This window comes from Ursus americanus, chromosome 10 (assembly GCF_024610735.1).
Source record: "Ursus americanus isolate L20-20 chromosome 10, mUrsAme1.1.p, whole genome shotgun sequence".
Classification (NCBI taxonomy): domain Eukaryota; kingdom Metazoa; phylum Chordata; class Mammalia; order Carnivora; family Ursidae; genus Ursus; species Ursus americanus.
The window spans coordinates 53,457,560-53,722,045 of NC_142136.1; the positions used below are offsets into that span (position 1 = coordinate 53,457,560).

General features: G+C 41.0%; 3 protein-coding genes and 3 non-coding genes across 10 annotated transcripts; 2 read left to right on the plus strand and 4 right to left on the minus strand.

The window, feature by feature from the left end:
* Positions 1 to 40,212: 40,212 nt before the first annotated feature.
* On the plus strand, positions 40,213 to 173,995 carry GTF2F2 (general transcription factor IIF subunit 2). Of its 2 annotated transcripts, XM_087865131.1 has the most exons (9): positions 40,213 to 40,447; positions 52,257 to 52,330; positions 62,071 to 62,089; positions 63,461 to 63,605; positions 86,010 to 86,105; positions 113,137 to 113,218; positions 146,528 to 146,627; positions 158,142 to 158,285; positions 173,430 to 173,995. In XM_087865131.1, the coding sequence occupies exons 1-9, from the start codon at positions 40,382 to 40,384 to the stop codon at positions 173,547 to 173,549; spliced, it is 846 nt and encodes a 281-aa protein (XP_087721257.1). In that variant the 5' UTR covers positions 40,213 to 40,381; the 3' UTR covers positions 173,550 to 173,995. The 2 variants fall into 2 exon arrangements, with proteins under 2 accessions (XP_087721257.1, XP_045652734.1); XM_045796778.2 differs by lacking the exon at positions 86,010 to 86,105 and having other exon boundaries at positions 40,214 to 40,447.
* On the minus strand, positions 99,067 to 99,917 carry KCTD4 (potassium channel tetramerization domain containing 4). The gene has a single exon (XM_045796777.2). It carries the CDS (start codon positions 99,844 to 99,846, stop codon positions 99,067 to 99,069), a length of 780 nt encoding a protein of 259 aa, XP_045652733.1. The 5' UTR covers positions 99,847 to 99,917.
* A 4,750-nt stretch (positions 173,996 to 178,745) lies between the features above and the next one.
* Positions 178,746 to 178,876, plus strand: LOC148109366 (small nucleolar RNA SNORA46). The gene has a single exon (XR_015725998.1). It is a non-coding gene; the product is annotated as a small nucleolar RNA SNORA46 (small nucleolar RNA).
* Positions 178,877 to 211,534: 32,658 nt separating this feature from the next.
* On the minus strand, positions 211,535 to 211,668 carry LOC123792028 (small nucleolar RNA SNORA31). The gene has a single exon (XR_006779614.1). It is a non-coding gene; the product is annotated as a small nucleolar RNA SNORA31 (small nucleolar RNA).
* An 806-nt stretch (positions 211,669 to 212,474) lies between these two features.
* TPT1 (tumor protein, translationally-controlled 1) lies at positions 212,475 to 216,312 on the minus strand. 4 transcript variants are annotated; one of them, XR_015725947.1, is made up of 7 exons: positions 216,153 to 216,312; positions 215,807 to 215,880; positions 215,068 to 215,258; positions 214,555 to 214,660; positions 213,646 to 213,762; positions 213,346 to 213,436; positions 212,475 to 212,687 (listed from the first exon to the last, which is right to left on the minus strand). XR_015725947.1 is itself a non-coding variant. In XM_045796780.2 (6 exons), the coding sequence occupies exons 1-6, from the start codon at positions 216,178 to 216,180 to the stop codon at positions 212,685 to 212,687; spliced, it is 519 nt and encodes a 172-aa protein (XP_045652736.1). In that variant the 5' UTR covers positions 216,181 to 216,312; the 3' UTR covers positions 212,475 to 212,684. The 4 variants fall into 4 exon arrangements, 3 of the variants coding, with proteins under 3 accessions (XP_045652736.1, XP_087721258.1, XP_045652737.1); XM_045796780.2 differs by lacking the exon at positions 213,346 to 213,436; XM_087865132.1 differs by lacking the exons at positions 213,346 to 213,436; positions 213,646 to 213,762.
* Positions 212,757 to 212,887, minus strand: LOC123792027 (small nucleolar RNA SNORA31). The gene has a single exon (XR_006779613.1). It is a non-coding gene; the product is annotated as a small nucleolar RNA SNORA31 (small nucleolar RNA).
* Positions 216,313 to 264,486: the final 48,174 nt, after the last annotated feature.

Below are 264,486 nucleotides of genomic sequence, written 5' to 3' on the forward strand. Positions count from 1 at the left end.
TCATGATCCTGGGGTCCTGGGATCCAGCAGCATCAGGGTCCCTGCTCAGTGGGGAGTCTGCTTCTCCTCCTCCCCTCCCCCAGCTCTATGCTCACATGGTTTGTCTCTTTCTCTCAAATAAATAAATAAAATCTTTTTTAAAAATTAGGCATTCTAAAACTCAGAAGATAAAAACTAACCCAAATGTTTTTCAAGTTCATGTGATCTAGGATAATCTTGGGTAAATTAAAATAGACATGCCTTTTGGAATTAATATCAAAAATAATTGATAACCAACTTTTGATCTACCTGAATTTATTAGTTGAATTCATACGGTATCTGTTGCAATTTGTCAGCAAAAATGACTTAAAAAGGATGGTTGATTTTTGTCTGTCTCATGATGTTTTCATGGGTAATTGTTAAGAACAAGTAGGTTGGGGGCGCCTGGCTGGATCAGTCGGTAAAGCATGTTGACTCCTGATCTTGGGGTTTTGAGTTCAAGCACCACCTTGGGTGTAGAAATTAATCTCAAAAAAGAAAAAAAAAAAAAAAAAAAGAACAAGTAGGTTGGATAGATAAAAAGGTTTGTAGGTAAAACTTTTAAGTAGCTTTCAAAATCTTTGGTAACCTGAAACTTTGAAGTTTTGCCCAGTTAAATGATACATTGGGTTGAATTCACCAGATATCTAAGGTTTTTTTTTTGTTTGTTTTTTCAATTAGGATAAAATACTACAGCATTGGTTACTGAATGTAGGTTACTTTTTGGCTTCTTATTGCAGACAAATGGAGGATACTTGGGTCTTTTAGTAAATATGACTTATGTTTTATTGAAAGTTGTACTATTTTTTAAAACCATGTTTCTGGAAATTGCAAGATATATTCATAAATTTGCCAATCTAAAGAATTCTGGTGTTCACAATTTGTTACTACTTATAGTTTTCACTAGAAAACTTAGTTTCACTAGAAAAAGTGAAAATTTTTACTTTTCTAAAAGTAAAAACTCTAGTAAATGTAACTGAGACTGCTAGAAATGGTAAGGAAAGCAACTCTGCAAGAAAAGATGTGTTTTTGATAAGAAAGATATGAGGAAGGGGAATACGTTTTGTTGAGGGAAAAAGAAAGTACTTTTGTCCTGAAATGAGACTGCCTATTTAGAGAGAAAACGCTTAGGACAAATTCTGAATGAAAAAGAAACTTGTAGAACGTTTGTAAGAGAAAACCTGGGAAAAGAATTTTATGTGTGATCAGGACTAAGACTGAAATAAATGAATTTTAAAAGTATGCTGGTATAAGATTGAAAATCTTTTTCTCTCTGTTAAAAAGCCAAAAGTTTTCTTGGATTGTTGGTCAGCTCTTGATAAGAAATTGTAAACAAAGTCTTTAAATTTTTCTTTATCTGCCCAGGGGTGCCTCAGTGGCTCAGTCAGTTAAGCATCAAACTCTTGGTTTCAGTTTGGTTGTCATCTCTGGGTCATGGGATCAAGCCTGTTCTCTCTCTCCCTCTCTCTCTCTACCCACCCCCACCCCACCAGGAGGCATGCGTGTGCATTCTCTCTCTTGCTGAAATAAATAAATAAAATCTTTAAAAATAAAGAAAAATAAATTTTCTTTACCTGACCAAAAAAAAAAAAAAAAACAATCAATTTTTACTTTGTCTTTATCAGGTCTTTGATTACTTAAAAAGCTAAAATTTCTTAGTATTAAGGGAGCTAAGTTTTGCTAACAACTGTTTAACCTGTAGACCCTCTTTTGCCAACCTAGGTAAATAGATAATTGAATATTAAGTTTTATAATGATCTGTAATCCAATTTAGGCATGTGCTTTAAAACCTCCTGAGATTGGGGTGCATGGGTGGCTCAGTTGATTAAGCATTTGCCTTCGGGTCAGGTCATGATCCCAGGAGTCCTGGGATGGAGTCCCCCATCTGGCTCCCTGCTGCGGGAGGGGGGGTTCTCCCTCTCCCTCTGCTGCTCTCTGTCAAATAAATACGTAAAATCTTTAAAAATAAATAAAGAAATAAATAAAACCTTCTGAAGTTTATAACAAAATTCCTAAGATACAAATTCTAGATTAAGTCTTTTTGACTAATTAGGCTTGTTTATCTGGTATGTTAAATGGGAAGCATTGTCAAACAAAATGGTAACCCTTCTTAGGTTATGTTGTTTGGGTAAATGCTACAACTGTTCTGGAAATTATATGAAATCCCCAGAGTTTAAATACGTCAAGTTGTCACTTGACATTGTAATTATTGAAATGTTCTGTGTTACAGAAATAACTGGATCTGTCAACTACATTATAATGAACTCTCATCCATCTTTAACTATGTCCATTTTTGAGGGGTTTTTCGGTCATTTATAGTTATTGTTCTGATCTCTTACAAAATGTGTTTCATCTTCAAGGATATTCATAAAAAGTACTTTTTGATAAACATGTTTTTGATAACTTTAAGATCATAAAACTAAGCCGAGTAAGAATTTCTGGAACTAATGGAAAAGCTGCATTCAAACAGAACAAGAATTGATAACATGGGACTGAATGAACTGAGAAAGGTGATTATAGTTTTTGTGACTCTTGTTTGAAACATTGCTGGTTCTCTCATGTGTGCTTTTCCAGATTTAGGGAAACTTTCTCTTAAGAAATCCATGATAGGGGCACCCGGCTGGCTCCATCGGTGGAGCAGGTAACTCTTGATCTTGGGGTTGTGAGTTTGAGCCCTATGTTAGATGTAGAGATTACTTAAAAATAAAATCTTAAAAAAAAAATAAAGGTATTCCATGGTATACAAAAATATGATAAACTATTCCTTTGTGAATGAATTGAAGCATTTAACTTTTCTCCCTACCTGAGCCCTCCAGAATTCAGAAACTCTCAGTGAGTATTCTTTCTTTCAATAAGAATCTGTTCTGTTTGTAACAGGACACCATTGGAAACGTTGGTTATTTTACCAGGGCTTTGACTTGAATATCATATTTGAGAAAGACATGCATAGATTCAGATATGTCCAAACAGCTTTAAAGAATTAAGATTGACTTTATGGACACAATTGGAGCCCTTTGGAAATGTTGGCCTGGTACTTTGCTTACAGAGTTCCCAGCAGCCTTTTTTTTTTTTTTTTAAATAATTTTTTATTATGTTATGTTAGTCACCATACAGTATATCCTTAGTTTTTGATGTAGTGTTCCATGATTCATTATTTGCATATAACACCCAGTGCTCCATGCAATACGTGCCCTCCTTAATACCCATCACCGGCCTATCCTGATCCCCCACACCCCTCCCCTCTGAAGCCCTCAGTTTGTTTCCCAGAGTCCATAGTCTCTTGTGGTTCATTCCCCCTTCTGTTTACCCTCCCCCCTTCATTCTTCCCTTCCTTCTCCTACCGATCTCCCTGCTATTTCTTATGTTCCATAAATGAGTGAAACCATATGATTATTGTCTTTCTCTGCTTGACTTATTTCACTTAGCATAATCTCCTCCAGTCCCATCCATGTTGCTGCAAATGTTGGATAATCGTTCTTTCTGATGGCTGAGTAATATTCCATTTTATATATGGACCACATCATCTTTATCCAGTCATCTGTTGAAGGGCATCTCGGCTCCTTTCACAATTTTGCTATTGTGGACAATGCTGCTATGAACATTGGGGTGCATATGGCCCTTCTCTTCACTACGTCTGTATCTTTGGGGTAAATACCCAGTAGTGCAATTGCTGGATCATAGGGTAGCTCTATTTTTAACTTTTTAAGGGACCTCCACACTGTTTTCCAAAGTGGCTGTACCAACTTGCATTCCCACCAACAGTGTAAGAGGGATCCCCTTTCTCCACATCCTCTCCAACATTTGCTGTTTCTTGTCAATTTTTGCTATTCTAATTGGCATAAGGTGGTATCTCAATGTGGTTTTGATTTGAATTTTCCTGATGGCTAATGATTTTGAACATTTTTTTCATGTGTCTGTTAGCCATTTGTATGTCTTCATTGGAAAAGTGTCTGTTCATATCTTCTGCCCATTTTTTTATTTGTTTGTTTCTCGTGTATTGAGTTTGAGAAGTTCTTCGTATATCTTGGATACTAGTCTTTTATCTGTAGTGTCATTTGCAAATATCTTCTCCCATTCCGGGGGCTGCCTCTTAGTCTTTTTGACTGTTTCCTTGGCTATGCAGAAGCTTTTTACCTTGATGAAATCCCACAAGTTCATTTTTCCCAGCAGCCTTACCAGGTGAGTAAAGAATGTCACTTCCTGGCAGGTGTAGGAAACTCAGTATATTTTGGGGACCTGGAGAAGAGGAATTCGTCCAAATCTACAGGTAGTGTGGGCAAGTCTGATGGCAAGTATTTGGCTTAGCTTCTGGCCTCGAGAGGCTAATGAAAGTCAATCTAGAAATTCCTTTGAAAAGTTCTAGTAAAGCAAGTTTGAAAAATCTATACAGTCAATCATTATTCTTGCTGAGCTTATGTAAATAATCAGGCCAAGGCTGCTAAAACTGGACTTGTTTTACGAACAAATTAGTATTGATTTGGCCATCCTTGGTGGAAATGAGGGTGATTTTAGGGGAAAAATTACGTTGCAATAATATGTCTTTGTAGATGTTTGATTCTAGGTCTGAATGTCTTAGTATTTGTTGTTTGCCTGTAAAACTGGGCTAGATCCTGCATTCTATTTTCCTTGAATTTCTGACTATGACTCACCAAACGAAGGTTTCCCATTTTCTTTCATTCTCTTGACTTGGAATCAGTGAGAACCAACACTGCCCCCGCTTTCTTCCTGAAACCCTGCAAACTAACGCTAGGCAACGTAAAGCCCTACTTAGGAAGTCTCCACCCTTAGCATTACCTGATTTTGACAAGCTGTTTTATTTGTGAGTACACGAAAGGCAAGGAATAGCCGTAGCAGTGTTAACCCAAATGCTGCGGCCCTTAAAGAGAACGAGACCTTATTTCTCTAAACGATGGGACACGGTGGCCAAGGGGAGCTGTAGCAGCCACATGCCTCTTGATAAAAGAAGCAAAAAAAGCCCAAACAAAAAAACGATGAGCCAACCTATGCCTATTTGGACCCCACACCAGGCTTCGAGGGTTTTTTTGGAAACCTGGGGACAGCTGTGGCTATCCCAAAACAAAATGTTACAACATCGGGCCGTGCTGATAGATACTCCCAGATACAGCTGCCACTCTACTCCCCCCATCATGAAGCACTTGACCAAATTTACTCTGGCAGCAAAGCTCTCCAGAGAGAACCTCTGTGCAATGCGGAGGAAATCTGGTTGATACATGGCAGCAGTTTTATGGGAAATGGGCTAAGAAGGGCAGGAGATACAGTAGTATTCCTAAATGCTCTCACAGAGGCTGAAAGACTGGCCTTAGGCACCTCAGCCCAAAAGGCAGGAACAATTGCACTAACCAGGGTATTACAGCCAAGCGAGTCAAGGTGTGAACTATTTACACCGATTCTAAAAATGCCTCCTCTGTAATTCACGCCCATGGAGCAATATGGAGAGGAAAAGCCTGCTAAAGAGTGAGAACAGAGAAATTAAACACGGCAAGGACATCCCCAGGCTGCTAGAAGCCATACCTAAGCCTAAACATGTGGCAGTGGTCTGGTTACAAAACCAGGAGGGGGTTTGCACCATCGAATGAACCTCGGCGGGCTGTGATCTGCAGCTGAGTAGAACATAAGGTGAGAGGCAAGGATTTATTAAGAGGATATAGTATCATTTCATCAACTGCAAGAACAGGAATGTGGTTGTGCCGGGCTTTAGAAAGGAACGGAAATGAAGGCCAGCGAAGCTTCCAGGTGTCTTTCTCCGGGTGTCTTTCTCCATCTGTCATCTCTGCTTCTTCATGCGAATTTGTTATCCTCTTCCCTCTCCACGGGCTTGTCTCCTCCGCAAGGTTCACAGGGAAGATGGCTGCCTCACCGTTGTCACATTTGTACGTTGCAGTTCCAGACACATCATGAGGATGACCTAATTCTTTCTGAATCCCAATGAAAAGCTTCCAGAAAAGAGAATGTTACGGGGTGGCTCTGAAATCTGTGGATCCTCTGATACTGGTACAGCCGCCAGAGGTCCGCTCCTTATCGACCAAGAAAGAAGTCACTGAAAATTTCATCAAACAGGCCTTTACTGGGGCGGTTAGAACTGCAGTTCTGGAGACAAAGAGTCAGTCTGAGGAAGACAAAGAGGGGCAGGGTTATAAAGGCTGGAGTTCAGGAGTGCAGCTCTGATCCAAATCCTCTATGCAAAATACAGATTGAAACTAGGGGAACTGGGATTGATTGAGTTAACATGCAAACGAGGGATTGGAACTTGTCAAATCCGGTTGGCTCCTATGTTAAGGATTCAGGAGTCCCGGTAAGCAGGGAGTTAAATCCCCGCTGATGGCTTGCAGCTGGCACAAAATTTATGGTTCCTCCAGTGAGGAAGGGCATAAATTCCTCCTGGCTTATGGCTTCCTACCCCTATTTTATTATTTTTTTTGAGTTTGAGTGAGGGTGGGGGAGGGACAAAGGGAGAGGGAGAAGCAGGCTCCCCACTGAGCAGGGAGCTCAAAGTAAAGTGTGAAGTGCCTGCAGCTCAAACCCATAACCTGAGCAGAAAGGCAGACGCTTAACTGACTGAGCCACCCAGGTGCCTCTCCTAATCGTACTCTAAAAGAAACTTCTTAGCAAGCTTGCTTGCTCCTGTTACACCTGAGACCTATGGATCAGGGTGGCAGTTCCCAAAAGAGGGGAATCCTTGTGAGCTAGGCAGGTATCTAATCACAAATGACCGATGACATTCATGTACAGGTCAAAGGGCAGGGAGGTTGACTCTGACTCCCCAAATCGGGGTTTCCAAGCAGAGTCATTTTGTCCACAGCCCCAACGAATTCATTATTTGAACTGATCCAAACAATTTTTCCAGGCAGAGTAATAGGGCTGTCGACAGAGGAAACAATATCATTAGAAACAAGGAGGCACTGAAATGGGCATCCTAAATGAGGACTGGCGGGGTCCCTGTTGTGGCTTTGCACAGATTCTGTGTCAAGATCCCAAATGGGGGAAGAAAAACAGGCAGAGCAGGTGGTGTTAGATTGTGAAAAGCTTTGTATGCCACACCCTTGCATTTTATCTTGAAAACAGAGGGAGCCACCAAAGGTTCTAGAGCGCAGGAGTGCCATGTGTCATTTACAGCTTAGAAAAATAAATGCGGAGGGCAAAGCATTAGTATTGCCACCAATGCTAAACTACTAAAAACAATCATGGTTGCTGATGGAAATTATTTCTTGAATTGATTCTATTTTTCAATTTCATGTATATGTATTGGCAAATATCTCCAAGATAAATCAGAGAAGTTAAGTAATCATTGACCTATGCCAGTAAATATGCAGTCTATTCACAGAGTCCTCCTCCTCACCACCTGCAGAACAGAAGGCGAAACACTGCACCTTCACCCTCAGCGTGGCTGGAGGACATCATAAATAAAGATGCCATGGAGAGGTTCACTGTGTCCCCCGGGAAGCCAGCGTATTGTGAATTCCAGGTGGCCGGTCGATGGACCGCGAGTAGGAGATGCTCTGAAAATAAGCGATATGAAGGAGCCGTGCTTTACGTGCGATGTTCTGACTATGCCGGACTTCTCTCTGAATGCCAGCGTTTCATCTAATGCACTTAGGAAGGCAGCCTGGCCTCTCTATGCAGCTCCTCTTCCCACACTTCTGTATCTAACCGACATCTGGTTTCAGTCAGGTTTCACAGCCCGTTGACTTTCGACTGGCTGATCACGCTCCCAGAGGGTTAATACTACCTACATAGGTAGGAACTCTCCTTCTAGTCCATTTTTATTTCAACTAATATCACAACAATTCGTATGCAGAGAGTTGCTGAAGCAGAACTTGATTTAATTGTGTGATTCTAAGCAGCTGATGCGTAGTCGAGGTTCATCAAAGGGAAAATAACCAGAGCGACGCGAACACACTGCTGCTTGGTGGACGAAGACGGCAGTTAAGACCCCTTTATGCAGTTTTGCCCCTTCTGCCTGCCAAGGCAGGAATGCATCTCTTATTTCTCTTGCCCGGCTCCCTTATCTCCTCCTGTCATCGGCAGCAGGGCAGCTTATGGCCCCTTATGGAGTGAAGAGAGTCAAGACATACAGATGTATTTTAAAAATAGAAATAATAACAGCCTCCCTTCCCTCCTTACTGAGTTGTTGCGAAGATCCAATGAGAAGTAGTTGAAATTCCTTTGTAAGCTGGAAAGGGCAAAACGGCTGCTGTCACAGCCTTGCCTGAAACCCTCCAATCTCTCCCTTGGGACCTCGGACTGAGGTCCAGACCATGTCTGGCTTAAAGATCCTTCCTGAGCCGGCTCACCTCTGCAGCCGACTCCTGGCTCTGAGCCACCTCCTGCTCTAGGCTTCACCCCGCTCACATCCCTCACTGGCTGTTCCCCACTGGTCTTCGGGCAGGCCAGCCCCCCCCCCTTTCCCCTTCACGTGGGCTGCTGCTCCTCGCTTTAGTGATTTGGGCATCTCCCAAGGAAGCATTTCTCAACGGCAGCGCCATTGATGTATGGGGCTGAATAGTTTTATTGTGGGGGGCTGTCTTTTTTTTTTTTTAAGATTTATTTATTTTAGAGATTATTTTCTTAAAGATTTTGAGATTATTTTAGAGAGAGTGAGCACAACTGGGAGGGGCAGAGAGAGAGGGAAAGAGAATCTCAAGCAGACTGCATGCTGAGCACGGAACCAGAAGCGGGGCTCGATCTCATGACCCTGAGATCACCACCTGAGCCGAAACCAAGGTCGCTCACTTAACGGACTGTGCCACCCAGGCGCCCCTTTGTTGGGGGCTGTCTTTAAGATTGTAGGGTTAAGATTGTAAAGTTTTCTTTATTTGCTAATGGTGGTCTGATCTTGCATTCAAGCCACTACCACACTCACGAGCGAGAACTCTTGATCTTGCTAACTAAAACCCATTCTCCTCTGCTCTAAAACCATCTTTTCGTTATCCTTCCATTGCGTGAAATGTGAAACATTCTCTGAAGTTTAATTTCATGTTTACTCATGAATAGCAGCTGCTCACAAGTTGTTCACTTTTGAGTAAATTATAAGTTTGCCTCTTAACACATAAACATCCTAAAGGTTTATTTTGTTTTGTGCCTCAGGAGAAGTAAGTGGGACCGAATGAGCTGGCTGTTGATAAGACCGCAGACAGGAGGGCTGGGCGGGAGTGGGGAGAAGAGGGATGGGTACTGTCGGGGGTCCTCCCTCAGTCTAGAACCACTCAGCTTTCTGCCTCAGCTGGGTCGGTGTTGGATTCAGCCTTCTTTTAAGGACACTTGAAAACTTCCCAGGATTTGCCCAAAGAAGAGAGGAACAATGTCCCCTTACTCTAAAATCTCCCTAAAACTTTCCTGGCTATTTAAAACCTCCCTCCTGGGGCGCCTGGGTGGCTCTGTTGATTAAGTGTCTGACTCTTGCCACAATACACAACTTCATCACAGGAGTAACGCTCATCATATTCACAGATCTTGCCCACCTTCGAAGGGAGAAATTAATACAAGGTCATGGATCAATGGAGGTTATCTTAGAATTTTGCTTAATACAGCACCCAAAAATATTGGTTGAGTGAATGCATGAAAGAAGGAATGAAGGCAGGCCTCCCATTTGTCCTCACAATAACTGTGGGTGTAGTATCACCATTAATTTATGGAGAAAGACACTCAAGTCAGAGACAGCAAATGATTTGCCTTTGTTCAAAGACGTAGAAATTACAAGGTGAGGCTCCAGACTGAAGCTTGATCCTTACCCTTTACGCAGTAAAACACTCCCTTACACCTCAGTCCTGCCACCCCGTCTCTGGTCAGAGCCCCGGCATGAGCAGGTTCGACCTCTCTGCTACTTACCTGGTGAGAGCAGACCGTGAAGGGGAGACAGAGGCCCATGGGGCCAGGACACTTCCCACCCTTGCCAGAGATCATTCCCCAGCCACTGGGCAGCCCAACAGCCTCCAGAGGCCAGTGAGGGCTACATCTCTGGGCCCTGAGAAAGAGCAAAGATCTGTTTGCTCCTGCCCTGAGGTTTTGCCTCCAGTCCAGGCCCAGAACGTGGCACCTGTAGGTTCTTTTTGTTCCAACACTTTCCAAGGATGGAGAGGGGAAGCTGGTGAGGGATGTTTTCTTCACGGCCTCCTCCCTCTCAGAGGCTTAGTAAGCTCTTCCCCTTGCTCTAGTGGGCTTGAACTCAAGCCCCATTGTGGATATAGAGATTACTTAAATACGTAAACTTTAAAAAAATAAAAGAGGGGCATCTGGGTGGCTCAGTCAGTTGAGCATCTACCTTCGGCTTGGGTCATGATCCCGGGGTCCTGGAATTGACCTCCACGTCTGGCTCCCTGCTCAGCGGGGAGTTTGCTCCTCCCTCTGCCCCTCCCCCTGCTAGTGCCCTCTCTCGTCTCTCTCTTTCTCAGGTAAATAAATAAAATCTTTAAAAAAAAAAAAGAATTTGTGGGAAAACAGCAACAGATTAGGCTTCTCTTTTCTTTTTTACAAGATTTTATTCATTCATTTGACACAGAGAGAGGGAGAGCACAAGTAGGCAGAGTGCCAGGCAGAGGGAGAGGGAGAAGCAGACTCCCCGCTGAGCAGGGAGCCCCATGTGGGGCTCGATCCCAGGACCCTGAGATCATGACCTGAGCCGAAGGCAGACTTAACGACTGCGCCAGCCAGGCGCCCCTTGGCTCCCCTCTTCATCTGCTTCCCATTCAGGCCCTCACTATGTACCTTTGTGCACCAAATACTCTGCACCTACATTGTGTCTGGCCCACAATGGCTTATTTTCTTCCCCGCCTCTCAATTTTTTCTAGTCTATTTGTGATCTTTAATAAGCAATACCCTCTCATCTGCCTTTGTGTTGGCAGACTTCCATTTTTGCCTCATGGAAACTCCGTATTATAAAATCCCTCCACTATAGCAAAATATGCGTAATGCCTAGGCAATCACATCCCACCGCACAGAACCTCACAGCATGCCAGGCATAAATCCAAGGTGGAAGATGTTTGTTTGTATGTTTTCATAATCCACTTTAGGCTTTAATTACAATGAGACAATAAAAGAGAGATATGAATACATTGATCTTGTGGCTGGCATCTTTGTTATTCGCTTCATGTTGACAACTCCCATTGAAATTCAAGCATTTCTCCTCCTTAGCCCTGTTCCTCAGTCTACAGAGAGCATTCAAAACAAATTATCTGCAGCCTTATGAATATCCAGCTCATTCAGTCCTGCTTCCTTCTCCCGAGACACACAATAAAATAAAACTTCAGGATATTTATGTGCTCAGAGGCAAATTTATAAATTACTCAAAGGTGAACAACTTTTTGCAAGCAGCTGCTACTCATGAGTAAACATGAAATCAAATCTCAGGACATTTTTACATTTCACACAAATAAACCTTCTAACTGTTACTTACATAAAGCCAGACAAAATGGTTAAGGGGCTTCCAGAACAGAGCTGAATTGTCCAAAAGAAGCTTTTACTGATGAAATACACACATTTGGAACCAGAGAGACTGTTTGTCTGATCTCTTCAACCTGTTTCCAACGACCACTCCAGCATCCGACTTGATTAAAACTGAAAAGGGGAGCAGCATATACAAAAGCATGGTGGCCTAGCAAACCTTCCATCCGTGGAAACGAAGGTAATTCATCCCCCCTTGAGGGCAGAGGAATAATGTGTCAAAGATGGTGGAGCCACCATCAGAGGCCTTCGGTGAAGAAGTTTGTTCTCTCCCAGAGACCGTCTCAATGGGCTGAATAGTGGCCCCCCAAAAAGATATGCTCACATCCTAACCCCAGGAATCAGGTGAATGCTATCTGATTTAAAGAGAGAGTCTTTGCTAATATAATTGATTTAAATACCTTGAGATGAGAACATGTTGTGCTATCCAGGTGGGGCCTACGTCCAATGACTAGTGTCATTAAGAGCAACCAAAGAGGACAAGGCCATGGAAAATGGAAGCAGAGATTGGAACGATGGGACAAAGCCAAGGAAGCCAGCAATCATCTGAAGGTGGAAGAAGCAAGGAAGGGCGTCTCCCCCAGAACCCCCAGAGGGGGTGTGGCCCTGCCCACACCTTGATTTCAGTGTCCTGGCCTCCAGCAGGGTGAGAGAATAAATTTCTGTTGTTGTAAGCCACCCAGTTGGTGGTCCTTTGTGACCTCTGCCTAGGAAACAGACACACCTGTCCACGCTCTGGGCTCTGCGGAGCTCTGCCCTTCAGACTTAGCTCAGGGGTTGTGTTTTCTGTGACAGCCCCCCCCCCCCAGTCCAGGCCAGGTTCTCCGTTTGCCCACAGGGGCTGTCACCCTCCCCCTGTCATTTCTCCTGCTCTTGTTTCACTGTCTGGTGACACCCAGCCATCCCTGGACTCCTCCTCAGTGCAACACCTAGACTCCTCAGGGCCTGTCTGCAAGGATTCCCAGACCGCTTTCCAGAAGTGTGAGTAAACTCTTGGGATGCAGCTTCACATGGATTTTGAAGTGAGGGCAAAAACAGACTTAGCTTTGTTACCTGAAACAGTCCCTAGAGCAAGTCTGGGCTGTACTTTCTTCTCCGTCAGTGGCATGTCCCCTCACCTTCCATTTTTGCCGTCAGAAACGGGCTTCCTGGCTTCTCTTCACTGTGTTGAAACAACTCATGACAGCCGCACAGCTGCCTTCCTGGGAGAAAGGCCAGAACTAATTGACTCACAACATCTCTAATAAGAGGTTAAATACATATTCTGAGGCACAATTAACACAAAGAGAATGGAATTTTATGAACTCTAGGAAATGGTACATTCGCTTCCAAAACCCCTTTCTACTTGCAGTGCGTCTGGAGTTTGCCTCCCTGTCCTTCCCCATCCCCAGGCTTATTGTCCCTGAGTTCTAGGGTCTTCCTCTCAGAGTCCCCATCCCACCTGCCAACTTCAAATTCTCTCCCTCTGTAGTGCAGAAGTTTTGGTTCCGAGTTGGAGCTTATTCTAAAGTGCAAGTTCAGCAAAACCAGAAACCCATCCTCTCTGGGGAGTCACTCACCTGAACATCCCGGACGATAACTGCCTCTCATCCGAAGGAGCCATCCACATATGGGATTCAAACATCCACAGCGCCTTCCTTGGTGAGTCAGGAGAAAGACATTTTCTCCATCTCCTGAAGCATGTGTAACTTTTATAATCAGAAAAAAAAAAACCCATGGGGCGCCTGGGTGGCTCAGCCGTGAAGCGTCTGCCTTCAGCTCCGGTCATGATCCCGGGGTCCTGGGATCGAGCCCCGCATCAGGCTTCCTGCTTGGCGGGAAGCCCGCTTCTCCCTCTCACACTCCCCTTGCTTGTGTTCCCTCTCTTGCCATCTCTCTTTGTCAATTAAATAAATAAAATCTTAAAAAAAAAAAAGAAAAAAACCCAAAAAACAAAAAAGAAAAAAATTAGATAACGTGTGTGAAAGTATGAATATTTTACCCAGACATAAATGAGTGTGATTAAGACGTGACCTCCTGTTGATAGAGTTAAGGCATCAGAACAATCTTTTAGGGAGTTTGTCAGAATCTATCAGTGTTTGAATATGCTTTCTCTTAGACCTGGAAATCCTCCTCCTAAGACTCAACGCCACAGAAAAATCTCTGAGAAGTGGACTTGGGTAAATGTCCAAGATGCTGGTGTAATAGCAAAACACCACAGCAAGATTCCTTACCAAATAAATCAGAAAATAGTTAAATACACGGCACGGGGAGTACAGTGCATGGTGTTGTCATGGCGCTGTACCGTGGCCGACGGGAGCCTCACGGGGTGAGCACAGCGTAATATGGACACTCGTCCGATCGCTGCGCTGTACCCCGAGACTAGTGTAATGTTGTGTGTCAACTGTACTTCCATTAAAAAAAGAAAATAGATAAATGACGGTGTGACAAAGAATACCTTTGATGTATATGGTCTGACCTGAAAGGATGGTGTAAGGTACACCGTTGGGCGTTTGTTTTTTCTTCACTTGACAGGCTTGAGAATTCACTCACACTACATTCAGGTGTATAAATAGAGTGTTATACCGTTATATCCCATGATGGATCTCTTCTTATGAACTCTCAGCATTTGGCGTAGCAAGGGTAAATCATAGTCCCGAAGTACAATTTTAACCCAATCCCATGATCTCCATAACCATTTTAGTTCCTCTTTCTCTGCTCGGATAACTCAGGCAAATGCTTAGGCCTACTTCTCTCCAAGGGGAGGTCTGGGTCTCTGAGGAGAGGTATGTTTTGGGAGGCCTCCTGGCACAGGGAGGGGGAACAGGGGCCTGGCTTCCTGCTGGCTCTTATGGGTTCTCATAGAGTGTCTCCTGAGGTGTGGTGTGTTCATTCTTCATCCCTGGACCCTTTGCTAGCATTAAAGCCCTTCCCTCCAATCTATACTTTCACTGCAGCCAGAGTGATCTTTTTCAAAAATGTCAATATAACGATGCCGTCCTTTGTATAGGAAAACTTAACCCTCTTCCCCTACTGCCTTAGGAGAAGGACACAAAGCTGAACACCACCCAGAAGCCCTAACACGGGTCACACCTAACTTTCTCTCCTGCCTCAGCCTGAACAACCCACCCCCACCCCAATGCACATGATCCTTCTTTCAGTTCCTTGAATACATAAGGCTTTTGTACCTGCCATCTTCCCATGTCCCTTTCGCTTTGTTAATTCCTATCATTCCTCCAGATCCTTTCCCCAGATTCATCTTCCTTGAGCAACTTGATGTCCTCAATTCTCCGGCTCCCACACCACAGTACACCTCTCTGCAATGCCCTGATCACAGTTGTAATTTTATCTTTGTGACACGCATAGTACCTGAAACATATCAGATGCTTGATAAATGTTAGTTTCTCCGTCTCCTTCCTGGTTTACCATTCAGGCCTGGACACCAGGTTGGTGATCCCTGACGGAATGCCTCTTGTTCTGCCAGCTGTTTCACACTGCAGGTTAGTACACTGAAATTTGAGTTTATAAAACAGCCAGTGAATTTTGGTTAGAATGAGTCAGCTTCCCAAAGCTCAGTTGCATGTGATACTGCAATGTTGCATTAGTATCCTGGGGCCATCTAACAAATTACCACAAACTTGGATGCTTACAACAACAGAAATTTATTCTCTCACAGTTCTGGAGGCCGGAAGACCAAAATCAACGTGCCTGCAGGCCATGCTCTCTCTGCAGGCTAGACGGGAGGATCCTTCCTTTCCCCCTCCCAGCTTCTGGTAGTTCCTTGGCTTGAAGAGAATACACATCAGTCTCTGCCTCCATCATCACATGGTGCTCTCCCGATGGGTCTGTGTCCAAATTTCCCTTTTCTTATAAGGACGCCAGTCAATAGATTACCACATTCCATGATCACCATAATTCAGATGACCTCACTTTAATATGACTTATTACGTCTGCAAAGACCTTATTTCCGAATAAGGTCACATTCCGAGGTTCTGTGTTAATATGATTTAAGGGACACTATTCAACCCAGTATGAATGTCCGTAAGTCATCGTTAAATATGTCTCATGTTTAGGCTTTTAAACATGCTTACAACCAAAGGAATGATAACAATTCCTTCCCCCAGGGGCCCAACGCATGTGAGATAACAGGAAATATAATAAAGCCATGGTATAAACCCCCAAACAAACTGAGCTCTATTTTGGAAGTAACAGCCAGAGCATTTTGTTGACAGGAAAGAATGTTTATGAAACATTGCTCGGTGTTTGTTCCCCTGTGTCAACGCTGTAATTCATTCCCCATACACTCAGACCTATAAATGTAATGCTATTTCGTTATGTCCCATTAGTATATCTGGTCTAATGAACTCTCACCTGCTGCCACTGTGATAAAAAAAAAGAAAACACTGAAAGAAAAAAACAGAAAAATCAAAAGAAAAAATATCTTCAAACTGCAGACTGTTCTTCCTTTGTATGAGCTGAATATTCATTATCCAATTCCTATGACTTGAATTTTCCTGTTAATTTTTTAAAAGATTTTATTAATTAATTAATTTATTTATTTGAAAGAAAGAGAGAGAGAGAACAAAAGCAGGGGGAGCAGCAGAGGGAGAGGGAGAAGCAGACTCCCCACTGAGCAGGGAGCCCCATGTGGGGCTGGATCCCAGGACCCTGGGATCATGACCTGAGCTGAAGGCAGATGCTTAACCAAGTGAGCCACCCAGGCGTCCCTCCTGTTTGCTTTAGATGTAATTTTTTATGACAAGCATATTTGTATTTAATACTTTCTATTTGATTGATAAAGAACTTTTTCTTACAAATCCCTGGGACTAGAGTTTTCTTATTTACATTGCAAAAGAGAAAATCAAAGCCTAGAGAGGTGGTGTGCCTTGGCTAGAGCCTGGCTAGAGTGATCCACCGGAACAGCCAGGTTCTGAGTCATCTGTCCTGGTCTACAGAGGGGAGGGCTCTTACTGCTGACAGAAGAATGACCTCAAGGCCTTTGAAACTTGAGCCAATGACTTCTTGACAGACTCCCAAGGACAATATTAAAGACTGGTATTTTCTTACCACAAGGTTTCTTATCATTCAACATTATGGATTGCTCAGGATAAAAAAAGAGTTGTGGGACATAACAACCAGTAACGAATGTCTGATTCTAGATTGAATCTTGGTATGGACAAATGAACTGTAAAGGGCATATCTGGAACAATTAGGGAAAACTGAATGCAGACTAGCTGTTAGATAATGTTAAGAAATTATTTTGGGGGGCACATGGGTGGTTCAGTCGGTTAAGCTTGGGTCATGATCCCAGGGTCCTGGAATCCAGCCCCACATTGCACTCCCTGCTCAGCGGGGAAGCCTGCTTCTCCCTCCCTATGCTGCTCGCCTGGTTGTGCACTCTCGCTCTCTCTGTCAAATGAATAAAGAAATTATTTTTAATTTTAAGGTGCTGATGTTATTTCAGTCACACAGGAAAATGTTCTTAAACTTTTAGCAATGCATACTGAAATGAAGAAAGAAATTATTTTTTTCCCTTCTTTTTTTTTCTTTGAATGAGCTCTGGGCCCAACATGGGGCTTGAATTCACAACCCCAAGATCAAGAGTCATATACTGTACTTACTGAGCCAGCCAGGCACCCCACAAAGAAATTATTTTTAGGCAACATTTTGAAGTTCTAAAACTTAAATGCTAACAATTGTTATTTATGATGAAGGGACTGGAGAAGAGGCAAATTTTATCTTTTACTTTATATACTTCTCAGTTTGAAATCTTTGCAACATCCATGTAAAAAAAAAATATATATATATATATACACATACATATATTTATATATATATATAAAGCTATTCCCTCAAGAAACATCCAAATAAATCCAGACTGAGGGGCACCTGGGTGGTACAGTTAGTTAAGCCTCTGACTCTTGGTTTCAGCTCAGGTCATGATCTCATGGTCGTGGGATCGAGTCCCACATTGGGCTACGTGGTCAGTGTGGAGTCTGCTTGAGATTCTCTCTCTCCCTCTCCCTCTGCCTCTCCCACTCATGCTCTCTCTCAAATAAAAAATAAAATCTTAAAAAAAAAAATTAACCCAGATTGACATTTTAAAAATAACTGGCTTGTATACTTCAAAAATGTTAAGGTTATGGAAGACAAAGACAGACTTAGGAACTATTCCAGTTAAGGGAGACTAAATTGGTTTGACAACTAGATACAACTTGTGAGTCTGAATTGTATCTGGACCAAAAAAAAATTTTTTTTTTAGTTTTGCTATTAAAAAAACCATTATTGGAACAATAGGCAAAATATAAAGTCTGTAGATTAGAGGATAGTATGGTATCAATGTTAAATTTCCAACTTTGATCATTGTACTGTAGTTGTCTAAGTAAATGTTCTTAGAAAATATATATCGAAGGGCATCAAAGGGGCGTCATGTCTGCAGCTTACTCTTAAGTGGATCAGAAGAAAAAAAATTACCATTTGTGTGTGGAGAGACAGGGAAGGGAGAGAGAAAGAAAGACAGGGAGGGATAAAAGATAAAGCGAATGTGGTAAAATGGGTGAAGGGTACATAAGAGTTCTTTGTACCATTCCTGCAACTTCCTGTGATAAAACATTACCCCCAATTTTCCTTCTCTGCCTTCAGAAAAGATCAGAAAAGTTGCTTTCTCATCTGGTAATAGATATAAATAGTTAGTACTTAGCTCTTGGTCACGTGGTGATTAAATTAGATCATGTAGGTAAAGGGACTACCCTGTTACAAGACAAAAACTGAACTGTCACCTTCTGAAATAGTTGAGAATAGAATCGTCTCTAGCTAGTTTAAGTACAAACAGATTTATTGAGGAGTAGAGAGAGCTCACAGAACTGTTGAGAGAGGGGAAAAAACAAAACCAAACCCAAAAAACTCAAAAACCTAGACTCACAAACCAAAACCACACTAACCAAAGAACTGGTCTGCCAAGATGGCTGCTCCTCCTGCGGCGACGGAAGCTGCGGACCCAGGATGCCACAAGCACAGCTACTGTCTGACTATACTGCCTGGGCCATCGTTCGAACAGCCAAGAGATGACTCCTAGACTGCCTCTCTCTCTACCGTCTTCATTCCAAGTCAACATTTCGTTTGTGTTCATCTAATTCAGGAAGTGCAAAATATATCTAGATTCCACCTGCAAAGCACTCTGGGAATGTGGTTTCTGGTTTCCAGGCTTGTGGTATAGACAACCATAGCACCAGGTGGTTGGAATGGGTGTGGAAAGTACAACGATAGCTACTTAACCTCTGAAACTTCTCATACTTCAATTTCCAAACGACAAAATACCCACATAACCTAAATCTCTCTCCTCCCCAAAGTGGGAAGCCCAAAGCTACATGAGTCCCTGCCTCTATCTCTAGGGGATTTGTATTCCTCTTCTAGTTTAATCACATCCAGTCATGATATCCTGGAACCTGGGGACTAAATTAAAACTTAACCCAAACCAATGCATTGATAAAGCAATAAGGAAAACTGGTGGCAGGAGAGGAAATAGGGCAGGACAGGGGAGGGAAAACCATATTAATACATATGAAAATATATGCCTAACAGAGTGAACAGATACACAAATTGGCTGAATGCTTAGTTGCCCAATGTTAAAATAAATACTTTGAGAAAGGCAAGACCAAAGCTAAATATTTCCAGCATAGGATGGACCTCTTAGATATAAGAGTCAATCTGTAATAGTCTCAAAATGTTTAAATTATTGTTATAAATTTTAATGGCCTGTTTGAAAGTTATCATAGCTCAGAACAACATTCTCAGGCCCCGGGTTACTCTCATGGTGACCATACTGCACGTAAGAAATACTAAATCATCACTTGCGTTTGAATGTAGATGGAAAAGCAGCAAGATTGCTTTTTTCTAGCTCTGCCAAAAGTTTTTGATTGATGGGATGTTACCACTGTAGTATAAAGCTTTCCTTCTTCTCTAATCACAATTGACTTTTTTGCAACTCCTGGTCTGGAAGAACAGTGGATCGTGATAATGCACTTTCCCTGGAGCAGTGTCACAAACTGAAGCTCTCTGCACTGTTTGCATAAGCTTGCTGCATATTTTTAGAACTAGAATTATGATTGTAGTAGTGATTCGTGCTCTTCTGTTCCTAATATTTTAGGATGCACTTTCAGCTTCAAACAATCACTTGAGAAAATTTCGCCCTTAAATATTGGAAGTAGAAATTTTTTAGTGGAAAGTACAATTCATTTGACTAGTGAGAACAAAATGTGTTTTCTCCACCCACTTTCTTCTCTTGTTCATACTTTTTCTATTCTTTATTATTCATGGATCACAAATGACTGTCATGCTCCATGTGATTTTGGAGGGTTTTTTGCTTATGAAATTTTGAGGTGGCAAAGTTGATATTCTACTTTAAAATTAAAATGCAGGGCGCCTGGGTAGTGCAGTCGTTAAAGCGTCTGCCTTCGGCTCAGGGCGTGATCCCGGCGTGCCGGGATTGAGTCCCACATCGGGCTCCTCCGCTGGGAGCCTGCTTCTTCCTCTCCCACTCCCCGTGCTGTGTTCCCTCTCTCGCTGGCTGTCTCTGTCAAATAAATAAATAAAATCTTTAACAAAAAAAATAAATAAATAAAATAAAATTAAAATGCAGCCTCACAGTGAAAAAATCTCTAATAGAACTTCAAACAAACAAACAAAAACCACAGCCTAAACTTAACTAAATACAAAAAATTACATAAATTCTTAAAGGAAACACGTTTGCCTGACGTTATGCATCAGCCCATTATAGAAGGGTAACACGAGAAAGAGAGAGTAAAGACAGAAGACAGTGAGACAGATGTGGGAGTGGTAGACAGACATCTATCCATGGGGATCTAAAGTTAGGAAGCAATGGGGTGCTGAGCTTGTACTTGAGACGAAGTGCTTCCTTAAATTTCGAGCCCTGAGCACCTTGCTTGCCTCACCCTATGTCAGCACTTCTGAATTTCTATTGGTATACATGTAGCAAGGACATAAGTTGTGAGATGGTAGTCCCCTGTGGGGTTTAGTGTGGTGGGTCAAGGTGACCCTACAGCAGAGTCTAGGGATGTACTACTGGGAAAGTATGTAGAACAAAGGACTTGGCAGAAATTCAGAGAATGAGAAGGGAGAGTGAGCCAGTGCTCCCCAAGAGTACTTCTTTCTCTTAAATTATTCCCTCTAGCAGCCTTCCATCCTCCTGCTCCAAAATGGACTAGTTTCAAGCCATATGTAGAGTTGTCATTGTGTGACTTTCAACACCTTCTCTCCGGCTTTGGGTCCCTTCTCACCTGATTTCATGCGTTTCTTCTTTCTGGTGTACTACTAAACAATTTTGGAGAATATTTTCCAATAGCTTTCTGAGAAAATGTGCATGGCAGGTTCCTTTTTTTTTTCCCCAAGTTTTGATTGATTGATTGATTGATTGAGTGTGTGCAAGGCAGGAGAGGCAGAAGGAGAGGAAAGAGAATCCCAAGCAGACTCTGTACTGAACACAGAGCCCCACATGGGCCTCGATCTCACTACCCTGAGATCATGACCTGAGCCAAAATCAAGAGTCAGATGCTCAACTGACTGAGCCACTGAGGCACCTGGCAGGTTCCTTTTTGAGACTTTATATGGCTGGAATGTTTTGTATTTCATCATCAAATCTTATTGATAATTTGGCTAGGAATAGAACTCTGCATTGAAAATTATGTCCGTACAGAATGTTGAAAGCATGCTCTTCTGTTTCCAGTATGTACTATTTCATATTTATTTTGCTGGGTAATCTGAGAATATTAATTAAAATATTTAAAGTTTTCTCTGAAATTCCTCTTCAAAAAAGTTATTTGTTTAGGTCTCTGTTTTTTATGTTGGAGACAAATCAAATACTTGGTGATCCCAAGCTATCCATTTACGATAAAGAGTGAGGCACTAAAAATCGGACTGACTTCTTCTGTTCTGGCTACAGTGCAGTAACAGTGATCAGGTTTACTCTTTTACTTAAAACAAAGACTTATATACAAATGTTCATAGCACATAATTTTTAATATCCCGAATGACCATCAATCAGTCAACGGATAAACAAAATGAGGTATATCCGTATAATGTAATAGAACCCTACTCTGAGATATAATAAAGCAAATTATTAATATATGCAACAACTTTGATGAATCCCAAAATAATTATGGTGGATGAAAGAAGTGAGACTGAAAAAAGTACATACTGTGTGATTCCATGTATATATAATTCTAGAAAGTACAAATTAATTTGGTGGGAATTTGGGGGAAGAAATAGGAAACAAATCTGTAGTTGGATTCGTGTTTGACTAGCCCTTCCATAACCTCCCTGCTCCTGGTCTTCCCCACCTGGTCCACATTATAGTTTTGGAAATCTTTCTTTCTTTCCTTTCTTTCTCTCTTTCTCTCTTTCTTTCTTTCTTTCTTTCTTTCTTACTTTTTTTTTTTTAGATTTTATTTATTCATTTGACAGAGAGAGAACATAAGCAGGGGGAGCTGAAGGCAAAGGGAGAAGCAGGATCCCTGCTGAACAGGGAGCCCAATGCAGGGCTCGATCCCAGGACCATGGGATTATGACGGGAGCTGAAGGCAGATGCTTAACCAACTGAGCCACCCAGGCACCCCTAGAAATCTTTCTAAATTGATGAAGGGTTGCTTAGCCTGGACCATTATAACAAATGCCATAGACAGAGAGGTTTACACAACAGACGTTGATTTTCTCACACTTCTGGAAGTTGGAAGTTCAAGATCAGTGTGCCACCATGGTCAGATTCTTGGTGAGAGCTCTCATCCTGACTTGTACATGACTGCCTTCTCGTTGTACCCTTACATGGGTGGGAAAGAGAGAGGGTCTTTTCTTCTTATTACAAGGACACACTAATCCCATCATGGGGCCCCACCCTCATGACCACATCTAAACCTAGTTACCCGCCAAAGGCCTCAACTCCAAATCCCATACACTGGTGGTTTGACTTCAACATACAAATTGGGAGGATACAAATATTCAGTCCATAACAGAGGAGAAAAAAGGACTGGCCATACTAGCCTTATTTGGGACAATCGTGAAGGGCCGTTCTAGCCTCAGAGTTCACCGTAGGACCGCTGCGGTTGTTGCCCTACTCAGCCTTCTTCCTTCTGCAGATGCTGAGACTCAAGGCTCCGTAATAGACAAGATGGCAGGAAACTCCTCAAGTTGGCCAGGGGGAACCTCCTGCAACTTACAAGTAGCTTTTGACCACACGTTCCCCTTATCTCCTCTAGTCCTCATGAACAACATTGGGAGGTATCAGTATTTTTCTGCTTTCGGGATAAGGAAACTGAGGGTCAGAGAGAGTACTTGCCTGGGGCCATATGTTAGAAACAGGGCTGGAATATAAGCATGGTTTCCTGACTCTGACCTTACCGGGGTGAGTAGCTCTGGAAAAAAAAGAAAGAAAAAAAAGGAAAGAAACTACAAAATAGGCCTTTGTCACAGGCCAGGTCAGAAAATGTGGTACCCACAGTCTGACCACTCATGCTATTTTTTTTTTAACATTTTATTTATTTATTTGAGAGAAAGGGGGGGAAGGGCAGCAGGGGAGGGAGAGGGACAAACAGACTCAATGCTGAGCATGGAGCCCTATGCAGCTGGGTCTCATGACCCTGAGATCACGACCTGAGCCGAAATCAAGAGTGGGACGCTGAATCGATTGAGCCACCCAGGTGCCCCACTCATGCTATTTTCTGTAACAAAGCTGCACTGTCATTTCTGAGAAGCTGACTCATTTAGATGCCAACACGTTCACAAGTTACACTCCAAGGCCAAAGGCATTCAAAATATTAAAGAGACCAGCAGAATCTTAAAATGTTGGCCCCCCTAATGAGTTTTCAGGTTTTTTTCTCTGGGAAAGTAACAGGCAAAACTGCTGTAATTCTTTCCAAGCAATATGGCACCTAGGACATAGAGATGCCAATAGTCTCCTTAGCAACCATGAGTTGCTAGAAGATGAAATCCTGATCTCAATTCATGCAGCAGATCACATGGGGTCAGGTACTGTTTATCTCTCTAGCAGAAACCACAAGTCACTGGGATTTTAATTGCATCCTTAAGATCAGCAAGAAAAGAAGTAAACGGGAGAAATGAGAGCAGTTACTAATGAGCATGTAGTGAACATAAAACACTCAGCGTCTTTGAAGCATGTGCTTTTGTAAAGTATGCTTCAGAAGCCATTGCTTACACACACACACACACACACACACACACACACACACACACAGTCTTTGGGGCTTCAAACACTGCCTTCTCTTCATTAAAATTCTAAACTCACAAACCAAGCTCATTATGTGTTTGGTTTGGGAGGATTTTCCAGTTACATAGCATAGCCACTTGCCCGTTATATGTTTGCCTCACCCAGCACTGCTTTGAGCAATCTTGCCTCCCCAAAGCCCATAATATCGAGCAATCCTAGAGTCGAACTGAAGCTAAAGGATATAAATCAATGTTATCCCTTTTCATTAAAATAGCCTTGCTGAGGTAGCAGGTGGTGACTGGTCATATAACCACCTGCTGAGTCCTTGACAATGGGGTCTAAATTACATTTTCTGTTGTCTTTCTGAACTCAATATTTTTTTTAAAGATTTTATTTATTTATTTGACAGAGGGAGACAGCCAGTGAGAGAGGGAACACAAGCAGGGGGAGTGGGAGAGGGAGAAGCAGGCTCCCAGCGGAGGAGCCCGACGTGGGGCTCGATCCCAGAACGCCGGGATCACGCCCCGAGCCAAAGGCAGACGCCCAACGACTGCGCCACCCAGGTGCCCCTCAATTTCACTTAATATTCATCTATGTGTTCTTGATATTTATATGTATCAGGCCCTCATTAAGACGTAAAAGTACTACACACAGTGGCATAATTCGTTTAACACAATTTCTCCAACAAATCATGTGAGCCGTATTGTTTAATCACATTTGTGTGAATTTGCAGGACTAGAGATGGTACAGCAGAGTAGCACTCTGTTGCTCATATGCATAAAAGGAGTAATACCATTTGCAAGAGTCCAAAAAAGAGCAATTTAATAAAGTTGATGAAGTATCTTGTCTTACAAATCAATTTTTTCCTTCAACCTTTAGAAAGAGTTGCTTTGGAAATCTGACCTCTGAGGGAAAGGAAATGACATTTAAAAATAATAGCTGTAGCTTTTGCTTTCCTGGCTGCTAGATGAAGGAGCTTAGCCCAAAGGCAGGCAGCCTGTGGCACCTGGGACCACTAAAAGGAACAGGTTAGTCCCGATGGTATTGTGCTTCTCTCTTTCGTCTTCCTTTTCCTTTTCTACGTTCTTTTATTTTCTTTTTTTCTGCCTAAGTTCCTATTAATGGAATTTTTTAAAAAGATTTATTTATTTATTTGAGAGAGAGAGTGAGCAAGAGACAGAGCATGGGGGGGAGGGACAGAGGGACAGGGAGAAACAGGATCCCCACTGAGCAGGAAGGGGGGAGCCCCGTGCGAGGTGTGGCTTGGTCCCAGGACCCTGAGATCATGGTCTGAGCCAAAGGCAGACACTTTGCCAACTGAGCCACCCAGACACCCCCTTATCAATAGAATTTAAAAGATAAAAAGCTTTCTAGCTCCAGGGCTGGTGGCATATCACTTTAGATGAAGCTCTGCCACTTTTTCTAGCATGCCCCGTGGGTTATTGTTAGAGATGCAACATTGAAAGACACAATAGTGGGTGCTTGACATGCTGTCAGAATCTTACTGTTTCCAAAATACTGTGAAATTTCCCAGGGATTTGTGGAGCAATTTTGAAAGTCAAGTCAGAGAACCTTGGAATCTTTATGCAGGCAATTTGTATCGAGTTGTCAGGGTGAGCAGTGGATGTTTTAACGTATGTGCACATACTTCTCCCATTTTAGGTAAATGAAGTTCTGATCTTAAGGGAATTCCCCCCACCTTCCTCTGGCACCTGCCTTCCTATGAAAAGTTGAATGATTCTGTAACTACTATCGAATAATGGTAGCAAAAAGCCAGAGAACAATAATTCTGTCAAGGAATTAGATTTAAAAAATATAAAACTTGAGAGCTGGAAGGGAATTGAAAGTGTCTGATTTGCCTTGTTCAGTGCTCTATTCCCAGTGCGATGAATATTCAAGGACTGTTTATTGAATAACTGGAGGTATGAATTAACCACCGCCATTCTCCAAGTTTCATGTGCATCACCTGGAGATGTTGTTCAAGGGCAGACTCTGATTCAGTAGGTCTAGGGTAGGGCTCTGAATTCTGCATTTCTTTTTTCTTTAAGATTTTATTTCTAAGTGATTTCACAACATGGGGCTTGAACTTGCTCTACCAACTGAGCCAGCCAGGGGCCCCTAAATTCCGCATTTCTAACAAAACTCTGAATTGATGTGCTATTGTTCTTTGGAGGACCACTTTGAATAACAAGATTCTAACCCTGAATTTCAAACTTCCCATCAGTATGTCCATCTTAAAACACACGCCACTGAATTTTCCTGCGGTGCCAGCTATTTTGTTTCACTCATTAGACTGGCAATGTAAAAATTGGATTGTGTTATAACTGGCCTGGTTGCGTTACAAATGAGTATTTGGGGGACTGTATACTAAATAAAAGGACTTATCTAGTTGGTAAGGGCATGGTTAAAAGAAGAGTTTTTCATCTGCTTCCGTTCATGAAGTCGTCCTGTCTTTTGTCTATGACAACACTATGACCTATCTAGTTTCTCAAGGTGCATACTACTAGAGGAAGCACGGTTATCTTCTCGGATACTATCCCACTCGCCTTTTGAGTGTTAAGAAGAGATTTTGAAGCAGTGTGGGGCTGGGGGCTGTTTTTACCCACACCAATAGGCCTGCAAGTTGAGAGGAGGAGCCTGGATTAGTTACCTATTGCAGCCTGCCTCCTCTTTATGATGTCTGGGGCCTCAGATGGAGAAGGCTGAAACCATCTCTGTGCTTGACCAAGGCAGGAGGCGCTGCTTCCAAGGGGGCTGCTCACCTGCGCCTCTTTATACATGAATATCTCCACCCGAGGACATCAGCACCGGGCTGCGCGGTGTCAGTATGGTGCTGAGCTTTGCCCAGAGTGAGTGAGTCGACAAAGACATACGCAGACCTTTCCCCTGTTTCCTGAGCTTGCTGACAAGGCAGACCCTCCAACACCACCTTTCAACTTCCCATTCTCTGTCTCATGTTTGATTCGCTAAAATTAGACCGGCTTTGTCCCCCTGTTACCAGCTCACCATAGAAAAACTTTTCCTCTTCGGATAACTGACTGAGACTTCTGCTGGCAAAAAACCCAAAACTATAAATCTGTAACTCGTTACCCCTCCCTATAAAAGTGTAAGATAAAGCCATCCTGCTGAGGCACTCTGACCTCAGATTTAGGGTGCTTCCCCTATTGAATAGCCTGAACAAAATAATTTCTCTGTGTATGTGTGTGTGTGAGAGAGAGAGAGAGAGAGAGTGTGTGTGTGTGTGTGTGTGTGTGTGTGAGTGAGAGGGAGAGGGAAGGAGGGGGAGGAAGAGGGAGGGAGGGAGAGAGAAACAGGTGGAAAGCTATTCTCGTTATGAACTAACCATGGTAATCATATAACCCCATCCTATTTGTTTGAAGTGAGTTAATAGGTGTAGCCTATATTCTATGTGGAGGAGGAGGGGTACTAGGCTTTGCATTTTGAAGGAAAGAGTACGAAAGAATTGGAATATAAGAAAGAAAAAGAGGAAGGAAGGAAGGAAGGAAGGAAGGAAGGAAGGAAGGAAGGAAGGAAGGAAGGAAGGATTTTAAAACCACCCCAGAGTTATAGCCAATGGCATCAGTGAGAGATGTCCAAGAAGATAGGAAGCAACTCACACCCAATAGTAGCTTGTTCAAGTATTCTCCCAATGTAAGTATTATAGTTTTAATTTTTAGTGCCTAGTGGAATTTAAATATCACATAGAAAGTTCATCTAGATTCAAATAGTACCGTAGCAGGTGCAGCATATTTGCTCTAGTCTGCCTCTTCACACAAGAGGATACTGGTTACATCTGTCTGGATATGGAGAGGAATTTTTATCCTAGCGTTTCTCTTCCCACCACCTGCCAACCCCACCACCACAACCAATACAGAAAGTCAGGACTGTTAAGTGCACTTTGTAAATCATCAGTGACCCACACTTTATGTTGAAAAGAGAGAGGGGGGTTTTAGTCATTGAGGGAAGAGATTCTTGGAATAAAGCCTCATATAGTTAACCAACATAATGGATAAGCTGAGTCAAAAGATTTGCAGTAATAACTTCATTTAGAAGACGTCAGAAGAGGAAAAAAATCTATCGAAAACAAATTTGCATTAGAGTTAAATAAAAAATGCCCAATTATAACTCTTGTAATACTAATGGTCAATTCTCCCTCTGGGTTCTTAACAGCTATTGGATTCATGATTTACAAAGAGGATGCTTGACCCCAGGGAAAGCAATTAACATCCCTTTCACCACAAAGCATTCTTTGCTCAAGGTTTCTGAGAGCTGGAAGGAATTGTAAAAGAATCAATACAATAAAATCAATGTTAAAGTGTGATTTACATAATACTCTCTAGATTCAGGAGATACGAAAAATTCTGATTATCTTATTAATGAGGGAGTGCATAGAAACAAAAGAATATAAGGTGATAAGTAACTGCTAAGGGTTTTCTCCCCAGCCACAGTTAAATCTGAGCCTTAAAGTCAGAAAAACAGACAGCAATGGAGCAGAAATATCGTGAACCACCGTCTCCTCTCACAAGTCATTCCATCTTGATCAGTTCTGTCTTCCCAAGTCTAGCTTGTTTACTAGTCCCGAGGAATTACAGAGATGTGTCTACATGGGCCAGCTAGTTACAGAGCAAAGACTCATGACCCAGTCTCATTTATCCCCACACAGAGCTGAAACTGTGTGCACACCGGACAGGTTTACTTGGCACTTCATTCTCTTTAACAATCGCAGAAGAAAGACGGGGACTTTCTCTCTGGATGCTTGACAGGCAAATGCTGTAGAAATCCATTATACCTAGGAGTAAAAACAATTAGGCAATCAGCCAGTTGCAAATTTGGGGGCTCCAGTTTTAATGGGCCATGCAGGCTTTTCTTGATGGGTGATCAAAGGATATCGTGTGATGAGGAAACGAAAGGCAAACTGAGGCCAAAGCAGAAGCCGACACCCTGTAATCCCCTCCCCCCCATGTATGCAGCATTCCTCAGACACTCCTGGCTGCCCTAAAGGACAAAGAAACAGTTTTGGTTTTTTTTTTTAAGATTTTATTTTTAAGTAATCTCTACACCCAACACGGGGCTCAAACTTACAACCCCGGGATCAAGAGTCACATGCTCTATTGACTGATCCAGCCAGGCACCCCTACAACTTGATGTGTTTTTTTGTTTGTTTTGTTTTTTAATGTTTTTTAAATTATATTATGTTAGTCACCATACAGTACATCCCCGGTTTCTGATGTAAAGTTCGATGTTTCATTAGTTGCGTATAACACCCAGTGCACCATGCAATACGTGCCCTCCTTACTACCCATCACCAGTCTATCCCATTCCCCCACCCTCCTCCCCTCTGAGGCCCTCAGTTAAAGAAACAGTTAACCTATAGATACTACAATCTTGCAAGACTTGAGTCTCCTTCAGTTTACAAATGTCTTAGCAGTTTACAAGAACAAAGCTATCGGTAACCTACCTTCCAGAAGGAAATGTATGTAGACACAATGAAATTTCCTTACGACCTACAGCCCATTGACAAGTCCTTGAAACAGGCACGGTGACATTCCTCTAGGAATTCAGCTGCTAAGGGCAAAGGGCAGTCCTAGCCTGACCCCCTCCCCTCCACCAAGATCCCATAATCTACTTTAACGTATAAAAATTCCTTTGGAAACAATTACTTTATCTCTAACCCCCCCCCCCAAGATACGAATCGGCAATCATCCCCCAAGCATATGGCCCACCGATATACGTCTGAAGGGTCTCGTGATTAAGGTTTTATTAGACGGTAATAATTCCTTAGAGACTCATGCTATCCTTAACCCCCTTCCCACTTGAAGGTATATAATAGGCCATTCCTCACCACCCCGGGGCAGCAGCTCTTTCTGCCCACGGGTCCTGTCCCCGTGCTTTAATAAACCACCAATTTTGCACCAAAGACGCCTCAAGAATTCTATCTTGGTTGTCGGCTCCGGACTCCACCCCACTGGACTTCACCTGTACCTCATCATTGTGGGGGAAATAAAAAAGACTATGGCTTTGGGCTTGAGGGACAAAGAGGATATGAGCCTGGAAACCAGAGTATTGCAGGTGGATTGCAAGCTGCTCTCCCTGAGGTACTCTTCCACTGTTCAGGGTATACTTTTTTTATTATTGTATTTATTTATTTGACACAGAGAGAGAGAGAGAGATCGAGCACAAGCAGGGGGAGAGGCAGGCAGAGGGAGAGGCAGAAGCAGACTCCCCACTGAGCAGGGAGCCAGCTGTGGGGCTCAATTCCAGGACCCTGGGATTCCAGGACCCTGGGATCCATGACCTGAGCTGAAGGCAGACACTTAACCGACTGAGCCACCCAGGTGCCCCTGGATATACTTTTTAATCCAAGTAGTCATTGGCCTATGACCCAGCCTTCACATGATGAAAACCTCACTCACTGGCCTTCACTCGGGTCTGTGCCAGAATCAAGTTTTTATCTTTCATCTCATGGGAATGATGCTGGGAAATTTTTTCCAAAGAATAAATGATAGACTTTGAATATAACAGCTTTGTGATCCCTAATGAAATGCTGCGTCTATGAATAATCATTAATGGCTGCCGACATCACAAAAAGAAAGAAAACTGGGCATGATACATCTCATGCTGAAAGTGCACAAGAGCCCATATGAAGGAAATAGTCTTCACCTTCACCAAAATAGAACCAGGGTCTGATTATGCTTCAAGATCTAACTACCGATTTGTAGGAAATCAAAGGGAAGGAGAAATATCATAAATGACACCCTGAGGATACAATCAACAAAATACAGAATGGAGAAACGTGTACAGGAAATCTAATCTAGTTTTTAGAAGATTTTCTTTTAAAGTTCATTTTCTTAGTAATCTCTACACCAACATGGGGCTTGAACTCATGACCCTGAGATCAAGAGTGCTCTTCAGCCAGGCACACCTAGTGTTTTGTTTTTTAAATAACAATGAGAGAGAAAATGCAAGCTAAAAGACATCTCAACCAATCACAATGCATGATCCTTGGATCCCAATCTAGACTATAAAAATTTTTTATTTTTTAAGATTTTTTTAAAAAATGTGTTTTCTAAGTGTTTTTCAGAATTGCAGTAAAGGGACACCTGGGTGGCTCAGTCAGTTAAGCATCTGCTTTCAGCTCAGGTCATGATCCCAGGGTCCAGGGAGGGAGTCCTGCGTGTGCTCCCTGCTTGGTGGGGAGCTTGCTTCTCTCTCTGCCTGCTTCTCCCTCTGCCTGTCTGTCGCTCCCCCTGCTTGAGCTCACTCTCTCTCTCTGGCAAATAAATAAATAAATAAAATCTTTTTAAAAATTTGTTGTAAAGTGATGCCTGGGTGGCTCAGTTGGTTAAGTGTCTGCCTTTAGCTCAGGTCATGACCCCAGCCAGGGTCCTGGGATCCAGTTCCTCATCAGGCTCCTTGCTCAGCAGGGAGCCTGCTTCTCCCTTTGCCTGCGGCTCCTCCGGCTTGTGCGCGTGCCCGCTCTCTCTCTGACAAATAAATAAATAAAATCGTTTTTAAAAATTGCAGTAAAATACATATAACACAAAATTTACCATTTTTAACCATTTTCAGGTGTACAATTCAGTGACCTTAAATTCATTCACATTATTGTTGAACTGTCATCATCCATCTCCTGGATCCTTTCACCTTGCAAAATAGATACTCTGTATCATTAAATACTAACTCCTCATTCCTTCCTCCTTTTACTCCCGGCAACCGCCATTTTACCTTTTTTCCTACCATGTTTTATGAAGTTGACTACTCTAAGTACCTCATATAAGTGGAATTGTACATATTTGTCCTTTTGTGACTGGCTTATCTTGCTTAGCATAATGTCCTTAAGGCTCATCCATGTTATAGCATGTGACAGAATTTCCTTCCTTTTTTTAAGGCTGAATAATATTCCAGTGTGTGTGTGTGTGTATTTGCATGTGTTTGTTTATCCTTTCTTCCTCCCATGGACACTTGTGTTGCTTCCACCTTTTGGCTATTGTGAATAATGTTGCTATGAGAAAAAGCATTTTTAAGCTCTGGCCAAAATGATGTATAATCTTTTTCCCCTTTCCCTTTTCCTGTTGGTTGGAACATGTAGACATTGTGGTCCACCATGTAGAGAAGGGCAACACCCCAGAGATGGTGAAATAGTAAGATGGAAGAACCATTGGCCCCCAGCTACTTCATGGAACAGAGTCAACTCAGCTGTTTACATGGGAGAGAAGTAAAAGTTACATTGGAAAACAAGAGCTCTCCTTACAGAAAGGAGCCGTAAACTGAACTTGTCTCCACTCTACCCATTGATGGGGGAGGCATGGGCTTGCTTTAGCTAAAACTGTCACCTAACCCGACCTATGAAAACTACCCTGCCCATAATGATAAGTGTATTGGGGTAGGAAGTCTGATGCATCAATATGGAAATCCCTAGATTTTGCTCTTAGCAGGAATGTGGACATAATTCCTCATTGATATTCAGTACATGTGGCTTCTCTGGCTTTGAAATCTGAACACTAGTGAGGGTCCATCTGTTTAATATGGTATTTTAGGACTTACTGTTATTTGTGGTTTTTATCTGGGTACTTTGACCAACTATTTCAATGCTATTTCTTAACCATAACTTTATTGAATATATAAAGTGTGATCCAAAAGTTTTGGTAAACCTATCTGAAAACAAATTGGATTTCATTAGAGCAATGACAAGTTAAATTTTCTCATGCTTTATTTAATACTTTATTCCCAGAGTAATCCCTAATGGACAATTAAATTGACTTACTGAGAATGAGGGCTTCTCGGAGGCCATGGCAGCCATACGTTACCTCATACACAAGGCACTTAACACAAGCAATTCAACTGAATTATGTCATCTGCCAGGCAAAATACATCCAGAGTCTTGTCTGAACTCCCAGAGGGAACAATACTCTGTGGGCGCTTGCATGTGTTTTGTTTCCTGTTACTGAGTTATCACTTGTCCAATGGTCCCATTCTGCTACACAGCAAGGAATCCCAAAACCCGGTCGGTTCTACCTCTTGAATCTATCAGTATGTGTCCTTATTCATCTGCTTCTCTTCATCTCCGCCGCCACCTTCCTAATCCAAACCACTGTCCTCTTCTGCTTGGATTAGTGCAATAATGTCTGAGCTAGTCTCCTGGTTTCCATTCTCGTCCCTTCCTATCCATTTTTTTCCCATAGCAGTTAGAGGAATGTTTTTAAACATGTAAATCTGAGGGGTGCCTGGTTGGCTCAGTCGGAAGAGCATGTGACTCTTGATCTCGAGGTCGTGAGTTTGAGCCCCATGATGGGGAAAGAGATTATTTTTAAAAAATAATACACCTTAGAAAATGTAAATCTGATTATTTTGTATTCAAGCTTCCAATTTTTCTGCAAGTTTGGGGTGTCTGGGTGGCTCAGTTGGTTAAGCTTCCGAATCTTGGTTTCGGCTCAGGACATGATCTCAGGGTCATGAGATCAATCCCCTTGTTGGGCTCCATGCTCACCATGGAATCTGCTCAAGATTCTCTCTCCCTCCCTTTCTACCCCTCCCCTGCTCTCTCTCTCTTTTTCTCAAATAAATAAATAAAATCTTTAACAATAAACAAACTTTTCTGCAAGTTTATATTCGATCTGAACAAGACTTCCAGGGTCTTGCATTGCCTGCTCCCCTCATTCCCTCTCCAACTGCCTCCCCGCTCAGCTACTGAGCCCTGCTCATGGGCATCCTCTCTGTTCCACAGACACAAACATACAGGTCCTTCTCCTTTTAGGGTTTGCAGAGGCCACTACCTTTTTCCAGAGCACTAAACGATTGAATACATTAAACACTAAGCTAATAAAACCCCCAAACGCATCACTTCCCAACGATTTTACTGTCGTCTGTGCTCTTGCTCGTGTTTACATCTCCTGGATCCGTATGGTGAATACCGTAGAGGGGCATGCTGCTATGCATTTCATCCACCTCTACGCTGCAAATCAGGCAAACACAACAAACCAGGGCTTTTCCCGGGGGTTAGCAGAAGCCAGTTGTGAAACATTACTAGCACACCGCGGGTATGCTAAATCCTTTTTGTGCTTCCTTTCAATTATTTGACGATATAATTAATGAAGTTACCAACTAATTTTCACGTTATAGTGTTAACTCCTTTTGGTTTGTTTTCTCATTTAGTCGTATAAGAACTGCATGAGGTAGGTATAATTACCCCATTTTATAAGCCAGGAAATCGGTGTAGAGATGATAAAGTAGGTAGGTGAGTAGGCAGCAGAGCTATGACTTGAAAATATGTTTGACTCCAAAGCTCACGTTCAACAATATGGAAACTGTTTCAGGGGGTATTTCTTTTTGATTGTGCATAACTGGGGAAACAAGGAATCTCCCAGGGAAGATGGGTATTCTGTGGAAGAGAGAACTGACGAGGTAAAGGGAAGCGCAGGGAGGATTTAGAGATGGGGTGTTAGGGGCACCTGGCTGGCTCAGTCAGTAGAGCATACAACTCTTGATCTCAGTGAGTTTGAGCTTCATGTTGGGTATAGAGATTACTTAAAGAAAATAAAATCTTAAAAAAAAATAACCAATACATAGTAAGTCTAGTGTACGAAGAAGAGTTCTATGGTGGTGTTCTTTGCCTTGCTAGAATGTTTTTGAGTATGAACAAATAGAACCTCTGGCCTGGAAAAACACTGGGCCCATGCGGTATGGCCAGGGACAATATCTGCAATACAAGCAGGAAGAGGTAGGGTCCCCAGAAAAAGAGACTTGAGACGTAGCTTTCGTGACACAAGAGAAGTCATTTCGGGTCCCCAGCTAGTTTCTGTGGTCTATGCCCTAAGGCTCTACTTGTCTTAGCACCCTTCTTGCAGAACTTCCCAGGACGTGTCAGATTACAAAGAAATGCAAAACTTCGGTAGTTAAGGATTTTTAAGGGAACGAAAGAAATGAAAAGATGAGCAGTCTCTACCGAACCAGGAAATAGGCTAACCGTATCAGAGACAATCAATGGTAAAACTCCCAGTGTTGTTTCAAAAGTAAGCAAGACCCTGCATTCCTTACCTGAGAAAATCAGCCAAGACCCCACCCAGTATACCGCTCTCAGAGCATGTTCAAAGCCCCACAGTTACCTCTGCCTCATTATGATGTTCAACAAGTCTCCACCCAAGGAGGAGCACAAACCTCGCTGACGTAACACAGGATGCCTGCAGCAGAGGCATGTTTTCCAAGTACGCCTGCGCAAACTTATTCCCGCCTTTACATGCAATGACAAAGCTCCCCTTTCTGAATATTCATCCCAAACCCTAAATAAATAGAACCTGTTCACCCCTGCTCAGGGAGTCACAGGTTTGGAAATTATTCCCCGTGATCTCAGTATTTGCTGCAAGTAAAGATTACTTTGTGTGACAATTCTACCTGGTGTGGTCTCTACCTGTAACTCACCAAGGAACTCAGGTTAGTTTGGTTACAAGACTCAGCTACTGATAATATTCGAATTCTCTCAACTCACTTGCAGCATCTCTTCGAATGACAGTATGGTTATACTATAGTGGCTACATGATAGAATTGTGGTGTTCTGAATTTACAAGGCCCGGCGGAATTCCCTACTGACTTCTTGGGAAAAATTTCAGCCAGCAGTGAGTTCTTGAGCCCTCCCTCCTTGCCTTGCATTTGTGCCTTAAAAGATTTAATAAGAATTTGACTAGTCAATCATCTGGGAGAGCAAAGAACTTTGAAGTAATCTTTTTGGGCACTGAACCCTGTATCTCTGATGATCAGTTTTATCTGTCAACTTGATTGAGCCTCTGGTTGCCTAGATATTTGGTCAAACATTATTCTGGGTGTGTGTCAGGGTGTTAATGAATGGATTAACATTTGATAAAATAGATTGTCCTCTCGTGTGGCTGGGCCTAATCCAATCCATTGAAGGCCTAAATTAAAAAAAAAAAATGTTCAGTAGGGGAGAATTCCCTTTCTCTGTCAGTCTTCAAGCTGGGACATTAGACTCAGACTGGAACTTACACCATTAGTTCTGCCTCTCAGGCCTTGGGCCTCAGAGTGGAAGTGTACCATCGGCTCTCCTGGTCTCCAGCCTGCCAATATAAATATAATATATATGTTCTCCTAATGTTGCTGGACAAAGTGGTGAAAGAAAAGGACAAGCTCAGGGATTTGAACTCCCAGTTCAAGCCTGCCTACAGGACCAGAAAGCTAAAAAGATAAAAGATAAAGAAGATGAAGATAAAGACCTTTATCTCCTGTAGCTGCAGGGCTGAGGGGGCTAAAAATCAAACACAGTTGCTCCTTTGGGGATTCCCTGAATTACCACACAGGTTGAACTCCCAGCCTCAAAGGTTGTATTTAAGTGAGGGCATTGATTGAGAAAGAATGGGATCCTGTGTCTTTGGAATGGGGATGTGTGAAAAGACCCAGATGAAGATGAAGCTGCGAACATTGAAGCCCTAAATTCTTTCTATTTTATTTATTTGAGATAGAGAGAGCGCGTGCATGCACACGAGTCGGGGGGAGGGGCAAAGGGAGAGGGAGAAGCAGGCTCACTGCTAAGCAAGGAGCCCGACTTGGGGCTTGATCCTAGGACTCTGGGATCATGACCCAAGCCAAAGACGGATGCTTAACCATCTGGGACACCCAGGTGCCCCTGAAGCCCTAAATTCTGATGAATCTTCTTTGCCAGTGGAAGTGGCCTTCCCACCCCCACGTAGAAGCAGCTTCCTCACCTCCAGTGGCAGTGTCCTCTACATCCCCTAATCTCCCCTGAGAAGATTAAGAAAGACATTGTAGGGGAGAGGGGTGGGGGAATGGGATAGACTGGTGATGGGTAGTAAGGAGGGCACATATTGCATGGTGCACTGGGTGTTATACGCAACTAATGAATCATTGAACTTTACATCAGAAACCAGGGATGTACTGTATGGTGACTAACATAATATAATAAAAAAAATTAAAAAAAAAAAAGAAAGACATTGTAATAGCTTCCCATAAGGCAGTTGTCTTGCCTGAAAATGCTAATTCTCCTCAGGACTCACCATTCACCATCTCTTTGCTCCTAGACCTATAACTAGACTCAAGTTCCATCAGGCCCCAAGGATGAGGTACAAAGTATGACCCAGAAGTGCACTATACTTCAAAGAATTACTTAAGTTTTATATTTTTTTTTAAAAAGATTTTATTTATTTGAGAGAGAGAGCATAAGTGGGGGGGAGGGGCAGAGGCAGAGGGAGAGGGAGAAGCCGACTCCCCACTGAGCAGGGAGCCTGATGCGGGACTCAATCCCAGGACCCTGGGATCATGACCTGAGCTGAAGGCAGACACTTAACTGACTGAGCCGCCTAGGTGCCCCAGTTTTATAATTTACACAAGTGGAAATCCAGGGAACATGTGTGTTTGAGGATGGATATTAAGGGTGTGGGATCAAGGGGCGCCTGGGTGGCACAGCGGTTAAGCGTCTGCCTTCGGCTCAGGGCGTGATCCTGGCGTTCTGGGATCGAGTCCCACATCAGGCTCCTCCGTTATGAGCCTGCTTCTTCCTCTCCCACTCCCCCTGCTTGTGTTCCCTCTCTCGCTGGCTGTCTCTATCTCTGTCAAATAAATAAATAAAATCTTTAAAAAAAAAAAAAGGGTGTGGGATCATGGTGGAAGGAACACAAAGTTGGATCAGGCCAAAATTATTGCTGTCTGGCACATAATGGGCCCTCAGGAAGGTGAAAATCTGTCTGTGATACCCAATACTTTGTTGGTCTCCAGAGTAAATCTGTGACTCTGGTTCACAGTGTTAGTTTGGCAGTCAGTTAGGTTCTAACAGGATGGCTGTGTTTCAGGATTTCTTTTCCTTTAGTGCCCACGGTTTTTGGTCATGCCACTTCAGAGGATGAAGAGATAGACCAGAGGAAGTGTGGCGGGCAGTGAAGCAGAGTTTATTGGGCGATAGCACAAAGCTCCCAAAGAGGAAGGGGACCAGAGAGGTTTGCCGTCTTGGTGTTTAAATCTAGGGGATTTTAATGAGACTGTTGGTGGGCTGTTTTATCTGATGAACCCTCCACACACCTGTCACCCAATCAGGTTTTTGTCCATGCCCTCATTTACCTATCAGATAGTTGTTTGTGTGGGAGAGGGTGGAGGGCTCCTTTCAGGGTGGTGTAGAATAACAGGATGGGGTCTTTTTCCTTGTAAGGGTAGTTTTCTCTTAGGACAGGAGCCCCTTGCTCCTGCCTGCCGTTCTGCTGACTATCCTCCATTAGCTGGGGGCCAGCAAAGGGAGAGTCAGGGTCAGCTAACAGGAAAATCAGATATCTGTCCTGACAGCACTCTAAAATAAAGCAACAAGAAGCTGGATCAAAGCAGACAGGCCCAAGATAAAGGCCAGAGACCCTGGCCAAGTAAGGGAGAAAGGTGAAACCTTGCTCCCAAAGAAATCCAGTCCCCAGATAATAAATTATCCATCCCCTTGTTAGCAACCGTCAATAAATGATAGAGACCCAAACCCCAGGGCACACAACTCTCCCTTGAGCTTGACCACTCTCACATCTCGAGAATGTTCTCTCACTTTCATAAACTCTTCACCTGCACCTCTCAACTACTGTGTCTGGTCTGTCCTTGATTTCTTTTTTGTGGGGAGACTAAGAACCTCCCGCAACATCCCGGAGACAGGTTGGGCGAAGGCCTCAGGGCCTGGTGGTCTCCCCACTCCACCTAGCAACAGCAGAGCCCTCCCTCGTCCTTTTCTCTCACAGCTCATAAGCATTCCTCCTCAAGCTGGGAATTTGGAAAGGACAGATGAAAATTTGTTCTTTGTTCAACACTACGTGAGGATGGGGTGCTAAATAGTTTTTTCTTCTTCCCTATGTATGTACGTACATGTGTATGTATGCATGTATTTAGTAAGCGTTATGCCCAAAATGGGGCTTGATCTCAGGACTTCAAGATTCAGGTGATCAAGAGTCACATACTCTTCTGATTGAGCCAGCCAGGCACCCCACCCTATGTAATCACTTTAAAATCTTGCACTTTTCTCTTTCTTCTCTAGCCATTTCTTCTTTACCCATTTGTTCTCCCTTATTCCCTACACACACACACACACACACACACACACTCATTTTAGGTCTTCCCATGACCCATAGATCAAAGGTCTTAATCCTTTAAAGTCCATTACTAGGGTGCTCCAGGCTACATTAATTCCCTTTTCTCATGGTCTCATATTTCAATGTATTCCTTCTGTTGGATCAAAGCTCAAAGCAGCTCTTTTCACCCTTTATTTGTTTTAAGGCCTTTTTGTAAGCTTTGACGCAAGAATGTAACCTTCCTTTTCAACCCATGCCTGGTCTCCCATCTTTCCTATTAGTGTTCTCAGCTGACCATGGAAACCTGACAACTTTTCCTGGCTCTATGCTGCACAGACATGGAATTTCCTCAATTATGTGCATGGCTCTGATGTTTGATTCAATACAGCACTTGCCATTCTTACATAGTTTACTATTTGTTTCTCTTTCAGCAAATGTTCATTCAGCTAAAGCCTGTTGAAATCTGACAATGTGTCAAGTACTGTGCTAGCTGTTGTGGATACAAAATGAATAAAACACTCTTTCCACCTAGGAGGAGCTCATAGTCTAGAAAGCAAAGGCAGCATGTAAACATGTATATAGTAGTGCAGGGTGATAAGTATCACACTGTGATGTGAAGAAAAACCAGCTTCCTCTGGGGAATTTAATAAAAGGTTTCCTAGGAAGTGACATTTCTGAAAGTCTTGAAACCCACGTAGGAGTTTGCCAATCAGAGGACAGGGGTGAGAAGGAGGGGTAAGGGGGGAATAGGGCATCTGTCTATGAGTAGAGGGCATCCATTGTGCAGAGGGTGCGAAATAATTGAGGAAGATCCTGATGTGTTCGGGGAGGTCCGACGGTTGGGTGTTGTTCGATGTGTGATTGAGTGGCAGGGATCAAATTGAGGGCCTTCGAAGAGAAGATTGAATTTTATGCTAGGTGCAAGAAGACAGAGAGGAAACTGTTTAAAGCCAGGGAGTTGGAATCAGGTTTGTCTTACAGGTCTAAAGTTTGTCGTTGATCTAATTATATGGACTGCGTTTTGGAGTCTGAAAGGCGTGTGAGGATAGACTTTCACCTGAGACACTCCCCGCCTTTTTTTTTTCGGGTCTACAAACAGCATGTTTTCAGCATTCTCAGGGCTACACTGTCCGATTCTAGCGCCCACGTGCGCTAATTCACTTACTCTTTTTATTATTCCCACACTGTCCTCAAAAATTGTTTCTCTCCTTGGCCAGGGTTGGACACATACTGACAGCTTTTGTCTCTTTGAACCCCATTTTTCTGTCTTGACGCTGTCTTTCTTCACTTATGCTGACCTGGTCTTTAAATGTGTTGTGGACATTTTGTTTCATCCTACCCTGTGTGTTAATCACTCAGATGCAACCAGACTCAATAGCCACGCCCACTCAAGAAAGTGCCTAACTAGGAGGTTTGTCCGCACCGGCGCGCCGTACTGACGGTCGCACCGCGCAGGCGCAATTCCCGCCTCCCGGCGGCGTGTTTCTCTTTCCGGGGATTCCCTGTATCTTGGCGGGTGGACGCGGTTTCTTCATAGCCTGCCTCTGGCCGCGGCGTACCCTGTTCTCCAGTTGTTTGCTCCGCAGGCCCCCAGGTCCGGGGCCGCTGCTCTGGCCCACTCGCCTCCACTGGCAACAGACCCATGGCCGAGCGTGGGGAACTCGATCTGACCGGCGCCAAACAGAACACCGGTGTATGGCTAGTCAAGGTATGTTCGTGCGGCTCTCGCTTGCGCTTCTCCTAGTTTAAGTAGTTGAACTGACTTGAGACTGTCCCATTCCATGAGACTTTTAAAGTTCTCTACGGCTATCTCGTTAGAGCTATACATAGCTTCAGAGGCAGGAGTCGTGCAAACTAGTTTGCAGGTGAGGCAATTAGTTGAGGGACTCTTTAATTGAGACAATTAAGAGTCCGAACCTCCCTGGAACGGATTCCTTTCCCCACCGTGTGGTTTTTCTGGGGTCTTGTGCTGGTGTTCTCCGACTCGAGTGGTGTATTTTAACGCAGACTGAAGAATTTATCTACTTTTGGTGAAAGTGTTTTTAATCGTGAGTCTGTGTAAGGAAGTTGAGTGTCTGCTTCCTGTACAATTTTCTCGGTCAGAAAGTAGAACGGGCCACTGTGTACCCTTAACGTGTTCTTTTAGGTTGATGGCCCTTATTGGAGTTCTCAGGAGAGCTGAGAGAGCTCTGAACTCACGGAAGGAGAGGCCATTGAACTGGAGTGTTCTTTTAGAGTGTTTTTTTTGTAAAGGCAGCAATCTTGATTAGCCCTGAGTGAGCACAGTATTTGTGCTTTACTTTTTCATATCGAGGAGTGTTGTCTCCTGGGGAGTTTCATAAGACATATTTATGTTCAAAATGTGAATATGGCAGTCTTTGAACTAGGACCTTTGGTTTTTTAATTTTTTTAAAACTTTTATCACATGGTTGAATTCTCATCAGTTAAATCTGAGGGGGCACTTCCTGTCCACCTCTCTAAAACTCCCTTATGATCAATTGCTAGCATGTTAAACCTGTATTATATTTTTCAAAGCACTGGTCACAGTCTAAAGTGATTGTATGTTCATGTATTCAGTGTTGGTTACCTCCTTCTCTCTAGTGTGGGTGCACTCACACACATTCTATGAGAATGGGTTCCTTGCCTGTCCCAACCAGAATTGTGTTTGACACATGGTAATTGCTCAACAGATATGGAATGAATGAATGAATGAATCACCTCTTATTTATTATTTTCAACCCCAGTCTTACACTCTGGCACTCATATGACTTCTCACACCTATGTCAGTATTATGTCCTAAAAGGCTGGGGTAAATTTCTCCTAGGGCATTTCTCTACTGCATGCCAAATGGAGGAAATCATTAAGATCTCCCTTGCAGATTGAAAGAGCTTGAAAAAATGGTAGAACTTGAGATGATACATTAATTCCTGGAGCACAATCAATGCTCAGTGAATATTGTTTGCCTTACACAATTGGATGGGTAGACAGAGGCATTAGCATAGTATATTATGGAGAGTGGAACAGAAATGCAAGACTGAAAATGCATATTAACATGGTGTGTCCTGGAAAACAAAGGAGATTATTATGCCTCAGAGCAGAAGGTTTGTGTAAAAAAAAAAAGTTTGGGACCATATACTCATATTATCATATTGTGAAATGGAGATGTCTTAACTTCAGCCTTCAGGAAGTGAGGAACCTGTTGGAGGGTTTTGAGTAAGGCAAGGATGCAAATAATTCAATGGGGGAAAAAAAAAAAAGCTTGAGAGGACAATAACCGGAATCAAAATTAGAAAATTATCTCAGCATCATAGATATGTGATAATGAAGTCTGGGGAGTTAGGGAAACTTTTTCAGTAAAAGTTGTTGGGATTTGTTGACTGACTTAAATGAGAATGTGCAGGAATATAATCTAAAATGAAGTTAAAAAATTTTAGTGTTCTCTAGTGTGGGTATTTGAATACATTTTATCTCTTTAAAAAGAACTCAAGCCAATGATTTGTTCTTGTTGTGTAAAGGTAAGTAGATTACTTACTGTTTACAGTGTCACTGTTTTTTCTTACCAGCTTGGCATACAGTGTATCTTCTTTTCTAATTTTAAGTATCAAAAAAACAAAAAACCCACCAGGCTTGCAGATAGATCTTTCCAGGGTGGGAAAGAACTTTCTTGCCAGTTCTTGTTCTTTGATAAATTTATCTCTGAAAGATGACGAAAATTGCTAGCAAATACTTTGTGCCCTAAAGTCCACTCCTGTTCTTTTTTTATTTGACAACTTTTTGTTTCTGCTCTAATAAAGGAGACCCAAGGACAATGGGGTTTGATTTGCATAGCTGTCAGATAACTTGAACTTGTTTCATTTGCACTGGTTTGTATCTAGTGTGATTTTCATGCCCATACTTGAGTATACTTGGATTTTCATCTCTGAATTATAGGAATAAATTATAGGACGACATCAAATTGTAATAGGTTCATTTTCGGCTTTCTTTGCATGATATTAAAATATAACATATTAGAAAGTGTGTCTTCCTTCTTATCCAGTCAGAATTTGTGAACAGAATTACCTGATTTCACATCTTTACTCTATATGTTCATATTTCTCATTGTGGGAGCACCTGGGTGGCTCAGTCAAGCATCCGCCTTCCGCTCAGGTCATGATCCCAGGGTCGAGCCCCACATCTGGTTCCTTGGTCAGCGGGGAGCCTGCTTCTCCCTCTGCCTGCTGCTCCCCCTGCTTGTGCTTTCTCTCTGTCAAATAAATAAATCTTAAAAAAAAATTTAAAAAGGAGACCTCCAAAAACCCCCCATATTTCTCATTATAAATAATACTTCGAGTTCTGTTCTTTGAGGATCATTTGCTGCAAAATGTGTAAATTTCTTCTTAGAGTATCTCAAAGTTCATGGGCCATATTGCACATATTAATTCCATCACTAGAAAGGTATAAAACAGGAGAAATACAGTAAGGTATAATATACATGTAAGATCTTTGAGTGTTTTGAGCAGGAAAATAGTTGTTTTTCCGGCTGGAACGGGGAAGACTTCATGGAGAAGGTGACATTTAAGAAGAGGGTATGGAGTTGATTAGTTAGGAAAAAAACTTCCCAGCAGGGCTGGGGAGAACTAGAGTGTGTTCAGAAAAAAGCAAATATAGAAGATTGTGTCCCAGAATATCCAGTACCTGTACTGTTCTGGCTTAATGAAATGCCATTTCTGGGGTTTGAATATCTTAAATCTACAAGAGATTGATGATCTAAACAAATTTTGATAGGTAGTAGACATGATTGGATTTAACTGTATGATAGATGTCATCTGCTAAAACATAAAGTCACAGTTTTTATCTTGTCGGGGAGCTAGTCCTTGTAGTTTGCATTACCTTGTTCTATGGCTCAGTCTCTGCCAGCCGGTCACACTATTACTACACACCTTATACCAAAGCGTGGCTTAAAAATTGTAGAATGTTTGAAAATATTTTAGCATAGTTCTGTAGTTTGACTTCCAATATTTAGACTTTCGTTAAAATCATGTCTAGTTGGTTGGCTGGGCGGTAAGGTACATACATGATAGGGAAGAGGAGATAATGTTAGCAAGGTTATTAGTAGTGGTGGGATTTTTGTAAGTAATGAATATCATACTGAGGCCTGAATTGTAACAAATACTACCTCTTTTTTGGGAAAAAGCAAGTGGAGGTACTGAGAAGGGCTGCGGTAGGTCTAATCATCAGCTTTCTAGCCAGCAAAAAGTTGTTTTTAACCCAGTCAGCCTTCCTCTTTTAGGCATTTTGACTAATGTTTGTTGGAGAAGAGGATCAGGACAGGAGACAGGCAGAAAAGGGAACTTAGCTTTTATATGTACCAAATATATATATACAAAGCAAACTTATGAAGTAGATACTGAATATCTGTATTTTTCAGTTGATGAAATTGAGGCTTAGGGAGGTTATTTTACCCAAGTATGGAACAGTGTTTTAAATTTAGGTCTGTTTGGCTACACAGCTCATGCCAAGAATAGGAAATGTCTTTTTTCCAACTTAGATCTCTTTCATGAGTTGTCTCCCTGGGGAATAGAGGTGCTGTGGGGACTTCATTTCTTTCCCTCCCTCCCTCCCTCCCTTCCTTCCTGAGAGAGAGAAAGCACAAGTGAGAGGGAGGGGCAGAGGGAGAGGGAGAAGCAGACTCCCTGCTGAGCAGGGAGCCCAGTGTGGGACTCAACCCCAGGACCCTGAGATCATGACGTGAGCCAAAGGCAGATACTTAACCAGCTGAGCCACCCAGGTGTCCCTGGGGACTTCATTTTTGTGACCTTGGATTTTGTTCCATGTGGTGATCTTCAAGAAAACTTGGGAGTAAAAGCTGTCTGTTGCAGATTGGGCTTCTTGGAAAGCTGATTCTGAGATGATTAGGTTTACCAGGGAGTGCTCTTGGGATCATTACCTGTGGAAGGAAGAAGACAAACGGGATTGGATAGAGGGTGTGATGCAGTCTCAAGGAAAGGTGAAGGTGATTCCACAGGGAGTCTTCCAGGTGTCCTGATTTGGGGTGAGGTATACCGTATGTTGACCAACCATTGCATGTGGCCAGAGGAAGGAAAAAAGAAAGAAATGAAGCCCCCACATCACCTCTCCTCAGTGAAGGCAATGCCGAAGAGGGGCTAACCGCTAAGGGCTCTTTGTGGCCACACTCCCAGCAGCTGGGAAAATAAGGCCTTCAGCCCTAAAGGGAGAAATGGGTATCACATCACAGTGTCCATTACAGTACCCTTAATTTGCTTGTATTCTCGGAGAGACAGGGTTCGGAGACTAGTAGTTGGGGAACTAAATATTTGCTGAAGCAAAGTTGGCAAAGAAGCTCAGGGGAATAATATCTATACATACCACCTTTGCACCTTGGCTTCAAAGTCATGGTTGACTTCACTGCTCTACCTGCCATGAGCGAATGGGTACGTGGGTTGATTCATCCCACAGGCTTTCAGTGATTGCCAGTCATTGTGCCAGGCTCTGAGTATGTTATGGTGAGCAGAAACAGACATGGCCCATGCTTTGTGAACTAGGATTTATAGTTACTGCAGGAGACAGGCATTCATCAAATATTAGTCCTAATGAAAGCAGTTACAGACTTATCTGTGTGGACAGTGAAGCCAGGAATACTGTTTTGTGAGTGTGGATAATAAACTTGACCTAGTCTAGGGGGTCAAGGGAGGCTTCCCTGAGGAAGTAATGCTTAAGTGAGTCATTTTCTGTTACTGTCTTCAGAAATCGCCAAAAACATCCCCTGTTGTACCTATTATCTTGTCTCCATCTGATTTTCTTTCATGAATGTGGAGACGGCGGAAACAACACATATCTCACAAGTGACATGTTGACATGAGTGTTTTGGGAAAATTTACTAAGAGAGTAGAATTCAGGTGTTCTTTTAAAAAAAAGGTAATTATGTGAGGAGATGATATGTTAATTAGCTTGACTGTAGTAACCATTTCACTATGTATATCAGGTCATCATTTTGTATACCTTAAATATATACAATTTTATTAAAAAATAAAAGAAAATGTTTTAGTTAAAAATATCAGCCATTCAAAGTAGTATTTTGGAGGCTTGGGACCATGTATGCTATTAGTTTTTCTTCCTCATCTCCCTCCCTTTTTTCAGACTTAACACTAATGGGCTGAAACTTCTGGGAAGCTCATTTCCATAAGCACTTGGTGTAGAGAGTTATAAGTGTATGATTGACATACTATTCTCAATGTATTCAGTTTTTCATTGAAAGAGTATAGCATTTTGGCAAACTTTTGAATTAAATAAGCTGGTAGGCTTCCCTGGAAACTTATGATTTTATTATAATGATGATAATGCAGTATGAGTTACAAACTTATTTTTATCAATTAACTTCTGGAGCATAATCTTTTTTGTAAGTTGTCAATTGCTTGTATTATGTACAATTTATTGTAATGAATTTGATTCTTAATTTTGTTTTAGTGTATGATATAGACTTCACTTAGAACTTCTGGTTGTTTGGTAGCTAAAATTGTAGTCTCCAGCAGTTTGATCAGAGACTCTTGTGACTTGGTTAATGTAGTGAGGAAGTGTGGTCTCTTCAAGAGTTCCAGTGCTCCAAAATATTCTTGTCTCTCCTTTATCTTAATAGCATCTCCAGGAACCAGCAATAAGTGGACGGAGGCAGACTAGAAAATAGTGCTCTTCACTATTGGCATTTTCTTCCTTCCCCCGTATTTTAAGGTAGATCTCTGAAATAAGGTTTCTCTCTGAGAATGCAGTGAGGTTTATTAAAATTAAATTCTTTATCCTAGATATATCCCAATAATGTTGTCATTATTATTACATTAACTTTAGCTAATGTTTCTTCAGTATCTAGTCATTAAAATAACTGCTCCTGCTATGTGCCAGGCTATTCTAGATGCTAGGGATATGGCAGAAAACAAAACAGACAAAATATCTCCCTCCTGCAGATTACATTCCAATGGGGAAGGAGAAGAGACAGTAAATGAACACATATATAGCCCGTGATAAGTGCTCTGAAAAAAAAAATGAATAAGGTGGAATGTATAGTAAGTAGCTGGGGATGCTGTTTTAAATAGGGTGGGAGAAGGGCCTCACTGATAAGGTGGTCTGTGATCAGAGACCCAGAAGATATTATGGGGGCATGCCCTCCAGATATCTGGGGGGGAAGTATTCCAGACAGAAGGAACAGCAATTTAAAGGCCCTTAGATATGAGGTGCTGGGAATGTGCACAGATCAGTATGGTTAGAGTCAAGTGAGTGAGAGAAAGTAGTAGGAGATGAGGCCATAGGCTAGCAGGGGGCTGAAACATGTAAGATATGATAGGATTTTTACTCTGAGTGACATGGGGAGGGAGTAGCCCTAGAGCAGCAACCTGGCATGGTGATTATGGAGCTAGACTGCCTAGGTTAGAATCCTGGCTTCATCACTAGTAATTGTGAGACCTTAGGCAAATCACTTTTTGGTTTCATTTTTTTTTATCTGCAAAAATGGGATAATAATAGAGCCTGTGTGGCTCAGTCAGTTGAGCGTCTGGCTCTTGGTTTTGGCTCAGGTCATGATCTCTCGGTTGTGGGATCCAGCCCTGCATCGGACTCTGTGCACAGTGTGGAGTCTGTTTCAGATTCTCTCTCCCTCTCACTCTATCTCTCAAATAAATAAATAAAATCTAAAAAAAACCCCTGGGATAATAGAGTTGTTATGAGAATTAAGTGAAGTAACATTTGTAAAGTGATTAGAAATGTACCTGGCTTGTAGAAAGCACCATGTAGATGTCTATTAAATAAATTGAAAGGCTTTGAGCAGAATAGTAGTATTTGACTTATTTTTTTTTTTTTTAAAGATTTTATTTATTTATTTGACAGAGAGACAGCCAGTGAGAGAGGGAACACAACAGGGGGCGTGTGAGAGGAAGAAGCAGGCTCCTAGCAGAGGAGCCTGATGTAGGGCTTGATCCCAGACCGCTGGGATCACGCCCTGAGCCGAAGGCAGACGCTTAACGACTGCGCCACCGAGGCGCCCCTTGACTTATGTTTTAGGATGATGACTCTGGCTGCTGTATTGAGAATAAACTAGACGTGGACAAGAGTGGAATTTAGGATCTGGAGGCTATTACAATTATACAAAGGATGATGGTGTCTTGGACTAGGATGGTAACCCTGGAATTGGTGAAAAGGGGCTTGAGTCCTGATATAATTTGGAGATGTTGCTCACAGGATATATGAGTTGGTTGGATGTGGAATTGAGATAAAAGTAGCTATTCAGGGTTAACTGCACAAACTTTCGGACTGAGTACCTGGAAGAATGGAGTTGACTTTTACTGAGAGATAGAAAATTGCAGGAGGAGCAGGTTATGAGGGAGAAATTAGAGTTCTGGTATGGGTATTTGAAGTTTGAAATGTCCACTGAATATTCAGATGGAGAGCTTGAATAGGCAATTGGATATGTAAGTTGGAACTTGAGGGGAGAGCCTGGACTTGCTCTAAATTTGGGAGTTGTTATTATACAGATGGTATTTAAAGTCACAAGACTGGATGAGATTACATAAGATTGAGTGCAGGTAGAGAAGAGAAGAGGCCTGAGGACTGAAACCAGAGCCCTCTACAGGTGAGAGGCTGGGAAGATGAGAATCTAGATGTGTGGGGACCAAAAAGGAGAGTCCAGAGAAGTATGAGGAAAATCAAGAGAGATTGTGGTGCCTTGAAGTCAAGTGAAGAAAGTGTTTGAAGAAGGAGGAAACAGTTCTCAAATATTGTTGATAAGTGTGAAAGATGAGGAATATACACTGACTTGGAGACGTGGAGATATTTGGTAACTAGGGTCATCACTTTCCGTGGAGTGGTAGAGAGGAAGTCCTATCTAGAGTGAAACAAAATGGCAGAGGAGGAACTGTAGTCAGCCAGCCAGGACAACTCTTTCAAAAAGCTTTGCTGAAAAGAGAGGTGGAAAAATGGGACAGTGTGTGGAAAGAATTATAGACTCTGCTCTGACTAGGTATGTGAGCTTGAGCAAATTTGCTAATTTCCCTGTGCCTCAGCTTCATTTACAAAATGGAGGAAATAACAGGATTGTGTGAAGATTAAGTGGTTAATATATTTAAAACATTTAGAAGAGTGCTTGCACTTAATGTATTAGTTATCTGTTGCTATATTACCACGGACTTAGAAGCTTAAAACAACATACATTTATTATTTCATGGTTTCTATGGATCAGGAGCCCTGGCGTGGCTTAATTGGGTCCCCTGCTTCAGAGTCTCTCACAGGTTACAGTCAAGGTGTCAGCCAGGGCTGAATTCTCATCTGAAGTTGTGACTAGGGAAAGATTGTTTCCAAGCATGTGTGGTTGGCAGAACTCAGTTCCTCTGGGTTATTGGACCTAGGGCCTAGGTTTCCTATCTGCCTGCTGACCTGAGCCTGTCCTTAGATTCTTGCCACCTGGGCCTCGCCAGCATGGACAGTGTACAGACTGAAAAAACTAGAGAAGCAAGATAGAAGTCACCATCTTATGTAACCTAATCACAGAAGTAACATGTTTGCACTGTTGGTGGGAATGCAAACCAGTGCAGCCACTGTGAAAAACAGCATGGAGGTTCCTCAAAAAGTTAAAAATAGAACTACCCTAGGATCCAGCAATCACACTACTGGGTATTTACCCAAACAATGCAAAAATGCTAATTCAGAGGGATATATGCACCCCTATGTTTATAGTAGCATTATCTGTAATAGCTAAGATATGGAGACAGCCCACGTGTCCATTGATTGTTGAATGGATAAAGAAGATGTGGTATGTGTACACACACACACACACACACACACACACACACACACACAGTGGAATATTATTCAGCCATAAAAAAGAACGAAGTCTTGCCATTTGCAATGACACGGATGGATCTAGAGAGTGTTATGCCAAGTGAAATAAGTCAGTCAGAGAAAGACAAATACCATATGATATCAGTCATATGTGAAATTTAAAAAACAAAACAGGTGAGCAAAGGTGGGGGAAGAGAGAGAAACCAAGAAATACTCTTAACTACAAAGAACAAACTGATGGTTACCAGAGGGAAGGTGAATGGGGGGATGGGTGAAATAGGTGATGGGGATTAAGGAGTGCACTTGTGATGAGCACTGGGTAATGAAAATAAAAACTTAAAAAAAAAAAAAAGAAAATGGGGTGCCTGCCTGGCTCAGTTGGTAGAGCATGTGACTCTTGATCTCAGGGTCATGAGTTCAAGCCTTATGTTGGGGGTGGAACCCACTTAAAAAGAAAAGACATGGACTAATTTTGTAGCCAAAAAGTAAAAATAAATAAAAGAATCCTAGCCAAAGGGGAAGGGGAGTAACATCCCATCACCTTTGCCATGTTGTATTGATGAGAAGCAAGTCACAGATCCCCTTCTCACTCAAGGAGAGGCAATTACACAAGGGTGTGAATATCAGGAGGTGAGGATCATTGGGTCCATCTTAAGAGTGTTCCTGCCACATGTAGGAAGCACTCTAGTGTTAGCGGTCATCATCATGGTCATCATTCTGATGGGGGAATGATTAGAGAAGAGGAGAGAGGAGAAAAATGGTAGAATTGAAGGAAAGATGTCCTTCATTACAGGGGAAGAAATTCAGTGCACAAGTGGAGGGATTGACCATTGTTCATCTGTTGTTTTTAGAGAGGAAGTCAGAGTTAAAGGCCTCAGCTGTGGCTGCATGGTAGCTGTAGAGGTTCTCTTTTGATCCTCTTTCCCTAGTTGGGAGAGAAGTGAGGTTATCAGCACAGAAGGAGAAGGGAGGGAGAGGTGCTGTTGGCTTGAGAAGTGAAGAGAACTTGTGACTCAGCTGTAGCGGGAGAGCGGATTGACGAGGGAGATGGAGTTCAATTGCCAAGCATCTTGAAGGGCTTACTTGATGTAAGTAGCCGTATATTTCAAGTGAGACTAGTTAGACATCACTGTGAATTTTTCTCCAGCTGCTCAGGTATAGTGTGGAGAAGTAACACAATCAAATCAAACTAATTAATTAAGTAGCAGTAGAAATTGGCTTTAATCGGGTTCTGCCAGGCCAGCATGATCAAGGAGGTAGGGGCAAGGGAATGATTGACTGAAGACAGGACATACACAGCTAGGGAGACGTGCAGAGGTGTTGGAGTCAGTGATTTGAAGGGATGGAAAAACTGTCGGGGTTGAAATACTGAGGAGACAGCCAGGAAGTTAGTGGTTAGTGTGATTGCTTAAAATACAAATTATGGGAGGGATACTGTTACTGACTGGGAGAAAATCTTATGGCATCTTTATATGTACAGGACTCATTTGAACCAGTAACTTGGAATATGATGAAGAAAAGACACCCATCTTTCTCCTATGGGCTTTATTAGGGAATATGACTAGTGTTCAATAATTTTGGTGTATAGTATGCACATGTAATTGAAGAAATGCCATTAGAATTTTTTTTAAACCTTTTATTCCTGAATTTTTGCTATATCTAAACAAAGCATTGCCATTTTTTAGGTAATCAAGTGGTTTTTTTTGCAAATGAAATCTTGGTAAATAGAATTTTTTTTTCTTCCCACTTTGGAAGCTCTGACTCTGTTCTACACTCATGTTCATGTTACTATTCCAAGATTGCTGGGGGAAATAGTAGTGACACCTGACACTCATTGAGTGCTTGCCTTATGTGAGGTATTATGCTTCATGCTTTATTTGTGGTATCTCATTCCTCACAGTAGGCTAGCCGTGAAGGTGTTTGCTGATTCCACAGTTCAAACTGCCTCTTAGAAGAAATAGTAGTGATTCTCAGAATATATTCTCTTAACCTTTTCGGGAATTAGAACCCTTCTGATTGTATATATCTAGTTACCCAGACTGCCTGGGTTTGAATCCGGGCTCCATCATTTACAAATTATATGATTTTGGCCAAATTATATAATTCCTGAATATTGCAGATTCATGATCTGTAAAATGAGGGTAATTAACAGTACCTACCTCATAGAGATGTGAGGATTAATGGGGTAGATATATGGAAACTGCTTATAACAATGTCAGGAAAGTAGTATTATATAAAAGTTAGCTATGATATTTAGTCATTTATTTCAGATCTTTTATCATTGGTCAGAGTTATTATCTTACAATAGAACTTGACTTTTGAAATCATCTTAAATTTTGTGGTATCTCTAAATAATATGTTAGAGTATTATAGTCCTCTGAAAAACCTTTTCTGGTAGCCTTTCTCATGTCTGAACTTTCATTGGACTTATTTGGGAACATGAGTTAACACTGTTTTGTTAAGATATTTGACTAGTGTTAGTATTGTGTCACCAGCTTGATTGACTTTAAGCTCTGTGAAATTTAAAATGATTTCTTAGTATCTCTTCTAGTGCAAAATGTATTATGGGAGCATAATAATTAATGATCAGTTACTATAGGCAGAAAATAAAATAGAAGCAGTATATAATTTCATGTTTAAGAAGTTTGTTAGTATCTAAAACATAGTCTTACTAGTGTTTTGTTTTATTTTTTTTTTAGGTTCCTAAATATTTGTCACAGCAATGGGCTAAAGCCCCTGGAAGAGGTGAGGTTGGGAAACTGCGGATTGCCAAGTAAGTTATTTCTATATTTTTTTACATCTTAAAAAGCTGTTTTTTGAAATTTTTATAGGCGTTTCAAAATGTAATAACAGTTCTTTTTCAGATAGAGAATGTACTTGGAAAAAGAGAAGTAATGAGCGTATTAAGACTTGTCAAGATGTGTGCATACATGTATTTGTGCATATGTGTATGGATACCTGTGCATGCACACACACACACACACACACCCTCTGTAGTGATAGGTGTAAAGTCAGATTTATTGGCAAAACTTATTGGCAGTGAAGCAGCAGAGTATGTCATTCCCTCGTCCCTCCATCGTCTCCACGTCTTCTGAGGAGGTATGCTGGGGTTGGGCATAACTGGATGCACCCCATTAAGTGCTTCAGTAGAAAGATTTTGCCATTGTGCCACCATGTCTATCTGTAGAGGCATTGGAAATGTCTAGGGAACACCTGGTAAGTAGTGTAATCGTGTAGTTTTCCTGGTTGAAGAAATGGTCTTGTTAGAAAGGGAAGCCTCTAAAGCTCAGTTGATGTCAGCCAGAGGCCTTGTATTCCACTCTGTCCATTCTTAACCCAACTCTAATCAGATTTTTATACGCGCTCCTCCACTGAAATAGCTCTAGTTTGTCATCACTGTCTTCCTCTTTATCAGTTAGCTTTTGCTTCATAACAAATCAAAATTTAGTGGCTTAGAACAAAAACCATTTTATTTCCTTATTTTTCTGTGGGGCAGTTCTGTTTGGGGCTGACCTGGCTGGTCTTCCTGGCTAGAGTGGCCTCACTCATGTGTATAGTAGTTGGCTTGCTGTCAGCTGGGGCAGTGGCCATGTGTGTTTCATCTCCAACGTACTCATTCACGTGATGGTGAAAGTGTTTGCATCATGGTTGCCAACGTCCTACTGAGGATGCAACTCATATAGCCAAACCCAGATTCTAGTGGGATGCAATAGACACCACTCTTGGTGGGAGTCACTGCAAAGGATTTGGAGTCCTTTTTTGCATTCTAGCACATGCACATTCCTAAATCTGAGTCATCTACCAGCCTTCCTGATTGTCCTTCAACAGAATTGGGCCTATTGATCATTCCTATCCTCAAATCCTTTTTTTCATTTCACTTCTGGGACCCCACTCTCTTGATTATCTAACCTCATGGACTGTTCCTTCTCAATCTGTTGCTGGCTCCTTCTCATCTTCTCAGTTTCTACATGTTACTTGACCCCAGGGTTTTCTTTCTAGTTCTTTTTTGTTCTTTCCTTACTTACCTTTGTTCTGACATATCTTTTAACTCTTCATTTTGTTTTAATAAGATATTGATTGGAAACAGGCATGCTTTTATATCCAAAGTTCTAAAGTTAGATAGGGATGAGTAATATCTTATTTTCTCAAGAAATGACTACATGTTTAATTGCAGAACCAGATTTGAATTCAGGCCTTTGAATGGTAAGAAAACTCCAGTAAGTTTCCATTCCAGCCCTGTTACTTGCTATCAGTGAGACTTTATACAGGTCACTTCATCTTCTGAATTTAGATTCCTTATTCCTAAAGTTGCTTGTTTTGAATCCAGTGAGATAATTTGGAAATGGTTGTCATTTATTTGTATATTTAACTTTATGAAATGAACCTATTTCTGCCAAGTTGAGGATAAATCGCTTTTTTTGCGAGTTGTCTTTTATTGAAAGAAAAAAGGAACCACACTTTGTATACTTTCAGTTGAAATCTGTGATCTTTTTTCTTTTTCAACATGGAATCCTTTGTAATGCCAATAATTACCTACTTTTTCTGTGGTGGACTTCAGAATTTCTAATAATTGGCTTTACTGAAAATGGGAGCCGCTATCAAGATAAAAATCTCAGCAGTGTGTGTCACTGAAGAAAGGCAGACTACAGGAAAAATGCATTTAAGTGGTGAACCATGTGGTTTTATGTAATAACTAGACCAGAGCTCCAGACCTGGGTTCTAGTCCTAAGTGGCTCTTGAAAGTTGTTTGGCCTTATCTCTCTAAGCCGTAGCTTTCTTGTTTGTAAAATGTGGGTAATAATGCCTTACCAACCCATAAAGTATTTATGTGACAAAGGAAATAGCTTAGGGTTTATTAAAATGCTTTGTAAACTCAAATGTTGTCCTTTTTCTGCCGTGAATATCGCATTCCTCAAAACCTCTGTGTGAAGAAAATACCTGGTTGAGGACTGTAACATCTTTTTTTTTTTTTTTTGGTGTGGGGAAGAAGGGACTAGTATGGGAAATCGCGTAAAAGCCGAGGTTCAGGGAAACCTCTGCAAGTCCGTGATCCCTGAAGTAGAATAAAGACAGCATGCTAAAAAAGCAGCGGCGGGGGTACCACAGGTTTACTTTATTACCCTTTGCTGGATAGAAAGTGTCAAGCTCTTTTTCTTCCTTATTTAAAGCAGGTGGTTTACACAGTTGCATCTAATATTGGGTGGCCATGCCCCCAGGTTTGCCTGGACAGTCCCAGTTTATGTGTTTCCCTGTGCAGCGATTCCTAGTGTCCCTTCTTTCACTCTCTAGAGTGTCCTGATCGTGACAATAAGCTGTTTGCATTTAATGTTGTTGGGTGTGCATGTATTTTTTATGTTAGATAAAAGATCTAGCAGATTTTCTACCTAACATGATACATGATCAGTCTTGTCTTACAGATCTAGAGCCTTTTAATAATAACAGATTCATAATAATTAGTACCCTAAGATTGCTATGGAAATGCTTAAAAACAGCTTGTTCCATAGTAGGTCTCCTGTCTGGCTATCTTGTTTGTGCTATTAATTCATTTAGTTTTCATTGCTTTTTATTTTTTTTAAGTTTATTTATTTTTACTAATTGCTGCACCCAACATGGGGCTCGAACTCACAACCCCAAGATCAGGAATTTGCATGCTTTTCTGACTTAGCCAGCGGGCGCCCCAGTTTTCATTCCTTTTACTGAATTGCTCAATTCATTATTAAGCAAGTGTAGGATGATGAGGAATGGCTTCTCAGTGTGTGTCGTGAGGTTATCAGGATTTTAGTTGATTTCAAGCTAAATATGAGTCATCAGGGTTATGTGGCTCTAAACAAAAGACTCCATTAATAGATGTTTGTTGTTTAGAATGAAGTGGGATGATAATCCCACTCTTTTCTTTGCCAGTTAGCATATGGTGCAAACATTATGTTCAGTTCTTAGTGCTGTACTTAGAGACATGGACAAATAAGTTCCTTTAGTAGAGTGAAACTAGGATAATGAGAAAATTAAAAAGCTCAGTGTCGTATGAGGAATATTTGAAGGTACTATGGCTGTTGAGAGAAGATTTAAGACACACCAGGTGAAACCATCTTCAAATATTTCTAAGGCTAGGGAAATACATAATTGATTCTTAGAGGCAGATTAACCAGTTTGGATTATCTGTGGTAAAAAAAAAAAAAAAAGTATATTTGGGTAAAACATGAAAACAGCTAAGGTTTTTAAAAGCCAGTGTGGCATACTGGTTATGAGTATGGACTCAGGAGTCATTCAGCTCTGGACTTGTCCAGACCTTGTCACTTACTAGCTATGTGATTTTAGATAAGTTGCTTCCCCTCTCTGTTGCCTCATCTATTAAAAGGAGGTGATATTTATACCTTGTGGGTTCAATGCATGTAAAATGGTCAATAGTGTTCACCTCCTGTCATGCTACATAGTACACAGTATAGACCATTGGCCCTGCATTGTGTCTGATGTGGTTTGGGGATGGGCCTCCCTTCCCTGGCGCATCTCCCAAAGAAAAGCAGCAGCAGCTTGCTGTGCAGTGGGCCCAAAGCTAGGAAGATCTAAGTGGTGTGGTTGTTCATTCCGGCAGAGAGGGCTGTGGAGTAGAGGAATTGGGACAGGCAGAGGAAGGGGAGAAAACATGCAGCTGGGAGTGCAGTTCTCCCCAAATTTGGTTCCGTTTACACCTGAAAAAAAGGAGAGTCTAGCCTTTTTTAACAGCTGGTAACATTTGGGCCATTTTTCTTAGGCAGTTTATGTGATATTTCTAAACCATCGTACTTGAATTATTTTTATCCCTTTGGACATCTGATGTGTACTGCATTTTAGTTAGCTTATAGTTTTGCTTTAGGTTGTTTCAGTTTTTGTCCCCCCCCCCCCCCACTCCCCTAGATTGTTTAAGTTTTAAAACCAGCCTTCTGGGGCATGTGGGTGGCTCAGTCAGTTAAGCATCTGCCTTTGGCTCAGGTCATGATCTCAGGGGTCCTGGATTCAAGCCCCAAGTCGGCCTCCCTGCTCAGCGGGGAGTCTGCTTCTCCTTCTTCCTCTGTCCCTCCTCCCGGCTGTGCCCTCCCCAAATAAATAAAATCTTAAAAAAAAAAAAAAAAACAAAAAACAAAACCCCAAAGCAAAAAAGCAACTTTCTTTCTACATCACCATCCTGCCTCAGAAAACTTTGGTTTTTGAAATGCTTTATATATGCTGTATTTTACTGACAGTCATGCAGTCTGTACTAGTAAGGCTTTTCTCAGAGACTTAATATCTAGCTTTATTTCTAAACACACGTAACATTCAAGATCATAGAAAATATGCAAAGAATGAGATATGATTTTTCTGTTATAAAATTGACTAAATTTGGAACAGTCTTATACTGATGAATTTAAGTTGGCACAAACTTTCTGAAGACCAGCCTGGCCAACATATGTATGCGTACATACATACATATACATAACGCAGTCACGTGTACTCACATACACATTACTGCTTGGAACAAAGTAGAAGAATAATCTCACTGTTTTCTCTGCCTGTTAGCTCACAATGCACTTTGCACACAAGTTCTTGGTTCTGCCCTTATAGAAAGACACAGACAAACTCATCCAGCAGAGTGGGACTGGGATAATGAGAAGGCTAGAAATATTAATAATAACAATTCATGCTCTTGACCCAGCATTTTCATGGAACTTATCTCGTGGAAGTAATAAGTTAGTGGTGCAAAGATTGAGGATATTCATTTCAGAGTTGTTATAGAGAAAAATTAGTGATATTATCAGATCCTTAGTAAGGGATTAATGAAGTAACCTGGGCACATTTTGAAATTATTTAATACTTTTAAAACAGTCTCAAGCTTCAGAAGAGTTAGAAGAGTAGTATAAAGGGCTTTTTTTTTCTTTCTGACTACAGAAAAGGGTATTCTCTTACATAATCACAGCACGTCCCTCCAAATCAGTGGATTAACATCAGATAGTACTGCTTAATCCTTAGACTTTATTCAGGGTTTGCCAGTTGTCTCCATACTGTTTTACAACAGAAGAATCCAGCGTACAATCTTGAATTGTATTCTGTTGTCAGGTCTCTTAGTTTCCTATAATCTAGAACATTTGGAAATCTTTCCTTGGAGTATCAACACTCCATTGTTTTATGAAATTTGAGTTTCTCTGATGTTTCTTCATGATTAGATTGGAGTTATGCATCTTTGGCAAGAATATCAACGGAGGTGAAGCTGGGTTTTTACTGTATTCTAGCAAGGTTTGCATGTTTTCATTTTGTCCCATTACTTGTAGTGGTAACTTTGAGCACTTGATTAAGGAGAGTCTTCTGTGCTTTTTCACTGTAAATTCACTCTTTTCCCCTTGTAATTAATACGTATTAATGTCAGGTGGTACTTTGAGACTGTGTAAATATGCTATTCTTCATGAAATTTTCCACTTTTTTACTTTATCTTTGTTCATATGAATTCATGGATTCCAGTTTTAGTTAATGGATCGCAATTTGTTACTATCGTCATTTATTCTGATGTTCAAATTGTCCAAAATGTAGCCATTGGAAGCTCCTCCTAAGCTGGTTCCCATGCCCCTTTTTTTCTTTATTGTGGTAAAAACATATCAAATTTACTATCTTAACCCTTTTTTCAGTGTAAGTAGTATAAGTTCTGTGGCCTTCTGACATGTCTTCATCATTCTTTGAGCACTTACTTTTTGTCATAGAAAAATGGTTTAGACTCATCTTGTATATCTTTGTCTGAGGCTGAAGTCACGCATTTTTCCATGGATCCTAGTTCTTTCTAAAGGAGAATGATATTTAGACACTAAGATCTGGATACCACAAGTGCTCATCCTTGCTCCCAGACCCTTTCAGGGGTCAGAGTAAGTATGTGTACACATACACCTTTACATATATGCTAATTTGTATATTTATATATTTTGGAAATAATAAATTTACACCAATATCCAATTCTAGTCCAACACCACTGAATATTTCCAGTTTCCTCCCTTTTCATGTTTGTACATCTTTTCTGAAAGTGAAGAACCTAGTTCCTGTTATATTTAATATATATTCACTTATTTGTTCAGGCCTCTGTTCTTGTTTGTTTCGAACCCCCTCTCCCCCACCAGTGTGTGAACGCCTTCCTCACCTGGCTTGGGCTGTAGCATCCCCCATTAGGCTGCTGCCTTCGCAGTCCTCCACAGGGAATCTTCCTCAGCACGTTCAGACTGTCATCCCCTCCTGTCCTCATAGCATGCCTACTTACCCCTCTAGGACTCCCAACAGTGGGCTTCAGGTTTCCTTCCCATGTGGATGTCCTGACCCTGCTATGTTCTAACCCACTTCTTGTTGAGCCATTCCTTTGTGGGGATGCCCTCCTTACCCTCCTGGGCTCAGACACCTTGCCCCAGGCTACCCCTTCTGCCCCAAGCACTTCTTTCCATCCCATTTGGGCTATGCTTACTCTACTCAACCCAGCATGCAGATATACCTACCTTGCTTGGCTTCACCTCATGGTTTTTGAGTTGAATTATTCAAGAAGGGGATGTATGGGGGCGCCTGGGTAGCGCAGTCGTTAAGCGTCTGCCTTTGGCTCAGGGCGTGATCCCGGTGTTCTGGGATCGAGCCCCGCATCAGGCTCCTCCGCTGGGAGCCTGCTTCTTCCTCTCCCACTCCCCCTGCTTGTGTTCCCTGTCTCGCTAGCTGTCTCTCTCTCTGTCAAATAAATAAATAAATAAAATCTTTAAAAAAAATAAAAAAAAGAAGGGTATGTATGACTAGGACTTAAAAACAAACCAAAAACAAAAAATCCAGGGATGCCTGGCTGGCTCAGTTGGAAGAACATGTGACTCTTGATCTCAGGGGTCATGAGTTCGAGCCTCACATTGGGTGCAGAGATTACTTAAATAAATAAAACTTAAAAAAAAAGATGAAGGCACTTGAAGTAATAAGCACTGGGTGTTGTATGCAACTGATGAATCGATGAGTTCTACCTCTGAAACTAATAATACAGTATATGTTAATTAAATTGAATTTAAATTAAAAAATTTAAAAATCCTGGAGTACAGTTAAAAGACTTGGTATTATTTGGTTGATTTTCTTAACTTGGAAAAAGAAATGTTTTATTGGTGATCAGTGATGAGTGAAAAGTCTCCTCCTGTTGGTGTCAAATCTAAGAAGTATTTAAAAATAACAAAAAGGAAAGACAAATGATTAATTTTTTAAAAAGGCAAGAGGAAGGGGGCTGGAGTCTAAAGAAATGGCTGTGGGGTGTTGAGAAATGGACTCAGTAACGAAGGAGGAACTAACTGCACAGCGTTATGAGGCATTCAGTGAAAGGACGGGCTACACGATTGCTTCATTTCTGAAGATATTACTGTGTTTTACAATAGTTGATGTTTATAATTTTAACCACAGGTCATCATGAAGAGGATATATTTTTTTGGTAATATTGAATAACCAAAGGTCATGTATATGTCATACATTTTAAAACCAAGACAAAAGAATATGTAATCCATTTAAAATAAGTCTTAAGTCTTCAAGGACTAGTTTTTATTCTGGAAAATGAACTCATTCAGAGTTCATCAATCTCTTATCATCCCAGCTAAGATGATGTTATAAATAAATATATGAAAATAAAGTTGTCATCCCCTCCTGTGTTCTCTAATTGCATCTGGGTGATTTTCAAGTCCCCCAGACTGGAAATGTCAGCATGATCTTTAAACCATCCTTTCCCCCTTACTGCCTACTTCCAGTCATTTCCTCTTCTATCAGTTCTGACAGCTCAGATACCCTGCCACACACTCCTTCTCCTTCCATTCTGCCATTACCTGGTTCAGGCCTTCATTATTTTTTATGTGGGTTTTTGCATTAGCCTCATTCCAATTCGGTAAGCATTCTGCAAGTGCCTTCTCTGTATCTTTGCCTTTGTTTTGACTGCAGCACCTATGTTTGAAAGGGAGCTAAACTAAATGCCTCTAGAAGCCAGATCCAGGAATGATAGGGAAGGGACTGCGATGAATTCATTGCCTGTCTGTGCGTGTCAAAGGGATTGTCATCATGCTGAATTGTAGGGGTAGTGGAGGGCATTGCTGCCAAATCTTCCAGTCTTTTGAGAGAAGCTGGAAATGCATATTTTTATATGAAATCTTAGAATTTCTTCTTGTCTGTTCTAGGTACTTCCCAAACAAAGAGCGTCAACATTGTATTTTAATATGTGAAAGACTGAGCAGTCTTGCAGGAAACAAACCTGTTTAAGATTCTGGACTCCTTAGTCTGGCCTACGAGGCTCTTTATCACTTGACTCCTGCCTGCCATTCACTGATGTTAGAAAGAATGTGCTAGATCTTCTCATTTCTGTGTTTAATTGGATTCTTTTAACCTGTAATGCCTCCATGTTGTTGACCTCATCCCTCATTCAGTTCATCTTTTGTTAGTTTTCTCATCTGCATTTTCATGACAGTATGTTGTACTTCTGTCAAAAAGTTATTATCCAGTTTATGTTGTTTATGGATTGGATCTTTTTTCGTTAAACTAAGACCGTCTTGAGGATAAAGACCCATGTTCATACTATACTGTGCACCTGGCACAATGCCTAATGGTTGTAGAGTAAATACTTAATGACAGAATGAGTGGTTGAGCCACTGAATGAAGGCAGGTTGGAACTCAACCTGGTGTTATGGAGAAACATTAGTTTTCTAACTGGCCTTCATATGCATTTTATATATATTTTCTGGTGCAAGTTTTAGAAACTTGCATGATTTGTACTTTATTCTTTTGTTCAAATGATACTTGTGGCTCTCCATTACTTGAGAAATAAAGTCCATGCTCTGTACTATGGTTTTTAAGATATTCCATAGTCTAGCTTCAGTTCTCCTTTCTGGTTTATCTCCCACTCTTCCTTAGTTTGTATTCTCCCAGCTAAATGTGACTACATTTTCATGATCAGACTCTTTGTGGCTTTGCTCAGCTGATACTTCTGATATTATATTCCTGTCTCAGCCTGTTGAGATCCCAGTACCCTTCAAGACTTACTTCAGGTTTTCTCTCAACTCTTAAAATGGAAGAAGTGGTGTCCTATCTGATCCTGGCGTGTTGGGGCTCTCTTTATTAAAAATTAGTAAAAATGTATCTCATATAGTTATGGATATAATTTTTATATCTTCTGGCTGAGGATAGAGATCTTACACTCAGTACTTTGCTTATAATAGATATGTAATACATTTTTTTAAATTAGACTGTTACATAGGGTGTAGAAATATAAGAATTGTAATGAGATTACTTGGTTAAAATATTAGGCAGATTGTAATAGTGATACAAACTTAGAATATCTACACACGGGATTAATGTGACTTTTGTTTTTACTATATGATTTATAAGTAGGTTAGTTGAGGAGAGCCAAGGGTAAATATTAGTTGATCTATATAAATGTCTTATTTTATATAAATATGTAGTGTTACTTCTTTTAGTTCTTAGTGTACATTTGAAGAAAACATGAAATCTAAATAAAAATTTTTTCCTTTCTTTTGTTAGGAATCAAGGAAGGACTGAGGTAAGATTATTTCTATGAAAATTTTATTTAAAACGTGAGATTTTTTACTGTGTATCAGTAATAGTAAAGAGAAGGTGGTGTTTGCATTCTGAAAAACTCCACATCAAACTAGTGGCTGATGGTGAGGAACACATAACAACATAAATGCCACTTTTGTGTGAATGAATGGACTCTTTTCTAGTTGTTCATTCTTAGCATTTTTCTGCTTTGACCTAAACTGTCCCTCTCTCGGTACTGTGAAGCTTACTGTTGCTTCAGTAATACTTTAAAATTATTTCAGCGTGGCAAAGGCATTTTGTCTGGATTTTTCAGGGCTTTCGGGTTTTGACCCATTAAGCCCAGGACATAATTGTGGTACCTATCACATAGTAGAGAAATATTTAACAAATGCTTCATAATCTTTCCTGTATGGTTGGGAGATTAGTATTTTATGTTTACAAATCTTTTGATGTAAAATGTGCTGTTCCTTTGGGGAGATTTGGTATATAGTAAAAATCATTTTGAAAGAACATCCAGTATGTGTTTTTATTCTAACCCTCAATATTGCGTTATCTTTGTAAATATTTAGTTGTATTTGTTGAAATATTCAAAAATGAAACAGCACCATGTACTCCTACAGTAGTTATTAAAACCTAAAAAAAAAAGAAATATATCCTCTGCTTATGGGAGTGTTTAAGCTTTCTTAGTAAATAGCTCACTTTTTCCCCCTTTAAGTACAGTTGCTTTCTTAATACTCTTAAAATAGTCACTCATTCAGCAAATACTGTTTTCCTTCTACGTGCCAGGCATTTTGCTATATATTTATTAATATTTGTTATATATTTAAATATATGTATTCATTAGGATATAAATGTAACAAGACATGATCACTTGAATTCACAGACCTTGGGGGGGGGAATTATTTGTTTTGGAAATAGAATTTCTTCGGCCATAAACCAGAGAAAACATTTGAAAGCTGTCCCCTATCTTTATAATGGTAGATTAGTCCCATTATTCTGACAAATGGGACTATATTCTCTCTCTCTCTCTTTTTAAGATTTATTTATTTTATTTGGGGTGGGGAGGGGCACGGAGAGTCTTAAGCAGACTCTGTGCTGAGCGCGGAACCTGATGTGGGGCTTGATCTCACAACACTGAGATCACGACCTGAGCCAAAACCACGAGTTGGATGCTTAACTGACTCCACCACCCAGGCATCCCTAGATTCTTTTTTTATGACGAAGTATTAAGGATTTTTTTGATAAAGTTTTAGAGAAATGTTTAATAAAATGTCTAGAAACAAAGATTCACATTTTTAAAAAAGAATTTCTGTGAAAGATACTTTGAATACATAAGTCTGGTGCAGTAAGCTCTTGTTAATGTGTCTATTAGGTGTCATTTACTTTGAATGAGGATCTTGCAAATATTCATGATATTGGTGGAAAACCAGCTTCAGTCAGCACTCCGAGAGAACATCCATTTGTCTTACAAAGTGTTGGAGGACAGACATTAACAGTCTTTACTGAGAGCTCATCAGGTAAGTGGGAATAGAATTATTTAGTATGATTCCTATACATGTTGTATAGATTTTCTCCCAACATATATTTTGAGGTCATTACCGAGGCTGCTCTACCTGTTGTTCTGTCTACCTCTATTCATATCATGCTTCTTATTTCTCTAAGTACTTTCCTGTGATTAATGAAATTTTGGCTGTTACTCGAAGGGTTTAGTTTCCATTTGGGTCATGAAGAAATAGAACAAAGCAGATGGAAGAGTGTGGTGCATCAAGCTGTCTTCTAGGATGTTGAAGAAACAGTATTCTGAGTTTTGCCAAGATAAGGTCATACTTGCCTGTTTTGGTAAATTGATATTCAGCAACTATAAGTTGTGCTTAAAAAAATACTGCTTAATATTAGGGAATATTTCTGTCTGAATTTTTGCTTTTGTGGGTTTTGATACTAAGAGGGCCTTTTTAGTGCAGAGAGATGAACTGTTTGTCATTGGTTTTAACTTCCAAGAAGCTCTGTGTTAAGTATAGTTTGTAAATTTTGTGTGTTTGCTCTCAGATATTTTACCAGTTCAATAAATCAGGAGCAGGTGTTTCAGTTTGTGAATTAAATACAGAGGGTGCTTTTTTGCAGCATACATCTATGTTTATTTTCATTGTTATTTGATTTTTAACCTTACTTGAATTTAGAATATTACTATTAACGCAGCAGGGCAACTCATTTTAATGGAGCTAATTTCTCATGTCTAATTTAAAAAGTTTATTGGTTGTCTGAAGAAAATGATTTGTGATTTTGTTGTATCTTCATTAAACGTTACAAAGAAAGCTGTAAGAAATTATAGTATGTTAAGAATGTTACTGTTTTGAAAAAAAGAATATGTTCAGATAAATCTTTTGTGGTGTCTTGGATTACCAGTATAAACTGATCTAAAAAAGAAATCAGTCTTTTTTTTTCTCCCTCCTTGGACATAGAATGTAGCAAAATGGCAAATTCTAGGGGCGCCTGGGTGGCTCAGTTGATTGAACATCAGACTCCTGATTTTGGCTCAGGTCATGGTCTCAGAGTTATGAGATGGAGCCCCATGTTGGTGGGGGTGGGGCTTCTCTCCTGCCCCTCCCCCTGCTCTCTCTCTTTCTCTTTCTTTCTCTCTATAAAATAAATAAATCTTTAAAAAAACCCAAAATGGTAAATTATAACTTTTCTATCATGTGGTTTAAGGTAAAAATTTTGTTTTATTGCATTATTCTGATGATACAATAATTTGTAGTGTAGTATTATGGGAGGTAGAAAATGTTAAACACATGCATTTTCTCTTGGTGAGGATTTAACTATTCAACAAATATTTATTGTATGCCACGTTATGCAGGGCATAACATAGGTGTATCCAAGGATTCTGAAATTTGTCTTGTGATTGGTAAGATTTAGTAAGACCTATTGAACCTGTGAGGTTTTTTCTACTTTTGTGGTTGTCCATGGAGTAGAAGAGGCATATGGCACCAAGACGGTAAATCGGAGGCAGAGCCTTGAATAAAGTTTGAGCTACCTTTGCAGAGAAAAGTACCTCATTTCAGCTTTTTTACATTTTACCAAGTTGATAATTTTTCCAATGCGTGATTTATTACTTACACAAAAGACAGTGATTTAGAAAGGTAAGGTTTGTTATCCTCAAAATTAATCTTCCATTTTTAATCTTGTAAATCCTTTAGTTAGTATTGTGCTCTTGAACATTTTGTGTTCACATTTCTGGTTACAGTGTACTCCAAAGTGAATATGGTATTATAAGGATTGTCTTGGCAGGGATATGGAAGAGGATCAAGATTGTCATTCTTCTTCTCGAGTTTGGACAATATGTTCCTGCTTTGTAGAACTCTGGTAATACAAATGCAGATCTAAGTTGCTGTTAGGTGCCGCACACTGTAAGGAATTTTTTGCTTCTTAATCTCCATCATTTCCTTTTCATGTCACTGTTCCTTGGCTCTTCTTGCACGTTTCTGTGCTTAATTTCCTTATTTGTGAAATGGAATAATAATTATTTACATTTATGTTTAATAGGAATTTTTAAAAAACACTTAGAACAGCACTCTACATAATAAATGCTCAATAACTATTAGCCATTACTGTTACTAATTTTAGATCTTATTTTTTAAGATGTATATATGTATGTATATATATTTTTAAGTAAGCTCCAGGCCCAGTGTGGGGCTTGAACTCATGACCCCAAGATCAAGTGTCACATGCTGTACTGACTAAGCCAGCCAGGTGCCCCTGTATTAGATCTTCTTTTTAAACGCTTTAGGTTTCAAGTTTATTTTAAGGCATGTCCATGCATTTTAGCTCATCTGTGTGTATATCATGTGATGAACTTCAGCCAACAGATTTTTATGTTCATTGTTTTTTGATTGCCTCGATGATCGAGAAAAAAAAGCTCTGTAAAGTTGTCAGTAAAAGTTTATTTCCTTTTCTGGGGAGCATTATGTCATTTGCCATTTCTAATCTTTAAGGTCTCCATTCCACAGCAGTCGTGAATAGACAGCAGAGGCTCGGTGACTGCGTGACTTATTTTAAGTGCTAGGTATAGAGTTGCCTGGGTGGCTCAGTCGGTTGAGCACCCCACTTTTGATCTCACGGTTGTGAGTTTGAGCCTCCCATTGGGCTCTGCACTGGGCGTGGAGCCTACTTAAAAAAATTAAAAAGATATATATGTATGCATATTTTTCTGTGGGACACGACTGTAGCTTTCATTGGAGACTCAGAGGGGTCTGTGACCCAAAAAAGCTTCAGAGTCCACACTCTAGTGTTACCTGGGTTGATCGTGAACCGGCTGAAGTATGAATAACCGAGCCATTTTACAGTGAGTACAGCCCTTTATTTTACAATGAAATATACATAAAGCAGGCATTATCTTAAATATTTTTATGTTTTCCCTCGAGCATAGAGCTGTACCACTTATAAAAAATTGCTTTTCTAGGCTCTTCATTTTTTCTAATAGTCCATAGGTCTATAAAATGTAGAATTTGCTAAGAGTTAAAACCTCACTTGTTCAGTGTGTTAAGAGTTTAATTTTAATAACTTTATTCCTTCTATTAATATACATTTGGCTGGTTTTTGAGAGGTCCCCTTGAACTAATTTTTCTAATGATTCAGTTCCACATATTAGAGTATCTTTGTGGGGATGGAATTAGAGGGGACTGATGATATCTTTTGCATTGTCTCCTTAATTAAAACAATCTGCATTTCATGAATGTTTGGTGAACACAGTTTGTTTCTAGTTGAGTATTCCTATCTGAAAGAACATGTTTTATTTTTAAGGACTATTTTGGGTTAGCCCTTTTTTTACTCCACATTTCTCTATGAAATTCTAAATCTATTTCCCTATTAAATATTTTTATTAGCTAGTATCCTTATCTCTACCCTTATCTAGGGAGAAATTCCTCATGTGTTTGGTCTTTATTTTTTTCCCCTTGGGTCTTTGGTTTAGTATTTTTATCTATTATTGATAACTAAATAACTTCGATTGCTTTTATAATTTACACCCCTACCTTTGTTCAAGTTTAGGTTTTCTTTATAATTGCAAATTCTAGACTAAAAATTGTTGTTCATTCATTTGTTTAACAGATATTTTTAATGTTAGGCCTGTGTTAGAATAAGACTAGACTTGGCTCGCCTGGGTGGCTCAGTTGGTTGAGCATCTGCCTTTGGCTTGGGTCGTGGTCCCAGGTCCTGGGATGGAGCCTGTTGGGCTTCCTGCTCAGTGGGGAGTCTGCTTCTCCCTCTGCTCATCCCCCTGCTTGTGCTGTCTCTCATTCTCTCTCTCAAATAAATAAAAATCTTTAATAAAAAAAGAAGACTAGACTTCTGTTCAGCTGGGCAACTGATATGTGGAAAAAATACTACAGAAAGTGTTCTAATTGAGCTATGTATAAAGAAGAAAAAAGAGTACTTTAATTGAAAGAACTGGGAAAGATTTCAAAAGTGGATATAATATTTGAGCTGGACCTTGAAGTAAGCGTGCCTTGAATAGGAGGAAAGAAAGTAAAGATAAAAAACATTTTTCTTGCCTTCAGATATCCTATTCTTCACTTTGCTTTCTCCTACCTGTCATACTTTGTCATAATCTGTCTAAAATCCATCAAATAGTCCTGGTTCCATCAAAGTGAAATAGCTCAGTTGTGGACTTGATAGTCTAGCTTAGAGATGAAAAAGTTTGAACTGGTGCGGTGGGAGTGGAAAACAGAATCCTGTTCTAGAAATAGTAGAGGTAATTTTGACAGCTTTTGGTGGTGAATTAACTGGGAGAATTGGATGAGTGGGAAGTCCAGAATGGTTTCCAGGCTTTTTTGGTTTGAGCATCTGGATAAGTGGTGAGACCATTACTGAGTTAGAAAATATTGGAGGAGATGGGAAAGATTAGAGCTGATGGAACCACGGTGGCATTTTTGCTCTAAGTTTTCACTATCTTTGATCCTTCTGCAGCAGTTCGTTAATTTAGCAAACTGATATTTGTACCTACTGTTTGCAGGACCTCTTTTATTTAGACTTGGGATACTTCAGTGAGCAAAATCCCAGCCTTCATCGTGCTTACATTTTAGTAAGAGGAAACAGCAACAAATAATTAATGAGTAAATCATATTGCAGTCTAGAAGGTGGTGAGTTATCTGGGGAAAAAGGAGAAAGTGGGATCAGGAGTGCTGGGTTGAAGGTGGGGCTTTCAAGTTTAATATTTTATTTTATTTTTAAATAGGCTCCGTACTCAACCAACGTGGGGCTTCAACTCTCAACCGTGAGATCTAGAGTCGCATGCTCTACCAACTGAGCCAGCCAGGCACCCCGGGGCTTGCAAGTTTAAACAGTGTGGTCAGTGTGCACCCATTGAGAAGATGGGGTTTGAACAGCCTTGAACTCCTTCAGATGACTTAGCCATTTGGAGTTATTTAGCCAGCTAGGAGTTTTCAAGGCAGAGGGAACACATTTGCCCTAAGGTGGGAGCAAGCCTAGCACATTCCAGGAGTAGCAGGGAGGTCCGTGTGGGGTGGAATTCGTGGGCCAAGGTGAAGAGGAACAGGCTATTAGTAATAGTAGGCTGGAGAGGAAGGGAGTTGGCCATGGCAGATCACGAAGGGATTTAGAAACCAGTAAAGATTTTGGATTTTATTCTGAGGGAAAGGGGGAGCCACTGAAGGGTTTTGAGCAGAATAGAGATTTGATCTGATTTACATTTTAAAGACTGCCTCTGGCTGGCAGGTTAAGAGATCAAGAGGGCAAGGGTGGAAGCTAGAGGCTAGGGTGACAATCGGGAAATATGACAAGCACTTGGACCAGAGTGGTAGCTGTGACAAAGGTCTAGGCTCTCATCTGATGTCCATTCCCATCTTTAGTTGTCTTAACAGGTAATCCACTTGGATTTTTTATATAAAAATCATACTGATTTCCCCATTCTTTTATTCTCCATATGTTCATATTTCTGTCAGTGAGACATCATCACTCTTTTGTTCTCCTGGCCATGATAATTCTTAGTCTCCTCTTACTCTCATGTTCAGTCTGGTGCCCCATTTGATTCTGTTGTAAAAATCACATGTAAATGTTTAGGCAGTCCTCTGAAGCAGTCCTGTGAAAACTTCACCCATCGTCTCTGCCCCTTCTAGTCCAGTCAGCTGGAATCTCTTCTCTTTGACGGTAGCTTCCTGGCACCTGCCCCTGCTTTTCCCCTTGTTTTTCCCTTGTCAGGGATTTGTTTGCCTTTTTTAGTTAAAGCCACCCTTCCTAAACTGCTCTAGTCTTTCTTGATTCTTCCTTCATCTGGACTCTTGGCAGTAAGGTTTGTATTAGTCATTTTGCCCCTGAGTTAAATCTTGCAGGCAGGATGCATCGTCTCATGCTTATCTCCATCGTGTCTGGGCTGGGATTGGCCAATAGTGGATGTGCTTGTTAAAGCAAAGATGTTAAAATAGTTTATTTTCTCCTAAGATTTACTACTGCTGTAAAGGTACATTTAGAATTTTTAAGTGAGCTGGCTTATTAGTGACTTCCTTCAAAGTTTCTTAAGACATTTGAGGTCAAAATTGAATATTAAATTCCTTTGTTTCTTTATTTCTTATTATATTTTTATTTTGGCACAGTTGATTCCTTTGCTTTCTTTTTGCTCATCAGAGTAGTTCAGCAATGTGTCCTGTAACACTTGGTTAACCAGTGTACACATTATAATAAGATCTATTCCCTGGATAATATAGCAGCTGAGATAATTGGATGTATGTGAGAATTTATTTGGTGGTGGCCTGCCTTATTTACTTTCAGACCTGAATTTGGTAACATATACCAACACATATTTGTCTTAGAATGTGTTAGTTTGAATCTGAAGAAAACAGTTATATCTGTGGGAATGCTCTTTGAAGATGCTAAATTACCAGTCATGTTGGAAATACTGTAGAATTTATAATCTGCCTTGTGTGGATTATCCTGCAAGAATGTAAATGAAGGATAAATATAGGTAGTATTTTTATTTCAAGTTGAATTTTTGACTGTTAGTGGGAAACATTAATTTGGTACATTTCCCCCGTTTGTTGAGAATAGGATACTCGTATAATTTGTGGAGGTTTGAATTAAGTTTTATGTATATGTATATGTGGTTGTTAGCGTTCAAACTACAGCTGTTTCTTCTTTTGTTGATTTTTTTTTTCTTATCACTGCCTTTAAACATGAGTTACGTTCTATTGCTTAAATCAGCACCATATGCTTATTACTAGTTACCATGCAATGGGACTCAGATTTTATTTAGTCTTATGTATCATAAGACTTGATCAATATCAAAATTCTTGAATTTTTTGGTTTCAGGGTACTGATACATTATGTGTTAACATAAATAACATCTATATGAAAAAACCCTGTTTTCAAGAAAGAACTAGGGAAATGTGGCATTTTGCAAATCACATTAATGTCTGGCTTGAAAGACAAGCTGGATTCTCCTGTCCACTTCTGCATTCAGTCTATAGTGGTATGTTAATTCTGGTTGAAGTATCTGAAGAAAGTCTGACTTCTTACAAATATGAAGTTAGAAAAGGGAGGAGTAATTAATGAAATTTTCAGATAATTGTGCATATTCTTTTGATACTACACCAAAATTCTATAAGGGATAGTTTCTTAAAGGTTTGTTGCAGTATAGAATTTGAAACCAGGGGCGCCTGGGTGGCTCAGTCGTTAAGCGTCTGCCTTTGGCTCGGGGCGTGATCCCGGAGTCCTGGGATCGAGCCCCGCATCAGGCTCCTCTGCTGGGAGCCTGCTTCTTCCTCTCCCACTCCGCCTGCTTGTGTTCCCTCTCTCGCTGGCTGTCTCTCTCTCTGTCAAATAAATAAATAATATCTTAAAACAAAAAAAAAGAATTTGAAACCAGATCAGTAAACTTTTTATACTCTGTTGCACTGAAATCCATAGGTTTTGGGGCACCTGGGTGGCTCAGTCGGTTAAGCATCTGCCATCTGCTGTAGTCATGATCCCAGGGTCCTGAGATCGAGGCCCACATCAGGCTCCCTGACCAGTGGGGAGTCTGCTTCTTCCTCTCCCTCCTCTTCCCCCTGCTTGTGCTCTTTCTCTCTCTCTGTCAAATAAATACAATCTTAAAAAAAAAAAAAAGAAAGAAACCCGTAGATTTTATCTAGTACTTTGAATGGATCTTTTCCCTATGCATGATTTTGTAACATCATATGTCCATCATTTGGAGAATGTTGGTTCACTGAGTTATGTAATTCTTCCACATGTTGACATGTTTCCTTATGTAATATCAAAATTTTGCATTCATTAACATCACTGGTTGAATCAGAAAGTCTTTAGGTTTATATAGCTGTCAAGCTTATGATGGTGGGTATACGTTTTTCAAAGCTACTAATTTTCATTTTGAAAGTTGAATTTTATTAATGGCATCAAATACTCTTGGTTGTTTCTTTGGAAAGGTTGGGCTTATTCCATTCGTTTTTGAGAAAGTATCTTCCAGGTACCTGAGTCTGATAACCATAGTTTATGTGGCTGCCCCCAGGCTTTCCACTCTTCCAGTGAATTATGTGCAAAGATCCCTATGGAAGGAGTAAGGAAGCTAGATTTTTTGCTTACTCTTGAGTAATAGCCATGCCACTGAACATTTGGAATCATACCAGTTTCTGGCAATCTTCTACTTGTCAGGAAGAGCAAACTGAAGCAAAAATGTATGACTTTAGTGTTTTGTATATTTCCTGAACTGCCACCAAGTTTTGTGGCTGGGTCAGCTTTGAAATTTCTGCCAACTGCCTGAGCCAGGTCTACTCTCTGAAGTTAAACCTAATAGCAGAAAACGTTCCTTTATTCAGTGGCTGGAAAGTGAGTAAAAGGCATGTTTATATTCTTTTCATATTCAGGTATGCATGCATAAATGTATGGTTGGTATACACTGTAGACTTAATACTTTGGGGATGAAGATGAGGAGGAGAAATAGAAAAAATTGGAATTGAAGAATAACATTAAGGCTTGGAATCACAAAATAAATTCATTAAGGCTGATTTACCTTTTTTTATGAAGTATTTCAAACGTACAATAAACTGTAGAGAATAGTATAACTAGTGTGTAACAGCTGTATATCATAACTGTTGACAGTTGCCATATTTTTTTAAGGATATAAAATGTTTTAGGTACAGTTGACATTCCATTTTCTTTTTCCTGCTCCCATCCCACCTCCCTATCCAGAGGTAACCGTTGTCCTGGAGGTGAGTGCGTATTATGGTGACTTCATTGTGAGAGTCTACAGTTGCTTACAACAAAAATCTTAACAGTTTTACTGAAGAAAACAAAATTCCTTTTTTTTTGGATATACAATAATGTATCTTAGAAATTATCACTTCAAAAGAAAGGAGAAAATAAGGATAATTTTAAAAATTGAGATACAATTGACATGTAACATATTGAAGTAATACAATTATACTGCAGTATGACTGTCATTGTAGCATTAGCTAACCCTCTATCATGTCCCATAATTAACATTTCCTCTAGTGCTGAGAACATTTGAAATCTAATCTCTTAGCAAGTTTAATGTTTACAGTTGAGTTTTGTTGTCTGTGGTCCCTGTACTGTATTAGATCTCCAGGACTGATATTATCTATTAGAAGAAAACAAAATTCTTTAGAGATGGTTTAAGCAGTGTCATTCAAATTTGTAACAATTAGGAAAGTTCAGTGCTTATATTGAATAGAGATTTTTTTTTAGTGTAAAGTATATCTTGACAAGGCTTTTTGTTGTTTCTTTTGTTTACTACATGAATTTTGTTAATTCCCTGAAATTTAGTATAATTTATGTGATCAAAAGTAATTAATGAGAAACTTAAAAAAATTCAATCCCATGTGAGAAATACTGATTGATCAGTGAAAAGTTTAAGGATAAAAGAAGACATTTAAATTTTGTGTTAGCCTTGCCACCCATGCATTTTTTATTTTGGTAGTGCAGTCTCTTCTATATTTTGGTAATCACACTGTCAATGTTTTGAATATGAGTTATATAATATTTATGGTATTATTCTTCAGAAGAATTGATCTGTAATTTATGCAAGGAACATTGACACGTTTGGCTTTTTGTCAGTTTTAGTCATTGCTATGAATTTGTTAAAGTAACCTAAACTTCTAGTTCCATTATGCATGAATTCCGCTTAAATTTTATTGCCTAAAATCTGAAAGTTTGGGTTGCGATTTCTATTAAATAACTAACGTTATTTTGGACTTCTGTCTTCTGTATCCTTATTTGTGATTTTTATGGAGAATGTCAGAAAGCATCAAGTTTTTCTCTCTATTGTATGTTTCATTTGGCTGTTCCTAAAATTCTGTGATGCTCAGTTTTTATCATCAAACCTGCCAATTTTCTGTTTTATAAAGCCATTGAGGAGAACTTAGGAGATTTTTATTATACCTGAAGGGACTGATAGGCTGTACAAACATGTTTCTCTCTTTTCTTTTGATTTTCTATAGCTTCCAGGTTATAAAGTTGTTTCTTTGTTTTGATTCATGTATACTTAAAATCTTAGGAAGACCTTGGCTTCTTTACAAAACAAATACAACATGGCAAAATCAGTTTTACGGTGTATAGTACTTGAGGTATAAAAACTAAGTCTTGAAATGATGTTAATTTAAAACTATCTTAATTGTTTTAAACGATCTTTTTGAAAGTCATTTTGGCTGTTTCAAATAACTATATTGCCTTTTTTTTTTTTTTTAAGATTTTATTTATTTATTTGACAGAGATAGAGACAGCCAGCGAGAGAGGGAACACAAGCAGGGGGAGTGGGAGAGGAAGAAGCAGGCTCCCAGCAGAGGAGCCTGATGTGGGGCTCGATCCCATAACGCCGGGATCACGCCCTGAGCCGAAGGCAGACGCTTAACGACTGTGCCACCCAGGCACCCCGCCATTTTTTTTTTTTAAACCTCATGCAAGATTGTTGCACACAGACATGGTTTTGTCTCTAGTTCTTTGAGCGTAAGTGTATTATTCTTATATCAAAATTTAAAATGGAGAAAATGCAACATAGCTGATTTTTCTTTCTCTGCCACATGGCCTCTCATTGTAGAAAGAGAAGACACGTTACTTGGTTGGCTTTATACTTTTATTGCTTGAAACTGTATTCTGTTGATACGGTGATAGTACTAATATGGTAATTCCGTACAGAAAAAAAGAAGGTAAGACTTTAAAATAGACCAAGAAATTTACAACATTTACATCTTTATCATTAAGCAGTGATGGCTAACAGGAATAGGTAACCCACTGAGCCCATATTTTGTTCACTATGGTGAGCACGTTACATGAATTATTTCATTTATTTCATGTAATGGACCTGTGAGGTGTAGGTACCATTGTTATTTTATTGATGAGAGAAATGGGGTTTACATAGGATATAACTTAACTAACATCGTGCAGCTTATAAGCTTGTGCCCTTGATCCTCATATTGGTGGTTTTCATTGTAAATGCAAGATCAGTTTTGTCATTAAAAGGCAGCATTAAAAAAAAGAAAGGGAAAAAGAGAATGGAAGAAATTTAACTTTTTATTTTGGATTTCACACATACACTGAAGTAGAATAATAAAAGGAATCCTGTATGTCTCCACCCAGCTTTAAGGATTTATGGTAGATTTTTTTTTAACATTTTGTCAGTGATTAAAAGCAAACTACTTATGTAAAAAGATATAACTTCACTTTATTCATACGTATTTGCACTCCTCCCCCGGCATTGCCCTGTTGAGTTTTACCTCCCCAGGCTCTATAACGCTATGTGCCACTGTTTTGTTTTGTTTTTTATCACAGTGATACATAGTTTTACCTATTATAAACCTCAGTTCCTTCATAAATTCCCTATTGGATTTGCCTTGCAGAAACAAAAATAATCTATCTAATCATTGTCTGCAGATTATGAATATATTTTTAATCTGCTGCTTTCTAAGTGTGTATCTTTATATCATTAGTTCAGTGGTTCCTACCTGGGGGCAACTTTGGCAGCATCTGGAGACATTATTGATTATCACAGCTGACTGTTACTGGCATCTGATTAATGATCAGGCATGCCACTGAACATCCTATGTGCACAGGACAGCCCCTCACAACAAAGAACTACCTAGCCCAAAATGTCAGTAGTGCTGAGGGTGAGAAACCATGGTCTCATGTAAGAGAAGCTGTTATTTTTAGCAGACAAGGTGTTTGATAGAACTACCGGTGATATTAAAGTCATAAAATAAATGGGGTTTTTTGAAGGTGCCAACAGGAGTGACCAAAACCTGTTTACCTCCCCGGTAATTGTTTTTGTTCTTCTCCTCCTTCTCTCCCTCTCCTCCTGCTGCTTTTCTTCTCTTATTGTGTCAGAAGAAATTTGTTTGCTTTTAGGAGATTACCCTTGAGGTTTTATCTTTATATGGATTTTTAAAAAATATCTACTCTTAAGCACCATATTTTTTCACTAGCCATTGTTTGTCACATTACTTCTTTAAAACAACTTGGGGTGTTTACCACGATCACAAAAGCACATTTTTCTTACTTTGTGCAAGTTCTGACTGAAGAAAACTCTTAGAGCAAAAAAATGTGATTTACACATGGCTTTTTATTGCTCGTGAAAAAATTCTTTTTTTTAAATGATTTTTTATTATATTATGCTAGTCACCATACAGTACATCCCCGGTTTCCGATGTAAGGCTCGATGATTCATTAGTTGTGTGCTCGTGAAAAAATTCTTACAGTTAGAAAGATATGGCTTGTCTCCTCCTACCTCATCCACTTTAATTCAAGCTTGATTTAATTCTTTAATTTTAACCTTAAAGATTCATATTTAGTAAAGAGAAAAAGCAATATAGAGTTGAAATGTGGCTGATTTCTCACCTATATATATTAGTAGAGCAGAATTATCTGTAGGGCTTTTTCATGGTAAAAGCTTACCAGGAAAGGGTCGCCTGGGTGGCTCATGCAGTTAAGCATCCGACTCCTGATTTTAGCTCAGGTCATGATCCAGCATCAGGCTCTGTGCTGGGCGTGGAGCCTGCTTAAGATTCTCTCTCTTCCTCCCCTTCTAGCTCCCTCCCCTTCTCTCCCTCTCTAAAAATGAATGAATGAATGAATGAATGAATGAATGAATGAATGAATGTAATGAAAGCTTACCAGGAAAGAAAAATAAACTTTCTTTTCTCTCCCCCACTCCCATTTTTTTCTTTAACTTTTCATTGTGGAAAAATTTAAAGCATATACAGTAGTAGAGAAGTAATACAATTAATCTTGTTTCAGCTATACCACAGCCATTGCCCTTTGTATCTCACAAGATGATTGATTGATTCGTTGATTGATTGATTTATAGAGTGGAGAGAAAAAAAGGAGTGGGGGAGAGGCTCAGAGGGAGAGGGAGAGGGAATCTTAAGCAGGCTCCTCGCTCAACATGGAACCCAGTGCAGGGCTTGATCTCACGATCCTGAGATCACCACCTGAGCCAGAATCACCAGTTGGATGCTTAACTGACTGAGCCATCCAGGAGCCCCATGGATTATTTTAAAGAAAATCTCACACAGTATATCATTCTGTCCTAAAATTCTTCAGGACACATCTCAATAAGGATTCCTTTTTTTAAAAGTAATTAACCAGGATACTATTAGGATACCTTAAAAAAACAAACAGTAATTCCAGTATCATCATACATTTAGTCAGTAGGAACTATCATGCTCAAATTCCAGTGTTCCTTGATTTTTTCCCCCTCTTCTGATGTATGGTTCAATTCTCTCTGAAGTCACTGTGGTTTGCAGTTGCACAGCTCACAGTGTTCACTTGTAAAGGTACCACTGGAGAAAATACAGTTCATGAAGTCATTTGTATTACTAAGAAGGCATGAAACACCCTCTGTAGAACTGTTTAAAGAATTTGGCTGATAAAGAAGTAACAGAGCATTGTGTGTGAACTAAAAACAAACAAACAAACCAACCAACCCCCCCAAAACCACGTACTGAGGCACTGATGTATAACTTGTGACATTGTTGATGGGGGGAGTTCCTGAGCTGTGTTTACTGAATGGATTTGGGTTATTTTCAGATTGTATAGAGTTAAAGCTAACAAATGGATGCATTTATGAAGGAGAAAGTTTTAACGCAGTGTGACCAATGTCTAAAGAATAGAGGGCTTTTAAAACAAAGGTTGACAATAAAATAAAAGCAGGTGTTATAAGAATTTATATGATGGATGAAATAAAAATGTTAATTAATTTAGATAATATGATAGGGACTATATCACTCTGTCAATATAAACAATGGGGACATTATATACAATTTGTATACAAACCTCAATTTAGTATATTTCTTACTTGCAAAATAAAAGAAATTGAGCAAGAAGGGTAGAGAAACCTCTTTGAGTTTAAGTTTAAAATCTCTTGAAAGTCAGATCAGTTTATATGTCTTTAATGCAAAACAACTTAGTAAACGTTTTTAAGTTCGGAAATAAAAACTCCTTCTTTCATGTTCTTAGCGGGTGCTAGAAGTAGACAGTGTGGCCTGGCCGGAGGTGAAACACTAATAGAGAGCCAGCATGCTCTGAAAGACTGCTCTGTTTGAAAAGAAATGCAGCTGATCATTATTATTTTTTTAAGAGCTCTATGTATGTGTATCTGTCCACAGTTTCTTGCTTGTACTGTATCATTAGCTATTCCAAAAGAAGAAGGGAACAAAAACCTCTACAGACATATTCTGTGTTCACATTTTCCCCCTTTTCTCTAAGAGTCTGTCTTGAGAATATTTTATGGTTAGAAGGTGTAGTCTTCTTTGCTCATACAGAAAAACAGCACACTATGCAGGGTTGTTTACAGCTTCAGTTTGTTTGTTTGTTTGTTTTTTAAGAAGATTTATGTATTTATTTGAGAGAGAGAGTGCGCGAGTGAGCACACATGAGCAGGAGGGGCAGAGGGAGAGGGAGAGAGAAGCTCAAGCTGACTCCACGCTCAGCACAGAGCCCAATGTGGGGCTTGATCCCACGACCCTGAGATCGTGACCTGAGCCAAAACCAAGAGTTGGTTGTTTAACCGACTGCACCACCGAGGCACCCTGCAGCTTCAGGGTTTTTTTTTTTTTTTGTTTTGTTTTTTAATATAACTACAGAAACCTTAATACTATGAGGATTTGGTAAGTTTTTTCTTACTGTGTAACTTGTTTTGTACCATTAACAGTTTCTTGAGAGGAACACCTATACTGTTCAGCAAAGGAAAATGCCTGGTGATTTAGAGCAGTTCACAGTCCTTTTTCTATAGCCTCTAAGTGAAGGATTTTTCTTTTATTTCCGAGTTAGGGACAGACTCCCATGGATTAAGGATTGTGGCATAAATCCTGTGGATGCTCTCAGTGCCTGCCCATAGTCTTTCTGCCCTTGCCATTTCTGTGCATGCTGGCCAACTTCTAAATCTCAACATCTGTGTCTCTGGCTCAGCGCTTTTTCTTCTGCCAGCCACTCTGCCCTCCTGGAGGATGGGTCAGAAATGCTAGGGTATTAACACTCATGCTGAGAACCACTCTTAACCAGTATCTGACAGGAATTGGTGGATAAATACCTAGTTCCCTTAACCCTCAAGTGGGGGTGACTCTGGGCGCATGTCCTGCAATGTCTTATAGAGCTCTGCAGCAAGAACAGTTCTCCACAGTGGTATGTAGCTGGTTCCGATTTTCTAGACCCCTCTCTCCATTAACTCATTTCCTCTTCCTATCTCTTTTCCCCAGCCCTCTTCCAAAGTTTCCTGGATCATCTCACAAATAAATTACCTTTAACTTTAAAACCTTTTTATAGAGTCTACTTCTGGAAGAATCCAAACCAAGATAGAGGTAGTAATAAACTCTAGCTCTACCTTTACTCAGAAAGTGAAAATGGTGTCTTTATAGAGATAACCTTGACATATACCTCACCTTAAAAAAAAAATCGCAGACCAATGTAGTATTATAATTCTTATTAAGTTACCTAATGCCATACCTCACAACTTACCACTTATACATGAGTATTTTCGGGGGAGCACTGATGTGTTCTTTGATCCTCAGCCTTGAGTGTCTGTGCATCCAAATGGTTTTAAACCCTACTGTGATTCCTAGGGACGCTGCCCTTAAGGCATACTTTAATAGACCCAAATATTCTAAGGCTGAGGTTCAGGAAGATTTAAAAGAGGAAGCCAAGATGTAGTTTTAGAACACATTGGTGTTTTTCATGGTTGTGTGACTGCTGACATTGCTTTCTCTCCTCAATCACTGCTTGTTTCTGCTGCCGTCTCAGTCAACTGCCTGTTACCATTCTGATTGACCATCGTCAGCTTCCCACCTGTCTCTGCTCCCATCCAGTATGACTGACTGGGCTGCTACTGCCTTCACTAGGCTTTCATTAGTCCCACTGATGGGACTCAGTCTCACTGGGTAAACATGTCCTTCTGATCCCTGCCCTTCTGTTCGTTTGGACGTCCCCAAAGCCTCCATGAACTCTTGTTACGATCTCAAGAAGGTACTCTCAGATACCCCCTCTGATTCTTTTTCTCACTTCAGCCCCCAGTCTTTCATGTATGCAGATTCTCTATTTCCAGCTTTTTGAAATAACTGCTTCAAAGCAATAGAACTTCTCCACTGAATATAATTTACTAGGAAGACAGTTGCAAGGGGAAGATATTCTGTATACACAGTACCTCATTAGCTGAAAAAACTATCATTTATGAGAAACCGTTTCATTCCAAGACTATAAAATTCATGAAAAGTAATTCACATAAATTAATTGCATCACTGATTCAGCTGACATTCACTTCCCCCAAAGCCTTTACTTGCTTCTAAGTCTTGTCAGAAAAAATATTAAAATATGTTAAGTGGGAGAAAGAAAAATTAATTGGAGCCTGTGTAATGGCAAGTTTACCAGACTGTCTCACAAAGATAACCACAGTCTGTATTAAGAAGAAAAATAAGTAAAATTTTGAAACGCTGGGACCATGATTCTGTTTTGCTTGTTTTTAACATGTTAGTCCTTAAGTTTAGTATTTCTAATACTGCAGTATTTCTAAATAATACTGGTTGTGTCCACTGTAAGATTTATGCTTGAAAGTTAAACAATTATTGGAAAGGAAATAAAGTTCCTCAGCTTATGTAAGAGATTGTATCGAAGATTCTTTAATGAATGCATGAATTCAGAATCAAAGCACAGCTACCACCAGTGTTCTGTATTTTGATCTGAGTGATGGTGACAGGGATGTGTTCACTTTGTGAAAATTCATCAAAGCTTATAAACTTATGACCTGGATACTTTTCTTATATGTAAGTTATATTTCAGTAACATTTATTAATAAAGCAAAGCACAGGAAGAAAAACACATTTTTCTAAAAATCCATCTACCAGATCTCTTAGTTGATTCAAAAAGTTAATTATAGGTATTAAATCACATTGTATTAGTTTGTTGGGGGTGCCATAATAACAAGGACAGACTGAGTGGCTTAAACAACAAACTTATTTTCTTAGAGTTCTGGAGGCTAGAAGTCTGAAATCAAGGTGCCAGCATGTTTGGTTTCTTCTGAGGCCTTGCTCCTTAGTGTGCAGATGGCCACCTCTTTCTGCCTCTTCACATGGTTGTTCCTCTGTGCACATGTACCCCTGGTGTGTCTCTGTGACCAAGTTTCTTCTTAAAAGGACACCAATCATTTGGAATAGGGTCTACTCTAACTTTAGAGTACAGTAACTGTAGTTACATTTTATTATCCCTGATTTGGTTTGGATTTCCTCAGAAGCTCACCCTATGATATTTGATTGGGAACCTGAGAATGACTCTGCAGCATGAGATGCGTCTGTCCTATAGTTTATGTATCATTGGAAAGTGGTACATACAGGGCTATGTCAGCCAGCAGAATCGTACTGGCCAAATTTATAGAATTAGAAGAAGTGCTGTTTAAATAGTAATTTACTCACATTATTATTGGAGGAGGAGACTTGCCTTTTGACCTAGATCGTTTCTGAATAGGAGGATTGTGTGTATGTGTGTGTGTGTGTGTGTGTGTGTGTGTGTGTGTGTTGTGAGATACTGATTGGAAGAGAACACATTTTACTAATATGATATTAAAGATAGTGACTTTGCGGGGCGCCCGGGTGGCTCAATCGTTAAGTGTCTGCCTTCGGCTCAGGGTGTGATCCCGGGGTCCTGAGACTGAGCTCTGCATTGGGCTCCCTGCTCCGCTGGGAAGCCTGCTTTTTCCTCTCCCACTCCCCCTGCTTGTGTTCCCTCTCTCGCTGGCTGTCTCTCTGTGTCAAGTAAATAAATAAAATCTTTAAAAAATAATAAAAAAAATAAAGATAGTGACTTTGCTGCACAGATAAAAAGACTGTAGGTAGAATTTTAAGTACTAGATCAAAAAGATGTTTTAGGACAAAATATTCAAAAATAGTGGTTCATTATTAGAGTAAAACAGGGGCTGGCAAACTCTGTTCTGTTGAAACTGATCGCTCCTAGATGTAGTGTTCTCTAATTTGGAAAACATGGCTCTCATGGTTCTTTTCTTTGAGTTTAATTTTAAAGATAGAAGAGAAAGTGCTTTAAGGATTATCAAGTTTAGGGGTGAACTCAGGAGTATAACTCATGAATCTATGTGTGTTATGGCTACTAAAATAATGCTGGAGTAAGAAAGTAAATCCATCCTGCAGGCCTGTCTTATTTGGCTTCCTTTTTGTTTTGTTTTTAATGCATATTGGTGATTTTAGGCAGGGCGTTCATTCTCCAGATGGCCAGACTAGTAGCGTAGCCGTTATGCCTTATTTCGTACTCACTTGTTTCATATACTTATCTTACCTACCCCATCCCTGACAACTTTTGGATTTAAGACTGCCTGATTTTAGTCCAGTTTCCTTTTTTGAGGTAGCAGAGTTACTTTGGATGATTTGGAGAATATAACTAGAGACCAGTTTCCTTTCTCTGTATCCATGTCTTTTCCTGCCATGGAAAGAATAGCAAAGAAGTGAGGAGATGAGTAAAAAGCCAAGTTATACGTTTTCGGTCACAGGAGAGCATGATAATGTGCTCTGTAGTTCTTGCGTTGGGAGTCTAGACAAAACTAAAAGAAATAGGTTTAAGTAATTTGGGGGTCCTGAATGGCTGTTGCAAAGCGATTCTGATACTGTATGTCTCTTAAGCAAATAATAAGTAACCATATTGGAATGCTGTAGATTTTCCTTTCCATTTAAAGTTAGGGGAGGGGGGAAAAACAATTCCCAGATTGAGAATCTTAATATTCCTGACAATTACCAGACCCATTTTAGAAATGGAATCTCATAGCTTATTTGGTTAGGGAATTAAGAAATTCAGTGGTAGAGACCAGTGGGGCGTTTGTATTTCCCAACTATAGTTTCAGATGAAAAGCAGTGTGATTCACTACCTAAAAGGTAAGTTTAGCCTATAAAAACATCATTTGTGGAATTAAAATAAAAAATAAATGTATAATAAAACATCATTTGTACAGTGTTTTACAAAATACTCTTGTAATACTACTGCATGATCCTCAAGAACTCTGGGAGGAAGAACAGGTAACACGATGTGGGTTGGGCAGATTTAATTTGACCACCAGCTATGGGATCACTATTACACCATGCCCTGAGAATCCAGTGATTTGAAAAGATACACAGTTCCTATCCGCAAATAGTGTCTAAAAGGGGGGCGGGAGGGGACAGGATTCAGTGGAAGCAAGAGAGGAAGCAACCAGATTCTCCTGAATGAGGCAGAAGCTTCATTGAGAACCTAGCATCTAAGACCTGAAGTATGAGTTCAGGCTCTGCCATAAGCAAGCAAAGCACGCCTGTTGTTTACTGAAGCAGCATGTGCAGAGGTTTGAGAGCATGATAGATTTGGAACATTGCCAGAGTATAAACGCTGAGGCACAGAGTGAGGTGACATGGGACTAGATGTAGATACGTAGTAGAGGGAGTCAGGCTATGATGATGACTGCTTTCCACTGCTTTGATAGAGGAAAATGGTAACTCCTGAAAGTGTGTGGATCTTGGTGAAACTGCCCTGGGAGTGTTGAAGAGTGGCAGCATTTTCAGTCTAGGAGGTTGGGGCTATAGTACGGGGCATCTCAAAGACTGATGGTGCTACTAGAATAAAGGTTTGGGGAAAGGAGAGGAGAAAGTAATTATTTCGTCCTTGGAATTTGTCAGGCACTCATCCTTTTTGGGCTTCCATGTTCTCATAGGAGACTGTTTCATTTTGAAGTTAATTGTCATGCAGCTATAAATATTTTATATACATTTTTATTTCATCTTTTATTGCTCATACTGAAGAATGAGGAATGTTTTGATCATTTCTGGGTATAGTATTTTTTCAAAAGACAGCTATTAGCTTTATTCACTGTAGCAGGCAAGTGCCTCATTCACTACTAGTGACTGTTTTTTATTCTCTCCCATTACTTTTATTCACACAGTACATAGTACTTCTCATACCTTAGCACTTGAATATTTGTCATTCTAAATTTAATTTCCTTTAAATAACTTTTGTGAAGGATCTTGCATTTTCTGATCCTTGTTCCATGCAGTTACTCTACAGTGAAAAGAATTAGCTTTAATAGTGTTTATAATTCTATATAAGGTCTTTTCAATTGCATTAATTGTTAGCCCTCACTTGCGGCCAGTTTTTAATTGTCTTGACTGATGTATTGTCTAATTGGCTATGCAGATTGTTACCTGGGTATAGTGATGTTTTATAAATATTAAAAAAATAAAATTTTTTAAAGTACTTTTTAACAATTTTTATTTAAATTCAGTTAATTAACATACAACACAGTGCTCTTGGGTATTATATAAGATTGATGAAGCACAGACCTGTACTCCTGAAACAAATAATACATTATAGGTTAATTAATTGAATTTAAATTTTAAAATGTGGAAAAAAGATAAAGTTGGCTATACTTACAAAAAAAAACCAACAACCCAGTGCTCATTAAAGCACATACCCTCCCCCAATGTCCATCACCCCGTTACCCCCCCCCCCCCCCCCAGCAACCCTCAGTTTGTTTCCTGTGATTAAGAGTCTATTATGCTTTGTCTCCCTCTCAGGAGAAACAAATTTTATCTGCTTTAGATTTAATCAGGTAATATATATTTGATACATATTGTTAGGAATTTCTGTTATAAAGTACACTGCCTTATTTGAAGGATAATCTAGTGCTGTGTAAACTTTCTAGAACATCAGATTTATTTGAAAATAGATTGTTATTCCATTTCTTTCTTTTCTTTTTTCTTTCTTTCTTTTTTTTTAAGATAGAGAGCGAGAACTAGAGTGAGTGGGCAGAGGGAGATGGGGAGAGAAAATCATAAGCAGACTCCACGCCCAGCACAGAGCCTGATGAGGAGCTTGATCTCACAATCCTGAGATCATGACCTGGGCCGAAACAAGAGTCAGATTCCCCATCAACTGAGCCACCCAGGCACCCCGATCATTATACCATTTCTGTAGAACTATAGGTATCTTTGTAAAACTTATTTTATAATATTTTAAATCTTTGCCTGGAAGTTATAATTCTTTGGAAGTTTGGTGCTTAAGGTTATGCTTTGAGCAGCAGGCAGAGGGAGAGGCAGGGGAGCCTGATGTGGGATGCAATCCCAGGACTGGCTGGGATCATGACCCAAGCTGAAGGCAGACAGTTAACCGACTGAGCCACCCAGGCATCCCACATATATCATTTTTAGAGAATGTCCATTCAGATCCTTCGCTAGATACATACTAGAGGGAGTCAGGCTATGATGATGACTGCTTTCCACTGCTTTGATAGAGGATATTTGTCTTTTTATCATTGAATTGTAAGAGTTGTATATATGTACAAGTCCCTTGTCAGATAGATATATGATTTGCAAACATGTTTTCCCATTCTAGAGGTTGTCTTCTTACGTTTTTGATGGTATTCTTTAAAGCATACAACTTTTAATTTTGATGAACTCCAACTTGTCTGTTTTTTCTTTTTGTTGCTTTATGTGTTTTTTTTATATTTAAGAAGGCTTTGCCTAACTGAAGGTGATAAAGATTTACTCCTATATTTTCTTCTACGAGTTTTGTAGTCTTAGCTCTTACCTTTAAGTTATGTTCCATTATGAGTTAATTTTGTATATGGTATGAAGTAGGAGTCCAGCTTTAATCTTTTGCATGTGGATATCCAGTTGTCCCAGCACTATTGGTTGAAAAGACTGTCTTTTCCCCATTCAGTTGTCTTGGCATTCTTGTTGAAAATCAGTTGATCAGATATCGTTTATGGACTTGGAATTCCATTTCATCACTCCATATGTGTATCCTTCATGCCAGTACCACACAGTCTTGATTATGTAGCTTTTGTAGGAAGTTTTGAAATTGGGAAAGTTGAGAATCCTCTAGCTTTGTTCTTTTTCATGATTGTTTGGCTCCTCTGGGTCCCTTGAGTTTCCATTTGAATTTTAAGATCAGCTTGTTAATTTCTGCAAAAAGGACCAGCTGGGATTTTGGTAAGGATTGTGTTCAATCTATAGATCAATTTGGAGGATCTTATCATCTTCACGGTATTATTTCCAAGCCATGAACATGGATGTCTTTGCATTTATTTAGGTCTTTTAAATTTTTTTTGTTTTCTAATTTTAGAGTATAAGTTTTGCACTCTATTGCCTTTTTAAAAATTAAGTAATGACTTGTTATTTGTATAAAAAGAGAGATGTTCATTAAAAAAATTAGTACAGAAACATTCAAATCACTCAGAGTTCTCACCACCAAGAAGTAATTAATTATCATTTGGTTAATATCATTGCAGCTAGACATCATAAAGGTATGTACATACAGAAATAAGGGTGTAAGGAGAGAGAGAAATTGTGTGTTCTATTTTTTCAGTTACTTTGGTTAAACTTTTATTTTGAGATAATCGTAGATTCATGTGCAGCTGTAAAAAATAATACAGAGATCCTTTATTTTTTTTTACCCAGTTTCCATCATTGCTGACATACTGCCAAACTACAGTACAATCCCTGTAGTACTGTACAGTCTGCTGCCATCGGTATTGACATCCATACAGTCCACTGGTATTCACATTTCCCCGGTTTTACTTGTACTTACTGATGTGTATGCATGCATGTGTTTAGTTCCATGCAGTTTTATCACCTGTGGTTTCCTGTACCCAGATTAGGGAAATTCCTGTTTCTTTCTAATTTGCTAAGCATGCCAATGAATGAATGATGAATTTTATCAAATATTTTTTCTGTATTGAGATCTATTGATATTGTAAAATTTATTTATGTGGAACATGTTGATCTTTAAATAGCATTCCTGGACTAACTCTGACTTGGCTTTGACTTATAATACTTCTGAATATTGCTAGATTCATTTTGCTTATCTTTTGTTTCATATTTTTAGATTTATGTTCATGAATTTAATTGGCCCATAATTTTCCTTTCTCCTAATGTTTTATCAAGTTTTGTTATCGAGGTTACACTGTACTCATAAAATGAGTTGGGGAAGTGATCCTTTTCTTGTTACAAAGATGATTTTTTTGTAAGACTGGGTATATTTCTTCCTTAAATATTTAGGGGAATTCACTGATCAGTCTAACTGAAAATGGAATTTTCTTTGTGGGCAGTTTTAAATTATGGAGTTGGGGAGCAAATTTGTATAGCATTTTTCCACATCTTGTGACAGCTTTTATCTCAGACCGTCCTTTTAAGAATGTTTGTATAACAAAAGCCTTGAAATACAGAAATATAGGGTCTGTCTACAGGGCAAAGGTTTGTTAGTTTGCTGGCAGCCTCTGTTTGTGATTGGTGATTTCCTAAGCTTAGGGTTCCTCAGCTGTGACACAAATCCTCTGTGTACATATTACCTACCTGAGCCTCTTCTAGGTTGCTGCCATGGGCAGAAAGCAGCTAACTGGATACAAATGTAAAAATCACTCTGTCTGCTTTGTGGTGAATAATAAAATCCTTTTCCCCCTGGCCTAGGAGTCTCCTGTCTTCTGCTGGCATCTATGAAATTGTGGCAGGATAACTTGTTTAGTTTGCGGGTAACTTGGGTGAAATGTCAGACCCTTCTCAGTTCTTGACATGAAGTCGATTTATTTATAGGACTGTTTGGATCTCCTGCATTGGTGAATTTTGACTTTCTTTGTTTTATCTAAATTGTCAAGTTTATTGGAATGAATTTCCACTCGTTTTCTTTTAAAATATCCATACAATTTGTAATAATGCCTTTGTTTTCATTCCTGATACTGGTAATTTGTGTTTTTGCTGGGTATAGAATTCTAGGCTGATAGATACTTTGATTCAACTCATTGAAGATAGTCAAAGCCTTCGGTTGTTTTTGTCATGGAGAATTCTGCTTAATTTTACTGCTGCTTCCATGAAGGTGTTATCTTTTTATTCTCTACTTAAAATTTTTCTCTTTGTATTTAATTTCTACTGTTTTAATATGATATCTCAGTGGAGATTTGTTTTTACATAAGCTGCCTGGGATTCATTGAGCCTCTTGTATCTGTTGGTTGCTATTTTCCTGCAGTTGAAAAATTTCAGACACCATCCCTTTAAATGTTGCCTCTGTTCCATTTCATTTTCTCCCCTCTTGAGATTCTGATTAAACTAATGTTTTAAATAGGTGTTCAGCCTTCTCACTCTACCTTTTATATATCTTTTCTGATTTTTCCAGCTTTATTCTTTTCTTGTTGTGTTGTGCTATGTTATATTTCAGCTCACTGAAGTTTTCTTCAATTGTGTCTAGTCTCATTCAGTGAGGTTTAAATTTTACTTAATTGTATTTTTTATTTCTAGATGTCCTAGTTGGTTCTTGTTGAATCTCTGAGAATTTTCCTTATGTAGGGATGGAGGAATTTTTGGCAGTCATCTTCAGAGACAGTCTACCACAACCACATTTAAACTATGTTCAAGGCTTGATATTTTTCTGGTAGGATAGCCAGAGGATTGAAACCAGTTAATCGTTAGGGTAACCATGTAACGTACCATCCAACTGGAACATTTCTGAGGGTAAAAGGAAGTGTTATAAACCAGACTGTCTTGGGAAACTAGGACCTGTGGTCATGCCAGTTACAACTCATTGTGGACTTTTCCATGTCCTGTTTACCCTCATCTTGAGGGTATAGTCCTTTAGGATTTTAATTTTTTATGGTAAGAGACTTCTGTTATGCTTTCCACCTTGTACAGCTCTGGATTTTGTGTTGTTTATTCCCTCCACTGCTTTCTTTGGGAGATTGTCTACACAGTGTGTCTCATTTTCTCTGGATTGACCCATGACCTCACAGATTCTTGTTTTCCCTATATTTGGAGATGGTGATTACTTACTATCTTGTGGTCTTTTTGATACTTCTAAGATTTTATTCAGCTTTTATAGTTCTTTTCAGTGGGAGCTTTGATCTAAATAGCTTAGGCCACCATTATAGAGAATAGGAACAAGTGTGGTTAATTTACTTGAAGTAACAGAAGAAAGAGAATGGAAAGAATTGTTGAATGTCAAATAAATGCTTATTTTCCACAAAAAAATATGAGTTCCCAGGAGCTGCTTCTGTAGTTGGGGGATGGGGCATGGGTGTGAAGCGGGAAGGAATTAAGGGGTTCGAGTCATTGTGTTTGTTTTTTTAACTCCAGGTCCCATTTTTTGACAAACTTGTTAATTCCTTTTTATGAAAATTAGGAAGTTATTTCCCTCAGAACACAATTTCTCAATTTTTATCAGTTACATTTTCACTTTATTGAGGCTTTAAAGGTTAACATTCTGTTCCACAGCTAATTCCCCTGCTGTTTAACCTTAGTATTAGCTGTAAATAGATTTTGTGCTTTTTTTTTTTTAAGTTTTCTGAGCATGCCATCTTATTCTTGAATTATTTATTTTCATTTATCTGTATATTACGTAGATTTCCATATTAGATCCCTTTATTTTTAAAAAGAATTCATGCATGACTTTTAAAAAATATGCAGTTTTTTTCAGGTTCATTGTAGAATTTTTGTCTCCATTTTAGGCTCAAGATTATGTGTGTTACAGACATATAGTTATAATTTTATATATAGGTAAATTATATATTTTATTCCTCAAGGAGTCCTAGGCAATTAATGAATGTTTACTTTTAAGCTGACTAAACACTTCTGTGGAAAAATTGATTTGCTTATTGGACCACATTTTTCTCACCATGCTTCTTTATTTCCTCTGATGTTGAAATATAATTTTTAATAAGTACATTTTGTCTTAATTATAAGCTCTGATTTAATTTGGTCACTGTGGCTTATATCATATGAAAAATGATTGGTCATTTTGCTTTTTTTTAGTTTTGGGTGTTTGTAGTGAAATGGATTGAATTGTTATTTCTGTGTGCTTATATAATTAAGGCCTCTTTATTACTTTAATGTACTGCTTTAATAAATTTTTATTCAGTAAAATTATTCAATTTTTTTTCTCATACGTCTTAATATTTTCTTTAGAAGGATATAATGATGTGGAAAGCATGACTTTTTCTTTGAAGATATATTTTTGTATTGGTGGATTGTCAGTCTCTTTAGTGGTCCTTGCCATATATAGTCCTCAAAAAACAAAAGAGATAGGACATCAGTTCTTTATATACCTCCCTCCCTTCTTGCTGGCTGTCTCAAAAAGGAAAGGGTCACATATTTCAACTAATGACAGCTTGGAATTTATTTTCTTATTAATACTGGTTTTAAGGAGAGTTGTTATTATTACTTCAGAATAGGAAATCAGAGGAGAAAAGCTCGGCCCAGGGAGGTTTTTGGGGAATCTTTGAATGAATAGCTAAGAGTATTTTTAGATGTATCAATTACTTACATATATAACCATTTCTTTCTACTTTTTTTTTTTCAAGATTTTATTTATTTATTTATTTAAGAGAGAGCACAAGCAGGTGGGGTCGGGAGGGGACAAAAGGCAGAGGGAGAAGCAGGCTTCCTGCTGAGCAGGGAGCCCCTAGGCTCATGACCTGAGTTGAAGGCAGATGCTTAACCAACTGAGCCACCTAGGTGCCCCTCTGCTGTTCTTAAACAATTTTCAAGTGAGTTGAATGTCTTACCTCTGAATCACATTTACATTGTAAGGTTGTTTGATGATCACTCTTTCCATAGATGGAGGAGAAAAAAACAATTTTCTACTTTTCAAAGCTAGGGGGAGAATTTAGATGGACAATGGTATGTTATAGTAGTTGAGAGTGGCTTCTGGAACCTGACTGCTGAATTAAAACCTTTCTCAATCTATCATTAGGAGGGACACTGGGTGGCTCAGTTGGTTAAGCATCTACCTTCAGCTCAGGTCATGATCCCAGGGTCTTGGGATTGAGTCCCGCATCGGGCTCCTTGCTCAGCTGGGACCCTGCCACTCCCCCTGCTTGTGCTTTCTCTCTCTCTCTCTGCCTGATAAATAAATAAATAAATAAATAAATAAATAAATAAATAAGATCTTTAAAAAAAAAAACAAAAACAAAACACTCTCATTAGGAGCTCTGAAACCTTAGACATACCTGACCAAACTTCAGTTTCTCCATTTGTACATTAGACATAGAAGTAAGAAAAGTGCCTGGCATAAGTTAATGCTTAGTAAACATTAGTGTCATTTTATTCTTCTTTATTTTATCTTTTATTTTTATATTTATTATTGTTACTATTTTTCATTTGTAAGATGAGCTAGGAATTTGAATAGAGATGAGCAGTAGACTTAAAGGTGGGTCTTAGGCTACAGAGACAGTTTTAAATAAATGTCCTGTGTCAGTATGTTTTTAAAATAAGGGTCTAAGAAAGTGAATTGCTATGGTAATTAAATTACAGTTTAACTTAAAATAAAATTTGAAAGAAATCTATCATTAATATGCAGCCAAGCAGAAGATGTTATTAATAGCAGCTTTATTTAGGTATGTGTTCAATTCAGAAAGATTGACCAAGCAATGCCATTGGTCCTATCCTCCTCTTTGATTTTATAAAAGATTGGTAGGAACTATGTTAGCAGGCATCTTCTTTGAGTGGTTTAGATTAAGAACATTTCTCAATCTGTCCTCATCCTGTTTGGTTATATTTAGTACATATAAGTGAGCAGAAGTTAAAAGATGCCTGGGTTCCAAGGCAGTATTCGGGACTGTTTAACTGTATTGCAAGTGGACATCTTTTGCTTATTAGTTTGCCAATTTTCAAAATACTTTCTCTTTCCAGTGCTCTCCTAATATATGTATTCTCATGTTTAAGTCTTCTAAGGATTTATTAGTAATTTGCCTCTCAGATAGCTATGTAAAATAAGATATTAAGCAATAGTAACTTTGTATTTTATCTTTTAAAGTTGTATAATACAGGGGCGCCTGGGTGGCACAGCGGTTAAGCGTCTGCCTTTGGCTCAGGGCGTGATCCCGGAGTTCTGGGATCGAGCCCCACATCAGGCTCCTTCACTGGGAGCCTGCTTCTTCCTCTCCCACTCCCCCTGCTTGTGTTCCCTCTCTCACTGGCTGTCTCTCTCTCTGTCGAATAAATAAATAGAATCTTTAAAAAAAAATAAATAAAGTTGTATAATACAAACACACTACATATTTAGAAGTAAATATAAAATAAATCTATTAATATGTAGATGAGTGAGTGTTGGCTCTTAAAAGATCAATAGATTCATGTTGTATAACCTAAAAAAAAAACCTCATCGTTATTGGCCTTTAGGTCACTTTTCATCTGATTTTTTTTTTTTTTAAGTATGTGAGCTTTAGCATCAGTTTTAGTATTTTCAGTGTAAAAAAAAAAAAAGCCAGTGGTTGCTCTTCTTGATCCTTCTGTTGACATGTTCTTGGGGGAAAGTGTCTAATTGTTTGAGTAGTTTACCACAAGCTTATTAATTTGGAAAATTGAAGATTAAGAATGCTAGCTACTTAGGGAACAAATGGCCGCCCTGCTGGTTTAAAGCCTCAGGTCCCTCTCTGTCTGGAGATAGCTTCTTATATAACTAACTCTTCATTCATGCCTTGCTGTTTCTAAGAAATTGGCCATGTCGGTCTGCCAGCTTCCACCAGTTCAGTTTTTCAGACTATGTTTCTCCTTCCCAGTTTTCTTACTTCACTTCCTCACAAGACTCTAAAACAGAGCATGCAAGATGTTTTTTGAACCTAAGTATTTTTTTTTTAATTGTTTGATATGACTGGGAAGCAGAAGAGAATTATGTTTTCTCTGTTCACCCTCTTACTCCTCTACCCCCTAAGTGGGGAGGGGGGGTATAGTACAAATTCTGAGATAGAATTCTGTATCTCAGAAATTTGTGAAGTTGTTCCTTTGCTTACTTTATATAAATACCCTCTCCACCCTCCAACCCCCCCCCCTCCAGTTGCTTAAAGATATTCTACTTTTTCTTAGATGTTCCATGGAAGAATTTTTAGTTCATTTTTAGCAATCAGTTTGGTTCTTATTCTCAGGGAGCTCACTATTCTTCTGGATTATTCAGTAATTATTCTGTACCTGAATAAGGAAAATCTCTTTGGCTCACAGAGGTTTTTTTCCTGGTTAGACTTACTCCCTGACCTACCAGTCACCCCCTTTCCTTTCTGTGATTGTGGCTCAACATGTCTCAGAAATGGATTCTCTATCCCAGTTTTTTCTTGCAGCAAACTCACTACACTGGCTGAATTCCCTTTTGGTTAACTTTGGCATCTTCTGGTATCTTAAGCCAAGTCTTGGCCTAGTCTAATGAGGGGAGGTACTAACCATCCTTCAACATTATCTTGCCCATTTTCAAGGCTGCGTTGTAACAAGTAAACATATATGTATCATAAATGTCTGTGGTTGTATATTTTGGTTTTGTTGTTTTATAAACTAATCACCTGTAATTTTTAGATTCTTTTGTCTGGTGTATCTCTCCAGTAATCACCCAAACCTCATTAATAATTTTTCCTGCACTTAGCTATATATAGTCTTTCCTTTTTCTTTCTATATGGGGTTTCTGTAAAAATATACATGGATGGGGGCACCTGGGTGGCTCAGTTGGTTAAGTGTCCGACTCTTGCTTTTGGCTCAGGTCATGATCCCAGGATTGTGAGATTGAGCCCCCGTGTGGGGCTCTGTGCTCCTTGGGGAGTCTGCTTGAGATTCTCTCTCTCTCCCTCTGCTCCTATCCCTGCTCACATGCTCTCTCTCTCAAATAAGTAAATCTTAAAAAAAACAAAATAAAATACACACACGTGTGTGTATAAATGCACACAGATAGAAAAAATACATAAAAATCAAAATACTTCTTTTAGGGGCCACCTGAGTGGCTCACTTGGTTAAGTGCCCAACTCTTGATCTCAGCTCAGTTCTTGATCTCAGGGTTGTGAGTTTAAGCCCCTCAATGGGCTCCACACTGGGTGTGGAGCCTATTTAAAAAACAAAACAAAACAATTGTTAGCATATAGGATCATAGGTATCTGCATTCATACTCATTTTTAATGTTTTTAAAAAAATAAGTACTGGGGCGCCTGGCTGGGTCAGTCAGAAGAGAGTGTGACTCTTGATCTCAGGGTTGTAAGTTTGAGCTGCACCTTGGGTCTAGAGATTACTTAAAAACAAAATAAATTAAAAAAATAAAAATAAATAACAGTTCATCAGATGATATGCCTAAAGTAAATGCTAAATCGTCTAGTTTTTTGTGCACCTGCATAAAGTCAGGTTATTAAATTCAAGGAACCACTGAGATTAAAGTTAGTATCATTCAATAATTCTTTTTTTTTTTTTTAAAGATTTTATTTATTTATTCGACAGAGATAGAGACAGCCAGCGAGAGAGGGAACACAAGCAGGGGGAGTGGGAGAGGAAGAAGCAGGCTCATAGTGGAGGAGCCTGACGTGGGGCTCGATCCCGTAACGCTGGGATCACGCCCTGAGCCGAAGGCAGACGCTTAACCGCTGTGCCACCCAGGCGCCCCTCATTCAATAATTCTTAACCTTAAAAATTAGTTATAAACACCTGTTATAACAAGGCAAAATCAATGGAGTGGAATTAGGAAGAAATCAGACTTGTTCAGTTTTACACTTTAATGATGTAGAAAATATGTCTAAACATCTTAGAGGACAGTAATCAAAACTACTTTTTGAAAAGTTGGGCCTGTCTTCAAAAAGGAATTTTCCAAAGTTAACTAGATTTAAAAACAAACAAAAACAAAAGCACTAAATGTTGTTTTTATTTTTAAAAGATTTTATTTATTTATTTATTTATTTATTTATTTATTTATTGGACAGAGACAGAGAGAGAGAGAGACAGCTAGCGAGAGAGGGAACACAAGCAGGGGGAGTGGGAGAGGAAGAAGCAGGCTCCCAGCAGAGGAGCCTGATGTGGGGCTCGATCCCAGGACTCCGGGATCACGCCCTGAGCCCAATGCAGATGCTTAACAACTGAGGCACCCAGGCGCCGCCTAAATGTTGCTTTTAAATATACCTAAATACTCTGGAATCTTGGGTTTGGAAAAACCTGTTGTGCTATTAGGTTGACTGCTATATTTTATGGTAGGGAACAGTTTTTTAAGACATATAATAGAGAAGTGCATTATAATGGCCTCAGTCTTTCATATCCAATTCGTATTTTTTTCTGAAATAATTAGTGATCTAAATAAAACTAGAGGTTCTGGATTTTATATACAATATCCTTAACATTGCACTTTTTTTTTCATTGTTGGAAAGTTTTAATTAAATGAAGGTATTTATAGCAGCTTATGAGATTTGTATCAGTAATTTTTGTTTGATAGAGACTCTTGAACCGTTGTGTATTTTGGTCAAGAAATAGGAACATGGTCACCTCTTCATAAATTATTTTAGGTAAATTTAAAATTTCATCTTAGATGTTTCCCTCTGCCCAGCACACTTTCCTTTATCACCACTCCCTTGGTGCTTGTTAACAGAAGCAAATTAATTTTAATATTAGCTTAAGCAAAATATGATTAGGAAGACCAGTCTGCTGCGGAAGTTAGCCATATGTATTTCAGAGCTAAATAAATAATTTCTAAATTGCATGCTGTTTTGGATAGTCCATATTACATCTCTGCTTTATTAGCAAGGATGATTATGATTCCGATGCTCCAGTTTTAACCTTGACTGACATCATTGCAGTTTAAGACATTTAACCAGAATTTATTAGATAGGGGTATCTCTAAGATTGTGGTATCACATATATTACTGCTGACTGGTTTTTACTGCTGATGAAACAGCTGCAACGATTATTTTGTTCTTGTAGATTTTATACATGAAGATAGAATATAAATGTCCCAGTAAACTCATCATATGTATTTTTAAACTAATACAAATGAAAACCGTGTTGGCTGGTAGCAATTTAAAGTGTATTTTTGTGTTTATAGTATTCATCAAAGTATTAAGCATACATTTGTTAAAAGTTCTGCATTCTGTTCATGTCTAAGTTGAAAGCCTAATTAATGTAAATGTGCATTTTTGTGCATGGTATTCATGGTTACGTCGTGAAGATATCTTTATACTGGATAAGATAATAACCAGTGCTTACTGAAAGTCTGTAGTGGGTGAGGCACTTTACATATAAATTAAAATTTCTTTTAAGTCTTATAAAAGGTCTGTCAACAAATCATTATCTCCATTTTGTTATGAGGATGTTGAAGTTCAAAGAAGTTAAGAATCTTGCTTACATCCTGTAAGCAAGTTAGTGAAGGTTGATTGCATTTGAATCCAGGTCTGACTTCAGTGCTCATGTGTGCTGTATTTTTTCTTCACAATATGTCCATTCTGCGGACTGTACAAGTCCTAAAAAGTTAACCTCCTTTTCCGCAAACTTGTTATATGAAAATCTAGATTTACTAAGAGACAAATTTGGGCTATCCTTTATTCTTGTGAGATGATTCATCTCATGTTCTTTAAATGACCCAACGTGATATTAAACATATTATTTGCTTTCCCGTAGTTGAGTTTGTCACTCAACATTTTACGAGTACCTGCATTGTGAGATTTTATCAAGCGAGGCAAACCAGGGTTTTGGTACTCTGTATTCAGCACATACTTCATGAACGCCTGTTTTATGCCAGGTTCTAAGTATTAGAGATTAAGTGGCTGGCAAAAGCAGACACAGTTCCTGCTGGCTCTGGAGCTAGTATACCTGGATTTCAAGTCTTGGATTCACTTTTACTTCTTAATAACTGTATGATCTTAGGTTCCTTAGCCCTCGTAAGTTTCTTTTTCTTCACCTGAAAGAAGGAAAAAATGATAGTACCTTTCTTAGGGTCATTGTGAGGATTAATTGAGATCATGTATGTTCCTTAGCGTGGTGTCAGGCATGTAATGAAACAATAAACATTATCTTTTAATATCATCTTTAAAATAGCGATGGAGCTGTAATGAAATTTCTTTAAAAAAACCAACAAGCTTCATTAGTATTATTAGCTTCAGTCTGGGTTGGTAGTCCTCTTTTCTTACTTGCAAAGTCTCATTAAATGTTTCATTTGCTCAGCACATGGCCATATATATTTTAGAAATATAGTACCCTATAAGCTGTGTTTTTATTTTTCGTATTTTCACGACAGTGCTAGAAGCATTGCATGGGGTAATTCCAAATACAAGAGTACGTATGTTTGGCTTGTGGCAAGTAAAGTAAACTGTTTTTCATTACTTTTCTTTTGAAAAAGAAGATAAAGAGTCACTTTGTGATTTATTCTATGAAGCAATGAGAATAATGAGAACGTGAGAAGAATTTAAGAAAGAAATTCTTCATTGATAGCAAACAAAAATATGACAACATCACTCTGACTTATGATTGGCATTTCATATGATTTCTTGAGTCTTTTTTAACGGAAAGTATTTCTAAATATTTTAAGAAATGGGAAAATTGAAAATGATATTTTCTATATACTTACAACACAGTACTTATGCACTTGGATATGTAAATCCAAATGCATCTATCTGAATTTTAAAAGGTACACTTATTAAAAGTTACACAGGAGTAATTAATCTAGTCAAATATCCCTCTAGATTATTAAATTGTTTTGGAATATTATGATCTATCAAGAGTGTGAGGATGAGTTAAATGCATCCAGAGATGATTTCTTTTAGAGACGTACATTAAAATGAATGACAGATTTCTTTAAGTAGTGGTTTCTATTGGTAATAATTTGTTACGACAGTTAAATTCTCTTTTTGTGAATTTATGCAAAAACTTACACTACCTCTAAGGAGATTTGTTCAGTGATATCTCCTGTAAAAAGATATGTCAGGGCTATTTTCATTATCTGTAATGAAATCTTGTTAGAGAAAATCTTACTTTGACATTAAATCATTCTCATTTTTTTTCATAACCAAAGTCCAAATGCCAAGGAAAAGTCAACTCAAAAGCTGGAGAGGTATGTGAACAGTTCAATTATAGTGAACTGTTCTAAAGTAGATTTTATTGTATTTTTGTATTTTCATAGTTCCTTTAAATCCTGATTAAGCCGTGTTAGAGTACATAAGAGATAATTTGATGTTTCATTAGAAACATTTTTTCCCCTGTTAAACATAAAAGAAGATTGTGTGGTTGATATGGAATTTTGGTCTTTTTTTTTTTTTTTAATGTGGGCTTTTTTAAAGGACTTTTTTGGTATAATTTAAAATATTTCCTTTAGTAATATGCAGCCAACTTTTGCATTACCTTTGATTTTGTAAGTGGAAGTCAGAGTTCTGAGAATGAATATTAGCTTTGCTACTAATGTATTCTAAGTTTTTAATGTGTAAGCAAACTTTAGGCAAAATATGCTAATTTATGTAACCTCAGGATTTTCAGAAATCTTTTGTGGAAATTTATTAAAATTAAAATTTAGCTACCTGCTCTAACGGCTAAATTTTAAAGGTGCAAATTTAAGGTATAATTTGTTCTTAGAAGCTAAAGAAAATGAGAGGCATAGAAATTATTTAGCTGCTTTTTGAGAGGAAAGAAATGCACTCACATTTAGAGCTGAGTTTCTGCATTTCATTGAGAAGCCATATATAAAACTTAATTAAAAAATAGCTTCCTATTTAGCATGAGGTTAAAGAAATTAACTTTGAATTTGAGATTTAGCATCAAAATAGGTATTGAAAAGAATAAGGTTCTTTCATAAGAATAATGTTTAGTGATGCTTATTTAATATTTTTGAGCTTGAAAAATGAATAGATTCATAGGATGGTTCTGAAAATGAACTCCTTTATTATTTTGATACCACATAAGCTGTTAAGGCTAAGTTATCCATGTTGTGTTGGAGCTCAGCCTGCAAAGAAATGAATTTGCTGATTTTTGTCAGTTGCAAGACCAGTCAGGGTTACTGTAGCCTGCCAGTTGACTACATCAATGCATAATATTGTGTGAAATCATCAAGTGGTACTCTTTGTTTTGAAAGTGACAGATGTAACTTTTTATTATAATTATTAATACAAACAAAGAAACTAATAGTGCTTTTATTTATTTATTGTCATCACGCAGTTTTCTAGGAATGTTCAGCAATATGTCAATTCAGTTATAACTCTAGTATGAAATACAGGAATTATGAATAAGCTTTTGGTGCCTGCTGTTAAAATTAAATCAATAACTTTAATACCTTCTTACAATTACATTTGGTTTCACTATAGCTCTGTCTTAGTACATCTGCACATCTCTATACTCTCAGTAATTTTTACCACTTCAGTTTCTTTGTAGTTTTGTAGAAAGGATTTTAAACCTTACAGCCTCTTAACATATTTTATTACCATTTACTTAAATGATAGATAATGTACATGCTTGTTCATTGTGCAAGTACCCAAGACATTCTGATTGAAAGCTTCAGGAGAAATAAACAAATAGCAAAAGCATTCAGTCTTTATTTACAATATATAGAACATCGTTTTCCTTTTAAAAGTCTGATCAGCAGGAACACCCTCGAGAAGGACATCTTTAGCGATAGAATTTACATACCGTTAGCTCACAGTAATTGATTAGCAGCAGGGCTCTGAGTACAGAGCTGGCCCGGCACACATTATTTGGGATGCCTTTGATGCTGTGGTTTTCCGAAGCTTGCTGGCTGCATGCTTGTTGCTTTTGTTCATGACACAGGTAATTACTTGATAAAATGAAGTGCATCACTGTGAACAATTGACCCTTTGGAACAATCCAGGCTGGTCAGCAGTCTAAAACCACACTTTAAGGCCATCATTATAGCCTCAAACTTAAGAGTTTCCAAGGTACAGACAAAGGTGTTGTCTTCCTTTAGTACAAGTCGAGTGCCATTTTCAGACTTTATGAAGTATTTAAATTGAATGATATTTGATGATATTGAAAACTCCTCTGGAAATCCATCCAGCCTGCTTTTGGACACCAGAACAATGCGAGATTTTATTTTTGATATGAAATCAGGAGCATTACAGAAAATTCTCAGTCCTTGTGAGCGATCATGGTTATCTGTTATTTCCAAGAAAGTAGTCTCTCTGGGTGTTAGCTGTTCTTTTTCCCACCTGGATTTCACTTCCTCCGCCAGTCCTTTGAGCTGAAAGAATTCTGCTTCTTGTGCAAGAAGTTGATTTTCTCGAAACCCTTCGGGCAGTAGAAGTTCTCCATTTCGTAGGAAGTTTAGGACATGCCTGAAGAGAAGTCCGTCCCTGTCTATGAAGTAATGACCATCAGCATCAAACGGGCAGAGAATTTTTCCGTTTACTATACCTTCAAGGAAAGTGTCTGGATACTTGGTCAGTGTTTGTTTTTGAGTAATGTATAAATATCCACCAACGTTGAGGGTCATCAGCGTGGATTTGCAGTTCTTTCCTTGGTCAGCATCTTCCAAGCTGTTGTGTTTCCCTTCATACTCCTTTTCTTTTTCTCTTCTGTTTATTTTACGCTCCATTTTTGAAAATGCTATTTCAGCCTGTTCTTCTTGGCTTTGAGATTTTTAAAAAAGAAACACTACCACACAAGCACGCCTTTATTCAGCCCCAGCCTGGTGATGGAATGGAAATGCTGGCAGCATCGCCTGAGCTGTCAGCTCGGTTTTGCAGTAGGTGGCGTATCAGCTATGTGTGCGGGAGCTTTCTGGAGTAAGACAGGGGGAAAAAAAAGGTAATTTGCATTTAACTGTATCGGGGAAGGAACTTGTTTTAAAGATTTTCTTGTATAGTCTTTGAAATAATAAAAATTGCTCAAAATAAATTGAATGTCCTCTTAGCAGTTAAGCAATTACAAATGTTTAATTCTCCAGCTAAGTTTAAGTGTGTTTCCATTTCTAAATGTCTTTTAAGTTATTGCTCAATCAGGCAAGCTTAATATTGAATAATAATGTTAACTTTTGGAGGATAATGTATATTGAATTAGTATCACCTTTTAAAGCAAATCATAAACAGGAAACCTAAAGAGAAAGGAAGTAGGTGTATAGAATCTTTTCTCCTATAAAAAGTCACACATTTCACAGTGGTATACTCATTTTAGAGACCCAAATGAGAATATTTAAGTCTTATTTGTGATATTGCACTTGAATTTAATTGGATTTGCATGTGATTCTGATTTGGGGATTTTTAGCATGTGAGAAGAAATTTTCTTAAAGCCCTTTAACAAAAGGTTCTTATTTATTTATTTATTTATTTCCCTAAGGGAAAACATCAAATATACAGGCTTTGCAGTATTCATTTACATTTCTTTTTGTTAAGATTTCCTATGGAAAATTCATAAGCTTCTTTTGCCCTGCAGCTGCTCCAGTGCTAAACAAAGACTTGGCTGCTATAGAAAATACTATAACTATATGTGTGTGCGCGCATGCGTTTACACATACGTGCATGTGTTAAGATAAAAGATTCAGGATACCTGCTATAAAATAGTGTCATGGTAAATTTTACTGTTTTTTTTTTTTTTAATTGTTGTTGTTTTCTCCCCCCCACAAGTGTTTACAAAAGGCAAGAGAAAGGGCCAAAGACAGCTTTTTGCCTTTTTTTGGGGGGGGGGGGGAACTGGAACAGTGTTGAGTCTGGTGTTTTTCCCGTTTCTTTCTTTTTTTTTTTTTCCTCTTTCCCTTGTAACTTACCTTCCAAAGCATTTACAGATCTGAGCTTTCATTTCTAGAGTTTAAAGGCCCAGTGGTAAGAAATGTGAACATTTTCCCCTGTACACTATTATTTGAGTAGTCTATCTGCTAAATTATTCTGAGGAACTACATTATTCTCAGAATTAAATTAGATTTAATATTGAATTGACTTCTGTTACATTAAAGGTGTTTTTTAATTATTCAACTGTATGTTGGTGGAAATACTGGAGCAGAGTCTTCTAAAAATGCTTACCTTGTATTTTCTGTAAACATTGTTAGATTTTCTTTAGATATAAAAAATTGTATCCCTAATTATAGCAGGTAACATATTGATCATTGAGATTATCAAAAGTCCATTGAAATTAAACTAGAAATGCATAAACATTTTTAGAGCTGAGTTTTTGCTTGGGAATCATAAAATTCAACCTCATTTTACCAAAAATAAAATTACATTCTGGAGTTTTTAGTGTTTTATCTAGAACTTTACATTTTGTTAATGGTAAGCCAGCACTTGAACTAAACCTTCCTCTCAGTCCTGCATCTTTTAAGAAGAGTTTACTCTTATATTCTGTTTCTTTCTTTCTTTTTTTTTAAGATTTTGTTTTATTTATTTGTCAGAGAGAGAGAGCAAGCACAAGCAGGGGGAGCAGCAGGCAGAGGGAGAAGCAAGCTTCCCACTGAGCAAGGAGCCTGACACGGAACTCGATCCTAGGACCCTGGGATCATGACCTGAGCCAAAGGCAGACACTTAACTGACTGAGGCACTGAGGTGTCCCGTATTCTAACAGTTTCGTGTGTTTGTTGATTTTATTTCGGAATCAAGTCTTTTTCTATGGATCTGACTTTTTAAGAAATATTGAATATATATTTTTTGGTACAACTTTGGGGTTCATATGCATGGGGTTCATATGTTTATAGTCACTGCACCATGTTATAAGCAGAATCAACAAAGGCATAATAATTTCATTAGTGGGTCTAGTCCCTTTAAATGAACTTTATGGAACGTCAGAATCAATAGAACATAACTACAGTATAGTGGTGGGACCCAGGTTTTGTGTTTAAATCAAGTGATGTAGTAGAACACGAGGTCATACCAGGCCTTCTTCCTCACATCCTGTTTGGCCCGTTTGTAGATGCCGTCATGGGGAAATAAAGCCAGGCTTTCCCAGGATGGGAAGGTGAGGCAGGGCTACTGCAGGTTGGACTGCTGCCTCTTCAGTCATCATTCCAGGGTTGCCTTACACTTGGCTAACTCACTTCTGGTTTCTGCAGTGTGAATTTTAAAACTATTGGTGCGTGTTCTTTGTTTCAGCTGGCTTGCCTTGACAGACTCTGAACCACCCCAGTGTGTGCTTCTGACCCTTGATCACTTTTTTTTTTTTTTTCACTCTAGACTTTAGTGTTCTTGGCTTCTACACACCTGACATGTATGATTTGTTTGCCGCCCCCGTGGCCAGGCAACAATAGTGTAACGGAGGCTTTGTCTTAGTGCCAGACTAGAAGTTGATAGGAATCCACAGCACTTTTCTTTTGTGTCCTGCTGCCCCCAACTTGCAGTCTTAAAAAAGAAGAATGGCTCCCAGTAGGCCTCACTTTATCCCTGTTATTCCACATTATCCTCTTTGAGGTAACGTGATTGCATCTTACAGAAGTAGCAGGCGCTTGTTTGTTGATCACTGCTGCCTGTTGTGGTACACCGGCCCCTTACGAGAAAGCCAGGTTGTTTCCTTTTCTCTATCCTAGTCTAGGTTTGTATTTGCCTGCTTGGGTGGATGGAAGTGGGGAAAAGCCTGTCCTGGATTTTGTCGATCAGGTCCACACAGCCTTAAGACTATAAAAATCATGCTTCAGTACCTATGCCAAGGAAAACATGGTGTGATTATCTTTCTCCACGTTACTGCAGATATAAACTGCAATTCCAGCAAAAGGCTTAACCCCCATGTCAGAGATTAGCTCACTTCGATCCACTTGACCACTAGACTTGAGGATTTCGTCTCCTTTGCAGGCAGAAGGTTGTTTTGTTTTGTTTTTAAAGATTATTTATTTATTTATTTGACAGAGATAGACAGCCAGCGAGAGAGGGAACACAAGCAGGGGGAGTGGGAGAGGAAGAAGCAGGCTCCCAGCAGAGGAGCCCGATGTGGGACTCGATCCCAGAATGCCGGGATCACGCCCTGAGCCGAAGGCAGATGCCTAATGACTGCACTACCCAGGCGCCCCTTGTTTTGTTTTTTTTTTAATGGTAGGGGACCCTGTTTTCTACTCAGTACCCTAGACCTTTATTAGAGTTAGAGCACCTTTATCTTAAACTTCTGTAATCACACATATAAAAGAGCCCTTTAGCCAACTTTGAGGATTTAAACAGTACCATTGTTCTGTTCTTGGTATAAATCTGTCTGTTAGTTAGGCCCAGTGCCTAATCAAATTCTAGCAAAACCTTCCACTAATATGATGATACTAATCCTCCACTACCTGCATTAGGCAGAACTTATTCCAGGCCAGTGGGAGGAGTTTCCATCTTATATACCAGCTCCTGATGGAAAATGAGGTCATTGTCATTGCTGTGATTGACAGAGAATGTCATCGTGATACATGCTTGCTCCATTTATATGCCATGGAAGGAAGTTGAACCTCACCAAGAAGGTATCTGTCTTGGTTGGAAGATACAAGATTTGATTATCCCCCCCCAAGCTCAACATATCACTCCTCTATGAAATTCGAACACTCCTTTTCAAGGAAAAGGGTTGGTCTTAGGAGCTGTCTTTAAAATAAGAACATTGGGGGCACCTGGGTGGCTCAGTCAGTTAAGCGTCTGCCTTCAGCTCAGGTCATGATCTCAGGGTCTTGAGACTGAGCCCCACGTCGCTTCGGGCTCCCTGCTCTGTAGGGAGTCTGCATCTCCCTCTGCCCCTCCCCCCGTTCCTGTTCTCCACCCACCCTCACCCCGCTCACTCTCTCAAATAAATAAAATCTTTTAAAAAATAAAATAAAATAAGAACATTGTGCTTCTGTCTCCACAGTCTCCACCGATACCAGATCTTTTTGGTTGATTTTACCTCCATGTGTTTTGCCTATCTTTTAAAAAAGATTAGTTCCTATTACCTTAGAAAGTAAAAGCAACTACAGTTAGTGCAGCTGTTGTCAGTTTTTACTTAAATCTGGCACTCTGTCTCTGCCCTGGACTTTGCCACATTTTTTCAAGTTTATTGATCTGGGTCTTTCTTTCTCACTTGAATTTGATGCCCACCTGCCTGACTCCATGATGATAGCTTTATCTGTTCATGTCCCCAAATCTGGCTAACCCTTGGCCATCTTACTTTTACGTCCTCTGATTCCTCTTTGCTTTGAACTGTGGCTTTCACAAGCTAAGTTTCTCTTTTTTTATGTGTGGCTTACCTCTTCTTCATAGCTTCCTCTTAATAGCATTTAATTTGAGAAACGTTTGTTTTGATATTCAGCTATGACTATTTTACTCTAGCCTCTGTGTTAAAAATAAAAATTAATTGAAAATAAAAATAATAAGTGTAACGTATTGACATTTTAAGAATCAACGATTTTTCCATGTTAATCTAATTCTGTTTGAATGCCAAAAGTTTAGTTTAGTTTTGAAATACAAAATTATCTGCATTAAATGTTGTCTGGTACTGGGATTATACTAATACAAGTGCTGCCTCACCTACCCTACGGAGCTGATAGGCCACAGTATCTAACCAACTATGCAGAGTGCGGGAATCCTCCGAGGACCCTTGGATATAACCTCTGATAGGAAGGTGATTTGGATGGGTAATTCTAGTCAGATGAATATGTTTGTGAGTGTTTCGTAGTGTTAAACTGAGTCTTCAGAGAAGTCCAGGAATCTTTGCTATATTGGCAAACTTTTAAGCCTCATTTGAGGAGTATAGCAAAGAATAAAGCACAATGAATTAAAAGGAGCACAAATAGAAATGACAGATTAAATGAGAACTTCAAACAAAATTCCATCCCACATTTCTTTGCTCTTCATTAATTACTGAGATGACTTTGAAAACAACTTACAAATCATATTAATTCATATTTTAAATATACTTTGGGAGATGAGTGTTTCAGGGAAAGCAGTGTTTTATAATTGCATAAGCGGAAGTCATTTCAGTTTTTTAAAATGAATTTTCTCTTTTTTTTTGAAGTGTAGCCTATGCATTATTATTCACTGGAAAATTCTGTTGTAACCAGATGAGCAAAGCATTTTCATGAGCCATCAAATGAACACTGAAATTATATTATTGTATAGAACTCATTTTTATAAGGCTATTTAGCAAAATGGAATTTTGCCTTCTCTTTGGGAAGAAGATATTTTTAAAATGTTAATAACCACTATCTATAATCTCAAAATGAGGGACATGACTTTGAAAACTTATAAAGGTGATATTTTATTCAATCAACGACCAGGGGTGCCTGGGTGGCTCAGTGGGTTAAGCGTTCGATTCTTAATTTCAGCTCAGGTCATGATCTCAGGGTTGTGAGATGGAACCCCATGTCTGGCTCCCCGCTCAATGGGGTGTCTGCTGAAGATTCTGTCCCTTTCTCTCTACCCTTTCCCCATGCTTGTGTGCACTCTTTCTCTCAAATAAATAAACAAATCTGATTAAAAAAAAAAAAATCTGCGAGCAAAAAAGTCTATTGTCCTAAATGCTGTCCCCTACCACTCACCATCCCTTGTTATCCTCTTTTCTTTAGATCTTCTTGTCTTTTTTATGGTGTGGAGGAAGGAGAAGGGGGCCTGAACAGCAGGACAGGATATGATGGTTCATTCGAACAAATGCAGTTTCTTAGAGTATAGTGATTGTAAATTAGGGACGGAGCACTCTTCCATGTTGCACATTTTTTCACATGTAACATTTCTGAAATCAGGTTATGTCTTAAAATCATGGCAGTGTTTTGTCTTAGTGGCATATAAAATAATGTATATTATAGTTGATGTTGTCTTAGAGTTGATGAAATATTTGAGCAGTTCTGTGAGCTCTACTACCTTCATACCACCAGAAAGTAAAATTAGTAGAGATGCAGGGAGAGGAAGAAAGGGGGCCTGGAGGTGAGGAACAAAAATATTAGGGCAGCAGTTTTAAACTCTGGCTACTGCATGTTAGAATTACCTACTGACATAAAAATACCACCATCTCTTGCCCTCCTCACAAGCCAGTTAGAATAGAACCTCTGGCTTTGGGCCCAGTAGTTTTTAAAAAGCTCCCCAGGTGATTCTAATGATTAAGCAGAGTTGAAGAACCACCATATTAAGGAAATCAATGAATTTGGGAAAGGGAACTTATCTCAAAGGAGTTCTTAATGATGGGGGCCTAATTTCTACCCTGTAGTTGTGCGAGGGCACTTAACCATTAAAGTATCTTGAAATTTATAAAGAACTAAACTTGTGTATGGCATCACTACTATTACCAATTAAACATAGTGAGGAGAACAGGAGTTACTGAAGCTGAAATTAATGAAACTTGAATCATATTAGTTGATATAAAAATATGTGCCATTGGATTGTCTATAACTATTTCATTAATATTGTATCTCTCACCTATATATTGCAGTCTTTCTAAGTGCAAGGATCTGTATTTTTCTTTCTTGGTATCACTCATCTTATCCAGCACAGTGTTTGGCACTATTTAATAATAATAGTTTAGTGAAAGTCTTGGAAAATTATCTTTCCTGGAACAATTTGTTTTTCTTATCCATTTAATCACTTTTGCTATTTTTAAAAAATTATCCCTAATTTCAAGTGCAGCAGCCAAAGCTGGGTTGCAGCTTTGATGAAGGTCTAACTAAGATAAAATATTGTGGTATTAGGATTTCCTTGCCCTTTTTCATTTATTATTACAACACAACATTACTTATGTTTTTTATAAAGCTGTATTTTATTTCTGGGTTTTATCCAGCCTCTTAACTCTTGAAAGCAACTTTGAGATTAGGGATTATGTCTGTTTATACATCAAAATGTCATGCCCACATCTGTATTCAAGAGGTTTTTATATTAGCTATATTATATATATGATGTAACAATCATAAAGGAGACTGTAATCAGAAATACAGGAGGAGCAATAAATAACTTGTGGACTTGCCTTGTAAACGTTAAAACAAAAATATTCTTAAGCTCATTCACTAACTTATTTCTTTGATCAGAAGTCTGTTAATGGCTTCTGTAGACTGATAGAATAGTCCAGATTCCTTTGTGCCTTTAAGGTCTCCATCTTTTTTTTTTTTTTGGTAAGATTTATTTATTATTTGAGAGAGAGAGAGTGAGGGGTGCGGCAGGGAGGGGTAGAGCTGGAGGGGTAGAGGGCGAGCGAGAATCTCAAGCAGACTTCCCACTGAGCACAGACCCCGACGACGCAGCTCCATCTCATGACCCTGAGGTCGTAACCTGAGCGGAAATCAGAAGTTGGGTGCCTAACTGACTGAGCCACCCAGGTGCCCCAAGGCCTCCATCTTTGATTTTTATATGTTAGCTAACCAGTTTTCTTTCTGCTCCTGGGCAACTACTCTTGTCATTCACAGATACGTTTTGATCAGCATTACAATGTCTCTTGTATAGGAATGTATATACAGCCTTCTTTCTTCTAGTCCGCAGGTGAGCAGTTGAAGAATAGTACTAAGAGGAAGTTGAGATGTTTTCTAAATCTTAGGTCTAGTCCTCAAAATATGGTTTCAGTATTTGGTTAGAATTGGGAATTTCCAGTGTATTAGGCATATTTGTAATTTGAATATTATATGAAAACATATTACATAAATAGATAACTTTGGGGGAATATTTATATGATTGCTCATTTGTTACTTTTGAGGTAAATAATCAAGTCCTAACTCTGTAGGTTTACTGAAATCAGAACATGATCTTTTATGCCTAAAATATTTGAAGGTTAAATAGAGATCAGAACATCAGTTCACAAATTTGAATAGAATAAGGATCACCTTTTTAATAATAAAGAGATTGCAAGTTTGCCTAACTGGTTTGTTGAGATGCCAAGTAGTTTATATTGATAGGCCTTACTTACCTGTGAACCACAGGCAAAAAACTTCCATGAAAAGATTTTAAATGAAAGGATTGGAAACTAGTAGGAATATTAAAAATAGTTTACCTTTTTAAATTCACTTGCTCTGTGGAAATATTTTTTCTTCAGTCCTTTATCCAGATGATAGACACAGATGTGATACAAATAAGAATCAGGAAAGTAGCTTCAAAAGTTGTAAGGAACAGCCCAAATCTTGGTCCCAGCCACTTATCTGTGTTTTAACTGGAGTTGGAAGTGTTCTTAAAGGCCTCCACATTGAACTGGATCCAGAGTGGCCTTGTGGAAAAGAGCGCCTATAACTTCCTGATGCCTAACAACTTCCTAACATACCTGCTATCATTAATTACATGCCAATGCTAATAAACACCCTCCCTGCTTGTTTATTACTGTAACTTGTTTCAACTAGGCATGCCCTTAACTTGTGAAAAGTTCCTGTCAGTTATTTTTCTTGAGTTCTTCAACATAGTCTATCTCAGTTGAGCTAAAGAGCAGGAAAGTCTAGCTTAAAGCAGAAGTTTCTTGACATTTTGTTGTTGTTCCTGGAAACAATTTCTAATTTCTCCTCAAAGAAAATTTAAATATATCTAAGTCTTTTAGGAAATATAAGTGCAAACAAAGTAAACACTAATGAAATGATAAAACATCTCCACTTGGAAGAGAAGGCCCGTTTTTTAAGTGGAAGAGAGTTGGAACTAGATCTGAGATATCCCAGTAACTTCATTACGTAAATGCCGAGGCTCAGAGATATGAAGTAGCCTCGCCAAAGTGACATCACTATTTAGTGACAGGATCAGAACTAGAAACTCTTAAGTTCTTTTTTTTATGGTATGTGTTTTGTATATTTACCCTTTAAAACTTTCAATTTTTTTCTGAAAGTAGGTGGTGGGGTATAGATAAATAAAATACTATTACCAATGGTGTGCGTTCATACTCATTAAGATTCTTTTGGTTACAAGTAACAGAAACCAGTAAGTAAATGGATCTAGCAAAAAAGGTGGGGGGTGGAGGGAGAAAAAATTAGGAAAGATTCTGGAATATTTCACAGAATCCAATTCCAGTGTGGGTCCTTTAGTTTGAAATACAGAGAGAGAGGGACAAACACACAGAGGGAGGAGACAAAAACCATTGTTCACTCTGTTCCCATCACCTTCAGTGTCCTTCTGCCTCACCTGTGTGTCTGTCTTATAACCCTTAAAAAATTCTTCTTTGTGCAGTGTAGTCCCACAGCCCGTAGGAAAGGACCAGTCTGTCTGTCAGATAAATTCAAAAGTAGAGAATCATGAAATGATATTTATTAATATGCATTCCTACTGCCTTAAACATTTTACTTGAAGAGTTAAAATGTAGATTTAGCTACCAGTGCACATGTAAGATAAGGCCTTTGATTTCAGTATAATATGCTGATTGAGCATCTGCTTTCTCTTTCTTGGGAAAATTTAATCCGTAATCTAGATTTACAATTTTGGCTTCTTAGAAAGGAGCAAAAATTTAGACACTGAAACAACACGAGTGCAGAATCCCTCTAGACTTTTATGTTTCTCTTCTAGTCTCCTGTTCTCTCTCCAGTACCTACTTTGACAGTAGTTTTTTTAGCAACTTAATTTTATATTAAGTCCTGCCAAAGCATTAAACCTGGTTTTCATAGAAATATCTCCTTCCCCCGTACTCATAATTAATGGGATTATATAATATATAATCAAATTGCATAATTACTAACAGTAAAACTAGCATAAACAAGTTCTAATATAGTTAGAGCAGAAGCGTGTGGGAGTATTAGAGATGAACCTAACTACCCGCTATGGGCAAGCTGTGGGCATCTGTCACTGTATTTAAAAGAGAGGACTTGAGAGCGTTGGTAATCTAGAAGTGGGATAAGCGGAGGTCTATTAAAAGTGATCCTGGTGTATTAAAATGATTTATATACCTGTCATATCTTCCCACTAGACCAGAAGCTCTTAAAATGTGATCTGGAAACTTCTCGGTAGAAGGATTCCCGAGACCTTTTTAAGGGGTCTGTAAAATCAAAACTATTATTCATAATAATACCAAGCCTTTTTGCCTTTTTCAGTTCTGATTTTCTAAACATATATTAGGAACTATAACTATGATAAATAGCAAAAGATACAACCCACATAAAAGCTCTTTGGGGGCCCTCAATACTTTTTAAAAATATTTGTCACAAATCATTTGAATGGCTGCACTAGACTCTGTACTCCTTCAGGACAGGAGCCATGTTTTATTTATCTTTATTATTCCTGATGTGTTTCAAGTATTTGTGGTATTTTAAACTGGGCCAACAAAGTGGTTTTACATGAGGGTTCCTGTATTAATGAACATGACCTGTAATAAACAGCAGTGGTGTGCAAATGGGTGCTTTCAGATGCCTTTAAAATATAATGCAGTATTTAATACCTTTCCCCCGAAACCTTAAGCAACGTTTAAGAAGCATGGTTGGTGGAAAGAATATGAAAACATTATCCTATGAGGCTTTAAAAAGTGTGTGAAGGCTTTAAATCTTGCTTAGGAGGCTTTATCATAAAAGTAAGTTGGCTTTTTAAAATTTATTTGAAAGGAGAAGGGGAATGAGCTAACAGAGATGTGGGATTATTTAAGAGCAGCCAATCAGTGGGAAGATTCATTGCAGATGATTAAGACTTTTCTTTCACTTGAGAAGCACGGGAAAGCTATTTCAGATTTGAAAAGGGGATGTGATGGACCGGAAATTATGGTTTGGGGAAGTGAATTTTATTGCTTTGTGAGAGTGACCTTGATTGAAGAATAGTGATGAGAGTAGTGGCCAAGTTGATATGGGCAGGTGCTTTGGAAACTTCTTACTCTTTCAGGTATTATGTGGAGAACATTGACAGCAGAATCCTTTAAAAATTAAATTCAGCCTATCTACCTGAAGTAGATACTGCTTTAAATGAGTGGGGAAACAGTCACAGATGGTATTAACAGATAGCTCTTTTAGTATTCAGCTAAACACCTGGATATATAAGTAAATTATTCTCAGGGATGGTATGGTATTCTAAATTTGTTTAGTTTTTTAAAAAGGATAATTTATGTTTTAATAGAGGTCTTTCTCATGCATTTAAGATACTTTATACATACGGGGCGCCTGGGTAGCGCAGTCGTTAAGCATCTGCCTCTGGCTCAGGGTGTGATCCCGGCATTCTGGGATCGAGCCCCGCATCAGGCTCCTCCACTGGGAGCCTGCTTCTTCCTCTCCCACTCCCCCTGCTTGTGTTCCCTCTCTCGCTGACTGTCTCTCTCTGTCAAATAAATAAAATCTTAAAAAAATAAATAAGATACTTTATACATAGAAATTTCCCAAATCTTGATATGGTTATGACAATAATTTTTCTAGATAGAATTTTCAGCTTCAGTGGAAAGGCAAATGCAAATACAAGAATTGGGAAATTCAGATTTTAATCTCAATCTTACTAAATTGATTAATAAGAGGAAATTATTTTTAGACATTTAAATTTAATTTAAAATAATTATGGCTTTGTTTCCTTCCTGACATTTTGGTATAAGGTAGGCATGCTTCTCATCATTGCTTTTTCCAGACATCTGATAGCCTGTACTTGAGATTAGTTGCACATGTTGCATTGAGGGACTCTTCAACTATTGAATTACCCATGCATCACATTTAGGGGCTATTGTAAGGAGTCTCTTGGGGTTTGGAGACAAAATCAAGAAAAGTACTATGAGGAAGATTTTCTAATATAAATCATGTGGGCATGGTACTATCTGCGCTGTACATTTTGGTCCATTTATCTCTCTCCCCCCAGCAAACTGTATGCTTCTTGAAAAGAGTACCATGTCTTACTCATCTTTGATTCCAAATGCTTAGGTGGTGCCCTTTACATAGTAGGCACTTAGTTAATGTTAGTGGAATGCACAAAGTCTTTTGCCCTGAAGAGATGAATGAATCATAAATGCATTGCTGATGAGCCAAAGGATTTCCTGAATCTCTTCTCAAAACCTGGGTGAATTCTCATTGAATTAAGACTGAACCATAGCTTCCTAATTTCCAGACTGTAGGAGAGCTGTGAGCATCATGGGATAGTCATATATGTACTATCAAAATAAGGTCTGTAAAGTGATTTTATCACAGTGTTTGGTGCCTAGTAGTCACCTAGTAAGTGCTAGCTTTTGTTTACCGTTTTGGTTTCTCTTGAATTTTGTGTCGGTCACCATAAGAATTCTTACTAATGGGAGGGAGAATTGCCCTTCTGTTTGGACAAATATCAATAGCAGTTAAAGCTCTAGTTTGGACACACCCAAGTTAAAAAATCTGCTGGAAAATAGAAGTCAGAGCAACTGGCAGGCAGAAGTGATACCCAGTATAGCCTAGACAATGACCTGCCCCATTTATAGTATTTTCTAGGCTAGCGTCTAGTCACAGTGTATTCTAGAATTTTATTTGCATACATACAGATATATATATTATCTTTGATTTTAGTGGTTTAGACTAGCTGGGTTTTTAGAAGGTACTTCTCTGCCAAAGATGATGCAGTCTCCACTCCCTTCAAATTTTTATTTTTATTTATTTATTTTTTAAGATTTTATTTATTTATTCGACAGAGATAGAGACAGCCAGCGAGAGAGGGAACACAAGCAGGGGGAGTGGGAGAGGAAGAAGCAGGCTCATAGCGGAGGAGCCTGATGTGGGGCTCAATCCCAGAACGCCGGGATCACGCCCCGAGCCAAAGGCAGATGCTTAACCGCTGTGCCACCCAGGCGCCCCTCCCTTCAAATTTTTAAAATTTGATTTTATGCCCTATTAAGCCACCCTCTTTAGAACGAGTTAAGTATATAAAAGTTGTTATTGTCAAGGGGCTGCAGCAGCCCAGGAAACAAACCTGACAAGCTCAGTTTTTTACTAGCCAAGAGTAAGGTTTTTCTCTATTCTAATGATGCTACTATAAACTTAAAAGTAGTCCTTTTGTTTCCTTGATTTTTATTATTACACTTAATTCTAATTATTACTGTGGTTAGTATGTCAGAGTAAAATCTTAAAAATGGTCAGTGTTATCTCTGAATACATTTGTTAATTTTTTTTTCTTTCAAGATAAACTTTCATTGGAAGGAATAGTGGTACAAAGAGCTGAATGCCGACCTGCTGCCAGTGAAAACTACATGAGATTAAAGAGGTTGGTGTTCTTTAACTTTGAAATAATACCTGATATTTCCTTTTGGGAATTGAAATACATATATTAGTTTGCTTATTAACTACATGAAAACTGTGGTTATGTTGAAAGTGTTTTCTTCCAAGGCTGTTTTGTTTTAAAACTAAGTAAGAACAAACTTCCAATTATAAAATAAATAAGTCCTGGGGATATAATGTACAGCATGGTGACTATAGTTAATATTATTATTTTGCATATTTGAAAGTTTATTATTTTGCATGTTTGAAAGTTGCTAAGAGAATAGATCTTAAAAGTTCTCATCACAAGAAGAAAATTTGTAAATATGGTGACAGATGTTAACTAGACTTATCGTGGTGATCATTTTACAATGTATATATATTTCAAATCATTATGTTGTATACCTGAAACTAATATAATGGTATTTGTCAATTATACTTCAATTAAAAAAAAAAAACAAGAGTTTCTTTGGCAAGGGAACTTTCAGAACCTGGGCTGTTTATTTGGGATGTTTTAAGCTACTCTCTTAATATAACCTGGAGTCAAGCTTTTTTTACTGCTTTTTCTAGTCATCTTTATAGATCTTGATTCTTTAAAGACACATAATAAGGTATTTGTACTATTTTATTTTTAAAGCCTGTAATTTTCCCATAATGAACATTTCTAAAATACCATACATTATAAAGCAAGTATAGTTGATAGAATATCATCCTTTTCTCTTGATTTACAGAGAACTTTTTATGAACTTACTACTTTGTTAGAGATTTCGTATAAGGTCCCCTCTCCCCCACTGTTGTACATGGTTAACATTTTGTAATTAATATTTGAAGATGATGATTGCAAATTCTTGATACTCCAAATTTTATGACTTCCAACGAGCAATTTTTTTAAACCCTGAAGAAATGCTTTTTAAATTTTTTAAAATTTTAAGTAAACTCTACACCACCTGTGGGGCTCAAACTCAAAACCCCAAGATCAAGAGTCACGTGCCCTATCGACTGAGCCAGCCAGGCACCCCTTGTTTTATACTTTATATTGAATGTATTTCAACCCTGTGTACTTCAGAATTACAAGTTTGTTCATTCATTCAGCACTTACTGCATGAAAGAGTAGTGAACAAAACAGGCAAAACTCTATGCCCTCATGGAACTTATATTTTAGCGGATTATAGCTATACAGAGCTCATAATGGGGAACATACTGTTCAGGGGGTAGCAGTAGCCTTTCTGGATATCAGTGTTCTCACAGATAGAAGTGGTGCAGTTAGTTAAGCATCCAGCTCTTGGTTCAGCTCAGGTGGTAATCTCAGGGTCATGGAATTGAGCTCCAGGTCAAGCTCCCCGCTCAGCATGGAGTCTGCTTAAAGATTCTCTCTCTCTCTGCCCCTGCGTCCCCACCACACATGCACACACTCTCTCTCTCAAATAAATAAATAGATCTTTAAAAAAAAAGGTGGCTGCCTGAGCTGCATCCTCTCTAATGTCACATCATCTTTTTAATTTCCCTCCTTTCTCAATTAGATTAGAGTGTGTCTCTCAGGAACGAAACAAAAAGACTGTTTTCTTGTCTAATAATTCTTCTCATTTAAATGCCTCCCCAGGGCAAGTAAAAGGATGACAATCAAAATAAAAATTTTTTATAGCTGCAAATAACTTCGGAACACAGGCAGAAGGTGTTTCTCTCTTTGTGTTTAGCCTATAAAGTTGATCATACAATGTGTGTTTTTGAAGACTTATCTTCTTCAAATAATTATTGAAATTGCAAAATCTGGTTACTGAGCTGCTTGCCAGGATCTTTTTTTGTGGTCCTAATTATCTTTAAAGGTTTCTAAAGATTTCTGATGATGAGATTAGGCAAGTTGCCTGTTGTGTTAATGAAATGGCTACTTTTTTTCTTACCAAAAGATATAAAAATTGTTTACCCTTTTGAGTGTGCTGGGACCAGCCATTACATATTTCAGTTACTTAAGTGACTTAAGGAAACAGGATGATTCAGGAGATGATAATCATGTGAGTTTCATAAAATAGATGATACGTGGCATGTCTTGAGCGCTGAGATTTTTCTGACCAAGCGGAAAAAGGCAGGAGTAAGCACACTCTAAACACAGAGAGATGCACGCATAAAGACTTGGGGAAGACACTGGGAACCTTTTTGTAGTTCTGCGAGCCTGGAATGTGGGATTTGTTGGAGGCAGAACAAACAGAATTTCCAGCCTAGACCTCTCTTTTGAGCTCCAAACTTGTATTTCAAAAACCTGGTTGAATGTCCAGGAGACATTTTAAATACATGAAAAACCGTTCTCCCAGGCTTTCCCCCAAAATCTGCTCTACCAGTGGTCTTTCTTATCTGAGTACAAACTCTGTTCTCCTGTTTTCTTAGTCCAAAAATTTTGGTGGCATTCTTGAGTCCTCTCTCATACTCACATTCAGTGTGTCAGAAAACTCTTATTGACCGTACCTTCCAAATATGACACATCTACAGTCTGACCGTTTCTCACCACCCACATGATCTGCCATGAAGTCTCACCTCGGTCACTGCAGTAGCCTCCTAGCAGCATTCCTGCTTCTGTCCCTGCCCCACCCTAGTCTGCTGCCAGCACACTAGCCAGAGCAGTTCTTCTAAAATCTGTCAAGTCATGCCATTCCTCTGCTCACGGGTTACTTGCAATGCTTCCGTCATTACTCAGAGTAAAATTCGAGTCCTTGCAGTTCTCTGCAGGGATCTACACGATCACCCTCCTACTCCTTCCCACTTCTCCCCATCCTCACCTCCTCTCCCCTTGCTCCCCCTTACTTACTCTGCTCTAACCACCCTGAGCTCCTAGCAGTCCTGAGCACTCTAAGGACTTCCTTATTAGGGCCTTTACACCAGATTTTCTTTTCTGCGTGGAACATCCTTTCTGCAGATAACTGCATGGCTCATTCCTTGCTTTTTTCAAGTCTCTTCTCAGATTCTACTTTTCCAATAAGGCCTACATTGACCGACTTACTTCTTTCTATACTTGTATTTTCTTAAAGACCATATTACTCCTAATATCCTATATAATTTACTTATATTTATTGCTGTCTTTGCTCTAGTGTAGTTTAAACTTCCATGTTTGGTTCTTTGGTGTGCACACATGTGCACACAGTCATCTGTTTTGTTCACTTACACACACATACCACACACACACCTGGGTGGCTCAGTTGGTTAAGCATCTGCCTTTGGCTCAGGTCATGATCCCAGGGTCCTGGGATGAACCCCATGTCTGGCTCTCTGGCAGGGAGTCTGCTTCTTCTCACTCTGCCCTTCCTGCCCCTGCCCCCCCACCGCCCCCACTCATGCTCACGTGCATGCTCTCTCTGTCTCTCAAATAAATCTTTAAAAAAATAGTTCATGACATGTAGTAGGTGGTTTGGCTATTAGAGAGGCACTGAAGAAGTCTAAGCTCTGTGGAAAGCAAAGGGATTTCTGTTTTGGATAGGTCATTCTGGCCATAATGTAAGACCGAAAGCAGGGGATAACCTAGAGGCTGATGTAATAACCCAGGTGCAAAATGTCTAAATGACTAAACAAAATGGTTCTAATCAGAAGGGAAATGAAAGGACAAGGTTTTGAGGATATTTGGAGGTAGAGTTGATAGGACTTAATGAACTCATCTCCTCAAGTGGCTGTGAGACAGGGGATTTCTCTAGGACCAGACTGGTAGTGGTGGTTCTTGTGTTGTGACCTAGGTGTGCTTCTGTTACGAATCCTCAGACTGATGAAGGGAGAGGGATAGGAGAGGCCTTATAATTCATTCCCATGTCCATTTTAGTATAAATCCTGGTTGACAGTTTACATTAAAACTTAAAAAGGCAGAAAGTACTTAAACTGCAAGAAGAGTACTGATGGGTAAATTAATCAAGATAGGAAAGTAATATAAGCCATAAATTGTATCTCTTGTACAGTTGACACTTGAACAACAACGTGGTTGGGGTGTCAACCCTTTGCACAGTTGAAACTCCATGTTTAACTTTTGACTCCCCCAAAACTACTACTAATAGCCTACTGTTGCCTGGAAGCCTTACCAATAACCTAAACAGTCAGTTAACACGTATTTTGTATGTTATATGTATTATTACTGTATTCTTACAATAAAGCAAGCCAGAGAAAAGAAAATGTTGAGAAAATCATAAGGAAGAGAAAATGCGTTTATGGTACTGCATTGTAAAAAAAAAAAAATCCATGTATAAGTGGACCTTTGCAGTTCAAACTTGTGCCATTCAAGGGTCAAACTGTATTTTGTTCATCGTTATTCAACACTTTCAAATGCCGAATGTGATCACTGAGGTAAGGCTCAATTTAAAAAAAAAATCACTAGTTCTTGCTCCAGAGAGTTTATAGTTTTTGAACCTGAAGGAACACACACACACACACACCCATACACCAGATTATCCAAAACATCTATTTACTGACCGTATAATAGGAGAAATAGAAATATGGTGGTGCTGTTGATCAAATGGAAAGGCAGATTTCCCAATGGAGGTGACATCAAAGTAGAAGTGTTTGAGAACAGAATTGGCAGGTCAATACTTAAGATATCCAGCACCTGGATATTTCACACATACCATCCAAGGTTTTCTGGGCCTCTTCTGACTGCCTGGTCCCATTTAATGATATTTGAGTTTTTGGATGATCTGGCTATTGTCTCACTTTTTGGCTTTATTTTTAGCTGTTCTCCTTTTGACGGACATCAGCTGGTTCTATCACACTACACGTTGTTATCCTGGATGTGCTGGGCACTTTCAAGTTTTATGCTGCATCCTCTACCTAGAGTACCTCATCTGCCTTCTGCCAGGATCCTTCTGAGCTTTTCAAACCAACCCAGGTGTTACTTACTCAGTGAAACTTTCTCATATCTTCCACTCCCCACTCCAGTTAGGATCTGCCACGCCCTTTTGTACATTCCCACATACGTACTTATTCTGTTTAACGGTACATATGAATGTCTGTGTTTTCTGTTGTTGAAGTGTACATGGTTGCATCTTCTACAAGATTATGAACTTCATAAGAACAGGGACTGTGGGTTTTCTCTTTCTTTCTTTTTCTCTCTCTCTCTCTCTCTCTCTCCCTTCCTGTTTGTATTCTGAGCACTTAGCATAGTGCATTACAAATAATAAGTACCCAGAAGTATTTGTTGGGTTCAATAGAAAGGAATGGCAAAACTAGGTACAGGAATGTAGGAATCTGCAACATTCAGCTTCTTTAATTTTTTTTTTTTTTACTCAGAGCTGCACTTGAAACCTGGACTAATTGATTTTTCAATTCATATGCACATGCTTGTATGCACACACAAACATGCACATACATACATACATACCTTCCTTTGAGAGGGGAAAGTGATGATAAAACAATACAGAAATATTTCATCAACAAAAAGATTTTCAAAATATAAAGTTAGAATTAAATAGTTTTCCATTTACAGAGGACTGGAAGAGAAAGCCTTTTTATCAAAGAAGAACTTTCCTTAAGTCAATGAGGTTTTTTTCTTTAACCAATGAGGTTTTACTGTATATATATTTGCAGATTGTTGCTGAATTACACTCTTAGCAACATAAATGGGTATATTTACAAAGTGTATTTTATGTTTATATATAATACTTTTTAAGAATAATTAGTGCTACTTTAGTGGGAATTTAATTTTAGTAATAAGTGTTCACTATAGCTGTCTGCTATTAAATTTTAGCTGATAAATTAGCCACATGTTAGGAGAATTATAACTGCCATGTTAATCAAATATAAGTAAGATTCTCTTAGTTTGTAAGATTCTTTTATTCACTTAGATAAAGGTGGAATTAAGTATTGGCAGTAAACACAAGAAAAATGTGAACCCTTCAGTCAGTGAAATTCAGGCCAAGAAAGAAATTAATCCTATGCTGTAATTTTCCTTTGTCCAATCCCATCACATAGTATAAAATCCGGCAAGCATCCATTTAGCCATCAAGAAAACCTAAAACACAAAAGGGAAAAAGCATTCCACTGCTTCTGTTACTTTTCCTTTATCTGACATAAATTTGGATGGATCTAAATGATATTTTATTAGGAAGAAATTTATTTCAAATTGGTAAATGTAAATCTGTTCAATATCAACTCACATTTGATATGCTAATTAAAATTTATGGGGCGCCTGGGTGGCTCAGTCGGTTAAGCATCTGACTCTTGATTTTGGCTAAGGTCATGAACTCAGGGGTCCTGAGAATGAGCCCTGCCTATTGGGCTCTGTGCTCTGTGGGGAGTCTGCTTGAGATTCTATCCCACCTCCTTCCCCCTCCCTCTCTAAAAAATTTTTAGAATTTAATTTGTGTTTTATTAAGTGTAATTTTAAGCATCTTGAGGCTTTTTTTAAAAAACTAATCTCTGTATCCAACATGAGGCTTGAACTCACGACCATAAGATCGTGAGTTACACGCTGCACTGACTGAGCCAACCAGGTGCCCCTTGAAGCTTTCTTAATAGTCAAATGATAAATTATACATTCACCCAGCTTATAATTCATGTTGTACTCTTTAAAATGTAAAGGGACGTAAAGATAAGACAGTCACCCTAATGTGTGTTTTCTTATAGGAAAGTCGTAGTAATGGGAACATATGTGGCTTTTTAACTTCTGCATGTTTATGTCACCAACTCATCTAAAAATACTTGTCTCAAAAGTTTTTATTTTTAATTTTTTCAGTGTTTGTGGGCTTTCTTCAAAAACCTAAGAAAAGCCTTTCTCTTTGGAAACAGAACACAGGCTGTGGAGAGGTGGAGAAGAGAAAAATCAGTCTTTTTTTCTATGCAAAGATGCCAGATAGTAGGAAGCAAGTTGTGATTCACTTTCTTTCTTGGGGAGAGGTTACCAGGCTGTACCTGCCTAGATTCCTGATGTTTCATATTATGGTAAAAGATGTCTTAGAATGTGTTATTATAAGAGAAGAGGAAAAGGACCCCCTCACTCAGTAGATCTTTATGTAATTTGTGGGTGAGGTGATTCATGTGGGTGAACTAGGTTCAGGCCCAAAGAAGTTTCTGCAAATAAAATTTTTGCTCAATGCAGTAACACTGAAGCATTTTCTTTTTATGACATTTAAACCGGTACTTGGGTATATTTAATACTTGTAATTTCGACTCTTCTCCGTATATTAATTTCATAAAGAATAATTATTTTGTAACTGATTTTTTTACACATTAGGATGATCATCTTACAGCTGTGCCCCTTTATATTTAAAAAATAAATACAGGATGAATTACAAGTAGGGTAATCATATAATTTATCATTTAAAACAGGATACTTTTGGGAAAGAAAGCAGCCACCAACCAGAGAAGATGACAACCTGAGACAGCAGTGTAATCTGTCCCAGATAAAATTGGGATGTAAGATCAATATGAATAGCCTGGATACACTGACATGATAATCTTTTAAGATGGTAACTAAAAGATAAGAGTCAAATAATGAAAGTGTTGGCAGTTCGGAAATGTATACAGTACCAGGAATTCTAGACTAGGTAAAACTGCTATAGCTGAACATAAACTGTGTGTGCTTCCCAGTAGCCACACAAAGTTGGGCATACAATGGTGCTTTGTTAATGTTTTCATGTAAATTTTTATATGAAGTTTATTAAACAGCAAAATGGGTAATAGGCTAAAAATAGTTTTATTAAAAACCATTTTTCTATTAATTCTCAATAAAATTTGAGGTCATAACAGCAACTCAGAATTCTATAAAGATAATTTCATGACCAGGAAAATGTAATATTAGATTTTAGTTTTCTGGTAGTCTCATTTGAAACAGTTTTTGGTGAGTGTTGAGGTTAATGATTAATATACTTGCATCAGTTAGGATACTTTCATTTTTGGGTATCAGAAAACCCAGTGCAGACTGGATTAAAAATAAAAGAAATTCATTGACTCACATAAATAAAATTCAGTGGTATTTTGGGCTCTGGCCACTTTATATAGAAGTTCTCAACATCATCAGTACTGTAGCTCTGCTTTTAATGTTCTTGGGTCTTTCTCCAACTTGTCTGTCCTAAGGTACCTAGATGTATGATTTTTTTTTTAAAGATTTTATTTATTTATTCGACAGAGATAGAGACAGCCAGCGAGAGAGGGAACACAAGCAGGGGGAGTGGGGGAGGAAGAAGCAGGCTCATAGCAGAGGAGCCTGATGTGGGGCTCGATCCCACAACGCCGGGATCACGCCCTGAGCCGAAGGCAGATGCTTAACCGCTGTGCCACCCAGGCGCCCCCTAGATGTATGATTTTTAAAATGTGGAACTGTGTATCTTTTTTAATCAATGTTTTTTTTTTAAAGGGCCAGGTTTTTGGTGTTCCCTGGGGTTCTGGCCCCTTCTTATTCTGCTGCCATTCCAACTCAAGTGTGCACCGTATCAAAACCGGTCTCTTTCACACTTCCCAAATGTGTCCTGTGCGTTCTTCTCCCACTGTCCACTGTGCTCTGTTCTTGGTTTTCTGCTTGCCAAACTCCCTATTTATCCTTTAAGATTCAGTTCAAATGTGAAATGTCACCAACCGTTTTTCTCCACACAGGATAATCAACATCTCCACCAAGGTCCTGCTACACTTTTCCTAATAAACCACTAATCACATTTTGCTTTTTATTTTACTTTTTATTACTTTTTTTTTTTTTAAAGATTTTATTTATTTATTCGACAGAGACAGAGACAGCCAGCGAGAGAGGGAACACAAGCAGGGGGAGTGGGAGAGGAAGAAGCAGGCTCATAGCGGAGGAGCCTGATGTGGGGCTCGATCCCAGAAAGATGGGATCACGCCCTGAGCCGAAGGCAGACGCTTAACCGCTGTGCCACCCAGGCGCCCCATACTTTTTATTACTTTTATTCATCTCTACTAGATAGTGAAGTCCTTGAGGTCAGGGAATATATCTCATTCATCTTTGTTCTAACAGCTTTATGTTCTTTAAATGTTCATAAGTGATCAAAAATCCAAATTTTAAAGTTATGGATTTATAGTTATACCATGATTAATGAATCTCTTAAGAATTAGTACTCTTTTAAAAATGCATTTAGCTGTGTTTAAATTTAAATTCTAAGTCCTGAGAAGCAGTACTGGCATGTGGTGGTGTTTGTACAAAGCCTCACAGCTTTGCGGGATAAAAATACCTCAGTACACAATTTGTCTTTGTTCACTCACAGTTGAAAATCAACAGGGCTAACCTTAGGTAAAACTGTGAAGTAGGGAAAGTTCATCTTTATTATCCAAGCATCTCCTTTTATCACTCCTTTCCCCCTTAGTAATGTCTATCTTTAGGCACCTACTTTTTATCATATTCTGATCTTTTCTATTCTCTCAATTCTGAATACATTTTAAGAATGAATAGGCATCAAACTGGGTATTTGATTTTAAACCTTTTATTACTACATGTGAATAATATCCATTAGATTACCTGTTCAAGGTATTTGAGTAGGCACATTTTTTTTTTTTTAATGGGAAAGGAATAAAAGTCATTGAAATTACACCATGTATAGGTTGGCCTTAAACACAAAATTTGAGTAGTCCTTTTAGTTTGTGGTGGGACTTGTCACCACGACAACCGTCTCTGCTTCCTCTGCTGAGTAGGTAGTTCTGGCCTGCTGCATTTGTTGAAGATCTGTTCCGAGGATTTAAAACTTGCTGCTGAATGCGACCCACAGAAGTGGCCAAATTCCCTTAGGCAGTATTAGGACCATCACTAGTCCATATGGTGTCTTTGTACAAACTTGTAAAATGTGATCCCTTCCTTAAGTGTTTTTATTTCTGTCTGTCAGGGAATCATGGCAATTTACATATTTTGTTGAACAAGACATTATTGCCATCTGCCAGAAAATTGTCACAAGAATTATGCAAATCTTTGTCATCTCTTTGACCGTGCCCCGTCAGTGTGACACTATGATGCACTGCAAAATGGGCCAGCCTGGGGATGAACTGCGCTCCCTTGTTTGCTGCAGGCCCAAATGTCCTTTTTTCTTACTAGTTGGCTTAAAATCTAAGTTGCTTGTCTGGTCCTTGTAGGCACTAAAATTTTCAACTCTTGGTCTGTGGTTTCCTGAAGCACTTGAAGAATAAGGAAAGATATCACATATTTCTTTATTAGGGAACCTGGGCCCCATTTACCAGTTAATACATTGAATCAGCAGGAATGATGATAATCAGGTCTTTAACTTACTACAATTAAGGACTAATTTAGACTTTGGGATGACCAGGCTTTAAATATTCTTAATAGTTTGTTGAAGTACAAGAAGACCTTACTTACAAGCATCTTATAGACTATCCTTTTTGCTTGAGACTCTAATGAAGCTGTCATGGGATGTATTGTAAAGAGAACTTGAGTTTAAAGAAAGAATTCTAGATATAAGTAGAGAAAGAGAAGACATTGTTTAAAAATTTTTTTTAAAGACTGCCTGAGGTGGGCGGATACACCTGGGTAGCTCAGTTGTTTAAGTGTCCAACTCTTGATTTTGGCTTAGGTCATGATCTCAGGGTCATGAGATCAAGCCCCACATTGGGCTCTGTGCTGGGCATGGAGCCTGCTTGGGATTCTCTTTCTCTCCCTCTCCTTCTGCCCCTCTCCTGCTTGCGCGCGCGTGTGCGCGTGCGCGCGCACACACACACACACACACACACCCCTCTCTCTGTCTCTGTCTCCCTCTCTCTGTCTCTCAAATCAATCAATCAATCAATCTGCCTAGGGGAACTGATTTTCAGGCACAACAGCTCAGCCTGCTTGGTAGGCCGCCCACTCTTAAATGGCTTCACATTATATTAGATGTTCAATTTAATTACTTCTTTTTTTAAATCTTCTTTCCATTTTCACAAATGAAAAAACTGAGTTGTAGTTAAGTGATTTGCCCAGGCTCACAATTTGTTAATGGCAAAACTGAAATTTGAACCCAGATTCAGTTGATTCCAGTGCATTAGATGACAGGGTACCTCTTCTGGCCTTAATATTTTCAAAAGATTGCCTGGCTTATCAGTAGGAAAGGGAAGGGGGTTTGTGTTCTCTCTCTCTCTCTCTCTCTCTCTCTCTCTCTCTCTCTCTCTCGTAGGATGATCCTTGTCCTAATGCCCTACAACTTAAACTAATGTTGTTAGTACTACGGTTCAGTTACGTTATAAAACAAATAAGGTAACCTTTTCAGGATTTATATAAGATATGTAACTGCTTCATTGTTTCATTTTAGAATTTTTATCTACTTTCAGATCCTGTAACTTAAAAATGAACTTTGATGGCATACTTTAATTTCAAAGCTCCATATATATGCAGGGGAGAGGTGGAATATTCAATTATATACATGTCTGTGGAGTTTATTATTTTACTTTTGGGAAGTTTATGTAGAATGTGTAATGCTTTGGGTAGTTTGCAGTAGTAGTTGTGCTGTTTTGAAGAGGTACTTCTCTATAATACGTCCTAGTATGACAGTTGTCACATATGCGTACTGATTTTTTTTTTTTAGGCCTCTGAAGGCCTCAGAATGTCTAAAACCCTTTTCTTGGAATGTGTTACATATTTGAGGAAAACTGAAAGGATGGAATTAATAATAATGATAATGTTCAGGCAAAAACTTTTCAGACTGAAAAATAGTAGGCATGTAGGGAAAACAGGAGAGGAAGGTGTGGGCTTAATAAGCTTATATAAAATAAAACATGCCAGTGAATGGTATTTCCACTAAAATGCAGCTCCCTGAGGACAAGGCTTTCCGTCTGCTTTATTGGCTGGCGTATCTCTAATAACTGGAAGACTACCTGGCACCTAGTAGGTACACAGTAAATATTTTTTGAATGAAGAAGGAATGAAAGGTATGAGACTTAGGTTTTATGCCTTTTGTTGTGTAGGCTGCCCAGGACTTTAATCACAATGAGTCATTTCTTTTTAAGTTGTTACATGCCAAGTTGATTTATCTACTTCTGTTACTTCCCCATATTTCATAGCTTCAAGGTGTTATTTATTACTCATTTGTTCAACAGATATATATTAAGCATTAAGACATATATTAAGCATCTAATGCATCTATTATACTAAGCAGTGTAGCATTAAAAGGGAACCAGAGCTTATCTATTTTGGGAAATGGATCATAGATGGGTATTAAATAATAATTTAGCATAGTGTATTATTATATAAAATGAGAGGTTGACACAGGCAGTAAACACCAAGATTGAGAAAATGCTGATTTGGTGAAGTCAGGAAAAAGAGTCATAGGCTTCGAATAGACAAAAGAGCAGGAGGGAGAGATTCTAGGAGGAACGGGCATATCAAAATCTGGGATAAATCAATAGGAGTGTTTTAGGAAACGAAGTAGATCAGCCGGGTAGGCTGAGTAGACAGAGGGCTGACTTGTAGGGTATTGCAGTGTTAGACTGTACAGGTCGATGATCCAATGAGTCACAGATTGAGCATCTTTCACTCTGAGGGTTGTTCATAGGTGTCCTTCAGGGTTCTGTCTTTAGCACATTCTCCTCCCTTTGGTTACTGTGACCCTCTTTAAATTTTCCTCTGGCTTTAGTAGTCTTTGTAGCTTCTGCTTATCTCTTGAACTCTAGCCCTCCTACATTGTCTTGCTAAGTGATCCCACCCTTAAAAAATATGTACACAACAACCCTGGAATCTGTATCTCCAGCTCAGACCTCTCTTTGGACCTTCATACCCATATATTTACGACAGTTCGCTTGAAAGTTCACCTTGGATGTCTCACAGGCCTCTTAACTTCACATCCCTGAAATTGAATTCTTGGTTGTTATCCACCTTCCCACCCCCAATGCAGTTCTTTCTCCAGTCTTCCCCATTTCCACTCAGTCAGGTAAAAAAACAACCTGGAAGTTATCCATGATTCCTCTTTTCGTGACGAGACACATCCAGTCCGTCTTCCAGTTCCGTCAGCTGTACCAACATTGCGCCCGCTGACCTACTTATCACTGCTGCTACTACACAAGTCTGAGCTGCCTTCTTCACTCACCTAAATTTAGGACCAACTACATAATTTGTAGGGCCTGTTGCAAAACAAAATTCCACAGTCCCTTTTTAATAAATTAAGGATTTCAGAACAGTGACAGCATTGCATCAGATCAAGTGTAAGACCCTTGTAAGCATGGGCCCAGGGCACTGTAGCCTGCTCCTGCCCCTGCAGCTGGCTCTACTCCTGCAACAGCCCCCTAACTAGCCCCCCCCCCCCCGCCCGCTTCCCCCTGTGGGCCATTCTTCACATAGGGGTCATTAGCGTAGATGAGAGCATGCCACTTCCCTGCTCAGGATTTACAAGATCCTGTATGATCTACCTTCCGAACTGTATGTGCTCTGACCCTGAAGCTGCTTCATCCTCTTCTCCCACCGCAGTCCTATTCTCATTCACTAGACAGCCGCCAAAAGGGCCCCTTCTCGGTCCCTCAGAACAAGAACAGCCCCATCTCCGGGCTCCTCTTTCAGTCTAGCACGAGTCTTTCACCAGATCTTAGTCTCCTTTCCATCAGGCAGTTCTCAGGGCATATGTCACCTGCTCAGGCCTCTCCTGACCACCGCTAGGTGAAATAGTATAGTCGTCTCCCCACCCCATCGCCACTGCCTAGTTACTTGCCATGCCGTGGCTCCGGTTTATTTTTAGCACTTATTACTCTGTCTCACTATCTTTATTAATCATTAATTATTACTTATTGACTGTATTCCTGTCACCTAGCATGGTGCCTGCCATTTGATAATGATGAATAAATAATTGTTTCAGAAATGAATGTTTTTCATAATCCTTTTAGCCTCTTACATTTTGGAGATTTATCTGAAGAGTGACAGGGGTTTATTTTTCCTTTGTTAGATTCTAATAATCTTTTATTTGTTGAATTCTTATAAAATTGAATTACTTATATTTAATTTACAAATATTCCAAGGTTAATTTTAAAATACCAAATTATTTTGTCTTTAAATTGGCATATTTCTGGAATGACACATACTTACATGTGTTGTAGCTTGGACAGCAAATTAAAGATACTGTTGCCCATTGAAACTGAAGCTAATACTATAGAGTGAGCAGAGTTCTTCTCCCCCCACCCCCAACCGATATTTTACACCATAATACACTGTAATACCAAAGGTTTCACAGCCCAAAGCTTCACAAATGTGTCTAAACCCATTCATTCAGTAACCACTGAGCACCTGTTATGTACCACACATTCAGGAACAAAAGGTGAGTAAGACATTTTTCCTGTCCTTGAGTTGCTCACTGTAGATAATTTGTTCTTTGATATGCAGCATTCTGTGTAGTTTCAAAAAGAAAAAATTACTCAGTCTGCTTCATGAACTATACTTGATCTAGCTTTTAAAACTTTAACGCACAACCCAAAATAATTCACTTGTTACAGGAGAAACACTCTCATACACATACACTTTATGAGGCTAACATGAATATGAAATATTGTAAAATTAATTTACAAATCTGTTGTTTACCAGTACTGTCTGGTACACACAACAGTTTTGGAGAGGGTGGGTGTGGTGATGGCCAAATGCTATTGTTCACAGAATTTGCAGTACTTACCACATAATTACATTAAGTGCCATATGGCATTTTATTGCAGCTCATTTAAATTACAAGGAGTTTATACTTATATTTGTGTTCTCTTTAGTGCCTTTCAGTAGCACGGTTTTTTATACTATATACTTTAGATACCCCTTTTTCATAAAAAAATAATCTTTCAAGATGAACATCATTTATAAAAAGAGCACCATGACTTTTCTAGCAATAGTCCCCACGTGGATTCTAAATGGTGACTCAATGACAGTGTATGTGCTATATAGTCCCCTGAATACAGAAAATAAGAGTATTACTAATCATACCAACAAAGGGATAACTGAAATCATTTTTTTAAAAGATTTTATTTATTTATTTGACAGAGAGACAGCCAGCGAGAGAGGGAACACAGGCAGGGGGAGTGGGAGAGGAAGAAGCAGGATCCTAGCAGAGGAGCCTGCTGTGGGGCTCGATCCCAGAACGCCGGGATCACGCCCCGAGCCGAAGGCAGACGCTTAACGACTGCGCCACCCAGGTGCCCCAAAACAATATGTTCTTTAAAAAAATAATTTCAGGGGCGCCTGGGTGGCGCAGTCGTTAAGCGTCTGCCTTTGGCTCGGGGCGTGATCCCGGCGTTCTGGGATCCAGCCCCACATCAGGCTCCTCTGCTAGGATCCTGCTTCTTCCTCTCCCACTCCCCCTGCCTGTGTTCCCTCTCTCGCTGGCTGTCTCTCTGTCAAATAAATAAATAAAATCTTTCAAAAAAATGATTTGTTTTAAAAAAAAAAGAACATATTGTTTTGAAAATTATCTCTTATTAGTTTGGTAAATTGGTGTCTTTTTCTTTCCTGGAACGCTAGAGGAATGAGTTGTTTCTAATAGTTGAGTTTTCCAAATAGCTACTACTCAATTCTTTTTAAAAGTTTGTAGCTTTAAACAGGTTTTTAAAAAAGATTTATTTATTATTTGAGAGAGAGAGAAGGAGAGCATGTAGTGGGGAGGGGTAAAGGGAGAGAGAATCTCAAGCAGACTCCTCACTGAGCATGGGGCCTGACGCAAGGCTCGATCTCACGACCCTGAGATCATGACCTGAGCCAAAATCAAGAGTCATATGCTAACCGACTGTGCCACCCAGACACCCCACTTTAAACAATTTTTGATTAATGAATGAGGATCTTTCTGAAATGTGTTATATATTATACCTACATCCATACCTCATATACAAAGTCTATTAGGAATGTAATCTAGCCTTCTCTTTAACTTCGTTTTTCTTTTGAACACCTGTTTTGAGTTCTATAGTAGATGACTTCAGATCCTGTCAAAAAGAGTAGGATTAGTTACCCTTTCACAAGATGACCACGAAGCATTATGCTTTGTGAGTTCTTTTGCTTGTTTTATATATATTCTTCATTCCCCTCTTAGCAGCTCTCATTTTGTCGTGTTAATGGTGTTACTATCTCTTGCAGCCCCTCTCTTCATTCTGATTTAGTGTTTTTAATTTCCTGTGAGCTAGGAAACCAGTTTTCAAATTCTATTAAAATGAATAATGTGTGCAAAAGTAGACTGAATAGACTCTGAGTGAAGGTCTAATGGGCTTGTCTATGAGTCAAGTGCCCAGAGCTGTCATGCTTGGCCCTGTGACATCTGTTTTGGTTGCTGAGATGTTCTTTTTTGCTTCTTTCCTAGTTCTGGTGAGGGCAGAGGTCGCTACTTAATAAATAGAAAATATGTAGAATAACTCATTTTGGGACCTTTCCTTTGGGTCACTTTGTCCTTGTTAACATGATACACTTGTAGCATCTATCTGAAACTCAGATATCTAATCAAGTATTGCTAATTAAATTCCCTGACATCTTTCCAAGTGCTTTGCTATGAAACTGAGTCATGCAACTAAATGAACTCTATTAAGCTGTTGATTGCCAAAGCTTGTTTCTCTGCTCTTTATTCAAATTTCTGTCATGGACGAAGCATACAGTTTAAAAATCAGTTGAGTGTTAACAACATAGCAAGATATTCTACAGTCAGTCCCAATGTACATTCATTAAACCTTCAACATATATTCTGGGATACCTTCTTTGCCAGGCATTGTGCTAGGCACTATGCCTACAATGAATAAGAAAGACGGAGTTTCTGTGGTTATGGCTTTAAATAGTACCCAGTCTTTCTTAAACTTTAACGTGTGTGTGCAGATCCCCTGACAACTTCATTAAAAATGTTGAACAAGGGCCCCAGCGTTTTTAACCTCAATAGGTCTTGAGTTGGGACTGGAAAAAAGCACTGTTAATGCGCAACCTGATGATTCTGAGGTAGTGGTCCTCCGAACATGTTTTGAGAAAATCTGGTCTCACAGATGAGGAATTCTTAGCAGGGAGTACAGGTTTCAAATAACATATGGATACAAACAGTATAATGCTGTATTTAACCTGATTGCTATTTCATCTGTAAACTATCTCAACAGTATTTTTGAAATCATTGGCTTATGTTTCTACTTATTACCTTTATGTTGAGATGAAATGACTGGAAATTATGATTAAATCGAAGCATGGTAATTTCTTGTCTCTTAAATAACTCACCAACAAATTAATCTTTTCCATAAGAATAACATTGCCCTATGGCAAGCTGTCTCCCAAAGACCGTGGATATTTGACAGCTACCACAAAGGCAAAGTATTTCCTTCCAACAACTTCTTTAAAAATGAAATGTTATTAAATGCATAAGAAATCCCTGTCAGTGGATTCCTCCAAGGAGAAAGATCTAGTTGTCCGGGGGAGACTTATTTTTAATCCTGTATGCTTTTGCACCTTACACATTTTATACCATGTGACTGCATTACCTAATCCAGAATAAATTTGAGAGTGTATGTTGTGGTGTTACCATAGGCCTAAAAGCATACTGTTGGTTACCATTTCACTACAGATGTTTCTTAAGCGTACATTTGTTTTTGACACCTTCCCTATCAGCGTATCCTAGAGAGTGGAGCCTTTCCTCTGCTGAGCACTTTATTTGAATAATTTTTCCCTTCTTCAGAGGTTTGTGATACCACCTTATCATAAACTTCATTCTTACACATCCTAGAGTCCCTTTCTACTTCATTGTTCTAGCTTTATATCAGAAAGTTGCCATTTTAATTATTGTGGCTCAATAGTGTATGTTAATGCCTAGAATATTATGAACTGCATTATCGTTCCTTTAAAATGTTTTCTTAATTCGGGTGCCTGGGTGACTCAGTCGGTTAAGCGTCTGCCTTCGGCTCAGGTCATGATCCCAGGGTCCTGGGATCAAGTCCCCCATTGGGTTCCTTGCTCAGCAGGGAGCCTGCTTCTCCCTCTGCCTGCTGCTCCCCCTGCTTGTGCGTGCTCTCTCTCTGACAAATAAATAAATAAAATCTTAAAAAAATTTTTTTCCCTTAATTCTTACCCATTTGTTCTTTCATGTCAATTTCCAGTAAATTTGGGGGTTTTTAACCTATTATTTGGGAAGAATCAGGTTCTTAGCATAGTTAATCTTCCCGTTCCAAAATACAGTTAGTTGTCTTCTTCCATTTATTCAAGCCTTCTTTTATTTATTTCAATAATAATGTGTAGTTTTCTTCATAGAAGGTTGAACATTTTTGGTAAGGGTTGCCCTGTGTATTTTTATTTTTGTTGCTGCGGTAAATGCTTTTTCTCAAAATATTATATAGCTGGGATATAGGAAGGCTACTCTTGTATATTTGCACTGTTTCTAGTCTATCATTTTCTTTTTTTTAAGTACCTAATTACATTGTTTGCAAATGTATCCAGGCATTTAAAAAATATTTAATTAGCATATGAAATTTAGAAGAGTATTATATAAATGTACATATCCATAATTGTTTTCTATTAAAAATGTGAAATAAAACTTACGTGCCCTTAAGTTCCTGAGCTTATTGATCAGAGACACACAATAACTTTAAAAATAAAATAGTTTAGGTTTATTAAAACTGTTCCATGGGAAAAACAAAGTTGAGCATTGAGGAACCTAGGTTGTGAGGCTGGGCAGTTTTTCTAAAACAAATGTCACATGGTAGCACAGGCATATGTATATGTGAAAACTTACCAAATTGTACACGACAGAGATCAGCTTCCTTTATATCAGTTATACCTCAGTAAAACTGTTCTAAAATATCACAAAACTTTTGTTTGAGTTAGGTTTCCTCTCTGATAGTCTTGCCTTTTTTTGCTCTCATTGAAGATTTCTATTATAGATTTTACTCGTGGGCTTTAAAAGGAGTGTAGACCGGTATTAACATAGTACCGGACAGGTTGGGGCGCCTGGGTGGCTCAGTCGTTAAGCGTCTGCCTTTGGCTCAGGGCGTGATCCCAGGGTCCTGGGATCGAGCCCCGCATCAGGCTCCTCTGCTGGGAGCCTGCTTCTTCCTCTCTCACTCGCCCTGCTTGTGTTCCCTCTCTTGCTGGCTGTCTCTCTCTCTGTCAAATAAATAAATAAAATCTTGAAAAAAAAAAACAAAAAAACATAGTACCTGACAGGTAATAGACACTCTGAATGTCTTCGATGGACTGTAATTAAGTAACATTGGATTGTTTTCCTTTTTGAACATGAGGCATGCAGCAGTGGCTTTAGGGGGCTCTGGGAGTACTGTAGTCCAGTGAGAGCCGCCAGAGAGAGAGATGAGCGAAGGATGAGGGAAATGGAGCAACCATGTTGGGAGTAAGGGGCTGCTTTGCTTGGGAGGTGATGGCCCAGGGAGGAGTTTGCCATGCACACTGGGAGTGAAGGATAAGAAAGAAGGTGGCACATTCTAGGAATGGTGAGGAATCCTTAGAAGTTCAAGAAGCTCTTGTGTTCATGTATGTGTCTTGCCCACTCCACCAGCTTGTAGCTTTTTCATGTTGGTTTCTTTCACAGTACCTGGTTCTGGGCCTGGCTTGCATTAGGTCTCCAGAACCCTCGAATTCAGCATCGCAGGTACACTTACCATACGCACATACCATTCTGCCCTTCCACTAACTGGTACCGGGTACTGTGTAGCTTCTCTTCATCCCTTGTTTATTGTTCTCCCTGACACCAGTCTCTCCTTACCCTGGTTCATTCTCCTTTTTTGTGGTCAGGGTTAATTTTCATTTTAAAGTGAGCCCTTTCCCATGGTTCCCCAGTTTTGACAACTGACTCCTAATAGCTTAGTTTGGCATAAGAGAGCTTCTGTAGCCTGACCTAACAATCTTTTTACCACTTATTTTTCACCTCTTCTCCCCTTCCTCCTTCCTCTCCCTCATTATTCCCCTTCTGCCTTCCCTCCTCCTTCCCCTCCTCCCCCCCTCTTTCTCCCCCACCCTCTCCATTCTTGGAATTTGCCACCTTCTTTTCTGCCCCTCATACTGCCCCACTTTGTACAACAAACTCCTAACTAGGCCTTCACCTCCCCAGAAAAGCCTTTCCTTACTCCCCCAGGCAGCTGCCCTATCTTCCCCATGTACTTCACTCTAACTTTTAATGTACACTGTTATTTACCTCTCTGTATGTTTGTCTTCTCCATTAATTAAGAGCAGGCACTTGTAGGATACAGAGTGACTTGCCTCTGACAGTCTGTTGAGAGATGGTGGAGATGTGATGTCACTTTGAAATAGAGGCTTTTGTTGGAGTTGGAAGGTGGCTAGTGAGAAGATAGTGTAAACATATTTAGCAGAAGTTGTAGATACTGTTCATTAATAGAGTGCGAGGAAGAATGAAGGAGGGGTGAGAAAAAGATTTATGTGTTCACATCAGAATGTTGAAGGTGAGAAGATGTTTGAGAGTGGTTGGTGGAAGGGAACCTGGTCAGAAGGGCAAACATGGTGATGTATGGAATTTTTTGGTCATCACTTTATTTTAGAAATAGAACACCTAGTTAGGTACTGTTCTGAACCGTACAAAGAAAGGTGTGTGGGACACAGTCCACGCCCTCCCCCCCCAACCAACAACTTTCAGTTTGACAAGCAAGGTAAGATAGATACATAAAAAATTGGAATAAAACGTTTAATAATGGCAATGTGTTTGTGGTTGGGTGCTTGAGTACGGTAGGAGAGGTAATTCCAGTAAGAATTTGTATGTCTTAAGCAATACTGATGAGCAAGCCATTCAGATAGGAAGTAAGAGTCTGTTGTGGCGCAGTGCACCCAAGTCACAAGGATTAGAAGATCCCAACAGAAATTTGGGAGGATAAATTGAGGTGCTTAGTAAGTATGGCTTTTAACACTCTGGTGTTTATACTGATCAAAACAAGGACAAAAACAAGCATAGATTTAATATTTAATAGAAGTCAGACAGTTTTGTATATTGCTAGTCTTTTTTCTTATAATGGTAGTTTTGCCAACCAAAAAACCCCACAAGAAACAACCAGGTGGAGCCAGTATTGCCAGTGTACCTGTGCATCTTGAACTGCTGTAGTGTTCCATAGCAGTATGCTGTACCTAACTAGCTACGTGTCCTGGAACTATAATACCTTACTTTGAGCTAGGACTTTATTGTTGGGCAATGTGTCATCAAAAGGTCATAATGTAACTAGCATCATTTATATAACTAACATAATAAGAACATAACTGACATTTTTATAACTAACAATATTAACATAATATTTATATAAATAATAATATTAAGTCAATACTAAAATATGAGCATATCTTTGGTTAGTTCCTATATAGTTTGTGTCAGCTACAAGTTCTTAGTGACAGTGTAAATGTATGAGAAAAAGACTACGTTTGGGGTTTTTTTACTTTCTAGCCTTTGTTTTTATGAGGTTGGAGCAAGAGTTATATGGATTGTTAGATAAAGTTAACTTCTTTGAGAGAAGTCTGATTCTAGCATCGATCTTTCGTCACTGTACCACTGAAGTTTATATCCAGCTTTCATTGTCATTCTTGAACATGAAGTTTGAATTCTTCAGAGTTGAAGCATGTGCAGAATTCTTCTTTCAACCCCTCTATTCATCTTCTTGATGTAGAGAAAGGGAGACCATATGGCCTGAAACCCCATTCACAGTGGAGAGTGAAGCGGTGAATCGATAGGGAGCCCTTCCTTCTCTCTTTGCTGTCCTTTAGGACAGTCTAAATGACTTGCAGTCTCTAATATCAATATCAGTATCACAGCAGCTGCTCTAAAATGGAGCACTCTCCCTTGAGCCTTTACCACTCTTTCTGTAATTTTTTTCCTTCGGGCTTGATTTGGTTTTAATTAGCACCAGAATCTCTCTGCTTAATTTTTCAAAGGTTGCTAAACAGCATATTGAAATTCACCTTATCTTTTCAAAAATTCTCTCTGAATCTCAGCACACATTGGTGGCCACACACCGTCAGACATTTCCCATCCATTATTCCAGCATTTATACTTTCATGGAGTCACTAATGAAGTAGCCATTTGCTATATTTGCTTAGTCACCATAGCAACAGTGTCGTGGTTAGTGTACGCCTGGGTAGCTTCCTACAGTTTGACATGATATGCTGCTAATAATTCTGATTTCTACTCAGAGGCAACTGGAATTTTGCAGAATGGAATTTTTAAATTTGCTGAATAGAAGTTGTTTGATCCCACTGGTGTATTCTGTTGGCACCCATCACGTAGTCATAGGATCATAGAAATTTTAATTTGGAAGAATGATTCATACTTGCAGTATATATCACAGTGGCTGGCTAGCGAAACATTGCTTCTGTCACCATAAGCAGCTTATTTAATCCGTAGCCTAAATATTTTTAGGAGTCAAAGAAATTGATCAGAAGGTTAGCAGTTGGGGCTGCTTGATAATCTTGGGTGCTTAGCTTTAAACTATTTTAAAGAATTCTGGTTATGAGCCTTCAATTTATAGTATAATAAATATGAAAATTGGAAAGTACTTCTTGTCACAGTCATTTTTCCAGTCTTTATTGTCTAATTTCTGTTAGGTCAGCCTCTTTGAACTACATTACCTCATTCATTTCCCCTTCTACACACTCACTTTAAGTTCCTTTAGTCACTACTTAAAGTAACAGTTACACTAATTTATTTTCATTTTTAAAATGTGTCTCAGATTTCACATAATGTGAACTACATGTACCTTACAGAAAATACACATTGTATAAAATACTTTATTTGGAGAAGATAGCATAGCCTGTTCGTGGTGATAGAGTTCACAGTTTCAAGAATCGGATCTAATCTTAAATGATATAAAGATTGTTGCTGTACCATCTGTTATAAAATATGTAAAGGCTCATTTAAACCACCAAGTTCACTTCACATCTAAAGTGCTTTTATCAAACATACTCCATACTTTAACCCCCACCTCGTGTATGAATTAAACCCACAGACGCCTACTTCCCTTTAGTCATCTATATTCTCATTTTGATCTGTATAAAAATACAGCAAGCTCAAATCCTATTAATTTCTTTCTTGGCTCTAAATATTGAACTGGGAGGAACATAACATGGGTGTGTTTTAGAATGTTCTCATCCAAATATATATGTACATATACATACATACATACATACGTACCTATTTTTTCATTTTTTGCACAGTTGTTGAATGGATAGTGCTACAAGACCAAAGTCGTAGGGTCCATTGCCATTTGAGTGTGTTACCTTGGACTGTTCCATGGACACAGCTAGCTTTCAGCTAGCAATACTAGAGGGAACTGGGGAAAAGAGCTTCATATAAAACCATTATCACAACTGGAAAAAATAACGGAGTTAATGCTTTCTTACTGGTATTCATCCTCATCATCATCTTACTGGTGTTTGGCCTCATCAGAGATGTCTACCAAAGTGACATTTAAGAAAAATAAATGACCCAGATTATCATATCAAAAGCTTAGCAAAATGAAGTGAATTTTGTCCATCACTTTCAAATATGCATCATGGCCAAGTAGCCTATCTAATAATTTGTACCATCCATGCGTGTTGATGGTATAGAAATCATTTTGATACATTTCTTTTGGGCCCATAGTAGTAGTCATTCTGTGACTGACTGGAGCTCCATGAAGAATAGTCTGATAACCCTAACATTTTGTAGGAATTATAGGCTATAAAATGAATGACTAAAAGATGAAGCTGCTTTCAAGTAGAGCTACCAGTGCAAATAAAATAACATACAGAGTCTAAATCCGTAAAGCATCAGGACTATTTTCACCCCCATGTTGTTTAGAAACCCTTTCCCTGTATGCCAGGTTTGTTGTCTTTGTACTGAGACCAGCTGTTGAAAATCCTAGGTTTAAGTTGAACCAGATAGTATTTTATATATTTAGAAAACCCAAATTAAAACATTTCTATAATGCTTTCTTCCCTCTGCTAATAGCAAGAAAAAGAATTTGTATTTTTTCAAAATGATATATTCATTTCTTAATAAATCTGTCCATAGGCTTTATGTAAAAGAAAGTTTGCATGATGGCCAGGTAACTTTATGTCAGTGTTGTATAATTCCCCACCAAATAATAGCAGATCCAAAACCTATTTATCAGTCAGTGGATAAACAGTTTTGGGAGCTTCCAAAAAAGTAGTTGAAGTTGAATGTCTATTGAGAGGGCTGGCAACATGAGCAGATAAAATTGTGAAAATAGGAAATCTTAGTGTAATAATTATTCTCAGCACTTTCTCAAAATGGTGAACATATAAGCATTAGTGTTTCTGTTGTGAAACTGAGTTATTATATTGATGGTAATTTCTAGCAATTTCTCTTTTAGTCTTTAAAGAATTTTATCCACAAAGGTAAAACCTGTGTGAGACTTGAATCTCTTAAAATCAAATTGCAGCCTTAAATTAATGAATACATTTCACTCTTTGATGGGAAAAGAAAGCTTTCATATCCTACTGATTAAATATTTTTAAGTATTTTCAATCAAGATGTGTATGATGTGATTCGAGAATATTCAAGGGCTTGCCAGCCCCAGTAGATCACATTGAACTGCCACAGTGACTGCTTGGTCTGCAGTTCTCTCATCCAGTCATTCCTCTGAGTCATACGTCATCGTGGGAGTCTGTGGACTCTCCTATGTGGGGAATCCGCAAGGAAGCAGAAGGCTGGAGCCCATTACTTGGCTGGGTGGGAAAGTTTAAGCGGCACGAGCCTCTGGAATTAGTACTTAGGCAAAACTCACTTTCCATTTATGAAAGTAATCTGGGAAAAGAAATGGATGGTGAAGCCTGAGTTGCTTGAGTAAAATGGTGGTGTCAAGAATATTTCTAAGTGCTAAGTTAACCCACTGCATACGCAAAAGTTCATGAGGGTCAGTGTAGGTAAGTGTTGGGCAAAGAATCCTTTAGGAAACAAAAATCTATAATTAGTTATAATTAGCACTTCTGTGAGCATTACATGTTTTACCTGCTGTTGAATGGCATTTAAGAGGAAATTTTCTTATCCTTGAAAACATCAGAGGAGATCAGAGAAAGTGCTTTTAATCTGATGTAGCCAGATATCACCTAACAGAATAAATAAAGGGTAAACACAGATTCCAGAAGTCTTGATTTTAAAATCCAATTGGTAAACCAGATAATTATTAAAAGTTGTTTTCAAATAACTCCCATACAGTTTTGTTCAGTGTGGCTACTTGAGTAATAACAATAATTATAATAATAGCTACAGTGTACTGAATATACATTAACGGACAATGTTTTATAAAGATCATCTCCCTTATTTCTGTTGTTATAATCCTCAGTTTTTCCCATGAGGGCACCAGGGTGTTAAGGAGGTTGACTAACTTGTCTGAGGTCATACACGGTGGTAGGACTGGAACTTAAAATCAGTCTGGTTTTGGACCCTGCCATATCATGCATGGTATGGTACATTCTTTCTCGACTAAGTAAGGTCTTGCAGTATGCCATAGGTTTGCTTTTAATCTCTGATTTTTTAATGCAAAATATTGGCATGAATCTGAATACAAAACATAGTTCTTTGTTGCTCTTTTGAATATTGAGTTATAAATATTAGTGGTCCTTTTGATAGATAAGCTTTCGCCCACACCCCTGGGAACTATACCAAGTTATTTAGGCTTTTTATTTTGATTGGAATTTGGAGAAGGGAAATAAAATGAAAACTTCTTAGAGAATGAAATTTAAGTATTTTTGTCACTCATCATCCATTGGAGTTTAGGATAATTTCATCTCTAGCATAGGAAAAATAGCTAGCTGGTCATGTTATTAAGAAGTAATAAACAGTCCCTGATTAGGTAACCTTTTTTCCGTTCATGTATTTCTACTTTATGCCTATACTAAAATAGTGACTAGAGTATCTGATTAACAGCAAAAGTTAAGCAGCAAAGGGTTTCTTTCAATAAATGCCATCTCTTCCTTCTGCCCCCTCTTTCTGCCTGCCCCTCTCCTTCTTCCCCTTCTCCATCACACACACACTTAAATTGGAATCCAAGCTTTCAAAGGTGAAAAGAAATTTGCTTTCATGAGATGGTATAAAAAAGCGTACCTGACTTGGACTAAGGGAAAAAAATTATAATGGATAAGTTGCAGGTGACCAGAATTGATAATTCTTTGAACAAAGCCTTCTGTAAGATATGTAAAAAACTATGTAAGATAATGATGATGTTTTGGCAGGAACCAAGATTTATATTTTGGACTGTTGAGTGGGGATTTTGTGTTGGTTAGCTAGCAGAGATAGATACTCTCTGAAATGCTGGTGACACACTCTTCCTGGAGAAGTGAAAATTTGGTAATAGATTGACAGTCTTAACAGTGTTTCAGGGAAAAATAGAAATTAGGCAGTAATTAAAAAAAACAAGAATAAGACCCTTACCAAATGTCTTCATTACACTAAGTGTCATTTATTTTACCTTACTCAACACATACCCAAAACTTATTGGTGGCTGTTGTTTCTATCAAGAATCTAGGAGAAAGCAGAGTCCAGGTGTGAGTCATTCACTTGCTGAGTGTAGGCCCCTTCTGAATACCTTGCTAGCAAATGTAATGGACATATTTTGGGACATAGTATATTTTCTCAAATAGCTATAAATATTTTTAATTGGGATAGTAAATATATACTTACCAACTTGAGACATCTGGATTGTTTCATTATATTTAAGATGTAATTATGGTATAAGTGAAGAGCACTGGCCAAGGAATCTTGAATCTCCCTCCCTCCCCCTGCTTCTGACAAGCTGTGTGATCATGGGCAAGTCACCTTTATGCTAGGACTTAATTAGCAATTTGAGTTCTATTCTCATGTAGAAGAATTCAGCTCAGAGTTAAGTCTTTCATTTAGTGGGAGCTGTTAGGTTGAATCATATGAAATTGCTAGTTTTATAAAGAGCCAAAAACTATCTAATTTCTGTATGGTTTAGGAGATATTTTTTGATTGTTAGTTTGATTACTGGCTGGAATGCACTCCCCTAAGAACAATCTAGGAGAGCCTATCAGCCAGCTCAGGGATTCTCCTTAGGATAGGAGCATGGGATTGTAGTTGGAGGGAATTGCTGGTCCTTTAACAAAACTAGAGTCTTGATTCAAGTGGTTATTACACATTTGTGTCATGACTTTCCTGCTTCTAGTAATAATTCTTAATTCTTTGCTGTTGCTTTGCTTAAAACAAAAGCAAACAAAACCCCTGGGGCCTAGAGTTCAGAGGGCTGCAAACTAGTGACCTAGTATCGCTAGTATATGTTTTTTGGTACTGAGGGGTTATTTTTGTTTTGCCCCCGGGGGGGAGGGTGGGGGTGGAGGTTTGCCCTTTATAAAAATTGAATTAGTTGGCAGTGTTTAAATAAATGCTTTCACACAAAAATATGACTCTGCATTTTCTTGAGTAATTGGAAGATCTGGTAATACTGTGCTTGTATTCCTACAGACTAACAGTCAAGTAAGTGCTAAGGACTTACTGCCTGCTTGGGATGGAGCACGTGCTCTATTTCCAGTTCACCACGGCCCCCATCTCTCACTGGCACTTCCAACTTTACTTGACAAGCTCCTGTAGGTATTTGGGTTTGTCATTCTCCAGTCGAACTTCCTGCAGTGATAGAAGTGTTCTTTATCTGTGTTGTCCAATATGTTGGCATTAGCCACATGTGCCTAATGTGCACTTAAAGTGTGGTTGGTGTGCCTGAGGAGCTAAGTTTTAATTTAATTGAAATTAATTTAAATAATTGCATATTGCTAGTGCCTACCGTATTAGGCAGTGCAAGTAGATATGGAGAGTCTGTTTCCTACAGAGTGCAAATTAATCCTTAATATATTTTACAGTCTCTTCTCTCAAATGCCAGATCTAAATGTTAGCGTATATTGCTGCAAATCTTACGATTTGACAACCAGATTGCCATCTCCCATTGAATGCAGCCTAAAACTATTCTTCTCATCTTTTATTTTCTCCTTTATTCAACACATTTATACTGCATGCCTATTCTAGGCCCTGGAGATGTGAGCAAGGTTCCTATTTTCATGAAGCTTACAAATAATAAATATTTGTAGGAGACACCTAAATTACTTAATTTCGTATTTGCTATCTTTAATCCTTCCAATAGCCCTTCCAGATAAGGATATAATTCAGTTACTGGTCAATTGCAATCTGTAAAATTTCTTCATTGCCGCTCAGATCCACGTTCTAATAGATTAACTTATACTACTATTACATTTCCTCTAAGAAGCTCTCTTTGTCCTATTCTCAGAATATTGAAACTTCTTTATAAGTGGACTGTGTTAAAACTAGATGTTACCAGAACCTTTCATATTAGTAAATCAGTCCCACAGGCACCTTGTTATTACCACACCTGGCCTTTTTCCCCAGCCTTCTATCTGCCTGCTCCCAAGCTAGGCTTTCCTCTGAAACTTCTCTTTTGTTACCAGACTTTGGGCCAAGTATACGTGCTCTCGCTCATAGGCAGTTCCGTTGCTCCACTGCTACTCCTGCTTCTCCTTGCCTTGAGACCTTTCTTTCTCTCATCCTGCAAAATGTCAGCCTCCTTCTTCCCCTTGGAGGCACTATTTACCTCTTTCACTGCTTTACTTTTCCCTTTAAAAATGAAATCAAAATCTTAAGAAAATACACATTCTTTTGTGAAACCTGTCATTTTAAGAATAGCGTAAATTGCAATCAAATGCAGCTCTAACAGAAATGACTCCTACATTGGCAGTTGCTGGTGGAAACATTTGTTGTTCAGTGTTTTTTTTTTTTTTTGTAGTTGTTTAATTCTATAGTTGATAACCAAAGTAGTCGAGGCAGTGTGTCTTAGGGTTTTCTGCTTAAAGCAAATAGCCTGCATGTATAAAATCAGGCATTAATGTGGGATTTCTTAATACGGGTTTTGCCCTTTTCCTTTGTGATTTAATTGTCCAATAGTGGTATCATTTGTTCATTTGCTTAACAAATATTTATTGAATTATTTTTACATGGGGTGCACTACACTTACCAAGAAGGTAAATGGAGGATCTAGTGACTAAAATTTGTAGACTTCTCTTCTGCAATCTGCCAATATCTTTAGAGCAAGAGAATTTGACTTTTTCATCCTTTAAAGTATTTTGGAGATGCTTATGCTACTCTTTTTTTTTTTTTACATGGATTTTATATTTCTGAAATATCCTAAATAATTTAAAAATGGAATTCCCATAAATCTTAATAAAGTATAATGAAGAAGATCTTTAAGTGATTTTGATAAGAGTGATTATGGACCATGATTGTAGCCTAATTACTCGTGACATTAACTTAATAGGAATCTTTTTTTCTTCAGTGTTGAAAAGGAAAATGTGCCCTTCTGTATGTATGTCTGTAATTGGGCTAGTTGTAGGCAGGTTGATGAGTGTTAAGGAGAATTACTTATTTTGAACTAAACTCAATGAAGTTTTTTTTTAAATTTTTTATAGCAATAATATTTTAATTAGAGGTTTTATTCTGCTATATGGCCTTTTCGGAGACTGTATAGAAGAGACTGTATGCTGTTAGGAACTTTATAGGTTAATTGTTTGAAACTTGGGGTAAAAGAAAAAAAAATCTGAGTTCCAGTTCTCTTTTTGCTTACTATAAGGAAAAAGTGAGATTGAGATAATGTAGATAAAGCTTTTAACAGTTTCCAGCACATAGTAAGTGCTCTTTAAATGTCTGTAGAAATTCATTATAGTTATTGTTTTGTTAGTATTTCAGCTCTTAGGTCATGTAGCCTTTGAGCTTTTTCTTTGATGGGAAGAAATAAGAGATAAAATTGGCTCTTTAGATAATAATTCCAGAAAGACCAGTAATTGTTCTAGCTTCCTAAGATGGAAGTATATTCTGAATTGTCCAGAAGTGATGGTAATAATTAGCACTAAGTATTTTTTTTAAAGATTTTATTTATTTATTTGTCAGAGAGAGCACAACCAGGGGAAGAAGCAGGCTCCCTACTGAGCAGGGAGCCCTATGTGGGGCTCGATCCCAGGACCCTGGGATCATGACCTGAGCCAAAGGCAGACGCTTAACTGACTGAGCCACCCAGGCATCCCTTAGTTATTTTTTTTTAATGGTTTATAAAACAAAGGTAAAACAAGGTCTGGCTGCACCTAAGTAATCACAGGATATGATTTTTGTGTTACAGTTTCTTGAAAATAACACCATATTTAAAATTTTTTCTGAAAAAGTTATGACCCCTTCTTTTAAGTGGTCAGGACAGTGAAACTTTTCGTTTGCTCTCAGCCCAGCCTACAACTTCTTTTTTTTTTTTTTTTTTAATGATTTTTTATTATATTATGTTAGTCACCATACAGTACATCCCCGGTTTCCGATGTAAGGCTCGATGATTCATTAGTTGTGTATAACACCCAGTGCACCATGCAATACGTGCCCTCCTTACTACCCATCACTGGTCTATCCCATTCCCCCACCCAAGCCTACAACTTCTATATATACTTTGCTGGTCAGCTTTACAAACCAAATATTTCCAAATTTTATTATTTTGTGCAAACCCAGATAAACCTTACTTTGACTTTGAAAGCATGTTGAGGTCAGTGATGTTTAATTAAGTACATTGTTCAGTGGTGAAGTGGAGTTGCAAATTGTTCTGACACTTTGTGAGATTATGCTGAATGAATTTGTGTTAAATAAAGATCCCTGCGAGCCTATTTTAAACTATTCGAGGTTTATTAAAGTATTTTAAGATTTAGTTCTTTAAAAATGTCATAAGTTTCAGCCCCTAGGTTAACCTTTTGAGTTTTGAATCATAAGATACCCTCTTTTAGTTAAAAACAAAACCCTTGAAATTGATGTTTTAAATACATAATACAAAGGTTTTTATATGAGCTCTTTATTTTTAAAAAGTTAATTCAGTGTTTTCCTTTCTAAATTTAAAAGATGAGATACTTTGAGGATAAAAATGGCATCACACTATGGATGACAGCATTGGCTTTTAGATCTGTTGCACTAGAATGGAAAGGAAATGAAAGTATGCCACCTGAACCTGAATCAGGATGCAATGCCCGCAAATAAATTCAAGTGTAAGAGTATGACAAGAATAAGTTACCACTTATAAAGACGCACTTACCTAAACAAACTGAAACCCCAAGGAATTTTCAAATTGTGAAGTAATGGGAACAATCATTTAATGTGGGAGGAAGGAGCCTAGTACATGCCTCCCTCCTTGAATGTCTCATAAGATCAAATTATGGAGTGCGATGATTGAACAGGGAAGATAATTTAGTGGAAGCATAACAGATACATTACCATTTAGAGAGGCCAAATCCCTGAGAACTGATTCTGGTAGGGGATAGGGCTAAGATTAGAACACAAAGAGGTGGTCAGAAACAGGCTGCCCCTAGATTTTTTTCCCCCCTCAGGGAGTTATACGTGCTTAGTTATAACCTTTTGTAAACATTCCTACACCTGTCTTCACGCACTTGATTCTTTCTTAGTCACTTTGAGATGTCTTCTCAGCCTGGAGTAGTCATTTCCACCTGGTCTTTTCGCCCCACCCCTTAAAAGCATGAGCAGTCCTGCTCCAGCTTACCCTGAACCGCACACACCAGGGTTAATGTTTACTTCATAGCAGCATGCAGTCCGTTGTCAGAATACCAGCCCCCTGCTCCTTTTTAGTTCTGCAGTTTATTAGTTATAGATAAGCATTTGTTTAATGTTTGTCTTCCACTAAAACAAGTCTTTTCTTTATTGCTGCATTCCCAACCTCTGACCCGGTGCCTGGCAGAGATAGGCACTCAGTAAACACTTGCTGGATGATTGCCAGCAAGAGGCTTCTAAAACGTGGTCATGGCACAGCTGCAGTCTGAAGCAGATGTGGGAGAATGGTGGATAAAGCCGGGGAGATAAGCAGGGACTAGATCCCAAAGGGATATGAAGTCATGAAGGAGCTTGCGCTTCATCCAAGAACAGTTAAGAGGCCACTGAAGGAGTTTAAGTCCAAGTCCATCTTTGGACATCCCCCTTCTAGACCTCTTGCTAGTACTTTCTTTGTGGTTCACAGAAAGTTTATTTGGCTCATGAAAAGCAAAGTAACATTGAATGATTTATGGTTACATATACAGTAAGTTTCTAAAGAGAATTCTAGAGTACTTTTCTTAGCTTTTTAAAATAATATGTGTTGAAATGATAGATATGGATTTATAAATCATTAGAAGAATTTAAATATTTATGTTTCAACACAGGAATGGTTATACTGAATTTGGGGATCACAGTAAAACCAAAACCTATAGTATTTATAACTTTTACATTTAAAAAAACAGTTGCGGGCGGCCAGGGTGGCTTAGTCAGTTGGGTGGCTGCCTTCGGCTCAGGTCATGATCTCAGGGCCCTGGGATTGAGCCCCGCATTAGGCTTCCTGCTCAGTGGGGAGCCTGTTTCTCCCTCTCCCTTTGCCTGCCGCTCCCCCTGCTTGTGTGTGCACGCTCCTGTTTCTCTCTCTCTCTTTCTCTCTTTCTCTGTCAAATAAAAAAATAAAAGATTTAAAAATAAATAAATAAAAATTAAAAAGCAGTTGCTATATACCTAAATTCTTTGGAGTAATTTGGTGTTGCATACCTAAAAATAGGCAAATAGATAATTAGCTTCATGCAAGGAATAAAATAATTAGAATGTTATAAAAACAGGTACTTTTTGGGGTGCCTGGGTGACTCAGTCAAATGTCTGCCCCAGGGTTCTGGGATCCAGCCCCGCTTAGGGCTCCCTGCTCAGCAGGGAGTCTCCTCCCTCTCTCAGTGACCATCCCCCCTGCTCCTGCCCTCACAGAAGCTTTCTCTCTCTCTCTCTCTCTCTCTCTCTCATGAATAAGTAAAAAAAAATTTTTTAAAGGTACTTTTTATACTGCAAGTTGGGCTTTTCAAAGGAATTTTAAATGAAAATTATTTTTAGTTCCTGTCCTATTGAACAAGAGAACTTAAAGTAATATGTTTTAGGCTTTTTCCTAGCGGTGGTATTTTGAGTTATATTTTAATTTAGATGGAGGTCTGCAATAGTTCTATACCAGTGCTGTCCAACAGAAGTTTATTTGATGATGGAAATGTTCTGTATCTGTGTCGTCCAATAAAGCAACCATTAGACCTAAGTGTCAGCATACTATCTTTATCTTTATCTCTTATCAGGTGAAAGGAATTTTGAATATATAACTTGATTAATTTTATACTGTATAATTTAAGGTAGTTCATTTTTACATGCAGATTTTTTTTCCAGAAATTTAAAGCTGATTAGCTTCTTTGGTTTTAATAATTGAGACTTGACTATACAAGCTAGGATTAGAAAGAAGTTGTAGAATTATAATGAGATAATTTATATGTTTAGCTTATGTTACTCAGTGTGTTTTTGAAGTATTAAGGTTGGTATAGCTTTTGAGGTTACTTTTTATTTGTTAAGTATTAAGAATTATAGGAATAACTTTTCAGGTTTCACTCTAATAAGTAAGTTTGTTAATAATGCCTTCTATTTTTCAGATTGCAAATAGAAGAATCTTCCAAACCTGTAAGGCTATCACAACAACTGGACAAAGTTGTGACAACCAATTATAAACCCGTTGCTAATCATCAGTACAATGTAAGTCTTCATGTCTTTATTCACTCTCTTATGTCTTTATTCTTTTCTATATCGTTGACTCTTAAGTTTTAAAAGGACCTTAGTCACACACCTGCTATTAAGTGCTTGAGTTATCTAGACTCAGTAAGGAATATGATGATTTACCAAGCGTGGAGAAGATGTTCACTCTGTATCCTAAGTTAAACAACGAGAAGAAGGCAACCACTGTTCAGACTACTCTGGATAAATTTTTCAAAGAAATAAAACACTTCATTTTTCAATGTTTTTAATGTTTTAAATTACAATGTCCTTAATAAATATTAGTTTTAATATTTTTTCATTTTTCCATACCTTTATAACTGGGAATTTTTAATGTATTGGCTAGAAATTTTGTAAGTCTGGAACAACAGTAATTTTTCCCATTGATTATTAAGATTGCTTTGCATAGTTTCAACTTCCATGGGCATTTTTATGGTCTCACCATGCAAAGTGAGGACTGCCTGTATATGTTTAAACCATTTTTATTGAAGTACATCTTACATATACTAAATATATTAAAATATACAATACACACATATATTATATACATATTATGTGCCAGGCACTGTTCTGAGTGCTTCATATGATGCATTTAGTCTTCATACCTACCCTATGAAGTAGCTACTACTATTAATCTCATTTTACAGATGAAGTAACTAAGATACCGAGAGGTTAGCTTACTTGAGGTCAGAGAGCCAGTAATTAACCAGTCCAACTGTTGAGCCCAGGTAGTCTGGTTTTGGAGCCATGCTCTTAATTAACCACTGTGCTATGTTGCTGCAGGTCATTAGAAATACTGAAAGAGCTGAGGATTTTGGGTCTTGAAATACCTGTAATGTAAGGAAAAATGTGATGATTTTCTGGAAATACAGCGAAACCTGAATTAAGTCAAGTAACAATTAACAGTTGATATCTTGTGTCCTACTTTGTTGCTTATTATTCCTCTTGATACAATGTTTAGGAAGAAATAATCCCTTTTTAAGACTGGCCTTGAGTATCCAGATTTAGGTGTCACAGATTAGTATTTGTCAAACCACTACTTTACACTATTTGAGTTTCTTATGGTTATTTAACAAGAAAAGTAGCAAATGCCTACAGAGCCAAGCAGGCATCTTTGGTGAGCAGAGTGCTGAAATTTAAAAAGGTAAAATGGAAGAAACTATGATGAACTGGAGTGCACATGCCCCTTCTTAAAAACATTCAGATTTTTAAAATTGCTGTGTATTTAAATAAAGCAAATCAAAGTTCATTTGCATCCAGCCATATTTTCATTTTACAGCCTCTGGTTATGCTTTCGGGGAAACGTAAACTATAGAAGAGGACAGGCTGAATAAGTGTCAGATAATACAAGAGGGGTATTTATATGTTGTCTGTTGATTGAGACACATAGATAAAAGTCTACCTTTTTGGCTTCTTCTTTATCACAGTAAGGACAAGAAAGACCATACTTCCATAAACTATAAAGAGATACAACCTTTCTGGAGAGGTTTGGTAATTTGTGTCAAAAGCACTATAAATAATATATCCTTGACTCAACATGAGTCTTGTATCTAAGAACGTGTCACAGAAAGATAAGGGCTCAAAGGTAGATATGCAGTAGTGTTTCTCTGTTGTTTAAAACAGGCAAAGATTGGAAACAAATGTCCAAAATTAAGGTTAAATACTTTAACGGTCATTATTTTTGGATGATAGGAGCTGGAATGATTTTATCTTAATTTTCTTCTTTATAAAGCCTTTTGAATTGTTGGAATCATCATAGTGAGTATGTATTTTTGAATGGTTACAGTGGGCAGTGAAGCTTTTTTGTTAGAATAAGAAAAGTAAGAAAGCTAGGAAAGAGTGTGAGTACTGGGCCGTGATGAGCTCCTACCACCATTGATGAGGCAAAAGGAAAATCTATCTTGGGTCAAGCGAAGCTGGCACTTTGCTAGTATCAAAGTTCATATTCTTAGTAATATTGGCACTATATCCAGTTGGTGGGTATAGAAGATAGATTCCAAATTTCATATTTTTAGGGTGTTTTTATATATTTTTTCTTTTTACTACTAAAGCAAGTTTGAATACGTTGTATGCTGAACTCCGTGTTAGGATGTACTGCTATACCATCCACTTTAAAGATTTTTTTAACATTAAGTGGCAGTTCATGGTATCAACCTTTGATAAGGTGGTCATTGCATCAGTGAGTCATTATAAAATGTAGTTATTAGCAATGAGCCATATAGTAATCTTTGGAAAGATTTTGTTTTCATAAAAGTAAAGATTGACTATAATCTATCATATTACATTATTTGAATGTTTCGTGAATTTTTTCCACCATGGGAGTGTATCAGACTGAATGGAGGCACCTGCATAGTTTTTAAAAAACATATTCAATAATATAGTATAATATCAGCTATAGAAAGAGTATAAAGCTTTTGTTATTTTTATCAGAAGGAGGCTTTAATTTTTTTAAAAGATTGAGAAACATAACATTCAATGAGAATGCCTAAGAGGTTACATAATCAAGACGGTCTATAAAAATTTTAAATCCAATATAATGTTGAAATGTTTTCAAAGTTTTACCTGGTGAAATATATAAACATAAGCCTGGTATTTCACTGTAACAGTTGAGATTCCTTGAATACAATTTTTAGGATAAATGTAAGGAAAGATTTTCTACAAAAATTGAAAGAGGGGGTAGAAAATGGCATATATGTATTTGTAAAACTATATCCCTGCATTTGATCAGAAAGAACCCACCTTGGGGCGCCTGGGTAGCGCAGTGGTTAAAGCGTCTGCCTTCGGCTCAGGGTGTGATCCCGGCGTTCTGGGATCGAGTCCCACATCGGGCTCCTCCGCTGGGCGCCTGCTTCTTCCTCTGTCACTCGCCTGCTGTGTTCCCTCTCTCGCTGGCTGTCTCTCTGTCACATAAATAAATAAAATCTTTAAAAAGAAAGAAAGAAAGAGAGAGAGAGAGAGAGGGAGGGAGGGAGGGAGGGAGGAAGGAAGGAAGGAAGGAAGAGAGAACCCACCTTGCATTTACCCCCAAAGCCTTTTCCACCCACCTACACATAAATAAATATACATATACAGTTGACCCTTGAACAATGCGGGGGTTAGGGTCACTGACTTCCCGTCCCCTTACACACACACACACACACACACACACACACACACACACAGTCCAATCCATGTATAACTTTTGACTCCCCCCAAAACTTAACTTGATTGGAAGCCTTTCTGGTAATATAAACAATCAATTAACACATATTTTAAATGTTATATGTATTATATACTATATTCTTACAATAAAGTAAGCTAGAGAAAAGAAAATGCTGTTACAAAAATAATTCTACAAGGAAGAGAAAATACATTTACAACATTGTATTGCGTTTATTGAAAAAAAAAAAATCCACCCTGGGGCAATAAACTGAAAAAATCCACACAGTGCAAACCTTTGTTGTTCAAGGGTCAACTGTATGTAAAATACATATGTAATCATCTCTTGATATCTGAACTCCCACTTTGTACATGGAGCTCTTCTAAGCATTAAATTCAGATTTATCTCTTTAGGTCACAGACTATCTGGGATGTAATACCTACCATACTTGCCATTCAGAAAGCATTTTTTTAGAATGCTCCTTCCATGAAAGCTTGGCCCTGAAAATTCTTGCCTTACCTATCGGATATGACCTGTTAGGTTTCTCTGTAAGTGGTTTTCTTCTTCCTTAAATCTTCATTACCTTTCTGAAACTACTGGTTCATATAGGTCAGCATTTTCCAAAGCAAGTTTTGAAACACTAATCTTGGGGCACCTGGTTGGCTCAGTCAGTTAAGCATCTGCCTTCAGCTCAGGTCATGATCCCAGGGTTCTGGGCTCCCTGCTTAGTGGGAAGTATGCTTCTCCCTCTGCCTCCCCCTGCTTGTGTTCATGCTCGCTCTCTCTTTCTTGCTCTCTCTCAAATAAGTAAAATCTTTTTAAAAAAGAAAAAGAAACACCAATCTTGTGAGAGTCTTCTTGAAAAAAGAAGTTATGTGAAAAGATTATGTATTAAAAGAACTTGTCGGTTCTGATTGTATCCTCTTCAAAATGGACACTTTACTATATTGAAATTGGGGACCTTGAAAATTGTTTAATCCTATATTTTGCAAACGTTTGAACATTAAATTCCCCTTCCCCCATCCTTTGGAGTAGTAAAAGCAAACTTTGGGAAATAATGGGTTGTCAAAGTAGGATTTATAGGAGGCCCCATGGGGTGGGGAATATTGGAACTTGTATTTACCTTGTTTTTCACATAATAAAAGAAAGAAATTGAGCTTTAGAAATATTGTGAGGATTGACCTTACCACCCTATGCAGTCCCTGTGCTAGTCAGCCATTTTCAGCAGAAGAGTAGAAATTTTGCAGCACGGATGGATTGACATTGGTACTTCCAACGTTTGGTACTTCACGTTTTCATTTGCCTTCAGCTTTTTAGGTATGGTGCTAAATTCAGAGGTTTATAGATTATAGTACCTATTATTAGCTAAATCCAATCTTAAAAAAAGTGAACAAATGGTTTTAAAGGTTCCTGCAAAGAAACCATAAAGATAATATATTAGTAAAGCAAATATATGTGAACAAGAAAGTGGAAAAACTGACACTTCTATTTTAAAAATGACCTCTTTATCAGTCATAGTGTGAGATAGAAACAGTGATGATGTAATCCGATGTGACAAGTACTCTTGGCCCTTCCAAAAAGGAAATTAGCAATCATTTTAAATGTGGCTTGTCATCCCCTGTCTTTAGTGATGATTCAGTTAGCGTCTATCGTGGAAACAAAACAACTCTAGATTTTCAAGCAGAAAGGGATTTAATGTAGGGAATTGGTTACAAATGCTTTACGAATACAAAATGGAAGGGCTGGAGAGGGAGATTGGTTACCAGAGATAAGGAAGCTGCTGCTGCTGGAGGTGTACAGAACGCACACAAAAAGAAAAAAAATCTCCCTTCCTTCTACTTTCATTCTCCCATTGGCAGAACCCCAGCTGGAAACCAGCTAGGAAGGGAGTCTTAGAAATGTAGCCTGTAGGTCCCCTGCTGCTGGCATCACCAAGGCCTGGAGCTGAAGGCTTATTGAAGATAACAGACATAATGACCCTTAACCTTCGTGTGTGTTGGACCTTAAGTCATATTAGCTATTGCTGGTACAGAGTTACTACAGTTTGCAATTCACTTAAAAACTAAGCATCCAGAATGTGAAGCAGATTGCTGTATTTTGAGAACAAAACCAAAACGTATTTTGTAATTTTGACAAATTAAAACTTACCCTTAAAATAATGTTTTAATTTCATCTCCTTAACTTTTTGTGTGTGTGCTTTAAAATATCCATGCATATTAATACAGAAGTACCTTTTGACAGTTTACCAATTGATACACATTGAGTTAGCTGATATGTGAGATTGCTTCCAGCTCCCTCCATTTCTGATTGCAAGTAAAGGTTCTTCTGTATGTGGTTTTTTGGCTTTGTGGACATCATCATCTAGCATGTGTAAATTTCACAGCATTCTCATGTGTAGCCTACCCTCGTAGGACTTTTCTCGTAAGGAATTCTGTCTTCTATTATCTAGATAGTGTTTGTCAATGTTAGCTATACTCTAGAATACCCTGGGAAGCTTTTTAAAAAGAAAAATAACCTCCAGAGATTGATTTTAATTGATCTACTGTGGAAGCCAGCTATCTTAAAATTTTTCAAGTTCCCTGGGTAGTTGTAACATGCAGCCACTGACTCAGAGATGGGAACTTCATAGTTCTGTCTGCCATCTTGTTGGGGGTAGGGGCAAAAATGATACCCGAGAGGAGACCAAGAAGTCTCTTTCCATGAAACCTAAGGTTTTTAAAAAGAACTCGTCTTTTATTGTCTTTATCATCCTCTCTTTCCCCTAGCTTTAAAAAAGATTTCTCTTCCCCTTCTTTTTCCTGGCAAGAACTCTTGGTCAGAAAGTGATAGAGAATTCGAGGAGCTTAATTAGAAAATTATTGTTGGAGGAAGTCAGATGATTACATAAAATCTTGAGGTTAACTGTTTTTATGCACACTGTTTCCTCCAGTGTGGCAACCAACTTTGGTGTTCAGAATGAAGGTTGTTGGGTTTGTTTTTGTTGTTGTGGTTTTGGTTTTGGTTTTTTAGTTACACGTATAAATTTAGAATTTTGCTCACTGGATAATAGATGCCTACAGGACTATATCATAAAGGCTTTTCAGCAGTATTTGCCTAGTATTAGTTCTGTCCGTTTGTCCAGTTTTGTCCAATTTGTTCATTTGAATTTACACCAAGAACTCAGTGACTCTAAAGAATTAATTTCCTCCCAAAAGATAACAACACCCTAGGCAGAAATAGAAGCATTAGGGGTGAGGAGGATCTTTTGTAAGAATTTAAATGCAAACCATGATATTCAAGGCTGTCATGCTCCCTTCAAAAGTTAAAAGCTTCCACAAGGACTGCCTTGACAACGCAGTCAAAGTATTTCTGCAAACAACAATCTAGAAATTTACAGACATCTGTATTACAATATTTTAATTGGCGGTGGGTGGCTTTTATAATTTTAGTCTGTGATTAAGGTTTCAGTAATGATGGTTGAATATCTCTATACCACCCCACAATGGATTTTCAACATCTAGTTGCATTTTAGTCTTGAATAATTTGTTTTCTGTTGTAAAAGAAAAATTAATTGTGTATGATAGATTTTTTTTGGATTGTAAAATTTTTAATTGGAGACTAAATTTAAAGTCCTTTCTGAATTGACAATTATTTCTATCCAGCTGATTATGCAGTTGATCTATGGTCACTGGGGCAGATATAATAGCGGTAATTAAACTTCCCATAATAGCCATTTCTAGTCCAGTAACTGTCCCACTAATATTTTGTGGTGGCTGCTAACAAGTGAGGTACGTGACTGTTTTGGGTAGCATCGTTTTCTTACCACGCTGGTGCGCCACTACAAAACAAAATGCCAAAGGCAGAAGAGCTAAAGAGAGAAGAGATAGCATTATCGCAACACTGTAATCTTCTCCTTAATAGACTAGTTCATAGCATTTGTAGTTTATTTGTAGAATTAATTTTATCAGTAGTGCAATATTGTAAGTACAATATTAAGATGGCCATTTCTATACTGTTTAGTTTTAAAAAAGAAAAGCTACCTCAGAACTTTAGTTTTGTCCTGAGTATAAGGTTAGTCATTAGTAATTTAATGACCAAGTTTACATAATTATGCATTTATGCATATGTGTGTGTGTGTTTAATTTTAATTATACATATATCCATTGGAACTACTTGCTACTACAGAGCAGAATTTAGAGTATGAGTCTGCCTTGAACATTATCAAAAAAGATTTAATGCTATACTGTAAAAAATTTTGTTTTAAAACAGTCTTTTCTATGGGTTATCCTGCAGTATGGGCCCTGAGGACATTAAATTTTGCCATTTGCCTTTTGTTTTTAAATAAGTGTAGAATTAAATTTCTAGTACTTTAGTTTCTTTAATAAGGGATCATATTGCCAATTTGTTGTTGCTCTTATTATTTTATATGCCTGGGTTTTCAGATTATACTTTTAAGTGTTTTTATTCCACTAATCAAAAGTAAAGTTAGATTGCACTGCCCCCAGGTATTGAGCCATCAACAGACACAGTTAACACAGAACATTTCTAGTCTGCTTTCCCCCAGATCTAAAGTAGGAAAGCACCAATGTTGAATACAGTAATTTTGAGATTGAAGTAAAGTTCCTTTCCAACTCATTCTAAATTCTTACTTTTGATTCAGGCCCTCTTGGATCTGGCATGTGGCTCTGGGATTGGGACAACTTGGTAACACTTAGAAGGCTTTTCTTTCCACTACCAATTAGAGTGTATGCCCTCTCTGAAGTGGGCCATCTGGCTTTACCAGCAGATTTCTTTATAGATCTCCCTCAATTTTTGGTGGGGTTTCCGTCAAAATTGACAATATCTTAAGTCAAAATGCATTTAATACACCTAACCTACCAGAACACCATAGCTTAGACTAGTCTACCTGAAATGTGGTTAAGAATATTTACATCAGCCTGCATTTGGGCAAAATCATTGAACGCCAAGCCCCTTCCATAGTGAAGTGTTGAAGATCTCATGTAATGTACTGAGTACCGTTGTGAAAGTAGTAAAACAGAATAGTTTTAAGTTTGGTGATAGCATGGCTGACCGGGGAGCTCCAGCTGGCTGCCGCCGTGCAGCACCGCGAGAGAGGATTGTACAGCATATTGCTAGCCCGGGAAAGGATCCAGATTCAAAAATCAAATTATGGTTTCTATTGCATGCATATTGCTTTCGCACCATCATAAAGCTGAAAAATCCTAAATCGAACCATTGGAAGTTAGGGATCCTCTGTATTTGAAAACATTTTTCCTATTAATCTTCCTAGCTTCTCCAAGCATTTCACACAAGGAAGAGTCTACAAAGGGTGGAAGCTGAATATACCATCGGTTCTCTTTACTGTTTCCTGAATTTAACTCTTCCTCCTTCTCTCAGCATAAAGTAAAGCTGGAACGGGAGGACACGCAAAGTATCATACAACTGTGGCTTCATGCAGAGTACAAAAGCCTAATACTGGACCTTTGCGATGTCCTCACTTCCTTTGTATTATTTTTCTTGAGGACCTGTGGCCTCTAGCCCACATTGCACTTAAGCGTGTGGGAAGGCTGTAGGCTTTCCTCACCCTTCCTTAATCTGATTCTGTCTCCCTTTATTTTTCTAGATCCAGGTTAAGTTTTTCTTATGCCACACCAGACTAGAGAAAAGGATTACAGTAACTTCATCTGGTCCAAGCTGTTCTCTCTTTCTCTCTTTTTTAGCAGTCACCTTTTCTGGATTGTTCATCTTAATGCAAAACATGAAACTATTCAAATGAGTTGCAACAGTGGAAAGAAGTTTCAGGATGCAAACTAAGTGCGGTTGTAAACAGCAAATATATATATATTAGATATTGGTCAGTAAAGCAGAGTTTAAAATATTAATCCTTTAAGGCATTGCATGATATTTCTCTATTTAATCCAAACACCCTCCTGCTTGGATTTGTGGGTCTTGTCCTGCCCTATCATGCTTGCTTTCTCCCTGATGTAGCTGTTCTCTTCTCTCCTTCTTTTTCTTTCCCTCCCTCCCTCCCTCCCTCCCTCCCTTCCTTCCTTCCCTCCTTCCTTCCTTCCTTCCTTCCTTCCTTCCTTCCTTCCTTCCTTCCTTCCTTCCTTCCTTTCTTTTTTTAAGTAAGTTCCACTGCTAACATGGGGCTTGAACTGATGACCCCGAGATCTAGGGTCATACACACTACCAACTGAGCCAGCCAGGCACCCCACTTCTATCCTTCTTTTGACCCTAAAGAGAGAAAATTCTTGAATGTACCTCAGGTCCATCCCTTTTAGTCTTTGCTATCTCTTCAGCCTCCTTTCTCACTGAATTGGAATAGCCACTCTACTTTTGCCTTTGTACTTAAATGCATGTTTTCGTCTGTTTTTCCATCTTCCCCACATTGGGAAGACTTGGATTTTCTCCTTGGTCATGGGCTGCTCTGGTCTGTCACCTCTCCAGTCTTGCTTCTAGCTCTTCTACTCACTCTGGTCTTCTCTAATAAATCCCCTGTCGCTGTCCATAGTTGTTTCTGTCATGCTCTTGCCACCCCGAGAGTCTTGAGTCTGGCCACATTCCTGCCCAACAACATAGCCCTTTGCCATGCATTTTCACCTTTCTCAGCATCAACTTGTCCAAAGGTGACTCTGTGCTCTGCTGTTGCTGTATTTAAAATGTGTGCGCACACACACACACCACATTTTTTTTTTTTTAAAGATTTTATTTATTTATTCCACAGAGATAGAGACAGCCAGCGAGAGAGGGAACACAAGCAGGGGGAGTGGGAGAGAAAGAAGCAGGCTCATAGCGGAGGAGCCTGATGTGGGGCTCGATCCCATAACGCCAGGATCACGCCCTGAGCCGAAGGCAGACGCTTAACCGCTGTGCCACCCAGGTGCCCCCTCACACCACATTTTTCTTAACCATTTTTCTATTGATGGACTCTTAAGTTGACCCATATCTTGGCTATTGTAAATAATGCTGCAATAAACATAGAGATGCATATTTTTTTTTGATTTGGTGTTTTCATTTTCTTTGGATAAATAACCAGTAGTGGAATTATTGGATCATATGGTATTTCTGTTTTTAATTTTGAGGAACTTCCATGCTGTTTTTCATAGCGTACTAATTTACATTCCCACCAGCAATGCATGAGAGTTCCCTTTTCTCCACATGCTTGCCAACAGTTGTTATTTCTTGCCTTTTTTATTTTAGCCATTCTGACATTTAGTATAAGGTGATATCTCATTGTGGTTTTAGTTTGTATTTCGCTGATGATTAGTGATGTTGAGCATCTTTTCTCGTGTTTGTTGGCCATGTGTTTGTTTTTGGAATAATGTCTACTCCTGTCCCCTTCCCATTTTTTTAAATGAGATTGGGGTGGGGGTTTTTTGGTGTTAAGATGAAAAAATTCTTTATATATTTTGGATACTAACTCCTTATTGAATATAATTTGCAGATATCTTCTCCCATTCAGTAGGTTGCCTAATAAAATGTAATTTTTTTTTTCCCAAATGGTCAAATCTCTGGATCAAATCTCTTTTTTAGTGCCACTGCTTTCAAACTGGGGTGCATAAAGGCACACAAAACTACAGGACAACATACCACTTGCTCCTAGAGTGTCATTTTTATTTGAATGAGAGATATTTTATTTTTGTATTACAAATAAAGGTGTATTATGCAGGTGAATTTAGAGTTCACATGAATTTTAAGATAAAATGGGGATTTTGGAAAAACAGTTTGCTTGTACCTGAGTACTAAGTATGTATTTACCCTTTTCTGTTAGTAAGCTTACTTCATGTTATGGGAGAAGAAACAAGCTCAAGGTCACACAGGGTCAGGAGAAGAAAATGCTTCACTACCCACGTTCTTTTCCTTTTACCAGTGCTTCTCAAACTTTGCATTTCCTATAGAACCTCCTCTATAATCTGCCCGCCTTTTAATTCCGTGCCTATCCGGAAAAACCTCAATTTTGAAAGATGTCACCTACCAAACTGCATCTGTTAAAGAAACTATTTTACGTATTTGGGGTAATCAAAAACAAAAACTGCAAGTTGGACTTTCTGATCAACATGACCTAATCAGTAGCCACACTGAATTGTTCTAATTTGGCAAACAAAGGCTATTTGGGGGCAAATGGAGACATTGTATAAAGCCTTAGAAAAGAATGAAGGCAGTTTATGGGCAGGCTTTAATACCTTCGTAGATCCTTCAAGGTCTGAGGAACCCTGGGAGCAGTGAAGACCCAGGTTCTCAACCCACTGCTCTTTAATCTGCTGCCTTGCAACTTGAAATTAATCATTTTTGGGGGTGACTAAAAAGAGAATGCCTGTATTTTAGAGTGAGCATGTTGGATTGATGCCTTTATTACTTTTGCTGTTTGCACCTAGATTGAATATGAAAGGAAAAAGAAAGAAGATGGAAAACGAGCTCGAGCTGATAAACAACATGTTTTAGACATGCTATTTTCGGCATTTGAGAAACATCAATATTATAATCTTAAGGACTTGGTGGACATCACAAAACAGCCTGTGGTATGTATTTGCTCATTTAGATGATGTTACCGAAGAGAAGGGTATCATATATGAAGTAGTTCACACACACCTATGCTAATGTCAGGGTTTATTTTCAACACTCAGAAAAGATGTCTTACTATTGATCATTGACATTAAGCCTGAAGTCTTTGTTTATATCATTTCTAGTCTTTATTCCCCTAGCTCCCTCCAAAAAACATTCAACTTCTTTTGTTTATTTGAAAATGTGCCCCCTAAAAGAACCATATTCTTTTAGGAGTCATACTGATCTGTCATGATGAGGGTGTTTATCCCTGTCTGGTGGGCTATTCTCTAATGGATTTTTTTTTTTAAATCAGAATTTACCTAGCACTAGCATTAGGTCCTGTTTAACTTGAGCTGGACTGCCCCACAGTGCTTGTTGAGATTGTGGTTGGGTTGGCCTTTTCTCCATTTTTAAGGAAAAGTTTAATAAATCAGTGTTTTAGAAAATTTATGTTTGTTCTATAGATAATTTTTGTCCCTGCTCCAGACTTTTGTGCCTATTTGCTAACGATTTGTTATTTCTAATCCGTTTAAAATACTGGTAACAAATAAGGAATCCACATCCCTTTTCTCCAATGCATTTCCTTCCATTTAACTTTCTTAACATTAGTAAAGCAGCGAACTGAATTATGACAGTATTTATTTACAGGGTTTTAAAAAATTAAATGGGATTTCTTTTATTTTCTGTCCTTTTATCTAGTTTTCATTATCATTTTTCCACCTTGCTAGTATATTCAGGAATATTGTCAGTTCTAACTCCTCCATTTATTTCCTTAAGAATATGTAACATGATAGCCAGTTTTAAAAAACATTTTAACATAACCAAGTAACAGTGTATTAAAGAGTTTGCTGTATGTTTTTTTCTGATTTATTCAAAGCTTTAGGAAATGATTTATGAGACCTCAGTATTGATTGTACAGTTTCCCACTTCTGCAGGAATTTCTTTACTGTTATACTTTTTAATTAAGAAATTAAATTCCAAAAGATCTAAATACTTTTTTTTAGTAGAGAAGAGCCAAGTGCTCATGCTGCAGTATTATCAGCTCCTCTTAATGACTTACTCTCTTCAGTATCAAAGCCTTAAAAACAGCATTTCAAACTATAACCAAAAAAAAGAGAAAGAAATAGAATAATTCATTAGGTAAGCCCGTGTTTTTTCTGCTTTTAATGAAGTTTATCCTTGTGAATGTAAACTTCATATATATTATGTATATGAGAAATACATATATGAGAAAAGGCCCTCTGGAAACTGAATGCAAACAATATATTCTTACGGAATAAAATACACACAAAAATTAGATACGGGAAAATAAGTATTTGTAGAAAGGACATTCAGATGATATTAGAGAAAGCAATTTCTTTGCTTTCCAGTTCCTTAACTTGGAACAACATTGTTTTTAAAGTTTACTCATTTTACATCAAAGGAAAGGGATAACTAGTATTTCTCTCAGCTTTGGTTTTTCAGATAATTTTTATGTAGAGGTACTCAGTGAATCTCCCAAAATAGAACTTCTTAACTCATGGTCAGTAGATGCATTTTATGAGATCCAGTAATCTCCTGAATATGTGCAAAAATATGTGGGTTTTTCTGGGGAGCAGATCCATAGTTAATATCAGATTCTCATAGAGGGCCTGGGAACCTCAAGGAGCTTGTGAACCACTAATCCACAAACTAAATTATTTTATAATAGTCTTATTATTTAGAGACTAAATTGTCTCAGCAAACATAAGGTTCTTGAAGACAGGGTTGTGTATTAGTCATATCCTTAAATATTTATACACTCTACAACATAAACATAGTAGAAATTCAGTAAATATTAGAGGAATTGATTTGAAAAAAAGGAAACGGCCCCATCTTCAGTATCCAAGGACTACCATGTTTTACTCCGATGGATTCAACAACAGGCCTCATGTCATTTATGGCAGGAGAGGGGGACAGTCTCAAGGAAGTGTGGAATGACAGGGTTACGGTTATCTCCCCCTAGAGGAGGGGGCAAGAAGTGGTCCGCATGGGTTCAGTTCTGCCATTTACCTACCCCATTGGGATCTGAGAAAGTTCCTTCCATTCCTAAAATTGAGGGAATTGGACTGGACGATTGTTGTGCTCCTTTCCAACCCTAAATCTGTGATTCTCTCCCTCCCCTATTTTATCTCCTCTCCACCTCCCTCTTGTATTTGAATTGAATTGACAGACCTCACCTAGAAAGTAGCCCAAGGCCAGCTCTCCTCCATGTAGGTAACTATCCCCTTTAAAACATTCACAGTACATAAGTGAGTCTGCACTCATGGTCATTAGTACACCCTTACTAATCTGATTTTAATCTGAGCAATCCCAGGAGAATGAAGGAGAGTAGAGCATGAAGATCAGTGATCCAGGAAAAGGGCTTTCCTGGAAAGATGGAAAGAGCAGTGGTTTTGGAGTAATGGGATCTCCGTTCAAGTCCCAGCCCTGCCATTTAGACGAATAGTTCTGGACAGAGTATTTAAATACATTTAATGTTTAATACAAACAAATTTTTGAGCCCCCTTGTAAAAGAAAAAAAAGATCTTGTTTGTATTAAACACTTCTTTAGTATATGCATTTAATGACTTTCTCTCATTTTCTGGTGGTCCCCAGTGCCCCCTTTGATAATAGATTTCTAACCATGAAGTCTATCACTTTAACACATTCTCTTTGTCATTAACATGACTACTATACTCTTAAGTTACCATCTGCTTTCTGACCTTTAGAATGTCATTTTTTAAAAAAGATTTTATTTATTAGAGCAAGAGTGAGAGCATGAGCAGGAGAAGGAGGGAGACGGAGAAGCAGACTCCTCACTGGCAAGGAGCCCAGTGAGGGTCTGGATCCCAGGATCCTGGGATCATGACCCAAGCCGAAGGCAGACGCTTAACCGACTGAGGCACCCAGGCGCCCCTAGAGTGTCATTTTTGGCACATTCTGAATGAACCTGTGGTATTATTCTTGTTTTTGCAATTCTTTCCTCTCTGTATTCTTTCTAAAAGCCTTCACTGCTGTAAGCAAAATTACTGATCAGAGAAACTGTCCTTATGGGCAGACTTTTTCTCTCATTGGTCAGTATGTGACTTGCATTAACAATCAAGGAGTTAAAGTTACTCATTAAGGGCAAATAAGCCAATTTTAAAAGGCCAAGCTCTGATAACTAATGTGAAGTCAGAAACATGGTACCCATTAAAAGGGGTGTTTTTATATGGTTTAAAATTGGGCTTTTAAGCCCTCCTTAATGTGAAATACTAGAAGAAGCCCATTACTTTTCCCCTGCAGTCTTTGATCTTTCACCTTGAATTTGTTATGTGTAGTCTTTATATTTTATTATATCTTTAAAATAGAAGCTTACACAGCATTTCCTTCAAAATTTAAATCCTTTGAAACTTTATCTAATTGCTCCCTTTGAAACACCAAACTGCCAAGACCACTTTGAGCCCTGACACCCTGTTCTCTAGCATAGCAGCCATTTCCAGTGTTCCTTGAACCACATCTTTCTGCTAAAAGTATCATTGAAAATTAGCCCCGATTATAAGTGAACCCCTAATCTCCTTGTGCTGTATCCACCCAATTTCCTGGCACGATCCAGGGAAGTTTATATTTAATTATTGATGATCCCTTCTAAATCAACAGTCCCCAGTCATGTGAGTCCCGGAGACCATTGCTTAATTCAAATATGTCATCAAGCAACTTGCATGTTTTTTATTAAAGTAAGTTCAAATTAACAGGAAAAACTGGGCAAAGACTCAGATGGCTTTGACTTTGAAGCAATTAGTGCCCATACTTCAAGTTCCTCAGCACTAAATAATGCTCAATAGGTAGTTTTATTTGCACATAGTGGTCTTTCAGTAAACAAAGCCATTGCAGCAATAAGGCAGTATTAACCTAATGCTGAGGATTTGTTTCTGGATACACTTAAATAAAGGCATGAGTAGAAGTAATTTAAGCAAAATTTGACTTCAATAAGGTACAAGAAGATAGGCTTTTTTGAAGGATAAAATGGCTAGACAATTTGACCTACTGAATGTTTCTTCTGTCAAAAAACAAAATTTTATTGATAAGTTTATGATGTTATAGGGGTGTCTGGCTGGCTCATTTGGTGGAGCATGTGACTCTTGATCTTGGGGTCGTGAGTTTAAGCCCTATGTTGGGCATAGAACTTACTTAAAAAATACGCAAAGTTTGTGCTATTACAGATCTGTGAATTCGTTGAGACTCTTTCAGTTGCAGAGAATAGAAATTTAATTCAAACTAGCTTAAACAAAAATAAAGTTTATTGTGGGGCGCCTGGATGGTGTCCGACTCTTGACTTTGGTCAGGTCATGATCTCAGGGTTATAAGATTGAGCCCCATATCGGGCTCTGTGCTGAATGTGGAGCCCACTTGAGATTCTCATATTCTCTCTCTCTCCCCCCTCCCCCTCTCTCTCCCTCCCTCCCTCCCTCCTTCCCTCTCTCCCTCCCTCCCCACTCTGTCTCTTTTTTTTTTAAAGATTTTTTTTTTTAATGTGACAGAGAGACAGCCAGCAAGAGAGGGAACACAGCAGGGGAGTGGGAGAGGAAGAAGCAGGCTTCCAGCAGAGGAGCCCGATGTGGGACTCGATAACGACTGAGCTACCCAGGCGCCCCCCCCCCCCCACTCTGTCTCTTAAAAAAAAAAAAAAATAGAATTTATTGGCTGGCTCATGTAGCAGGAAGTTCAGGAATGCATCTAGCTTTAGCCATGACTAGATCCAGCTACTAATATTATTTAGTTAGACCTGTCTCTTCCCATCTTTCCGCATCTCTCCTCATTGTTTTGTGTGTGTGTGTGTGTGTGTGTGTGTGTGTGTGTGTGTGTGTTGTCTTTACTCTTAGGCTGGATCTTGCCATGTGGTAGCCAAAATGACCTCCTCAGACACCTCACAGCTAGCAACCCCTAAGCATAAAGTGAATATTTGTCCTGATAAAATCCCTAGGGAAGATTTTTAATTGAGCTGGTAGGGGTTGGTATGCCCATTCCTGAACCAAGAAGTTGGGGTTAGGGGTACTCTGCCAGGCAGGGCCTACTGCCTTTCCCACCTTTGTGCCATGTCGCCTGGTATGGAGTTAGCATCTAGTCAGTATTAGTCATTTTATTGTTATCTCAAATTTTGTATGTTCAGAACAGAACTCTGATTTCTCTTCCCTTCCAAAGACTTCCCAGACTTCCCCATTTCAGTAAGTGACACCATCATTCCCTAAATTGTTACAGCCAGACAACTGTGTTCCTGTTTCCTCTTCATGACATATATATTATAAATTATGATACGTATATATCATATAAATTATATACACATATCTGTGTGTGTGCATGAGTATATCTGACTCAGGATACTTGTAAACCCAGAGAAGGAGTTGCCCAGTAACTTGACCCCACTTGTGCTGACTTCAGTCTAGGAATATCTCTTACCGCATTGCCTCTTCTGTATTCACACATGTGCATGTGTATATAGGCAAGCAAGGAAAATATTTTTCTGACAGTAGGAACCACTTTTTAATAGGAAAAAACAAAAAACTGTCTCTCTCAGCAGGCTTTCTCCTTAAGAATTATCATTGGGGCCCCTGGGTGGCACAGTCCATTAAGCATCTGACTCTTGATTTCTGCTCAAGTTATGATCTCAGGGTCTTGAGATCGAGCCCCAGGTTGGGCTCTGCGCTCAATGCAGAATCTGCTTGAGATTTTCCCTCTCCCTCTCCATCTGCCCCTCCCCCTGCTCATGCTTGCTCACTCGCTGTCTCTCTCTCAAATAAATAAATAAATAAATAAATAAATAAATAAATAAAATCTTTAAATTAAAAAAAAAAATCATCATCATTGATCTAAGCCAGGTACATAGAGAATGGGATCTAAGCTTTATCTTAGCTCATTCAGTTCCTAATCCAAAGTAAAAATAGGCATTTTTAATGTTTGAAACTTATTCCTTAATTTACTACTTAATAAGTCGGGTTTTTAATATAATGTTTTGTTCTGACATACATTTTCCTTCTTTTTTTACTTTTTTTTTCTGAAATCTTTATTATTTCCTTTCTGTTAACATATCCCTTTTAGTTCATTTTTCCTATAAATGGAAGTTTTTATTTTTGTATCATCTTATTTTTGTATCATTTTCGAATGATGCTAGTAAAAAAAAACCCCACCAATTTCTCACAGAGCATATTAATGACAGCCTTTTGTGAGACTTCTGTTTTAAAAAATAATTATTTGCTAATTAATGATGTAGAACCTGATTTATTGTTAAGCTTTAGAATATGAAATGTCATACTAAAATAAATTAACTATTTGAATTGTATTGAATGTAAATGGATGAAATTTAAACACATGAAAATTTAATACGTACTTGTAGAAGATTTTAATAATAGATCTATTGAGTTTATTATAATAACATTTCCTCCTTTAACTTACATGTTATGTTTCACCTTTTTTTTCGCCCTTTTTTTACCATATTTCTGAATGTGGTAAAATTTGATGTGAATTTACTAACATAACCAATTGGGTCCAGATTTTACAGAAATACTATGTAGATGAAAGCAATATTTAACATAAGCACCCAGTAGAGAAAGTTGGGCATTTATTTATATACAAAGTTTACATAGAATTTATTCTTTAAGATTTTATTTTTTTATTTGAGAGAGAGAGAGAGAGAGAGAACACAAGCAGGGGAGGGGCAGAGAGGGAGAGAGAGAAACAGACTCCCTGCTAAGCGCGGAGCCTTAAGTGGCCCAGTCCCAGGACCCTGTGATCATGACCTGAGTTGGAAATCAGATACTTAACTGACTGAGACACCCAGGAACCCCAGAATTTTTAATTAAGCAGTCAGCCACAAAATTATATTTAATCTGAAAAATGTCATTAGTTATAAAATCTTCTTCCCTACCCTTCTAGCATCATCTGAAGAAAGGTTAAAGTAAGTTTTAAGCTTATTAACCACCTTCTGATTTCTTTATTCAGTCCTTGAACAAGTTAGAAGGACTTGTTTTTAGGCTTGCCACCCTTATGGAAATTATCTCAGGAAAGAGATAAATTTCTTTGCATTGGTCTCAGCACTAGAGAAAGCATGACTCTGTGGATTAAGATAAGTGTTCACAGCTTCCCAGTTTCTCTATCTCACAGGAGAATTGAGATACCAGAGGATATGCCTGTTGGCAGAAAACCTTGTGTCAGTTCTGTACTGCAGCTTTATAGAGACATTCCTTCTAGAATGTCCCAAGATAAAGATATTCTAATTCCATCATATTTTCCAGTGCATATGGACTGATACACACAGCTAGCCACTGTTTATTGGAAATATTAACCATCATAACTTGGTAATAAAAAATGACGTTTTTTTTTTAATGTCATATTCTATACAGACTTTATTATGGAATTTAGTTTGCTTTCCAGTTTTCCAAAAACCTTTTTTTTTAAATTATTAACATGTAATATATTATTTGTTTCAGGGGTACAGGTCTATGATCCATCAGTCTTACACAATACACAGCGCACACCACAACACATATCCTCCCCAGTGTCCATCACCCAGCCACCCCATCCCCTCACCCCTTTCTGCTCCAGCAACCCTCTGTTTCCTGAGATTAAGTGTCTCTTATGGTTTGTCTGCCTCTCTGTTTTTGTCTTGTTTCATTTTTTCCTCTCTTCCCCTCTATTCCTCTGCCTTGTTTCTCAAATTCCACATATCAGCGAGATCATAGGATAATTGTCTTTCTCTGATTGACTTAAAATGGTATTATCTTAATTTGTTGTAATGAGCTAGATAGGTCTCCTCCCCCACCACCACCAATTTAAAAATCTTTATTTTCAGGGGCGCCTGGGTGGCTCAGTTCAGTTAAGCTCAAATAAATAAAATCTTTTTTTAAATTATAGTTCACAGGATTTTAGTATATTCACGGAGATGTATGACCATCACCACAATCAATTTTAGAACATTTTCTTCACCTCAAAAAGAACCCCATACTTGTTAGCTGTCACTCCCCTTTCTCCCATCCCTACCCTAGGTGAATACTAATTTATTTTCTATCCGTGGAGATTTGCCTACTCTGGACATTTCATATACATGGAATCATATAATATGTGTCTCTTATAACTGACTTCTTTAATCTAGGCATAACATTTTCAGATGTCATCCACATTTTGGCGTGTATCAATATTTCGTTGTTTTTTATTGCCAACTAGTATACTATTATAGAGAGAGATACAACATTTTGTTTATCCGTTCACTCATGGATAGACATTTGAGTTGTTTCTGCTTTTTGGCTATTATCAAGAAAGCTGCGGTAAACATTCATGTACAAGTTTTTTATGTGAACATAGGTTTTTGGTTGTTTTTTGTTTTTTTCTCTTGGGAGTGGAATTGCTGAGTCACTTTATAACTCTTTTTAACCTGAGGAACTAACTGCCAGGTTGTCAACAATCCTTTTTTAATCCTTAGCCATCAAAAACTTTTTTATCTACTATTGCCCTAAGGTAAAACTTCACTCTCTATTCCAGATATTTTAAGGATAGATAATACTTCAGCATTGGGAGTGCTAGCTAATTTACAGAAGACTCTCTATTGGTAAAATATATACCTATAGTCTCTTTGCTTGTCATTTAATTTCTAGCAATATTTTCAAATAGACTAATAATAACTATGCCAATTAATATCTTCTTATTTTTTTGTACGTTTGGAACTATACTTCACAACAAAGACACTAATAGATAGTTGCCATGGTTCTAAATGCACGAATTCATATTTAAATTTCCTTTTTTTTTTTGCCTTTTCTATTTTATTTTTTATTTAAATGCAATTTAACATATAGTGTATTATTAGTTTCAGAGATAGAATTCAGTGATTCGTCAGTTGCATACAACACCCAGTGCTCATTACTTCAAGGGCCTTCCTTAATGCCCATCACCCAGTTACCCCATCCACCCTCCACCTCCCCTCCAGCAACCCTGTTTGTTCCCTGTAATTAAGAGTCTCTTATGATTTGCCTCCCTCTCTGTTTTCATCTTATTTCATTTTCCTTCCCTTCCCCTATGTTCATCTGTTTTGTTTCTTAAATTCCACATATTTAAATTTCAAAAGGAATTTTAGTTTTTGCTACTTTGTTACATTTTGGATATTTCTGGTTGTATTTTCCTAATTATAACAGTTTCAACATTAGCTATATATGTATACACTTTTCCCAGTTGAAAGCCATCATATCTCAGCCTTGGAATATCTTGCAGTATTCCAAGGTTAACTTATGTTTAGCATACAAATAAACAAATACAGGGTTTTTTGGGTGTTTTTTTTTTTTGAGATTTTATGTGCTTATTTGAGAGAGAGTGAGGGAGAGAGAGATCATGAGCAGGGGGAAGGGGTAGAGGGAGCCCAGACTGTCTGCTGAGCAGGTGCCCCATGTGGGACTCATTCCCAGGGTCCTGGGATCATGACCTGAGCTGAAGGCAGATGCTTAACCAAATGAGCCACCCGGCACCCTAAAAAAAAAAAAAAATACAGTTTAGGAAACATCTTTAAACAAATAGTTAAATTGAAAGTTTTGGCCCAAAGGAGGTAAACTTTGTTCATCTGATATGTGCGAACATGTGAATCATTTGCCAGTGCTATGCTTTTCCAGAATTTGGATTAAGCCATAAGATAGGGCTTGTGCCTTGACCACTTCATTACCCATCATCTCTACTTCTCAGAGTTTTACAGAGGGAGGAATGCGGCCTGTGTGAGCTGAGAGGAAGATGGGGGGCGGTGAGGTCTAGTAGGAAAGTGGAGGTGAAACCAGAAGGAAAAGAGGATAAAAATACCGACATGGCCCATGTCCCAGAGAATCCTCAGTGTTCCCTTCCCTATCCTGTTTGCAGTTTTCTCTATCTAGAGGAGTGAAAACATATGTTGCCTTTGTTAATAGCTTATGCCTAATGTGTAGTTTGTTTTTTTAATGAAAGAATTTTGTGCCTTGGAGCCACTAACATCTTTATCAGTAAGTCCTCTGTTTTAATCACACAACTCATTTGAAATGATACTTTGAAATTATACAGAACTGATCATGCCCCTCTTGCATTGTTGGATCATTTTATAAAAAGCATATAATGACTGCCCTTTAGTGACTGGCATTAACCTGTGCTGTCTTTGGTATAGATTGCATATTGTCTCTTCAGTCCAACCTTTCTGCGGAGATTTTGTGACGAGACATCTAATAGGGTCATATTATTTGTTCGCCTAAAGCATTAATAGTTGGTGATCAGCTGTTTGTCAGAGATACATGTTTTTGACCAATTTCTAGGAATTTAGATACAATTAGTTTATTATTATATATACGTTACACTTCACTGAAATTCCTGGTTTGGGAATTGGTTGGCAGAGCAGTAGAGGAAAAGATGATATGAGAAATGGTGGGGGTGGAGGGAGGGAGGGATGGGAGGAGAAAGAGAAAGACTGCAGTAGTCGGCTCCTGTGCCTTGTTACTCTACATAGGTTTGTCGTGATTGGGGGTGGGGGGATAGGAATATGATCTGTTGATTTCTGGCTTTTGGGCCACCACAGTGTTATCTTTTTTTTTTTTTTTTTAAAGATTTTATTTATTTATTTGACAGAGAGAGACAGCCAGCGAGAGAGGGAACACAAACAGGGGGAGCGGGAGAGGACGAGGCAGGCTCCTAGCAGAGAAGCCTGATGTGGGGCTCCATTCCAGAACGCTGGGATCACGCCCTGAGCCTAAGGCAGACGCTTAACGACTAAGCCACCCAGGCGCCCCTCACCACAGTGTTGTCTTGACCCACAAATATGCAAATCACATCCTAATCACTTGACCTCTTTGGTCCAGTATTTGCTTTGCCTTTTCCTTCCAAGGAAGCTATCCTGTTCTATCCCTTCTTTCTCTGCAATTCAGACTTGCTGTAAATACTCTCCCACACGTCCCTTTGATGAAGGGTTGCTGGACCTGAGCCAGTTTATTATTTCAGATCTTGTTCTACAGCACTGCACATAGCAGTAATGAGAAATCTCTCCAGTCCTGTGTCACATAAAGGCGATCTACTGAGTTCTAGAATTCTTTGTTTAAAATGCAGGTGGTCAGGCAGAAGATTAAATTGGAAAGTCATTGTTGAATATGAGAGGAGAAGAACTAGTATATCCTGATCTCCGCACAGAATTGCCATTCAATTCAAAGGATCAAATACACATCCTCAAAACCTAAGATCGTGACTCCAGCTGGGTTAAGGGCCCCTTCTCAGTGCTCCCACAATATCCTGTATATATATGTGTCCTTATTTCTGCACTTTAGTTTGTGATGGCCTGCTTCTATGCCTTTAGCCTCCCCACTCACACACCCTACTCTTAAACCGTAAACTCTTGAGGATGAAGACTGTGTTGCCACTCTGTCTGGCCCATAGTAGCTTCTAAAAAAAAGATTTGTATGAATATATGAATTTTTATAAAAGGAAAGTTAGATTGCCCATTGATCTTCAATCCTGTTAGAATCTTTAAAATTTCCCCCTCAGATGGCTTTGTCCCCAACAATATTTTACCACTCTAATACAGATTTTTAGTGATAAATGTCATCCAGATTCAGGTGATACAGTTAGTCAACTTGTATTTCTCATTGCCCTATAAGTTAATTAGAGCCTGAGTTCTAAAAACGAGAAGAACTAGAGTTAGCATAGTTTAGTCCTATGGACCATCTAAGTGATCTTACCTCAAACACCTCCCCCACTAAATCCTCTTAGTTCCCTTGTTTACTCTTAAGCATACCCTACTTATTCAGTGTGAGTGTCCTGAGCCTCTGTGATAGGCAGGCAGCCACTGTAATAGGAGCACATGGCTTGATGGGAAAGAGGCATGCGAGTCAAGGGTTATAGTGTAGTATGAAGGCTATCACTGAAGTACATAGAGTGTGAAATGAAAATCTAAGAGATGGGACTGTTAGGGAAAGTTGGTCTGAGAGAGTGACCTTTGTGCAGAGTCTTCAAGGATGAGGAGTTCAGATTTAAGGGAGGGGGATAAGTATGACAGGGAAAGGGAATAGCATATGGAGAAAACTAGAAGCATGTAGACACAGAAATGACAGTATGTATTCAGGGAATTCTTAGAAGATGAGGCCAAAGGGAAAAGGCAGGCCTGAATGGATGTCTGTGAAGGAGTATGGAATTTAACCTGTAGGCCATAGTGGGGAAGTCATTAAAAAGTTTTCAGCGGGGGTGCCTGGGTGGCTCAGTCGGTTAAGCATCTGCCTTTGGCTTAGGTCACGATCCCAAGGTCGTGGGAACGAGCCCCATGTTGGGCTCTCTGTTCAGCGGGGAGTCTGCTTCTCACTCTCCCTCTGCCCTTACCCCACTTGCATGCGTGTGCTCTCTCTCTCAAATAAATAAGTATTTAAAAAAATTTTTTTTCAACAGAGGAATGACATGATCTCACTGTTACCTACCTGGGTCTTTCCTTCAGGGACCTTTGTGACCTGTGTTTCTCTATCATTACTATTACTTTCTCTACTAATGAGTTGTGCCAAATTAATTCATTTGGTTAGAGTAAAATGGCTTTAGGTTGCAGTTTGGAACATTCTAAAACTCCAGAAATGTCTCCTTCCCCACCTTCCACCAAAAAAAAAGAACTCTTACCGTGGCTAGATATTGTGATCCTAATCCCATCTTGTTACCTGACAAATTGACAGACTGAATATCTCATTCTCTTCTTATTGTTGAAAAGGAAATAATGAGTGACTTTTCATTAAGAAAACAAAATACTCCATAACCTTATACTAATTTAACAAAATGAGTGTGGACTATACATGAAAGCAACTGAATTTGTACACTTGAGACTCTACTATCTTGTGTTTAACCCATTTGAGGCTTTTCGTGTCCTGTATCTGGCTTCTGAATGGGCACGCTAGTCTTGAAGTCCAGAGAGCTGCTGTCTCACAATCACAGCGCCCCCAGCGGTTGCTCTTTCCAGTTTTGACCCAGAGCAGTGCAGCCAGTTGTTTGATTGTTTGTGTCCAAGTTTGTAGCCAGCCTCACAATAAATCATCCTTTGGAATTTTACAAAGATGTCATTCTTGGCATCTAAACTGAAAATCCTTTATGTCCAGCACAGCATTTTCCCTTTATGAATACTGTTTAATTAGAAAGTAGCTTATGAACAGTGTCCCGTTTTAAAAATGTGATTTGAAGTGGCAGATAGCAGAGCAGATGTGCTTATTACCTGGATGTTTCAAGCCTTTATGCTTACTCATTGGCACAGATCCCTTAGTGAAAGCAACTGCAGAAAGTGTGGGAGCAAGCAGGCTTCTTCCTGGGGGAAACCCAGGCCTCATTTGATTCATTGCTGCCACCTGCTGGGCCCTGGCTGCTGGAATGGGAAGGCCACACCAGTAGTCCAGCTAAGCCATCCAGGGCCATGTAGTTCCGGTGTTAATCAGCTATTGTTTCTAGGTGACAACCCACTCCTAAATGAAAGGATCTAAACAGTAGAGCATTATACATCAGTGTAAAGTGGTATTCGATTGTGTTTGTTGTCACACAATCCCCAGAAATTGTGAGGCTGAGAGAACTAAGCAAACTTCAAGGACTCAAGATCCTAGAGTATTAGAGCTGGACGAACCCTTAAAGCAGATGCCTTGGAGCTTTAGTGTAGCTAAATCAGAGTCTCCTAGAGGCTTGTGAAAATGCAGATTCCCAGGCCTGGCCCCAGAGATTTTGATTAACTAGGCCTGATTTGAGAGGTTTATTTAACAAGTTTCCCATGAGGTTCTGAGGCAGTCAAGCCCCAGGAAGGGCACTGCCTTAAACATTATCTCTGGAAGAGCTTCTCAACCATTTTTCTAATCAGTGCCTCATTTCAATAAATAAAAAAAATTACATCTTCTATCAACAGGGTGAGTCACTAGTACTGTAACTGGTTCTTTGAAGCATATACACAAAATATTACTGGATTGGTTCTGCAGAGGAAAAAAAACTTTTTTAAAAAGATTTTATTTATTCATTTGAGAAAGAGTGCACGAGAGAGAGGGAGAGAGGGAGGGCATAAGCAGGGGCAGGGGCAGATGGAGAGAAAGAAGCAGACTCCCCGCTGAGCAGAGATTCCCAAGCACAAGGATGTGGGGTTCGATCCCAGGACCCCAAGATCATGACCTGAGCTGAAGGCAGACACTTAACTGACTGAGCCACCCAGGCTCCCCAGAAAACACTTATAAATAATTAACTTTTCTCTCTGTTGCCAAGAAGGAAGTAGTATAATTTAATTGGTCAATGTACAGTGGAATGCTTTTTGGCGTTGGGCATTGGCAAGTAAAGGTAGGATTTGGTATTATATTTATCACAGCCATCACTTCCCCGAATACAGTAATCATTTGGTTAATGTGTATTGAATTTTGAGGGACCTAAAATAACATAAAACAGTTCTGCCCTAAGTCATTGCTCACCTCCTTCCTCTGGAGTAGCCAAGCATGAGAAAACTGCAGGCCCCATGGCTTTTAGCATGTCTTATTATCACTTCTTATTCCTTACCCTGTCTTGGCAAGCTTGGCCAAGATCAAATAATACTAAAGATGAGTAATAACTTTCCTTATTACACAGGAAAAACAAGTGGCCTGATAGCAAATTTGAAAAGTCACCTTAGAATTGATTATTCTGGATGCCTGTCCTGTGCTTGCTTTCTAGAATATTATCATCCCAAAAATATTTGTTATTTTTTTTATATATGCTCCTGCTTCTGAAACGACTGGCTCCAATCCAAGAATAACCCTACCCAACTGTGAACTGAGTGAGGCCACTGAACTCAAGGGAAGATTACACGTGGTATACTGTGTCATCTTAGTAAACAGTGAACACCAGTAACTTTCTAGTGTATTTTCATCTAGACTTTTTTTTTTTTAAAGCTCTCAGGTCATTGGCATGCCAGACTTCCAATCCCTTTAATGCAAATGAGTGTATATTTAACACAGTTATCATGTACTGCATGTGTAGAACCAAGACGCAGTTTATCGAACATCTTTATAGAGAAATCTTGTTGAGCTTTCAAGATCATAATTTGTATTACTTATGAGCATGGTTTGGTGTACGGTTTTATTTTAAATTTTGTTTCCTGCCTTCATAGTCTCATCTTGGGTTGTTTTTGTTTTTAGGGGTACCTAAAGGAAATATTGAAAGAAATTGGCGTTCAGAATGTAAAAGGGACCCACAAAAACACATGGGAGCTGAAGCCAGAGTATAGACATTATCAAGGAGAAGAAAAGAGTGATTAAGAAGACTTACCCAGCATGCTAACAGAACAACTAAAGGGTGATGCGCTGAGGAAACACCACTGATACTCGAATACTTGAGTACCGTCTGTTGTAGGGGTAAAAGGACTGGAACTTTAATTTCCCTAGGTAAATTTTTTAAACAATAATTCTTGTAAAGTTACTTAAGTGTTTTTTTGAGGAAAAAAATTTATTTATAGGCTTGTATTAAACTAGATTATTCAGAATGGGGTGAGGGGCTGGGGGAGTTAAGAAGGTTTTTCTTTTTAAATATTGACTTTTAAAATGTAAAATTAGGAAATGTTTTCTAAATGAGGACTCTCTGTCCTTGTTTTATCTCTGAGGATCTGAGGTGATACAAGTCCGAAGTGAATGGCAAAGCAAGAAAAAAGTAGTCAACTACAGAAAGTCTTAAAAGGAATAAAAAGCCAAAGTTCCTTATTCTGAAATTGTCCAAGAACAAAGCTGTCTTTATTTATTTATTTTTACAGGTGATCATGTTTCACATCCACACCCACTAATAAAGAAGAGAGCATTTATGTTTGTACCTAGGATAGTTTTCATCATTAGCTTGCATATTACCCTAGTGTTAGTGACATGAGAAATGGAAAAAATTTTGTCGAATAGATATTTCTTTTATTTGCCTTTTTTTTTTTAAGATTTTTTTGTTTAAGTAATCTCTATGCCCAATATGGGACTCGAACCCATGACCCCACAATCAAGAGTCGCGTGGTCTACCGACTGAGCCAACCTGGTGCCCCTCTTTTATTTTGCTTATAAAAGAATTAGAAATTAAGTGTTTTTCCAATAATTCAAGATATATCTTCCCCGTCCAGATTATAAGCTTCTCAGAAACTGACTTCACTCCAGAATTTTGCTGCATATTCATCTGGCAGGTACCAACTATCACCTGACAAATGATGTTGACAAACTAATGGAGGGTTGTAGGGGTGAGGCTGATATGTGTTAGGCAGTCGCAAAAACAAACATCCCCACAAACAAGACCACCAAAACCCAAGAAGCTTTAACAAATGAAACACAAGAAAAAGTTGCTTTTTATTTGTTCGTTTTGTCAGCTGCTTCTGTGTGCTTGCAACCAAGAAGTAGCAAATGCTAAAAATTTAGGAAAATGTTATATAATTAAAGCCAATCAAGGAGAAACCCATCCATTGAGATAAATATTTTTCTGTATGATTTGATTTTCAGCATTGAGGTTGAGTACTACTGCATTGGGAAAATGTTTATCTTTGCATTCCCACTGTAAAATAAAATTCTGATGAGGGAGGGTGGTCTTACTCTGTTCTGGTGCAGGAACCAAATGTATCCCCCTTACCTTTCAGTTTCTGGCGGAGACTCAGTGTCAGGAAACAGATGGGTAATGGTGTGACAAATCTGTACAGAATTGAGAATTCTGGGTACCTGTCATGTGCTTGGTTCACAGCATAGATCTCCCCCCAGACCTTGTCTTTTTTTGATGTTTGGTCCTGCTCTGAAACAGACCTCTGTGTCCTCTACTTCTGTCTTTAGTTTTTATGGTGACAGCGCCTGCCAGATTGAACTGTGTAGCCGCTGGCAGCGCTTCCAGGGCAGAATAGTGTCTCGTCTGAAGCTCTGCTCTGGTCTTTCTGCAGATCTGCTTTCTGCAGCTTATTTTCATTCTCTTTTACCTCATCACACCTGACAGTATCTGCTCGAGTCTCTTAAACATGGGTGACCAGTTCAGTGGCAGAGCTAATCTAGGCGGTAGGCCGGTACCATTCCTGATTAGATGTTTTGAAATTGCTTTCTTACTTAATACTAGAACACTAGAATACTAGAATACAGGCCGGTACCATTCCTGATTAGATGTTTTGAAATTGCTTTCTTACTTAATACTAGAATACTAGAATACTAGAATAAAGGTTCCTTTATTCTTTTATTTCAGCACTCTCTTGCTCTGTAAACATGCTTTCTTTCCACATCCAGCTATCAGGAAGTAGGAGTCCTAAGCCCTCATAGCCACTGTGCTTTGAGAGACAGGAAAGCTAGTAAGAGACATACACATCTGGTAAGATGTCACATCATAAGAGCACAGGAGGGCCATGCTTCGTAGGTGATTTAGTTAAACTCCGCTAGTTACACACACTTAAGGGACGTTTTGACCAACAAACTGTAATAAATATATTATGGTTGCTGGGCATTGGGAAGATTTGAAATTACATGTTGCCACAGTAACTTCTAAAATGATAGATCTTAAAAAAGAAAACGGTTTTTGCTCTGTTGTATCATAAGCAGCCCTTAAGGAGTTCAGCAGAGTTGCAGTTGTTCCTAATGGTCTCTGAACAAATTTTCTTTGGAGCTTATTTTCATCGTTGTTGGTACTTAATCAGTGAAATAAGAGTAAACACTTATCAGGCCCTTATGTGCCTTGCAGTGTGTTAAATGCTCTAAAATATCTCTTTTAATCCTCAGAAATAGCTCGAAGAGGTAGATAATGACCATTTTAGAGAACCATTTCCTGCCCAACACACTGTCACGAGACCCGATCCCTCTTTGGGGGGAATTCTACCTTTGGGCCAAAGTGTATACCAGAGTGTACTTTTCCAGAAACCTTCCCCCCCACTCACACACCAATCCTCCCCTCCAGGAAAGTGGTGCAGACCCCAGAAGAAGTTGTGAGAGTGAGGGAGTTTGTCTTTGGCATCTCTAATACAAACACCCAAAACTCCCTATTGAGAGGATGAAAACTGAGCTCCCTTCTTTAAAGTCAAGATCCTCTTGCTAAAATGTTCATCCCTGCTACACTTCAAGTACCCAGGTAAGGTGCACAGCTTTACAGTGGCCTTTTTTTGACCTCTTTAGGAGTTAAGGACCCTTGTGAAATGTGATAGGAGGCTGGGGCACTGGGCTGAAGGGGCACTTGCTGGGCTGGGCACCCACCTCTCATCCCAGTACATTGGCCATTTTCCCTAGCATTTGTGTCAGAGTCCAGGAGGTGATAAGTTGGTTTTCTTTTCAACTCAGTTTTCTTTTTAACGTGAGTCGAGAACAGGTTCCTGAGCCTAATATTTCCATGTGTAAGAATAGGAATCAGAGATTGCTTTTTAATCTTCCTTTTCTTTACATACTTCCATTTTTTCTTCTTCCTACTTCCTGGTCTTTGAGCAAGTACAACCATCCATAGTACAGTAGTACCATGTAAATCTAACAGATGGCAGTATAAGCCCCTAATAGTTTATTATAAGAAAATCAACAGCTTTTATCTGACTTTGTTAGAAATCATCTAAATTTACAAGGACATTTTAGATGCTTTAGCTTCCAGTTTAAACTAGATTCTGTCAGATCAGTTCGTCTTAAATTTTACGGTTTTAAAGAATGATTTTCTTAAAGTGTACCTTTTTTTTAAATGTTGAAATTGGTATTTAAAAATCTTAAGATTTTTGTCTTGTGGAAATGTATTTAAAATGGAAATGTAATTAAAAATCTTAAGATTTTTGTCTTGTGAAAATGTAAGTACACCAAAAGAATAGGTTGCTGGACTAAACACCGTAGTGTGGCGTGGTCATGGAGCACAGAGAACTGTGCAAGTATTTACTGACCATGATTATATCCCAGGCACTGTGGATACTAAAGTGCTAGACATAAGAGGCGTTCACAGTCTAGTGGGAAATAGAGAATGTAGACAGATACAACACTGTGTGGGTAGAGAAGTGTGAACTGAGTGCTGCAATCAATCAGAATATTCCAGTTAATTCATTGTTGCCATTTATGCTCTACATGGATTTCCAATTTTTAAAGCATTTGAATGCAGTAATATATACTTAATTATAATTCTTTGAATATAATTTAACCATTGAAAATTCCTAAAACACAAGAGGATTTATACAATGCCTAAGGATTATTATTATGAACACATACAGTGGTTGTCTGTAATACATCGATCTCGTTAACAGAATGCTAAATTGAAGGACTCACTGGGCTAATCCTTGTGACATGTAAGCCTTATTTCTGATTGCCATTCTAGTTTCTCTCCTTGAACAAAAGCCTGGGAAGCACTTTGAACATTCATTCATGCATTCCGCGAAAGCCCACTAAATGCCCCGTGTGCCAGGCACCATGAGCAAAGGTTGATGGGTGTTTGTATTAACGTGCCTTACATGCCAACAGTTCTCTGCCTGTGTTACTAAATAAGCGGGAAGAACAATAGCTTTTGTTTATTGGACCCTTGCTGTATGTCAGGCACTGCGCTAAGCATTTGACTCCTATTACTCATTTAATCCTCACAACAACACTAAAACATGGGTCTCTTTTTGCCTTTATTTTATAGATGTGGAACATCAGGTACTGAAAGGTTGAAGAACCTAGCCAGGGTCATAACCAAGGTAGTCAGGGGCAGAGCCAGATTCAAATCCCAGAATAGCACTGGGCAGCGCAGGCTCTTAGTTACTATTATGTGTATTAAGTGTGCTTTTATGGGTCCCATGCTGCTGGTTGCTCTTAGCTGCAGTTCACCTGCCCAGAGTCTCCCGTTTGGATTTTTGTTGTTTGTATGTTGTTGTTATTAACATTATTGAGGTGTAATTGACCTATAACTCTTTTGTATTTGACTTCTTACTAATGGGTAGCAAAGTCTCGAGTTATCATTCTTGAATCCGCAGAGAGTTAATTCTGGATTCTACCTGAGTTGCATTGCCCTTAGAGGTTAGTTTCCAATTTTTGTTGAGGTTCTGGAGTTTCTTACGGAATGATGTTCCTTTGTGGTTTTTTTGGCTCTAGATTCAGATAAGATTATTGCCCAGGAATGACTGCAGATGGCCAATGTACTTGATTTACTTACCTTCTAGATCACCCAGGCTTATGAGAAAGTTGGTGATTTGGCTGGTCACAGTTGAGGGTCTCTGCCTTGTAAGCACAACGGATCGGAAGCCGATCGGTTTGGGACTGCGAAGGCATACGGATACAGGGCTCAGTACGAACAGGTCCTTGCTTTCAGACACTCGCGGTATTGAAGAGGACTTGGAAGCAAACAGCCAGCCAACATGGTGTATGAAGTGCAGTGGTAGAAATACACGGCAGAATGTTTTAAGAGCTACTGGATTCAAAGCAGGTCACTTAGAGCAGGCTGTTTGCTTTGTGTGCCTCTTAGTTTCCTCATCTGTGAAATAGATAAAAGTATCTGCTTCACAGAACTGTAGTGAAAGGTCAATGAGTCGGTATGTCAGCACTGTATTTAGACCTGTGGAGGGGAATTTTCTTGGCGATGCTGTAGTGCAGAGGAATCGCTGGCTCTTTCTGTTGCACAGCTGACTTTGTGCCATTCTGCTGGTGCTGTATGGGGTTAAGGATCATAACTATATGTATATTGTTTTAAAAGTCAATGTATGTAAGGCACTTAGAACACTGTGTGACATGTCGAAAGTTCTTAATCGTATACAAAATATGTGAAATATAGAAGTAGCACAGGGAATGAAATGATCAGTTACATCTTTGGGGAGTCAGGAAAGCGTTCCTCGAGCCCCTGAAGTGGATTTTGAACAGGGTCTAAGAGTTCAGCAAGATTCAGGGGGCAAGAAGTACAGAAAGAACAAACGCATGGGTATTATTTGACAGGGTGGTTGGCGTGAGAGCCCGCACACACCTTCAGTGTGCTCACAGATGCAGCTTGGCGTGGTATAGGAGTGTGGCCCGACATGTCGCGTCCAGTCTCGGTCTGATGGAAGCATGTGGAGGGCAAGTCATCACTGCCTGGGACCAGGTGGAATGGATGAGCAGCTAGGCAGGACTAGCCTCCTTCAGTCGTACACACAAGGTCAAAATGATGCAGATAACCTAATTGTTCCCTTATTTGCAGCCTCCTTTCCCACTTCGATTCATCTGTGAACACATTTCTTTAATATAGTCCAACTGAAGTGACAGTGGAAACCAGTCTTAGTGAATTACATGTTAGAGGTTTGAAGTCCCAATCCTTTATCCTTCCACCACAGCAAACTAATTAATAAAGATAAATAGGGAGCAGGAGCTAAATGAGGTCAGATGCACTTTACTAATGGAGGCCTAGTAACTCCTACCTGGACTAGAGGACTTAGCTAAGAGCTGAGGCTGAAGAGAGAGTTCCTTATCCTTCTCCTCAGTTGGTGTTGACTGGCTGTCCACTGGTAGGCAGTTGGCCTGACTTACCATTTGCAGGTGAAAAATCTGGAACAGCTGGAAGAAGACATCCAAATGGCCAGCAGGTACATAAAAGATACTAAATATCACTAATCATCAGGGAAATGCAAATCAAAATGACAATGAGATACCACCTCACACCTGTTAGAATGGCCAAGCTCAAGAAGACGAGATAACAAGCGTTGGCAAGGCTGTGGAGAAAAGGGAGCCTTCGTACACTATTGGTGGAATGTAATTGCTTTAGTCACTATGGAAAACAATACGGAGTTTCCTCAAAAAATTAAAAATAGATCTACTTATTCCGCTTATGGGTGTGTACCCAAAGGAAATGAAAACAGGGTATCAAAGAGGTATATGCATGCCCATTTTATTGCAGCATTATTTACAATAGCTAAGATATGGAAACAACCCGAATACCTATCAACAGATAAATGGATGAAGAAGATGTGAAATATATATGCATATATATATACATATATCTATATGAAAAATATCTTCAGGAATGTTATTGAGCCATGAAAAAGAAGAAAATCCTGCCACGTATGGACCTTGAAGGTGTTAGGCTGAGATAAGTCAGAGAAAGACAAATAGTCTTAAATTTGGCATTCACTTTTATGTGGAATCAAAAAAGTCATATTCATAAAAGCAGAGAGTCAAATGGTGGTCCCTGAGACTGGGGGCAATGGGGGGGTAGAAGAGACGTTTAAGGGTACAAACTTGCAAGTAGTAGTAAATAAGTCCTAGAGTTAACGCGTAGAGTAGTGAATGTAGACAACAGTATTATAATCATCACATTTGCTAAGACTCTAAATCATAATCCAACCACAAAAAATAATTCTGTGATGTAAGAGGTGCTGTTCCTACAATGACAGTCATCTCACCTTATATAAATGTATCAAATCAACATGTTGTATACCTAAATTAACAGGATGTTAGCTATAAATAAATAGTCAAATGTGGATCTCCAGAGATACCAGGGTAGCATGAAACTACTGATAGCACTTCAGAAATAACGATCATCAGTGATGTTGAAAAGGAGCCTTTAAAAATTCTACAGAAGGGGCGCCTGGGTGGCTCAGTCGGTTAAGCATCTGCTTTCAGCTCAGGTCATGATCCTGGGATCCTGGGATCTAGCCCCATGTCGGGCTCCCTGCTCAGTGGAGAGCCTGCTTCTACCTGCTGCTCTGCCTACTTGTGCTGTCTATCTCTCTGTCAAATAGAATCTTAAAAAAAAAAATAAAAATCCTACAGAAGAGAAAATATTTATAAAACACGTACGAAGGACTTGTATCTAGACTGTATAAAGATCTCTCAAAGTTCAATAACAGAACAAGCCAGTTTAAAAATGGGCAGTAAATGTACACATGCACCTCATCAGGAAGATACCGATGGTCACATAAGCTCAGGAAAAGCTACTCAGCATCACTGCTTGAGGGAAATGCAAGTAAAGCCACAGATAATGTTACATACCTATCAGGATGGCTACGGTTTCCGAGGCCTGACAGTCCCAAGTGCTGGTGAGCAGGCAGAAAAACCAGAACTCTCTCACGTTGCTCACGGGAATGCAGAATCATACAGGTACCTTGCAAACCAGCTGGGCCGTGTTTTGTAAACTTCTACCACCGTACAACCCCAGGAATCCCACTCCTATTTCCCCCCAGAGAAATGAAAATCCTATGTGCACACAAAAACCTGTACACAGAGGTCTGTAGTAGCTTTAATCCTTACAGCCCAAAACTGGACACGCCCCCCGCCACCCTGCCATGTCCACCAGCTTGTGAGCAGATAACCAGTGGTGCAGTCCTGCGCTGGAATGCTCCTCGGCCATGAGAATGGAGGGCCTGCTGCTGCGGCCATTTGGATGAACGGCCTCTGCACTATGCCAAGTGAAAGAAGCCAGACTCCTGGGGCTCCATACCATATGCTTCCATCTACAGGACATTACAGAAATGGCAAAACTAGAGGATTAAAAATACAGGTCAATACTTGCCTGGGGTTGAGGGTGTGTGGAGGGATTGACTATAGACACAAGGGAACATTTTGGGTGATGGCAGTCCTGACTGTGGTGGTGGTTACAGCTGTGTGTGTGTGTGTGTGTGTGTGTGTGTGTGTGTGTGTGTGTGTGTTGAAACTTGCACATTTAAAAAGTTGCCTTCGGGGGGCGCCTGGGTGGCTCAGTCGTTAAGCATCTGTCTTCGGCTCAGGGCGTGATCCCAGCGTTCTGGGATCGGGCCTGCACCAGGCTCCTCCACTGGGAGCCTGCTTCTTCCTCTCCCACTCCCCCTACTTGTGTTCCCTCTCTTGCTGGCTGTCTCTCTCTCTGTCAAATAAATAAATAAAATCTTTAAAAAATAATAATAAAATAAAAAGTTGCCTTCGGGGCACCTGGGTGACTCAGACGGTTAAGCAGCCGACTCTTGATTTCAGGTCATGATCTCACAATCATGAGATTGAGCCCGAGTCAGGCTTCACACTCAGCAGGGTGTCTGCTTGAGAATTCTCCCCCCTCTCTCTTTCCAGCACGAACTCGCTATCTCATATAAATAAAATCTTTAAAAAAAAAATGACTTCTGCATACAAAGTATACATCAATAAGCCTAGCTTAAAAAATAAATAGAATGAGTACTGGAAATAAATGTCCAACAGGGAAAGGTAAATTATGACTCATCTGTATTATGGAATGTCTGCAACAGTTAAAAAATTACATGAATATATTGACTGGAAAGGTTTCATTAAGTATAAAAAGCAAGTTTCAAAACTTAATAAGGTCCTATTTATATTAATGAAACAAAGTACATTTTTAAGTAGGTTCCATGCCCAGTGTGGGGCTTGAACTCACAACCTTGAGATCAAAAGTTGTATGCTCTACTGACTGAGGCAGCTGGGCGCCCCACAAAATACATATTTCTACATGAGCACATGCATCGATAAACACACAGGAAACATCAGGAAACACCAGTCTTGTAATAGTGCTGCCTCTGGGGAGGAGACCAGGATAGGAAGGCAAGGCAAGGGGGGATGTCTCCTTATGTGTGTATTTTTACAATGGCAGTATGTTAATGTTTCAAATGTTTATATATTATAAATGTTTATATATACATTTATATATCGAATTATGATATATATATATATATACACACATCATATATATATATGAAAATCAAGCCTAAAGGGAGAGTGTGCCTTTTATGAAGTTAAAACTTAAGGCCACTCCAAAGATACGTAATACTCTAGTTCTACTCCCTGGGCACTAGTGTTAGGAAACGCCTTCAGTCCCGCTGTCAAGGAAGAGCCTCTCCCTAGAGGACGCCGTGTAGGAGAGGATAGACTGCATCGGGCTGTAATGAATGTCACCCCGCTGCATCCGGGGCAGCACCCTAGGCACCGGGGTCCGGTTGCCAGGGAAGACGGGCTGCCTGCACCACACAGCCAAGGAGTCCGCAGCTTGCTCCCATCGGGGACAGGTGGGGATGTGATCAGGGCCTGCCGACAGTGCTAGAGGCCTGCTCTGTTGCCCTGACGAATTCTCCAAGCATTAACAGACGTAAATTCCATCTCCGAAAAGGAAGAAAATTCCTGGTATATACAAGCATTGGAGGCCTTGAATTAAGTCCATTGGCAGAAGGGCCCCAAAAAGCCAACAATGGACTGAATCATTTATATGCCCACAACAACAAACTTGGGGAATGAGTATCCCTGAGGAGTGAGAAACCCACCACTGATTTGCTAAATGTTTGAGAAAGCAAGTTTGAATAATGATTTCCTACTGTAGTAGGGGAGGTAAGAGATCTATTTTTTAAAGCAGCGAAAACCAAGGTAAGTTCTTAACTGTCTCAGTGGAACTGTGGCTACAACTCAAGTCAGCCTAAGCTACAGCTTTTGCTAATGTCGCTAGCCCCACAACGTTTCTTGTCTCACTCTCCTGCCCTTGGATGAGGAGTCTTATTCCTCATGGAGCCGAGATCAGAGGGGAGAGCAGGTGTGCCTTTCCTGTGCTGTGTGCTGTGCTGAACTCGGGACCTTCAGTGGAAGCTTCTGTATGTAGGGAGTCATTACTCACCAAGCCTTTATATCCTCTTAGAAAATAAAATTCTTAATCACCTTCAGACAGACTGTCAAGTGAGACCTCAACGCATCAGTCCACTCTGAGGTCACATTCTGACAACCACCTACACAGAGACTCGCCTGTAAGCCCACAGACCTTAGCCTGCGAGCTTAGTGCGATGAAATGAAAGGACCTCGGCCTGTGGATGTCAAGTTGCATGCGGTTGCAGGTGGATACCAGGTAATCAACTGAGAGAGGACAGAAAAGAAAAACAGGATTATTTCAAATCACATTAAAACAAAACCACCATCAGTTGGGATGCCTGGCTGGCTCAGAAGAGTGTGCAACTCTTGATCTTGGGGTCGTGAGTTTGAGCCCTGCGTTGGGGGTAGAGATTACTTAATAAATAAAATAGATAAACCTTCAGTTGGGCCAGGCTGGTTGATTTCCTCGTGAAAACAATTCGAGTATGTCGATCAGCAAGGGCATCACATGTGTTAGAAAAATACGAGTCAGCATGTTAGAACTGGGTTCCACATTCTCCAGCACACCTAATACTTGGTTTTGCCAGATCTTTGTGAGCAGTTGTTGTCACCAGTAATCTAGGGTGGAGAAATTTGTTGCGGTGTAGGGGTGATGGCTGCAGAGAAGCTGGTCAGCAGAAAAGAGAGTATCTGCACTAGGTGAGAGGTTGGCAAGGATGAACCCTGATGTCCATTCTGGTTTTAAGATTCTATAATTCTAAGCCGGGGGCCTGGGTAGGCTTGCCTGTCCGTCTTGCCCATATCCCAAGACTGGAGAGAGGTGTGCTTTAATTCTCACTTGGGGGGCGCCTGGGTGGCTCAGTCATTAAGGGTCTGCCTTCGGCTCAGGGCGTGATCCCAGCGTTCTGGGATTGAGCCCCATGTCGGGCTCTTCCGCTGGGAGCCTGCTTCTTCCTCTCCCACTCCCCCTGCTTGTGTTCCCTCTCTCGCTGGCTTGCTCTCTCTCTGTCAAATAAATAAAAATCTTAAAAAAAAAAAATTCTCACTTGGAACTTCTGCACCTGGCACAGCCCCAGCTACAGCGCGCACGCTGAGTTGTACGCAGAAGCATCCGCTGTGGACAGGCCAGCAGGCACTAGACAGGCGTGTGTGTTCTGGGGAAAGACCATTCACTGCTTGGCTTCCCAGCATCACCTGCCCCCTGCTGCAGGCCCACCTTCTTCTACACACGCTCTTGCCCACACCCGGAAATACTTGTCTGTCACCCAGTTCTTACCCGGCTCCCTCCTACTAAAGGCTCTTCCAGTGGTAGGAAGGAGAAAGCCACTTAAGTCTGCTCAAAGGCAGAAAGGACAGCGCTCCCACGGACTGGCGCTTCTTCCCTTCCTCTCTCAGAAGCCACATGGTCTCTGCTGTTGGCCTGCCTCTGTGGCTCTACCCCACCCTCTTCTCTGCAGATTGGCTTCCCTGGCTTCACAAGGTCATGTTCCCCTAGAACTTCAGCATGTGTTTTGCTCTGTCTTAACACAGTGCCAGCTCTGGCGTCAATTTGACATGACTTTCCACCTCAGCTTCTCACAGTTGACTGACTCTAATTCTGGAAATCTCCAGATTTTCCAGAAAATCTGATGGTTGCCTTTTGGTCGGGCGTCCACTCCTAATCTGATCAGTGCAGAGAAGCATGAATGGCGGCCATAGTTGCAGGGACAGGTGGGTTCCAATGGAAGCACTGATGTTTAGCTGAGCACTCCAGAAAGCAGCCACAGTACCCTCCAACTGGGTCAGTTACTCATGAATGCACATCTGGGAATATAAGATCCTGAGGCCATTGTTTCATTGTTATTTCTGTAAGATTCTGTGCCTTGAGTTCCACAACTAAAGAAATAGAGCACCGGGGAAAAGCCCCACCAAAGGATTTCAAGGTAATGGTGAAAATTAGGAGGAAAAGGCCCTTCCAGTTCTAACATTCCTAGGATTCCCATGGAAAGATAGAATACTGCGCCTATAGGAGAAAAGAACAGCGTCCATCTGCACAAACCCAGCTGTATGAAGGACTCCTCTGTCGGGTGCGTGACGGGAGAGAACCTACACCGCAGTGGGAGCAGCGTGAGCCACCATTTTACACAAACCATCAGCAACAGTTTAGAGAGCTTCGATCTCCAGTTCCGAGAAAGTTGACGTGGTGCTTATGCTTCCATGTTGCTAGTGAGCACTGAAAAAGCACTTTTGCATCTCCAAGAATTCAACAGCAATTTCTGTTCCCATTCTACACAGAAACAAAGGCACAGAAAGGGAAACGTTCACACCACGGCCTGATAGTGGCTGAGCTGGGGCCAGTGTGCACTCATTGCCAGCGCCACACCCTCTCTCCAGCCCTGGGATTCTCAGGATTCTCAAACCCACCTAGTCATCAGAGTCAAGGGGATGGGGGGGGGCAGGCAGACATGGTAAAAAGCAGATTGCTAGGCACTACTTGGGAAAACTGAAGCATAGCCCTTGGGAGTGAGCCCTAGCTCTATAAAGCTCCAAGTTATTTTTTTTAAGATGTTATTTATTTGATAGCATAAGCAGGGGAAGCAGCAGGCAGAGGGAGAGGGAGAAGTAGGCTCCCTGACCCACAACCAGGGAGCAGGGAGCCTGAAGCAGGGCTCGATCTCAGGACCCTGAGATCATGACCTGAGCCAAGGGCAGACAATTAACCAACTGACCCACTCAGGTGCCCCCCCTTTAAAGCTGTATTTATTAGAGAACACATGGGGGAGGGGCAGAGGGAGAAGGCATCTCCAGCAGACTCCCTGCTGAGCGAGCAGCCTGGCGTGGGGCTTGATCCCATGATCCAAGATCATGACTTGAGCCAAAATCAAGAGTCAGGTGCTTAACCGACTGAACCCCTCAGGCGCCTCTAAAGCTCCAAGGTATTTCTGATGATCAACCAGTTCTGGAAACAATTGCACTCGTCAAAATTTTCAGCCACAAAAGCAATTAAGAAGAGTGATGGTGTTTTCCTAGCCATGAAGAGCGTGTAGGAAGGTTTCAGGCTTTTCCTGATACACAGTGGTATCTACCTATCCCGCATCGCACCCCACAGCCTACCCGGAGAACCCGAGAATGAGTCCACGCCGACAGTGTGACCGGACACCTGGTGAGGCCTCCCTGCGTGCCCTGAAGCCTGAAGATGAGGACACGCGTTCCCAACAGGGTCTGGAGGGTTAAGTGAGAAGCGTTTGTAAAGCGGCTCCGTGCCTGCCACATAGTACATGTTCAGTAAACGCTTCTTGTTGACTGTTTCCAGAGCTGCTGTCGCTGACTGAAAAAAGCAGCCTGCCTTTCTCGCCTTTCATTGCTAGCCATTTCACGGGAAAGGGCCAAAGCTGTTAACAGGGATGAAAAGCTGAGACAGAGGAAAACTGGTATTGAATAATGGCAGTTGTTTTTATCAAATAGACCAAATAGTAACTCCAGTTTGGGAAAAAACAAAGGTAAATATCGGCTGGTCCTAGAACTGTTTTAGAGCTGTGGGTGTGGGATCAGACCCACGACCAGGTCTCTCAGCCCCAGGGTCACCGGAGCTGGCAAGCAGTGCTGTCCACCCCCCGCCCACCAGCCCTAGATCCCCTCACTTCCTGTCAGTTTTCCTGATGAGGTTCAATCCTTGGGGTGAGTGTCCTGGTGTAAACAATGAGGGGAGGAGGCAAGCACTTGTTACCCCAGTGTGTGTCAGTTGGGACTTTAGGCCCCATGGTTTCTTCTCTTACAGTGTCTACTCCTGATTTCCTTGCCCTGAGAGGTCTGGCTCCTGCATCTGAGGAGGTAAGAGCGCTAAGAATGGATGGAGAAAATGCCTCTTCATGGTCACTCCCCAGAAGGCAGCCCCTCCCAGTCACATCTTTAAGTCCTACCTACATGCTCCGGGGTACAGAGTGCTGTAAAGTGAAAGGGCGTGTGACGCTCAGAGTTCTGCCTGGGTTTGTGCCTTAATTCGCGTTCATGACACATGAGATGTAGACCTCTCTGAGCCAGTGAGACCCTCACCCTGTTGGGTAACAAGGAGTCTGGGCACATTTTTGTCTTGGTGCAACAGTTGGTTTCTCAGACCTTGAGCCAGCTTGATAGGAGAACGTGTTCCAGATTTCTTTAAATGATGAATAAACCTTATTTTGAAAACAACTATTCACCGCCTTCCATCCTCAGATAAAATGAGTGCAGCACTCTGTCATTTATCAAAGTGGAGACTACACCTACACGAGATCTACTTTGGGCTCGCAGAGGGTGGTGATGCCACAGCTCACGGAGGCTCCCTTGCCAAGTTCATTTAAACCCGGCTGAATAGCACCAAGCGCATGCTGGCTGAGCACACTGGGACTGACCTCAGAGCTCGGTTGGTGAAAAATAGCTTTATACAGTTGAAAGCAAGCAGTGGGGTCAGCCTGGGGGCTGTCTTTTTAAGCGTATTTTTCAAGGACCTGACAAAGGAAATTTAGGAGTTCTGTCAGTCAGACCTGCGGGAATGTCAGCTAGTTCTCCTGGCACTGTCCCCTCCCTTGGCTGCAGAGAGACTTGATAATGGGTGAAGAAACAGCTCATTCCTTAGAGTGGGGAGGGAGAAAGGAAAGGAGGGAGGGATGTGCCGAGCTGAGAAGTTAGCCATTACCTTAAGGCTTTTGACCACTCACGTGAAGAGAAGGCTGAGGTCTTGCAAAATTTCTTCAGGCCCCGTGGTCTAGAATGTGAAAGAAGTTAGAAGGACCGAAAGAAATCGGACAATGGAAGTATTCAAATTAATGATTGCTGAAAACATAACTCCTAATCACAGTACTTCCTTGTATCACGTATAAACAACGTGAACCACACACGTTCTCAGACCGTTCGGGATCACTGAACGCTTCCCGTGTGGAGGAAGGGAGTTTGACTGGAAGGAGCATAGGTTCTGTGACCGTGACATGGGCTCACACGTCAGCTGTTTGGGGACAGCCTCTGTTTCTTTGCAATTTCATTTCTTCTTCCTGATAGAGGGTAAGACCAAAGTGCCTGCCTTGCATTGTTTATTGTAAAGGTAAAACACTACTTAATAATCCGTAAAATAATATGCAAATGTTATTTTATTACTGTGGGCCCTTGGAGTTGCAAGTGACAGAAACTCAGCCTGGCCAAGGCAAAAAATTGAATGAATCTGCCCCGTGGACCCGAATACAAGGGGTAAGAGTGCAGTGGTGTGACGATGTGGCTTAGAGGCCCATTTCTTGAGCACTCATTCCACGATGTTAGGATTTATTGAGGCTTATCAGCCAGGAACTAAGCTCAGGCTCTGCAGAACACCACGTTCTGAGACCGACTCAGTCCAAGTCTTGAGTTTACGGAACCTGCAGACTCGGTGACGATTGTGTCCCTTTTGTTGCCTTTCTCCAGTCTCCGTGCTCCAGGACCCCTGTGTCCAGTGGTGTCAGTCTGCCAGCAAACAGGCTTTAAGGGGACTTGTGAGAGTCCTTCTTGCTGATATTGTGCGTTTCCTCTTTCAAGAAAGGTGCTGGAGTAACCATTCATGGGGAACGTGAAGATTACGCAGTGTGGCACTGTTGGAGCTCCCAGAGCCTGGGGAGCAAGTGTGCGGTGGGAACTGCTCGCGAAGCTCAGACTGCCTGGCCTGGCTGGGCAGCGGCGGTGCGGGAGGCGGGGAGCTGGTGGCGGAGACAGCATGCTGGCACGTGGGAAGGCCGCGTGTCTGCCGCTCCTCCTGCCAAGTTGGAATTTGGAATTTGTGTTTGACTCTTTAGCTAGCACAGCGCTTGGCATACAAGGGGCGTTCAATAAATATTTGTTAAGTGAATAAGCTGATACTGCCCAGGCTCCTCCTTTTAACAGCTTCAGAGGACTTACGATGTGGATGTACCATCATTTTACTGGAATGTTCCACTGCTGACATACCTTCAGGGTGTTCCCTTGGGTTTTGTTTTCGTCTTCTGTACTTTATACACAGTGCTGTCCTGAGCATCCTTGCCCGTAGATCCCTGTGCTCTGTGCGGCCACACCTGGTTAGGGGGCCCTGGCCTTGAGGGAGGGGCCGGCGTCTTCATGAGTGTCAGGCGGTAGCAGTCACGGTGTGTCCAGGCCTGATGTCCACCTTGGTTCCACTAGTACTTCGGGAGCTGGTGTGTATACAGTGGGCAAATCCATGAAAACCCATGAGGAGCCAGCCTTCCAGAAACACGAGGGGTCATCAGCCCCTCTACCTCCTGTGTGCCCACCTTTGTTTCAAATACACATGCAGTGAACTTCCTCTGGCTTTAAAGATTTTTTTTTCTGATAACGGGTTTATTTCTGCCCATTCAAGGTCAGATTTCTACTTTGTAAGTATTCTTCTCAGAGTTTAAATGTGCTCAAAGTCTTCCTGTTCTTGGTTGCCTGTTTCTGTTTTGCTTCAGGATCTTGCTGTAGAATCAATTTCTGCATGAAGAAATCAGCCTCTCCCTATTTCAACCCACGCAACTATGAACGCTGAACTCCTTTAAAAGCTTATACCTACATATAGATATAAGTATTGACATCAAAGCGCCATGTCTGTGGCTAACAGAACAACCAGCACAGAGGACTTTGGAGGAAAAGCAAAAACAGTACCTATGCCATGTCCACCTCCTCCTTTCCAGTCTCTTTTCATCTAGACCATGACTCTCTTATAGTACTTCTTGTTTTCCTGGAGCTTTTTTTTTTTTTTTTTAAGATTTTTAAAAAATCTTTAATCTACACCCAGTATGGTGCTCAAAATCACAACCCCCAGATCAAGAGTCACACACTTCACTGACTAAGCCAGCCAGATGTCCCTCCTGTTTAAATATACCTTTTTCTTCCCCTCTGTGTCTTTATGTATCCATACACTTATTTATACATTTATCTAGGCATACCTATATTTGCCGGCTGTCCATAGCTGTCCATACATACACTCAAGTTTTCTGAAGTTCTCAATAATGCTAGCAATTCTATAGAGTTCCTGTTTCCCCTCTGGAAACTTCAGTCTTCTTGCTTTAAACTGGATTACGTGTCTGTCATTCTGGGAGTTCTCTTACTACTCTTTTTATTTTTGAGGATTATATCCTCAGATTTTATTTATTTGAGAGAGTGGGAGCACAAGCAGGGGGGAGGGGCAGAGGGAGAGGGAGAAGCAGACTCCCCGCTGAGCAAGGAGCCCAATGTGGGGCGTGTTCCCAGGAACCTGAGATCATGACCTGAGCCAAAGGCACATGCTTAGCTGACTGAGCTACCCAGGCACCCTCAAATAACTTCCTAAGAAAGGATATATAGGAAGTAAGTGTTTCCCCTCTAAAATGCCTGAAGATAATCTTTTTTTCTGCCTCATATTTCATTGATAATTTGGCTGGGGATAGAATTCCAGGTTGAAATCATTTTCCTCAGAAATACTGAGGCAGTGAGCCATTTTGTTTCAGCTTCCAGTATTGCGGGAGAAGGCCGCACCTCCTCCCTCGTGGGTGAAGTGTTTCGAGACAGTGTGGGTCATGGGTAAGGGTGCAGGCTCTACCCACAGACTGCCCGAGTTTCCAGCCTGGGTCTATTGCTATTTGCTGGCTCTGTGACTTCTGTTTCCTTGTCTGTGAAGTAGGAATGATGATAGCACCTCCTCACAGGGCTGTGGTTAATGATTCCATAATTTAATAGAATAGAGCTTCAAAGGATTCCTGTTACATAATGTATACTTCCTGGGACTGATATTAATATTTTTCTTCATTGAAGCTTTTCATTTTTCTTCAGCGTTCTGACGTTTTACTGTGACCCGTGCTAGGACACGTCGTCATATCTGATGTGTAATAGTGAAATACCTGACGTGTCCAAGAGTGGGGCTTTTTACATTTCCTGGGCTTAACACTCAATATGGCATTCAGTCTAAAGACGTCTGTCCCTTCGTCTCAGGGAAATTCTTTGTTATATGTCTTTCAAATCTTTTGAGCTACTATTGCTCAAGAGTTGGTTCCTAGCCGATTCTTTAAGTGTCTAATCTTTTCTTTCAATTTTTCATTTTGCCTTATAATAGAATTTGTTCCAAAAAATGGCCCCATTTTTATTTTCCAATCCTTCAATTAAGAAGATTAAAAAAAATTTGTTTTAATAAGCTCTAGGCCCAACACGGGGCTTGAATTCACGATCCTGAGATCAAGAGTCACATGCTCTACCAACTGAGCTAGCCAGCCACCCCCAATTAAGATTTTGAATTAAAATTATTCCATCTCCGAAAGCTCTGCTCTTTGATTTTTTATTTCATGGCATCCTTCATAGATGCTCTACCTGTGTGAATTTCTCTTCTCTGAGGATAGTAATTAGAGGGTATTGTTTTTTGTTGTTCTTTTCTGTCCCCTGAATTATTTCTGGTTTCTGTTTGTTGTGAATTATCTCTCTTTTGTGCTGAAGGCTTTCTTGATGATTCTTGCCTATTCACATTTTTTACATGAGGGAATTGGATGTTTGATTAGGAGCTCTATGCGTGGGCAGGACTTGTCAACTAACAGACTTTGTTTTGTGGTGAGCAGGTGGAAACCTGGCCATGGTTCTGGGGATCCTGAAATGCCAGCATGTGGAGGACCTAAATTTGGGACATCACATATTCTCACTGGTCTGATTTTCCCCCAGAGTTTATTCCGTTTTTTAAAGAGAAAAATCCTATGTAATGTCATGTTATGTTTTAGATAGATCAATTGACCAATCAATCGGTCACCTCTCAACTACCCAGGAAGGTAAATACAATTATCTCCGTATTCCAGAGGAATGAATTGAACCATCTACTAAATAAAGTGCCCTAGGTCACGCAGCCAGTGAAAAGTGACAGGAGAATTTAAACTCAGGTCTCTCCAACTGCAAAAGCCATATGCTCCTAACCACTATGATAAACTGTCCTGGATAATCCAGTAAAATGGGTACAAAGGCTTCCCCCAACCCCCACAGAAGGATCTTTGTTACTAGTCTTTTTTGTTTTTTTTTTTTTAAGTAAACTCTACTCCCAACTTGGGGCTTGAACTCACAAACCCCAAGATGAAGAGTCACGTGCTCTACTGACTGAGCCAGCCAGACACTCCTGTATAGAAAGTCTAGGGACCTAGTATTGAGAAGGTCCTTTGCTTTTAGCTTTTATTTAGCCCTATTCTTTGTTCTCAGAAGAAACAACCAGATTCCCTGGATGTTTGTTAAGCTTGATTTTCCTGACACACATAAAAGCTCTTGGATTCCCCTTTCAGGCCCTTTCCCACTAAAGGTCGTTGCAAGGGGCATTGCACACAGGTGTGTTTCTGAAGCCAAGCGACGCTCTGTCGGAGCTGTTGCAGCGTCCACATTGTGTGAGGATCGGTGACAGAGCTATTTGATGCCTGGGCACAGCCTCTGCTGTTGGCAGAAATGGAGGCTCTCTGCTGAGTGAGGGTCTTTCTCCTCTTGACTTTTTAATGGCATCCAGGCTCACTGTGAATTGAAGCTGTAAGTTCTCAGCCATTCTCCCAATTCTGAGGTTGCTTGAAACCTCTCTGCTTCAGAGCCCTTATTTTTGGAGAAGAGAATATAAGAATCATTCCAGGTACCATTCAGGAATAGCTAGTGTCAGGTCATACAAAGAAAGTCTTGGGATTGTTATTTATGAAGCAAAGTGATCCAGTAACTCCCTGAATGACTTGAATTGAATTTTATTAGTATAACTTGTCATTTGCTAGAAAGTCTGAATGTAGAAAAAATGAGAACGTTCCCAACCAGAAAGCAGACAACTTCTCCCTAACACATCAGTTTTTGTAGTTGTGAGATAGCATATATTATATATTATTTAAGATGGGACACACACATCCCCAACTCACACCTCTTCAGAAATTGTTTTCTGACCTGTGGAAGAGGGAAGCCTTTGTACTCATAGGAAAATAAACTTTCTGGTATACATTTAAAAAGTGGTTCAAGTATACATTTTCAGTAACATTAAACAAGGTAAAGTGTACGTTTGAAAAGATATTTAAATGTGCACTTGCACTTTTTAAAAAATATTTTATTGAGAGAGAGAGCACGAGTGGTTTTGGGGTGGCACAGAGCAAGAGGGGAGGAGCAGGGAGCCTGACCCGGGGCTCATCCCAGGACCCTGAGATCATGACCTGAGCTGAAGGCAGATGCTTAACCAACTGAGCCACCCAGGTGCCCCTTAAAAGTGCATCCTGAAAACAAGGCAAGTGATAGACACCCTCCAAGGGGGTCTTGGATGATCCCTCCCTCCTGGTATTCACACCCTTGGGTAGTCTGTCCCCTCCCATATTCAATATGGCTGACCTGTGTAACCATTTGGATGTTGAGAGAATGATGGTGTGTGACTTCCAAAGCTGGGTCATAAAAGATATTGTGGTTTCTACCTTACTGTCTGTTGGATCTCTCACTCTGGGGAAAACCAGCTGCCTATCATGGGGACATTCAAACAGCCCTATGATGAAGTCCATGGGGTGAGGAATTGAGGCTTCCTACCAACAGCCATGTGAATGAGCTTCTTGGAAGTGGATCCTCCAGTGCAGCCAGACTCAGATGATTGCAGACCCAGCTAACATTTTGATAACTTCATGAGAGAGGCCCCAAGAGTCACCCCCCCCCAATTCTTAACCTATAGAAGCTGCAAGATAATAAGTGTTTATTGTTGTTCTAAAGCACTACGTTTGGGTGTTATTTGTAACACAGCAGTAAATATTAAATACAGTGAGTCACAGTAAATAAGGCTAAAGAGATTCAGAGAGGTTTTTGAAAATAAAAGAATCTCAGTATTTATTCAGAACTTTTAACTTTTAGAGCATATGACAAAGTTCTTTTGATTATGCAGAGCTTATTTCACTTGTTTGTGGATGTACAGTTCCCTGCCATTCACACCTACCTAGTCATTAGGCTGTAATTACACTGTTCCAGGGACCACTGCTGATCACCAGCATTGTAAGAGCCCTTGGAAGTGGACAAGTTGAGAGAGAGGGGAGAAGGAACTTCCTCCTCCTCTGCAGCAAACCACAACAGAAAACAAGGTCCAAGACTTTCTAATCCAACAGCGGGCATTAGCCCAGACATCTTCCAGTTCACACCAGTGGGTCTAGGGTTACCAGCCCTGCATCCCACACCACTTTCCAGGAAGGCGATGTTGAAACAATAGGGCTGTCTCACGCTTCTGAACTGCAACTCGGGAGTTTTGTAGGAAGCAAACTTGGGCGCCCTCGGGTGGCTTTCCGAGGAATTACACCGCCCAAACATCAGGGCTCTTTAAGTACATTGGCCATATAGGAGTTCAATTTAGTGAAGTATCTTTTCTTTCATTTTTTTTATAATAATTTTTTATTATATTATGTTAGTCACCATACAGTACATCCCTAGTTTTTGATGTAAAGTTCCATGATTCATTACTTGCGAAGTCCCTTTTCTATACATATACTATGGATGCAGCAGCTGGGCAGTGTGATTTCCAAAAAGAAAAACTTTACCTACATACTTTTTTTTAACCTGTTGCAGATATTTTTCATTCTCTGCTTTATCTATACATTAGTGGTGCAACTAATGAGTTATGGTTATTGGTTATACAAATTTTGATAAAATCGTAGCAATCTCACTGCCCAGTCTAACTCCGCTGGCAAGTCTTGGAGAAGTGCTTGCAAAGTGTGTTAAATTTTTTTTGAGAGCTAGAATAACACTGACTGACAGTTGCTCTTATATTTTAATTTTTGTTGGTTCCAGAAGACCCTGGGGCAAGATTTCAGATATTAACTATCAGTTTGTTTACCCTTCCCACTCTGCACCCCCACCATGTCATCATTTTACCTGCCTTTGCCTTTCTTTGGGTTAGGAAAAGGCAGGAATAGAGATGACAAAATAGTCACAAAAAGATGCAAAAGTGTGATAGCAGATGTATGAAGAGCTTTCTGTAAATCGAACTCCATGGTGACGCACATGCACTTTGCACAGTAGTACTTAACTATCTTCGGAAAGAATAAATTCATAAAAGCTCAGGCTAACCATTTCGGCCATCTTAGAATGCCCACAGCATTAATTAATAACAAAATTAGACTGAACTTAATATACCAACAGCATCATTTCCATTCATTCCCAAGGGGATGTTTAGTACCTTTCTGCAAAGACATATCAAGAAGCAACCCCCCCCCCCTTAGCCATCAAGATTTCAACAGTATCCATGTACTTTTGTACCACCTGCCTTTTATTCTGCATTTTTAGTAGCACTTTATGTTGCTAAGCAATGAGCCGAGTCTGGGCTCTTCTCCACGAGGCTATAGAGATGTTTGCTTAGTCCTGGTTCCGAAGGGAAGCTCACCATAGCAAAGAGACACTCTTCATGGGTTCTCCTGACCCGCTGTTTCTTTGCTTGGCCCGCTCCCAGTGTGGGCACGCTGACACTTCACCACGCGGAGTCCCAGCCGCGCAGCAGGCGCCCCCTCCCGGCGACATCTCCCTCTCGTGGTCGCGCCGAGAGGCCGGAGGCAAGGCCCTTGGGCTGTGCAGCCAAAGAGCAGTCTGTTAGGCTCCGCTCTCACTCTCCCGAACTAAGGCGAGAGCCGCTCGGCTGCAACCGCGAGGCCCGCACTGTGTCACCAGGAAATGCCGCTTCTCGCCACCGTCCCCGGAAAACGGGACTGAGGGGGAGGAGGAGATGGGTCAGCCGCTGAGTGGCCGCGGTTCGTTGTTGTTTAATTTGGGCAAGTTCGAGTGCATTTTGCTAGGAAAAGGCAGATCGGAAGAGGCTGAAGAGATGCAGGCGCCTCCCGAGCGGCAGTCGCCGTCCGGTTAAAAGTCACGGCGCGGAGCGAGCGGCTGTCCCCCGGGATTCCTGCCGCGTCCCCGTCCCCGGCGGCCTCGCGCTCCCGGCCTTTCAGGGCGAGGCGAGCCCGGAGCCGAGCCGTCTCATCTCCCGGGCAAAGCCCGATCCCTCCGGGCCCCTGCTCCCGGAGCCGGTCCCTGTGCTCCCCGCAGTGGGCAGAGGGGACACGGGCGGGGGTCCCGGGGCAGGCAGGGCGGCGGCGTTCTGGAGGACTCCTGGAGTCCCCGGGCCGCGACAGAGGCTGGGGGGGCGCGGGTCGTGGGGAGCTGGCTGGGGCACTGAGGCACACATGAGTCTGTCCTCTCTAGGGCTGGAGCTGTGCTTCTGAACAGTGGTCTTTGATCTTTCCTTAGGATGATCTCCAGGGGGGTCCAAACCTCGAGTCACTCTGAAAAGTCTGTGTGTCCACTGAACGTGTCCAGAAGATTTGGCACTGCACCAAAAGCAGACAGGTAAACGCCTTTACATATCACCATAATGATGGTTATTTTCCCCACAAAGGTCTTGAAATGTGTCCCTCCCAGGGGCAAGCACCCATGGGTAAGCAAATGGTCCTTGGGGCCTTTTGCTCTGTTTCAAAGGTCGGAGACTGGGGGAGAACATCTGCTTTACAGAAATGGGAATTTTAGGTCTTTTCCTGGCGTTCCTTCCTTCCAGACAAAATTTTGCTTAATGTCAACACTCTTGTTAGATGTTAAGCCCGTCTTTTCTGATCTGAGTTCCTGTTTTGTGGTTTATTCAGCAAATATTTATGAAGTGCCCACTGGAGAGTAGAACACTAAAACTAGGGGCGCCTGGGTGGCACAGCGGTTAAGCGTCTGCCTTCGGCTCAGGGTGTGATCCTGGCGTTATGGGATCGAGCCCCACATCAGGCTCCTCTGCTATGAGCCTGCTTCTTCCTCCCCCACTCCCCCTGCTTGTGTTCCCTCTCTCGCTGGCTGTCTCTCTCTCTCTGTCAAATAAATAAATAAAATCTTAAAAAAAAAAAAAAACACTAAAACTGGGGAAAAAAATACATGTCCCTGTTTTCATGGAACTGCCATTCTAATGGGCACACGGAGGGAGTTAAACAGCAGCAGGTAAATGTATAACCTGTCAGGAGGTGATACTAAGTCTAGCAGGGTTCCTCGGTTAGGCGCTGGTTAGGAAGGGCCTTCCTCTGTGACAGGAGAGGGGAGACCTGAAGAAATGAGTGTAACGCACGTGGAAATCCAGGGGAGGAGCAGGCAGAAAGCCAGGAGTATGTGTAGGACGTGTGAGTGAGAGGGGTGCTGGAGATGAAATCACAGGGGAGGGGACCACATCACATGGGGCCTCTTCCGGGGAGAGGGGAAGCTGTGGGAGGGGGTGACAGAGGAGTGACGTGCAGGGCCTGAGGTGGTTAAGGCTCGAGCAGGTTGAGCACAGAACAGACCCGGCCCAGGGCCGAGCCCTCCGCCAGCCGGTGGAGAGTGACAGGTGGAAGATGGCAGTGGCTTGCCCCCCCGCCCACCCCCGTGTTCACTGTGATGATGGTGACAAGTGATCATTGCCTGAGTATATTTGGAAGAAAGATCCAAGTTTTATAGGGCCTAAAGCTGATATAATTGCGGAGGCCCTATTTAAGGAAATAAATATAAAATTATGACTCTGGGGTCCATGAACACCCCTTCCCACCTCCTTTGGATAAAATCTACTTGGGTAGAAAAAAAATACATCTTTATTTTCATTAACCTGTAACTGAAAATTAGTGTTTTTTTCAATTATAAATGCAAGCAACACACCACAGTGGTAAGAGCAATACCCATGACTTTGTTACTAATAGAAGTTACATATAAAATGCAGTTGTACAGATAGCTCAGAATAGCCTTTACACTCAGCATTACTTTAATGTTTTGGTAGTTATTAGGCCTGCCAGTGAATCTTATTCAACGCACTAAGAAGCAAATATGACTATATTATAAATTTTTTTCTTTAATATTGTGATAACTGTATTTCAGTGGTGTCCTTTGTAATCATATGTACTTTATTTTATACATTTAAAAACATTATTTTGAGAAGAGGTTCATAGGCTTTACCAGACTGCTACAGAGGGCCATAGAAAAAAAAGGCTAAAAAACCATGATTTAGAATGAAAAAATAAATTTAAAACTTTCTAATTTTTAAAAGCTGACAGGGGTGCCTGGGTGGCTCAGTCAGTTAAGCATCTGACTCAGGTCATGATCTCGGGGTTGTGGGATCGAGCCCTGCCTCGGACTCTGGTCTCAGCAGAGGCTGCTTGAGATTCTCTCTCTCCCTCTCCCTGTGCGCTCTCGCCACTCTCATGAACGCTCTCTCTCTAAATAAATAAATAACATCTTTTAAAAAATAAAAAAATTAAAAAGCTGACAGATATTCAGAAAAATAACATATTTTTATTAATTGCCTATCAATTTCAGTATTTTCCCGGTATGCTTTTTGCAATATATATGTATATATTGCAACAAAATATATTATTTATTGGCCACCTCTTCATTCTGCAGATGATTTACAAAAATATATGGGCCATCTGATTACTCTTGAAAAAAAGGAAAAGATCTGTCAGTGCTGGACTCTCATCCCACTATTGGCACAAAATGGCTTTATAACATAATTTTATAAAGAGTTTTATTCATCTAAGGAGTGGATGACTTTTCCTTAAACGAGCTTCTGGCTCTATTCATTTGACACCTTGTTTCTTTTCCACCACCTATGTATTCTAATGTTGGTCCCTCAGAGGTTATAGCATATCACCTCTGACTTTCCATCTTTAAGTCACACATCATGATTCCAGGTGAATTGTCCAGTGGACGGTAGAAGAATTTCTGGAAGTTATTCCTATGCCAGCATCCCACTAAACACACACCGTATATAGCGCCGAGTCAGCGTCCCTCTACTGGACTTGGATTCCAAAAATGTCTATAGTCGCTCCAGTGCCACCCAATTTTAGGAGAGTGACAGAAAGGAAATCGAAGTGGAAAGAGACAGCAGTCCTAACTGATTACAGATACAATGTCTTATTTTTGCAAATTTTATAAAAACAGTAGGACCTTGGGGGGTGCCTGGCTGGCTCAATTGGTAGAACATGCGACTCAATCTCAGGGTTGTAAGTTCGAGCCCCATGTTGGTTACAGAGATAACTTAAAAATAAAATCTTTTTTAAAAAAACCCAACAAACAAAAACATGTGGGCCGTGGAAGGAGCCTATGCAAGAGAAGATTACTAGATTTTCTTGACAAATCAGAAGACCTGATAATATTGGGCCCTCATGCCCTGGGGACCACAGTCCATTGGAGGTAGGCGGTAAAAACACGTTTCAACCAGGCACGCGCCCTCCATTTTGCCAGAGTCTCTCCGCAGCCTGCTCCCTTCAGACCTCTGACCTGTCAGTACCTGCAGCTGTGTGAATTTGCTGCTGTGCCCAGCATCACACCTGAGTACGGCCTGCTTACCTCTGGGAAAGGACAGGCCTTAAGGGGGCCTCTCAGTGAAGGTTGTCCAGCCCTGACTAGGATTAGAATTGGTAGAAGAGATGAACCAAAATAGTTAATCCACCAAAAACATCTATCTTGATGTGAATTGGGGAAGAACTCAGAATTCTCCATTACAATTGAACACAATGTGCAGAGTGTTTGGAAATGGCAGTTTCGTCAAAGCTCTTGGTTGTGCATCAAGGGGTGCAGTGATATGTTCTGACTGAGGAGGATGAGAGGCACTCTGGGAAAGCGACGTTGATCTGGGTCTTTCAAGATGGCTGGGGGGGTATGTTGGCCAAGTAGAGGATAGAAGAGGAAGCATTCCAGGAGACAAACAGAAGGGGACAGATGCAGGAAAGTGGAGGGTATGTGTGTGTGGGGGGGGTGCTGGCTGGGGTTTAGTGAGGGAGAAGCTAGAGAAGGTGGGGGCCGAGGTGCTAAAAGGCTGGGTTGAGGAAGGTGAACATTTCATGTCAGCTACTGGAAACCATTAAGGGCTAAAATGTTAATGATGTATCATTTGTTTATGTGGTAACCTACTGGGAAGGCTTACATTTTTTTAAAATCCATATTCTTTTTCTTTTTAAGATTTTATTCATTTATTTGTCAGAGAGAGAGAGAGAGAGAGAGAGAGCAAGCACAAGCAGGGGGAGGGGCAGAGGGAGCGGAGCAAGGAGCCCAATGAGGGACTCAATCCCAGGACCCCGAGATCATGACCTGAGCCGAAGGCAGACGCTCAACTGACTGAGCCACCCAGGTGTCCCAAGGCTTACATTTTGAAAAAGGCCTTTTTGAGCCCCCCAAATTTGACCCAAAGGCAGTCTTTTTTTTTTATGGAAATTTCAATAATATAATGAATCTTCATGTACCCATCATCCAACCTTAAGAATTATCAACTCTTTACCAATCTGGTTTCATCTATGTCACCATCCACTTCTCTCTTGCTCTGTAATATTTCTAAAAGATTAAGACTCACAAAAAAAAAAATAAATAAATCCCATAATATCATCAATGTCATCATTTTTTTTTTACAATTTATTTCAATCAGGACCCAAAAAAGGTCCATAAATTGCAATGAGCTGATCTTTTTAGTCTCTTAATCTATAGTTTGCCTCTTTCTTTTTTCTGTCAATTTATTTGTTTAAAAAAAAAATTATTTGTTCTGTCCCCCTCTCCACCACCACCACCACCACCACCACCACCAGTCAGGATTTGGTGATGGCATCACCGTAATGGAGTTTAATACATCCTCTGTCCCTGGAGTGGTGGTACTTTGGTAGTTGCTTGCCAACTAGATTCAGGTTTGATCTTTTTCACAAAACCATTTTGTAGGTGGTATTGTGTCCTTCCGTCAGGAGGCACTTAATGCCCGATTGTCTCTTTTTTTGTGATATTACCAATTGTTGATACTCAATTCCTAGATAGGAGTGGATATTTAATGGTGGAATTTCAGATATGCAAGCAGGTCAATTGGAGGAGGGCAATTTTGGGGTACAGAGAACCAAGATATCTTGCCACCCTTTGAATAACACCTCATATCACATAAGGTAGACAAGTTCTTAGTCTGTTTTCAAATAAGGTTACTGCAAAGGAGCTGCTGTAACCACCATTAGCTTTCTTCTCTCCAAGTAATTTACCTATTCCCTTCTCTCAACCACCATATACACTCGCCTTCCCTGCCTTAAAAATTACGTTCCTTAATTTAACAGATGGTTACTGAGTGCCTACCCTATGCGAAGAACTGAATAGGCCCTGAGGGTGGGAAGCCTCCAAACTGGACCCTGCCATCAAGGACACTTCAGATCCAGTAGAGGAGACAAGCTCTAAGATGAAAAGAATGGTATAGTTCTGCGGGCTTTCCAAGAGGGAGCAGTTACCTCTAACCGAGAGGAAGAAAGAGACCTTTGTGGAGTTAGTGGTTGAACCCAGCTAAGGTAGATGGAATGATATGGAAAGGGCCGTTGGAGGCCATAGGATTAACCTGAAGAAAGGTGTGGAGGCAGGAGATCTTAGGACACATCTGAGAAAGAGAAAATAGTCATTTTGGCTCCAGGGTGGCTAGGAGGAATGGTAGAAAATTGAAATAGTGAGAAAAATGGGTGTGGAGTTCAACACTGACCTCTCTGTCATACAGCCCGGCCACTCCATGCTAGGTATTTACCCAAGAGAAATGAAACATATGTCCACTCACAGGCTAATACACAGATGTTCACATTAGCCTTATTGACAGTAACCCCAAACTAGAGACACCAGTAGGATCCAAGTGGGGCACCACACTGCCATATAAAGGAAAAAATTACTGATATGTCCACAGCGTGGACAAATTTCCGAATCATTACAACGAATGAAAGGAAAATGCAAAACGAAACTCTAGTGACAGAAGCAGTGGCCCTAGAACTGGGGCCAAATGGACTACAGAGGGACACAGGAATCTCTCTGAGGTAACAGAGACGCTTTGTGTCCTGAGTGTGGTGGTGGTTTCAAGGGTACACACATCTATCACAATTCATCAGATTGTACACCCGAGAAGATACCGTTACTTGTGTATAAATTATACCTCAATAAAATTTGGTGTTTTAGAAGTACGTTTGGGACACACCATGGAGGTTTTTGAAAGACAGGCTGAAGAGTGTTGCAAGATTTTGAAAAGAAAGGGTGAAACGCTTGGATTGCAGTGTTCTGAATTCAAAACCAGGTCAAGTTCAGGCCAGTACTGCTCAAGCATGGGGCAGAAACTGAGAGTTAATAAAAGATAAACTGAGGCATATTTAACAAAATTTAGAGTCTAGTTGAGCAAGAAACGACTTGAGTTGGGCCCTGCCACGCCAGAAGCGGTGGCAGCATTCCACCAACAGGCGCTCGGGGAGAGGCTTCTGTCTGGACAGGCGGAAACGGAGCAAGGACATTATTTGATTGGCTCTAGTGTCAAGGGTTGCGTGCTCTGGGAAAGCCTAAGTGGTTGTGTGTGATTGGGTGGCCTTAGGTTTTGATTTGCTAGCCTTGAGGCATTGACAGGTGGTAGGTTTCGCTTCGCTTCTACCGGCTGCTAAGGTGTTAGAGCCACCCGGTCTACTGGCCCCATTGTTTAGTTAACTTAAAAGGACTTAGAAACCTTTAAAGGTGATTTAACAGAATAATTTTGTTTGTTGCGTATATAAATATAATCTAAAAATCTAGTAAACAGGAGTTTAGAACTGTAGTGTGTATATTTTTTTCCTGTGATACTGTGGTTCATAATAAGAAATAGGTATTTTTTAAAAAGGGGGGTGCGCCTAGCTGGCTCGGTCAGAAGAGCTTGTGACTCTTGATCTCTTGACTCTTGTTTGAGCCCCATGTTGGGTGTAGAGGTTACTTTTTTTTTTAAAGATTTTATTTATTTGACACAGAGAGAGAACACAAGCAGGGGGAGTGGGAGAGGGAGAAGCAGGCTTCCCACTGAGCAGGGAGCCCGATGCAGGGCTCGATCCCAGGACCCTGGGATCATGACCTGAGCCGAAGGCAGACGCTTAAAGACTGAGCCACCCAGGCGCCCCTGGGTCGTAGAGATTACATAAATAAATAAAACTTAAAAAAAGATATTTTTGTCTTTATCCTGGGTTTCCAGCACTTAGCACTTTAAACCTTTATAATTTCCTAAGTGATAAGCACTATAAGGGCTTCTTTTGTTCCCAGCTCCTGAAATAGCTCCAGAAGATAAAAGTGAAATGTGTGTTTTTTTGTATTCCTAACAAGTTCCTTTCAACCGCAACTGATTTGTGTTAATAGAGTGACTTTTGGAAAGTCCCCACAGTATAGGCGCAGGTTGCCAGGGGAACCAATCACGTGATTAAAGGGTTGGAACTTTCAGTTCCATACCCCCTGGGAGGGGCGAGGGGCTGGAAGTTGAGTTCAGTTACCAAAGCTTAATGATTTAGTCAAGTCTCCAGTTTCGGAGAGCTTCTAGGTTGGGAACACATCTACCTGCTGGGAGGCTGACGAGCTTGGAGAGGGTCCGGAAGCTCCGTACCCCTCCCCAGACCTTGCCGTGTGCACCTCTTCCATCTGGCTGGTCCTGAGTCCTAGCCTTTCATGGCAAACCGGTCAGCTAGTAAGTAAAATGTTTTCCTGAGGTCCGTGAGCCGCTCTAGCAAATTAATCCAGCCTGAGGAAAGGGTGTGGGAATCTCCAATTTCTAGAAGCACAGGTAACCTGGACTTGTGATTGGCGTCTGAAGTGGGGAGGAGGGGGCAGTCCAGGAGGGCGGATTCCTTCAGCTGCGCAATCTGATGCTGTCTCCAGACAGTGTCAGAATGGAGTTAAATTGTGGGACACGCAGCTGGTGTCACAGAATTGCTTGGTGATTGGAGAAACTAAGACGTGTGGGGTGTCAGAAGTGAAGCGTATATAGAGTGACACAGGGAGTGTTTTTCCTTTAGATTTCCTAGCTCCCTTTTCTAGAAATTCATGTTTATTGTAGTTTACGAAAGTTGCCAGTCCACAACAGAGTGCAATTTAAAGAAAATCATCCCTTTGCTATGGGTGGTTTGGGCAGAACTGCAGTAGAGTCAGAACAATACGAGGCAAGATTTTTCTGACAGGTTCAGTTAGATTACGCGCGCACTATTAAAAGTTGGCTATTAAGGAACTTGTGGTTTGCCCAGGCACGGAAGTGTGGAAGCAGTGTGAGCTGCCACGGCCGGCAGGATTTAGTGGCAATTTAACGACAGCACTATTGGTTTCAGACTTCTAGAGCGCTCCCAGAACCTTGTACTATATTTAGATTTCAGTCTAGGCGGCTATTAAATAAATGGAGAACAAAATGATGGGGGGGTGCAGAGGGAAATGGAAGCTTTCTTCTTATGCTAACCTCCTATAACCTGGGAGCTTATAGCTACTTTCACATTTTTAAAAGACGTTATTTTTACATAAGGGAAGTGTTATAAAGAAATCTAAGAAAGAAAAGGAAAAGTCTAATGTTACAAGACACTGCAGGGAAATGTCACTGTGTAATAACTCCCATATGGGGTGGGTGACAGATTTGGGCTTCGTGCCTAACAATGCACCATGCTGTTAGAGAATAACGTACCGCCTCCTTCCGGGCCTCCCCGCCTGACACAGCAGTACACAGCCTACTGTGTCAGGGCGAACACATCGAGAAATAGGAGTACAGACATATCTTGAAGGCAAAAAGGCTATCAGTAAAAACAAACCGAAAATGGTCTTTTAAATGTAGGGAGCAGGTTACCTACTTAGGGACTCATGCTGAGGACTCAGGTCTCCAGTTTGCCAGGGCCTAGGCTCACTACTCCATGGGGACAGCCAAGGAAACTCCTAAGATTGGGACCCACGTTAAATGAAACAAATTATACAAAAATATGTTTCAATCTATAAAACATGGTACAAATATGAGGAAAGTATTCTGATTTTCCCTAACCTGAGAAGCTGCTATGTGTACTTTTTCCACGACTCTTCTCCGGTGTTCCTGGCAGGCTCTCAACACACAGTCACATGCTAACAAGGTGGGCTCTTCACCTTCAAGTCCTGAAATGAAGCAGAGAGGAACTGACCTGAGCTGCAGTCTTGCCTCCTGATGCCTTGTACATGAACTGGCCTCCTTGGTGGCCAAGGAATAGCTGCGTGGTGCCCAGATTACACTGAAGATCACCCTCGAGAAGCAGGCCCCGGAGACCCAACATCTGACTAACAGGAAATCCAGAAAGAACTGTGAAGATGGAAGGAAAACACTTAAGTGTGTGTATGTGTATACACACATTTCAAGAAAATTTCCAAGAAATGAAAACCATGTTTGAAATGACTCACCAAGTGTCTCACAGGAAATGTTTAAAGACACAATACCAAATACTAGCATTATGAACTATCAGAACCTCAGGAACAAAGAAGATTCTAAAAACTTCCAGAAAGGGAAAAAAAAAAAAAAAAAGCATGTCACCATACAAAGAACTGACAATTAGAATAGCAAACTTCTCAATAGTAACGCGGAAGCCAGAAGAGAATGGGTTTTGGACAATGTCTAAATTTGACAGATATTATTCCTAATCTAGAAGTCCATACTTAGCCAAATTATCAATCATGTGTAAAAGGAGAATAAGGATATTTTATACAAGCCAAGTCCCCCCTGCCCCCAAAAAAATTTAACTTCTCAATAAGCAATTAGAGAGCTGCTTCACCAAGACAGAAAGGAAATTTGGGATTTAGGTAAGTGGTGAAGGGAATCCCAGACTAAGGGGGAGAGAAGCTCCATGTGCCACAGGGCAGCAAGATGGCAAAGGCCTCCGTGAGGAAGCTCTTCAAGAAAACAGAAAGTTGGTCCAATAGATTCCTGGAACACTTCAAGTTTTGAAAAAAAAATTTACATTTTGCAGTGTTGTGATTTATAGTAAGACATATATATTTGGTCTTTGTCCCTGTTTCTGGCAGAGGTCCTAAACCTTTGGGATTTCCTGTGATGAGAGCAATAAAGGTGGCTTTTGTTTTGAGGTGATTTTTGGAAAGCTCCAAAGGATGGAGGCTGATTGCCAGTGGAGCCAAAAGTGTGTTTAAGGGTTGGAACTTTCAGTCTTACTCCACCCCTCCCTGGAGGGGAGGGGCTGGAGATTGAATCCAACCAATCACCAATGGCCAATGATTTAATCAAGCCTAGGAATTGAAGCCTCTGTAAAAATTCAGGAAAGGGTCCAGAAGCTCCGTACCCCCTCCCCAGACCTTGCCGTGTGCACCTCTTCCATCTGGCTGCTCCTGAGTCCTAGCCTTTCATGGCAGACTGGTCAGCTAGTAAGTAAAATGTTTTCCTGAGGTCCGTGAGCCGCTCTAGCAAATTAATCCAGCCTGAGGAAAGGGTGTGGGAATTTCCAATTTCTAGAAGCACAGGTAACCTGGACTTGTGATTGGCATCTGAAGTGGGGAGGAGGGGGCAGTCCAGGAGGGCGGATTCCTTCACCTGCGCAATCTGATGCTGTCTCCAGACAGTGTCAGAACCGAGTTAAATTGTAATACAACCAGCTGCTTGGTGTGGGGGAAACTTCCACTCATTGGAATTAGGAGAATTGTTACATTTTCTACAGAGTTTAGGGGTTAATGAGTACCCAGAAAACTAAGCAGTGGGGAATGAACTAACTCCAGCAAAATGTAAAACAGTCAAAGAATAGAAATCGTACTATATGGCTCAATTTGGAAAAAATACGTAGACATACCATAATTATTAACTTAAATTGGGAGATAATATATGGGAGGATGGGGAAAGAGAAGTGACAGGGCTGGGGGGAGTTACCAGCGCCAAGAAAGCATAATCTTCGTCTTCCATAGAGAAAGTCAGAAGGTAATTTCTAAACTCTGAAACTGAAAAAACAAGAAATAATAGTTGAGGGGCGCCTGGGTGGCACAGCGGTTAAGCGTCTGCCTTTGGCTCAGGGCGTGATCCTGGCATTATGGGATCGAGCCCCACATCAGGCTCCTCTGCTATGAGCCTGCTTCTTCCTCTCCCACTCCCCCTGCTTGTGTTCCCTCTCTCGCTGGCTGTCTCTATCTCTGTCAAATAAATAAATAAAATATTTAAAAAAAATAATAGTTGAAGCAAGTTATTTAGAAATAAGGATTTAAAAAAAGAAAGAGCAAATACGCAGAATGTGTTTTGGAAGAGTAAAGAAAGCCTGGCAGGAATGAGGTAGGGCAAGGGACCGAGGAGCTTGCTGTAAACACTAAACTCAGCGGTTCAGACTAGGATATGAAATACTTTTTTAAAAGCAGCACATCCAGGTCAAACTCAGCAGTGTGTGTAGTGCGTCCCACCCTTCCGTTAATCCCGTGGCAGCACACCTCGAGCACGTATGTGCCAAGCGCCAGGCCTCATTCTGAACATCAGGGTACAGCACTGAGCTTCAAAGCCTTTTGCAGCCTGTGTGGAGTGGAGACAGATAAGCCAGACAGATAAATACATAGTATGTTAGATGGTGAGAAGTACCATGGAGAGAAAAAGCACAGAAGGGGGCTGGGTGGTGTTTTCAATGGCATGGTCAGAAAAAGCCTCCCTGATTTTGACAGCATGGCCTTTGAGCAGGCTTGGTCGTGAGAGCGAGCCACATGGCTGTCTGGGAAAAGCAGTTGGGCCTAGCAAACAGCCAGCACGAAGGCTGTGAAGCAGAAGCTTGCGTGGTTAGGGCTGCCGGGTGAAAGGCAGGTGTAGGAAGGGGCTTCAGATGCAGACACCCCGAGGGGTTAGAAAACATTCTGCAAAACGACCACAGGCTAGTGATAGGGAAGCTAAGCTGTAGTTGGGAGTTTTGCACAACTCTCACACCCCATAAACCAGAGGCTTTAGTAGCTGCCTTAGAAAAGGAAGCCTCCACATTGCTCTTGGGATGCTAAAAATCAGCTGCTCTCACATTCACACCCAGCCCTCCTCCTTTGTCTGTAGAGCAGAGTGGGGCAGTTTGCACATTACTTAACCAGTTTTCAAAGGCTTAGTCACTTGAGCTTTTAATAGATGCCAGCAGTTGGTATTTACTGCCCTGCCAGTATGATGGCAGTCACTGAGGGTAGTGACACCAGCCCATGTTCCACCTGACAAAATCCGTCAATGTGGATCGCCCTCACATTGATTCAACGGGGGGACACTTCGGAAGGATGGAACCCTAGGAAAGTGATGGGCAGAAACACTGATTGCAGCCCACCGAGGGGTGTTCAGCTTCCAGTTTTATACTGGCCATCTGTTGATAGGCATTATTCCACCTCAGTAAGGTAGTCAAAACGACAGGTTCATGTTCTTAATTTCATGTGTAGTAATCTTCCTCCTTTCACCCGCCAATCTCCCCCCCCCCCAGGTTGCTAGGAGTTTGGCTCTTTGACTTACGGGACAAATTGGCAGTTCTTGAGGGAGACTTCCAAATTAATGTATTAGTAAAAAGGAAATTACATGTATAGCTGTTTTGAATACTTGTCCTCAAACTTTCTATGGGATTTCCGAGCTCTCTACCAGCTGCTTAGGGAATGGTAGGTAGGTAATACTCTGGGTAGTGATTTTATTGTCCTGTGCTCTGGATGAGGTCATGTGCAAGTAGCATTGAGAGTAAACAAGAACTTATCTGCTGTCTTTACATATGAAGAAAATCACCAAATACAAGACTAGATTTCTAGCCCAAACTGTTAGAAACTCCAGACTGAGTGTCTAATAGCTGTACGATACTAGATAAGTATTGTACTCCCGGCCAGCCAATTGTGGTCTGTGTCCCCCCTCCCCACAGAGGACCCCTCTAGTGAGTCACCTGAGGCCTGAATTCTCATTTCTTCACCTTCAACTGTGGTGCATTCATGCAAAAGCACTCCATAAGGTATCCCCCCATCTCCACGCTTCCTGCTTTACACTAGCTCAGAAGAGTACTATGTATCTATGAACAAAGGGAGAGGTCAAGTGTATCCTGGAGGGGGAGGATTGAGAGGCGTCAGTAATTGAAGGAAACCTCATGGAACAAGTCATTACTTTGGAAAGAATCCTCCCCTAGGCTCATAACTGGCATTGTTCTACTGAATTGTGTGGACTGTTAAAACCACATCCACTTGAGGTTCTCATCGCCCAGTGTACAGAGGAATCTTATATGCCAATACCAGGCTGTTATAGGAAACCATGTACAAATAGTACAAATCCACAATCTACACACTCTCAGAAAGTATACTAGAATATTCCAGTAGTTAAAACATGCCCCCACAATAGTAAAAAAAATTAATAAAAATCTGCTTTAGCCTGCCAACAAGCATTACGATCAGACATACCACTGCCGCACAAAGGGATGGATTTGGAGGAATTCAGTGGGACAGCTATTAACTACCATCACTATGATTTTTAACTTTACCTGCAAACTCCCTACAGTAAAAAATCTGCACTTACCTTTCCGCTCCCCACTTTAATAGCCTGTTGGCCAGAAGGCAACGGAGAGCATATTAACATATTCTGTATGTTGTATACTGTAGGCTTACCGTAAAGCTAGAGAAAAATCATAATACACTTACAGTACTGTGAAAGATCCACGTGTAAGGGGACCTGTGCAGTTCAAAGCCACATGGTTTGAGGGTCAACTGGACTGACATTTCACAGGCAATATGCTGCCCATTTTAATCAGGCTTTCTTCCCCCACTATTCAGACTTGTGATGTTTCCTTCTTGGACCTCATCTTGACTAACCCTGAAACACTGTCCACTTGACCTCCAGGCCACTCCCGTGACTTTCCTACCTCAGGGACAGTTCCTCTGAATCACTTTGCCAGTTCATCATGCTGACCATCTCAAGCTCGAAGTTGGAGAGCTGAGTCTATCCTTTCTAGGTTTTCTCACCCAGTGTTTTTGCTTCGAATGTCATGCACTGAGATTTTCCAGTAGCTCTTTAAATCTTTAGACCTCTCCTCCCAGGTAAAATACTCCACTGCTTACCCAGTTCATTAGGTCAGATCGTATCACTCTTCTGCTCAAAACCCTCTGGCCTTCCCACGTGACTTGGTTTCTTTTCCTGGATACTCTCTTCTATGCCTTAACCCTTTCTCTTGTCACTGGGGGTCCAGCAGACTGGCCACCTTGTCCCCAGAACATGTCTATACACTCCACTTCAGACTCTGAATTTGCAATTCTTTGCCTGGACTGTTCTGCCCGCAGATATCCACATGCCTATTTATTTGCTTTCCTATTCAAATCACTTTACAAAGGCCTTCCTGGACAATACTACTAAATCCTTTTACAATTTGTCTCCAAACGTGTAACAAAGCCTAGGACTTAAAGAACACTAGGAACATGACTTTATCAAGCTTAATACCAATAAGGACATAAAATGACATGCTGACAAAAGTACACATCACCTGTTACTCTTGTACAAAGTATCTTAAACTTAACTGGGAGTAACCAGAAACTGAAAGTAAGCATTCCTAAGGCTGGACTCATCTGGACTCTTCACTTCCTAGAAAGCCTCTGCATCTCCTTTTCTTCCAGTCTTTTCCATGGGTCACTCACTACATCAGGTTTCAGGTTAGATGGTACAAAACCTTTCACACAACCAGGTGGTTACGTTCATAGCACTAACCGCTGCCCCAAAATCTTTTCCCCACTTATGTTGCAGAGGGCTTCCTAGATCAGCAACTGGCACTTTTTCTACTTTAACGTTAGATCAGAATGCTTAAAATTGCCACCAGCTTGACTAGTTTCTAGTATTTGGGTTTGCTTCCACTCATCACCAGGGGGCACTATCAACCTAAACCCGTCTCAGGTTCTGAACCACATTATGAACTCTGAAATCTCTAGGGCAAATTCCAGACGGCTAAATCACTGGATTCGCCCTGGGTTCATGTGTCACAGGACCAGATGAGTCACGGGCTTGCCTTCAATTTAGTTTTAACCTTTAATCTTTTAAAAGCGGAATTAGTCAAAAGGCAAGTCTGGGAAATCCTTTTCCAATACTTCTCGTAAACTCAAATTTTCGATACTTTGGAGTAAAACAGGATCTTCGTTAAGGTTTACTTCTGAGTTACATTAATTCTCCATTTCCCCCGCCCTGTACTCCCCCATTCAATCTTGACTGCCACAATGAGACAGACAGAAAGCGCGAGGACCCTTTTTTCTTGCATCTCTAGTGGAAACCTTAGCAGCAGACAGGAACTGCTCCAGGTCTGTCAAATTGATGCATTTTCCTTATTCTCCTTCTGCCACCCACAGCCCTTTCGGGTACAATAGGACATAACAGCAGTATTTTCCTCAGCCCACCACCTAGCCCACATTCCATCTAGACCATCTTTTAAAGCAGGGGCTGGCAAACCTTTCTTGTGAGGGGTCACATGGTTGTGTTACGATTTGTAGGCCTTAAGGTCTCCCTCATACTCTGCTCTTAACAGTTAAGAGCCACTCAGTACATAAACAAATGAGCACGGTAGTGCTCAAAAAACCAAAATTTTCACAAATTTTAGGTTTCATATTTTTCACATCCCACCACGTATTTTCTCCCAACCATTTAAAAATGTAAACACCTCCTTGAAGTCCCAAAAATAGGTGGCAGGACAAGCCAGTTTGCCAACCCCATTCCACAGAGTTTGACATAAACATTCCAGGAGACATCTAGATTTCTCTAGAACTTGGCTCTACTTATGATAAATAAGATCACACAATACTTTGCTTCCAACTGTTATTAGTCTCTTTTTATTCTTTTGGTACTCTCCTCCAGAGTTAACTAATTCCATTTGTAGGTGATGAAATGTGTAAGGAATCCACTTCAAATGTTGGCCCACCTAGGAGCATGGTCTTTCCCTTTACTTGAACTCAGAATTAAGACTTTTGGTTCTTGTTTTTTATATTCCAGTCCCAGAAGTAGTTTTCACTGTAGAAGTGATCTGCAGGCAGTCTTATGCTTCCTAGCAGTAGTCTACAACCAGGCTCTAGCTTCTCCAGGACACTACACAGGATGGATTTAATACGTAAACTAAGAGGCATTCTCTCAAATGAGTTTAAATGCATTTTATTTTTAGACAACCTACATGACATGTTTTTTTCTTAAAAACAATGCCTCCGCTCCAAATAAATCAGGGTCAAAATAAATGAAGAGCTCAAGATGACCTCAGTCCCATTTGTCTAAGTCCTGGTGTTGTGTGGGTGAAGAGCAGCAGCCAGTTATGACGACAGTTGATACATCCAAAGTAATGGCCAAATTCGTTACTGTGAAAACAAAAACGACTGTATTAGCACTTTTATCCAGTATGAAAACATTTAACATTTCTACGCTGCAGATGTATTCCCCTCTTCAATCTGGGCTGCCACAGAGACAGACAGAAAGCGCAGGGATTTTTTTTCTCTCGCATCCTAGTGCAAACCAAAAGAACAACAGCCAACTGTTCAAGGTCTATCAGTGGATGCAGAATCATCCTTACCAAAGCAGGGGTAGCACGTTTTCTAGAAATCTCATTTTAAAGCAAGTCCCATTCATGTACACACACTTTTAGTTCTACCAACAAAAACCGCAGTTATTCCTGGAATAATCCCCTTAGCAAATCATCTGTCCCATCCTAAGACATTTTTTTTGGTCCACTGTTGCCTCTCATATTATTTAGGGTAGCCTAAAATTGATCTTGTCCCTAATTTATATGGAAGCCTCCGAAAGCTGGGATAATGAATGCTTTCATTTCTATGCTGCCTCCAGCAATGCCATGCATAGTAGACATTCATTTAATTTTACTAAAGGATTTTGCATATTGGGTAAGCAGTCAGCTCTAACTTTATTTACTAAAAGCTAGTTAACATCAAGGTTTTTAATGACCAGCTGCCAATTACCAGTAAACCAAAGTGAAAAAGGTTTCACACCATGCATGCCACTCACGCATGTGTGGCAAAATATGAAGGGCCGTTTCTATGGGGTAAGATCAACCCAAGGTGCTGTTTCTGATCTCCAGCTTAGTGATTTAAGCCACCTACAAGACAAGCTTTCTGTATATAGAAATCTTTTACATGTGAAACACAACTCTATTAGACTCCCAAAAAGAAACAAGAGCTAGACCTACATTTTACAAAGACTGCTGTAAAACCCATTCTAACTATCCCGGGGGCAAGAAACAAGGAATCACACCAAAGATGTCTCCATTTTGACATTACTGATTTAAACCCACTTCCTTATACTTACACATTTCTCCATTTCTAAACCATCCTTAAAGAAAATCATATATGGGGTCACACCATCCTCACGGTAGTCCAGCAGAGCAACCATGCCATCTGGATTCATGTTTTCACCAATAAAGAACTTAGGAAGCAAACAATAAATACCCAGAATTAGACCATTATATACAGATCATATCAAAACAAACTACAATAAAACAATCAAAGGATTCAAATCACCACAATTTAAGAGACTTTCACCAGGAGAAAAAAAGAAATAGGAACCAAATTTCTGTTCACCAAATGAGAACACTAACAATTGACCAAAGTACGCAGCAATCCAGAACACTTCATACTTTCTGGAAACACTCTCTCTCAGCCCCACATATACAATGCCAAACTCTGCAAAAGCCCGTTTACAGTCATCAAGCATTAAGGAACATACAATGAGAGAAGCACATTATAGGGATAAAGTTATCTTATGGCCAGAGGACATGTGAAAGCTGGAAAATCAAAGAGCCAGGCTGTAATGAGTTTTTTCCTTACTCCTTATAAGGGGAAGTCACTGAGTTTCCCAACAGAACAAGTGTAGAAAGAACTCTAGTGGCAATGAGACACTGAAGCTGGAAATAAAAAGATTGGAAGACCACTCAGGAGGTTAACAAGCAATTCTAGACAGGCAGAAATGAAAAATGTCCTCTGGGAAGTGAGTAGGGACCAAATTCTGGAATCAAGCAGACAAGATCTAGAAACACACTTGGGAGCAGGGAAAGCTACTTTCCACAGCCTGGACTACTGGAATTCCATCTATGAAGTTATTTAAACTGCTCAAAAGACCCAGAAGACCGCCAGGTTACATCCACTATTCATCAAGTAATTTGCTCCTTTGGCAGCTAAAATGGCACAACTCTTTGACACAAACATTTATGGTATTTACCTGGTAGTTTTTGAAATTAGCGAGGATGTGCTTGATTTGTTCTGCAGCCCCTGTCATAAAAGGCTTTACTCTTTCTGGCCTCTGTTCTTCAAGTTTGCCTTTGATTCTAAAACAGTATTTTATTAATAGGTTAAAGTACTCAGTTCTCAGGGGGGGGGGGGAAGATCCAAACTAAGACAAGCACTGAAAAGGGCGGCTCGTTATCACTGCGCCCAATTAACATGGCACCATCAAGAAACCAGGAGCTCACAGAATGAAGTTTCCAGACTGTTCACAATTTTGGACTTCATGTTATTGCCAAAGTACACTTCTAAAAAGCTAGAACGACACTGCATGCTCCAGTGTGTTCACATTAGTTTATTTATAGAAAAGCCAACTATCCTTGGGAGCTCGCAACAGAAAGGTTAAGGCCTTTTTCACAAGTATGTCTGCTGCTAAAGAACCTCCAAGTCAGCTTATCCTTGAGTCCTACGGGATTCCAGACAGTAGGTGGGCTGCGCCAGGAGCACTTACGATTTCATGTAATCTTTGATGTACTTCTTGTAGGCTTCTTTTGTGAAGCTGGTTTCCTGCAAGTGATGGTTCATGACAATATCAACACCAGTGATTACTGTGCTTTCGGTACCTTCGCCCTCCGGGCCTTCAGCGGAGGCATTTCCACCAATGAGCGAATCATCAATGTTACCCTCTGTCCTACTGACCATCTGTATTAAGAAAAAAAAAGTTTGGTTTCAGACGTTTCTGACTTTAGCTAAAAGCATCCCCCGAATTTTGTGTGTCAGTTCACATATCCATCATTCTCCCACCACTTTTGACTCTTGCCAAAAACCACTAAAACATTGTTATGGAGAAAAAAACTGAAGCCGTCTGAAATTCCTGGAACATCGTAACTCAGTAAGAATTCTATGTTGACCGGAAGGAAAGCGGGGTCATTTACAACCAAGTAGAAGTTCTGTGTGGGCTTTTGGGCTGATGAACAAGTACGTGTAGAGCAAACGTTGAAGGGCTTGGAGCTCCCTAACCGGAGGCTACCTGTCCCGGACAGCCCGGGAGGAGGATGGGCGCCAAGGCGGCGGACCTATTTCCAGGCTCAGCTCCGCCTCCACATTTCTAGAAAAACCCGAGCCCGGAAAGAGCGTCTCCTCCGCCAGGAGGCAGCGGAGAGGATTGCACAACTTCGGGCGGGGGAGCGGCGGAAACCCGAGCCTGCCCGGCCTTACCTCCCCCGCGCCGCGCGGCCCGACCGACTCACCTTCCCCTCCACCTCCAGGCACAGCCCGTCCGCGATCTCCCGGATCTTGTATATGTCGGAGAACATCTCATCATCTGCTCGGGGACACAGACCCGCCCGTCACGCTGCGCCCGGAGGTGTGGAACCGGCGCCGCCATTTCCCGCGCGGGCCAGGCGCACGCGGCCCCCGCGCCTCCCCGGGCGCTCGAGACCCCGAGGTGTGCCCCAGGCACCGACCCCTCCTCGCTCCCGGAAAGGCCGCCGGCGTCCCCTAGGCCCACGACAGCGGCGGCGTCCTTCTTCCCCGCCCCCACCCGCACCCCTGTCCCCTGCGCGCGGCAGTAGGGGTAGTGCAGTCACGACTCACGGCTGATGAGGTCCCGGTAGATGATCATGACGACGGCTGGAGAGAGACGACGGCGGCACTACCTTAGCAGGAGCCGGGAGCTCTGAGCGAGCGCGGTGCAGCCGGAGCGGCACTCGGGGGGAGGGGGGAGCGGGCGGAAAAGGCCGACTCAGCCGCTCCCCAACCTCATATAGAGGGCACGTCCCCCTACGTCATCGCCCGCTGCGCCTCCGGAAGCGCCGCAAGCGGTGACGTGGCACGCAGAGCCGCGCGAGGGGTGGAGCCACGGAGCGGGCCGGTGAGGGGAGGCGAGCATCCGGGGACTTGGGCCGAGGACACAATGCTGCGTTCCGCGGTGGTAGCGGTGGGGCGGTAGCTGGGAGAGGCGAAGGACGGGATTCCCGGGCCCCTAGTGGGGAGCGTGAGGGAAGCGGGGCAGCCTCCCTGCCCCGTCCCTACCCTGCCCGGCCGCCCTGGGAGGTGCTGGGCGTGGGTGGGGCTTAGATGAAATCTCTTCAGGCTTCCGCCCTACGCCTTGCCCCGCGCAGCTCCCACCCCTTTCTGGGAACAAAAATGTCAACTGCTGTAGAGGACTTCGCGTTGACGGAGTGTCGGGGTCGGGGGGAACCGTGAGGCTGTCCGCAAGGATGGGGGTAGGGGGCTGGGCTTTTGGCTTCGCTCTAGGTTCTCGGGAGGCCTCGGAGAACTTCTAGCGTTTGGCCCAGACGCTGCCTCAGCTGTAGTTTTCGGATGCCTTCGTGGAGCAGAGCCGAGTCCGGGGACGGGCTACAGGTCGTCCCGCCGCCCTCTGGGATTAGTTGTGGGGGCGCAGGGTCTGTGGGGAGGAGGTAAGGTGTCCCTGGAGTTTGCACAGCTTTCCCATCTCCCAGTCGGGTTCCATATTTGAAAGCTTGCGGGTTCCTCAGGCAAACAGCTGAGGAACTTTGTTTTGCATTTGGTCTTGAATTACGTCCTCTGACAAAAGGGATATATTGTCACTTTAAAAATGACATAGGAATTACATGCTAAGTGCTAGAGAGTTAAAAGTAGGGAGCTTCCCATTTGCCCAAATGTTATGTGGACTTTAGACCCAGTTATTAGGTCCAAAACAAACACTCAAGGAAGCAGTTTCCCTTTCTGTGTGAAACCGGAGAGCTTGTGACATTCTACAAATATTTTTATGCTCTGCGGGGTCCCTAGCACCGGGTATTGCACGAATCTCCCAACCGTGAACAAGTTAAAACCCAGTCCTATCCTCACAGAAATTTTGTTCTAGTAAATCAAAGAATCAGGCAATTATAATACATCCAATATTTTTTTCCCCTAACTCCAATAATGAAGCATTCTGCACAGTAAAAGCAACTTGGGGAAGAGCAGAGCACAAAGCTGAATTGAGATGATGGAGAAGTCAAAATGGAAAAGGGCCAGGAGATAGTACCCTCCCAAAAAGTTGTGGTCGGGGGCTGCACTGGACACCACAGACGACCCCAGGTAACTGGGAGGAAGCTAAAAAGTGGCATGAAAGGAATTGGAAAACAAATGGACATCTTCTGACAGAACATCTGTGAAGGATCTCTCAAACCTTGATTATTTCTGGGATGTATGAGTGGAACAGACTCTCCCAGGCAGATCTTCAATTATTTTCCTTAGCTTTCACATTTTCAAATTTATAAGAAATACTACCATTTACTGATACTGTACCCCTAAACTGCTCTCTCCACTCCCCTTCAGCTTTATGTTCAATTAAAAACATTTTTTCAAGTTTTATAAAAGCCACAGTGAAAAAAGAGTACTTAAGTTAGAGTCAAAGTACTTACATTGAAATCTTGGCTTTGTTACTAGTCCTACAACCTTGGGAAAGCCAGCCTCCCGAAGCCTAAGCATGAAATCGAATTTTTGTGAGTTGAAAGGTTTTGGGGATATTAAATAAGGCAATGAAAAAATGCCCGGTGTCCTCAATAGGTTGTTAATAAATTATGGTTGAATTTGGATGCATAATTCTTTTCAAATCTTACTACTTTTTTCCCCTCAAATTTTATTACTTTACAAAACATTCCTGAAACTTCATTAATCCTCTAATTATGTTATTTGGAAATTTTTAGGGATTTAGTGGATATGTGTTGTATTAAAGACGTTCTATTTAATCATAACACTAATTGTTCACTGAAAGAATTCAACTTGTGTCATAAGATTTCTATCTCAGGTTCATGTTTGATAACCCATGGTAATTCATAAACCAGAAATCCTAAAAAAAAATCTTAGGAAAATCTGATTTGAACTTCAGGATATTTTGTAAGCTTCACCCTGCCAGACAGCTAAAAAATGTGTGCCATATCTTGAAAATACCTACTTAGAACACCAGTAATGCAAATAGGGAAAATTATTCACTAATTGTAAGCCACTGACAAAATTGGAAGGATTTGGTCTTCAGCTAATTATCTTTTACTTTGGCATCATTTGAATTTTTTTGTAAGTTGGCTCCACGCCCAGGGTGGAGCCCAATGCGGGGCTTGAACTCATAACCCTGAGATTAACACCTGAGCTGAGATCAAAAGTCAGATGCTTAACCAACTGAGTCACCAAGGTGCCCCTGAAAATTTTTTTTATAACAGTTTATTTCTTACAATGATTTATTCAGTGATTGCTAACAAAGTCTAAGATTGTCCTAATTTTACAACTGAATATGACTTGGTATCTCTTGCAATTAAAACGATCGCAAAGACAATGTCTTCTGGCCTCTTCACACAAGTCCTCACTTGAGAAAAGCACCTCAGAAGAGTTCCCCCTTATATCACTTAGGGATTGACTACAATAGCTTAAACACGCATGGGTTTATTCATTCTCTCACATAAATGAAATTCAGGGATATGCAGTCCACACTCCTGTGGTGGCTTCATGGGCATCAGGGGCTTAGGATTTTCCTTTCTCCTCCACCACCTATACGGTCTGCAATAGATGCTAGAACTCCAACCATCACATCCACCTTGCAGACTGCAAGAAAAGGGGAAGGAGGGGTGCCTGGGTGGCTCAGTTGTTAAGCGTCTGCCTTCGGTTCAGGCCACGATGCCTGGGTCCTGGGATTGAGCCCCACATCGCATCAGGCTCCCTGCTCCGCGGGAAGCCTGCTTTTCCCTCTCCCACTCCCCTACTTGTGTTCCCTCTCTCGCTGTGTCTCTCTGGGTCAAATAAATTAAAAATCTTAAAAAAAAGAAAGGGCGGGAAGGACAAAAGAGGTACATTCCAGCTGTGTGTTTCCTCCTAAGGAGCAATTCTGTAAGTCCTAAAAGAGGACTTAGTTGGCCTCCATTTTTACCTCAAACTTCTCTAGTTGCCTTCCCTCCCCCCCTTGTCTGGGCTCAGGTGGAAGAGCCTGAAGGCAAAGCATCCCCTGATGGGAATCACAACTACCCCCTCAAGCAATAAGGACTGCCCTGAGCCAGCAAGACACCGCCCTTAATTGACTCCAAGACGATGGATTTGACCTTCACTGCGCACCTGCACTTACCCACCCACCTTTGCCCCACATTTCCATATATATATCTGGAAGTATTTTCACCACTTTGGAGACTGTCTTTGAGACCCTAGTCCTTTGTCTTCCCCATGTTGGCCTCACTGAAATAAACTCCTTGTTTCACCACCATTCATTTCTCTGCCTTCGGATTTTGTCAGTGGTGAATGGCTGAACCTGGACTGTTTGGAACCCCCAGAGCCAGGTGCTCTTTACCCCTGGCTACAATGCCACTGAACAATTATATGGATGCATCTAGTTGCAGTGAAGGCCAGAAACTAGTCTTCCAGCTCATGGACCCTGGTTCATTGCCGCCCGAAATAAAATCAGCATTTTGTTCTTAAGAATGGAGGCAGCTAGTAGTCCTTGTTGTACTCACAGTGCAAAGGGTCTGGTTCTCAGTTTAAACTTTTTTCACTTTTACTCACTGGGGGTCAGGTTCGGGGAAATGGATTAGTATTTACCAAACTCTGATTTGTAAAACGAGAATACCATTAATGTAGAATGAGAAATTCCTGGTTATTACATATAGTGTAGACAGTCAAATTGCAGAAAATGTAGTTAAGAGGGAATTGGGCAGGGAGGTGAGAATGCAGTTTTATGATCATTGACAGAAGGTTATTTAGAAATGAACCAGTCCCGGGGAGCCTGGGTGGCTCATCCATTAAGCGTCTGCCTTTGGCTCAGGTCATGATCCCAGGGTCCTGGGATCGAGCCCCCCATTGGGCTCCTTGCTCAGCAGGAAGCCTGCTTCTCCCTCTCACACTCCCCTTGCTTGTGTTCCCTTTCTTGCTGTCTCTCTCTGTCAAATAAATAAATAAAATCTTTAAAAGAAAAGAAATGAACCAGTCCAGCTGGACTATTCCCGGTGCGTGGTCTGAATCCCCTCATTCTGAGAATAAGCATCTGTTAATGAATCCTCTTGGTCCTTTTACCCAGACTTTGCATACTCTGCTGACAAATCATCACTTTAGTCAAGTTACAAGGCAAATTCTTTCCTTTAGAGCAGAGCTGTTCCAAAGAGCTTACTTTGTTAATGGGAATATTCCGTATCTGCTCCAGTACGGTAGCCACTAGGCCACAAGCAGCTACTGAGTACCTGAAATGTGGCTAGTGTGGCAATGGAAATGGAACTGAGTATGTACTTCTTTTTAATTTAAATTTAAATACCCATGGCTAGTAACTTTATTGGACAGCAGAGCCCGATAATGTAAACTCTATGAGTGGGGGACTTTGTTTTGTTCATTGCTGGTCCTCAGGGGTCAGAACAGGGCCTGACTCAATAATTGTTGATAAATGAATGGATGAAAAAAGTTCACATTTCTCTTAATTAAGTCAAATCCCATCTCAGTTAATAGGATTCAGCACATACTCAAGACCTGGTTAACAGTGCTTTTCAAACTGAGAGCTGAGAAATAGCTTAGAGAATAGTGACCAACTTAATTAAAAATGAAACAGAATAAAAAGAAAATAGAATCACATGTAGTAAAAGTGAATATTGTTCCATGAAACTTATGTTTTAAATTTACACACGTTTATATGTACTGGATCCCAATATAAGACATATTTCTTCATGTGGATTTAGGTCAAAAAGGTTTGAAAGCCATTGACTGAGGCAAGTTTTCTCTTCAAATAATATTTCTTGGCAGCATGAACCGGTTGATTTCAGTGGACAATTTTTTTTTTTTAATGTGCCCCAAGATTTGGTCAGTATCTGCTTTTGACTCTGTAGCCCTTCTGGATGAGGTTCATGTTTTTGTCATAGAGTAGTCTTCTCTGGTGTTAATGTCCTATGAGTTTGCTTATGCTCAACAGACTACCAAGGCCTAGCTGGGGGTGCCAGGCCAGTTGTTGGCAATATCTAGGTCTAGCTGAGAGTACGTTTTCCCTTTCTCCAAAGTGAAACCAAGCAACATAACTGATATAACTTCCAGGAGTGTCTTTGATGAATGTAAAATGATCGTTAGAATCTAAGATGTTTTAAGATATTTGAATATTTCTCTTAACTTTGAAAAATAGGGCTTTTTTCTGATTTAAAAAATCATAATGCACATAATAGAGCATTTATAAACCATAGAGAAAACCACAGATAACTAGTCTTGGCGTTAATGTTCTCCCCATCAATGTTTGTAAATTTTTTAAAAAGCAGGGTCGAGGGAGGGGTGCCTGGCTGGCTCAGTCAGTAAAGCATATAACTCTTGATCTCTAGGTCTTGAGTTCAAGCCCCACATTGGGTATAGGGCTTACTTTAAAAAAAAAATAATAAATAAATGCATTACCTATATTAAAAAACAAAAAAACGGAGTGGAAGGAATCCTAATGTTTAAGTGACTTCTCTATCAGATGACTTTAAAGCAATAGGTTACTCTTTTATTTTAAGCCTGCTCTAAAAGATCTATGAACAAGCCAATTAGAAGATTTCTTGGTTGGAACTACTTTTAATCACTTTTAGACTGTATTTTTAAAAATGAGTACAAGATTATTAGACTAATCAGTCAGCTAGGTGGGCAACTCCAGCTCTCCAGTTCTTAATCTCAGAAAATTGTTCAAGTATTTTTTCCTTTATTATGAATATTTTCCCGTGTCATTAACCATTCATCTAAAATGTCATTTAAAATTATTATAAATAGGGACCCCTGGGTGGCTCAGTCAGGTAAGTGTCTGCCTTTGGCTCAGGTCATGATCCCGGGGTCCTGGGCATCTTGCTCAGCGGGGAGCCTGCTTCTCCCCTGCCTGCTGCTCCCCCCCACTTGTGCTCTCTCTCTCTGATAAATAAATAAATAAATAAATAAATAAATAAATAAATAAATAAATAAATAAATAAATAATACTATAAATATTCCAGGATGCCTGGCTGGCTCAGTCAGTAAAGCACGCAACTCTTGATCTCAGGGTCATGAGTGCAAGCCCCCCATTGGGCATGGAACCTTCTTTTAAAAAAAAAATTATTATAAATATTCCAACTGATGAATGTTGGAATTTATTTTTAAATCATAGATCCAAAACATTGGAAAATACAGAGACACACAAACATTTTTAAAATATTTAGGTACCCACCAATCACAATAAATAACTGCTAATATTTGCATACTTGCTTCAAGCTTTTTTTTTTTTCATGAATGAAAAAATATGACTGATCACATTGAGGTCTACTTTATCCTCCTTTATGGACATCCAGAGGTCCATCCACCCTCCCCAGCACCCACTCAGGTAACCGCACCACCCATGTCCACATTCCAGTAAGGAAAGAATAAGCAGAAATTGGAGGGCAGGCACTAGCAGTCATGCCTATCACTTCTTGTATCTTATTGCCAGAACCTAATCAGAGAGCCTTTAGCTCCGAGGGTGGCTGGGAAGTATATTCTTTATTCAGGGTGGCAGATGGATAGGGAGTTGGAAGAGTGAGCAGTCTCAGTCACAGCTATACTAGTACTTCCAGGCTCTGTGGCAAAGGGGAGGAGAGAAAGCACAGAATTGAGTCGGAAGAAAATTGAACGGCTGTGAAGTAGGGACTGACTTTAGCCTCGGTTTCTCCATCTTGCCTATGGAATTATTATTGGATGTATAAATACTTCATCATCATGGATGAATGAATGAATAAGTGAGCAAATGAATAAATAAATATTAGAGTTTATTTCCATACTTATTTTTATCTCCCTTCCAGATTACTAACTTCTTCATTGGCTTACTCCTTTTCTCCGTGACTTCTCCTTTCCTGGTGCATCTTGCCTGGCTGCCGACCATTCCCCATAACAGTCGTGGAAATTAGCTTATCGTAGAAACTGAATGCAATTTCAGAATATCAAAGAAAATTTAGAATTTGAAATGTAAAGCCTGAAGATAATTAAATTTTGTTATGAGAACAGAGCAAGTAGAGTCATGTAGATAGAATCAGTATTCCTTTTAGGAAAAGAATATACATCTGTTTGTGTCTGTATAAAAATTTTTCAAGTTTCATGAATTATTCACAGTGATTACTGTGGGAATAGTGATTGGGGTTAATGTGGAGATAGGAATTAGAAAGATTCTTGGTTTTAGTTTTAAAACCAGTAGTACTCTTCGGAGGCAGAATTTAATTGCTCTAATTCATCTTTGAAATTTATCACATAGTTGAGGACAAACAGGGAAGAAAACAATGGCAGACTTCTTCATTAAGCTGTTGGTATGGCAACAGTTATTTTTCAGGGTTGCCTTAGCAGGGGTCACTGGAATGTTAACTAGAAAAGGAAGTAATTTTTTCTCAGATCTCATGGGGCACACTAGTGCACAGTAACTTGTTAGTGCTTTTGGAGCAAAGTTTTAATTCTATTTGAAACGTCAGATGTGTAAACATTTGTTCACAAGTGCAAGAACCAAATTATAGAAATGGAGGGGCGCCTGAATGGCTTAGTGGGTTGAACAACCCACTCTTGATTTCCACTCAGGTCATGATCTCAGAGTCCTGGCATCAAGCCCAAGCTGGCCTCTGCGTTCCATGGGGGTGGGGCGGGGTGGGGGGAGGGTGTTTGCTTGAGATTCTCTCCTCTCCCTCTGCCCCTTCCCCTGCTCCTGCTCTCTTGCTCTCTCTCTAAAATAAATAAATCTTTTTTTTTTAAAGATTTTATTCATTTATTTGACACAGAGAGAGGGACAGTGAGAGAGGGAACACAAGCAGGGGGAATGCGAGAAGGAGAAACAGGCTTCCGGCAGAGCAGGGAGCCTGAGGCGGGGCTCGATCCCAGGACCCTGGGATCATCACCAGAGCCGAAGGCAGACACGTTCATCAACTGAGCCACTCAGGTGCCCCTAAAATAAAAATATAAATCTTAAAAAAATAAAATAAAATTATAGAAAGGGATATAGGAGTATATATGGTGTCAATATAAATATAAAATATATTTAAAAATATAATCTGAGGGGCGCCTGGGTGGCTCAGTCCTTAAACATCTGCCTTCGGCTCAGGGCGTGATCCCAGGATCCTGGCATTGAGCCCTGCATTGGGCTCCCTGCTCCGCTGGGAGCCTGCTTCTGCCTCTCCCACTCCCCCTGCTTGTGTTCCCTCTCTCGCTGGCTGTCTGTCCCTCTCTGTCAAATAAATAAAATCTTTAAATATATATAATATATATATATATTTTTTATATATATTATATATATAATCTGAAATATATAAATATGTGAAATATAAAAATAAAATATAAATATATCATGTATACTCCTATACACATCATATATGTAATATAAATATATTTATAGGAATATATATGAACATGGAAACATTTTTTGATTGGCCCACTTTTGTCCTGCCCTGTATTGTATATTACTTATACTATAGGTATAGAGGTTGCTACCATTTTCAAAAACTGTCCATATGATGAGAATTAGATTTGAAACAAATACTTCTATGTTGATAAGGAAATATACTTCCAAGTAACCTTGCTCTTCATAGTTCAGTGAAGGTGCCTAGGGAAAAACGGACTGTGTTTTCATTTACTCTCACAATACTTCTGACACCAGATTCCCCACACAGCAAGGCAATGCTCCAACACCAGCGGCATGGCCTACAATTCAGTCAGTTCTGATACTAACTACTCACATCCCGCAGGTTAAGAGCTCTGTCCCACAACCTAACCCCCCCAAACCTTTAGAAGCCACCTGGAAGTAGTAGGTCCCCAGTTTACCCCCCCCTTCCGTCTGACTTGGCTGTAAACTGGAGGTTCTTACAACCCCCTCCTCACATTTAATCATTTGCTGGAACAGCTCATAGAACCCAGGAAAACAGTTCACTTGCTATTACTGATTTATTGTAAAGGATTCAAATGAGCCGCCAGATGAAGAGATCCATAAGATGAAGACCCGGAAGGGCCCCGCGCAGGCGCTTCTGTCCCTGTGCATTTGCGGTGTGGCACTCTCCCAGCACATCATAAATACATTCGCTTACTCAGAAGCTCCCAAACCCTTGTACTTCGGAGAATTTTATGGAGGCCTCATCATGGAGGCATGATCGATTATTAACTCAGTCTCTACCGCTTTTCTTCCTGGGGGATGAGGTGTGGGGCTGAAAGCTCCACGGTTTATCACAGCTCGGGCTTTCTGATGACCAGCCTCCATGCTGAAGCTCTCCAGCAGCCCACCAAGAGCTGCCTCTAGCTCAGAAGACGTTCCTAATCACCCAAGAAATTCTTTTTTTCTTTCTCTTTTTCTTTTAAGATTTTATTTACTTATTGTCAGAGAGAGAGAGAGCGTGCAAGCAGGGGTAGCAGCAGAGGGAGAGAGAAGCAGACTCCCCACTGAGCAGGGAGCCTGACGCGGGGCTCGATCCCAGGACCCTGGGATCATGACCTGAGCCAAAGGCAGATGCTTAACCTACTGAGCCACCCAGGGGCACCGCCCCCCACCCCTGTTTTTGGTTTTTGTTTTTTTTTTAGTTTTTTTTTTTTTTACTTATTTATTTTGGAGAGAGAGCACATGAGTGCAAGAGTAGGGGAGAGAGAGAGGGGGAGGAAGAGAGACTCTGAAACAGACTCTGTGCTGAGTTGGGAGCCTAACTTGGGGCTTGAACCCACAACCTGAAGATCATGACCTGAGCTGAAACCAAGAGTTGGTCGATTAACCTACTAAGCCACCCAGGCGCCTCACCCAGGAAATTCTAAGGGATTTCAGAGCTCTGTGCCAGATGCTCATCTCGCTCAAGAAATTGCAAAGATCTTAGGAGCTAAGGATGACAACGCGTATTCCAAAAAAGATAATATATTGGAAAACTCTTTGCAAAAGTGTGCAGTTATGTATAGGGAAGTAAGGAGTAATTAATTGGTAGTAGCAACGTCTGGCTAATGACAGGATCTCCCGGTCTTCGTTTCTGGCTGAACTGGACTTCAGTTGGAAACCTGTGGTCGTTTGTTGAACACGTTATCACTAGGGCTAGTGGCCTGTAAGACAGTGGTTCTCATCCCTAGCAGTACATTACAATTACTTGGAAAACTATTTAAAAATCCTGATGCTCAGGCATACTCCTTATCAAAGAAATTAGGACCTCTTGGGTGGGACACAGGCAGCAGAAATTGTTAAAGCTTTCCAGGTCATGCCAATATGCAGTCAAGATTGAGAATCTCTCTCTCTCTCTCTCTCTTTTTTTTTTTAATTAATTTATTTATTTGGGAGAGAGAGCGCATGTGGGACTGGGGGGAGGGGTAGAGGGCGAGAATCTCAAGCAGACTCCCTGCTGAGCACAGAGCCACATCCGGGCTCAATCCCATAACCCTGAGACCATGACGGGAGCTGAAACCAAGAGTGGAACGCTCAATCGACTGAGCCACGAGACGCCCCGAGAATCTCTGTTTTAAGGGATTAACAAGAAGAGGATTTTCCAAAATAGTAGCTGAGAGAAGCAATTTGATGCCTTTTAAACATTTTGTTTAAGTAATCTGTACATTCAACATGGGGCCCGATTCATGACCTGGAGATCAAGAGTTGCAGGCTCCAAGGACTGAGTCAGCCAGGTGCCCTGCAATTTGATACCTTTTAAAAGTGCAGGTGCCTGATAAAGGAAGCCAGAAAGAGAAAACAGCCACGTTGTTTTCTGGTGTGCTGCCTGTAGGCTGACAGAAGTGTGATCTTCCTGACCCCTCTTAGAAGGGCATTGCTCAATAGTCAAGTTTTAGAAGGTGAGCCAGCTGTGGGAGGGCTGAATGATGGGAAAGATATTGCTGAAAATGCCTCATTTAGGTCTTTTCTCTCTCTCTGAAAAAGAAGCTCCTGTCTGCACAAATTAAAGGTATAATTTGGCTCAGATTGTTACCTTCTCCATAGGCCCTCCACGGCCACCATGTTTAAAATCACAGTCACTGGTCTCCTCTTGGAAATCCCTATTCTTTTCTTTCTCCCTAATTTTTCTCTGTGGCACTTATCAGCAACCAACACATTATTTCTTTTCCTTTTCTTTCTTTATTTTTTTTTAAGATTTTATTTATTTATTTGACAGAGAGAGACAGCCAGTGAGAGAGGGAACACAAGCAGGGGGAGTGGGAGAGGAAGAAGCAGGCTCCCAGCGGAAGAGCCTGAGCCGAAGGCAGACCCTTGAGTGACTGAGCCACCCAGGTGTCCCCCTAATGATGTTTCACATGCAATTTCACATTTAGGTTCTAAAGCTCTTTTTCTCATAGATACCTAACATTGTATTATAGTGACACAAGTTAAGTATGGGGGGAATATTTCTGTCGTATGTAGACAATTTATAAGGAAAATGCCCTAAAGAAATAAGAAGCATATTACACCTGAGGAGAGCTAAGGGAGTTCTATCTCTAGATTATGTGCCTGGGAGGCAGTGAGTTTTCTGGTCACTTAATAGGCACAGGGCATGTGTGTGAGAGAGAGAGAGTAAGAGAGCGAAAGAGCATAATTTTGATGCAAAAAACTGACCCATAAATAATTTTGCTAGAAATGGCAGCCAGTACTTTCAAGGGAGGAATGGAGAGGGATGGGCTAAGCCTGCCATCAGCCTGCAGCAGAAAGATAGCTTATCTTCTGCTTTCCACTCTTTCAAGTGCCGATGCACGATGGGGTGGGAACTAGACAGAATATAATTTGGAGAGTATATTAATTTCCTTTCTTTCCCCTTTGCCTTGCTTAAAAAATTATTGGTAGCAACTTATGAAGGTCTTCATCTCACCCTCAAAAATTAATGAGGCAATAGATACAAACTGAAAATGAGAATAAGACTATGAAGCCAGGGGTCGGGATGGTATCAACCTGGGTGTGTCGAGTCCTGCACAGTCCCTAGAGGTGGGCCCCAAATTGGTCAGGAGCTTTTCACAATCAAAGAGAAGGGAGAATATAATTAGTTCTAAGATTCGCCATCGTTTCTGTGTTTTTCCTAGAGAAAACATTTTCTTGTTGTTTTTTTTTTTCTAGAGTCTGATAATGAGACACACAAGCCCTCATCAGCAAATACCCCACAGTAAAGTCAATAATGGGCCTCCTGTGGCTTGTTTTGTGTGATCTCCTTCCGTGTAGGCCTAATCTTCAAATTCAACTCAGTAAAAATTATTCTAGTACTCGGCAGAACAAAGGGATCCTGCCTTTTCCGAGGCCAGGAGCAATCCAAAGATAAAATTATTTTCTTGTGATCTGGAATGGCTAGAACACTCTTCCAGCAATGTAGCACAAGTATTGTTTCTGTAACACCGGTGTCTGCTGGGCTGTCCTGTCCCCATGAAATCCAGATGAGGTTGGCACATACCTTCTGAGGAAATGCCAAACCCTCTCCAAGATTTCTGTTGATGTTTGTTTTAGTCACTGACAATACATGGGAAGGAAGAGAGCGTATTACATCACAGCAGTGCAACTTTTCGGAGTGAAGTCTGGGTGTCCCTGTTCTTAAAGTCCCTTTAACCACCCACCATGACTTTGCATGATCCCCCATCTCTCATCCACTTGCTGGCTCCTCTCTTTTCTCCCTTCCTGGATCTGCTCCCCGCATTCCCCATTGGGAGAAAAAAAATGACAAATCCCTCGTTTTGTCCTACAGAAGCAACTTAACCATTTCTTTTTCTTGCCTTCAGCGTCTCTCACTTCTATGACAAGGTGATTTATTATTTTCCCAAAGGCAGTTCTTTCCCAAAAGGGAAAAAAATTTTATTTGCACCTGAGCTTTTGGTAAGAATGAGGTAGTATTAATTTTGTATTCATTCATTCAGCACATGTGTATGGAACAATTAATATGCGCCAGGCACACCAGCGGCTGCTAGATGTCCTCAGGAGCAGGACGGAGCCCTTCCCCGGAAGGAAAGTGGAACAGATGTGAGATTAAACATGCAAATTGCAATACAGCGATAAGCCTCACCCAGGGGAAGCTCGGAATGCCGTAGGTAGCACCTATAACTCAGATAAGTCAATCAAAACATCAGTTCATTTCCTTAAAGGATGGCGCAAGTTTCTGCAGATAATACCCAAAGCAAGTGTTATAACTTGTAGACCACCTTCAATAACTGTCCTTTTAGCAGGGACCTAAAATTGCTAATACTTACCTCTGTGACCCTGCCGGCGGCTCTAAGGCACACATTCTGCCTCGTTCTTGTTTAATGGGTATGGAATTTCAGTTGGGGATGACGCAGAGTTCTGGAGTTGGGTGGTGGTGAGTGGTGATTTTTCTGATATGTATACTTTACCAAAGTAAAACAAACAAACAAAAAACCCCAGCAACTACCACACTGCGTGACTTATTCTGTGTACTCATCAGATGCCGGCTCCCTCCCTGCTTTTGTGAGTGAGTTTACATCTGGGATCATCCACTGTTTTGCTTTATGGACTAATATACGTACAGAAAAGTGCATGTCATCCCAAAGGAACTTCTGTGAAGCTCATTTGTAAAATGACAAGCTCTGAGGTGCCTTGGGTCCTGTACATTTTTATGTCTTTCTCCCTTTAAATTGCCAATACTGTCCTCTCCTATAGCAGAATGATTTCCCAGAACATTGTGTCTAGAGCTTTGTGGTAGAATAATACTTCATAGTTGTAGAAAAACAGCAGTTGGGTTTTCACAGTAAGGGGACATCATCTTCTTACAAGTCATTTGTTTAAGACACTTGGTATTTCCAAAGTACTTTCTGGCCAAGGAGCTCAAATGACTGTACCAATCAATGTTCTCAGGTAACAAGAATCACCATTTCCTTCCAGGCAGTCTTCCTAGTCTTTAGAAATCAAGGATGGTAGTTACAGCAAATCCCATTAGGTAAGCATTTCTTCAAGAGAATCTGGAATCTCAGAACTAATGGGACCAGAGAATTTAAGAGGAAATCCCATTCAAACGCTCGTTTTCATTTCCATCAGGTATAAAACACAGGGTGATCTATGCTTCATAGGAATATCATAGCCTATAGCTCAAAGATCGTTATTACAGTAGGCATGAGGTAGAAACACTTTTATTTAGATTCTCTTCATTCTCCCCTCCTCGGCCTCCCTCCATTTCTTCTCAGAGTCTGCCAGTGGTGAGATATTTTTCAACTCCCATCTTGGACCCATTCATTGGCCTTAGACTCAGCCATCAGCAGCCATGGGTCCTATGTGGTAGACCAAGATGCGGGGGCTGCCAAGCCACTCCTAGGCCTAGTGACCAGAGGTGTAGACTTCCTCCGTCAGTCAAGAACAAGCAGGCTGATGGGTCAGGTCTAATTTCATTTTTGTGGATAATTAATGAGTAGAAAGGACTACAATTCCAGTTCTACACGTCAGAATGTGTAATTTTAATTCTAACAACCTAAATAAAGATTGGCTATTTCCCTAAAGTAGAATCTTAGGACTATAAGAAAAGGTTTTTGTTTTGTTTTGTTTTGTTTTTTAAAAGGTTTTATGAAAATACACATACTGAAAAATGTGCGTATTGTGAGTGTACAGCCCAATAATTTTCCACAAACTGATCACACATGTGCAGCCACATCTAGACCTATAATTAGGTCGTGGCCAGCACCCCAGAGGCCTCTTTTGCTCCCAGAATGGCCTCTAAGAAGTTATTTTATACATCCGTCTGCCCATAAGTAGGCTTATACCTTCATCCACCCAATAGATGGATACTCTCCTTTTTATTTTATTTATTTCTAGGTGTACAGAACCACACATAATTCATTTGAGGAAATGCATAAATGTTATCATATTGTATGTACTTTTTTGTGGTAGCAGAAAATTTCCCTCCTTTTGCCTGGCTCTCCCATCTCCCTCTCCTCCTCCCCTGACTTATATAGTGATCTCAGTGCCCTGCAAACACACTTGTCATCACGTCCCAGGACAACAAACAGAACAGGCTGGGGCCACCCCAGAAGCTGCCCCTTGTGCCCCATCCCCATCAAGCCTTTTTCCTGCCTTTCCATCTGAACCCTAGCCCTGGGTAACCAAATCATAGATGCAGGAAAGCATCTTTTTAGAAATGTAAAAATACATTTTTAAAAAGAAGTGGTCAATAACAGGGTTTCTGTTTGGGATGATACAAAAATTCTGGAGGTGGAGAGTGGTGATGGTTGTACAGCATTGTGAATGTGCTTAATGCTACTGAATTATGCACTTAAAAATGGTTAAAATGGTTAATTCTTATCTATGTATATTTTAGCACTATAAAAAAAAAAGGAATGGTATAATTAGAGTAGAGCCATTTTGTAGCCCTCACGCGAATCCCATGCCATCTCAAAGTAAATATTCTCCTGATTTTATACTGATCACTTCCTTACTTTTTTTTTTTATATAGCTTTATCAGCCAAATAGCATCCTTAGACATAAGAGTTTAGTGTTGCCTTCTTGAAGAATTTGATTGGTCTTCTAAGTTTATTTTTAGTCCACATGGTTCCTCTCAGTTCTTTCCCTCAATTTCATCTGTTGGAGAATTCACATCATTTGACCTGTTTCTCATGGTCTGGATTTTGTGTGGTTCATGTTCCTCTGGCCTCTGTACTTCCCGCAAAGTTGTCTTGCTAGATTCAGGGGCTTAAGAAGACTCAGTCCCTTTGGCGAGACCATAGTGGGGTTGAATTCTCTCATCAGGGGGCCCATACTGTCTGGCCTTTGCTCTTTTTAAAATTTCTATATTTTTTGATATCATCAAATAACGTATTGAATCTTACCTCGGTGCTTTGCTATTGTCTATTATTATGTGAAAGTTCGTTTCCCTGAGCCTTTGGAACAAAGGGTGCTCTAGAGTGCCTTGTCTGTCGTCACAGAGTTCCCTCGCCTGGTATCTTTGGATAGGGTTCAGATACATGGTAACTTCCTCTCTGGGGTTTCCTGGCTCTGCTCCCCTCCCCTACTTTTTAAAAATATTTTACTTATTTATTTGACAGAGAGAGAGAGCGCGCGTGCATGTGTACACACACACACACACACACACACACACACACACACACACACAAGCAGGGGGCGGGGCAGAAGCAGGCTCCCCGCTGAGCAGGGGACCTGACCTGTGGCTCAATCCAACGACCCTGGGATCCAAGGACCCTGGGATCATAACCCGAGCTGAAGGCAGACACTTAACCCACTGAGCCACCCAGGTGCCCCTCCCCTCCCCCGCTTTTCTGTGGCCTTCCTATTTCTTTTGTTCCTGATTCCCAGGGTTCACAGGAGCCAGGCTGTCCAGCGTCTTCAAGCTTACTGCAGACTTCTTGCATCCCCTCACCATTAGCGGGGCGGAGCCTCTCCCAGTTCCCTGCTTCCCCGTGAGTACTTGTCGCTCACTGTTCCCGGGTCTGTCAGACACCCCGTTGGCACCCTCTGCCTTATCCTGCCCAGATGTCAAAACCATGCCGTCTGATGGCTTGCCAAGGTTTGCTCTTATCTGCCTCTATTTTGATCGTCTTGAAGATTTCTTATTCCTAATTTTGCTGTGTCATTTATACGATTTTGGTTTTGTTATATTTGCTCTATTTTTTCACTTGGGGATTCAGAGAGATTAAAAAACTACCCCACCCCCGCTGCCATTTTCCCAGAATCCTCCTTATTGACTTTAACAAAGGGGATACACACACGTACTCACACGTACACACTCTCTCTCACACACACACACATGGGTATATCAAAGGCTTTTTCGGTTCATGCGTTTATGTGGTTTACTTGGTTAACTCTAAGGTATAGGCTTTAATTTCTCAGAGTAGGGGGCACCTGGGCGGCTCAGTCAGTTAAGCGTCTGCCTTCAGCTCAGGTCATGATCCCCAGATCTTGGGATCGAGACCCGCATCATCAGGCTTTCTGCTTAGGAGGGAACCTGCTTCTCTCTCTCCTCTCTCCCTCTACCTGTCTCCATTGCTCATTCTTTGTCTCTCAAATAAATAAATAAAATCTTTTTAAAAAATTGTAAAAAAAATAATTTCTCAGAATCTCATTTGGTTTTCTCTACCAGTGATGTCTACGACGTATCTTATTATCAAAATGTCCTGACTTAACACTCTGGGGCCCTCCCCCAGGTGTCCAGGGGCAGTCTGGAGAGGACCTCTGCTTTGGTGTGCTGTGCAAGTGTTTGGGTCCTCAGGGCTGGTGAGCGAGGCTTAATGTGCAAACTTTAAACACATGGTACATGGTCTCGACTCCTGAATTAGTGACCAAGTATCCTCCTAAAATGATGTGCTTTTGGGGAACAGGGGCTCAATTAAGGTGCAGGTAGAAGAGAATCTACTCACTCAGGAAATGCATGATGTTCAGTTAAATGAGCCCCTGTGTCATACTCTTCAGGAATTGATTCTGTCATAGACTAAATGTTTGTGTTGAAAATTCATATGTTGAAATCCTAACCCCCAATGTGATGGTATTAGGAGGTGGGGTCTTTGGGAAATGATTAGGTCACAAGGGTGAATGGGACTAGTGTCCTCATGAAAGAGACCCCAGAGAGCTCCCTTGGCCCTTTTGCCAGGTGAGGACACAGCCAGAAGAAGGCCATCTGTGAACCAGAAAGTCGACTATGACCAGACCCTAAACCTGACAATGCTTTGATCTTAGACTTCCCAGACAGTAGAACTGTCAGAAAGAAATGTTGTGTAAGCCCCCTGGTCTTCGGGATTTTTCTTGGAGCAGCCAAGTACACCAGGACATGTTCCTTTCATGGTTCATGAAATTTTGGATCCTGGCCCACTGTGAGAATCTGATTCAAGATATAGATCTTTTCCCCCAGAAAAGTGCACATACCCACACATTTTGCACATAACATGAAATGTTTACGGACTATCTTAACCATGACTCACTCCTATGTTTAGAATTCCTGTGCTGACACATTTGTCGAAAGCACATGCCTTCCTCTGATTGGTGGGGTGCTCACAAGAGAGAGCAAGTGAGGTGCCCTCTCTCGGAGTGCTATCAAGTCTCCCAGAGTCTCGCTAAACGCGGAGCGCTGAATCACAGTGCAGGGAGGTGCCGTTTGTTCCCACGGCAGGCCAAGCTGACAACTGTGGGTACACGGGCTTGACGTCCTGCCAGGCTCTGGGCCGTGGTGGGAGTGGAACGCTCTGCTCAAAGAGCCCCACAGTTCTGGCTGCTGACACGTGGAGGTAGCCTGCTTCTCCTCCGGCTTTCCCTGCCTGGCACTTTCCAGATTCAGTCGTTAAAAGGAACCAAAGTCCTCTTCATCCACTTTGTGGCCTTGGCATTTCCACGGCTAAGTCCCATGGAGGTGGAAAGAGGCACACAAAGGCTCACTGTAAGTCACGGAAGATGTAAGTCCAAGGTCAGGTGCGCATCAGCAGGTTTGAGGTGCAAGCCGGAAGCTGTGTCCTAGGAGCCTCCCCGCCCATCTTTGCTGTGAGTCTCCTGATGAGTAAACAGCTAAGCCATCCCACAAGCACATCAGAAGGAGGCACCTGGCTTCCAGTGTTCGGCAGGACACGCTAAAATGCTAGTTTCTGAAATAAACTTGCTTCACTTTATGTTTTTTTGAAGTTTTCTTATTGGAGGGCTATTAATTTAAAAAAAGACTCAAAGGGATGAGTAAGTCTACAATTACAACAGCAAATAATCTTTTTTTAAAAAAGATTTTATTTATTTATTTATTTATTTATTTATTTATTTGAAAGCAGCAGGCAGAGGGAGAAGCAGACTCCCTGCTGAGCAAGGAGCCCAATGCAGGGCTTGATCCCAGGACCCCGGGATCATGACCTGAGCCAAAGGCAGACGCTTAACTGACTGAGCCACCTAGGTGCCCGCAAACAATGCTTTTTGTCGGCCAAGTTTTTCTTTATAAATTCTCCAAGGAGTGTGGCTAGAAGCCTAATGGCATAGCAAGGAGTCCAGCGTGCAGTCCAGGAGATAACTGCCGCTTGATGAGAAACGATACCACCAATAAGCAGCACAGAATGGCCCCAAACCGGGACCCCCAAACTAACCCATCTCAGTCAATGGCATCACAGTCCCCCTGTTGCACCGGCCCTAAATGAGGAGTCGTCCTTGGTCGGGCGCTGCCTCTTGCCTCCACATCCGAGCTTCACTATGTCCTACTGCTTGTGCCTCGGAGGGATGCATATCGGAAGGCCATCCTCTTCTGTCCGCACACTGCCTTCCGCCCCAGGTGAGGTCCCCGCTGCTCCCTGGAGCCCAGCGTCACCAATCGATCGCGGCCAGCTCCTGCTCGCTGCCGCTCCACGGTCCCTCACTGCTGCCCATGTCAGGCGTTGCATGGTAGCTGCTGCTTGTTCAGTAAATCAGAGTGTGACCAAGTCACTTCTCTACTCACAGCTTTCCAAGCGACTTCCCACTGAATTGAGAATTGAATGTAAACTTAAATAAATTTCTTCAAAGGCTCACAGGGCATTTACAGTAAGAGCCAGCTTCCTTACGTGGCCTCACAGGTCCCTTCTGATGGCGCCCTGGTCAACCTCTCCAACATTACCTCTGTGTCAGTGAGCTGCTCTTTCTCTCCAAGCCCCTCTTGGTCTTGGATCTTCTTGAATCACTTATATAAGTGAGTGTTTTTCCTCATTTCTCCTCCAGCTGCTCCTCTCCCTGCCTCATTGCTTCCTATCTGTTTGCCAAACACACAACATTCTTATTCCCCCCAGACCATGGCATCCACTGGACCTTCTGTCTGCAGCCTCCTTCCCTGGGCTTCCTCTCACCACCAGCCCACGGTGCTTACGCTCCCTGTTCTGAGTGGCCTGCCTCTCCACCCCGTGCACTGAGGCTGCTCCCTGGCCTGTTAAGACAGCCTGTCGTGACCTCACCGGTTTGCTTGTGTGTTCACTTCTCTGGCTCCCCTGGAAGGGGAGCTCCAAGAGGACAGAGTCACTGACTACCTGGTCTTGCACTGCGTTTCCAGAGCCTAGAATGGCACCTGGCATCCTGATGTGATAGGGAAACCTCCTTCCTGATGAATTAACAAGCCAGAAGCTGGGGGCGCTCCTGCCGCCTGCCCCACAGAGCTGTACCAACTCTTCCCGTACTGATTTCCCCGCCATGCATCTGCTCAACTCTCTCTCCGTCTAATGGTTTCCTCTTAGCCCTTGATTTGCTCTCAGCTTGTCCCATCTCTATAGGACTGTGAGCTGAGCTCAAAGCAGTCAACTAGCTTAACCCTCCCACCTTCCGGAGGGAAGCTGCCTTACTTACTCCGTTTTCCATCCTCCCCACCCCCACCCCAGTTAGCAGTGGCTGGGAGGCAGGGGAGGGACAAATGTGTCTCCTGGCCACCAGTGGCTGGGGCTCTCCCAGGGGGGGCTCAGTCTTAAGCCCTCCCCATGGGTGCCAGTTGCCAGAGGCAGCTCCTCTCTCGGGGCACTACCCCGAACAGCTGAGAACCAGCTCCCAGCTGTGGGAACCCATCAGTGGGGCCCTTGTCTGAGCATCTGACACCCGAGATCTCTGGACTGATGCTCTCCAAGTTCAAGGAGCTGAGCACCAACCCCTCCCAGGAGGCTAACCTTAAGAGTGACTAAGAAAAAGAGTTCCTGGTGTGTAAGGATGTGGTCCTTCTCCTGCTGTAATCTAGGATCTGTTGGCTCCCGAAGGCCACGTGTGTGTGCACGTGCGTGCACGTACACGCACATACGTGTGTAAGATACTCCATTATGCTTGCTTTGAGAGTGGCTCTTTGCCAGTGGTCTGCTCTGTCTGAAAACTTTTAGGAATTTCTCCTTGTGTTTGATATTCTAGAATTCCGTGGAATATGCCCAGGTGTCGGGTGTTCCTTCTCTCCCCTTTGGCCTGTGTGGGCCTCTCAGTCTGAGGTCCCACAACTCTAACTGTGCAAAAATCATCTCCGTGGTTTCGTCAAACATCACCTCCTCTCCAGACTTTTTCTTTGTAAGCCTCCTATTTCCTGAGACTTCTATTTCTGTCCTCCATCGTACCTAACTTTTCTTCAGTATTTTCAAGATCTTCCTCCTTTCCTTTTTCCTTCCGCAGCACATTCGCAAGCTGGCCTTTCATTTTCACCCATTCTGTTCTCGGCTATAGCAGTTTTTCCCCGGATCCCATGATTCTCTTCTTTCTGGCACTACGTTTCATTCTAACCTCTCCACTTGAATCTTTGGTGTGCTTTTTCGTTTTTGTTGGGGGTTTTGAGCGGGGTGGGGGGTGAGGAGATAAGTGAGAGCACATATGCCCTGGAGTGGAAAATCCCAGGCCCTAAGGACCAGGGTTTCTCACTGCTGAGTCAGGATCAAGGAAGGCTCTCCCCAGCGTCCCCCCCCCCACCCCCGCCCCGAGTGCTGACAGTCTTAGGGGCGGCCTCCCTCAGAATCGAGTCCTCCAGCCTCACTGGGGCCTGGGAGTGGAGGTGGGAAACAGTCCCTGGGTGTGGTCGGTCCCACCTGTTTACCCAGCTTTGTGCCCTTCACCGACTTTCCTCTTGAAGCTAAGGATCCCAGCATCTGACTCAGCTGGCGAGGAGGCCAAGCCATCAGTCCTCTCCGGCCATGGCAGGACTAGACTCCTTCCCGGCCACTCTCCCCCCACCCTGTAGCCGCCTTCCAAACAGCCTCCTGCCTCCCCAGGGGCTCCTGGCCTCCTCTTGATCTGTCCCCTCTCTAGGTTCCCAGGGTGATGTTGGGAAGGGAGCCGGGGGCCCTGCACTATTTCAGCACTGGGGGGGGAGGGGCATGAATGGGAAGCAGAATGTCTCATCCAAGGAGACACATTCACAGTTCATTTGTGCTTTCCTATTTTCTGGTTGTTTATTTGGCAAATCCTGGCTACTCCATGTGGTCCATCTGCCAGCACTCAGTGTCCCGTGGAGCTTGTTAGAAAAGTAGCAGCTCCGTCCCACCAGACCTCCCAAACTGGAAGCTGCCATCTAGCAAGGTCCCCAGGTGATTCAGAGGCTCTTTAAAGAAGTTTGAGAAGCCCAGTTGTACAGGTAAAATATACTCCTGTAATTAAGAAAATGACAGGTTTAAAAAAAAAATGGTAGAGCTTCCGCAATGGCTCTTAGTTCCCCTGTTTCTGGGCTGTCAGGCTAGACTCTGGAGAGCGCTCGCTCGGTGTAGAATTGTGTTTCCTGTACAGGGTGAGGCCTCAGGGTGAAGATTGATCTTGCCTTTCTTCCTACTAGAGACAAGGACCTTTTAAACACGTATGGAAGCAATTCTCAGCACCCAAAAGGGATATAAAAAAGAAAACTTTAATCACCGTATTGATTAATGATGAAATTATGATCATGGGATTATGGGGATAAAATGATTCTAAAATTATAATGCTTTCTGGGTGAAGATAGTAAAGTAGAAAGAGAAGTGGGTGAAATCTGGGGCAGTGGCAGGGAAAGATAAAAAAAAAAAGCAAACCACCACAGGAAATGACAACGGGAATATGACTAAGAACGCCTGAGTCCTGCCCATCCTCAAGGTGGAATCCCAATCCCAGTGGTCTGTGGGCATCTGCCCCTGAGCTGACACCCTGTCCATTGCTCTGTGTGGCCCCGTGAGCCCAACGGGAGACTGAGGGGTTACGGGGAAAGTGACACTGGTTCTATTTCGGGGTGTGCCTACTGCTTCCTAGTGTAGACTGATGCCTGGACTTACCCCAGCATATGGGCTCCCTACAGGCTGGCCTACACTCGGACGCTGACTGTCTCTGGGTGTGGGTCAAATCTTCCCCACGTGTAAGGAAACAGAAAGGAGGTGACTCTTTCTTTTTCAGAGGACATTATGAGGGCAGCCTTAGGCTGCTTTTGTCATTTCTTCCTTCCTTTTGGCTCTCCTCAATCACGGACTATTCTCCCTCCTTCCACCTCCTCTTCCCAGACCCAACCTCCAAATGCATGAGTTCCAGAGGGCTTGGTCCTTGGAACTCTCCTCTCCTTAGACAGCACTATTTCTAAATAGCACCTATTATGCTAAGAACAACACATTTCCATTTCTAACCTAGATGTCTCCTCTGAATTTCAGAATGAGGTAAATGACGAGTTTACCTTTACACACACAACGGTTGAGATGCCTGCGAGTCTCCGACAGGCCACTTGATTTTTCACTTAGATATAGCACTGGTATCTCAAACCGAATGCGTGCAAAACTGAACTGTATTCACCGTCCTACATTTGCTCCCACCTCCATCCCCGTCAGTGGTCCATATCCAGTTTCCTGAGCCCGGTGCCATCTTTCACAGCTTCCTCTCGCGCACCCCACACCTGATCTGTCCCCAGTCCTGTCGCTTCTTTTTTTTTTTTTTAAGATTTTATTTATTTATTTGACAGAGAGACAGCTAGTGAGAGAGGGAACACAAGCAGGGGAAGTGGGAGAGGAAGAAGCAGGCTCATAACAGAGGAGCCTGATGTGGGGCTCGATCCCAGATCGCCGGGATCACGCCCTGAGCCGAAGGCAGACGCTTAACCGCTGTGCCACCCAGGTGCCCCAGTCCTGTCGCTTCTGTATTAAATGTATCCTCTTCTCCCCCATCTCCACTGCGCCCCACCTTGTCTGAGCCACCGTCATTCCTTGCCTGGGCCTCTGCACCTGCCTTCCGCCTTGTCCCTCTACTCTTGCCCTCCTATGATCTGTTATCCATTTAGCACAGTTTTGTTCTAAGAGAGATCGCTCAGAGCCCCTGCTTAAAAGCTGATGGACGTGTCTCACAGCACTTCGAATAAAACCACAAACTCCTTAGCGATGCCTAGAGGGCAGTGTAGGGTGATGGACGAGTGTCGAATCTGGGGGCTGAAGCCGAAATGCATGGGTTTCAATCCTAGTTGTGCTCCCTACTATCTACAAGACTTGGGGCAAAGTACTTCATCTCTCTGTGCCTCAATTTTCTCATCTACAAAATTCAAAAGATGAGACTGTTATTTACTTCTTAAGACTGGTGGGGATCAAATGGGACAACGCGTGGAAAGCAAAGTGAAACAGTGCTGTCACCTAGTAGGTGCTTATTGTTAACCAGACCCTAGCCTCACGTCACTTCACAAGCCCCTCACTCAGTACTCCTGCTTCCTTCGAGCGCCTTAAGTGAGAACTCCTTACACCACTTGGAATCCTCCCCCTGCTTTGCTTGGCTCATTCTATCTCAAATGTCAGATCTCAGCTTCAAGTCAGCTCCAGAGAGGCCTTCCTTGACCTTCCTTCCTAAAATAGGGCTCTCAAAACCTTGTTTTTGTTTTTTTTAGAGATTTTATTTGAAGTAATCTCTACACCCAACCTGGGGCTTGGACTCAACCCCCAGATCAAGAGTCGCAGACTCCACGGACCGAGCCAGCCTGGCGTCCAAACCTAGTTCTTTTCTTTCACAGGATTCATCACCATGTGTAAGTAGGTATTTATCTATTTATTTAATTCCTGTCTCCATGGTTGAGGAGAGGGCGTTTTGCCTTGTTCTGTGCTCGAAGAATGCTTGGTGTTTGGTAATATTTATTATTCAATGAATACTTGTTGGAAAGAAATGAAAGAGTACATGGATAAAGAAAGTCTGGGTAACTGCTAGGGAAGCAACTCTTTACCTACTGTGCCCCAAACTGAATAAACCATATGCTCCTCCCGCCCCAGTGTGTGCAGCCAGCACTGTTCTAATTTTTAATTATTTTCTCAGTCAGCAGGTATTAGTAGTACTCACCTTCACAGTACGGTGGGCTACTGTATTACACGTTTTGATACTACGAAGGGGTTGGGGAGCTCTGCCTGACGCCCCCTATAGCTCCCCGCGGAGAAAGTTGGTTGCAGTTAAGACGTGACTACGTGTCCAGCAGAGGGCGCTGCGCAGACATAGCTGCCGCAGGCGCAGGCGCAGCTCCGCAAGGGAGGGGCGCGGAGAGTAGAACGACGTTTTAAGTGGCAGTGGCGAGAAGTATTAGCCCATTCCCGGGACAATTTCCAACTGCTAGGTGGCTTCATAGCCCCATATAACGCAGTGGTTTCCTAGTCTGGTTGTATCACTGGGACATGGAGAGCTTTTGAAAAATACAGATTTCTCGGCAGCACCCCTGAAGTTTCTGGTCTAGTACGACCCCCTTGAAGATGTTCCCCGCTGATTTTGATGACCAAGAGCTTTGGGACCCGTTGGTGGCAACACCCACCAACTCGGGGAGCCCAAAGAGTGAGAAGACAAACCTGGTTCTCACCCCCAAGCTTATTGCTTTTTAGCTGTGTGACCTTTGGGAACATCCACTCCCCTTGTAGAATGGAACTGTGATGCCTATCTTGTAAGATTGTTTTAAAGCTCAAAGGACATCCAGGTTAGTAAAGCAGCTAATAGTAAGTGTTCAACACAAGGTAGCCTCTAAGCTGAATCAGAGGTGGAGGAGGTGTTCTGAGATCTCTCCTGGGTCTCCTCCTCTCTCTCCCTAGAAAGGAGGCGGTCCGCTCCAACCATTTGAGAATTGACTACAGTATTTAGTTCTAGAATCTCGGCCTGTCTTTAGTTCATTCACTTTTCTTCCGGTAGGCACTAAAGAACAGTATAAGGAGATGAGGGAGGGTTCTAGTGAGAAGGGATCGTAGGCGGCGTCTGGTCAATCCCTTTATTTCTCAGATGGGGAAACAGGTTCAGAGAGGTTGAAGCTTACCCAAGGTCACACAGCTGATTAGCACAAAGCCATGGGCCTGTGCTGTCCCCAGCGCTCAGTGTCGCCTCTGGAAGGTTAGTGGTGAATCTCTTTTGGTCTTCCCCTTTCTTCCAGAAAAAAGAAGGGTGGTTCTCTTGAAAACTCAGTGCTTGCTGCACTCCCATGCTGGGGTCATTATTACTGCCTTATCCAACAAAACATATTTGCAACAAAAGAGGAAAAAATGGTAATTCCATCGTGAAGCTGGTGGGCATTCTCCAAATGCTTAGGCACATTACTGTGTGTAATCCTCAACTTATCCTGTTCATTCATTCATCAAATATTTGTCAAGACTTCAAAGGATTCCGGGCACCATGGATGCTGCAATGGGCAAACAGGCCCCTGCTCCCATGCCGCCTGCATTCTGCTGAGAATGGCAGACTGCTAATCACGCAAGTCAACAAGATCATTTCAGATAGCTTCCAGGGTTTTGAGAAAAACAAGACGCAGTTGATAGGAAGTGACTGGCCCACAAAGGACCTGAGGCCTGGAGTCCAGAAAGGCGTCTCCCAGGAGGTGACATTTGAGCAGAGACCTGGGCAATGACAAAGAGCCAACCACAGAGCCAGGTGTGGAGAGCTGCCCAGAGTGAGTTCCGTGTGTTCAAAGACCTGGAAGGAGGCAGGTGAGCAGGAACAGACGGTGGCAGCAGCTGGAAGGCATGCATCTGGGGAAGGTGGAGAAGGCAGCTCCGGGCTTGGCCAGTGTGCGCTTTCGGCTCCTACCCTGCCGCTTACATTTTCCCTTCTCTTGGGCAAAATGTCATGGAGGCAGGGAGGCCTTTGGGGAGGAGAATGGGGGAGACTTTTGGAAAACAGTTGTATAACTTTAAGGGGTGGGTATAATTCACTCATTGCATATATGAGGCACTGAGCCAGGGGAAACTGAATGGTGGCTTGGGTCTCACTTCCTTCCAGACCATGCCTCTAGTTTTCCTGCCTTTATTTACACCTGTGGCTTACCTTCCCCCCAGTCCAACTCCGCCTTCCTTGGGTGTCATCCATCCGGCCCCACCACCTCTCCTAGCTCAGTGCTGGCCTCGCAATGGGGCTCTCGTATCATCCCTAATTCTCAGGTCCCTATTCCGATCAAAATTAAAAGTTTCCTTTCATGTGAACGGCTCTCATAGTGTAGGCAGAGTCCCTTTCTCTTTCCTGTTGATTAAGTGACACCATCCAGTTTCCTGGCTAGTGGTCTCTGGGCTCCTGCTTCCCAAGGGGCTGCGGGAGGGGCAGGGGGCATCCTCAGCAGCCTAGCTAGTAACACTAGTCCATTAGGATTGTATTTCATCTGGAGTTTACAAATAAATGACCTCAGCTTTGTGTTTTCGAAAGAAGGAAAGTTGGCCCTCCTCTCCTTGGGACTTGGTTGAGGGGTCATTTCCCTCGCCTTGCTCTCTAGACACTGCCTGCGGAAGAATGTGATCAGACCTACACCATTTGTTCGCACATTTCCACAAGCCCCTCTGTGGGCTGCCGCCCAGGGATTAGAAGTCAGTCTTGGAACATCAGGGCGTCACAGTAGAGTAACCATGTCAGACATAGTCTGTTATATTGTTCCCATGTGTTACCTCATTCGATCTCTAGAAGCAGCCTCTGAGGCTGGGGTGGGGCCGGTACTATGGTCTTCTGGTATGTAACTGGCTGAGAGAAGGCAAGTCACCTGTCAAGGTCACACACCTGGGGCCTGGAAGAACTGGGCCTCACCTAAGCCTTTTCTCTCGGTATTTATTCCTCTGGAATCATAATCCTTTTGACTTAGAATGGATGAATTCAGGACTGGGCTATCTTAGAAACTGTTCCATTAATTTTTAAAATCATGTTTGCATGAGAATAACAGAAGGAGTCCATTTCTGGATGACCACTGCGGGGGTTGGGACTGGAGAAGTTTTGTTTTCACACTGACAGGATGAACTTCCCAGGAGGTCAGAAGGGCGAGAGGGGGAGTGAACATGGGCTATCAAGTGACTTTTTCTAAACATCCTGAACAGGATCCACTTCTGGGAATAGCCAAGGACTGTCCCTCCCATAGACAACAACCACGAACCCTGGGGAGCTGAGTGTGGTCAAAAGCAGGAAGATCCTGTAGAAGTCAATACTCGGAAGGAGGGATTGGCACTGGGGGGAGTTTCCTGTTTTTAGGGCTCCTATCATGAGGACATTGGCTACATATGGTAATAGGTAGGAATCCCAGAAGAAGAGCAGAGAAAACGGGACAGAAAAAAATATTTGAGGGGTGCCTGGGTGGCTTAGTCGTTAAGCATCTTGCCTTCGGCTCAGGGCGTGATCCCGGGGTTCTGGGATTGAGCCCTGCATCAGGCTCCTCTGCTGGGAGCCTGCTTCTTCCTCTCCCACTCCCCCTGCTGTGTTCCCTCTCTCGCTGGCTGTCTCTATCTCTGTCAAATAAATAAATAAAATCTTAAAAAAAAAAAAGAATAAGAAAAAAATATTTGAAATTATGGTCGAAGTTTTCCCACATTTGGTGAAAGCCATTTATTGATACCAGAAGATCAGTGAAAGAGAATAAATAGAAAGCAAACCATGCCTAGGCACATGGCGTCCAGACTGCGAAGAACCAAACTCAAAAAATCTGAAAGCAGCCAGACCAAAAATGTCACTTTACATACAGAAAAACAATAATTCCAAAGTTCTCTGACTTCTCATTGAAACCACAGAGACCAGAAAGCAGTAGAACATCTTTAAAGTGCTAAGAGAAAAAAAAAAAAGAAGAAGAAAAAAAACCCTGTCAACCCAGAATTTTATATCCAGAGAAACTAACTTTTCAGAATAAAAGTGAAATAAAGACATTTTCAGAGAAAAGAAAATGGAGAGATACTCTCACCAGCAGGCTTGCACTCCAAGACGGGCTAATGGAAGTTTTTCAGGCTGAAGGAAGATGATGCCAGACAGGAGCTTGGATCCTCAGGAAGACATGAAGAGCATGCAGCTTGGTGAATGTGTGGGTGAGGAAAGCGTCCTCGGCAGTCCTCTGCATGGGCAGGAAGCTCATCCCGAGGGGTAGAGACTTGGGTGCACTGGAACGGACCAGACCCTGGATGGAGGTCAGAGGAAGACACCATTTTGAGTGTGTAGCAATCCTGTTCCTATATTGATCCCTGGACCCTGAACCCCCAGCCTACTTTCTGGATACTTGTGCCAAGCCCTGGGGTGGAAATTGGACAAGGAGATGAAAAATAACGGCTTTATTCATCCCCAAATGAGAACAACAAAAACTGCTTCACTATTGACTGAAACGCACAGGCTGTCTGTTTGGGCCCTTTAAAAATTTTAAAGAGGGCACTACTCTCATGACCTAGTTACCTCCCAAAGGCCCCACCCCCAAATACCATCGCATTGGAGATTAGAGCTTCGACATGTGGATTGTGGGGGGACGCAAACATTCAGTCACAGCAGGACAGCAGACATCTTCCAGGGACATACTGTGTTTTATAGTTTGCTCTTACGTTGGCTGTATTTGTTCTCTCACTGCACATTTGTCAGTTTGGGAGTCTATATATGACAATCGATACGGATGATTTAATTGTTCAGTTATTTTTTGTTATCAGCCGTTGTCACAAATCCAGTTTCACAAAAATACCAAACAAAAATAGAAGTGATACTTTTAACTTGTGGCAGCTGAGGAACCCAACCCCTTGCCTAAAGCTCTCCTTCTGTTCCTCTGACCTTGGGGATCCCATGCCCAGGAGGCTCACACTGGGCCCAGATTGCCACCACCAGAATGGCCAGGAATCAATCTGGAAGAAAAGCTGCAGGCCAGCAGAGACTGTCACAGAGAAGCAATGATCCAAAGACAGCTCTGGCACCTGCCAACTCAGGGAGATTGGACTGACCAAGCCACATGTGCCCAGGAAGGAGGACATGGGTGCAATGCTCATTGTACGGGCCCTCCCTTTCCCTTCTGGCAGAGCTAAACTTGAGTTGTGTCTTCTCACGTTGGGAGACTCACAGTTGCATGTTGGAGTATCTCTGAAATAGCCATGGCAAATATATTTGATAGAATGTTCCTCTTGATCCACTCAACGTGCAATGTGAGGTAAATTTAAAAGTGATAAATAAGGCTCAGAAATTCAGTTCTAACTTCTTTTTTCCCCCTTCAATGTGAATATACAAAAGCTACCTATTCAGTCATGGCTTTCTAATAATGTAAAAACCCAACTCAAGTTCAGCCCTTAAATTGTGGGATCCAAAGTGAATTCTATGTTATTTTCTGTAGCCAGACATGTGCGCAACACTTAATTCTGGTTATTGGTCTCTGAAAGTAGTAATTTAGGATCAAGGATATAATTTCCCATCCAGAGACCAAAAGGCCAGAGAGGATCCTCGAAGCCTACTATTAGATTAGAGGCAGTCAGATGGAAAGGAGTCTAGAAGATCAAGGTAGCCTGAGTCATATATGGATGCATTAGTCAGGGTTCTCCAGAGAAGCAGAACCAACAGGATATATATGTAGATATATATAGGAGGAGATTGATTATAGGAATTGGCTCACATGATTATGGAGGTTGAGGAGATCTATAGTCTGTCTTCTATAAGCTGGAGAACCAAGAAAGCCACTGTAATTCAGTCCCAGTCTGAAGGCCAGAGAACCAGGAACACCAACGTCTGAGAGCAGAAGAGATGGATGTCTCAGCTCATGCAAGAGGGCAAATTCACCCTCCCTCTGCCTTTTTGTTCTATTCAGGCCCGGAGTGGATTAGACGATGCCCATCCACACTGGTGAGGGCGAACTTCTTTACTGAGCAAACTGATTCAAGTACTACTCTCTTCCAGAAACACCTTCCACAGACACCCAGGAATAACGTTCTACCAGCTATCTGGGCATCCCTTAGCTCTGTCAGATTGACACACAAAATTAACCATCACACTGGACTTTTCTGGTGGACCAGACCTTCTGAACATATCCTAGGCAGAGGCTGCTGGAAGCACCTTCTGAAGAGACCCCTTCTGCACCCCCTACAGCAGCCCCCCTCCCCAGTTAAGGGCCTGATGGGAGAAGTGTGCCCTGCACTGCCCTCAGGCCACAAGACCTACAATTTCTGAGTTGCCATTTGGTTCGTGGAGACACACAGCCCGGAGAAACGGAGCATTCTCTTTCTCCGTTTAGTAGACCAGTTTTATGGAGGCTTGACGTGGGCAGGTGTGGTGCGGGATGGGGAGGATACGCACCTGAGCAGACGTGGCCCCGCCTGCAGGAGCCCCCCAGGCCTGGCCAGCTGAGCAGGGCCAGCTGAGCAGAGGTGCTGCACATGCGCACACCCGGAGCGCACGCAGAAAACAGTGAGACGCGTGATAATGACGGTAGGGCCGACGCTTCTCCGAGCCATATGGTGACCAGTGACCAACCACGGTCCCTACACATTTCCTGCTCTTGAACCTGTGAAGTGTGATCAAGGAAGTCTTAGCAAAGTAAAATAATTTAAAACCAGAGGGCGCGGGATGGTATTAGGCTAGGAGATAAATGCCTCCCTGCTCTTCCCCGAGCTTATCTATCTGATCTTGCCTCCAGGCTTAGTCCCTTGGAGCTGCGGTGAAGAAGAGCGCAGACTGGGAGGCTTATAAACCACAGAAACTCACTGCTTACAGTTCTGGAGGCTGGGGAGTCTCAGACAAGGCCCTGGCAGACTCCGTGTCTGCGGAGAGCCCACGTCCTGGTTCACAGATGTCTTCTTACTGTGTCTTAACATAGCAGAAGGGGCGAGGGAACTTTCTGGTGTTCTTTTCTTTTCTTTCTTTTTTCTTTTTCATTGAATTTTTTTATTTGCGTATGCTTGACACACGATGTTACATTAGTCTAGGGTTTCTTTTCCTTTCTTGTCCCATTCATAGAGCCTCCCAAAGGCCCTATCTCCTAATACCATCACACTGGGGATGAGATTTCAACATACGAATTTAGGGGACACAAACATTAAAACATCCGCCAAGATTCCATTTCCAGCCACCCCTGAGCCCATGCTGTTCCTCAAAGAAGCTGGTTGCACTGGCCTCAGGACCGCTGCCTTTCCTCCTGCTCATGTCTCAAATTCCTACATGCATTGTTCCCTCTGCATTTATGTCAGATGTGTGCAAGCTTGTGGCCTCGTGTCATTAAGTCTCTCAGACGTGGCCACCCATCTGACATGGCACCCGACACTCTCTTTCTCTTTGCCCTGCTTTGTTTTTCTTTGTAAGACATCTCACTTGACATTGTGTACTTGTATGTGTGTTGATTATCTGCCCCCTCTAAGCATAGTGCAAGGTCTAAGAGGATGGGGACTCTGATTTGCTCCTGGCTGCAAGCGCTGTGCCCAGTACAGCATCTGGCATATCAATGAAATTAGTCTTTATTGGCAGAATGGACAAACACATCATCTGTCTGAAAGAATATACTTTTTAAAACACAGCCAAATGAACGTCTTAAAAGTAGGCTGTCATCACAGTTTTTCCCCATTCTACATATCTAAATTGGTTTAAACCAAGAATAAGGTTTTATGGGAATAAAGCATGAAGGAAATGAGGCCTGGACAATTGGGTGATCTACTCACCCGCATCCATTTCTTGTCTTGGTGCCTAGTCAATTTCCTATAAGTCCTGGATACAGGCCGTGAACGAGATTAAGTATGATATCAGTTGATGGATTAAGCTCCAATTTCTCATGAGAAACCATGGGAAGTTATTGCTTCAGAACCAGTTGGGTCTAGCCTGCACAAAGGGAAGTCGAGATTGAGCACCTATCCAGATGAAATTAGGGGGCATCCGACATCCAAACTGGCCAAATTATTTAGGTATTTGCCAAGTGTCTGTTTCATGTTGTGACAACCAAATGCAATTAAACTCTCAAAGGCATCATTTATTTAAGCAGTGAGAAAATGGGATAGAATATCTGTCCAAATTAATGATGAATTATGTTATAAACCTGGCCTTACATTTAAAAATGAAATAAGGGCCTGGAACTGTGGTAGAAACCAACTCCTGAGGACTCTGAGAGGTAACTGCTTTGTCACACTTGGGGGTGAATGTATGGGGGCAGAGGGACTCTATGTGCGGTGCTAGGTTGATATCCCGGTCTGAGTCCCCAGAACTTAACTTGTAATGTTAACTTACATGGCAAAAGAGACTTTACAAGTATGATTAAAGATCCTGAGATGGACAGTTATCCTGGATTATCTGTATGGGCCCTCGATGTAATCACAGGGTCCTCGTAAGAGGGAGGCTGAGGGAGATTTGAAGGTGACGTGACCATAGAAGCAGAGATGAGAGTGAAGGGCTTTGAAGATGGAGGAGGGGCTGTGGGCCGAAGAACAGAGGCCACCTCTAGAAGCTGAAAAAGGCAGGGAAGCAGATTCAGCTCTCCGAGCCTCCAAAAGGAACCAGCCCTGCAAACAACTCGATTTCGGCTCAGTGAAACTGCTTTCAGACTTATGACCTAGAGAACATTTGAGAAAAAATTTGTGTTGCTCTAAGCCACTGAGTTGGTGATGACCTATTAGAGCAGCAACCGGAAATGACGACCTGTGCTTTCTGGGAATTCATAGCTTCTTGCCGCTCTGACATGGGCACCTTGGCTGCTGCCTCAGCCTTATCTTTCAGAAAACAGAACCTGAGACAAAGGTTAGGATGCTCACTCCTTCTTTAGGTACGCAAGCCTGGGGCAAGGAGGGTGAAAGAAAAGGGACACCAAGCAAGGAAAGGTGCATAGATTTGCTCTGAGATAGGCTGTTGCAGTGAGCTGTGAAGACACTCCTCCATGGCACATCGTTCAGGTAGAGGGTTGCAAAGAGGGGCCCTACTTCAGAGTACTCCACGGAGAGAGAAAGGAGGGAGGATGTACCCGTCTGGCTCCGTCCTGTTTCTCATTTCCAACTAGTTGAGGTTCATCCAGGGTGGGGGGTTAATGCCCTGAACTTCTGGTTTGTTCCATCCAGTTCCTCAGAGGTGGCTTAGGAAATCATACCCCAAAGAGTCGGTTTGTGTTGTTTCATTTAAAACCAAAAATGAAGTTCAGGTTCACACAGTGGTTGAGTAAGGATCCAAGAGAGTGAACACAAGCTGGAGGCCTCTTGAGGTTCAGGCTCAGAAGCCACACAGCGTACTTCCAGAACATTCGGATGGTCAAAGCAAGTCACAGGCCAGTTCAGCTTCAGTGGTTGTGGAAATAGATGCTATCTCTTGATAAGAGATGCTGTAGGGGTATCTTGCAGGGAAAATGGATGTTGAGAGGGGAATGATTGGGACAGTTTTTGCAAATAATCTACCACAGGTCATTAGCAGGACAAAGCAGAAGGAGCACTGAGCACCCATGAGCACCAAGACGGGGTGGCATAAGTCCTGCACAATGGCAAACCTCTTCTCCTTCACCAGAGCCCAAGCTCAGTATGCCTTGGCGTGGAAGAGAGGGACTGAAGCCAACAGCCGGATCAAGAAGGGCTTTGGTGCCAAACCCAGTCGTTTGGATTTTGTTCCGAAGGCAGCAGGCAGCCACAGGAGAGGGAGATGGGCAGGCTTTCCGTTTTGAAAGCCCTACTGACTGGGATACGGAGGATAGATGAGGTCACCTGGGCAGGCCTTCGGGAGGTGATCAGGGCATGAAGATGGAGCCCTCGTGAAGAAGATGAGTGCCCTTCTAAAAGGGACCCCGCAGAGCTGTTTGCCTCTCTCTGCCATGTGAGGACCCCGCGAAAAGACGGCTTTACCAGCACCCTGGTCTTGGTCTTCCAGCCTCCAGAACTGTGAGAAACGAATTTCTGTTGTAAGCCCCCCCAGTCTGCGGTGTTTTGTGATAGCGGCCCACACTGACCAAGACACTTACCCAGGTGAACTCTGAAGTGGCTAACAAAGGTCACACCTAAAACGCAGGACGGTAAATGCTGTCAATCAAAGCTGTCCTGGAAAATCCTCCTCCGAGGGATATTTTTACTTGGTGTAGTGTTTGTATTCTCGGTCTCCAGCCTTTAAAAATGCATGTTCTGGGACACCTGGGTGGCTCAGTGGTGGGTTAAGCGTCTGCCTTTGGCTCAGGTCATGATCTCAGGGTCTCGGGATCGTGTCCTGTGTCGGGCTCCCTGCTCCACGGGGAGCCTGCTTCTCCCTCTGCCTCTGCCTCTCTCTCTCTGTCTCTCCTGAATAAATAAATAAGATCTTTAAAAGAAATAACAGAATAGCTTGATTACATGAATCCCACTGTAGCTTTTGCATTTTACTGCCGTTGTCAGCTCTAACTATGTCCCACGTCAAGGTCACCTCCCAATTAATAGAGCCTCATGATTCAGTTCATAGTACAAAGCAGTTATTGGGCCTCAGGACTTTCTCAGCTTGGAAGAATTATTCTCAGCATGTTTTCTTCAGTCAAACGGAATGTTTTCCCAGGGAACTTAACTCCATTTAATTGCCCTCCGTGAATCTTGCTGTTTTCTCTTGACTGTTCTGGGTTTTTCTGGAAAGGAGAAATTGTACTAGAGGGCAGTGTGTAAAGTCAGAGGATAAACAGGTGCAGAGTAAGGAGGAGCCTGGGGGGAGTCGAGGGGAAGGAAGCCCTGTGGGGAAATTCTAGACTGTCAAACGACTACTGAACAGCTACCCTGCACGCTGATGCCAACGAGAAGCGTAAAGACACGGTGTTAACACTAGATTTGGGAGATGAGCTATAAACTTGTGAAAAGTTGCATACCACAAGAGAAATACCAGGATAGGTTGATTGTGGATGCTGTTAATGAGTGAAGTCCTAGCATCAACAGAACCTTTTATGAAGTCAGAGTCATTCATTCATAAGGTGCATGGCCCAGGCCACTGGGATGTAGCAGTGAACAAGTCACTTAGGCTTCTTAGAGGACCTGGCTTTCGATTCTAACTTAAGAGAGGAAAGCCGAAATGATGGTGTGAACAGGGACACCAAAATCCAGGAGAGATTTGTGGGGCCGTGAGGAAATCATTGGAATTGTTTCTTCCAAAGCGATCAGCTGGACCTGGGTCTCTTCAGTAGCTGACATGAAATTGTTACGAGGCTTACTTTTTTAAAGATTTATTTATCTATTGGAGAGAGAGAGAAAGTGGGGGGAGGGGTGGAGGGCGAGGGCGAGGGAGAGAATCTCAAGCAGACTCCCTACTGAGCGTGGAGACCCACGAGAGGCTCTGAGATCCTGACCTGAGCCGGAATCAAGAGTCAACTGACTGAGCCACACAGGCACCCTGAGGCTTCATTTTTGATAGAGCAGCGCTGAGCTCTCCAAAATGAGGTCTGTCACTTTCACTTTCTGGTCGGAAAGGTCCCTGTGGTGCTGGAACCTGGCACGGCATAGGGGATAAAGGTCTGGGACAACTTGGGGCACAGTTATGAAAAGCCGAGAGGACTGTGGGAGCGGATGTGCCTCTGCTTGAACGAGGCCCCTCTGCAGCTTTGCAGACCCACAGGCATGGGACCTGTGTCAGGCTCCAAAGCCGCGATGGCCCTGCTGAGCTGGCACTTCCTGTTTTTCTTTCTTTCTTTTTTTTTAATAAAGATTTTATTTATTTATTTGTCAGAGAGAGGGAGAGCACAAGCAAGGGAACAGCAGGCAGAGGGAGAAGAGGCTCCCTGCTGAACAAGGAGCCCGATGTGGGACTCGATCCCAGGATTCTGGGATCATGACCTGAGCCAGAGGCAGATGCTTAACCAACTGAGCCACCCAGGCGTCCTGGCACATCCTGTTCTAACCAGGATGCCAGGAGCTCCAGCTCTCCTTAGGGGTGGGAGACCCCTGTGAATAGACTCGTTGCATCCCCCACCATACCTGGTATGATTCCATTCCTGGGGCTTAAGGAGCTTTTGAGAAGGGACTAGAGAGAGGGCCTGGCACTATTTGAGTTAAGGGAGCCCATCCTCGAGGAAGAAGGAAACTTAGGGGCTACCCAGGTTCACCTCTTTGCTAAAAGGTGGTGGAACACACAAGATCACCTGGCTTATTAGTGACAGAGCCAGCCCAGGTCTCTACCACACTTTTTGCCTTTTGTGGAAATGTGATGCTGTTTAACTCTAAGCTAGTGTATCCTATGGACAGTTCTAGGTGATCTCAACTTCCATGTGTCACTGACACGATAATTTGCCTTTTTCCTCCTCTTCAAATCATGCCTCGTTTGGTCCTTCACTTCTTTCACAGAAGAAAAGGTAGTATCCCCCACCCCTAAGTTTATTTCATTTGTCCCTTTGGCAAGTGACATTTCGGCCACCACCCCCTGTCCTGCTCTCTGGCTCCTGCCTTCCAGCTGGCAAATCCTGAGGTGGGTCCTTAGGCGCTGCTCCCCTCCCTGCCCCCAGAGACCTCAGTCAGATCTATGGACCCGCCTACTGCTCATGTAACTTCAATGATTCTACATTCATTTCCAGTGCCTCCCTATTTCCAGGGCTCTAGACCCATGTAACAAATGGACTCTTAGACACTTGCACGTGAAGGCTCTCAGACACTTTAAACCAGCATATCTCAGAGTTACCACCTTAATGTCTAACTCACTCCCTTTCCAGTAGTCTCTGTGCCGTGAGTGGCACCATCAGACATCTCTTGGTATAAGCCTGGGAACCCAGATGTCTGCCTCAACCACTTGACCTCTACCCCCACGGCAGGTCAGTCAGGTGCTCTGGATTCTACCGCCTTCGTCTCTCTTGACTCTACTCTCCCCACTCCCTCTATCGCCGTCTCAATTTAGCTCTTCACCTGAGAACCTACACTCATGCTTCAAGACTTGTTCAGCTCAAGTGTCCTCTCCCCCAGGAAGCCTTCCAAAAGTCTGTTCAGACTATTATGTAATTGACGGGTTATCTTCTTTTTTTTCCCTCTTCCATCAGACCATAAATCTCTAAAGGCAAAGACACTCTCCCCTCCTTGTACCCAGCATGGCACTTAATCAGTGACTGTTAATTGCATGAATGCATAAATATACAAATGAATGAAGTGAAGTAATAATATTTATTTTCCACATGCGGGATTCACGGTCAAATATGGGTGTTCCCATTTAACCTACCACGCTCCACAGATTTTATCAGGTTTTTTTCTAGGCATATTTTCTCTTGTTCTGTTTCACTCTCTACTAAACACAAAAAGAAACAAGACTCAAGACTCAAGATACATACTAGTGGCTGGAAATTCAATCTGGTTTCCTGGACCAGAAAATTAAGTGAAAAAGCGTCTTCAAAGGAAGTTAAATTTATAAACTACACTCAGACAAAATTAGCCATTGGAAATTCCATTGTCCTGCATGGGAGTCACCTTACAACCCGCCCGTGGCTGGCTGTGGAAACACCGCAATTAGACACGTTATCTCCCCTCTGTTCTTGCTGGAGAGTCAGCTGTTGTAGTTCATTTTCAGGCAAAGTGGTGTTAGCAGGTGAAGAGCAAGTAATGAAGTGCAAACTTGGAGACATTCATCATGGCATTCTCACAGAAAATGAGGGACAGGGAATAATTCTCAGCCTAATCTTATAAATTTCCAAATTGTATTCACTGATTATAATTTACCTAACATAAAAAAAATTTTTTTGTAACTTCATAGGGTGACAGATGGTAACTAGACTTATTGTGGTGATCATTTCACAATATATATACATTAGAATCATTATGCTGTACACCTGAAACTAATATAATTGCCTGTCAATTGCACTTCAATTAAAAAATATTACCTAACACTTATTAAGCACTCACGTCATGGGTGTATGATATATTCACAACGGGAAGAGCCATCTGGCCATCCCATCAAGACTTTTTTCTTTATAGCCTAAATGGAAAGAGGATAATGAATACCACATGCAAACCAATTTGTCAAATTATCTTAAGTTTTAATTTTTCTGTGAACTCTGATTAAAGGAAACATATTTGGGGAAAGGGTCATCCTGTTTGTTTGTGCAGGACTTTTTTTCTTAATTTGGAAGAGATACCGTGTCCCAGTGTGGGGGGCATTCTCTTGAATAGATCAATATGCCCCAGGCAAAGTCTAGTTATCCCTTTTTAGGTAAGTAGGTGAAAGGGTGATGGTGGTAGTGCGTGTCCTTATAACTCTGGCTGCAGCATTTTTCCCAGGGTGCTGGAAAATCCAGATTAAGGACAGGGCTCCTGGTCATATAGAGACCTCTGTCAGTTTAAAACCCTTCTGTGGTGTCAGTAGAACGAGGTTGGCATTTTTCCCCTCCGAGAGGAATGCGTGTTCATGTGACTCAAGCCATTAAGTGAGAACTGGCCTTGACCTGAGGAGAAGGACAGTGGTGATAAAAGAAACCCATCGGGACGTTGTTACCAGTTCCAACAAAAGCACGGGGCTGAAATATGGCTGCCACTTGTTTTTCCTTCTGCCAAGGAATTCGTTAACCCGTATTCGTTGAGTGTCCGATTAGAAGCTGGTGTTACGTGAGTTAGCTAAGCATGTGCTCCTTAGCTCGAGAATTTATTGAGCATTTGGGGAAAACGTTTACTATGTGTATGGCGGTGTATTTCTCCAAGAACCATGCCCTGATTATTTTGTGTAGGGCCGCATCGGTTCTCTAATAGCTTTCCCAGAAACAGTGATGAAGGACGCTTAATTGTGGATGTAATTCAGTTTTCCCGTTCTTCGTGCATGAAACCGCGTTCAGCAGCAGTGTCTGTGTGAGCGGAGCCACACTGCAGTATGAACCCTTTTCTTTCAGGTGCTGCCGCAGGGCCGGGCACTGACCCCTGTGGAGGTTGGGTCGCTCAAGTTTCTCTCCTTAACAAAACCCAAAGTGATTTTTTTAAACTGGAGATTTTATGAGTAGTTGGAACGACAGGATTCTACTGTGGAATGAATACTGTGAGGCTTGCTGGCAAGTTTACTCAGGGAAATGGTAGATCTGTAAGCCTTATTTTGTGGCCCATTTACATGGGGTTATCAGTTAGGAAAACTGCAATAACAATACTCAGTCAAGTGGTATTTTTTTCATAGAACATGAAGTCTAGGGGCGCCTGGGTGGCTCAGTTGGTTAAGTGTCTGCCTTCAGCTCAGGTCACAATCCCAGAGGCCTGGGATCAAGACCGGAGTTGGGCTCCCTGCTCAGCAGGGAGCCTGCTTCTCCCTCTGCCCCTCACTCTCCCCTCTTCCCAGGCCCGTTCTCTCTCTCTCTCTCAAATAAATACATACAATCTTAAAAAAAAAAAAGAAGAAGAAGAAGTCTAGGGCGGGGAGCTGCTGGCCTTGGTTTAGCTGCCCCACTATGCCTTAAGGACCCTTTCTGTCTTTGCCTTTTGGTCCCTCCCTTCTTAGCATGCGGGGCTTTCCTTATCAGGCTGGCCCATTTGTGATGGTGACATGGCTGTCCCAGCTCCGGGTACCCCGTCTGTACTGTAGGTATGAGGACGGGAAGGGGCAGGGCCAGTGGCCACTACTCCTGGACCTGGTCCTTTTACACAGAAGTAAAAGCTTCCCCAGACGGTACCCCTCCTGCCCCCCAAGAGTTGCCCCTTTGTCTCATTGGCCAGGACCTGTCATGGGGTCGTGCTTCACTGCAGAGGGACAGGCCAAGGAGTATCCGGCTTGCTCAGCTTCCGTAGTGGAGGCCGGCAAAGCAGAGGAGAATTGGGAATAAGCCACCCTACCGATAACAGAAGAGTAGCTACCAGTCGTCCTTTAGGGAAGCAAGGAGTGGTCAGAATCCATCTGATGGCTTCCTTTTGTGGTGCTTATACGCGAATTAGATTCCTCTGGGTTTCCTGATGCAGACACCCTCTCTGGTTCTTCCAGTATTAGGAGGGCTGATATGAGGCTACAGAAGGAAATAAAGGAGACAGGAGGTTGTCTCAGGCCACATGGTCCGACCTTTGTGGTCAGGCCATGTGGGACAGTCTGGACTGTGGTCAGTGCTCCAGCTTTGGGGACACCATCACAACAGTATCTGGTCGGTGGCTCTTCAGAATCGGGCGCTTGTGGATCCCGTGACTCAGATCTAAACCCACTGCTCCCACCTTTACCTTGCGTCTTATGGCACATGTCCTGGGAGAGCATCTGTTGCACAGCCTTCTCTGTCGACCGGAGGTGCCCCTGTGGGGTGCGGCGGCAGCTCACAGCCACCCCGGTCTCTGGCTGGCCGAGCCGTGGCTTTCGTGGCTTATTAGTGTGAGCGGGGTGGTGGGTCATGGACTCCCGCTCTTGGTCACCTTGAGCACACTCAGAAGGGCGGGAGAGCGGGTGAGGGAGGGTCCCTGAGGCGGCAGAGGAGGTAATGAAACAGTGTCCAGCCTGGACCCCTCGTTCTAGGCTATCTGCTGCGCTGCGCTGTGTCAAACTGGCCATTTTGGGGGGATTGCCGCTGTTTGACTCTTTATCAAGTGTTCTCTCTCATTTGCTCAAAGTTAAAGCCCTAAAAGTCTTTTGCTTTGACTATCCAGAGAGCCAAAAGCTAGCGTAAGAAAGAAAAACAAAACCACCCTACACTTTCATTGTTCTGGTGGAATGTGTTCCAGTATATTGGGTTTTTGTTTTTTGTTTGTTGGTTTTGGTTTTGTTTTTTAGAAATTGAGGTAAGATTCACCTAAGACCAAGTCATCTGAAGTTGTCTTTAGCGCATGAGTACGCCGACCATTGTAAAGTAGACGTCGTGTGCTTACGACGCTGTGTCAACTATGCCTCTGTCCAGACCCAAATGATATATTTTTGAATAAGTGTGTGTGAGTGTCAGGATGACCTGGTCCTCCGTGCTGGAAAGACAGACTGACTGCAGGAGTTATGTGTTTATGGACCTACACTTCTTTATAGACTTCACATCAGAAGGTACCCTCCTGACCAGTGTTACCAGGCAGCTCTCCGGGTTCTCGGAAACCGGCCTGCCCTCTCTCAGATGTCCCCCAGCTGCAAAAGACACAGTGAGACACTGTTTGTTGGCAGAGGATTTATTGTTTAATCATTTTATGGTGGCTTAGATAGCAGTTAAATTCACACAAAAGCAAACAAATGATGACCAAACTGAGTCAGGTACCAGGCTGTGGGTGGCTTGGTTCTGACATGAAAATAGCGTCTCTCCTCCCATTCACTCACTGGGAAAGGAATTTTCCGAAGTAAGACCTCAGAATGAATTACCAGAGGGCCAGGCCACTATTCAACCTCAGCAACAAGTCCTACGGCGCAGCCCTTTCCCCTTCCTTGGCGCTGCCTCAGAATCAGCTCCGCGGATCCGCACAACAGGCCCATGAAGGAGGCAGGGCAGGTGTGGTCATCGTGTGAGACCAGAGACTCTGAGGGCATTGCCTGCCTCTCTCCTGACCACCCACCCCTCTAACTCTACAAGGACACAGGGGAGAGCTGCGCAGGCCCCTCCAATTACAGAATAGCTCTGAAGGAGTGTACTTGGATTTGACTTCTAACACCAGTGTTTTTTAAACTGATGTTTTTCAATTTTGGGGGCTGTGAACAGTGTGAAGAGCAAATGAGAGAGAACAGAGCAGTAAATGTCAGAGTACACTGTGCTCATTGTAAGTCTTTTCTCCTGGAATGTTTGCTTCAGTAGTGTGTTTGTGTGTGTGTGTGTGTGTGTGTGTGTGTGTGTGTGTACTGGGTCATGAAGTAAAATGTGTTTCCTAATGTAGGTTATAGTTTAACAAGTTTGAAAGCTACGGACACCACTGACTATGATCCCGTCAGATCTGCTCAGATTTGGACATGACCAGCCTCAGGCCTCGCCTGCCGCCCTGACCCTTCAAATACCAGGATGATAATGGGGGTGTTCAGAGTCCTTGTGCTAGGTTCGTGTGCACTCTATCAGAGGCAAAAATGGAGTATGACAGCCCGCACGGAAGCAAGTTCCAAGAACTGAGAACACAGCCCTCGGAGAGTTGTATAACTTTTCTACTGTAAAAAGAGGGTCGGTCCTGGCTTTGCTGTCCCCAGTTACTGTGTGAATGTACTTGAACATTCTAGGGCATTTCTAGAGCCACAGGCCAGGGTACTGACCTCCCTTACACTCCTAAGAAGCATGCTGCAGAGCGCTCTGGCTAAAATTATCCCACAGAAGCCACCTGTTTAGTTCCTTTTATACTTGTGCCTCTCAGCATTAGGTGTCCCAGATCACTTGTCCCAAATTCTTTTTCATGGAAAAAGCCATTATTCCATCTGTTGGAGTTTGGTGGGGTTTTTTTTTTTTTTTAAGATTTTATTTATTTATTTGACAGAGAGAGAGACAGCCAGTGAGAGAGGGAACACAAGCAGGGGGAGTGGGAGAGGAAGAAGCAGGCTTCCAGCGGAGGAACCTGATGTGGGGCTTGATCCCAGAATGCCGGGATCCCGCCCTGAGCTGAAGGCAGATGCTTAACGACTGAGCCACCCAGGCGCCCCTGGAGTTTGGTGCTTTTAAAGACTGATTGATTGATTTTAGAGAGAGAGTGGGAGGGAGGGGCAGAGGGAGAGGGAGAGAGGAACCCATGCTGAGTGCAGAGCCTGACTCGGAACTTGATCTCAGGACTCTGAGATCACGACCCTGAGCCAAAACCAAGAGTCAGACACTTAACCGACTGTGCCACCCAGGCGCGCTTCCATTTGTTGAAGATTGTAATTTGCCTTTTTTATTTTGCTTCTGATAAACTTAAATCTGGTCATTTTCTTAGGCAGTGTCTACATGAAGGCAACCCAGATAATTAGAGGTAAAATATTTAGTCAAATGAATGACTATAAAAAAAAATGCAGACAATTCCGATCAAAGCTCAGCTTGATTTTTTTTTTTTTACATGTTGAATTGGTTAATTCTCTTAGTGTCCATAGATATAAATAGTCATTATAGCAAGTAAGTAGCCATTTTGGTTTCTGCTCCTATTGTGTTTTTAATTTTTTTTTAAAGTCATCTCTCTGTCCCACGTAGGGTTTAAACCCATGATCCTGAGACTAAGAGTCTTCTGCTCTTCCAACTGAGCCAGCCGGTCGTCCCATGTTCCCATTGCACTTTTGAAACTATTACTCAGTAAAAGTTCATCGAAAGTACTGAGTAGAAACCTCAGGACAAAACCACTAAGAAATGTTAAAGACTTGGGCGCCTGGGTGGCACAGCGGTTAAGCGTCTGCCTTCGGCTCAGGGCGTGATCCTGGCGTTGTGGGATCGAGCCCCACATCAGGCTCTTCCGCTATGAGCCTGCTTCTTCCTCTCCCACTCCCCCTGCTTGTGTTCCCTCTCTCATTGTCTGTCTCTATCTCTGTTGAATAAATAAATAAAATCTTAAAAAAAAAACAAAAAACCTCAGGGGGTGAAAACTCAACCGCTCCTGTTTACAGGGAGAACAGGTGAAGTGAAGGTCAGGTTCCCAGGAGAATGCCACGGAAGACCCAGGAGTGGGCCTGCCTGAGATGTGGATCTGCGAGGGGAGAACAGGGGGCTTGTGTGAGTGAAGATTCGGTGCAGACTCAGGATGGCAGAGAGATGGGGCCGCAAGGGAGTCAGGGGGGTGCATCGTGTCCTATCGCTGCTGGAACACATGACCACGGACTCCGTGGCATAACGCAGCACACATTTATTAGCTGGTAGCCCTAGAGGTCGGAAGTCTGAGATGGGACTTGCTGTGCCAAAATGAGGTGTTGGGCAGGGCTGTGCTCCTTTCTGGAGGCTCTAGGAGAGAATCCGTTTCTGTGTCTCTCTCGGCTTCTAGAGGCTGCCTGCATTCCTTGGCTTATGGCTCCTTCCATCTCCAAAGCCAACAATGGAGGGTTGAGTTCTTACATCAAATCCCTCTGACCTGTCTCCACAGTCCTATCTCCTTCTCTGACTTTCCTGCCTCCTTTTTCCATCGTAAGGACTCCAGTGATTACATTGGGCCTTCTGGATAATCCAAGATAACCCCCCACCTACAAGTCAGCTGGTCAGCAACCTTATTTCCACCTGTAATCTAATTCCCCTCTGCCATGTAACCTAACACATTCACAGATTCCAGGGATTAGGACATAGGCCTTTTTGGGGGTCATTGTTCTGCCTACCACAGTGTCCTCTTGGAGAAAGGACAGATTAGGAGAGACTTCCTGGAGGAGATGACCTCCAAACTGAGGCCCGAAGGAGGAGAGGGCATTAGCAAGGGGAAGAGTTTAGCTCGCACAAGGCCCCAGAGGTGAAAGGGAGCCCTGGCGTGTTTGGGGAGCTGCAAAGGTCTCATACAAACAGTCCCGTGTAAGTCAACCCCAAAGATGTGTTCTCCGAAAAGCACCTGTGACCAAGAAAAACATATGCCCAAAGCCACAGTCCCAGAAAACAGAATTTCTCCAACTTTAGCACTGTTGCCGTCTCGATCATTCTTTGTTGCTGGAGACCTTTCCTGGGCATTGTAGGAAGTTTGGCAGCATCCCTGGTCCCTATAGGCTAGATGCCAGTAGCAACCGTGGAGTTGTAACAACCAAAAATGTCTCCAGCCATTGCCAGGTGTCCCCTTGGTAAAATCTGGTTGAGAACCACTGGTATAAGATATAATGGTAACGAATTGTACTGGCTCATTCCCAGTATCCTGGCTGGGAATGCGTGCCTATCCAGGTGTTCTTGTTAGGAGGAGCTATGGCTCCTTACTGCTTCTCTTTGCCCAGGGGGGTGGGGAGGTAACAAGATGTCTCAGGTACAACCTTCCTCCTCCTCCTCCTCCTCCTCCTCCTCCCCCCACCAACCACTGAAGTCTATCCCTAAAAATGGTTTGATTCAGGCCTTTCATTCTGCATGGCACCGAGCGTACAGAAGAACCCAAGAGACTCTTTCCTGACAAGATCTAGGGCCACAGAACAATGTATCAGCATCGTTCTTGTCATTCAATGTTGTCACACACACATTTGTTAAATTCTAGCTGATTCCACAGCATTTATTCCTCATTAGGACACAGTGCAAACCCAATCACCGAGATGATGAGAAACACGATGTGGGTGGGGGATGGACCCTCCTGCCCGGCTCTTCATGTGGACTGGGATAGTCCCCTCGTGGCTTGCGGCTCTGAGCACCTTACTGCTCTGAACAGTGACAAAGCCGGTGTGCTAATAAAAGTCCTAACTGGAAATCAGGATAGAAGTCCAGCTACTTAAGATGACTGGTCGAGAGGCAGGCGAATAGGTGAGGAGGATGGGGAACCAGATTCCTGGACTGGGGAGCAGTGAGGACCGCACAGTGAGGGACTTCTGTGCCAGACTGAGGGTTTGTCCTTAATCCTGAAGACTCTGGGAAGCCCATGAAAAGTTGTAAGCTGCTAAGTGACATCGCCAGATGAATTTAGAGTATATTTCTAGAGCACTTATATTTCACAACGTGCATTTGTGAACACATCGCTTCATTTAACGTTCTGTAAGGTAGGTATTGTTTCCATTTGGCAAATGAAGACTTAGGGACATTACTAATTAATCAAGGTCAGACAGCTGATAAAGTTGTGGCCAGGAGTGAGTAGAACCTAGGTCTTCACTTCCGCCCTGCCATCTGGGCGTGTTTACTGTAGAGAGAGAAACACCATACGTGAAGAGCTGGTAAGGGAAAGGGAGGGCAAAGAATAGAAGCAAAGTCAGTTGTGCCCAGCATGGATTGGCACTGAGTAGTTAGTAGATTTTTTTCGAGGCTTACCCCTTCCTTTTTTGCTGTTCTTGTTTTTAGATGGTGGAGGAGGGACGGTAAAGTATCCTCCAAATTGAGAAGGCATTTTGAGATTGAATAACAAAGCAGGCGACTCCATACGGTTTACATAGAGTTTTATTCAGGGTAACTTACTGTTGGGGAAATCAGGCGCATGACAATCCAGACGCTATGCAGATATTCTCCACTAAGTCCAGACCTTTATCTACAGATTGTACAGGGCGAGGGGATGTACAGAGGGCATTGTGATGAGGTCAAAGGGTCTGCATACTCGTAATTGATAATTAACATTTGACAGACCTCATGGTATTATCTGTGCATGGGGTGGGGGTGAGTGGGTGAAATATATCATCTCTGTTAGTTATCTAAACAACTTTAGGGAAGACCAGAACAAGACTTCCCACATTCTAGTCAGGGCATACATTAACCTCCAAGGGGTCTAGAACATGAAGCCCCAAGGGAGGTCGTCGCACGGACATGAACAAGATGGAGGGCCAAAGATGGAATCGGTATTGTCAACACCATATACTTGTTTCTAAATTAACTATGATGATGTAACCAAGTTACTATTCCCCAGAGCAGTGATTTCCAACCTGGGGATCAAGACCCTTTGGGGGACCCATGATTATTCAGAGAGTCCTAAGGTTCAGTGTGCATTTTCTTGATGTAAGCTGAAAATACTACCATCTATTTTATAGGGACTCCAAAGTTTTTAAAAATTTAGTTTACATTACAAAGGGATTCTTTTACTTGAAAGGCTGGGAATTGTGTATCACTAAACACTAAACACTAAATATAAGTTAGCAGATATTATGTGTGTGTTACTATATTAGCAGAGGTTGGTGGGGCATAAGGTAACAGTGGAGTTTGGGTGTGTAAAGATCGATAGGAAGGGGGAAATTCAGTAACTTTGTATTCAGATGCCATACAGCTATGAGTCTAGAAGGACTAGACATGGTGAGATGAGCGTCGGGGTAGCAAACGTTGTGTACTTCTTTCTCTGCCTTAGGAAAGGAGGCATTTCAATGACTTTCCTCCACAAGCTGGGGACTGTGTTTGATTTTATGTCAGGATTCAGGTGATACCCGAAGCATGTCCAAACTGTATCAATAACAAAACAGTGTGTGAACAAAACTCCAAGGATTCATTTAGAGTTCAAGTTGGAGAGTAAAGAAAAGACTGTGTAAGCCCAAGCCCAGGGCTGCTGGAGAAACAGGAGAAGGGAATGAGAGAGAGGTCGCCCTGGGCCCTGGCATAGTCCGGTTGCCTCCGGGAATCTCATTCCCTCATCTGTAAATGGAAGTGACACCTCTTTGGCCCAAATAAACCCACGAATGTAAAGATCGCTGCCGTGGCTCTTTGCAGCAATAGATGTAGTTTCTGTACATACGTGTTTACTCTTTGACCCAACGATTCTCCCAGAAGTTTACCTGGAAGTGATATCTCCTCCAATAAAAACAATACATGCAAAAGTTTATTCACTATGCCATTATTTGCCATAGCCAAGTATTACAAACAGCCTGCATGCCGTATGTATTAGTTTTCTATTGCTGCCTAATACATTACTACACGTGTAGCTGAAAGCCACACCTACTTATTAGCTCGTAGCCTGTCCATCAGAAGTCTGACGTGGTGGCTGAGTTCTCTGCTCAGGGTATCACAGGGTGAAATCAAGGTGTGTCTGGTGTGGCAGGACCGAGGGTCCTGTTTCCTTGCTGGGTGTCAGCCGGGGGCCACTCTCAGCTCCTCGAGGCTACCTGCATTCTTTGCCATGCACGTCTTCACCTTCAAACCAGTGCATCAAATCCTTGTGATTTGAAGCTCTGACTTCCCTTCTGAGAGCAGCTAGAGGAAACTCTGCTCTT

Bases quoted from the DNA above. Each gene is read 5' to 3' on its own strand.
- KCTD4 (XM_045796777.2), bottom strand. From the start codon at position 99,846: ATGGAGCGTAAAATAAACAGAAGAGAAAAAGAAAAGGAGTATGAAGGG.
- TPT1 (XM_045796780.2), bottom strand. From the start codon at position 216,180: ATGATCATCTACCGGGACCTCATCAGCC. The intron at 215,259-215,806 runs GTGAGTCGGTCG...TTCTTAATACAG, and splicing joins GCCTGGAGGTGGAGGGGAAG to ATGGTCAGTAGGACAGAGGG. The intron at 213,763-214,554 runs GTAAATACCATA...TTGCTTCCTAAG, and splicing joins CTAATTTCAAAAACTACCAG to TTCTTTATTGGTGAAAACAT.
- GTF2F2 (XM_087865131.1), top strand. From the start codon at position 40,382: ATGGCCGAGCGTGGGGAACTCGATCTGACCGGCGCCAAACAGAACACC. The intron at 86,106-113,136 runs GTATTCACATTT...TTTTCTTTCAAG, and splicing joins GACATCCATACAGTCCACTG to ATAAACTTTCATTGGAAGGA. The intron at 158,286-173,429 runs GTATGTATTTGC...TTTTGTTTTTAG, and splicing joins ACATCACAAAACAGCCTGTG to GGGTACCTAAAGGAAATATT.